This window comes from Phoenix dactylifera, chromosome 3, assembly GCF_009389715.1.
Source record: "Phoenix dactylifera cultivar Barhee BC4 chromosome 3, palm_55x_up_171113_PBpolish2nd_filt_p, whole genome shotgun sequence".
Taxonomy (NCBI): domain Eukaryota; kingdom Viridiplantae; phylum Streptophyta; class Magnoliopsida; order Arecales; family Arecaceae; genus Phoenix; species Phoenix dactylifera.
Genome location: NC_052394.1, coordinates 1,610,042 through 1,893,688, shown reverse-complemented (window position 1 = coordinate 1,893,688; position 283,647 = coordinate 1,610,042). Strand labels below are relative to the sequence as shown.

Genomic DNA, 283,647 nt, shown 5'->3' with positions numbered 1-283,647 from the left:
GATCCTCCAGCAGATATAGAGGACAAGCATCATGCAAATAACTAGAAGGAAATAAAGCAGGAACTTCTGCCAGAAGGGTGATACTGGGCATCGTAATACCATGGTTTACCGAAACTTCAACGGTCTGTGGGAGTGGGAGAAGAGCCTCTAGTTGGGGGACGGTTTGCTTTTAATGTGGTAGCTAGGGGTGTCAAGTAGGACTGAATGGACAAGGTAGCATTTCGAGTGCATCGATGTGGAGGCGGTGCTGTCAAGGAATAGTTGACAAAATTGATGACCGTATAGACCGTCGTATTCTACGAAGCCCCAAGTGTCTGGATCTTTGGATATTCCCCTTGAAAATTGGAAGATACCAGATGAATATGCTATAAGGTTTTGAGATTTGATCCATAGTCGGATGAATCTCTAGTACCCTGGTATTAGTAGTTGTTGCTGCCGGGAATCAGCCTGACCAACGCATCGAGCTAGCCGAGCTGCAGGAGAGGTCGGATGATTGGCTGCTTGGATCGTATCTTCGAGGCGACGATCGTGATGTATCTTCGAGGCGACGATGTTGTGGCCATTGTACTCGGATGGCGATGGCTTCGACACTGGTTGCTCCCAAGATGGTGTTGCGCCGAGGAGACCGTTCTCGGACCTTCATTCTGACATTAGATCTAACTTGAAATATCAAAAAATAGAGAAGCCCTCTTGCTGGAGGGTGTCTAGTGGAGGATCCTTCAATGTCTAACTCAAACGGACTCTTAAGGACTTATCTGGAGGGTCTCCCAAGAGTGGTTTATATAGATGAGGAAAAGTGCCCATCACCTAAGAGTTTGGACGTGCGGATCAACCATTTTTGGTCACCGATCCCATATCCGGAAGATTGTGTATGGACGTTTCACCTGCTCATCACGCTCCGCACATTTTGCTCGTTTGTCACGTGGTTATGAAAACTGTTTGCAGTCATAGCCGACGTGCCATCAACTCGAAGGTGAGTTTAAAATTTAAAGGACTTCCTGTACCTCTCTGGAATCATCCATATGGCAAACTTTGACTGGTTGGTCGGAGGCTTCATGGCAAGCCCTAATTGGTCGGTATACCACGATGATTCTGACCAGTTCCAAGATATATCAGTAATCGTACCAATGTAGGCAGCTAAGTTGAGTTCAGTAGTCCCCATTTCATCCTCACCGTATGCCGTAGGCTAATTTCCAGGCAAACTGCAAAACTCAAACCATCTAAATTTTTAGCGCACTTAAAAGTTCCAAAAGGTTTATAACGCCTTTGTTGAGGCGAGTTATTTAGTATAGTATTACTTTGGTGATGAAATTTTGAAGAGACTACATTTCTCCGTTATACTCTAGAGGCCCTACCTGCAAACAACTTCCAACCCAATCCACCACGGCTCTCTTTGATGACACCCGATTTGGCTCCATGATCCAGGAGAGCGATGCCCTCACGGACATCGGATTAGGGAGCTATGCTATTCCAGCACAGTCCATGTCGCGGCCGGGGAGTCGTGCATGGAAGTGCAGCATCATGTTGAAGAAGAGCACGCGAGAGGAGAGAGTCGTATGTGGCATCGTGACAGCAATCGTAGCAACCAAACATGCAATGATGGCCATGGCTAATTACATCGTGATAGCAAGGTGGAACAACCTTTTTTAATGTTTGCATCAACAAAAAGGAAAAGAAAACTCTTGGTCAAATTAAAACAATACGAGAGAAGTTAAGAAATCAAGCATTGCAATTGCAGTGAGACTGGAGATGTAGTTTTTCACTTAGAAAAGGCCTTCTTCCTTCAGCCGCTGAGGCGATGACTAGGGGTCGGAGAAGAAGAAGGAGATGATCTTTGGAGAAAATCCTACTTAACCATGATTCAAAAAATACCAAGCAAGAGAAATATATACTAGGCCACCCTTGCAACCTATATAGCACAATATATACTTACACTACCATTCCAACTTCTTTACCCTAATTCTCAACCTTCTGCTTCCTTAGATGAATTGACAACTCGAACTCGCATTTTTGGAGCTGGTTAAAAGACGAGCATTAGCCGTGGGAAAGGCTAATGAATCTGACGAACATCGCCGAATCTTCTGGCTTAGCTAGAATTAGCCATCTATCTAATTACTATTTTTCTGTGTTCTTTTTAACTTTTTCTTTTTTGCTGCTTTAAAAGATGAGCTGTATAATGACCACCTCCATCAGCTCTTTAAAGTTTATACCTTGGAAGCATGATGGAGATTTAAATATTAAAAAAAAGGAAAAGAAGAAAAGCATGTGAAGCAAAGGTTCAAATGAGTGTGAGATAGGAGGAAGATTAGAAAGAAAAAAAAAAATAAGAGTGAAGAAGACTCCTCCATCCAATGTATATATACTCTTTCAACCGAGTTGGCAGTGCTATCAGATCTCCACCTGATATTGTGCTGTTGGGCGTGTTCTGAGTCCTCTGACATGGTTTCCTTTTTGTTGCTCATGCTCTAGAGTTGACCGTGGCCTTTCTTTTTAGCAGCGGATCATGGAGCTGACAAGGTGGCTGGTCCTTCTGGTGAATATAGTCAAACATGTTGCAGACTTCCTACCCTCCCACCTACTAGATCTTCACTGATCCATGTATATAAGTTTTATTAGATGGACTTTAATCAGCTGTGACAGTGTTTAGGGACTCAAATGGCATGCAGCTAGTGACTCGACCAATTGCCAAATGGCTGTTGGATTACCATCTATCCCACATATGCGACAAACTTTGATCTAAATTACATGCTCTGTGCGCATACTGGAGCTCATCATGGGTGAGAAATTTTTCAAATTTCTTATCTTAGGCAAATGTGTAAATAAAATTTGTTAAAATAACAGCAATTGTCTATTTTTCAAGGATTTGTGATCAAGAAGGTTTGAATGCTTTGTTATAGTTACGTGTTTCGTCCTACTTCGGAAGAAACTCAAAAAACACCTTCTAGCTAGTATTTATGGATGAGATCTTAGATTGTTACAAGTAGTATCGGAGCAAACTTAGTATATGACCTATGTAGCGTAGTGGATATTGCAGGACTGGACCATTTGGGCTAACTACGAGCTTACCATGATGTTTGTGATTACATTTGTGGTACTTGTAATTAAATTTGAATAGATCGTTGATAGTGCCCTATGAACTAGTATATTCTGAATAAGACACAGGTGGTAGAAATTAGGAATGTTTAAGAGTTAAGCATCCTATGATCCTGGCCACGCTTGCCTCACATACCATTTTCTTAAAAAAATTATATTTTTAAAGTAATTGTAGCATCACCATGTATTTCTATGCAAACAAGATGGATGAATAAACTCGGCCTCCCCACTTGAAATTTCTTAAATCAACGTTTCGATGCTAGCGAAGGATCCACATGATGTTAATTAAGAATATCCATACTTTTATTGTCGTTTGAGATCTAGAATGACCATCAAGCGTTCCATCATATGCAATACTTGCACTAGAGTTTTCATCAAGTACTAATTCTGCATTACTAGATCTATCTCACAAAATAATTCATAAAGAGAAGAAGACTTAAAAATAAAATGCCATCCAAATATAAATACATATTAAAAGAGAAGAAAAATAAAATACAATATCGATAATTTTTATTTTATTTTGAATTGCAATAATGATTAATTTCAATAATTTGAAGAGCAGCGCTTGCTACGCCATAAGGACACATGCGACCCTACACCTGACCTGTTGGTACTTCCTCCACCGAGTGCGGACAAACCTCACGACCAAGGCTTCATTGGGCTTCATTTATTTAATAAATAAATTATATTTTTTAAAAAATTAAAAATAAATTATATGTATATTTAATAAATTAAAAAAATACATTTATTTTTATCGAATATTTCGACCTACAATCTTATAGGACGCCAATCAAATTATTAATCTTAAATAGAATCTAAATGCTGTATAAAAAAATAAAAAATAATCAAAGTAATTTTAAGTGACGACAACTATTCAAAAATATAAAAAAGTATGTGTATTATCCCCTCCGATAGCTTTGATATTTTATATGAGTTAAATAGTTTCATTAGTACTGTTAATCTAATTGAATATAAGTATAAATTTTATAAATTATTAAATATAAATAAAATAAAATAAAATAACTTTTATTTTTTTGTAATTTATTTTTATTTATTTATTTGACGGTAACGCCATCATCAACAATAAAGAAATTATATCTACTCAAAAACTCAAATCAGCAAGACTCAGAAAATGTATTATCTGAAAATCGGGGCATACTAAGAACAATTTATACACCCAACATGATTCATAAGAATGAGTCGATAGCCATTATTTACTCAACTATAATGATGCATTTTACTATGTTGAGCAGCATAATCCAAGTCCTAAAACTTAGAGACCAATCTTGAGACTAAACCAGCTCAAGCAACAAGAAGGTTCGAATGCATTCATATATATATATATATATATATATATATATATATATATATATATATATATATATATATATATATATTATAATAACTACCCACACTACTCTAATATAGGTACCGTCAGTAAAATCAAAAGCAAAAAAAAGATGACAAAGCAATCTAGAGTATCTCTTCAACATGCTGAGCAGCATAGGCGGTGACCCAATTAATTATTCTATTTATTTTTTAACATATATATATATAATTTAATCAAAACGGTATTTCATTTCATATACCTTTAACATGAATACAACCAAACATATCCAAAAAAAGTAAACAAAATAAAGCATGTGGAACGCCATCTAAATTAGACCAAAAGACCTCCCCAGTATGCCGGGCAACATAAGAGGTGACCCAGTCTGCTGTATTATTTGCCTCTCGGTAAACATGAGCAATTTGATAGGAGATCAGTTCCCGCACCAAACTGCGAGTGTCTCGTATCAGAGGGTGACCATTTCCATACGTATCCACACCCATATCCAGTCAATCACCGTAGAACAATCATCCTCGAAAATAAGTCTGTCGGCCCTCAGCACCCGTCTCGCATACAAAAAGCTCATTCAAGCAGTCCGCAGTTCTGCTTCTACAGCCGAACCGCCAAATTTGCTCTGTTTCTCAGCAGCGATGAAACTATCCCTATGGTTCTGGATCACGGAACCCACGCCCCAGAGAAGGCGCACCATCTGATGGAGGTCCTGGGGCTGGGTTTCCCTCCCCTCTCGTCCTTTTATTTTTTTAATGTTAAGCTTCTCAACCGACGTTGCAGACACCGCCCCCACCACTTGCCAAAGTAATAAAAAAAGTCATAAACATCGCTGAGCTCTCACTCCCTCCTCTGCGTCTCTCTCGGGAAATGGAGCCAAGAGTCTTCAACACCTGCACCACCGCGACCACGCCCCAGTGACCGCAGCCCTCCACCACCCCTTCACCCTTCCCCACAAAGTAAGAGCAGAGCCCGGCGATACCACTTTCCCCATCTTCTCCATTCCTTCCAACCCTCAACTCTCTCTACTCAAACTCCAAAAGGACCCATCCATGGACACCACCAGAACCCTCTCCCTCGCTCTCCTCATCCTCCTCCATCCCGTCCTGCTTCTCAGACCCCCCGCCGCCGCCGCCGCCGCCTTCGTGCCCAAAGACAACTTCTTGATCAACTGCGGCGGAGATGCCACCGTTACTTCGGACGACGGCCGAGCTTTTCATCCCGACGACTCAGGTGACGACTCGTCCCTCGCTTTATCCCCCATTTCCCGCAATGTCGTCGTCACCAACTCCTCCGATCTCCACGGAAGCGCTCGGGTTTTTACCCGAAAGTCCGAGTATAAATTCGGCATTGCCCGAACGGGTAGACATTTCCTGAGGTTGCATTTTCGTCCACTCTGTGCTTCTCGGTGCGACCTAAAATCCGCAGTTTTTTCTGTTGCCGCCGATGGATTCACCCTCTTTCGCAATTTTTCTTATCCGAAATCCAGGGCTGGCTCTTCCGTTCTCTTGAAGGAATTTATCGTCGAAACGGGTTCGAGTTCGAATCCATTAACTGTGGTGTTCGCTCCGTCCGATGGCTCGGTCGCTTTCATCAACGCAATCGAGGTCATATCCATGCCCGACGGAATCATTCCCTCCGTTGCATCCCCTGTTCCTCCGGGAACCGGCGTCAAGATCTCTACCGATGCGGTCTTTGAGACCATCTATAGAATCAACGTCGGCGGGCCGAGCCTGGATCCCAGAAATGACAGCTTGTGGAGGGTTTGGGAGACCGATCGGCAGTTCTTGATCAATCCAGCTTCGGCGCGCAATGTCTCCACCAACCCAGCTTCCATTAGATACCCCGCCGGAGTTCCTGTCGAGGCGGCGCCGAATTCGGTCTATACAACTGCGCAAGAAATGGCGGATGCTAATGTTGGTAACCAGAAGTTTAATATCTCCTGGTTGTTCGAAGTTGATTCGCATTTTAGTTATCTGGTTCGGCTACATTTCTGTGATTTTTTGAATGAAGCAGTGCACAGCATGCTGTTCAACGTCTATATCAATAATCAGTCTGCTTTGAGCTTGTTTGATATCACAAGCAAGACAGAGCTATCGACAGCTTACTTTGTCGATTTTGTTGTGAATGCTTTGATGGAGTCGGATAAAATTATGGTTCAAGTAGGCCCTTCCCAGGTTACTAATGTCCCACCTAATGCAATTCTTAATGGAGTCGAAATTTTGAAGTTCATCGGATCGGAGAACACTTTGGATGCATCTGGTAGTGCACGATCGATCGGTGTTGAGGCAACGAAGAAGAAAAGGATGGTGATACTCGTCATTCCATCGTGTTTGGGAGGTGCAACGCTGCTGGGTTTGATTATTGCAGTGCTCTTATTGTACCTGGGGCATCGAAAGAAGGCGAAGAAGCCTGCTGTGGCCCGGCTACCTTCCCCTGTTGCTCTTCATACTCACACGGGCAACTCGGAAACAAAGGTGTCCGCTCGTAGTTATGCTTCATCAAGGCCTTCTCAGGGTTTAGGCCAGTTACTAGCCTTCTCAGAAATACAGCAAGTGACTAAAAACTTTGATGAGAGCTTGGTTATAGGTGTGGGCGGCTTCGGAAAGGTGTACAAAGGGGTGTTGGATAATGGCATTGTGGTGGCGGTGAAACGGGGGAACCCCCGATCCCAGCAAGGATTGGCAGAGTTTAGGACGGAGATAGAGATGTTATCCAAGCTGCGCCACCGCCACTTGGTTTCTCTAATAGGTTATTGTCATGAAGCCAATGAGATGGTGCTTGTCTATGAATACATGGCTGGGGGTCCCCTCCGCAAACATCTGTATGGTTCAGATCTTCCAGCCCTCTCATGGAAGCAGAGGCTTGAGATCTGCATAGGAGCTGCTAAAGGTTTGCATTACCTCCATACTGGGGCTGCCGAAACCATTATCCATAGAGACGTCAAGACAACTAACATTCTCCTTGATGAGAATCTAACTGCTAAGGTTGCTGATTTTGGTTTGTCTAAGTCCGGACCAACTCTCGAGCAGACCCATGTGAGTACGGCAGTGAAAGGAAGCTTTGGCTATCTTGATCCAGAGTACTTCAGAAGGCAGCGGCTTACAGAAAAATCAGACTTGTACTCTTTTGGAGTTGTTCTGATGGAGGTTTTGTGTGCTAGGCCTGCAGTCAACCCAGCACTCCCAAGAGATCAGGTTAACATAGTGGAGTGGGCAACAAACTGGCAAAGGCGGGGTCAGTTAGAGCAGCTAATTGATCCACATCTTGTGGGCACTGTTAGTCTTGATTCGCTACGGAAGTTTGGCGAAACAGCAGAAAAGTGTTTAGCGGAGCATGGGGCTGAGAGGCCATCAATGGGAGATGTTTTATGGAACTTGGAATATGCCCTGCAATTGCAGGAGTCTTTCACGACAGTAATTGGGGAGGGGAGCAACACAAATGGCATCCAGGACCTCCCAAAATGGATTCCACAGATAGAGACTATAGAGCACGATAACTTCAGTGTTGTCAGTGATGGAACTGATGGAGTGACAAGTAGAGTATTCTCACAGTTGATGGATCCAAGGGGAAGATAGGTAGCCCATAGGGGTAAGCTTGGTTTCACTGCTCCTGTTTCTGCTAAAAAAACTTACAGATAGTTGATAAATTCTCTTTGTTAGTTTTATTACCACAAAACAAGCCTATGAATGATTCCAATGCAGCAGTATTTCTCATGAACCTCCATGCTGTCTGTTTCTAGAATCATCCATTGCTTTTTTCTAGGTTTAATGTGACATTTCATGTAGCTTGAATTATTGATAAAGCATGATATCAAATTTAAGTTTTTTTTTTTTTTTGACAACATAGAAAATGCAGTCTGTTGAACAGCAAGTTAACATTTAACCGGATAAAGTACTTTGACAAACAAAGAGTAATCGTAACTGTGAAGAATGTCAACACTAGCAAGAATTCTTGTTCTTCAATCGTGAAGATTAATGAGAAGGAATATCCATGGTTTATCTTATGCGCATAAACTGTATTGTATTGTGCACACGGTACTCTTCTGATGTTATATGTGCAAATTGTTAGTTCTAAAGATTCATAATCCATGTGGTGTAAATATGAACATATGAAAAATAATATTACCAGAGCCCATTTCATCCCTTCAAGTGTCTTCTTTTTTATTATAATTATTTATGCTCTCTCTCTCTCTCTCTCTCTCTCTCTCTCTCTCTCTCTTATGAGGAGTTAGGCATAATGGGGTTAACGACATCATATTTCTGCCTCCAGACTAAATCAGTCAAATGTGTGCATGTCAAGGCCTGAATAGATGCTACTCCTTTCTGAATCACAGTGACCCCACATCATGCATCCAAATTATGGCATTCATGGCATCATTAGTTCAGCTAGAGACAGTAGGATGATGCTACTGCTTTGGTTGCATTTATTGTTTGTCTAACGCCTAAAGACACAAACCTATCTGGTGAAAAGACCTGCATGAGCCACGCATATGCATAAAATTACTTGCTCACTGAAAGGGCTGATTCATTGCGACTCAAATTACAGGAAATCTCCTTTTAATTTGGTTCAAATATCATTATGTGCGTGTAAAATAAAAACTACTTCATATGACTTGTAAGTAGAATTGCATATAAAAGAAACTTCATGGAGCTAAGAAACTTAGGCGAAGTCATCAAGGATCCAGGATGTGATTTTTAATGATATCCTAGACATAAGCATATGTGGAACCATCTGATGAAAAATGTTTTTTAAGAAATATATAATAGTAATTCACCAGATGGGATGCTCCCTTATGCTTAGGGACACCACCTTGGTCACGCTATCCTTGGTTGTCGGAACTTGGTAGGAAAGCCTTCACGAGTACAAGGAAATACTATGCTAAAAGACCAATTCTGTTTGTCGGTTCCCTAGACTTATCCTCCACCCATTAAAGCAAGAAGGAGAGACATGCATGGGAAAAAAAAATTTAACTGAATGTGACTTTATCTGAAGCAATGATTGACAATAATGGAGGAACCAAGAGTCACAATCCATTACTTAGAAAACTTTAAATGCATGGATGATGTTTAAGTGTAGGCTTCCAGAAGGATAAATCTAGACAAGTCCCCAGGATTGCATGGTTGAAATATTTATATATATTCAAATTTAATTGGAGTAGTACCACGTTTGACATTTTTCTTTAGCCAACGAGATCTCTCATAATCTCTGAGCTTCTTTATGGATCGACCAATTTTTTTTTAAAAAAAAATCATCTCTGCTCATCTATAACCTATCAATGAATAACTTGGAGATTCTATTTGTTTGAGTAACGAGGACCTGTAACTTCAGATATTTTAACAATATGCTGCTCCATTGGCTTGGATACCTATGGGAATATAAACATGATCTTAGTAAAATATCATGGAGATTTTGTTTGAAGTCCAATTTATATAAACCTACTCAGGTATCTTTAAGTCTGAATAGTGTGTCAATTGAACCATCTGTTGTTTCAGGTATGAGAATTCCTATCGAGTGTTTACTTCCATGCTTAGCAGGCATGCATCATGACTTGCACAAGAATTGAGGAGCCTGGAAACCTAACGGCAATCATTGCATGCAGTTTGACATTCCACCTTCTTCTGGTGATTGTAACTTCTTCAAGAATCAGAAGTAAGTTCAATATTTAGCTCTATTTGTTTAGTTAAAACATTATGTATGTCTTATGTTTTGTTAATTTCAGTATTTCCTTCTTCACTTGCACGCATCATGCATGTGTTTTTGTAATAAATCTCCAAGCTAATGAAGTTGAGGCTATTTAATCATGGGCCTTTTTTCTCCCTTGTTTTGCTGCTGGATATCTGCAACTTTGTGTACTTATGGTGTAAGAGTAATGAGAAGAAAGGATTGTGGAATTATTGTCATTTATAAGTTGTGTGGAAGCCAATAAGTTGTTGTAAGACAAAACGATCGACCTTTGTCAGCCTGGGTTGATGGAGTGGCTGGTGTTCGTGATTCATACTTTTGATACTGAATTTTGCAGCCAGTATGCAAGTTGCACCTTTAATTGTAACTGAGATGTTTTAGCTGTTGCTTTTTTGGAGTTGTGCTGGTTAATTTCTTCGAGAAAGTAAACCATCTCAAACTAATGGTTTTCAGTAGAATAGAATGGATATGGTAGTTAATATCTGATCCTGTCAGTTTCAATCAATTTACAAATTCTTGATATTCATAATATATAAATATGAGAAAGGGCGAAATGATGTTCTTTTAAAAAACCTATCAGTTTAGCGAACTTCCATGCCATATTCTTTTTCTTAGTTCCATCCTATTTGATGTAACAAGAATTGCCTGTCTACTTCTGTATAAATCTTTTTCCTAACTAGCTAATTACTATAATTTGGGCATTCCTTTTATATGAATTTTCAACTAATATTTCTTTCCTGCTGACAATCTCACTTAACAACGATATCGAATTATTTTCATCAAAAGAAAAAAACTATATCAAATTATAAAATAACATGAATCATGTTTATCTCCAGCTGTTAACAAGTGTTTCAGATGAAGCATGGGGCCATGGACATGGTCATAGCTGCCTGCTGGAATGAACGTCAATTGTAGACCCACTGGGTGTTGTCATGTGTTGCAATTCTCTCCACAAACTTTCATTTGAATTTCTAGTTATTTACCCGTTTAAGCTTCTTTTCTGCAGATATGCATGTTTAAATGTATCATTGAATCAGTATGGTTTCTTCTTCAGCAAATGTGATGAGGCACAGAGCTTTCTACTGCACCATCTCCCCAAAGGACAGCACTCAGAAGTAGGAGTGGAACTGCAGTTACCGCATGATGGCATACTGGATTCCCCACAGCACATTTATTGATCATAAGGATTTCAGGATTGTTAATGCTGTTGGATCTTAATGTAGCCTCAAGTGCTGGAGATCGTCACAGTTTTATATCCAAGGGGAAAATAGATACAGCAGTGCTGGGCAAGATCCTACACATGATACTACTGTTCAGTGACTTACATTTTTTTTCTTTATGCTTCTGCCTTTGTTTTTACTGCACTTTATGTAAAGCCTTTACTTGTGGATAGAATCATATAAGCTACCATGAAACAAAGCTGTTCTCTGGTTCTGTCTGAGACTAGAAAACCTTTCAGTCAGCAACTTACGTGTGATAAATAATGGTAATAGGATACTATCTAAGATGTGTCAAAGGACAGCATCAAAGTGATCAAGATTTTTCTCCGCATTTCACAGGATAACATCATTTCAAGAACTAGAAACAATTTTGATGACTCCAAACCTACCATAATCAAGGATATGTGCTGTTTCAAACTTACAGTAGGTATCATAATTCATAAAAGTAGCTAGGATCAATCACAGGTTTAAGATGAAGATGAAGAGACAAGTAAAGTGGTGAATCTAGTATGGAAAACATTATTTCCACAACGAAACATTAGCATTGGTAGATAGAAAAAAAAAAGAAAAGAAAAGAAAAGAAAAGAAAAAGCTCGTGCCATTTACATCATAAACATGTTTTATATTCTTAATAAAGATCAGCAGTTCCTGGAGAAAGGAAAAAAAAAAAGAAAGAAAGAAAAGCAGAGCATGTGTCTTCCGAAAACCTATCTAAACCAAGACACTACTTCCCTCTGATCATGTACCAACAGTCTATTGAATCCTCTGCCGCTTTGCCTCAAAGCCCTGGTGGCTGCTAACGCAAGGCAATGCCATAGGTCTGTTCCTGGCACACAGGCTCACCGTACTGGAAAAATTCAACATCGTTGCAGCATGCACCTGAGACAATCCATTAGCTTTCTCATCCGGAGAACTCTGAATCAAATGATCAGAATTCAAAGCACCAGCTCGGTTGGGCAGTCGAGCATTGCGAGCTCTGACAGTCACAGGAGGAATTTGAAATGGTTGCAGTGGAGGAGGATTGCGCCATTGAGGGAGGGCCCCGGCCACCATCAAAGTCTCCAGTACTGGACCTATCTTCAGCACAGTTTCCAGCAGCTTTCCTTTCTCCGGCAATGGCTTCTTCGCAGCGATGCTGTCGATTATAGCATCGCCGCGATCATACTTAGCAGTGCCATGAGAGATCGCCACTGAAGAAGAGCGACTGTTTTCGAGAAATAGTGGTTGCTGTGGGGGTCCAATGTTGCAGGAGTCAGCTCCATTCAAGCTCGTCAGCTCCGGAGAAGTAACCGTCTCAAAGAAGGACTCCACAGGAGAGCATCCGTAGGAGTGTTGGTTTGGAGTGTCGGATAGGCTTTCAGATTCTGTGACACTGGAATTGCCTCCTCTTGCCTGCCACATCTGTGGACTTTCAGGTTGCAGGCAAGAAAGGCGAGGAACGAGCTCAGCTGTGAGAGGTTGCGCAATTTTGTTGAGTAAGACCTGCAGTTGTTCCCTAGCTTCATCTCTCTCCTGCGTGGTTATCTTCAGGATTTGGATCAGCTGATTGATATTTTCTTCGCTCTTCCTCCTTTCCTCCTTGACGCCATTTCTGAGCGCTTCCAGTTCCAAGGTTGCACAGAGAAGCTTACGACTCAACTCCTCCACACTCTGTTCGAGTAGACAAACAGAAACTTTCAAGAAACCGAACTGATATATAGAAACAAGTAACCCCACAGATTTATCCTAAAATTCAGAAGACACTTGCATTCTCCATATGATCTGATCGAAAATATGGTATGGAATTATTGCTGTATAAATCCAACTAAGTAAATCAAGTCAAGAGAGGGAACACAGGATATCCACCCATACATCTAAGTAGATTTGTATCGGATATTCCTTAAATGAGAAAAGCTTACTACAGATCAGAAAAGATTACACCATTAACTTGTTCATTAAGATTTATTTATTAGTAACTGGATATAAATGTGCCGAATCTGTATTAATTGGTAAACGGTATGTCCTTTGATGGCATAACAAATCTCTTCTGTTGTTTAAAGTATAATCCATAATAAATTTTCTGCTCTAAAGGGGAGAGATCAAGTATTGAAGAAAAAAAAACAAAAGAGTTGCACCAACACTCTTAAGTAAATCTTTCCAACGTAATCACTCACTCTTCTTTTTTTATTACCACACAGTTAATCACCCAAAACCAACTCGATTTTTGCAAATTACTACAATGTTTTGCGGAAATCCTATCACTCAGAATCTGTGTACGATAATATTATCAAAAGAATCTTTTCTGGGCATCCAGCAAAAAGAAAAAAAAGACTAATGGATACATGATGCTAGTGACGAGAGTCAACATTACCCGCTTACCAAACACGGAAGACGTGAGAAGCAGCAACAAAAAAAGAGACTAAAGAAACAAAAATTAAAAAAAAAATGTTAATTAACTTTCCACAGAGACTCCTAAGATAACCGGGACAAGGATGACTCCTCGTGATTCAACTAAAAGATCTTAGAAAGATTATACCTAAGACGAGAGATTTTGTCGGAAATAAAAAGAAACTAAAAACTTCGAAAACAATCCGGAGAAAAACTTTAACAAAAAAAACAAAATTTTTATACATGAAACACGTTTCACGCGTCTGCTTCCCAAATCACCCCGAAAATGAAAGCAACGTGCTCGAGCTTCGCACCGCTCTCCTAAACTCCGAGAGTCTGACCGAGAAAGCGTGGCGAATTTCTATCGGCTGCCACCGCTGTTTCACGTTCCAAGTCTAACCATCCAGATCCACCCCCATGAACGGCGAGCGCGGTGCGGGTCGGAGGGGCACCCGGCCGACGGCCACTTCGGTCGCACGGCGTGACCGGTCCGACCAGCCGGCAACGACAAGCTAAGATCCGATGAACGCTAATCTTACTTACGACTAGAATTCAAATCCACTGGAACTAAAACGTATTAACAACGAAAAACAAAAGAACAAAATCCAAAAACCAATCTTAGAACACGAGACATAGATAGAAAGAGAGAGAGACCTCATGGTGGGAAGTCCAAAGAGAGGGCAAGGAGTCCACGGTAACCTCGGCAAGAGCCCACGGATCTACACCCATATCCCGAGAGACAACCTTCCTTCCTTCCTTCCTCCTCTGCTTCTCTTCTCTCTAGTCTATGGGACCTTTGCTTTTGTTGGCTATATATATATATATATATATTTAAAGGGGATTGGTTCTGGAAGAAGCCAATAGTTAAGCAAAATGGAGGGGTGGGGGGTGCCTGGTTCCGTTTTTGAAATGGAAGAAATAGAAGGAATGCAGAATTTCTCCTATGGAAACTTGCCAAATCATACCCCTCTTTATAGAAATTAGTCCAGGAATCCTCTCCGTCGTTTGAGGGCCCCTGTCCCTCCCATCCCATGACCCTCTCTCTCTCGGGTCTCTATCTCTCTCTCTCCCTTTGTCAATACTCGATTGAATAAATTTAAAGCGAACTACGTGCCTTATGAAAGAGATTTTCTTTTTTTTGTTTCTTTTCCCTGGAGGGGTTGGATGTAATTTTCGGATTAGAATTAGCTTTAAAAACCTATTTCATTCTCCATGATCCATGGATGGACTTCAAATGGTGGACTCTATACGGCTAGCGCTCTTACACTCGGTAATATCTTTGTTGTGATCAGATATACTAGGCCATTTCTGCTTCGAAATATTTAGGTTATGATAAGTAATGAAGTGGCCTTTTTAGTCAAGCATATTTTCAGATAGGTAAATAAGATTATAGACTGGGTGCCCTCATATGTGGCCAGCCCATTTGGAAGTACTCTGTGGGTTGGAAAAGAAGAATTGCATGGAGCTCTTTGAAACTTATTATTTTCTAACTTTATTATCTATACTAAAAATGTATGAATTATCCATTTCAGCAAAAAAAATATTAAAAAATGGATACCGTGTTTTGTTATTCCATGACAAATGGGTCCACAATTAGTTTGTGCACCATTGCCCCTTATCAAATGCCATGTGTGCTTTGCTGTCGGTGATTTGGGCTGTCACGGTGCATAGATCAAATCATGTGATATCGTAGAGGTCATACCACTGTATTTTAGATGTTTTTATTAGCATCAGCCAGCCATAAGATCAGGCAAAGATTAACAAACCCTCCATCTATTTCAATTTAGCACGCATGTTAAATTCTTATGCCCGCTAGAGAGAGCCTGGAAGTAAAGCATTTCTCCCATGGAAAGGTATCTATGGACCCTTGTTATATATGCCAATTATGCCTTGAGGAGTATATGGCAATTACTAACCAAATAGCGCGAAGTTGCACCGCTCGAATCAAATTTTAAAATTTGAACATCTGAAGATATTAACCAGCACTGAATATTTGGGCACTACATCAGTTATTGCTTACATTGAATGCATACTGATTAATGATACCAATTTTAACAACAAAGTTGAAAAATTCACACGCATAATCATTTTTGATCAAAATCTGTGATTATTATATATATTTCTGAGCCAGTACTTGTCATGGTCTTTTATTTCCAAACGCATGACAGCAAATTTGGCTTTTCTGTGAATAAAACAACCTAGGTGGTTGTCAGGAGACTGTTAATGCTATAGACCATCACAGGTAACCAAGCTAGTGACCCAATGAGGATGAGGGTAACCAAGTCACCATATGGAATAAAGCAAAAGTCCTCATTGGCACAGTTCATATTTGTACTCTACTGAAAGAAAAAAAAAAAAGAAAAAAAAAACAGTAATATTTGTACACATAATAATAAAAGGATCCATACGTATGTATATTTAATTTCTTATCGGCTATTCATCGAAAAAATCTTGTATTCTTTTTTTGAGGTTCTGATTGTAATTAATGGTATCAGAGCGGTTCCAGTCCAGAGTTTATTTAAATTAGGAGATGCTGCAATATGAATTCCATGTGGGTTGATCACGAACTGATCGTGGTATTTGTAATCGAATTTGAATTAATTTAGACCTTTAGTCTGACGAAGACGTCCGAACTTAAATGAAAAAAATATGCGCAAAACACATATAGATATTTATAGAAAATATTTTTAGATACTTATATGGAATTAAGAAATTTAAATAACATATTTTTAATAGATAAAGTATTGGATTATGACACGTGTCATAGCATATCATTATAAAATAATTCATTGGAGCTCAATCAAATAAGCCAACCCTAGAGTTGACCTATGCCTTCACTCCCTTTTCTTTGCCATGGTCTACCGAGGCAAACAGGATCGTAAAAAATGTGAAGTCTAGAAGGAAGTTGAACATAAAAATACAACACAGTAAATACACTGAGTTTTATCCCCGGGAGCGGAAACAGCCAGATGAAACCTGACAAGAGGCGTGGGGAAGCGCACCGTGGGGATTCGGTGGGGTTTCACACCAAGTCGCTGCCGCCTCGGTTCGTGTCGCACCCAAAACCCTAATTAAAGTCGCGGCGGAGGGAACCGCCCAGAATATTTTCACCAAATGGTTTGTTTATTGGGAGCAAGCGGCCGGTGCACTCAAAAGACATGCATCGATGTGTAGTTTATTTGTCTTGGCTTGCTTTGGGTTGTGACATGATATAAAACTGGTTGTATTGAAGTTAGGGGTAGGGGGGGAGGAAGGGGATCTCTTTCTGGTGGGAAGCGGACAAACGTCATGAGACATAAAAATCCGGGGGGGTCTTGTACATTGGATCTTGCCATCTTTTAGCTCCTCCCTAAAGTGATCTCTTACTCCCCTCTTTAATTATTGGAATTCGCCTTGGCCCTCCACCCTAATGACCAAAGTGGTCCTATTGGATCTGGATTACATTAGATGCACAAGTCTTGGCTAGAAGTTTATCAAGGGAAGCTTTATATGTACACATATAATATAATATAAAAATTTGTGGTTCTGTTTCTTTCTGCCACCCAAGATTTTTTCTCAAGAAAGCAAGGGCTACCCTTATGTCACCATTATCTGTGTGGGCGTGTATTCAATTTCACGTTAGTTATTCGCTAAGAAGATTTTGGATATTTATACAAGACTAAGAATCCAAAAAATACCTTTCGTCTGGTCATTTTGGTGAGGTCCAACCATAAACTAATCGTGGTGCTTATGATTAAATTTGGATGGATTTGGACATTTAGCATGTGTATTTAGTCCAACATCGTTTATTTTTTGAAAAGATCTTGGGACTAATGCAGGGTTAAATATCTTTCGGCTAGCCATTTTGGATGAGGTTCTGGACTGTTACAGCATAAAGGTTCGAGAGTGCAAAAAATAGAACTATTTTTTTGGAGGTAGAAAGAGTACAATATGCCAAACTACTATTCTAGCATGTGATTATGGGCCCAACAAATTGATGGAAAAGGTTACAACAGAATGGCTACAGTTTAGGTCATGTCCCCGGCTTGCAAGATATAGTCTTGCATAATTAAATTAATTCCTTACTACGCAATCTTTGATATCCTTGTTGAAAGAAACACGCTATTGGACAAATGAGATCATTTGACAGGGACTAGTACTTCCATATTGTTATCAACTATGGTGAATTGAATTTCTTAATTAATTTGAATGCACTTATTTTAAGATATGAAAACAATGTATAATTATAATTCCTAAATTATATTTAAGGTGCTTCGTATGCTCTCCAAATTCAATTATATTTTGGTTTTACATTTATGAATTCAAGGGATTAACACCCCTCCCATGAGTTTATAGGGACATTATCAAGAGATATTCTAAGCGAAGGTGATTTAGTTTAATATAGTACTATCCAATCGTCAAGCATTTGCTTGGAAGATATCATCCATTGCCACTTGGACAGGAGGAGGAGGAGGAGGTTCGATATCAATGTGAGATGGAAAATAACAGATTAGTCACTTGAGATTTATTTTTTTTTGGTACAATAGTAGCTCACATCAATCTAGCATGAGTACTACCAGCAGAGTTAAAAAAAAATCCACAAAACCTTTTCTGAATGATGAGCAGCAAAAGAAACGATCCAGTCGGCAACTCTGTTTGCCTTCCGATAAACATGAGCAATCTAGATAGAACGACATCCGGACACCAATCTCTGGATATCTCTGAGTAGTGGATGGCCATCGTCCCGCCGCTCATCCTGCCGAATCTAGTCAATCACCACAATAGAATCTCCTTCCAGGATAATGCAGTCAGCCTCTAGAACACTCCTCGCATAGGAGATCTACTTGGAATCTTTTTTTTAATAAAAAAAAGGCCTACGAATAAACTACATGCTTAAGCACATGGCCCTCCACTCCTAAGCTTTATAACAAGCAGAATCAACTTTTGAATCAATATTAGTCTCCTTTTAATGGTGTAAAAAAAAAAACCATGATAAATATGTATAGGGTGTCTAAGAGAACAGGAAGTCAAAGGAAGAACCCTAATCGATTGGTGTGGTCCGGGGCTATGATCGCCCCTTTTTGGGAGGGGGCTCGTGCCATTGGGTCGCCATCGTCAAATTACGCGAGAAGGGCCCGGGCCCACCACGCCCCTTCAGTACGCGGGACGCGCCCGCGGAGAGGCGGAGCTTTGGTCCCTAAAAGAGGTGACCGTTGGCTCCCCTTTCCCCGCGGCCGAAGTTTTATTAGCGTTTTAACCCCTCCCGCGCACCGCAACGGCTTTACCGGTCGACCTAATCATGTGCCCCCCGGGAAAATATTAACCTCGAGGGGGACAACCAAAGGCAACATCCCTATCCAAACATACTTTCACCATATTATATGTTTTAACGTACAGACAAACACGGTTTCTTCGCTTCATTGTGCATGCCACGTATGCCCTTGCACGCGGAGCCACTATTCTTCTTAAAACCCTAGCACTTTATAAAGATATATATATATATATAAATATATATTAATTAAGAAATTGTTTTGGAACTAGGAATCTATCCATGCCATGGCCCTAATAATTTGATGCATGTCATCCAAACGCTGACACAACAAGAATAATACCGTGAACACAGAAAGAATAGAAATAATTGACTTTGAAAGTAGAGGACAGAGTAGCTCAATTATATGAGCCAGAAAAAAAAATATATATAAACCAAAAATTTATTGCTAGATACTAAGAATAATCAAATGGCTTGTATGCGATCCTAGATTTTGACTTTGAAATACTTTATATTGGAATAATATTTGGTGCAATAGTTTGATAGCACACAATGATTAATGTCTTGAATATTAAACATCCCTACAAAAAGAATATAAAAGGCGATAGAATATTTCTTTAAACATATTTTATCTCTAAAATTAATATGTATGACCCCTATTATCAGGATCCAGGTTACAACTAATTTTTGCTATTCTTATTTTTGAGCATTCTATTCCAAAATAGTATTACATTTAAAGTATCATGATATAATTTTATAATTAATAGTTTAATTATAATTTTTATGTACATAATATTTTGTCTTTGTGGCTTATGGTATTCTTCATCATATTTTGGTACTGGGGTTATATCACACAAAAAAAAAAAAAAAAAGCGAATAGGGCGCGAGGACTCTACTTGGGTCCGTTTTCGGAGTTCTCATTCGGGTGCGTTTCAGGTTCCAGGAGGGCAGAATGGTCCGAAGAAAAACGTCTTAATCATGAGGTGGGCCCCGCGGCGTTCCGCGCGTTTTGTCCTTTGTGCGGGCGAGCACATGGGTATTAGGGACACCCCATGTGTATCCCTCCCCTCCATTGGACCACGTGTCCGAGGTAAGCCCCTCGTCTCACACGTGCGGTGCGCTATCGGACAGAACCGGCTACACGTGTCACACGCCCCGCGCCAGGAGGCACATGCACGGGCCTAGGCTTTAGGAACGTAGTAGGCCGAACGTGCCTCCGCACCTCCCCGCCGTATAAACAAAAATTATGTATTAGCCTCCTCATTATATATTAAGTTATTGACCTAATCTCATTACTAGATTGGAAGTTAGAAACAAAAATTTGGTGGATTAGACAAGCACGCCACCTAATTGTGGTTATTTATTTTTTTTCCTCAAAAATGCCTTGGGTCGTATAAAATGAGCAATTTATAGTTAGACCTGGTCCACCCCTGAGCTGGTGGGTCGATTTAATCATGAACCAACATTTCTATACTACTTTGTAAAATGTCATGGATGAACGGGTCCGCCGCTAAACTGGTAGATCTGATCCAATCAATAATTTCTCGCATAGATTCAGAAGTCATGCGTGCAATTGGCGGACTATTCATCTCTAGTAAGCTGAGAGAAAGAAGCTTCTGCTATGATTTGCATGATGGGAAGCTAATGGCAAAGGACTTGTTAATTGATAAACTAGAATTTGAGTAATTATCTAACATAAATATCAGAGCTTGCGCTGTCAAATATTTTTATTACCAAAATTTTTGTTAAGCCAAAGAATAGTACTGCATGCAATACGATCGAGGCATGGTTCAAGGAGCAACATAGAGTAACATGATTACATATTATGTAATTATTCTTACCTACCTACGGATCTAAAACATCGTTTCCTAATAATAAGCTGAGAATGATGATCCGGTTGACCTTTTTCCCTAGGAAGAGTGAAAGTGCCATAAGGCTATGTAAATAGGTAAGAAAGGGGATACAATTAATCAACCCTAATCAGGGCTCGCTTGTATATTATGCTGGCAAAACCCTAGTCATGGCAGAGAGCCATACATAAGTATACACAAATTATTCACTAATTTGTCATTATTATCTAATTAATCTGCCATTTGGGTAACTCCTCAAGTCACATGTTGAAAGCAACATCATTGAATGTATCTTGTGTTGGATTTGATTGCAATATAAACTTTGGTTCATGTTGCATTGCTGTTACCTTATTAATCATCAAAGTTTTTGAAGCTTGTAAAAAGCTGAAGAACATTGACACCGGCCAGCCCTCGCTATTTTGGAAAATTTATACCCGTACTTATACTTTTATCCATCTTGATTTTGCTACAGCAAGTACCAAAGTTGACGGACGTGCCCATATCTAAGCCTAGCAGACAAGGTGATGTCCCTCTTGAGAAATTTTTGATTGGTTAGAAGAGCATCATTTCGTAGGATAGACGTTTTGCTGGCATACACAACTTAGTTCTCGAGTGCATGCATCTTCTAATACCTGCAATGCATGTCATGTGAATCATTCAACAACCTCTCTGATTCCAGTTGTGCTGCATAATGTTAGGGAGGGGCATTGGATTTGCTCCCTCGTCCAAGTGATCCATGTTACCTGCATTATTGCGTAGTATTTGCTGCTTTCACAAGTACTTGCGAGGAACATCATGTACATTATTAGGTTTTTTTTGGTGGTAAAATGGATAAATTAAATCATATAAGTGTAAATACATCCATAAGAATTAGCATACAGAATATTAACCAATGGACAAGGAAGATATATAGTAGAGTCCCATAATATAGATCCGGTAAGCTCAGCTACATAAGATACCACCTAATACTAACTGCACTATTAGCTTCTCTGTAGACATGAAATACCTTGATAGAATGTAAAGAACACATCATTCGTATCATCCACGTCCAAGCAATGTTACAATTAGGTCGACGTTTAGGTTAAAAAAGTTGATAACAGATGGACCCCATCCCAACCTATCACTATAGTCGCCAGCTGAGATTGGAATAGATAAAATTTTATCCGCGAGTTCTTCAAAAACATCTGAGTGGTAAGTAACCGATTCTATCTCCTTTCTTCAGACATCATGAAATCCTTCACCATAAGTCCTTGTAACGTAGAAGTACCAACTAGAATAGCCACCAAGCCAACAGAGTAGATAAGAGCCATGGATCATGGAGCACATCAATGGATCTACCATTACTAATATGCCTTCTAATATTAGACTAAATAATTGAAGTAAAAGAGCAAATTTTCTTGCCAATTGGAGAGGCGCTCGAGGAGCAAATTGGATAAGACATAAAAGACCAGGGCCCATATTTTGCCCTCATAAATAAACTCTAAAAGCCATCACTCATCAACAGAAATCTTGCAGCATGTTTGGCTAGAAGTTCCTCATTCCTAGCTATCAACGAGGGAATACTTAAACCACTATCCCGAATAGCCCGACACACATAGTCCCATGAGATTAGATGCACCCTTTTAGAATTCTCCGTTGAACCCATAGAAAATGCTTAATAATACCTTCCAACTTTAATGGTACTCCCTTAGAAATAATTGTGTTAGCCAACAATTAAATAGGTAAAGCAAATAGAATTGATTTCATGAGTATAACCCTCAGCATCATAGAAAGAGCTTTCCACTTCTAACTCTCTAATCTATCCAAAAAGTGATGAATCAAACTATTGCAATCTGCAGAAGTAGAAATTCTTGAAAAAGTCGGTTTTTTACCAGAAATATGGATTCCTAGATATATCCATGCCCCATCTGATTCTTGAACATGCAGATGATTCTTAATACGTTGTCTTATAAGAGTACCGACCTTCGGACTAAACTTTATCACCGATTTTTCAACATTCACCATCTATCCCGAAACTCTACAATAATTATCAATAATAGAGACTAAGACCAATGCATTAGACACAGAAGCTCAAGCGAAAAATATGCAATTATCAGCAAAGAAAAGAAAAGAAATAGTTGTCCTCGAATGCCTTGACTGGTAAATTAACAGAGAATTTGCCTCTGAAGTATCTTTCAACATTCTCGAAAGAGCATCCGCACATAAAATAAACGAATAAGGTGACAACAGACAGGTAGCCTTATCTAATACATAACTAAATCTTTCAAACATAGGATAACTCATTTAGTACCATGCGCATTGCATGATGCCAGCTACCTTCACAAACTACTCTCAAAGACAAGCACATTGCTGAATCTTTAAAACATGCATGGAAGAAGTTCTACACGAGAAATCTCTCGAAAGGTGCTTACTACATGAGAAAAAGAAAGAAATGCCAGATTATAGTTAGCCATATGCACCGTAAGCAATAATTGACCCTTCATGAGCACAGTAACAAGCTGAAGTTACGTTTGTTCTTGGATAGGGATTCTTCTTCCTTTTTTTGGTCCCCCTTTGGACACTACTTGACGTATAAGCTAGCTGATTCGAGTGGTTGTTGGAGAAGATCAACTAGTGGCTTCAAAGCTGCAGGATGTTCCATGTACACGAGGTTACTCTACGAGGGACGCTTCCATGGTGAGGCCAAACCTATAGACAGGTCGCTGTTGGAGAGAGAATCCACATTGGACCGTCCTACTTGTGACTTTTGCTTCAAAGATTTGGCTCTAGATCTCTAGCCTTCTCATCCTCCTCCCACATGGTTTGTCTAGATTTCCTTCAGCTATCAAGGGCCTATTGGCCAGCATGACAAAATCCGTAGCTTGCACGCTTCAATTCATAGAAATTGACCTCGCATGCACATGCCATTACTCACCTCGGAGTAATTGCAGAGTATATTAATTCTATACGTTCTAACCAGTAGAACGTCAACCTCACGTTTGGTTAATCCAAATAATTATCCCTGGCTCCATCAACTGCCATTCCTAGAACTCGGAAGCCGGCATTATTTACTACTCATTTACTTGGTCTCTGGATTTCATTGCTGAGACCTCCTCCTTTTGCCGAGCAAGCTAGACTTCCATGCACCATTCCAACCGTTACAAAGACTTCCAAAGTCTTAATTCTTTTTGCAGTGTCGGTTGAGCACAAAGAGGACATGGAGACCCAGAGCCGACCCAACTAATTAGATTCAAGCCAGCTTTAATTACTAAAGACCAGATTATATATATTTCCGGTCAGGTATTGTATGATAAATTTGAAATGATCCTCAAATCAACTATAGCTGACAAAAAAGTATGCCTAAAAGTCTGATTTGCTCCATCAACAACAGACGAAAAGACAACTTGTTGAAGGCACGGATCCTGAGTCTAAAATTCTGGACCGACCTGGTCGAGCATGGGCCATGCAAATATCTCCACCTCCTTGAGTTGACGCAAAGCTTCCAGCATTCCATGTGGAATTATTGCACATTTCCAACTTGTTCTCTCCCCAGCCTCCAAATTTAGCTTCTCACGTCAATGGCAGTTTCATACTAAGTCAGCAAATGTGGGCTCAGTCCAAAGTCCATGGCAGGATCCAGTTGGTACGCCAAGAAAAAAAATTAATTCGGTGGGAGCACCACGACAATGGCTGTTGGCTCCCACAGTCGGCAACCGGCTCGGGATACGATACGACTGTGCTTGGAGAAATGCGTACCCTCAGAAAAGACCTGGTTCCTGCCTCAGAATTTTTACATACTGTGAAACCATGGTCCACCATTCTCAGGAAAAGTAGCTACTATCTCCTCTAATAGTGGATGGATTCATGGTCGAGCATCCAGCTTGCGAACCATGTTCATGGTTGGATGCATTAGTGCAGGAGCAAGGTCATGTCAGATAGTCAGATTCGTTAGGTCAATAGTTGTCCCTATCAACTTGGATTTTTTTGGTAGATCTTGTTATGTTGTAGCCTAATAATACAGAATTATGCGAGAATAAGTGAAATGTAGCCAAGTTTTCACTGTCTGGTCCATATGTTTAAGATGTCAATCTCAAGCAAACCATCTCATGATGTCTCCAGCATGAGCAGATTCCCCCATGTTATAGAGAGAACTTGAGGACCTTTTGTCAGGGTCAGATGTTTGGCCCAGCCCATTATTAACTTGGGCTTACTAAGTCAGACAGCACATGAACCAGCCCGAACTTCGCTCGCATATTCCCTATCTATCATCTTAGATTCAAGAGGGAAATGAGATGCATTACTTAGTATCTCATGGACATCATGCATGAAGATTATAGCAGTCAAGACCAGAGGAAAGATTACCAAGAAAATTTATCAATCATGACTGACGTTGGGAATTAATGGCTAGACTGCACTCCATTATTATTTCCAATAATCAGTATATATAGAGTACACAAGATTACCTAATTACAGCTATAGAGGGATCACATTCCTAAGAGAGAGGAACATTCCGATCATGTGATTACAATCGTAGAAAAGTCGATTGGTGTTCTGTTTCGATCCATTAATGGTTATAACCCTAGAAAAGCCGAGAGGTATTCTGTTCTTATCTAATTCAAAAACTTGATGAACTTGATGATAGCCAAGATAAACTACTACATGAGCAAATCGAAAACCAAGAACTCGTAGGAATAGAATAAATGGCTTTAGTTTTCATCGGAAATGACTCCGAAACCAAATTGTTGCAAGTTTTTCCATGTCTTGGTTATTTCGATCAAAATTACCTACTGATATCTTAGAACTCCCAAAACATTTGCATGACACGACCAGGCATGCATGCACATTTACTTAGGCTACCAGTGGAAATGGCTGCATGGGAGGACAGACTCCATGCGAGGATGAGTTGTTGTCCACATAGCTCAAGCATGTTCTAAGCATGGTTAAAATCATCAAAATGTAGGCACAGCAAAAGTGTAGAATAGGGATGGGTGATGCAGAAAATCACACCCAATCAGACCAAAGATTGATCGAAATCGAGGTGAGGGCAGGACTCGGACATAGGTCGTTGGTACCGGCATCCAAAGACTTTGCTAACCATACTAGTTAGTATCCTGAACCCAAATAAAACCTAATTCAAAGATTCAATGCCCTTGACATAAATTCTAACTTAACTGAAACTGACCCACCCATGGGCAATCAGCATTATAAACACCCCAAGCAGTCACTTGTGCCCTATTTGTATGGTTGCTGATGTCAGTGGCATATGCAAACGAACAATCAAGAAGGCATCCTTCCATCAGACAAAGGCAAAACCGAGGATCACAATAGAATTTTAATCTTTATGTAGTTAAATGCATGGTTCATATCATAAATCAAAGCTAATGTAATTCTGCAAGAGTATTTCAGAAGGAAAAAATACTATTAAAGAGAGTAGCTCACTCACACTTATGCAGATTACGAGGATATATGAAATTAAATTTGCGCCGACTTGACAAATTTTTGTAAGAAAAATAAAGATAGATAAAATCCATTGAACTTCACAGAGATCATGGAATGTGATAAAAAAAGGCATTCTTTTGAAAGATGGTGAATTTAAATAGAAAAACGAACATTAATCATTATATAGTACAAATATTGGCAATACATGCGACCTTATGCTAATCAGAATTATGCGATGTAAATGAAAAACTTGTGGACCGGATGGTTTGCAATAAGTGGAATGTTAGATTGGTCAAAATCTTGTGATCTAACCAAAGCACCTACCCTTCCAACCTATGTCATGTACCTAAGTTGTTTTGAATTATTGAAGCTCTAGAAGTGAGGATGGTTTCTTATATTATTATTATCGTAGCATCCAAGGATCATCGTATATGCAGCGACTATGAAATATGATTTGAAAAGGGATTCAAAAAAGCCGACTAGATCATCTCGAAGGTACTTCTAAATGAGGATCGGCTTATTGGCCGAGTCCACAAAGATGACCAATATGAATTATGAGACAGGCCGAGTGAAGGCTAGTGATGAGTCGAGGCTGATCTAGCATGATTTCCGATCTGACAAACGGTACCAAATTTGATAGCTACCATATTGTTTGTCTTTTAGAAACAATTAGTGGACATAATTTGAACAAAAAAGCCTTTTCACCTATCAATAAAATCAGTTAATTTGTATCTTTACCTTCTATCATTAAATTACTTCCAGTAGAACTCTAATTTACCAATGGGAGCAGCAATATTATTCTGATCGTAGTCCCTGCTATACTCTATCATTTCTTCTTTCAAACAGTTGGTGTAATAGCACCGGAAGTCTTTGAATTTCAAAGCATTTAAACTCATACTTTGGCTAATCCAATACTAGTGGCATGCGCACTTGCTCTTTTTGGGCGCAGTAGGCTTGGGCGAAGCGATGCAACACGAGCCTCGGCACCGCACATACACCCATCGAACAGACGACAGAAAAGTCAAAGAATATAAGAAAGCAGAAGCTGCACAAAGGTTAGAGCACTTGAAAACAACTTGGTAATGGTCGGTGATAAATATTGGCATTCACATTTTGGACTTATGCTCATCCCAGATCAAGATTCACTTGCTCATGACAGCACAAAATTTTTGATTGCAAATAGCAAAGACTTAAGAGACTGCCAGATGAAGACAAGACTATACGATGTCCATGAACTGTGGATAGAGATAACATAGCTGTGGTCCTATCCTCCTGTGCTGCATCAGCCATTCATTTACACACTAAAATATAAGTCATGCATTTAAGCAATCACCAAGTACTTGAGAGTTTTAAGAGAAATTACACCCTATATCACGCACACCACATCAGCAGCGCACCACACCAATCAAAATTTTCATTTGTATAGGCCTCATTCATCATACGGTTCGTTTTGGATTATCGTCCATCTCATCTCATCCTAAGGTTTTTCTTGTAATGCAACCATACAGAACAGAATAATAATAATAATAATAATAATAATAAAATAAAAAGGGAAAAATCTTGTGGAATGCTGCTAAGAGACTGATCAGTGGAGCCTCACTGCTTAAATCGGAATCCTGGCCGTTCGATTAGACCAAGCCGGCGCGTTTTACGTACGCAAGAAAAAGCGGGGAACAGGTGGACGGTCCGATTTGTGGGTCCCACGAAAATTTGGCGGCTGTAAGTCGCGAACGACCGGACGAATAATCCGCATCTTGCCAAAGTAGGGGCTGAGGATGAACGGCAAGGAAACCGCCACGTCAGCGGTCGGCGATCCGATCGGCCGATATGGCGCATGGCGCCGATCCGAGCTCCGCAACCAATCATTACGTACACGTGGCAGACGCAGAACGAGGAGGAGGGCCGACCACGTGATATATAAGTTGCCGACGGATGGACGGCTGAAAAGGACCTCCCCTAACCACGACCACCCAGCAGAAGCCGCAACCGGTAGACCGGCCTTTCCCGGTTCCCCAGCCGTTATCCGCGTTCCTATATAACTACGAGGACTCATACCAGGGATCAAGCAAAGAACAAGAGTAGCTGCAGAGAGGAAGAAGTGTTCCTAAATTCCAGAGAAACTATTACTCTAGCCAAAATTATATAGAAAAAATAATGCCGATCAGTAGGATTGCAATTGGATCACCAGGAGAGGCGAGCCAACCTGATGCTCTCAAAGCCGCTCTCGCCGAGTTCATCTCAGTGCTCATCTTCGTCTTCGCCGGCGAAGGCTCGGGGATGGCCTTCAGTAAGTTGACAAAGCTCTCACCTTCTCAGAAACTTAAATACAAATTAAGTTCATGGTGATAAAAAAAGTCTTAACGCTTTATCCTCTTCTTGGCAGATAAGCTCACGAACGATGGCTCAACGACGCCTGCGGGTCTCGTTGCAGCAGCCTTGGCGCACGCCTTTGCGCTGTTCGTGGCAGTGTCCGTTGGGGCCAACATTTCTGGAGGTCATGTGAACCCGGCCGTCACATTCGGTGCCTTCATTGGTGGCAACATCACCCTGCTGAGAGGCATCCTCTACTGGATAGCGCAGTTGCTCGGATCAGTCGTTGCCTGCTTGCTTCTCAAGTTCGCCACTGGAGGACTGGTAAGCAAAAGATTATTTCTCATGAAGATCGGATCGACGAGCTCAGCGATTGAATCTAAGATCAAAACTGTGTTGCCGTGCAGAAAACATCAGCCTTCTCATTGTCCACAGATGTGAGCGTGTGGAATGCTCTGGTGTTTGAGATCGTCATGACCTTCGGCTTGGTGTACACGGTCTATGCTACGGCTCTGGATCCAAAGAAGGGCAACCTTGGAGTGATCGCGCCCATAGCTATCGGCTTCATCGTGGGCGCAAACATATTGGCTGGTGGGGCGTTTGATGGGGCATCCATGAACCCTGCAGTCTCCTTCGGCCCTGCGGTGGTGAGCTGGACTTGGGACAGCCACTGGGTGTACTGGTTGGGACCTTTGATTGGTGCAGCAGTGGCTGCTGTGGTGTATGATGTGTTCTTCATTGGCCAGGGCACCCATGAGCAGCTTCCCACCACAGATTACTGAGGGGATAAGAAGCCCATATCCATCTCTCTATGTCTGTGTTCAGTCAATTTATCCAAGGCTCGTGCTGTGGAGGGAAAAAATAATAGGGGAATTGGTAATTGTTGTTCCAAGTATAATGCTCCTTTTCTTCTTCTTCTTCTTCTTCTTTTTGGTGTGTGTGTGTGGGGGGGGGGGGGGGGGGGGGGCGCGGGGGGGTTGATGCTCTTTATCTTTATTGCTCTGATTAGATGAGGTAAGATGGTATTCAATGTATCAATATCTTGGTAACATTGTATTTGGGCAATTTCAACTAAATCATATGTTTTCGGTGTTGAATGGTTTTATATTTGCATGTAATCAATGAGGTTTTCTCTTATCTGATGATTACCACGGTTCATCGCCATTTTCGGGATCTCTTTTTCTCCCACCACCTTCAGTTGCTATCGTCTTGCTTTTCCATTTTTTTACTATTTATCACAATCTAGAATCTCATCAAATATATATATTATTTTGTATTTTTTAGTTTTACATAAATATTTGAAATATTTCTGACGAATGGAACTTAGACTCTGTTTGACAGAGTTATTAGTAGCAGAACTTTTAGAAGTAGAACTTTTATAAAAAGCTATTTGCTGTTTGGTAACTATATTTCTACAGTGCTATGAAATTTTAATATATATTTGGTAAATAAACTGAGAAATTACTTTTAGTAAAAAAAATGACCATAAAAAATATTGCATAGTATTATACAACATGGTATAATAAATATAATATGTATTAATACATAAATATATGATATAGTATAATATTATTGTAATATAATATATTATTATTATTAATATTATAATATAGTAATATAATGGTGTATACTATAGCATAATAATATAACATAATTTGATATTATATAATATAACATATTAATGTATTATGATGTAATGTAATAAAATATTATATTTATAATATAATATAATAATAAAAATATAAAATAATATAATTATTACCATTATATATTAATATTTTATTAATATAATATTTTAGGAACTATTTTTTGGGTTGCTTATTTTTTTTGTTGCGGCTTCTACAGATTTCTATAATATAAAGAAACATTTTTTGTAATTATATATTTTATTATTGATATTTTGGTCTAAAAAGAAAAAAATTATAAATTAAAATAGTTTTTTGACACGTACTAAAAGTAATTTTTCGAAAAAGGACCATTTTAGAACTTTCTGGAAGAAGCTATTTTAACTTGTAAAGCTAAAACAGTTTTTAATTTTTTATTAAATATATCTATTTTAGCTATTTTGAGGCGACGGTGGTCGGAGTTGGGAGGAGAAGATGAGAGAAGAGAGGGTTCCGATTTCCGAAGAGGATTCACCGCCAGTCCTCGTACTTGTTTGTTCGTCCACCTCTCCCTCCTCCAAATCCCAATTCCCTAGATCCTCGATCGCTCCACCAAACCCTAGCTCTCCAACATCCTCGCGCTCCATGAGCGCCGAAGCCCCCAAGAAAGTCTCCAAGTACCTTCTCCTTGCATCGAAAGGAGTCCGGGCTTCCCCACTTCGTCAAATACGATCGTCTTGGCAACGGTTGAATCATGGCATGTAACGATCCCACAGTTCTTTTTTCTCGACGTCGGATTCTTCTTTCTCTGGTTTCTTGATTTCCGTGATCATGTGTTCTTCCTATCTTTGTTTCTTGATAGAATCTTTGACAATGTTTTGAGTCGAGAACAGGGATTTCCTCCTTGGATCGAAAGGAGGTCGGTTTCCTCATTTCGTCAAATATCTCAACTACGATTTTGCCCAGGTATGCGATCGATTCCACGTTCCATTCTTCTTTCCTTGACCATGGATTCTGCTTATCTTGGTTTTATGATTTCTGTAATCATGGATTCTTCCCGTATTAGTTTCTTGATTGATTCCGTGACCGCGTTTTCTGTTGATAAAGGTAGTCAATTATCCCCGATCAGGAACTGAACCTGTGCAATTGAAATTGCGGCACTGACGCTGATGGCATGATTTTTGCAATGTCGGGGACCAAAGTCATGGGTTGTTCCATGAGGGTCTTCGACTTAGATGGCAGGTAGCCTGAGGTAATCTTTCACCTTAGAAATGACTTGTCAGCTAATAATTCCTTTGGATCTTTTATCCGTTCAATAGATCTCTCTATTTATTTATTGTTAACTTCTGATTTTTCCTGGAGTTTGCTATAATATCATCGCATATCAGCACCTAATATTGTAACAACCCAGGACCTCACCCAAAATGGCTAGCCGGAAGGTATTATTTGGGTTCCTTGATCCTGTATAAGTACCCAAGATCTACCCAGCAAATAACCGATGTGGGACTAAACACACGCCCGCACGGGTCCTCACATACTCCCCTCGTTCAAGTCCTGATGTCCTCGTCAGGCTAAGGGTTCAAATCCATTCAAATCTAATCACAAGCACCACGATCAGTCCATGATCAACCCCAATGGATCCGTGCTGCCGTGTCCCCTAGTCCACATAGGTTATGAGCCGGGTCCGCTCTGATACCATTTGTAACAACCCAGGACCTCACCCAAAATGGCTAGCCAGAAGGTATTATTTGGGTTCCTTGATCCTGTATAAGTACCCAAGATCTACCCAGCAAATAACCGATGTGGGACTAAACACACGCCCGCACGGGTCCTCACAGATATGGTCTCTAATTTTGCTAAGAAATATGAATATGCTTAGATATTTATCTTGCTTTTTATCAAGCCGATGCACTTCAAGTTTGTTGTTTTTGCTAATCAAGGACATGGATGTGCAGTAATGGTGGGATTGTTTTGCCCATTTCGTTTCTGAGTTTGAAATTCTGCATGATCACAGTGGTGCTATATTGCTAGCGATTATTAGTACTGTCTTAAATAGCTTTTTGCATATGTTACAGAATTTGTTTTTGTATATCACTGCTGTCTGCTTCTAGGGTCATCAATCCAAATGTATATCGTTGAGACAAAACAGGGAAAATGATAGAAAGGAAAATTGAGTTATATTGATGGAATATATGTAACAGAAAATCAAAACAGAGATACATAAACCTAGTAATTGTGAAAAAACTACTCTTTGCTAAAAAATAGAAATTTCATTGACCCTCTAGCGAAAATCTGACTCTAATCCTTGGATCATTGTTTTGACATGTATAACAATGACAAACCAGGAATATTGATTGTCTGATACTAAACAACTCAAATATTCAAGAATATCCTCTTTAATTGTCAAACACTTTGCCTTGCTGTACTGCACTATGATATATCCATCCAATTTTTAACAGCCACCATTGCAAATATTTATGAAAATCAAAGCTGCATTTGTTTTCACGCACCAGCACATTAACTTCACCCCAATGACTCTGAAAAAGAGGACACATGCTGGGTTTTGAGTGGGGGAGGGTGTTGCAACGAGGTTTTATCCTTGGAACTTGAACTATAGCTTATGAGGATGCATTTAAAAACACCCTACTAAATTTTATGAACAAAAATAAGAATGGCATTCCCCATCTATGACTTGTAAGGCATGGGATCGACTCATTTAGTAATTTCTTTCTCCAAGGTTTTTTTTCCATCTTATTTTCATGTTTTATGGAAATTATTAGCATGTTTTCTCTATCCTGCAATCTGCAATAGATTTTGGTCCCCAGTTCATCCTTCACATGTTAAGAATTCCACCTTTCATAGCAGAAGTATGTAAAGAAAAGGGACAAGCACCATTATCTTCAAGAATGAAGAAGAAGAACACCACCTTTTTGAAAGAATAGGGAGCCAAAAAAATCAAAGAGAACAAATTTCAGTATTACTATGATCAATGTCTCAATACATAATCATCACTTCCTATGGAGTCCTAATTTGCCAAAAGTAGTAAAACAACTCAAAATAGGAAAACTCTCTAGAAACCATATCTACTATCCAAAACTATAACTCCCAGTTCGATCACGATTGAAGTTGGACTCTCTAAGTATACCACCACAAAAACTTTCCTGAGATTGCGAGGACAACTTTGACCAACCAAAAATCAACAGGAAAATTGTAGGATTAGCCTTTGACTGATCCATGACTTCTAACCAAACTTAAGCTTTCCAATGAGTCCTCGGCCACTAAAATCTAATTTATGGTTTGAAAGTTATGCTCATTTTTCAGAAGCTGGCGCATTTTGGCCCGAACACCCAAACTGATTGGCAACTTTGTGCGCTCCGACTTCTCTGAGTGATCCAAAGCCACTTGCTCTACATCAACATCCTTTTGAAATCTGCATTCTAATTCATTCACCATAATAAAGCAATGGATCTTGGTTTGTTAGACTGTTATTAGGAGAGATAATTCCATAAGGATATCGAAATGCATGTGACCTTGCATTTTGCAATGTGATGGAAATGTAGCTTCTCTCAGAACAACGAAAAGGATCTTGCTGAGGAACATGTTTGAGCCAATAGGTTATTATAGTTATAATTTTAACTACCAAAAGTTTTCCTTCATGGGAGGTAGTCAAGTTCCTATTTTATCTTTCATCACCAGCTTGAGCCTCCTTGGATCAAAATTAGACTGGTGTCTTTCCCTTCATCAAGTGCCCTGATCTTGGCAATGCTTTAATCATGGTTTATGGTTGAGTTAATATTTCTCTTTTTTTTTTTTCATGAATTCTTCTTGTATTAGTTTCTTGATGGAAGGTTTTAGATTGACAAATTGGAATTATCTGGGAGCTTAGAGCTACACTTGGGCAGCAATATCCAATCCCCCAACCCTTCAGCATGTGCACACCACCCACCACCCATAAGAAAAAACCTTTTGTTTGTATCCTGAAATGGCTTTTTGGATCACATGAAACCCAGCAAAAACTTAGAAGATAAACACCAGTTTCAAAGAGCCCTTTGTTCTGGAGCCTAGCAATGCTTTATATCAATAGAAATATGTGTGGATATTTTTCCAATAAATGAGTAACCTGTTAGAGTGCAATTCCTTGTGATTTGGTGGTACAGACTACTGAGCTTAGAATAATAGATTCTATACTTCTCCACTATTGCTGCTGTAGTAGAAATTTTTAATTCTTGCTGTTGTCCTGGGTTAATGATGTTGATTTTAGCATATTAATGACCATGAAAGTGATCTGCTTCGGACCTCTAATCGTTGATGCCACTTTAATGCAGCCTTTCTTCTTAACTTCTCATTCTGAATGGTTGCTATATTCCTGTTTTTGATACTGTATCAACATCTTTTGCTGAGAAGTATGACCTTATTTATATATTGAGTTGCCTTCTTATCATGCTGGTGTATTTTGTTTTTTCTTTTCCATTGTTCATGGGCATGGCTATGCAGTAATGGTGTGAGTTACTTTCTGCTGTTCATTATTGAGCTTGAAAGTCTCCATGGGACTTGAAGGTGCTACCACTAGTAGTTACATATTGGCATTTGATATATCCATTCTATATTTTTGATGAAAGTGGTACCTTTTCTAGCACTGTGCTAAATAATCTTTTAGACTTGTGTCACATGTATCCTTATGTTCTAGTTGTTTGCTTTTAGATTCATCTATTTAAATTTATTTCAATGCAGGGAAAAAAGAAAAAAAGACAAGGGCATGTTTTTCATGAGAAGGATAAGAGTAACTTTTACCGTATGTAAAGCATCAGAAAATCACATTAAACCTAGGAAAAAGTTAAAAGATATTGGCAGTCATCAGAATGCCATTTGTTCCAGGATCTGCCATTTGATCTGAATTACTTAAAGCATATGTTGATTAAATGAATACCTTTTCAAATAACTTTGGTGTCGGTGCGTCTAGAGCTCACTTGCTAAACAAGTGGGGTTGAGCCAAATCTGGATTGCACGGGTCGTGGGACTGTGCAGGGCGCACATGCCCGCTGCATGGGTTGCAGGTCCCATATGTACGTGTCACGGATCCCGATGCACGGATTTTAGAACCAAGCTGAGTTTTGTCTTGTTAGAAAAGTTTGATGTTAGCTAATTCTAGGGAGGTTTGAGTTTTTTGAACTTTTGTTTTTGAAAACTTTTGATGTTAATAATAGTTAGGGCTTTTCGAGTTAGAATAGGATTTAGAATCCCACACAGGAAAGTTGAATAAAAGAGTTTCTTTGTACTGCTTCTAAATATCTCCATTGGGGCTCCTCTTGTAATCAATATTTGAAATACTTGACTTATTGATTAGAGAAAATTCTATTGTGGAAATTATTCTTCTCTTGTTCTCTCTATTCTCTCTCTCTCTCTCTCTGCCTCTTTGGTGAACTCTAGGTTTGCAAGTGAGGATTGTGAGGGCTTTACCCTTAGAGTAGCTGGCCAAGATGGTGTTTTCGGCCTTGGAAGAGAGTGATCCACCTTTGCTCCTCTTCCAACTATCTTCCATCCATTCGAACATCTTGCATCGTATGTACCATAGTAGGGTTTCTGTGTTGCCACAATTGGTTGCACCGACATACTTTTCCTCCTTTAAGTTTTTAGCCCAATTCAATACCTCCTGATGTCAAACTAGTAATTATTAAAAAGCCATTTCTTTCAAATTGGCGGTAGAGATATTAGAAGACGTGATCTATAATTGTCCAAATGTTTATGTTGCTGTTGCTGTTGCTGTGGTCAAATTTTAAATTCCTGTACTTTTTTTGGATGGTAGCCACTAGGAAAGAGCGTCTCCTCAGCTCCCTTCAATATGGCGCTTCTTATTTATTTGAACATCTCAATCTGCAAAAGCTTGCTATGATGCCATCATATCTAACTTCTTTTCATGGTTCTTAATGGCATGATCCTACTACATATGTGCTTGGACGCACTGATGCATTTTAATTTATTGTTTCTAAATTTCCATTATTTATGGATCTAAAAAATTGTGATAATAGTAGGTGTTGTTTTGGCCTGTTTCACTGTGAACTTGAAAAGTCTATATGAGATAAAGGTGCTGTCACTACTGGTATCATATTGGTATTTCTCATATGATACTTATATTATCTATAAAAAATGGTAGTTTCTTAAACTGCAATAAATAAATAAGCATGATTATTGTTGAATTGTTAGCTCAATTTTGAGGGGGAAAAACACACCATGCTAAGAAGAATTCATTCAGCTTCTGGAAAAATCTGAGCGTAGTCTTTGCATCATTTGGTTCATTGATGAAGACAAGATGGAAATAAATTTCATCATTTGATTCTAAATACTTGGTGTTTAAGAAATATCCTCTTTTATTATCTTGCAGCTAGCCTCACCATACTATATCGTGTTCAAAAGAATAACCATTTTAGCTAACAGCATGGAAAGCTGTATTGAAATTTATGATCGTCTTGAAGGTGCCAACTGGCTTAGTCGATAGTCACTGGTTGTTGGTTGCTAGAAACCTAGGTTCTCCCCAACTGGCTTTGTCCCACCTTTACCCCAATTTCGGCTGGGCTTCCTCCTATCCTAGTTCTCAAAGGACAAAAAAGGATCATATCATAAAGAATAAATGTCTTTATGAGCTAGTCATCACGCTAAAGAAGACTTGTATGGGCTTCATGAATAAACATTATAACATAATCTGTCCACAAGAATGATAGCATAGCCTTTTTCTTTAAAATATATCTGCTACAATGTGCTCATATAGCTGGATGCTAGACAAATTTCATACAATTATTCTTTGATGAATGTGTAACTGAATACTGTAAACAAGCATGGCATCAATTTTCTTTTCCATCATTTAAGCACCTGTCTTTTCACCCACCATGGTTTGCTTCCATTGATCTTGAAGTTAAAAACTAGGTAGGCTTTATCATTCCGAGCTATTGGCAGCCCTTATTATGGTTGTGGAGTGAATCCATGGCATCTCTATTATGCAGAGTATGACCAACTCTTTCCTTGTTTACACCTGAAAATGCTTGTTAGGCAGTGTGTTGTAGGCATATCTTTCTCTATGCCCAGAATCCAAATGCGTATTAGCTGGAATCATATCCCTGCTCATTTTCATTAGAATCAAGGGTTTTCTTCGGTCGATTTTGTTACTACAGCTGCTGTCTCATCCATAGCTTCTTCATTTCAGTAATGTTGCTAATAGATTGGATCCTTCTTTTGATTATCAAATATATCTTGAATAGAATGATATCTTGTACCTTAATATGAAACTAAGTTTTCAAGTCATGTAGAAGTCGTTATATAGAGGATACCTGAATGTCTTAATCTTTTGTGGTGTATGTTCTGATGATGTGATTGTTGACAGAATTAATTGCATTTTAGTTAACGGTACTTTCTTATTGCAGGAATAACTCAAGCCTGTTGGGGTGGGGCTGGAACTTGTGCAGTTCTGTTCTGTTCTGTTATTTCCTGTAAGTCATTCCAAAAGGATAAGATGTGTATGTGGTCTCTTAGTGTTGTTTAAATCATTTTTTTCACTATTCCAATACCATTGATAACAGCAAATGATTAAGTATAATATTCTTGTAAAATGAATGTGTATGGTCAATTTGCCTGGTGGGCCATCGAAATTGAACAGAGGGAGGAAGACGATCATGTCTACAAGACAGGCCCTGCGACCGAGAGAGAGGGGGAGAGAGAGAGAGAGAAAGTAGATTATATGTAAGCCTTAAAAAGTCATGATTATAGTGATCGTCACCTTTACAACGTTTTATCCTTTGCCTCTTGAGGATCAAAGCTTTCTTTCGAATATACTAGTTGAAAGTTGCATCTCATCTTGACTCTGAGCTTTGTGGTCTTCAAGAACAAACCAAATCCCATTTGTGAATATAATTAACAAAGCATGTTTTGCCTCTGCAATGCGTCAAAACTCTTCTAGTTTAGATAGAAAACTATAAAAAAATAGTAATTATATTTTAAAAAATGGGTGCAAATATATGAAACTTCATCTAGGTTTTAGCTCCCAAAGCAACTAAATTGCTTTTTCTTTACCTTAGGAAGGTGAATATCTAATGAGATTGCTAATTTTTTTGTTTTGGAATTTTATTATTGATGAAATGGTCTTTCTAAACATCAAATAAGTCAATTGGGTCATAGAAAATGGAATTGTCGTTCCTTTGTACATAATTAGATGTTCCATATCTGGATCTTATAATCCAAAGTCCAAACTAATCCAGATTTAAGGAACCAACCCAAATTGGTGAAGGCCATTAGGACCTTAATCACAAGATCTTGACAGTGGTTATCCTTCTTTTCTTCTTATATTTTTTTAATAGTTCTAATGTTTTTTTTAATTTGATTACATGATGCAATGTTGTGTTCCCACCAATGTCAATTACCAGCCTCGGGGGCCTGACCGATCTCCCATCTTCTCTTTGCAGACGACTCTCCTTTTGGCCAGGGCGAGGACGCAATGACTCCCAAACATATTTTGGAGGATTACTGTGAGGCATTAGGTCAGAGGGTGAACCTCCTCAAGTCAACTATTTGTTTCATTCCAAAGACCAAACTGCAGGTAAAGAAGGCCATCAGGGAGCTCCTTGGCATGAGGGAGCAGGAGGAGCCGTGGAGTTACCTATGCGTCCCCATCACCGGGAGAAAACTGCGGACGATGGAGTGCCTTGGTATGGTGCAATGCATCTAGGAGCAGTTGGAGGGGAGCTATTTCATTATCCATGATGGGTAGGTTGACTTCGGTAAGATCGGTTCTCAGCTTCATACCAATCTATCTCATGTTCAACACGGTTGTCCCGAAGACGGTGCTGTTGAAGATTGAGCAAATGCTTTGGAACTTCTTGTGGGGCTCGTATGGTGGCGAACATGGGGTGCACGTGCTGGCCTGGGGTACTGTTTACTAACCGGTTCAGGAAGGGGGGCTAAGTGTTCAGTCTCTGCTTATGAAGAAAGAGGCAATGATCGCTAGACATGCTGCGAGATTGATCTTTGAGCCTCAGTGCCTTTGGACTTAGGTGATGACAATCCGGTACACTCCGAGAACCGCAGATGGGACAGTTTAGAGTAGTCGAAGATGCTCCTTCATATGGAAGGAGATCTGCAGGCATGTTTTCACTGCTTTGGCTAACACCAGATGGCTGATTGGAGATGGGCATAGTGTGGATGTTGTGAAGGACCCTTGGATGGATACTCTTCCAATGAGGCTCATGCCGATCATGGTTAATGTTGAGGCCGTGGATGGTTTGCGGGTTAGTGATCTCCTCTGCCCTGACGGGGCAGGGTGGGATTCCAGCTGGATTGGCCATCTATTTGGAAAGCACCTTGCCGAGAGAGTGCATTCGCTGGCGGTTTATGGGTGTGCTGGCCCGAATGTGAGGGTTTGGAGCATGTCATGTAGTCTTGGAATTAGAGTGAGGAACATCTACGACCTTCTTCAAAGTGAGTAGAGTCAGTGGTAGGACTGTGCCTGGATTTTGAGGTTTGGTCTTCACCCGAGGGTTGCCTTATTCTTTTGAAAGGTGACTTGGGGTCGGCTACCGACGAGGACTATCCTGAGCAGGTGCGGAATGAGCATTCCACTGATTTGCCCTAGGTGCGAGGTGGAGAAGATCGTGGATCACGTTCTGTTCCAGTGCAATCGAGCTATGCGGTTGTGGAGGCTTGTTGATTCCCACCGAATGCTCTGTGCCAGTCTGGCTCCTTCACCCAGGCGCTTAGAAGGTGGGCCGACATACCTCAAACCCGATATATGGCCATCAAGGCAACTTATACTGCTTACCATATTTGGTTGTTAAAGAATGCCTGAATTTTTGGAAAGAGCAGTTCTATACCAAGGTTCGTTATGCAGAGGGCTCGAGTGCAGGCTACGGAGATCACCCATGCTAACTATCGAGCAGGCTGTTGACAACTCGGGGCACTTGAGACTCTATCTCTGCTTTTATAGCGTCTCAGACGATGTACCTCACCTGGAAAACCTGATCTTTGAGTTTTCTCAAGGTCAGCTTCGATGGATGTGTTTTGGATGGTGGCAAAAAGGATGGTGCGGATTTCGTGATCAGAAGCTCGGACTCTAGAGTGTTGACAACCGAAAGGTGCCCAATCTTCGATATCTCGATCTCAGGGGCGGAGTTGAGGGCAGCTTGGTTCGATTTGTGTCATGCTCAGTATGTACTGCTGGCCAACATAATTCTGCTCGAAGGTGATTCGGCTACAGTGATTGGCTGGATCAGGGGTGCACCGGTGATATTGGTGGCCGTCACCCCTTGCTCCGGAACATCTGGGGCATGGCAAGCAGTGACATTACCTTCTGGGCCAAGCATGTCTATAGGAAGGCTAATGAAGCTGCGGATTAGTGGCTTTTTTTGTGGCTAATCACTTCGGGGGGTTCTCTGGACTGGTGAGAGGGAGCTGCCTAGAGCACTCTGTGACGTTATATTTTGACCTTTTTGAATGTATTCATACTAGACTTGTATGAGTCGTCTGTTGTAGCAAAAAAAAGTGATATTCAATCTATTCAAGAACTTTTTTTCAAAAAAAAAAGGTCGTGTTAGCAAATATACAATTTTACAACTAGGTCTGTGTGCTTAATTTTAGCTTCAAACTTATCTTAAAATTAAGTAGCTAAATGTTTCGACAAATGAACTAGGAAGAACCCAGCCTAATTAATCCTTTTGGCTATTTTGTGGGCCTTTTTACTTTGTCTAATGCAACCAGTGTAACTGTGTTACTGAGGCATGCACTTGCATGCTTGCCTTTTTGTGCTAGAGCTGCCTTGAAACCATTATGTCATTACGAATTCTGATTGTTCGATTGTTCTCTATATTGCTTATGTATTCAACTTTAGAAATGCATATGTATGTATGCGCACACATGCAAAAACATTTGACACATGTTTATGTAGTTTTGCTTTTTCTGGAAGTGCCATCCATTTGTGGAAGATCTCCCTAGATAAAGCTAAGATTCTGGATTTCACTAGCATAAATATTATATTGGACTTTTTCCTACAATATTTTTTGTTTTCTAATATTTTTTGTTTCGCTGATATCATATCTAACTTAAATGTCCAGCTCTGCTGCTGAAGTGGCAACAGAATCTTTCATAAATCTGGAAAGATGCTATGTTTTCGGAATTTTCAAGTGGCCAGAGTCACCCAGATGAAGGAACCACCTGCATTTAGGATATGCTCATGTTGATGTATTAGGATAACTATCAATATCGATAGCATTCACAAATAAAGCTATGATGCATGCAGATCGATGGTGAGCAAGAAAAAATAGTGCCAGTTCTGGCACACGCGCAAGATGTTCGCATGCATTTAAAATTTCTTTGGATATCGGTGCACGCATCCACAAACATGCCTAGATTGGCATAATTGTGTGGGACTTGCATGGTTTCTGTGTCAGCCACTTATAAAAAATGATGGGATAATATTGCTTTTTTGTTGTTTAGACCAATGCATCCACTTCAGTAACTTTACTGCAGTATGGAAAAATGAGGATGCTTTTCATTGTCGTATACTATGTTCAGGATATGTATGAATTTTCTTAACAATTAAGGAGGATTGTTCTGAGTAGCATAAATTTGTTATCCAACAAGTCACATGGGTCCTGCCTGCTACATACCACCATTATCTTCTATTCATTATTGTAAAGGATATTTGTGAAAATGCTCATCAGATAATCCTCTAACCTTAAAAGGATCTTTTGAATGCCAAATGCTCTAGTCAGTACTTAAACGAATTATCTTGCCAACTAGAAAGATAACTTGGATCAGTCCTGTCCTTAATAGATTGTCACAAGGCTTGTGATGTTTGTAAGTTGGTCGGACTTTTAAAAAAATGTATCTGTATGCCAATGATGTGATATTTTATCTTGTCTACAGATTAAACAGGTTTTGTTATCCTTCAATATCTTATGCCTGACGTGATCAACTTGTCTGTGAATGTAACAGGTATGATATCAAATTCAGATAAGAATCTGGAATAGTAGGTCTCATTCTATTTTATTTCAAGATTATCACCCTTGGATTATGTTTGAGTGCCATGTTTCAAGCATTTTATGGTGTCTTGCTTCATTTCCTCCACTATGTAGGTCCAACTCTCTTTTTTCCCTTGGAAGCTGCCGTAAGCAATTCAGTGGACCATCACTACCTTTGAGAGAAATAGCATAAGCAAGTACACGGACCACCATGTTCACTTACCGGTCATGCCATTGTTTACCATCATTCCATGTATCTTCCTGGGTATGGATGAAGCTGCATCTTTGAAGGTTTCAGCTATTATCTTATCACGTAATCTATGCTTATTATATAGTAGTCCGGATTAAAGGTGGAGGGGACTAGGTTTTTCTCCCACCTAAACATAAAAAAGAGTGTTAAAACATTGTTAAATTTGCTTACGAACCATCATCATGCTGTTGTAAAGGATTGTAACTTTAGAAACTCTCTTTTCATGCAAATCACGACTTTGCAGAGTCTTACTATTGGTAGGTGTCTGTCTCAGTTGGCATGTTTCAGGGTTTTTTTTTTCTCTTTTTTGAGTCACGTTTCAGGTTCTTGTTGGGTAGGGCTGTTAGACATCGATGTTGATCAGGCCACTACCACCTTCTATTGGGAGATGGACCATGAATGAATACAAGGACCATGCTAATTTCTTACACATTCTAGGACTCCTCATATCATTTGTCACAACTGACAAGATCTGGTTTCAGCTCTGCCTGTTGAGGGTTCCATAAGTATCTTATTAGGAGTCATGGTTTATTAGGTAGGATTTAATATTTCATTGTTCAGTAGATTCATCAAGTGCAATGGCATAATGCATTGTCCTTGCCTCGCCAATTATTTACCAGTGTGTTTTTTGTAGGTATACTTGTTCCTGCTATATTATGCGTACAATTCTATATCTCTAAGCTGTTGATCTTAGAATAAATACTATATCATTTAAATTTAAACTTTTAACTACTGTTTTAATGAGGGCCAAATCTGAAGAATGTTATGAGTATCTGAAATTCTTGCGAAGTTTTATTTGAAATTTTAGGATGGGTTGGATGAACCAGAAGGTCAATTGGAGCTATTACATATTTGCACGAGTAAATTATTGGTGGCATCAGCAAACGGGGCTTCTCTTTTAGGTATAAGTGTTTAGAAGCCCTGGAAAGGATCAAGAAGTCTTAAATTGAAAGTGACCAAGAAGAAATTCATTCTGGAGAAATTGGTTCATGCTCTGTGGAACCGATCATAGTGTAGGTTCATAATTCACAAGGAAATTTGCGGGCGACGTGCTTTTTGCTCATGTCGTTGGCTAATTGTGAACTATAGATGTGAATTTTTAGCTACCATATTCCAAATATTTGATATTAGGGTTATGCTCGGCTACTTGCCTATAAACAGGACATATTAAACAACTCCAATATTTTTAAATATTTTTTTGGTAATTTGCGAAATTGACTTTAAGGACAATACTATATTTGTATTCATGAATGTTGCAAATATGGGTCTTGTTATCAATATGTAATATTATTATAATAATTATATTGTGCAGTCTGCTGCTGGCATGTCTCCTCCCATAACAAAGATAGGCTTTCTGCTCAGCTCGTTGGCTAATTCTGAACTGCAGATGTGGATTTTTGGCGATCACATTCCAAGTATTTGATATTAGAGTTAATGCTTGGTTAGTGTTGGTGTCTGAAATAAATCCAATATTTTAAAATGTTTTTTGATGATTTGCAATACTCACTTTAAGGAAAATACCATATTTGGACTTATGAATGCTGCAAATATCGGTCTTGTTGTCAGTACGTATTATTATTCTTCTTCCTCCTCATAGTATCACTTTTATTATTATTACTATTACTACTAATATTTTTACCGTTGTCAGTAGTAGATTATTCATCTAGTTCTTTTACTTCTCTGCATTAGTTGAAATGGCACAGATATACCTTTTAATAGATTACCAAAAAAAAAGGTTTGTCACTAAATTCAGGGTCAAATCTAGCTTTGCTTACAAATTAACCGCCTGTTAATTATTTTCTTTGCACCTATTCAGTAATTAGTAGATATGATGGAAGTTGGTGTAAAAATTTGACCATTAGTCAGGTTTTTGTGAACAATGGTGACACTCCATTACGTGCTAAGATTCCAAGGTCAAAAGGACCAAGAAGAAAAAGAGGACAGGAAATTTCTGATGGTACATATTCATCATGATAAGTGATAGTACATTTTAAGATGATAATAAATAATGGGTTTGTTGGTATGACGAAACACTTTTGTTAGTCCCCTTACTTTCTTGAATCAGATTAACTCCAAAATAGTCACTTTAAAGTTGGACCTCCATTTGCTGTTGGAATTTCAATTGCATCCAGTGGAGATTGGTCAGATTTTTTTCATTTTTAAATTATTGCTAATAATTTATTTAGAAGAGGCCTGTAATTAATGGACCGCACCATAAGGGTTTGCTCTCCTCCATGCAACCCCCATTTTCCAGGCCCTACCCAAAGTGGGATATTAACCTGTATCTATGGTACAATTAAGGGAGTGAATAAAGCTGAGCCAGGTAGTAGATTGCTTCAGCTAGCCTTGATATGTGAAAGGGGCCATCAAGCTCAAACTAAGCTTGATAGAATATGTTGAAGCTCACTCTATTTATGACTTGAACCGAGTTAACATGCATTTTTATTGAGTTAAGCCAAGCTTTTCTTTGATTTTGCAAACCCACTATTTTCAAGCTTGACTTGTTTTAGTTGTTTATGAGCTGAGTCCTATACAATATTCAACCCAGTTGGTTTCCTAGTTGAGCTGAGTTTGCGGCATTAGCAAGCTGAGCCCTAATAGTTCATGAATAGCTCGGCTCATTTGCACCTCCAGTATATAACTATTAAGAGATTGTACTAGTTTGGATGCCTTGAATGAAATTTTATCATGCATTGTTAATGCAGCATTACTTTGTGTTTGGGTGTGGAATAAGTTAAGATATTAACTTATGCCTAATCATTTTTATTGTGAACTGCTCCATCTTATAAGTTGGACTAGTTTTCTCCTGAATTAAGGAATTAGTAAAAGGATTAGCACCAAACATAGGGTGGTTGTGATCAAGAGAGAGTGTTGGTGCAATTTTAATCCACTTTCTCGATGACTCGTCCGAATGCAATATATGGCGGTCTAGATTATTAATTAATTTTTAAATATCTTCATTTCTACTGAAATAAATCGATCATTTTCTAGTATTTGATAGATTAAAGTGAAATAAATGAACTAAAATGTTCTTCATTTCGTTTAATCCATCTTTGATGCCAAATCAAACACTCCAACAGCAACTTCCACACTCTGAGGCCCCTCCAAGTACTAGTGGGAGGGTGTAGGAATGGGTGCTGCGAAAGACAAGTATGTCTACCGTCACTCTAAAATGATAAGGTTGATGGGATCTGGCCGGTGAAGCACTACCTCTATTCTAATCAGAGGATAATGCTAAAGTAATCAGAAACAGGACCACCCCCAGACAAAAAGGAAAACGACGCTTTTATCCCTTGGAACGGAGTACTTCCTTATCACTATTTCTTTTTTATGTTTGTTTGTTTTATTTATTTTTGTTTTAACTGCCCTTCCCAACTTGCAAGACCCGCAACCACTTCCTAAACCAAAAACCTATTATTTTAAACCTTACCCTTAATTTTTAATTGTTTAACTGATGAGGTCCCACCTAACCCGAGTCCGTTTCGTGCCCCTTTCTTTCCTTTTACCCCGTTACATCTAGTGCCTTGTAGGGCCCTACCTGACGAAGAAAACAATTAAGAAAGAAAGCCCTTCCACCAACCTTCTCATCTCCTTCTCAAAAGGTCACTCGATGGGAGAAAAAATAGGACTAAAGTAAGAGAGTACAAGCGTGCATGCTTACTAAGTTTAGAGAATTAACTTCCATACTATCGGCGTAGAAGAAAAGTCGTTGGATTCGTTTTGCAATTGAAATAAAACCTTGCATGTGTTCTCTTCAGAGGACAGCCTTATAGCCCCTCTCAGCTGTGAGGCACATTCTCCCCGGTCTTTTTCGTGAAAACTTGCTTCTTAAGTGATAACTTGAAATGCAAGGTGGTGGTTCTAATATGTCCGAAACTTTTTGACAAACATCTCAATGCATGACTCGACAGTTTCTGGAACATATTTCAATGCTCGACATGGAACTAAGCTGATTAGGTGTCTTATCCATCTATATATCTTATAGCTGCTTGCTATTAAACAATCTTTTTCTCGCCAACAAGAATATATGATCGATGCGGATGAATTTCTTCATCCAATACTGTGTTCGATGACATCTTTGCAGAGAGAACGTATCATCAATAGTCTGCGAAGAACAAAGGTTGAATAAGGGAACCCTATTATATAGCAAGCAGCAGGGAGACAAACTGTTACAGTGCCATCATGGCAGTTGCTGCTGTGGAGCAGCACATGAGATGATACGTCATATACAACAGGTTCTATTCATGATCATATATACTAAAATCTTTCGAGATAGATGATACGATCCTATTAAAGGTTTTACTGCTACTACGGACCAGGGTACAAAGAGAGGTAAGCTTGGTGGTTCTAGGACTCCCTGATGGTGTCGTCTGCTATGGGAGCGAACATTTTGTATTCCTCGTCATCTATCTTCCAAAGCGAGTCAGAAGAGTAGTCCCACATAGGAGAGGTTACCGGGGCGGGGCATGAAAAATTGCCGGCTTCAATATCCTTGTATCCCTCGAAGCTCAAGTCACCGACCAGCTCCGGTGTAGCGATGTCATTCCAAATCTGCTCCATGGGGTAACTCTTCGGCACACCTTCGCCGTCCTCCTCCAACCCCGTCATCAAAGAGGAGGTACCCTCTACACGAGCACCGTCCCCCTCGTGCTTCTCCACCCCAACTTCTAATGGGGGATCGCTGATAGAGGAGGAGAGATTGCTCGACGACGATGAAGGCGATGGAGAGGATGCGCTTCTCTTCCGCTCCTGCGCTTTCTTTCTCATGTGGGTCCTCCAGTAGTTCTTAATCTCGTTATCGGTGCGGCCAGGCAGCCTCCGAGCAATACGAGACCACCTGCAAACAAACCTAGCCTATATAATCAGAATTCCAGCAGCAACCGCGGTCATGTTTGAAGTGCAAATCATTTCAACGGATGTGTCACAGCGAAGCACGTACACAGCTCGTACGTAGCATGGAGCTAGCACAATTACCATTTTTTTTTTTTTTTCAAATAAGCTTCACCACGTAATTAACTGACTAAGAATATAAGAGAAGAGTTATGAGTCGGATCAAGAAGAGAGAAGAGAGCATTTATTTGAGTGGATCAAACCTATTGCCCCATTTGGCATGGAGCTCGAGCACAAGGTGTTCTTCCTGGGGAGTCATGCGGCCGCGTTTGAGACCGGGGTGAAGGTAGTTAACCCAACGCAGCCTGCAGCTCTTTCCTGTTCTATTGAGACCTACAACATGAAACCACACAGGTTAAACCGGTAACTTCCTCTCCCTCCCCTATGGCCCAAGTAAGCCTACCTATCACCCGCCACCGCGCAAACCTGACACCTTTGCTAAAAAATCCCAACGACGTTCACCGAACAAGCCCACAAACCATACCAGTTGGATGTCTTCCTGCTCGGTCCAGGGGCCCTTTCTGGTGTCTTCCTTCTCCATCACCATTACCTCTTTCTTTGCAATGCCTTCCGATCGAAGCTCTTCTTCTTTTTTTTTTTTGGGCCGGCGCCAGACCACTCACTTCCTGATGCAGAATAGTTTGATGGCCTTTGCTGCCGACCCTCCCTTCTTATAGGCACCAACGGCAATGGCCGGTGATGTCATGTTAAGTTTTTAAATCCAGGACATCACTTAGGCCTTTATGACATCCTCATTGATATCTGGCGATTAGTAGTACTCCAGGGTACAGGTTTAGTAGCCCTGGTACTGAGTTGAGAGGAATGAAATGGACATATATAAGATTTAAGTGTTGTTGGCTCGGGGCATTCCGTGTCCTTGGGAGTACGTACTCTTGGAGGATCCGACCATTTCTGCGTGTGAGGACCCAACTATTTCTCCCCTTCTTCTTTCTTTTTTTTTTTTTCCTTTTTTTTCTTTCTTTTTTCTCACTAGCACTAGATAAAAGAGACATGCGTCGAATGTCTAGAAAATCTAAAATATTACTTTTTCTTCGTAGGGATAGAACAGGACAATATTTAAAGATTGCTCGGCTATTTCTATAGGATAGGATTAAAAATCGCATGGAATATATACATTGGGCTGTCCATTTAATCATAGCTCCGTACAAACTAAACTTCATCTAGCCTAAATTCTATAGAAAGAAGAAAAGACCTTTATATTTCTTCCTACAGCTTAGAAGTTAGGATATGAGCTGTTAGGATTTTTAGTCCAATTCGATAGAAATGTCCGACGGATGGGTGAGTGTGATATATCCCGCAATAAAATAGACAGTCCAGCTTTTAAAGCATGGCATTCATCTTCTGTCGCGAGTCGTGAGTCCATATTAAAGGGAAAAGTTGGTGAAGAAAGGTGGAAGTTCATTTAGAGTAACTTGTGCCAGTAGGGCAGTAAAATCCAATCTTTAGTACCTGGGCTGGATACGATTCTGTGGGGCATAGAGGAGGAAAACAACGAGGCTACCTCAGGAAAATGTCGCCTGTCCATCGGTAATACCTGAGGTCATCTTTGGTTATGTTATAATGGCTGGCTCGCCTACCGTGGCAGGCACGCTTTGCAACTAATCTGTACAGAAAGAAGGCTAACCTAACCCAATTCACTCAAGACTGTTTCATTGTAGGCAGTAAATTTGGGCAGTTTTAATTAACTTGCTGTTAAAGTTTCTGATCTCACAACATTGGTGCCGCATCTCTTTAGAAAAAAGATGATTCACATGAGGATGCAGAGCTTATATAGTTGCATATTGAAGATATAGAGATTTTTCAAATTAGTTATGAGATTGTTCGGCTTGTTGAATAATTTAACAGGTCTACTTACAGACTACTATGTTTTGTAAAAAAAATTTATTACTCTTTTGTATTTTTCTTTCTTGCAAATTTTTTATAAATAGTTTTTGTAAATTTCTCTTTTCTAATAAAGGCCGGGTGACTTTGCCTCCGTCTTCATAAAAAAAAAAAAAAGGTCATTGTCTGCTCTGAGAGTCGGAAATTCTCATTTAAATTCGACCTTGTTGGTGACAACCAGCCAATATTTCACAATGGAGGACCAAGATCTTCTTCAAGTTTCCCTGCAGTCCTCTTGGTTGGTTGCCACCTTTAATTCTACCTGGGAGGTCTTAGGTTCAAACCAGAGTGGTGGCCAATAGCCAACGTGCTTACACCAGCAACCAAGTTACTTCATTGAATGGTTATGCTATTTGGTGGAAACAATTCAAAATATGTGGAGAAAAAAATCTTGGCAATCTCTCATTGGTGCTGTTCTACTAATCATTACATGCACAAGGCTTCTGAGGCAGAGAGAGAGAGAGACGACATTATCTTCCCACTGGAGTGCTCTTTCCAAGATGGATACAGAAGGAGAAGTTCCTTCTAGGCCTACTGTGACCATGTAAACATTCCTCATTTACTGGTGGCAGTATCAGCATCAGAATCGGACAACCCTAGCTTATCTAAGCCTTGACCCAGAAAAAGGTGGTCTCCAAACGCTGCCACGCTGTTTGACATTGAACATGGAAACGCAACACTATGTACAGTTCTCACCACTCTCTCTCTCTCTCTCTCGGACATGAGAGCGACGTAAGAATCATGGCATGATAGCTCCCATTAGAATGCGCCTCATCCGTGCATTGTACAAAATGTTGTACTGAAATTAGATGATTGCGTTAGAAATTCAAGATTCTTATCAGATTGATGTGATGCCTCCAATAACAAGCTCAAATCCAAGTCCACACACCTGGCCTGGGAGCTCTACATGCTGAGCCGCACAGTAGCAGAGGTTCGATGCTGTTCGCCCATGTATCTAAAGAAGAAGGTGCCCACTTCTCTTCGAGCCATTAGATGTGCAAGTTGCTCTCTTCTTGGTTGAATTCTTCATCCATCTTACGTGAGAGGGGTTCTTATCATTATCCTGCAACGCAAGGTGGTTAGTGCGCGAGTTTCTGGAAATCTGAGCAAATGGAAAGTGCTGCCACGAAGATGTTGACGCACTACCCGCGCTGTACGGCCCCAAGCAGGCTCCTCGAAATTAAAGAAAACACGAGCGAGAAGAAAAAAGGGTGGCGAGGAGAGACCCATCCATGGAAGTGCCACCATGACGTGGACACCACCAACTTGGGTCTTGGGGAAGCCCACTTCATCCCTTTTATCATCTTCACCTTCTCCTTTCTAGTCCCGCTGCACCTCGCCATTATATTATCCCTTTCACACCACCCCCTTGCCTTTGTTTCCATCTTGTGTTTGTTTGGATGCCTTCATGTTTTATGTCATCAATAGGAGGGAGGAAAAAATGAAAGGCAATTTGATAGGTGTCTTCTCTTACCACCCTTACATATGGGTGTGTGGCAGTTTGCACTAGTCCGTTGTCGGTGGGAGGATAACTCTTTTTTATGGTGTCAAAGGGCCATCAAGTGCTTGTTTGATTCATGAGAAAATACTGTAAACGGATGCTAAAGGACAAGTCCATGAAACCCGTATTTGTCGTAGTATTGAACGGGGTTTGGTTGCAACCCTGTTGTTCCCCTGAACCTGACCCTGTCTAACTATATCAAGGGTGTGCCTTGATGGCATCAAGAATTAGGAAGAGCCATATCAGCCGCATTGCCCCTGGAGGAAAAGAATGCATGAGGATGACTAGACATAGACGTCAGTGCAAGAGATTACTTACTAAATACGGTAGCGGGGGGGCACCATCAGGTGAATCCCTGGAGCGTTCCCACATTTTCTTTCCATGCAAGGGGAAAGATCGTGAACAAATATTGCCTTGAAAGAGGTTAGTTATAAACTCGTCAACTGTGCTCCACTATATTTGTTGTGCCTTCAAGAATCAGGAAGAGACACCAAATGTATTATTCCTTGGAGAATATGGAGATATGAGAAAGATAGATGTTAAATATGCCTTGAGTTTGCAAGCTCTAGAAAGCATAAAAGGATCATTATTTCTGGAGCGAAGCAAGAAAAGCGAGTGGAGAGCAAAGCAAGTGGAATGGTGGGACAAAGGTCTCCCTAGGTGTGTGTGTGTGTGTGTATATGTATATATTCTTCTCTATTTTTAGAGATTACTAGAAAATGTAATCTCTAGTTTTCTAAAGTAAAACTTTTGCATCGTCTAGTGGTTATGCCTATAAATGTTGGTTGCTAGATCGAACCGTATAAATATTCTGTGCTCTTATTCTTTTCTCTTTTTTTTTCTAACTTCGATTATTCTCATTGCCTGTCGCAACAATTGAAATACCTTTTATAAGTACTATCAATATAAAAAGATATTCTGTTTGGCCCAAAGTGGTATATAAAAATTAACAAGGTCATATGAACAATGTAAGAACTTTCATGATGATACTGGTTGGGATCTAAGAACGTTCACTATATTAACTAAGCTATATATGGAAGAGCTTCTCTTTGTCGCCTCAGCTCAGCTATAGTGAATTGTTTGATCAGTCTTGGTCCAAATGGTTCTCCACATGCCAAGCTATTTCACATATAACGAAGCTACTTCACATAATTTTTTTTCTTGGATTCTGTGGACCAGCTGAGGTTCCAGAAATTTGTAGCTCCTTCTGCAATGCGACGGCCATTAGTGTAATCTACGATAACGGTATCCCCTGATATCTTCAGGTACTTGGCCGACCATGATGCAGCTTGGAAGCAGCCCATTTGCTGCTTTAAATGCGGGCCTAATGCTAACTGGCCCATGAAAGATATCCGGTTTGCCACTTGGAACCCACTGACCAAACCACTCGATTAGAGAGAGAAGGCAAGAAAAGAACACTAGAAATCTAGCAGTACAATTCACAGGCAATTTACCTCAATTGTGGATTGGCACAGAACAGCTTTGTCGAATCATTAAACGATCTTAATTAGCAGGAGCATCTAGAAGAAGCATTGTCCACAAAGCAATCTTCGAGCTCTCTCTATGCTGTAAACACAAGTTAAAACACTCTTTATGGTCAAATCCTCAGATTTCCCCATCAATTTTCCCATTTTCCGTTCTTTTCCTGTTTGTTTGTGGCCACATCCAATGATGAATCGATGATTACATATTTTCAAGTGTTTTGCATGGTGGGAAGGGCCAGAAGGGGCAAAGCCTGCAGCCTAATATTACAAGAGACAGCCATCAACTGATGATATGATCATCAGGGTAAGCTTGTAGTAACATACTACACTATAGCAACAAGGCTTGTCATACTGTTCCTCTTGAAAATTCCTTTTTCATATCAATTGACAGGTGCAAGTGGACTTCTTGAGGTTTGCTTGGATAGATACAGCTGCTGCTTTCCTTCAGCATCCCCTTTTAGCATGTTCTCTGGTTTAAATTCTGAAACCAGGTCACGTAGAGGTGTCCTTAGTTCTTCAATTGACGCCAAACTAGGCACGTTGATCGTCTGCCTCCTAGGCGTCTTACTAGTTGGATGATCAACCTGTTCATCAACAAGCCATTTTTCACAAGTCAAACTTTCTAAAATTTTCATCTCTCTAAGCTTACGTGTTAATGAAACGTGATGCCAATAAGAGCTAAAATTGAAAAAGTAGCATCGCACATTTGAGTAAAGGTTCAGAATTGAAAACATAAACATGAAGTGCACGATCAAATGAACACAGCATATGTGAAAAAAGTTTCATTGTTTTGCCTTAGCATCAACAGCGAACCAAATATTACAGCTGAAAGAATCACAAAGAGGGAATACATGGATAGTTCATGACTTCTGGTCGTATGGATGCCAAGTAAAGTTGAAAGCATACCAAGTAATCATGTAAGAGGCATTTGTTTGTCAAACTTCTGATATCGCTGATGCCCATGGTGTGCTTGTCCTGCATAGTTTTTAGATGATCCGAGCACATTGTTGACACTAATACCATTTCCTTTCTAGATTCATGGTCCACCAAAAGTGAATCTGGCAATATAAAATTACTGGATGAGGTAAACAAATCATCTTGTCAAGCATGAAAAAATCATGAGAAAGGAGGACATGGTTACTCTTAGCAGCGGTCAGCAGGTCACAGGTTCCTTTATCAAATCTTACACCAGCTTGAGAGCACACCGACACAAGTTCTTCAAGAATGCTGTTATTTTCCTGATTCCTTTTTCTGTCACCAAGAAAAGAGGATATAACATAATTCAGGTGGAGAAGAAATACAATAACTTTACTAAACAATGGTAAATATATCAAGTAGGGAACATTTCTTACTCTGCAGAAATCTCAATTTCTGCAGCATAATCATTATCAAGATGATTCATGGATAACTGAACATTCTTCCAATGATGTATAGACTGACCCACTTTCTCTAAGCTGCATACAAGAAATACAAACATATGGTAGGATTATCTAGCAGGAGTAAAATTTTGACTGATAGCATTTGAAAAATTGGCAGTAAATTGCCATGCAATTGTCTTAGAAATATACCAATGCCGAAGAGTTTCTTCTGTAGTAGCTTTGGTTTTGGCGGTTGAACATGTATCCTCCTGGAATTGGCTTTCAGCCTTTTCGGTATATGCAATCCACTCCTTTACGGCATCATCTGAAACTTGCTGCATGCCAGACGTCTCTAGTTGCAGCATCTTATTTGCCTCCATGCATGTGTGATTCATGTTACCAATGACCTCTGAGACCTGCTTATATAAAAGAGGTGAGAAACATAGTGCTTGGTTTTCTACTCACTCCAGACCAAGGATCACTTGTGTCTTTTATGGTTTAAACAAAGGATATACAGACCATCTTTGCTTTCGTCGTTGTCAAGGCTGTTAATATCCCGGCAATCTTTTCAAGAGCAGCCTTTTCCTCTTTAGCAGACAATTCCTTAAAGAGCAAAATGAAAACAATTAATTGGTCGCATCTCCAATTAAACCATCCTATTTTGTTTGTATTCAAGCATTCACCTTAAATGCCTTCTCAAAAGCTGCTAACTGACATGATTTTTCCAATCGATTTTCTTCAAGAAGTGTCGTGAGCCTAGTGGCGCAGCTCCTTAGATCATTAAAGAAATTGATTGTTGTCTTCGAAATAGCTTGTGTTGAAACAAGAGTCCTTTGCAGTCCCTGTAGTTTCCAACAAGCTTTTAGTATAGTCTGCAGCATATGAACTATAAACTATGCAGGTTTAAGAAAATATACCGCCTCTTGTTGTTGAGATGAAAAAGCCAGTAGCTTTTTTTGTTCAGCAAGGGATCTCTGGACATCATTCAGAACCTGCTCAGCCTCTGAAGCTGCAGTGACCAGAAACTGCCGAGCATAAAACAGAACATCTAGTTAGTCAATTGTTTCTATTGCTGGCAGTAGTGCCTTCAAGATATGACATGTTCTCTTCTTTCAAACCATACATTCTCAACAGCCATCATCTGTGTGGAAATTGATAACTTCATCTCCTCTAAGTCTGAGAAGGCTTTCTTTTGTAGTGCAGTAGCAAGCTCTTTCATGCACAAAATTCCTGAAGTATATGTATCTTTAATTTTCTCAATTTTCAACTCCAAGCATTTGGTTGCCTGAACGCAAGCATATCCACATAAGCATCGGGAATAATGCGCAGCTCTGCTATTATATACGATACCACGATTTCATCTTTTACCTCGCACTTGGTTGCAATGGATGAGTTGACGTGCTCTTCCATGGATTTCAGTAGCTGATGCTGTTGGCAAACTGATCCTATAACTGTCTTGTGTAAGGTGTTCAGGCTCTGATCAAGTTGAGAGCCAAAAGTCAGAATCAACCCTTGGTTTTCTGTTTCAGTTTTCGACTGCCGTTCTACAATAATGCATCATTGTTAGTCAAAGTTGAACACATTTAAGAATATATTGAACAGGTTCTTGGTTAATCAGAAATCTTACCAATTTTATCCAGGAGCATTGACATATCTTCTGATGCATTTTCCAAGCTGCTGCGTAGCTCCTTTGCATGTTCGAGAATAGCACGCTCTATTTGATGTCAGGGGAAAAAATGCAGAAATCAGAGGTTGTCTATCAACCAACTCTCCTGGTATGATTGTTCCAGCTTTGCTTACCAGAATGTAGTAATTTTGATATGATGAACTCCTTTTCCTTCAGCATCAAGTTCGTTCCTGCATAAGCTTCTTGAAGATCTAGGAAGGCCTTCTTGTTGCTTTCAAAATTTGCCTAAAATAGAAAATTTGGAGTACAGATCATCTGCACATTGATAGCGCAATTACCATTATTCTGAACAATTTTTCACCTTGCATTCCCTAATCTCACTTTCCAAATCCAAGTTCTTTTCTTGTTCAGCATGGTAGAGATCTTGAAATCTATCAGCTTGCTGTCATAGAGGAGCAAAAAGGTCCATAAAATAATAAGAAATGGAGATTAGACTGAACTGTTGAAGCAAAATTGTACCTTTCTCTTGCACTCCAGATCAGACTCTAGATGCTGTATTTTCTCACTCATTGCCTGTGCAACAAAATGAGCATTTAAGATGACAAGCAACCAAGGAGATGAATATCTAATTATCAATATATTAAAGAAGCACAAAAGCAAATTATCGTTTTGTTTCTGAAAGGAGAAGACCTTCTTTTCTGCCTCATCCTTTGCAAACCTTTCATGGGGAATATAAACACCATTCTTTTCTCTTGCAGCTCTCACATCTTATCATAGATCAATCAGAACATGAGTCTGCAAGTTAAAATATATCATGACAAAAATATATGTATAGGATTGAAGGGCATTGGCAAACCTTGTTTCATTCTTTCAATTTCTAGATAAAGATCCTTGAGGAGAACAGACTTGGAAAATTTCTTGTTTGCCTGCAGATGCAGAACATAATGCTTTTTAATTGTATGCAGGAAAACAAGATGTGGGAAGAATAGAAATATCAAACCTCTGGCTTGTTTTTGATGCTCTTTGCACGGTATGCATAATCAAGTGTGCTTAAAGTTTCATCCAAACAGTGAATGGATGGAGACACTGTTGCAATGAAGCAAGTTTTTGCTTTCCCTCCTAAGGATTCTCTTAGTAATCTCGTCAGCTTGCTGTCCCTGCTCAACATGACAATATTGACGTGTTGGAAATGATTAATGATACATAAGCCAAAAGAAGTGCCTCCAAGAATCCTTAAGAATATTCTGTACAGACCTGTAAGGTATATGACCAGAATGCTCCACCAGTGCAGTTATGACACGGCCAAAGGTCAACAGGCTCTTGTTCACCTCCCCTGCTTCCCTTGCTCTAGCCTATACTCATGTTCAGATTATTAGCCAAGTAAAGAACTGATTATACACATGATGCCAATTAAAAGCAATCCGGACACAAAGCATTAGAAACGAAAATACAAGACAAAACACAATTCCTACAAGCTACTTAATGACACCCGGCTGTTCACCATGCATCTCCATTGGTCTCATTCACCAGACTGAACAAATTCCAACTAACAGTAGACAACTAATGAGGTTTTCATCAAACATAACCCCAACCTCACAGCTTTTCATCTAAATCTTTACGAAGTTTAGTTCTTCCTAGAAGCTTCCATCAACGTCTAGAAAAGTGAACTTCAACGGTTCAAAAACATTTTTAAGAATGGCAGTAACTGTTTGTTTCCAGAATTTTCGGCACTGGTGTATAATGGATCGCATCCATTCATGGACTCATTCAGTCATTAAAACTTGTCAACACTCTCAGGAAAGCTAAAATTTAGATAGCACTTATTTTAGAAGTGATGGAATCTATTTAATTACATAATTTTCAGCACTAGTGAATAATGGATGGCATCCATTGGTGGAAACATTGCATCACTTCAACATTCAGTCCTTGGGTTACAAGTAGATTGAGAAAGGGCAAGCAGGCGAACCTGGGAAGCCAAGCTAAGGAAATTACAAATGAAGGCGAACCACCAATTTAAAAGCTAGAGGAAAATAAAACTTGTAACTAAAAAATGATTAGCTAGTAGAGAAGCATAATAAGATACTGCAGCTAGAGAACCACTCTAATGCGCTCAAAGCAAAGGAACTGTTATATTGGAAAGGAAACTAAGTCCTGTTAACTCTTAGGCAATGGAAAAATGGTATAAGAATATCTTCTACAGGAGAAGATCAACTATGTCATAAGACCCAGCATATCATTTGATATTGGACATCTCACCGAGCAAGATAAGGCTTCACTACAAAAGAGTGGCTGTTATTCTGTAAATAGGTACCTCTCTTGAACCAGATCGGGATATATTTTCTGAGCCTGCCAAGTCAACAAGGTTCAGCCTACCACATTTTATGAACTCCTCGTTTCCTCTTGCTGCTTCTTTCACATGGATTGTTATAGAAAAAACAGAATGAGATCGGCTGCATGACAAATTCAACTTTGTTGACTAATTTGTACAAGATTTTTCAAATCCAAGATCATTGTGATGGAATAGACAGTACCTGCTCTGCTTGTTTAACAAAGTATCTGCAGTGCGCCTCCTAGAAGATCCATGTTCCAAGAGATTGTAAATTTCATTAGCGCTGTAGACAACGACCTCTTCAAGACCCCTTATAACTGCACCACCCTTCCCATCTTCCATCAGAGAAATCGGTCTCCTCTGTCTATCTTCTGTAAATCTAGAATGGTCCTCAGGAGCTAACAAATCAGTGATTTCTTCATTGTATAGCTCTAAGAAAGTGACTTTCATATTATAATCAGCCTTCCGTGCTTCCAAAGTATCAAAAATTTGGCGAACAGCCCTTGGAATTACACCAGCATCAGAAGCTAGATCTCCACCCTAGAATAGATAGACATACAAAAGCTCGGTCACCAAGTCTTTTTTTTCCCAGAAATCTTCAACTAATCAACTCAAATCACTATCATGTACCTTATGCTTCATTTCCCCCTCCATTGTGTATGTTTTCCCTGTGCCTGTCTGCCCATATGCAAAAACAGTGCAGTTGAAGCCTTCAAGAACATCATTAACAATGGGCGCAATAGCATGGTCATATACCGATCTTTGTTGAACTTTGGGCCCAAACACCTGCCAAAAACGTTATATACAAAAAATAAAAGGAAAGAACAGTTTACATCACAAAAGTAAAAGAAGAAGAGAAAAGAACAAAAACAACATTGCACTATTAGGCCATTATAGAAGATAAATCATGACCAAAATTGAACAATGGCATACCTTATCAAAGGTAAAAGTCTTATCAAGTTGCTTGTTCACTAAACTCAGTAAAAGAGTCACCTCGTTCTTTTGTTCATTGCAAGAGACCGCCTTTTGAACGTTCATCTGTTGTTCTTCATCAGTTAACGGCCTGGTTAGTCATCAAACACAGAAGCTCTTTCAAATTTCTTCATCAATTATTGAAGTCTATAGTCTACTGATATTTTAGTTCTAAATATAAAAACAAGAACCATGATAACAACACTGATACAGGGGAGTTTATGGCATAAACTCTTAAATAAGAAAACATTTGCAACCAAATATTCGAAAGCAAGTATAATCAGGTTGCTTACCAAAAAAACATTGATAAGAAGATTCCATGCCCGATATTTTTGTGGCAGCCGATTGAGTAGAAAAACTGCTGTCTGAAAACTTTCTACCCAATAACATTTGGGAACACGACTGTGATGAAGCAAGGTTAATCCCATCTCACATATATGCCGGTGTTTCCCCTCTGGAACTCTATTTTGTTTAGGAGTGCTAGGATAAGATAATCGATGACAGATTTCATTTTGTTGCAAATGTAAAGAAAATCTCTCTTGTTGAATTCACCACTCCATCTAATTGAAAGATTTTAATTTTTGCTTCAAATTGACATTCGACATATTTTCCAAAATTAAGCAAGCTAGCAAAGAAATATGACTTCTTTCTTAATGGAAATAGCCTCACATAGCGAGTATAATCATCGGTAAAACTAACAAAATACTAAAACTTCTGAATAGAAATTGATGTAGCCTAAATCTGATCCACCCATCATGCGTCGACATGTGGCGAGCATTTTGAAAACATTTAAATTTCAAAAAAATTGAATTCTTGGTGAGATCCAAAGAAGGAAGGAGATTATAGCAAATTTGAATTCAGATAAGGAAGAAAGTTATGACAATCCCTTCATTTTCACCTCCAAATCATAACAGATTCATGCTCCCTCATTTATATAAACAAGGCCAAAAGAATCCAAAAGGGGGAGGGAGGAGCAGCCAGAGGCTCCCAAGCACAGACTACGAAGAGTTCACAAGGAGAGACTCTCAAGCTCTTATAGTGACAAGCTCTCATGGCGAGAAGCTCTCATAGCTACCTTTGCACCTGACTGCTCCTCCACGGCCGTCCATGCACGCTATCTCCTCTCCAGACGGGATGCGCATCTCGGTCTTCAAGGACGACCAAGATGCAAGTCCCTATTGGCCGCCTTTCCGAACTACAAGAGATCCGAGCATCGTGCGTATAGGACCCACATCCTTGGAGACCAAGATGCGAGTCCCTGAAGGCCGCCCTTCCATGCCACAAGAGATCCAAGCGCTGTGCGTACTGGACCCGCGTCCTTGGAGACTAGGATGCGAGCCCCTGGAGGCCGCCCTTCCCTGCCACAAGAGATATGGACGCCATTCTTACAAGGCCCATGTCATTAGAGACAAGGATGCGAGTCCTTGGAGGCCGCCCTTCCATGCCAACGGAGATTCGAGTGCCGTGCTACAGGACCCACGTCCTTAGAGACCAGGATGCGAGTCCTTAGAGGCCATCGTTCCGTGCCACAAGAGATCCAAGCATCATGCATACAGGACCCGCGTCCTTGAAAATCAGAATACAAGTCCCAAGAGACCAGGATGCGCGACTGCCAACTAGAGCCATGTCGAGCTCCCAATTCGCGCATCCTCGAAGACCAAGACACACGTTCGCCAATCAGAGTCATATCGCGCTCCCAGTCTGCGTGTCCTCGAAGGCTAAGATGCGAGTCCTTAGAAATCGAGATGCGCGACCTCCGATCAGAGTTATGTCAAGCTCCCAATCCACTCTCCCGATCCGCGCTTCAAGTCCGCGCATCCTCAGAGACTGGCACATAAGTCCCAGGAGACCGGAAAGTGCATCTGCTAACTAGAGTCATACCGAGCTCCCAATCTGCTCTTCCAGTCCACACTCCTAGTCCACACATCCTTAGAGACCAGGATGCGAGTCTATAGAGACCAGAACGCACAACCTCCAACTAAAGCCATGCCGAGCTCCCAGTTTGCACTCCTAATCCGCACATCCTCGAAGACCAAGATGCGAGTCCTTGGAGACCAGGATATGCGAACTCCGACCAAAGCCATACCAAGCTCCCAGTCCGCACTCCCATGTCGTGCATCCTTGAAGACCAAAATGCGATCTCAGAAGATCACGATAGGCATCCACCGACCAGAGCCATGTCGAGCTCTTGGTCCTCACTCCCAGTCCGTTCATTCTTGGAGATCAGGTCGCAAGTCCCCGGAGATCTGGGTGCACGTCCGCCGACCAGTGCCATGCCGAGCTCCTAGTCCATGCATCCTCAATAACCAAGACATGAGTCCCTGAAGACTAGGATGTGCATCTGCCGACCAGAGACATGTCAAGCTTTCAGTCTGTCCTCCCAGTCCACGCATCCTTAGAGATCGGAATGCGAGTTTCTGAGACTAGAATGCGCGACCTCCGATAGGAGCCATGCCGAGCCCCAAGTTCATACTCCTAATTTGCACATCCTTGGAGACTAGGATGAGTCCTTGGAGACCAAGATGCGTGTCTGCTAACTAGAGCTATACCGAGCTCCCAAGCCGCACTGCGATGCCCAGTACTCCAGGCCGAACTTCCATGTTGAGCACTACAAGCCGAGTACTTCAAGACAAGCACATAGGGCCTAACGATTTAGGGAGATCACTCTACTCTAATACTTTTTATGGCCTTGCAATTTTGCGTTGTTATTTCAAAGCACTGCCTGACTTAAGCATCGGAGGAGGCCAGGCTGAAGCCACCTAGTAGGCCTTTATCTTCTTTTTATATGTAGATCCATGACTTTCTACGGTAGTTGATGTTTTGTCTTCCACCATCATGGACCGAGCAGGTTGATCTGCGCCCTCCATGCCTCCAGATCAATAGAACATGGTAAGGCAAGAATCGGGCATCACCAAATTGGCGCAAGGAGAGCTCGAATCTCCGAACTTGTTGGCAACGAGGACACATGCCACTTTCTTTCTTTGTCGGATCTAAGTGCCTTCAGCAACGATCTCACCAATTGAACGCATCCCACTACGACCACTGATGAAGATGCTCTCAAGCATAGCAGGTCAAACGAGCCATTTAACGGCCCTGAGGAAGCAACGCTTCTGCTCGTTGGTCGATGTACTTAACAACCCCAACTTGCGAGCATTCGTAGCTAGAAAGATTCTGAAAAAGCTTCCACGGAGATTTACACCTCCGTTTTACTAACCCTCATACCGAAGGCTTAACGAGTTGGGACGGCCCAAGCAGCCAACACTAGCGTTGAAGACTTGACGAGCTAACCGACTTCTGCAGGGCGAGGCAGCCCAAGCAGCCAACCCTCGTGCCAAAGGCTTGACGAGCTAATCGATCCCTATAAGTTGGAACATCCCAACCAGAGGTTCTGGCCCTCATGCCAAAGGCTTGACAAGCTAACCGACCCCTCTAGGTTGGGACAACCCAAGCAGAGGTTCTGGCCCTCGTGCCGAAGGCTTGGCGAGCTAATCGACATTCCTAGATTGGGACAACCCAAGTAAAGGTTCCAACCCTTGTGCCGAAGATTTGTCAAGGTAACCGACCTCTTTTGGTTGAGACGGCCTAAGCGGAGATACCAGCCTCCGAGCTGAGGACTTGGCGAGCAAACCAACCTCTATAGATTGGGATGGCTTAAGTGGAGATACTGGCCTCCCAGCTGAGAACTCGGCAAGCAAACCGACCTCTTCATATCAAGATGGCCTAAGGGGAGATACCAGCCTTCGACGTGAAAACTTAGCGAGCAAACCAACTTTCTCAGATCGAGATGACCCAGAAGATCTAAGCCCTCCACCTCGGCCAAGTAGAGCTGAAAAAAGGATGGCAAGCATCTAACAGGCTGATTGATCCAACAAGCTGATCTCTCTAGTAGGTTGACCTATAGTAGGATGACGAGACAACATTCATAGCTCTCGGCACAAAAAGCCGACTCTAGCGGCTTTAAAAACAAAAAAGGGTTCAACGACCAATCGACGTTTTCGCACTTGATCGCACACTTGATCCTTGACTTTAAAAGATGGGTAAGGCAAGATGAACTCAAACCTATCTACAATTGGCTAGCTTGACTACTTTCTTTGCCTAAGCCGAAAAGAATGGCTTGTACTTGAAAGTGGGGGCATGTGATGTGGCCTAAATCTGATCCGCCCATCACGAGTCGACACGTGGCAAGCACTTTGAAAAAATTTGAATTTCAAAAAATTTGAATTCTTGGTAGGGTCTAAACAAGGAAGGAGATTACAACCGATTTGAATCCAAATAAGAAAGAAAGTTACAGCAATCCTTTAATTTTCGCCTCTAAATCATAATAGATCCATGCTCCCTCCTCTATATACACAAGGCCAAGAAAATCCAAAAGGGGGGAGAGGGAAGAGCAGCCAGAGGCTCCCAAGCATAGACTCCTCTTTCCAAGAAGAGGCTCTCAAGCTCTCATAACGACAAGCTCTCATGCGAGAAGCACTCGTAGCTACCTCTACACCCGACTCCTCTTCCACAGTCGTCCATGCACACTAGTCATAGGAGACCGGGACGCACGTCCTCCGACCAAAGTCATGCCAAGCTCTTGGTCCCCACTCTCAGTCCGACATCCTCAGAGATCAAGATGCGAGTCTCTGAGACCGAGGCATGTGTCCGCCAACTAGAGCCATGTCGAGCTCCCAGTCTGCACATCCTCAGTAACTAGGATGCGAGTCCTTGAAGATTGAGACGCATGTCTATCGACCAAAGCCATGCCGATCTCCTAGTCTATGCTCCCAGTCCACACGACCTCGGAGACCAGGACGCAAGTCCCTGGAGACCGAAATGCATGACTTTCGACCAGAGCCATACTAAGCCCCAGTCCATGCTTCATTGGAGACCAGGATGCAAGTCTGCTGATTAGAGCCATGCCGACCTCTCATGCCGCATTCATATGCCGAGCATTCGAGGCCGAGTACTTCAAGCCAGGCACTCAAGGCCTAATAATCCAGAGAGCTCACTATACTCTAATACCTTTTATTCTCTTGCTATTCCACGTTGTTATTCCAAAGCACTACTCGACTTAAGCATCGAAGGAGGTCTGGTTAGAGCCACCTCGGTGGATCTTTCTCTTCTCTTTGTGTGTAGATCTGCGACTCTCTACGACAGTTGGTGTTTCATCTTCCACCATCGTGGACTGAGTGGATTAATCTGCGCCTTCCATACATCCAAATTATCAAAATACAAGATTTGGGCATACTGGAGCCTTTTTCTCATAAATCATAATGAATCTTTACAAAAAAAATTATAGTAGCAGATTCAGAAAGAAAAAAAGGAAGCTTACATGATCGCCCCATTTGACAACTACCACAAACTGACGTGGGTATCATAGAGAATCATATTGATCTGAAGAATCATTTTGATTCTCCAAGTTGATGAAGATCTGGAGAATTTTTTTAATTAAAATAAGAGGTATTTTAGAATACCTCTTCCTTTTTTTTCTCCTTCTACCCCTCCTACCGAGGCTCCAATCCTCAACCTCGTGAACGCTTGCTAACTGACATGCCATCGAGGTAGAGAAGCCTTGCTAAGATCTGGAGAATCATTTTACTTCTATAATCATCGAGGATCTAGCCGACTTCTTACGAAGTTGATGAATATTTGGAGGATCAAACTGATTCTCCCATCAATAGCTAAACATAAAAGGTTCAAGAATTCCAAATAATTCTGCATTTAACAATGATAGATACGCGTGTTGCCAACTATCTCTCGTGTGAATTAAAAATCATATCAACAAATCTCAAAGATCAAATTTTTCTTCAAAGAGAAATAAAATAACTGAGAAATTAGAGAAAGCGATGATCCATCAATAAGCAAAAACGAACCGGCATCTGAGCATCACTTGAATGTTGACCTCCCTATCTCTGTCGTTCCGGCTGATGGCAGAACTTCCATCGGCCCATCTAAGATCAAACGAGCGCTTCTCGGGGCGGGGAGTCAGAAAAGGAGCCGTATTTGGAGGTAAGGAAAACCCTAATCTCCGATTTGGAGTAACAGACATGATCGCCGAAATTGCCGAGAAACTCCTCTACAAACCCGATTGAGCATCAGAAAACATAATAGAATCAAAAATAAAGAAAATACAACCCTATTTTCTAAGAAAGAAATTCATTTTGTTCAAGAAATCATCGGAAACTTGAATTTCTAACCCAAAATCAGAGAGGGGGAGGGGGGGGAGAGATAGAGAGATCAGAGATTTCTTTGGACTGAACTTTTCTGGTATACCTGAAGACGAAGAAGGTAAGCTCGGAAGACCCGTAGCTTGAATCAGAGAAACTATCGAGAAAGGAAAATAACCTTTTTTTTCCACTCTCTCTTTCTTCTTTTTAATCCCTTTCTCCGCTCTGGTGTTATAAGACACGAAGAGTTCAGTTATAGAGACAATGGCGCTTTTATAGCCGTTGCGAGTGGGGGCATGCAATGCCCTGCTGGTGAGATTCGAATTTTGAAATGGTGGTGTTTTTCCTCCACAGAGATCGATTCAGATGTAATCGCAGTCCACGTGCCGAAATCTAGATGGTAAAGAAGGGTCTCGATGGAGGATTTTCTTTTGGTAAATAGAGGACTTTTTTGTTTGGCTTCATTTGTACCTTATCTTAAAAGATCCATTCGAACGCCGAAACAAATTGCACAAAAAGAATTAGAAAATTTCTCACTAAAATATTTTTTTTTGAAAAAAATGATTCATGAGAATATGCTGTGTGAAAATATAGTTTTAGCATATTTTATTGATAAAAAAATAATAAATTTTAAAGTGGCTTATGTTTGATAGAGCATCTTCTTTTTTAAAAAAATTATATAAAATATCTATTATATTTTTAATTAAAAAACTTTACTCATAGATTTTAATAGTTTAAGAATATTTTTTTAAAACAAAGACCTCAATTTCTAACCGGTGGAAAAATAGCTTTCTCATGTCCTCCATAAATTTTTCTTTTACATAAAATATAAGAATTTTATTCCTATAATAATGTTACTTTTATATTTTTTAAAAAAAAACTCTAATCAAATAAAAAAAATTTATTTTTCATTGATCATACTTTTTTTTTTTGTTTTTCTATGAACCAAACAAATCTTAGATGTGTGAGATAATGGAACATAGAAATGCAGTATAAAATTCTTCTTTACTTCCCTAATTAAAGTTTTGCTAACAACTCCTCAGGTTACAAAAGGCAATATAAATTTGGAGAGAAATTCTTGGCTTTGCTTTATAATTGCTGGCACGCACACGCGCACGGGCACACGCACGCGCGATATATATATATATATATATATATAAGGGTGACTTGTGAGTTGGTCTGGAATGCCTGTCCCCGAGCATGGATGCGCCCAAAGATAAAAGATGCGAAGGATTTTTTTGAAGGATAGAGAAGATGGTACAAGACCGCTGAAGGAAGATCCTCCCAATTCTTTCATCCTCTTCTTATGAATGGCTGAAATCTCTTCCTCCAAGAAATCCACAAAGTATGAAGATTAGAAGGCCATCCTCCTCTTAGGTTTAGATAAGCTTTGATGGTAAGCCAAATGCTTCTAGCGAGAGGGCACCTAAGGAAAAGATGACAAATAGTCTCCACGCTACTTCCATAAAGGGGGCAACCCGAGCTCACGGACCAACCTTTTTTTGGCAAGGAATTCTTCTATATGTAATATGTTTTTCAAAGCAAGCCGGTGAAAAATTTTGATCTTCTCTGGAACCGGGGCTTTCTAGGTTGCTTTATAGGAAGCATAGAAAACGCCCTCGCTTTTGATGAACCTGTAGAAGGAATCCACTGTGAAGGAGCCATACCGAGTAAGCTTCCATACTAGCGTATCAGCAATCCACGACAGTCTAATAGAGGCTATAAGATCCAATAATTCCCAAAATCTGATATGGTTCTCGTTCCCCAATCTGAAAGAAGTGTAGCTGATCCATAATGCTGTGAGATCTCTGCTGCTGTCTTTCCAGATGGGCGATATCTCCAGCGATTATGCCTAGTGAAAAAATATAAAATATATAAATAAATTTATCTCATCATCTTAAACTTAAGTTTTTAAAAAAATTATAATTTGAACATGATGGTCATCCCCTTGATCCATGACATCGTGGTGATGATGAGAGAAGAGATGGCTATCCATGCCAAGCATGTATTCAGGGAGGTCAATGAGACAGCCGATTAGGTGGCTGCCTACGTGGCCCACCACTCGGAGTATGCCCTTTGGTCGAGAAAGAAAGAGTTGCCATTGGCACTTCGTGAGTTATTGTATTTTCATCTTATTAAATGTATTCATATACGTACTGTATAAAGCACCTGCTTTCAGCACAAAAAGAAAGATACCAATCATGCACCGAACGATCGTCCTATTGTTTTTTTCTCCTCGCTCTCCTCTCGTTCGGTCAATCCGTGTCCCCCGGAGAAAAGAGAAGATGAGGACGGTCGTAACGTTAAACATGGACGCTTTTAATTGGCCGTCTCTAACTTGTGATACGACTTCGGTGGCTCCGTTTTGCACTGCAGAGACCACTGGATGCCTTAAAGCTGACCTTGGTTTGACTAATCGTGCGCGTCCAGAGAACCAAAGTGAAGTCTCCATCCCGCTCCCCACTTTTGTCTCCTTTTAGCCTCAAAAATGGAGATGCCAAACAACGAGGAATTGGAGGTGAGTGGAACAAATACGTACTACCGGACTAAAATATAAAACAAGAAAAGAAAATTGAGCCACGATGGCAACACGAATTTAGGTGCATGTTATAGCTTAAATATAGAAAATAAATAGAAACGTATTCGGCTGGAGATTTTTTTATGCACAGAGTTTCAAAAAAAATAGACGTGACTAAAAAAACAATCGTAGTCGATCACCGAAAGCCTTCTCGTCCGCATTTGGTCGTTTTGTGATTATATATTCCTTCCAATCAAAGCCATCTGTTTGATGGAATTTCCTCCGTTTCCACGACGTATATTGCTTCGTTTCGTTATCTTCGACTTGACGTGTAATTAACCGGTGCTCAAAAGTTTCTGAAATCCAAACCGGAGCTCGAAATTGGAGCTGGCCGAGAAGGAGGTCGACGAGGGCGTCCGCGCCAAGTGCATCCCCAGGAAGCCCTGGGCGACGAGGAAGAAAGAAACGTGTTTTGATTCCCCAAAACCCCAACGTGTATAGAAAACGAGGCCGAAGCTTCCTTCCAACGAGGCATTGTGCAACAAAAACCTTTTGCTTTTATTATAATCTTTTCCACGTACAGTTTTTTGACTGCCTGTGGACGTCTCTTTCCTCTGCTCCGGGGTTTCGTTCTACAATGTTCGCCGTCACGGACTCGAATTCCCTCTCCCAAGTGAAAGCGAGCCGGCATGGTCCCCGACGTGTGCGCTTTCACACGTGAGACTATTTTATCGCAGAAGGAATTAAGGTCTCTCGACTTTTCTTTCCAATAGACTAGTAATGCTACGTAGACTGGTTGATATTGAGTCTCATGTGCATCGCATGTGAGCATATTTTTCTCAAGTTTTAATGCGTGATGCAAGGTCTTTTCATGCGTTTCAATGTGTGATGGGAGGCCAAGTGTTGCATTGGACCATCAAATGGTCTGAACACCATAGACGAACGCTATCTATGCGCCTCCAAGACATTGCTGCATAGCAAATTGCAGGCTGGTTCATGCATCTAAGCCCGATATCGGGTGGGTTGTGTACTTGTTTTTTTTTTTTTTTTTTTTTTTTGCTAAGAGAGATGTAGTTGAAGTCCAATTATTAGTTCATACTTCGAGTTACATACTTGATACTATATGTTTATTATCGGCCCTTGCTGGACACTATTTCAGCTCTCACCGAGGTGACCGTAAAAGATCCATTAATTGCAGGGTAGATGGCTCTTGTATCCTGTCGTTCTACTGTCCTATGTTATTTTTTCACACAAATTATTGTTTAAAAAATAATTTTTAAATATTTAATTAATTATAAAAAATAATATATTTCAGGATCATATATATTTAATCGAGCAACTACTTTATTACAATGCTTAATCGTATAAAATATCTACTATACTTTTAATAAAGAGAAAAAATCTTATGCTATTATATCTAAAAATTTAAAACTATTTATAAAAAAAATTATTTTTTTAATTTTCAATAGGTAGAAGATAGATTTTTTTAATTTTCTATGTTTTTTCATAAAATATAAAAAAATATTTGTTTTTCAAAACTCTAATAAAATATAAAGTATATCTTTTATTTTTTTTGCTGGTGATATTTTTTTTCTTTCTCTTCCCGCGAGCCCGAGGAGTCCTCAAGGTAACTTGACGGGTGAAATTTCATGGGTCGTAGTAGAATGAGCTCTGTGATAACAGTGGAAATCCCGAGATGGGCCTAGGTTGTCATGGAGGCCTCACCTGAAAGAAGGGGCACACAATATAAACTAAGTCCGTACCCTGAGCCCAATGGTGCACCCTATTTGAGCCCTGATGTTATCCCTCGAGATTTTAAGCTCCGCCTGGGGATTTTCATGGAGTATAGAACCCTAGCCTCCCGTGAGACTCGGACTGCCTAGATACCTAGTAGCTTAGGTTATGGGGTGGCCGTTGACCTTCTTATTCTTAAAACAGAAGGGAATTTTTTTTTTACTTTTTGTAACAAATCAGAGAAGGAGGTGCTGATTTCCAGTACACCATTGTCATGAAAGCACCTATTAAACTTTTGCTTGTTTGTTAACCAAAAAAAAAAAAAAAAACTTTTGCTTGTTTTGATAAGAATAGTAAAAGCCAGTTTGGATAATCTTGCTAGTTCGATTGGATTCGTCGGATTGGGAACCCCAAACACGCACAGACACAGAAAAAACATAGAAACTTGCATAGTTCAGCCCATGATATTTACATCCATGGGCAGAAACGATCCAAGAAAGCTTCGCAATGGCGAAGAAAAAACTCTAATACAAAAGCCCTCAGTCTCCCCAACACTTGAAAAATCCCACAAAAATATAAAAGTGTAATTCCAAAAGCCCTAGGCCAGGTAAAACCTATACATGTACCAAAGACCAGAGGACCCTTGCACCAATCTATACAGTAAATACAAGAAGCCATAACAGTAGGAGGATGGATTATATCTTTCGCAAGAAAGAATGATTCACTTTCTTTTATAACGTCAACTGTCAGATTGCACAATAATTACTGGTAGATGAAAGGAAGAGTTTGAATTGCTTGGAGATCTATGCAAAGTAAGATTCGATGGTTGATCATGAAAGAAGATCAACTAACCCTAACAGGTGAGGAAGAGGGTGGGCACTCAGCGAGGAGAGATCATGTTACCAATCCCACAAATTCGAGACAGCATAGCCACAATACATATTTCTTTAAGCCACCTTGTCTCTTATGTTCCACAACCAACATTGGAACACATAATCAAATAGCCCAGGATGTGTAGAACATCTTCAAATACCAAGTTTAAAGACACTTGTTCCACACACCAAGTTACTGTGAATTGGAGTTATCCACTATGAATTGGGGAAGCAATGAAGCTACTCACTATGAATTGATTGCCATATAATTTTGTCTCTTTTAAGTACCAATGTTATAATATATCCTTCACAGTTCAAAGGTTAAAATTTGGGTACCATCCTAGAAGAACATGATGCTACCCACCAGTATGGTACTCATGATGCCTCCTAATTAATAAGGGAAGGACAACTTTTAATTACTTCTCTAAACTTTGACGTCGAACACATCTTAGCAATAGAAGCAACGCAGTATCTGCATAGGATAGCATCACCAAATCATGCTGCCTGGATAGTGGATAGCATGTAACCCGGACCCCATTTCAAATTACTGCCCAAATTCTTAGGATAGATCTTGTAGAAGAAGTTTTAATGGTCTGGGTGAATGCAGAGGGTTCTCCTTTTTTGGGCATAAACATGAATCAAAATTTGATCACGGGCTGGCCTTAAGCTCAGATGAAGATGTGTAACAACAAGATCATTGGATCAAAAAAATGAATTAATAAAAGCAATTAATGAAACAATAAAACCTCACTGCAACCCAACCTCTCCACCCCCGCACACACCTGAAAAAAAAAAGAGAGAAGGAAGAAACCCAAATCTCTCCATCCTAAAAAAATCTAAATAAAAGAAAAGAAAAGAAAAACTTGGAAGATCCTCTTCCATAGCTACATCAACTCAGGTTATTTCCTTTTCAAATCCTCCCAATCTCACCAGGCATATCAAGGTCACTCGCCTAACCAATATATGTATATATACGTATACTTGTGCCCATATGGATTCAAGCATTCGATATTTACTTCATATTTATGGTCTAGGCGCCATAGGGAGTTCTAATTAACTTTGAGAAGCAATTTATTCGCAAGAAGTGAGGACAATGTGAAGCAGTGAGGCCCGGAAGGTCATAACTTTCTATCTGAACATATGAATTAACTATATCAACACATCCTTGGAAAAGTTAAAACTATGAGATTCCAATTTCTAAAAGCTTTATAAAGGAATTTTCTGTGAGATTAGAATTTCATGTCTTGCGAATTTATAGAGCAAATAGTAATTAGGTTGTTAACTGACAAGGAACTTGCGGATGTGATCAAGGCATCTTGATCATTGAACTTCTTTTAAAGCAATGGTAGGCCAAATCCCCCATTGCAGCACAGATGAACCTCTCAAATAAAAGAAACAAATAGCAGGGAGAGATCAAACCATCTTGATCTCATCCGTTACTTCCTTAACATGCAGTAACCAGGATCATCATACCTGTTTGTTCTTTTCTTCTTCTTCCATTTTCTGAAGAAAGCAACCAAGATCATAATTCAGTTTACAAATATATCAGTTTGTTTGGGATTTTCTCCTGTGCTTTCAAGGACTCCTTATCAGCTGAAAAAGTAAAAAGGTGGACACTCACTTGTCTCCACCCATTTCTGAGGTTTGATTCAGGTATACATTAACATGACTTGCTCAGATGAAATCTTTTCTTAACAAGAAGAACCCCTGCAATCTAGTCAAAAAATCAGTCCTGCATAACACCTGCATCCCAAGGTGGTAACAAATTTATGTATGGTCATCAGCATGAATCAAGCATATGTCTTCATCTGGTGACGGTCAACAGATCGAACTTAATGTTAATGGTGGAAAGCCATGGATACAAAGGTTGAAGGAAGAATAAGAGAGAATCAAAGTACTTTCATGTCCAGGCTATATATTAAAAAAAAACTAAAATCCATCAAATAAAAAAAAAAAACTACAAAACTTACTGAAAAAATTAAAAAATGATATGAAATGAAAGAACGACGTAGAATCAGAAGGAAATTAATTCATGAAGAAATATTTTTAGTCTGACCAATTATGTACTGCCCGAGCAACTAAAGAAATCAAGCATGGGAGCCTCCACTAGACCGCTAATCCAAGCCCTAGGGCTGTGAGCTCCAAATCATTCTCCGAAGGAGTCAAGTTCAAGTCCAACCATAATACCTTCCCGGCACCGGCTTTCTTTCCTGTGCAGGCCTCGTCGGCCTCCGTAGGCTTGTGCCGCCTCATGTGGCCCCCCAAGGCCTGCCCCATGGGGAACTCCAAGCCACAAACGGGGCACTCATGCACCCTTGGCTTCTTTCTCTCCTTCTTGGTCTCTTCGACCCAATCCCTTCGGAATCTTGTTCTCATATGGCTCGTCCGGTGGCCTCCGAGCGCTTGGAACGTCGGGAACCGGCGGTTGCATGTCCTGCACTCGTACACCCGGCCCATAGGCTTCTTAATGCCATGGATGTTTCGAGCCTTTGCTCCATTACAGGAAAGTAGCAGTAGAACATTGGCCAAGTTAGTGCTCTCCACCTCGCCCTCCTCTCTTCCTGCCATGGAAAACTTTTGCCAAGTATTCTTGTCAAGAAGTCCAGAAGTTTGGATGTGTGTGGGCAAAGCTTGTTGGACTGTGAGGCTCTTGATGAGGATGGGAGTGCATGGGGTTCCAGATTTATAAGGCCAAGTGATATCATGTCGCGCGGGTCAAGTCAAGAGACGACGACCGGGTTGCCACCCACTCGGAACATTCACGCCTCTGAGCACGCGGCCGCGTATCATGCACATCAAACTACAGTCAAGATCCATGGCGCGTTATTCGCTCGATCATTTTAAACGCAAGCCAATGCTTGCATGAAACCTTGGTCCACACGCTCCACTAATTTGTTAGGCGTGTTATGGGGCCCACCACCACAGATCAAATATTGATACTTCCAAGTTCACACACTCCTTGCTTCCTCGCAAGGGTCCATCTGCTACACCCAGAAAACTGCACTTGAATAAAAAGATGCACAAAAATTACTGTTGGAATATGTACTGTTCAGATCAGAATCCACAGACTCAGTCGACTCTATTGGCAGCTTCCTAGTCTGAACTCCTACGGATCAGTAGAACCCAAATGAACTTGTCTCGAGGGCCACATGTGGAAGACCCATGCGTGCACTGCCAATTGTTTGGTAAGGGGAACTTTCGGCACACAGGTAAATAAGAGATCAGAGAAGTTATAACTTTTTTTTTTAATTCAACCAGATAACTCGTACAAATCTAATGCGAATACATCCAAAAAAGTCAAAATATAGCATATCCTGGAACGCACTAGGCAGCTCACTCTCCTCAATCCAAAAAATGTCTCTAGAATGATTAGCAACGTAGGAGACCATCCAGTCTGCAGTTTGATTTGTTGTAGAAGGCAAAAAAAAACTGATCACTCTTCAAAGTGTATTAGGTCTTCATTGGCCCCACAGGAACGTGCCGTGGTTCCACAAACGAGGATGATTTCAATAATGGCATCATTCCATTAATTGTAATAAATCCCCACAGGAATTGACATTGAGCACTATAATGATTATAATTGCTATATTCCCACTCGTTCTATCATGTACTTAATTTGAGTTACTAATCTTTAAAAAATAACTATTATAATGATCATTATGATGGTGAAGAAGCATAAAATAATAAATAATAATAAAGAAATAACAACGCTACTGTTTGAAATTTTAGTTAGTAACAAAAAATTATATTTTTTATGCCATGCATTTTTGTTTTTAGGGAGGAGAAAATTTGTTAAAGGAGCACTGTAACGACTCGTTTGGCTCGCGGAAAGAATTGTTTTTACTAAATTATTTTTTCTGAAAAGATGATTTCTAAAAAATAATTTTGGTATATTTGATTGATCATGAAAAAGTGATATATTGCAGAGTGGCTTATATTTGGTTGAGCATCTACAATTCTAGAAAAGTTGCATGAAATACCAATCATATCCTTAATAAAGAGAATGACCTTATTTTTGGATTTTGATGGCTTGAGATATTTTTTTTTAAAAAAAATCATAATTTTTAACTTGCAGGAAAATAGCTTTTTCCTACCCTTTATGTGCTTTTCTTTTTCATGAAGCATGGGGATCTTATTTTCATGAGATTAATGCTACTTTTCTATCTTTCTTTTTTGTTTTTTTATTGACCATACTTTCTCTCCCCGAATCAAACAAGTCCTAAATATTTAAATGGTGATTGTCTACCTCATATTTGTTAATAGCTATCATCTTAACCTAGCGGCGAGAAGGGGTGAAACCGAGGAAGGAGTTCTTATGCGTATCATACTATAATTTTAAGCCCATTACGTGGCAGATGGAGAAGTGGCATGGTCCATGAAATGTTGGATGTGTCTGAAAACAAGACCACATCAGCAGAGCCAAAAAGCCGTCTGCAGGGAAATCTCCACCCAATTTTCGTCAATACTCAAGACTGAGACTGAGCTTGGAGTCCAGACAGCTGAGCTCTGGAATTTGGCAGGGTGGTAGGAAAAAATGGCCGAAGGAGAACATGACCGATCCATTACGGGCGTTGGAACTTCCAGCTTTTCACACGTCTTCGGATTAATTCCAATGGCCGGTCCCACTTGACAAGGAAAACTAGCTAAAGAGGGCGTGGTTGACAATTCGAACGTTATTTGGACACGATAGCAGTATAAAAAAATATAAAATATATAAATAAATTTATTTTATTTTATTAATTTAAATTTTTGAAATAAGTAATAATTTTAATATAATACCAGTGCATAAGTCCTAAGTTCAAATTCTATCTCCGCACGCTTTAATTCGATTTTAACCAGCAGCCTGATGTTGCTTGGCTTGGGAGAGTACGCGCCTTATACGTCCTTTTCCTCTCTCCTCCCAGTTCTAGTTAGTCTTCTTCTAGAGCTTCTCATTTTGCCCGTGGTTGGGCCCTCCTTGCGTGGGCATCGTTTGAACCTTTGCCAAGTGTGAAGCTTAGAACACGGGATTCTAGAATTTAGAACTTGAAGGGTTTATACTTGGAGGAGGTTGGTGCCAGCTTTTTGGAAGGACAGCATTATTGGCAACTGATCCTTTCTGATGGTTGGGTCTTCGCTTTGCGCGTGGATAGACTTGGGGTTGACTCTGGTTGTCGCATCCAATCCTGGTCACATAGTTTCTATCAGGGTTTTCTCCAATTGGTATCCATTTTGGCTCCACTGGCTCGCGACTTTTAAGAATGGGCTTTTTTATTGAGGACAAAAATATAAAAATAAATTATTTCTATGGCCAAGTGAGTTTTTTTTTTATTTCTTTTAAAAAAAAAGCTAATCCGCACTATGTGAGCTCAATGATGTCACAGGAAAAAAAACAACATGATTCCACCCAACATGTTGCTGTATTAGCTCCCAGACCGACGTGGTCGAAGGGGCAATTCATGGGGGACCATCTCCGGTGCTAAGTCGAATCAGAAACTCCTTTGGTAATTAAGCTGCATAGCTTTTCTCAACACAAACCAAGGAGTCATGATGTTCTTCATCATAGGTGGAAGTGGTAAGGTTTCGATCTTTTATTAGTAGTGTCCTATGGATCTGAGTATCATAATCTCATGTTGACTAATAAAAGAAATGCTACAATAATTTATTAACCTGAACTGGTCTTACTTTTTACGGCTTAAATTTTTGAGCTACGAGCCTCTAACAAGCTGTATCAGAGCCAAGTTTATTACGTGTCACAATCTTTATTAGTCATATGAGAGGGGTAACTGAAGATTAAGCGGTGGGGCTTGTGAGATACATTTCTTATGATGCGTCGCATGGTACATGGGCTGCTGATGATTGGATCAACCCCAACGAGAGAGCAACTAGGAAGTTTGGATGAATGTATCCCGGTGCTTCTTGGAATGCATGATTTTGCTTGACCGGTGATGGTGGTCGATATCATCCAACTGGATTTGGCACAAGTCATGCCATCGATCCGTCGTCGCCCTTTCTTATTCCGTAGATGATTAAATCGTTGATAGGCTTGCGTGTGGTTACATCTGTGTCTAGGCTCAAGTTTGCTGAGGAAATGTCTTACAATATATATATATATATATATATTTTTTTTTTGAGTTTGTGGTGAACCTTTCTGCTTGTTTCCTGCAACTTCTCTTCTTCTTTTCGCGCGGATGCCATGTTTCTACAACATCGTTTGATGCCACTTCACCTTCTTCTACAACATATTAATGTGCCACCCTGCTCCTTAAGATGCACAAGCAATTGATGGCTTTCAATTGTTAATCGGCCTCATCATTTCAAAATATAAGAGATCCAACTGCATCATTTCAAGCATTGTTATATTAATATATGTATGTACATGTATGTATACGTATGAGGCTGCAATGGGCCAGGTTGACTCTGATCCGATTTGATCTATTTTGGAGTACCTGTGGGGCCGGGCCAGGTCTTAAAGTTGGGCCCGTTCCATTTTCTAGGTCAGGTTTGGATTTACTGAATTCCAACCCGACCCTACCCATTTAAAATTTGGGTATTTTTGAGTTTTCAATCTTACGATCCGACCCAAATCTATAAAATTATTTAGGCCCGCGGGCTGCAACCTGCAAGGGTGCAAACAAGTTCCGAAGCTATGGATGGATTGATCTGAACCAAACACGAATTTTTTGGATTGGGTCCAGGTTATATATGGATTCGACTTGACTCGAATGACTCGTTGGGTTAAAAATTGTAGCAATGGATCCGATCCGACCTGACTCGATCTTCTATTAGGTTAGATCCAGGTCCAAAATTAGAATCCGAATAAAAAACCGGATTGGGTCAGAATCACTCATGACCCGATCCGATTCGATCCATTTGCACTTTTTGTATCTCTCTCTCTCTCCCTCTCTCATGCAATCTAAATTGCTACGAAACGAAAGGTCAATGCAATGGAGCGCGTTAGTGTTGGGTACCAATCGAGAGGACCTCGGTCACGTCGGCACCACTATAAAGTTGAATGCTATAAACGTTTCTTATATTGCTGAGGTAGTCTTGAATATTTTCGTGAACACCTTGTCTATTTAGAATGTTTTTGCTATAGGGGATAAAATACCTTGTCCATTTGAATTGAATGGGTTATAACGCAGCGGTTTGGGTTGGCCAAACCATTAATTCAAGCTATAGTGAAATTAAGTGATGTAATTAAACTTCCGAAAGAGTTCGAACCAAACCCACTGCGTTGGAGTACTCTTAATTTGCTGATGCGCGGATTGTCATGTTGTATGATGATGATGGTCAATCAATCCACCCAAATGCAATCACATAGTCCATGACATATATTTAAAAGCTAGACCTGCTCATGATGTAACCAAGAACTTTTTTATTATTATTATTGAAAGGAATTGTCACCAAGAACTTTAACTTCAGAATGCAGCACTTCAGAAAGTGAGATATCAAACTGAATCTGGCTCGGAGTTGCATTCGAGAGCTTCAAGAATATGATGGACTTTTCCAAATTCTTGATCGGCGACAAGTGATGCACTCAAAACAACGCTGCTGTTCCACGCTAATGATGTCATTCCTCTCCAAGTTGGCGTATGAATCCTCCAAGGTTGGTGAATGAGGTGGAGAGGTCCAGTTCCAGACCATGGATTTTTGAGAATGGAATAGCCAAATCTGACATTTTAAATCCATTCCGGCTATAAAAGTTCCAAAGTCAAAATTCTTTTATCTCAGATTGAGTTTGAATGGCCCGCGGATCCAGGTTGCAAAGACCTTATCCTGGCCCAATATGCCACTTAGCCAATATAAAAATATCAAATTGAGACTTAGAACACTAACTTCATTTTTATATCTTTCTTACATACAATTTATTGATCCAAAAGCCAATTTTGATCATTTCAGACTAATGAATCATTCTATAGAATCTGAATAGTTGCATTTCCTAATAAAAAGCAGACCTAGAAAAGCACTAATTTCACCGGATGGAAGAAAATTTTTTTTCACTTCTAGCTAAGTAATGGAGGTATCAGTTTACGGCATCTCAAAGGTGTATTTGCATGCATATATGGGCCAATAGGCTGATTGGATCAAATTAATTAAATTATGAGTATACCCAACAAATAGATTGGGTAGCATTAAAATTCAACAATAGATTTGGACGAAAGAAATCCATTTATCGCCTGTTAGAGATAGCAAAGTGGATGAGTAAGGAATAACTGATCACTACTTGTAATCGTATGAAAAAATGAAAGATATGAAAAAAAAGATTGTGATGAGAGCAAAAGATACCTTATGAAATCGTTTTTGTATCATCTTCTTCTTTATTTTGCTCTTTATTTTAAAGTAGATTTAGGTTGATCTCAAAGGTCTTTGAAGATTCAAGGTAATTGAAATCATTCTTATCTCCTTCAAATTCTGGCTGTAGACTGGTGGCACGTCGTTCAAATCTTCTTTCTAGACATCTCAACATGGATCTAAAACTAAAGCAACCAAATGCAATGGCATTGCAATGCATGCTAAGATAGTTAGAAATTATCTAGCTGGTTTTATTGCATTTGAATCCTCTCTGGCTCACACGCTTTGTTAATACTCCTGTCATGGCCCAATCATGATAAAACTACAGGTAAAGCAACTATGAATCAATGAGACCCACTTGAATGGTTTTTGGGACGATTTAACTGAAATAACTTCAATGGAAACATGAATTTTTAAAAAAATATGTGCTCAATTTAAGAAATACAATTATACATATACATTTTTTAATGTGAAAATAGCTTTATTGCTTGATCCAAGGATCTAGCTTTACAAGTTGTCACAATTGGCACTTTAAATACAAAATTTGTTTCAGAAGGCACACCATGAAAGGGTGGAGACAACCTAGAACTTATGGCAACTATAAAACTACACAGCAACGGTTCAAACACCCAAACTATCTGATGCATCTTAGGGAAGGATTACTAGATTTCGTAATGATTTGGGTCCAGAATCCCAGACTAAATTTCCCAACCCTGCGGTGTCTCCAAACCCTTTATCGCATCATAAAGGTGCCCATATATGGCTGCATGCCATGGTCGAACGCCCAAACACCAACACTCCCCCATCGGCCTCTCCTACTACACTTCACCCCCTTTCTCGCTCCTCTCTCTCTATTCTATTACCGGCCTTGCATGCTTTCCTCCCGACCCTCTCCACCTTCGCTGATCTCGTCCTGCCTCCCTCTCTTCTCCTCCCTTGCTTGAATGGAATCTGGCCTTGGAATGACGGCGCTGGTCTTCGCTTCCCCTCCTCTCAATTCCTTCTCCATTTCTTGATCTTTTCTGTCTCTTGTCGGCGGGTTGCCTGAGCTTTTGACTTGGCTTCTTCTCTCTCTGGTGTTGGAGACTTGGAGTCGGTTCTCATGGGACCCGTAAGAGGGTTCAAGAAGAGGAAGAGGGCCGAAAAGAAGGCCGCCGAGAGGTATGCGTCCGCCGCCGAGCGGATGGATTCGGGGCAGGAGCCTGGAGATTGGTGGGATGGTTTCTCCGGAAGGATTGCAGGTTGTGTTTTTTTTTTTCTATCTGTCCGCCTTTACTTCACTATTTATTTGGTGTTCTTGCGTTTTTCTGCTGTTGTTTTTTTTTTTTTTGCTTGCTGCTCTTGAAATCGAGGGGGTTGACTGCTTGAATAGTTTTGTTTCATCTCCGAGACGGGATTTCTTCTTCTTCTTCTTTTTGTGTGTGTTTGTGTGTGCTTTAGATTCTTCATGTTTTTGTAACGGGGTTTCTGTGAATGCATTGGTGCGGGTATGTTTCAAAATTCCATGTTGTGTACCGATTGTCATCCCTGCAATCGGGATTAGTCGATACAATTTGGAGATATAATACATCTCTTGTCCAGAGAAATCCTGTTTTATTAAATTGGAACAAGAACAAGCCATGGCACTGTGCCGTCAGGAAGGACAAGTGGATCGGATCACTTACAACTTGGCATCTTGATGACAAATGTCACCGAAGAATCCTGCCTTTATTGTTGATATTGATGGGCCTCTTAGAGGATTAAATTTTGGTGTGGTTACTGGAGGGACCCATTTACAGTATGAATTTCATGGTCAAATATTGGCTTGGTAACATAATGTAATTGCAGATGCTTTGCATTTGTTTAGATCACTGGTGTCAAGATCATGCCTTTCTAGGTTTTCCATCGTATGTGTTTGCGGGATGGGAGCTAACTAGGGTATGAATTTCTTGCTCAAATTTCGGCTTTGTCACATAAGGAACATGTCGATTCTCTGCATTTGTTTAGTTTTTGTGGTATCAAGATTATGGCCTCGTAGCTTTTTTGTTGTACGCTATTGCAGGTTGGGAGCTAATTGGGGTATGAAATTCTTGCTCGCATTGGCTTTGCCTTATAATGCAGATGCTGATACTCTCTGTGTGTTTAGATCAGCAGGAATCATGAATATGCTCTTCTAGGTTTTCCATTATATGTGATTGTGGGTTGCGAACTAGTCAGGTTATAAGTTTCTTGCCTTTATCATATAATGCAGATTACACTATGTTTGTTTAGACTGGTGGGCATTTTGATATTCCATAATTTCCATATGGGACTGAGGGACCATATATTCCTAAAACAGGTTATTTTGACTATACTGATGAGAACATTTCAATTAGGACTGGAACAATTGTAAGATGCCACTGAGACTATTAAAGAAATATTGTGAGGTAACTTTTAGACCAAATTTTATTACAACTCACATCGCTTGAAGTTCAGTGGTACCATGGACATAAGTGTTTTTGAGAACCGAGAGGAGGTATTTTAGGTGGATATGTGGTAAAACTATGTAAATTTATGAAGCTTGCAAAAAGCGGTATAAGGGTGAGAAGTAAGGGAGAATTATATGAGATCATTGAACCATGTACATGGTAGGCAAAAGACGACTCAAATGAAGATTAAGCATCAAATATAGGTTCAATGGGTTTTAGGAAAGGGAGGCGGGGGGTGCGGATGCAAACACTTGCCCTTTGGAAGTTCTCTTTGTAGGACAGGAGCCAATAGTCCAGTAGAATCATAGAGTCATTTTCTAATAGACAGGATGAGGCTTATTACTTGTGTTACATAAGTGTCGATTTCCATACCGTGCTTATAGGCTACAATGATGATTTTTCTAGCGGGTGGATTTGTGGTGGTGGAGGGGTGTATACTACCGGTCTATCCTTGTTCTATCATTTTCAAAACAAACTAAAGCAAAAGATATCTATAGATTAGTGGGTGATAAAGAATGAGGAAAATGAATGTCCATAGAGTTTGTTAGATTTGCGTTCATGTTTGACCATGATGGATTTCAGATACTGGGATATTTGTTTATTTAGTAGACTAATGGGAGGCACGGATGCATTATATACAAAGTCTTCTTTGATATGGAACTTTTGACTTGCATACATTGTGGTTGTCATATGAAATAGCTGTGGATTAAAAAAGCAGCTCAAAGTTCTTTCTAAGGTTGCGGTAAACAGACAATTGGGCACAATTTTCTGGGATGTTTAAACACCTTCAAAAGTATGCCATCTTGATTGATTTTGAAGATATCTTTTACTCAAGTTGCAGACATCAAACATAAAATTTGTGGAACCTCATTCAGTTTCTGCTATTTTCAGGTGAGCTAAACATTTTTTGTTCACCTTCTCCACCTCAGTTACATTGTATTGTTTGTAACAACATTCTGTATATGACAACTTTGTTTCTATCAAGGTTACATCCATCACCAATACATGCCTTCTCATATCCATTCTGACAAATTCTCCACCATTTATTTGCTTGCCAACATTGAGATGTTGTACGGATGGTTAAAATATTGATTTTTCATGATTTTCAAGTCCTCTATCTTTTCTGTTCATTTCAGTCTCGTAATATGACTTTTCAAAGGACTTTCTTCAGTAAAACATAACCACATAGTGTTACTTTGAGTGGCACTATCAAGTTCTGCTCTGATATGAGCAGACATTGTCCCAATAAGTGTCAAAACTGTCTTCAGTAAATTTCAACTTTCTGGACATTTTCAAGTCAGCTTTTCTTGTTTTCTCTATCTTGTCTGTTATACCATCTTCTAGATGTCTGCCAGTAATTTGCTGTATGGTAGTATTTGTAAGAATGCTCTCAGTTCCTGGTATTCTTATACCTTATGTTTAATGTTCTCTGTCGTTACATCAAAAAGAAGAAGAAGCTCTCTCCTGTAATCTTTTAATACTCTAATTGTTGAGCGGGGATCATGTCTATATTTTCTCAAATCAGGACAAGAGAAAAATTATGCTTATTATCAGGTAGTTTTTTTTTTTTTTTGCTTACTTCATTCTACATAGTATTACACTTTGCCATCTATTTACATTTTTCTCCCCGGCCATGTTATTTTTTTTTAAAGTTCTGCATCTTGTTAAGATAACTTATTTTACAATCCTTACTATCGATCAGTCTCTGTTTTTGTGGATATCTAGTATCATATTATAATTAGTTTCATGGTTTTGATTCTACTGCTGTTTCTTGGATATGCTGCTGCTGGAATTCATGTTCAATATTCTGCTCTAATTATAGTAATGCCAGTGGCCTACTTTGGACCCCTTGAGGCTTGAAGCTTCTTGGTTTTGAGCTTAGCGGTAAGCATCTTGTCTATATCATGCTAGATCTTCTGCCTTCATGCATCTTGCTTCTGGACCTATAGATCTTGAGTGCCTATAGAACAATGAAAGCTAGCATTCTTAGGTCATTCTTTCCATGTTCTGATTGTCAATGATCATACGCTAGATGCTAAGAAAAGCATCATTCTCAAATACCATGTGCTATTTTACATATTTAAGCAATTTATTTAATCAAGATGTTCATTAGATGTTCTCTATTATACAAATGGCTGCAGTGAGTGGCAGAGTGTATAAATTGTAAGCCATCATTTCCAGCACAAATAGCTGCACTCCTTGTATGCTTTTGGTTATTTGAGTCCTACAGTGTCTATCAAGTGACTGCTACAATCTAAGGACTAAGTGTGTCAAATTCCAACTAAAATCTTAATCCAAACTTGAGTCAAACGAATGCATAATGGTAGATCTTGATTGTACATGTTCACAGTCCTACGTTAAAAGTGGCATTTTGCACTCTATACAATTTAGATTTGATTTGAGGAAAGCTAAACATCAATATGTATGTGACGAGCAATGATGATTTATGATATAAATATGCAATCCAAAGGATTTTTATGCCCTGCTGCCTGCAGTCTGTTGGTCATCAATTCACCTCGTAAACCTTGACCTTTGATAAACACAATAAAACTGCTTCTGTCAGACATCACGGAATTTTCTATCATTTAAATTATCTTGATGATCACATAAAGTAATACCTGCAAAGAAATCTTTGATGCATGTCCATAAGAATGCTGCCGGTCTCAGTATGTAGTTTTGATATTTCACAACGGATCTCTTTCTCTCTTATGTATATTTTACTAGTCTGCATCTTAGTTGTCAAAATGCTAGAAGCATAAATGAAGGATGTGATCTCTCAGAATAATTATGCATCAATTCAATGATGAAAGACTTGTTTGGAAATGAATGGTTGGAAAGCCTTCATGCTGATGAGTGAAGGGCTGAGCTAGTCTTCAACTTCAAAAAGTTTTTATTTGCTACATTCAGTTAATCTTTTAACTACATCATCAGGGAAAGAGATCAATATTGCATTTCAGAGTGAATTTTGTTTTCCTGATTTGCTTCAATTCTCATTCTCACTTTCTCCTTATGATGAAACTTCAGTTTGAAAACGAGAGTGAAAATTAAAATTGAAACTAATCAGGAAAACAATATTCACATTGAAGTGGTAAAGGTGGTATAATATGACAGGTCACGGGACTGCCTCATGATATCACCTTATAATATCCTTTCTGTTTTTGGATATTACCAGGGTATACTCCCCAACTTTTTCTACGTTATACCAACCCCACCCTGAGGGGCTGGCTCCAACCAGAATCAAACCCATGCTGTCTGGCTCAAGTGGCAAGGTGTAAATATCACCTTATAATATCGTACTTACCTATAGTTCATTTCATTGGCAAACCTTGGCCCATGGTGCTTCTCATTGCACATAGAATTCAAAGATCCACATTTTCAACTTTTTAGTTGATTTGTCTTTGCATGGCAGTCGTGTGTCTTTCTGGTGACAGTAATATTCTTCGCTTCAAGTAAGACAGGATATTGAGTTTTCTTAAAATTGCTTTGTTCATGATTGTGTTTATGTTTTTCATGCCTCCTCAGGATCCCTTTCTTTGTCAAAGGAGCTGAACGAATTTGAGTCCATCTTCAAGGTCTCAAGAAAAACCTTCAACTACATATGCTCGTTGGTGAGGGAAGATCTATTGGCCAAAACTACATTCTTTACTTGCACTGATAACAAGGTTCTCTCTGTAGAAGACCAAGTAGCTGTTGCCTTGAGAAGGTTATGCTCTGGTGACTCACTATCATCTGTAGGCTTGTCGTTTGGAATGAACCAATCAACTGTTGCCCAAGTGACCTGGCGGTTTGTGGAGGCTATGGAAGAGAGAGGTATCCATCACCTCAGGTGGCCCAATTCTGAAGAAATGGAGACGATAAAGTCCAAATTTGCAAAGATCCAGGGCCTTCTGAACTGTTGTGGCGCCATAGACACCACCCACATCATGATGTGCCAGCCTTCAGCAGACCCTTCAAACAAGGTATGGGTTGATCATCAGAAGAACCATAGCATGGTCTTGCAGGCTATTGTGGACCCTGATATGAGGTTCCGAGACATTGTCACTGGCTGGCCAGGGAGCATTAATGACTTCCTAGTGCTTCAGAACTCAGATTTCTTCAAACTGTGTGAGAAAGGTTTGAGGCTTAATGGGAAGAAGCTAGAGCTCCCAGAAGGGTCAGAAGTGGGAGAGTATATAATTGGAGATGCGGGGTTTCCTCTTCTTCCTTGGCTTGTCACTCCCTACCAAGGAAAGGATCTTCCAGACTCGAAAACTGAGTTTAACAGGAAGCTCTCAGCAACTGGAATGGTGGCACAAAGGGCACTGGCGAGGCTGAAGGATACTTGGAAAATCATTCAGGGGGCGATGTGGAGACCTGATAAGCATCGGCTGCCTAGAATAATTCTTGTTTGCTGCTTGCTGCACAATATTGTCATCGACTTAGAAGATGCAGTGTGGGATGAGATGCCATCATGCCATCAGCATGATCCAAGTTACAAGCAACAATTTTGCAATTTTGCTGACCAGAGTGGATTAATTCTGAGAGATAAGCTGTCCCAGTTTTTATCAGGAAGACTACCACTATAAAAAGAGCACCCAATTTGTATTTCTTTTGTTTCTGTCCCGCTTCTTTCATTTGTACTGTTGCTTATCAGGAAGATTACCACCATAAAAAGAGCGTCTTTCAGGCGTACTGATGCTTATTTAGAAACTTGCTTCTCAATATACTCCATTATGCTTGGTTGGTGTTTTTTTTTTCTTTTTCCTTTTCCTGTCTTTTCAATCCTCGCAGCTGCTTGATGGTCCTTGCCAAGTTGGTAATTCTTTTTCACTTGTTGAACAAGAACATGAAAGCCAAGTTCTTTTCTGGTCTCTGGATCATGCATCCCTTTCTAAGAAGAATTGTTAGCAATCATATTGACCACTCTATAATCCAGGCAAGTAGAATTTTTAATGTATTTAATCTCATTTATATTTTCCAGTCCTAAATAATCGCTGATCAAGTAGCTATCACTGCTTCGGTAGAATGACTTTCTAATTTAGTGTTCTCAAGCCAATCATCCAAAAAGAAAAAACATCAGCAATTGTTTAATTAGACAGATACTGTTGACATTTGGATAGCAAGTTAGAGATAGTCGGGAGAACGTCACTCTGCTGTATTTTACAATTCGTTGAATTGGGACACCTATGCATGCATTAGTTTTGATGCGTAATTTTCTTTCCTTTGGTTAGTTTAGTGCTTGACATTTATGCAATTGCAAGTTTCAGTGCAAAAGAAATGACATTTGACTGCGGACATTCATCAAAAGAAATGTTAGGTTACCTAAATTTTCATCAATTTTTTTTCATTTTGATGCATGGCATTTTTTTTTTAAAGTCAGATATATTATAATTTTTTAGTATTAATATATTTAAAAAAGTTTTAAAAAAAATAAATGCGGAGGAAACTTGCAGTTCTCAGAAATTTAGTTAGCTGTACTGTTTGCTACACCGTAAGCATGAGTAATCTGAAAGCATGTATGCATGGCTTTTGCTTCAAAATGCTATATTTCAGAGGCTAGAGCAGCTGGTGGAGGGCGAACAGGAAACAGCGTTTACCATCCCGCCTCCGGACAATCCCTTATAAAGGCTTCGTTCGGGCAGGTCTGATCCCCGTGCGCGATAGTCGATGGATAGTAGCGTAAAGGGCTCCGGCCGATTAAAACCGCTCGCCATTTATAGGATTTATTTAAAAAGCATTGCCGCTGCTAGGGTTCTTGCCGTCGTCGTCGCCTAATTCTTACTCGTCCTGCGTCCAATATAGGCCTTGATTTGGGACTTTGCTGCGATGGAGGCGTCGAAGATTTTGAAGGAGAAGAAGTTCTGGATCGCTTCCTTCCTTGTTGTGTGGGCGGCCGCTCTACAGGTTGTTCTCCTCCATTTTGCCCCTAAATTCTTCCATATCTCTCATCCCTTTTAATGATCCGATCCGTTGCTGAACCGAACGATACGCGCCACAAATTTATGCAGGCACATATGATGTGGATGCAGAAGCAAGACGCTTTCAAGCAGAAGTTTGGGGAATTGAGCCAAGAAAAGGATGGAGACGATTGAATTACCGATCGACCTTATCAGGTTCCTCCGAAGCCGAATCATAGACGATACCTTTAAAGACGTGAACCCCGTCTCTTTTATAGATTATTCTCTTTCACATTCTTGTCTTTTGGGATTATGTGGTCTAATGATCATTTGAAGTATAGAACATCAAGAAAAGAGAATATGAACACCATCTGCGGAGTTCGTGGATTAGGTATGTCTTTTATTTTTTTGGGTAATAATGGAGGAAGTATTTGTTGCGTTGTTTAATCTTGTCTTATTGGAATGGAGGCGGTCTGTGTGGTGAGATATATTGCCCGCAAACGATGATGTTAATTGGAGTTTCTTATGCTTTGCATACTTGTCTATTTGTAGCCGGTCGGTAGCTCTAAATTGACTGATTCTAGGGTGCAAAGGGATGCTTAGAATATTATATATGATATGATGTTAGCTCCTGTATGATTTCAGTCCTCTATGTGTCCTTTCTTCTGCGTTTTAACTGTTTGTTTGTCTTCAAATTGTTAGATTTGCTGATTATAAAAGATGTAATCTGTTTCTTTTTTTTTAAAAAAAAAAAATATTCTGATAGGTCAGTTTTTGGAAATTATATGATAGTTGGAAAATATGCCATGCCTATGCATTCATAGGTGCCATGTGGTTGTCAATGGGGGTTCGCCATGTTGAATTGTAGAAACTGATGTTGGATCCTAAACCTGGTGTAAGTATCCTTTTTCTTCCCGGTTGGTTTAGGAAAATCCTAGCATTTGAGAAGCTTTTTGTGGGTTGGTGGCAAGAGGATGAGAACTTATACAAGAGGGATGACATGCCAGAGAATTTTCAAAATTTTTAGCCTTCTGGAATTCATAGGTTTTTTTTCCTTACCTCCTTGGTACAAGGGCAGCCCTCTGTATTAGTGTTTGAGTATTCTTACCAACTTTTATGTTATCAATATCATGTAACATACATCTAGATAAACACACACAGTACATGACGTGTTGTTTTCATGTCCCTGTTAAGAAAGTCATGCTCACTGTTTCGTAAACCATTTCAAGACATGTAAGACAACCTGTATGGCTTGAATGTTTCAGTTTTAGGGCTTGTTCTGGCTGGCCATCAATCTGATGTGTCAGTTAATATTTCCTGAAACCAATGTATGTGGCCAATTGCAGCTAAAATGTTTAATATTCTGCTATTTTGCTTTTAGATATAATCAGCCGGTTTAATCCAAAAGATCCAATTTCATTTAAAAGAGGCTGAAATGTGGCATTACTTGTTTTAATTCTTCATTGCCACTTGAATTGTAAAAAACCATTTGAAAAATTTAGTTCATGTAAAGCTTAATGCTTTGATCACCTTACAATGCTTCACACACACGATTAAGGGAATTGCACATGTTAGAACTTGCAGGCATAAGTTGATCAATGAAGTTTCACAGCAATCTTATTTCCTGCAAAATTGCTTCTGTTTTTACTTCGGTGGACCTACAGAGTTATTAATAGGAAGTTATTGAGACATTGGATATGGAATTTTGTGAAGTTATTCTGTAGTATATGATCAAATTTCAATCTCCATTTTTTAAGGCTCAGCATGTAAGGTTTTAGCTAAGCTGTCTACGCAGGACAATACTAGAACTCTTCCAGGAGTTATGAGGCCTACTAGTGTACATGTGGATCAAAACCGTATGAAAGGATAGATTCACTGTAAAATTTTTGTAGCACACCCATCCTTTCCTCTTGTGATCAGAAAATCAAGTATGGATGAGGTCAAGCAGAGGTTCAATTTCTAGCCTATTGTTGGTCTCATTACCGCTGCTTTGACATTGCAACTAACAGTGTAGCCAACTTTTGCCTTTTTTCTCCAATTGACATCCCGGTCCCTAGTCACTGGGAAAGGCTTGGTGGCTGCTGTTCTCATCATTGTCATCATAATTTAATGACATATTGAACAACATCTGTTCAATTTTGTTCGTCGTTTTCTGTTTCATTGTGGGGACTGTATAACTCCAGTTTCCTATTCTCAATTAATCAAGCAGATTCAGTTTTAAGAAAAATAAATTTTTTTGCTCCCAGGAGATAGGAAAAGAAAATTTTAAGAAAAACTTGGTAGAGTAGAACATGGTATAGCATGATATTTTAATCTTGGACAACCAGAGGGTTCTCTTGATGTGTAATATAAGCTCATTGTTAACTTTTGAACATAAAGGTTTTTTTTTGGGGGGGTGTTTTTCTTTTCTTTTTCTTTTTTTCTGGGGTGCACAATTTTGGTTCATTAGTTTATGAATGATTTTATGCACCTAAACTTAGGTTTTTAGGACCTTTCAGGCAGAAAGGGAGAAAAAATATCAAAACTTTTACCCCAGTTTTTGACTGGCGAATTAATAGTTTAATTATGTCTTCTGTCTGTTTTGAGATGGCTTATAGATAGGATAATCCTAGTGGTCTTTATCTCATGAGTTTGGTAGTTTTGGTAGATGGGTTGTTGTTGCATGAGTTTGGTTATTTAGTTTGGTGTTGTCCCTTTTCAGTTCACGGTCCTTCTATCTCAGCCACATGCACTCCATGTTGATTTTTCCACATCATTTTGGCTTGTAATTGGGCTCTGTGTTATAAGACCAGTGACAATAAATATTTGTGAAAGACTGTGGGTGGATTTACAAATCTGTTTCTGCTCTGCCTATGCAAGGCCAACCTTTCTAGCTTAACGGTGCGATTAGGAGCGCGCAGAGGGGGGTTGGAGTAGGGGTGGAGCTGATGGTCGCCATGCGATTCAGATGGGGGCTGCTGACTTGGTCATTTTAGGAGGGAATGATGAGTGGCCTTTCCTGCATATGCGGTACAAAGTTGAGAAAGGGTGTGTTATGACGTACGTGCAGTTAATGGAGATTGTGCTCAGGAGTCAGGCCGCACCCTTGCCAAGGACTTCAGGACAATGCATAAAGAAGATATCAATTGTCTTTTCCTTTAAAGAAGATATCAATTGTCTTTTCCTTTAAAGAAGATATCATTAGAAATAGTATCAAGCTATTTCTAATGATGTAGAAAGCTTTCAGTGGAGTCCAGTATGATGTTTTGAGGACAAATTTGAAGATCTCACATTACGGGTGGGGGCCACTATTTGGTTCTCTATAATTTTGCAGAATCTTGTCATTTGGAGTTGCTTCGTTGATAAGTAGGAGCTGCCTCGCAATGGTTGGGTTCGGTAGATGTCTACGTGTGTATCGGGGGGGCTATTCCAGTTTTCAGGTAATAATATCTCTACTGGGAGGCATTGGCTTCTACAGGTCTTACATGTTTCATTTGGAATCTGCTGAAGTGATTTTACCTGATGATACAATTTTCATGACAGATCTAGTTGCCTATTTGCTTGATGCCTATCAGGCCCTGAGATATATCTACTGGAGATCTCAAGCACTATACTGCGTAACTCACCATTTAGATCAAGACTTTGCTGTTGGTCTAAAGCAAAATGAGAGGAATATTTCATTTTTAACTTTATAGAGCGACTGAGCTATGCATCACCATGCAAATGTCAGTTTCCAGTCTGACTGCTGTTAGCTGCCATTCTCAGGCCATGACATGCCACCAACTTAGAGAAATTGTGGCTTACTCTTATAATGATTGTAGGACCTTTGAAAGAAATGAAACAAGGGTTCTGTCCTTTCAACCATGATCATAAAAAAACTTGATCCTTGCAAAAACTAGCAAAATTGCTTGCTGTCATTTGATGTTCAGAAATAAGTTTTTAACGGCCTTGGGCAAATTTAACACTTAACAAATGATGAATCTTAGTTCTCCTGCCACTTGTAAGTCCAAACTAAATTGCAATAACGTTGTCTCAGAAAAAATTGAAAAGAACCAGATATGCAGTCCGCATGACTGCTTCCCACTCATAATATTGAGTTATAAATTGTATTCCAGGTTACAACAAAAAAAAATTAAGCCTGACTGGCTTTAAACAATAAATTTACCACCACTGGAAAGAAAAGGAAAATAAGGAAAAGGGCAAAACACGAGCGCATCATTTAAGAAGAGATCTTGCTAAATGTTCACGAGCTGTGGCTAAAGCTTGAGATATAGTCTGCAGATAAAAGATCCAAGCCATACTTCAGAAAGATAAAAACGCAAGCACCTAACCAACTTACATTAAAAAAGAAAACTTGGGCATAAAATAATATTGCAGGCACCTGCTCAGACAAGGATCCATCTCCCTCCAGACCATGGGTTGCAACTTTTCCAGCAATAACACTAGCATCTGTTTCAAGAACTATCCTGCAAGGCATAAGGAAAATCTTTAGCATCACATCTCTTAATCCAAATCAAGAATACAGCTGGAGAACAAAATCAACAAGTATGCCAACATCTATTAAATGTTCAGTAATCGATAAAAGAAATTATCTAAGCACTCATTCATAAACCCAAATTGTGCAATTTTTCCTACAATTTTCAATATCCAGGAGTATGTTCCTTCTAGCTTCACTGCTATAATTCTACATCAACATTGTGAAGGCAGACCCGCCATTTCCCACAATATGCAGTGCAATCACGACCGGACGCTCTTATTAGTCTTCAGAAGCAAGTATTTTCCAGCTTTATTTCCTTTAAAAAAAGGTTTATTTCCAGCTTTAAGAATATTTTGTAGATGTTCCAAAAGCTAAAAGTTCCATAATATTCTCTTACTTTCATCAATAAGTTTAACCTAGCCAACTTACATTGGTTTACACGTACATACTGAAATTCCTACTTGCCCAACAAGAAATGCTAAGAGAACACCAGAAAAAATAATAAGCAATGGGCCCTAAGGCTTAGCTCGGAAATGATTGCAAAAAGGGAGCATGTCTGTACCCTCCATCAACAATTTCATCAAGGCAAAGAAGGATCAAATCCAGGTTTTCAAGTGCTGTCTGCTTATCTACCTCGTTCCTGGAACAATAGAGGATTCAAATGAAAATGAGACCGCAACTTCATGCACCTAAAAATCATGACAAACAGGAGGAATGCTAGTAAGAAACTGGCAAGACCTGAGAAGAAGGCCCACTGCATCAAAGAATCCCTGAAGCACCGTGGCTACAATGAGTTCATTCTCATCATCTCCAGCAGTAACAAAAAAATGCAGGTCCTGAACAAACTTGTACACAACGATGTTACTGTCAAACATTGTTATCTCCGCTGCAAATGATAAGACTATTGTTCATCAGCAGCACATAGAAGTTCCATAGCTCTTTGACATAGATGACAGAAAACAGTAAGATGATTAAATCTCACCTCAGAGTTAATGAAGATGGATGGTGTGAAACTGAAATATAACACAAGAAAGAAGATAATTTATTTGGTCCAGCACTGCACCTACAACAATGGGGCAAAATCTCCCGTCTACCAGATCAGGGAGAAAGAATGTGCTACAACACCAATCAGTGTACTCACTAAAATCAAGCGATTGTCCTTTAAATTTTTCACTCAAAAAAAAAAACTCATGCATCCACCTTTCTGCCACCCTGCTGCTTGCTTTAGATAGAAATCAACATCTCTCGCTGATAAGGATGGGATATTGTTGTTGTTGTTGTTTGGTTTTTTTGTTTTTTGGGTGGGTTGGGGAGGCCAGTGATGTGCGTGTGAGAGAAAGGTATGGTTGTTGCAGGCATACTGCACTTCCCAACTGCCTCAAGGGTGAAGGCAAGCAGATTCTGAAACATTGAAAAATAAAAATGCATCCACTGATACATGAGATTCCTTACAAACACCAGTGCTTTGAAAATTGTCCTATTTCCCAACCAAACAGAGATGGGAGAGAGTAGATGGTGAGGCATTAAAATGCACGCAAATATTCGCGAGGTAGCTTGCAACAAACACATAATGTACCATGAGGGCTTGAAATAATTTGAAAGATATGCGAAAAGGACAAATGCACTAAGGATATGGCATAAATCTGAGGCAGCATGAACTTCTGCCCTTTATAATCTATACCATATCCACCACATCTAGCTAAAACTGAGAAGCATGACCATAAGGTATTAATTATCAAAGGAATCTACTTTTTAAACATGTTCTTTAAGAGAAGTTTCATGCTATTTGTTTCAATAATATGTCGAGATGCTGACATAGTTGACTCCTTTTCCAGTTAATAGCATACCTTATGGATATATTCGAACCTTTTTTATCGTGTCATGGACAATAGACATCAATTATGATAGAATATTCACTTCTACAATGGCTTGCCTATCCCTAGCCCAAAAATTCCATTTTAAGTTAAGATTGCATACACAAATTTCATGTCCTAAAATGGGCTAGAAAATAGTATAGCAAACAAGATTAAAGAAAAATCACAATGCAAGGTTTTTAAGAGTACCATATTTTGTGGTAAAAAAAAATCATTAAATGTTTCAAGCAAGCAATCATACAACCTTTCAATTACAAGATAATGCACAAATCAGACATACTAGCACACAAGCACAGACATGTAAACTGTACAGATACGTGTAAGTAGATATATATGTATTTCCATATGCATATGTAGACATGCCACAAGGAAAAAAAAATAATGAGTAAAAACTAAATATGAAATTGCATTAAAGTCACCTTCAGCTCGAGCATTTGTCTTCAGTGTCTTAATAAATACAGATCTCTCAAATGCCAATTTTGCAGCAACTGTTGGCCAGTCATCTGTATAATATTTTACAGCTACTCGTTTCCCCTCAGAGTCAAGAAGAAGAATGTTTTTGATCGAAGGACAAGACTCCTGCAAACATACAAATAATTTGTAAATTAAATATTCATCAAACAAAACAAGGAAATTGCTGAAATTTTATAATTGTGGACAAATCTTGGCTCTATCCTCAATTACGACCATAACTGTTCAAAATTTTCTGCTATTTTGATCTCCCTTAGATGAAAGGACATTTATTTATTTGAGTAGATTTGCGAACCATCTTTTCTTGTTGTTCCCTAAATGGGGCCATAATACGAAGCACAGAGGGATTATTTTAGGAGGAAAAAAGAAAGGTGCATCTGAAATACAAATAAAGATGTTTATGGATGATGAAGGATGCGAATGAACAATTAATGGAGAAATAATAAGTTCTTAGGGGACCCCTTGAGAATTAAGCTTTAAGATCTTAAATTTCAGCACTTATTATAGATGCAAGGGAGGGTGATAGCAGATGGCTTGGCGACACAGTTCATGTCTACACAATCGTAAGCCTTGATAAGGAGGGTCAGCTTAAAACTTAAGTATCAAAAAAGATGAAAATGGAGACCAAAGAAACTTTATTTGAAGCTGCAAGAAGATATTTGCTGATGCTTTTAAATATACAGGAAGTCGTTGAACCATCTGATTAGGTCATCTGCTACTGTTTAGAAAAAAAATGCAATGCACAGTACAAGTTGTCATTGTAGTCCTATGAGGTTTATCATACAATTATATGCTGTCATATGGGTAACCCAAGGGCCTTGATGGAGGAAAGGGCAAAGAATGGCTTCAAATATTCATTCTTCTAGTTTCATGCAGGAACTTTGCTCGCACTACATATATAAGTTCCAACATACAATCATGTAAGTAAATCCGTTAGGTTCATATTAAGGATGAATGCTGGTTATACACACACAAACACACTGACGGGTCTTATTTTATCTGCTTGGGTTGGTTTAATAGATCCTGCTTTGCAATCAACTTCAAGTTGAAGTCCAAAAGTCCCTTCCAAAGATCTCGCTGCTGCCATGCTGCCTCCATCACACCCAAAATGTAAAAGCTACAAAAACAGCTCAACATCGTAGAGAATATGTATCCCATAGATCATCCAAAAAATTTGGACATTACTTGATTGTCCAAATCTTAAAAGTGTGTTCTATTGATTCAATATCGATGAATCAATAGAACTGTAATTTGAAATTAAAAGACCATGTGATGATTCCTATTTACATCGCTTTAACTAAGGCCTCTTTGGAGACAAAAAAGTTGTAACTTTGCAAAATACAAGAAAATCTTGAACTGCTCTTCTCCATGCAACCTCCATCTTTTAATTTCGAATTCAATTGTATTTTGAATTTCAAATATTATCACGATACGTATAACCAACAAAATATTATGGAAATCTATAACCGCATTGAAATATTATGGAAATTATGGAACGACAACATTGAGATTTAAAGATGATTGGAATATTATGATATGTATAACCAGAAAAGACAGCATTGCAATATTATGGAATCTATAACTATAGCAAAATTATTTGGAATTCAAATTATCACGATATGAATGCATTAACAATAGGCAAAAACAAATAAGCAACAAAAGTACATATTTTGAATTTATTGATGCTATAGCAACCTGTGAGCTACCTTGCAAATGGACAGAATTGTACTACTTGCCTGAAGTAACTGATGTTGGGAAATTGATGTTTCAGATTTGTTAAATCAGCTAATGAATTATCATTAAAGTAATTATACAAGATATTTTCTTGAAGTAACATCCAACAATGAGAAGATTATGTTCCTACAGGCACCAATTAAGTGGTCGCATCCAGCAGTACTTTAGTTGCACACTTCCCCATGAATGCACTGTTGGAGTGTCACACAAATTCCTAAACAAGTGAGATTTGGTTAGTTTCTCAATATCCGGTCCTTGTAACACTAGCATCTATTTCTTCTTGATCATTCTTGTTCGTTTTGATGTATATCTACGAATCAACCAGCCTAATTAGAGTTTCCAGCTCCTCCAAGTACTGAGCTTCATCACCATCAAAAAGATCTTGAGGAACGAGTGCACTAACGACTCATCACGTAATCATTCCAAGCCATCAAAGATCTCAGGGTTTACACGTTATTTTAATTCCAAGAACGAGAGGAATTATGCCAAGAATGATCAAATATGGTATTCCTATCATGGTTTACTTAATAAATTTGAAGATCCATATAGATAAGAATGCTAAAAACTGTAGATCTTATAAAACCCCAAGTTCTTGATCTTGTTCCATTGCATCTTCCAATGACCAGCCTACTCAGATCTTCCAGATATTCCGAGTAGTGATCTTTTACCATCCCCCTAAAAACAACTTATTTCGTCCAGAAACATTAAATATCGTAGGGTTTATACGCTAGTTTGATACCGAGAACGAGAGAAAGAAATCCAGCCAAGAATGCCCAGATCTGGAAATCCTCCCTTGATTTGCTAATAATGTTAAAGATCCCTACAGAAAATAATGTAGAAATCTATAAATCTTATAAAACCCTAAATTCATCGAATTCAAGATCACGATACATAAACCGGAGGAGAGAAAAAAAAAACCCTACGTATGAGATCCGGATGAGATCAAAGAACAAAAAGGAAAAGTTCGAATAATGAGTTACCATATCTATAAGATCGAAGCGGGGAGAGCGACCGGATTCGACCAAGGACCAGAGAGCGAGAACTCTCGAGAACACTCCAATACACCAGAACTAGCAGAGCAGAGCATGGAAGCTACCCTTTTTTCCGACGAAAGAGCATGGAAGCCGTCGAGGGAAGCTAAAGGGAGGTTCAGTGTGTACATATATATGAACACATACGTATATAAGGTGGATATCGACAGCTGGATGGTGGAGTTCCGTCGAAATGTTCAACGTGAACCCACGATTGACGGAGGGCTGCGGTCCCACCGCCGGGGGTCCGCTTGAAAAGATCAAACGGACCACGCGTTTCCTAAATGGGCTTTGTTAGTGGGCGACATTTAGGTCGATTCTCGGCCTTCCTAAAGCCGGATTCTGGACTGAATCCCTCGACCCGGACCTGGGCTCATATGGATCAGGCTTCACGCGGTTCAGATTGCATATCAGTTATCAATCATATTATATATATAATGGAACCATCAATCATTTTTTTAAAATAAATATTGAAAAAAAATGTAATGTTAAATATTATATAGGAGTTTCTGCATGTACATCTTTATAAGTTCAGCATCTAACAATATTAAAAGGTTAGAAATTCAGAAAAAGTTGAGGAAAAAAATAAAGTATTTTATTTTTTAAAAAAAAATATGTTCATTGAATTAGTAAATTTTCAATTATCACATGAACCCTAGCCCTCCTTCCATAGAAAATATACATGGAAAGATAGAGAGGCTAGAGAAGGTTTTATCCTTAGAGATTACTGTGGAACAATTTTGTTAGCTGGCTGTACCTATGGATATGGGTGATGAGAACAAGAGCATATACTTGTGGAGAGTCTGAAAGTGACGATGAGGGAAACTAGCTGGAGAATATAGAATTGAATTATAAGAATCATTTAAAAATATTTGTGAAATTTAGAGGACTAAAAATATAATTTATCCTAGATATTACTACTACTACTACTACTACTACTACATAATAGGAGGTGTCGTATTGTGAAATAGCTGGGTTTATTACCCTAAGATAATACTATCTAACAATGTTGTATATAGTGTGCTTTCTTACTAAACATCTAAAATTTTCTGCCCTTGCTGTTTGTTTGGTAAGTAATTAAATTTTCCATCTTAATAAAAGTACAAGCTGCTTGACTGACTTTAATTAGAGGGTAATCTTGAGAGGCCAATAGGCTTTACATGTTAAGTCCGGGCTTGATATAATTTATAGTGGAATTAGAAAGCGGGGTGTTGATTGGGCCCAGTTGTAGGGCGTGCAAAGTGGCCCAGTTTGGGCCGATAAGCTTCATGCTTTGCATTACCCTTTATCTGAAATATATTTACTTATTCTGTGGCTGATAACTGATTCCAAAACATTGGACTCCTCTGTTTACCAAAAACATTTGACTCGTCAGCATGGTAGCAGTGGGGATGCAAGGTTTTCAGGTGATTGGTCAAGTTAGTCCTCAATATTGGTGGTATTGGATTCAGCCAACCACCACTAAGCTGCAGACTGAAGACTAAAATGCTAGAAGCCAAACAAACAGAGAATGGCTTGGACTGGTGTGGCCATTTTCAGCTAATGGAGGCTTCCTTTTAGAAGAGATCCAATGAAAAACGGAGTACTAGAGAGAGGTAGCTGAAGGAAAGTTATATAAGGTTGGGATGAGACAAGCTCTCGGCTCTATAGAAGCGACAAATTCTAGAAATTAGTCAATAACTTCGACCATGTCTAAATCCAGTCACTGAATTTTAACTTTTGATGATATCAAAGTGCCATGCTTGTCTGAAGGGTTGAAATTGCAGGACATGCTACAACTTAGATAAGTGAATCAACAAATTGGGATTATCAATTGGGTTTTAGTAGGACTCAATTAATATTTTTCATGAAAATCATTGAACAAATAATAAGTTCCTCCAAAAAAATAAAGAAAATACGGATCAAATTATTTTAAAATGACCATACTACCGAACCTTGATTCAATGGCAGAGCCCTTGTCACTTGTGGCAGGATGGGATTTGATTAGTAACTACACCGGTCCTCGCTTCTATTCTAGTATAGATATAATTTCCGGTTCTACAAGTAGTGGCTTCGTTTGTTAGAGAGCCTGGGCTCCGGCCTACGTAGAGGTACGGCGGGTCCAAGGTAGAAGGTGGAGAATAGCCATGCAAGTTTTGAAAAGAAATTCCAAGGCCACGTTTTTGAAGACAAAGTCGTAGCTTAAGGTAGAAGGTGGAAAATGGCCTTGCCAATTTGGGGAGAAAAACTCGAAGACTACATTTTTCAAGACAATTGTCTCATGATTTGCAAAATGTCATATTCCCTCGTTCCAATTGTGCGACCACTTAAACTAGATCTGTTCGGAGGTCAGATGGTCAAAGATTTTGGATGGGCCGACTAAGTCTGGATTTTAAGCTCGATTGGCCGAACTGAAAATGACACATGAGCATGCTTGTTAATTAGGCCAGACTCGGGATTAGGTTTTGAAGCCCGCCCGAGCTTGACCTAATTCGGTTCTTAGATAATAGATTAAATAGATAACCTAGGGTTAAATAATAGATTAAAAGATTAAATAATATATTAGATAATATATTAAGTCATAGATTAAATAGATTAAATGTATAGGTAACCTTCTGTCCTCCTCCCCTCTTTTCTTCTCTCTTTCCTTCTATATTCCATTTTTTTTAAAAATAAAAAAAAATTAAGAAAGCTTAAGGTTTGGTCCGAAGCTCCAACTCCAAGGCACCAGGCTGAGGCTTGGAAAATAAGCTCGAAGACCAGGCCGGGCTGGGCCGTTCAAATTGAGGCTAAATTTTAGTTACATCTTGTGTTGAGGCTAAATAAAAAGGTCTGACCTAAAGCTAGATCTGTGTTTCTTCTCAAAAAAAATCTCTTCCTTTTATATTTAAGTAAGTGGAGAGATAAAACTTAGTTCTCAATTTTTTCAAAAAAACTCCGGGAAGAAATGTCCCCAGTTTCCAATCTCTCAACTCACTCTCCATTGGAGCGTTTCTTTAGAAAAATCTTTTTTTCTCTCTCCTTTTCATGCATTTTGCTCGTTTCTACTAATCCACCACCATGGTTGGTCTTTTCCACTGATCAAGTCCAAAACATTCTGAACGGATGGCCATCCGTGGAAACAAGAAGCCGTGATCTTAGTGGTTAAGCACGTAAGCCCATACGGGAAGACCCACGCTTGCTTGCACTACATTTAATCAACTACTGAAAGAATAAACTAACGCACAACAAACCATGCACGCCTGATCCATGATACCCCTGCTTACCTCAGTTAACAACCATATAAAGCAAAATTAATCAGGTCCATCCAATCAAATGAAGTTCCCTCGGTGGACGAAACATAGTGCCAGTTGAAGACCTTTTGGCCCGGCAAATCAGTGGTCGATCGCAAGTAGTGAATTATGAGGCTTAACTTGCAAGCAATGACCACTGTCGATGTCAACTGTGGCCATTCAATGGATTAAACGATCATAAGTTACAAGAGCTTTCTTTTTTTTTAATACCCACGTAGGGATTGATATATATGATATTCTGAAGCAAGTTGACGTAATTTTATAGGTGAAGTTGTGATCAAGATTTACGTCACTGCCGATGCTAGTTACTTGCTCTCTGTGCTACTTCTGTCGAGATCAAGGAAGCTCATCTGATTTGATCTAGTGTTAATCACATCTCTAGAATAGTGTAAATATAGAGTTTGCGGGTTGGTGAAGCCTCTGCAAAGTACTGAAGCCCGGCCCCCCCACCAACTTCCATTTGACGAAGTGCACCTAACTTTGTTAATTTCATCTGACTCCATAGTCCAACGTAGCCACCTCAAAGCCATGACGTTGGTGACCAACCATTTGGAATTAAATAAATGCAGGAACAGTCACGGAGGCTTCCAAAGTCGTAATATAGGAGTATGGTATTTATCCGGTCCACAATTCTATACATCTTGATGAACGGTTACCCATGGGGCATAGCTAATTTAAATTAAACTAAAAAGTCTGGTAAACAATTTTTTTTGTCATGCGGTTTGATTATCGAGTTGAAGTCAGCAGTGAAATTTCATGCGTACATGACACAGGCTTCTTGCAGCATTTTCCTCATGTAAATATTAGTGTTTTTACTGACTTTGCTGCTCTACTTTCTTTATCAGAAGAGAGAATTGTCAACAAAGCTCGCATATGCCATGTGGTGTTATGGGAGGATTCCTTGCAATTCTAATAATAAGTGATATATATATATATATATATATATAGACCTAGTTGACACGGTCAATATATCTATCTTTCTTCCAGAAGGCGTTACAAGGAATGATAACCAGAATTTCAAAGTCAGATCTTTCGCTTATAAGGGGTAATACCACCAGGATTATCACATAATGCCAGCTTTAAATTCCTGTCACTTCATTTCTTTCCGATATGTACTTTTTTTTAATCTTGTACCTGTATTTTTCCATACAATTCATCGCGGCCATCTTTCCCTGTTCTATTAATTTTTATTTTTACTTTCATGTACTTTAGAATAATAATAAATCTTAATTTGTTCCCTTTGTTTCATGGCATGAGATCTTCTGCATGCAGTTATTCTCAACCATTAAGTGCTTCGATCTCCCATAACATAAACCTTCTGCATTTGAACATGTCTCGATCGGGTGCCTGCAGCTTTCATAAGTTGGTGAAGTTAAATATAGTGGGATAAAAAGTCTACGAATTCTCGTAGTTCAACCTGTGCTTATCTGTCTATTTAAAGACAGATTTCTCAGACGTGCAGGTCTCTTCTTTCCCGTGTCCATAAAAGTAAAGGAAAAGAAGGGTCGCACTCCTGGGTCATCATTGTTCATCAGAAACCGTTCATCACGGAAACGTGTTCGTGAGTTAGAAGATTAGGTGGTCCGCGTTCTACGGGGCTAGCTTTTTGCACTGCCGAAGTGGAACCGGCATTTGTTTGCAGAAGTGAGGTTAACTTTCCTCTAATTGCTAATTCTTTTGTCTACCTTAGGAGTAGGTAGCTCTTATTTACAACCATATTTCAGTATGATATACAACACATGGCAGAGATAAAGAAGACCGAGCCGTCTATTTTCAAGATGTATGATGTGATGACTATCCATAATAGTACCATATTCTGCATTATAAAAGTTGCACCATAGAAGATTCCATTAATTCATGCTCTCATGCGTCCCAACTGACCTCAGATTAACCCTACCACTCGGCTTTAGAGAATTTCAAGAACAAAAGGATGGCCTCTCGCACGAAAGATTTAACTTTTGTGCCACCGCCTTTCTATCGACTCTGTTGGTTGCACTCATTCTAAAGTAGTGTTGTATAAAAAAAAAAAAAAACCCGATACCATATTATGCACCCTAAATAAAAATAAATAAATAACATAAAATGAATATGCTTTAGTATAATTATGTGTCAGTTAAAAGTATTTTACGCTGTCATCATTTGCTTGTTACCATCATCAATCGTAAGGACTTACGTGTAATAATATATATATTATTTGTGGATATTATTGACAACTTTTCGTTTCAAAAGGAATAATCCGATCAAAAGATTCTTCAACTCCAACCCCGTTTTTCCCGTGAATCGGGGAGGAAAGTTCGCATATGATACTATGAACTCCTTCGCGGAGGTGCATCCACTATTACTGGTCTAAAGCAGCAGCCATTCGAGTGTGAAATGAGGAGCACGAGGAGCAATATAACGCAGATCCTGTTCACATCTTAATCCGAGGCCATGCAAATCCTGTTCCCATTTTGCTCCTTCCTGCGTCCCTTCGACCGGTAGTGATGTAAGACATCCTCGACGCCACACGTTCCTGACTCGTTCTCCTTCGCTTTTAAAATTCTCGCAAGATCAAACAGGAGAATGGAGACCGCTCTGCATGGTTCTGGAAGAAAAACGACTCGAAACTTTCAAACAGCAACCCCTCCCCCGCCACCAGCGACTCGTTCGTGCATCCTGTCGTCACCACCATCTCACCCTTACGTATCAGCCAAAAAAAACCAGGTGTCTTGTTTCAGCAAGGCAACTTTCCGGACATCTAACTTTTGGTGCTAACAAAAGCCGCACTATAAGAAAAAGGATCCTATAAATAATGGACATTCGTGCCTTGCATCTTCCATTCTTTCCAAAGGGAGAGAGTTGGCTTTGGTTCGTTCGTTATTAAGAGATGAAGAGATTAAGAGAAGAAGGTGACCGGGTAGAGAGCATCAACATGGCTAGAGTCCTCATATTTCTCTCTCGGGGTGAGGAAGAGGCCCGGGACTCGCCGGGGCGGGTGTTCGAGTGCAAGACGTGCAACCGCCAGTTCCCGTCGTTCCAAGCGCTCGGCGGCCACCGGGCGAGCCACAGCAAGCCGAGGCTGGTGGGCGACGGCCAGGGCCAGGGCCAGAGCGCGCTGGGGAAGCCCAAGGTGCACGCGTGCTCCATCTGCGGGCTGGAGTTCCCGATTGGCCAGGCCCTAGGGGGTCACATGAGGCGCCACAGAGCGGCGACCGAGAGTTTTGGGCACGGGCTCGTGGAGAAGAAGCCTGATGGGAAGAGGGCATTGTGGCTGGACCTGAACCTGCCGCCGTCCGAGGTGCTGGGCGACGTGGAGTCCAGGAAAGTAGGGCTTAGTTTCGAGTTTGTAGAGAAGAGTCCCATGGTGGTGGACTGCTTCCATTAATCGAACATGACCTTTTGGATCATTGTTTAGTTCTTTCTTGCCTTTTTTTCCTTTTTTTTTTTTTGTCTTAGTGTACATGGTCCTTTTGGGATATAAGATAGTAAGATACTTCAATATTTTGTTTTTGTTCTCTCTCACTTTCTTTTCTTTTTGGCTGTGGATAGGGCTAGCAGCTGTTGTTTAGAATCGCATAGCTGGATTTATGACTGACACCAGGAGACATGCATACATACTTCTCCATCACGTCCAGAACTGAAATTTTGGCTAATTTAGTTGGGTTTTATTATGTCAAAGTTTTATTACGATTGCACCTTAATTTGAATTTCTTATATTTATAATAATATCAGTCCAGGCGGAAAGTTTATGATCGGTGGATAGACGCATAGGTTGAACTCAAATTCCATCAAGGCATTTTAAGATTTTAAATTATTGCATTTCCCTTAAAAAAAATTTAAATTACTGAATGGAAACACCTTGTTGGGTGTGCAGAAGTGGTCACGAGCTGGGGATGTGGTGTGTAGTGTTAAATTCGAACCAAAAGCTTAAACTTTTCAGTAAGATTTTAACATGCTATCAGAACCCATGATCTTTCATTCTTTTTCAATCTGCTACCCCTCTTTAGATTCCATCTTTTTCCAGCCTTACATTGAGACAGTGGTATAATCCTACATCGGATAGGAGAAGCTTATAAAATCATGAACTATAAATTTATTAATTTAAGCTATTAGGATCAATTAGGAAGTCAACATGCAGAAATTGAAAAGCTTCTTGTTAGAGATGATCTTTTGTGAGTTTTAAGAAGAAAAAAGTAATTATTATGTTTAAAGATTTTGTATGGGTTTTAAGAAGAATATATACCTCCATGTATATAATTGCATCGGTTATCATTAGCTATTATAAAAAAAATAATTAGTAACAGTAATTAAATGATAATGCAATCAGGTTATGGGGTTCTTACTCTTGCTGCTGAAGGTTCTGAAATATGGGTTATGCTTCTTGGGCGCCTGTTTACTTTAAGTATTGGTATTACGGTCCCTGCATCAAGTGCTTTGTTACTACCTAGATACTATGATCTGATCTCTACATCTGTAATAGCTCTCTATTTAAACTCAATTGGACAATGGCTGCTCTCTCTTGGATTGAGTTTCTTTATGGACTTCTGGAAATGCTGTTTAGTTGCTAAGGAGCTTAGTATATATGCATGGTTAATTACATCAGCAGGTTTCAAGCCCATGAACACGAGCATCATCAGCTATGTGGCAGTGCCTTTCATTCCCAACATAAGATATGGTCTTCGGTGCTTCTTAGTCATTTTTCCATATGATGAGCATAATGATGTTGCATTCCTGTAAGGGGTGCAGCTCGTTGTATGCTTCTTTAGCAGGATAGTCATGTGGCCTTATATATTGTGGGGCTTACTGGTTTGTCTATACAGGGGATGCTTCGATATATGCTCAAACCTCATCAGCTGGTTCCATTGCTCCCTGAGTTTGTTTGATGTATTTATTATATACTGGATCTTATTGTGGCTGGCTACATAAGCATGTCTTCCATCTTCAGAACTCCTGGGGACTCCTTTGCAATTGCATCCATCGGTGGACGGCTACTTTTGAGGAGTTTCAGCATCCCAACCTTCATGTTTTTACTATTAGCTGCGCGGATTTTTGATTTTGTTGTTTACTTGATTTGGATTGCGACTCTGTTGGGGTTTTTTAATTTTGTGCTGGGATGTATGGCTATTAGTCTTTGTGATGTGACTTTATGCTTTGTTTCTTCCGTCTCAATCTAGCGTTCAGCTCCTCTTCTTACCAAAAACAAAAAAAACTGGTTCGTGTGGAGCAAGAAGCTTGACATGGCTTCCTACTAATGGCCCAAACTATCGTGATTGCTCCGAAAATGGTGAATACTTTACTAACAGCAATAACCGCCTCCCGTGGGGAATAATACAGAGCTAGAAATTAAGTGGATATTTCATATAAACACTTTTGTTTCTTAGAGGGCTCTTGGCGCTTGCTAACGCTGACAAAATGAGGCCCAACAATCACAGCCCACCGGTAAACCCGGTCCGAGCAGGCTGATCCTGGGAGAAATCGCGATCCTCCGTGGCCCAGAGTCGTGGAGCCACGAGAAGTTATATCCTACGCTCGGTGTACCGGCTCAGCAGTAGACCAGGTTAATAATAACCCGCCACCTAATAATAAATTTCCGCCAGAATAATTTCTTCTTCCGGAGTCTCAACGCCCGTTCCGCTTCCGTCATTTCTCCGCGGGAAGACACTAAACAAAAAAAAAGGTCTCTCCGTTTTTAACCCATCTGCAGCTAGATAAGGGAGGGAGGGCATGGCGAAGGCGGTCCGGCCTGGCCGCAAACGCGCCCGCTCCACCCGCAATGCCCTTTCCCGCCCTATATCCCGCTTCGCCCGCCCCCAGGCCTTCCCCTGCTCCCCCGACGCCGAAGCCGTCGCCGCCCGCACCGTCCGCAACGTCGCCTACTTCCGCCTCCGCTACGCACTCGTCCTCTGGGTGCTCCTCCTCGCCACCCTGGCTCCCGCCCGTTACGCCTCCATGCTCTTCCTTATGGCTTCCGTCGCCTCATGCCAGGGGAGAGGAACAAAAACATCCGTTCGAGAGGGATTGCTCAGATGACGAACACATGTCACAGCAACCAACAAAAACGCCTTGTGGATGGCCTCGACGATGCCGGCACTGGACTTTGGATCGTCGAGGCCGCTGAGGTTGATGACCGTGAAGGCAGAGGCCGAGGAGGGCGGGGCGACGGGCTCGGAGAGGGTGGGCGCGCTCAGGGAGGACGAAGGCAGGCGGTAGGGAGCGGAGGTCCGGAGTGGTCTCGAGGAGGTGCTTCACTCCCTCCCTTGTGGTCAATCGGGTGGCCATTGATGGCGGGGGCAGCCAAGACAGGGACGGTCGGAGGAGCCCTTAGTTTCTTGGCTGGCTGGGCTTCTGGAGAGGACTGGGTGGTGGAGACCGGAGGGGACGGGAGCGCAATTCATAAGCGCGGGAGAGGGACTCTGGATGTGCACGAATTCGTGCGTGTGGACGTGGCAGGATTCTATAGGTCCAGTCTACAATCGAAGTGGTAGACTGGCTCTAGTTTTCACGTGACCAGGTGACATTGCGAATAAAATGCTCAATAGATTCATTTTTCAACGTGACTAGGTGACAGTACGAATCAAATGCTCTACCCTTTCCACTAGATTTGTAGGTGCCCTGTAAGCTTGTTTTATTTCTTTTCCCTTCCCTGATTGATGTGAACACAGAGCTTAACCAATACTGCCAACCGTTCGTTTAATCAAGTGCTCAGCACCACAATAATACAACCACCCGTAATTTCAGCTGACCTGTTTGTTTAATCGAGACATCACCCTCTAAGAGTGCTTCCAACTTTTACTAGAAACTATGACCATACCTGTGAAACATCTGATATATACAGTGCCTTTAGCAATCAACCCACACAATTTTCTTTCGCAACTTGTCAGTTTATTTATTCAAGTTCAGATCAACCCGCTCCCAGTCTGCTCGTTTATATTAGTAGAATATCCAACGGCATCGGTAATTATGCCACTCAATGAGCTGATCAGAATCTTAGCCTACAATAATCACCTCATACCAGCAAAACTAATGTTAACTAATTGGCCTGCCATTGGTTGTAGCCACCCCATCGCAGATTTGTACAACCAGCGCACTTTCTTATTTAGTTTTTTTCCTGTGAAACAGTGTTTAAATCAATCTCGCTTTTCGTTCCCTTGGCTTTTGATTGGATTCTAATTGTGCTGTTGCACTCAACTAGCATCACTAGGAAAATGTTTTGAATTTCTAATTTATTTGTATGGTTTACAGCGTGTGCACTTTTATCAAATAACAGACATAAATGAGGGGCCATAAAAAAAATTAAGTCAGACTTCCTGCCTCCAAGATCAAAACCTTCACCATTTCAGATGAGAATTTTGGCACCAATCAACAGCATACGAAGGAGCCAATTTACAGTTAAAATGATGAGAACTGATTCTTTAGCAATCAGCCGTTGCTTTTGTTTGCCAATAGTCCACTCATGGTAATGAGTAAATAGAGCTTCTGAAGCCTATTCGCTTTTTCTTACACATTTTTTTGGTATCCCTTTCCCTCCGTGCACTCTATTCCAAGTTTTCTCCCCTATTAGCCTTAATAGACAAGAAACTTTGTACTTACGCGGAGAAATTATGTTTGCAATCTAGCATCAATAAAGAAGCACAAATTAATATCTTAATAAATAGAAAGGAATGATTCTGTAGCTGCCATTCTCACAACAAAAGCCCTCCTACCCAGCATGAAAATGGTTCACCCTCTTAAAAATATATGAACGCGCCAAAAAAAAAAAGCTTTGACCTCTCATATGATGGCATCTAGTTATAACAATTATATTACAGAACAAGAATAAAACAAACTAGTGAAAACCGTATAATATCATGTTCTATGAGGCAGCCAATGACAGGTCCTTCAGCTGCCCTGGGTCAACCTTTGATGGTGCTTTAGTAAGTGCACATTGGGCAGTTGTGGTCTTTGGAAAAGCTATAACATCTCGAATAGAATTTGCACCAGCCAAAAGCATCACCAGCCGATCCAAACCATAGGCAATTCCACCTGCCAAAAGTTCACAGCAGGGCACATTCATTAGTTCAGTGCCTACAAAATATTGGCAAGAGAAAAAGTACAAGCTTACATCCTAACTTGAATAATATTTTGGGAATCAGATAAAGATTTATGACTTGAATAAGGGTTCATATTTCACAATGTTTCTTAATAATTTTCCATTGTAATTTTTGAATATTTATTTGGGTAATTATTATACTTTGCCGGTATTATTTGAAAAAAGAGAAGATCCATAAAGCCCCAAGGAGAAAATAACAATGGCATTTTACTGTTACATGGACACGGGCATCCAGCTCCTAAAATCGGTGTTGGATACGGTACACATGGTACTTATGAAAAATTTTATAGTTGTAGCTTTTAGAAATTGATAGAGTTGGACTCTTTGGATCGATAAACTCAAGCTACTATAATAATGTCAAAAGTATGGTTTTACCATCGGAGATTGGTCAAGATATACATAGCAAAATAACTTAACACAATATCATTTTTTTCCTAAAATTCTTAATTTTATCAAAAAGTTTGAATGAGAAACATATGTACCAGGAGGTTAACAAAAAATATCATCTAACATTTCCTTTTATACAAATATTTAAATATATAGCACTTTATCTAAAAACTAATTTCTGTCCATCCCTATCTCTTCTTTTTCTTTTCCTCCCGTCGAGTCATGTGCATATCCGATTATCATGTCTATGTCCATGCTACTCTGACTGTAAAAGAGTTTATCTTTCCAAACACTATCCAGCAAAGAAATTATGCGACAAAACACCATCAGTAGACCATGTGTAAGGAAGCAACTTCAAATCTCTGGCTAAGCTACGGTATTAATGACAACCCTTAGAATCCACGTGAATAAATGGGTCGTGCATATAAACTTAAAATATGTGGCAGAAAATAAACACTAGGCATCACATGACAGATCCTTATTGATGAAATTAGAAACCCAGTCTAGTGACAAGTTGAGGACAACTGGTCCTAGAGATTTAACAGTTCAAAAGTTAGGTGAAACAGCAGAGCAGGGACAAGTCTTACAAGTTCTCAACAATCAAAACCACAGGGAAAAGGTTTTGATGGAGCAAAAGGTGCTTCTTTAAGACAGTATAAGAAAAAATAATGAAGTAAACACGACTTTGCAGGCTTGGCCATTGACCAAAGTTTGTATCTTTTTTATTATTTCCATTTTCTTTAATTTTCTAAATTTTAAGCTGATTTCTAAATATAAATAAAATATCTGTCTGAACCAAGCAAACTTATTGTGATTGATACTGAGACATTAGGCATGTATGGATGCAAGCATATGTATCAAGGAAAGATCAACCACAATATGTGCAACCTAATAATCAAGATTTACATCTTACTCAAAAGAGAAAACAGAAAAGTAAATAAACAAACAGGTCAGAAAAAAACTAACCCAGCATCATATCAAACCTCTTTAGTCCTAAAACTCAACAGTCAATATTTCAAAACTTTGTGCACCAAAAAAAATAAGGCCCTGCCAATCAGGTCAGTTTAAAGCTGAGAGGCTGTTTGGATGCCCCCTCACTGTATACTCAGAATATTTCTTCTATAGATAATAGAAGAAATGGCTTAACAGGGTGGAGACAGGGTTTTGACCCGACCAATGAAGCTCAAACCCCTGTTTTTTAGGGATGTTGTAAATCCACTTTCTGATAGAAAGTATCTCACAAACTTAGGGAACAAAGATGACCGGAAACCTCCCTTAAGCAGCCAGACAGTTCATTCTTTCATCTTTTTGAGATGGAAATAAACACCAATGATAAGTTATCGAGGGGATGAGGAATTCAGGCATCCAACAGCCCCTAAAACCATCAATCGTCCTTGTTTTCCTTACCAGATGGTACAGCAAATTGTTTGATGGATAAATTAACTATCTTGGCAATTCCCAGCAATGGGCTTCGACTCAAATGTTTAGTCCCTAAAACTTTTCTATGCAGAGCTCCTCGTACAATGAGCAGTTCCCATAAATTCTTAACAAACAAGAGAGGAAAAGCAACAGTTTCAGAAATCCTCAAGCACCCAATTCATATCCCTTGCTACCTTAAAAGAGGAACCCTTGCCTATGTAAGATTGTTAACTATAGACCAAATGCCAGGATTTTGTAAGAACACTCTTAGAAATCTACATATAGCTGAAGGAAAACACAATCTAGCACCAATCAAGAACTGGGGAAAAAATTCAAGCTAGTGCTATTTTTGCTTATAGAGTAATAACAAACACTTTGAAGTAATTTAGCTTGGCTAGCATACTTAGATCAATAAATTTTGTGAAACATGTAAATTGCTAGAAATTTCCTAATCACAAGATAAAGAACGAGAGAAAAGAAAACTCCTGAAAATATATACTGGAACTTGCATTTTCATGCACATAAATGGTATACTGAGGTCATGTTTAGGATTTTTGCATACCATGTGGAGGAGCCCCCATGTCAAGACACTCCAGTAGATAACCAAATTTTTCTTCAGCCTGCACGCAGAAAGCCCATCACCAGGAAAACTAAAATCAATATTATTATAGAAACCTAAGAAAAATATCTTAGCACCTTCAAAAGCAGCATTTTGCACTATCTGCTATTCATACTTACAAGATGAAGCGATCCATGTCAATTAAGTCAAAGAGACTCCATAGGGAAAATATATATACCATGATAATGAAGGGTCGATAAAGCGTGTGGTATCGAAAAATACACGAAAACACTTAGATAATGCATATCCATTTTTTTTACATTCTAGATCATTTCAAGGTTTTAAATACCAGTATTGAACCCCATATAGTTTTTCACTGGAATAGGTATGGCATCAATATGGTACTGATAGTGATGGGTATGTACGAAACCAACGAATCAAAAAGAATGAAAAATCACCAATACCGACTAATATAGTTGGTATAGTACTGTCTGTAACACCAATACGGCTGGTAGATAACAGTACGTCATCGCAACACAACACAGGTACAGGTGCCGGTTTCACGTCAGAGCATACCATTCCAATGGTTTTTGAATCCATGGGCCATTTTTTGCCAACAACAAAAGTCTTTCTTGGCAGGAACAAGTTTTTTGCCAACCTCCACTCGGGCCACTCCTTTATCCTTTTCAACCAGGCTCTTGTTTAGGTGCACCCGGAGGATAGCTCCCCGCTAGGACGTATTTCATTGTGCTTACTTCTTAGATGATGTATCTATGCATCATGCCATATTTTTGTCTACAATGCAGTTATTGAAAAGCGATGCCCAACAAGAAAATGACCGCAATGCATTATTTTTTGTTTAATTTGCTGGACAAGAAAACGAACATAGTGTATTATTTTTTGTTCATTTTGAAGCAACTTAACTCCAAAACTCAGTCTCGCTATCTCTGCATTAAAAACAAGACTCCAAAATGCACTTAGTTTGACTGGAGTTTGAACCAAAGAAGTCCAATTCTAGGGCTAAACACAGAAACCTTGGGCTGGGTTCTGGGTAAAGACATTGTTTCAAAAGACAAGTCAGGTATGGAAAACTGTCGATCAAACCCATCTTGGACTGACTGAACAAAGCAAAATGTTGGTGACCAAAAACCTAACCTGTTTAAGGGGTGGTCAGATAAAAAAAAAAGAAGCTCAACTCTACATAATACAAATAAGGTTAAATTTGATTTTTGCGGCATCAACATTTAAAGAGGTATTTTTGGTGGTTGCAATGCATAATGAAAAGTTGGCACAATGACATCTGCCAATGAGGAATTTGTCGGAGTTTCTAATTAAGCAAAATACTAATTAAATACCAATCATTATAGTAAAGAGTATATGTAATAATTTTTTATCCCCTGGTTAAACAAAATCGAACTCAAGTGACAAAATTGGTGATATCCAAATTTGAAACACAACTACCATAAACTAATACATTTTAAAGTATCTAATTATAATAAATGCCACGAGCAAGGTCTGCGGAACCATCCCGAATAGCCCAATTCGGGGCGTCCCGAACAATATCAGCAGCGAATCGGAACGGTTCCACCATTGAAACCCGCCTCGCCGGAGGGAAAGAAGAAAAGAAAGAGAGAGATAACGAGAGAGAGAGAGAGAGGAAGGGAGGGAGAGGGAGAGGAAGAGAGGTTCCCTCCTCTCCCTCCCTCCCCCGCTCTCTCTCTCTCTCTTTCTTTTCTTCTCTCGTTCTCCCTCTCACCAGCCGTAGTAGATGTGTGGTACGGGCCCGGCACGGCACGGCGTGGTCCCGTACCGGCACGGCACGGCACGGCGTGGTCCCGTACCGGCACGGCACGGCGCCATAAGTGCCAAAAGTTTGTCCAAACAAAACATCAAGACATATTTAATCTTGCACGTGACAGGAACAAAACATGAAGTCTAAGATATGAAGTCTCAAAACATCTAAGGGCACAGAAAACACAATCCAAAGGAGAAGCACAAAAGAGGGTTTTCAACTACTTGGCAACAAAGCCAGCTATAATAAGGATGAGCAGATCTTGGTATACTAAACAAGAGGTAAACTAGTCAGTGGATCAAGATAAAACAAAAGAAATTTACAGCATAAACATTTTTTTAAGCTAATTGCAACTATAGGAACCAAATAAAGGAAAGAAATGATCAGTTATCATGCATATACTAAGACCTGTACCTGCTTAGGGGAGATACTGACAATCTCCAAAACTTTTTCTTGTATTTCACGTTTATATATTCTCAAACTTCCCCCACCAATCTGATCCATAATATATAAAAAAAGCACACTGTATTAGTTTTACAGATAAAAAGGGAAAATAGTAGGAAAGTGATGCCAGGAAACATTCACATGCATGCAATAGTTCAAAGTTCAAACAGTTACAACAACAAAAAAGAAAATATTTGTTAGGAAAGATTGTATAGAAATGTCAAAAAAATGCACAATAACCATATCATCCGGATCCAACATTGCACAATCCTGTTAGAGACAACCGCAAGCACACTGCTTTTTGGATTTCACAATGCACTGAATCAAGCTATTATATCATGTTATTTATATATCGAACCAAGTAGATAATTTATCTTTACGTTCCATTTGACTTTCATGATCCTGAAATGATCTACTAACAATGAAAGCATAGCACATAAAATGGGCATTTTAAAGGGAATTGAATATGTAAGAAATAAAAAAAATAACATGGGAATTTAGGAAGCTAAAACCAAGACAGTTTTGGTAATATCTTGTTGCAGAAAACAATCTTCCAAGCGATCTATGACAAAGCAATAACAAGAAGGGAGACTATATATCGGAAAAAACACGCGCATATGATCTATTATCCACCACTCTTTTAAAGATGTGTTCACAAGCTAAGGTGATCAGATAGTTTTGGGCCTATGCAAGAGCAGTATCGCAGTTATCATGCAGGGGTCATGTAACTGTCGCATTACATTGCTAACAAAGTCCCTAGAACAAGTAGTCACAACTCACAAGGCATTCCATATATTACCAAACCAAAGTTACACCATGTAGTCATAGTTTGAGTTACTCTACCCCAGATAAAAGACTCAAATACAACCAAGCATTGAGGAATAATTTTGCTTGTTAAAAACCAATTATTTTCCTTGTCCACTATAATAGTGACCACTAATAATCATTAGCATCTTACTGATATTTACCAGTTAGCAAGAATATTGTGCTAGTCAAAAGTTTCATTGCAATCAGGTAAATTTTGTCTTCAATGTAGATGATGTAAGTATTGCAAAAATTGCTCAACTCGAGACGTGCTCCAGATTAAAAGGTCTGAACTAAATTTGAAATAAAGCATATTGTTCTACAAAATAAGGTTCGTTATACTTCCAAACTGTTTAAGTAAACAGGCAAAGTACAATGCCACTTAAAAGAGCCTATGTGATAGAAGTGATATGAAGAATGAAAGGAATTTATACCTAGCCTCAAATTCATTAGTAATATTTACAATTTTGCACTGCAGTGTATCGAAATTCATGTTGCTAGGTAGCAAGAAATCAGAACAGAATAACTCTATAAAACCATAAAACAAATTTCCTCAAACTTGCTTTTCCTCAAAAACATCTTGCAACTCCTTCAGAAAAGTATGACATTTCTGTTATTCTGGTAAGGAAGCACAGTACACAAGACATGGAAGACTGTGCACTTGTGCAGTATGTATTTTTGCATATATCCAGAGCAAGACAGTCTCTTGTACATAAGGAAACAGAATATATTTGATCAGAGAGCAGCATAGTCATATTAGTGGAAGGGAGAGTGTGTCTGCGTTCTTAATGGTGTTGTAATTAAGAAAAGCACATGAACTCCTCACATCTATATATGCAAAAAATAAATACTGAAATAGAAAATGGGGACTTTGTAGGACAATATACCAGTTGTGATGACTGAGGGACAAACAACATAGGTAACAGAAGAATCAAATAAGGTACCTCAACCCCGTTATAGACCATGTCATAAGCCAAAGCACGAGCTGAAGAGAGATCATCCATGTCTTCAGGATTTGGTGCAGTGAAAGGGTGGTGGAGAGCCTGTTGAAACAATCAATCAAGAAACATCTGGGAATACAGTACCAGAACAGAACAATGGCAATCATGCACACCATCTTCACCTCACCTTTCAATTTTATGATATTAGGTAGTGAATCTCACAAAAAAGGAAGGCAAAAAAATTTCATATTTAAAAATAGATCTGCACAACGTAATGTTAGATAAAGATTTCTCCATACAATAATGTTTTATTATTTTTTAATTCAGTTGTAGATGGCTGACTGTCAAAGGCAGCACAACAGCAAATGCCCATGAAGGAAATAGGGTTTCATATTTTAGCAGCTTAGTCCCTAAAGGTCAGCATTTCATATTATGAATCCATTCCCAACATATTCTGCAAGTTGCAAAAAATCAGTGTACTTATACTGATTTGACTAATGTTGCGAGACCACCCTTACCAGATATCAATCACTTCCTAAAGGTTTAAATTTCTATCAACCAAAGCAGTCTAGAAATTAAGAGAGAGGAAAAAACCTCTTTTTTCCTCCTCACTCAACCAAAGGGCACGAGGTTTCTCCATTTCAAAGTCTATCTGCAAATTTGTTAAAAACCTTGTTCAAGTTCTTCCATACCACACAGACCACTTCCATATCCAAGAGGATGTGTGGCCTTTTGAATATGGCCATCAAACCTGAGTCATATCTCCATCACCTTCATTCTCAAATTGTGTAATTCTTAAGCTTCTTCTAACTCCAAACTTCCGTTATCACCACACGTATGTCTTCTTTTCAAGATGCCCAAGATAAGATCGAGACAATGCAAAAGGCCCAATTTCCATCCATAATATGTTTCTTCAGATCTAATCCAAATGCAGTAATCACACAACACTTTGAAGAGTATCTCCTCTTCCTTTTAACTTGCATATATAATACTGGAAACATCCTCATCTTCTTTACTACTTCCCCATAATGCAATATTGTGTGGTAGTTTGTTCAAATGCACATACACTTCCATGAAAGATTGCAATCCACAAGCATTATTTTTGTTGTCCCATATGTAATCACCTTGTTTTTTAAAAACGAAAATTAACCCATTCACATATTAGACAGACCCAAGGTTCTCTTCCAAAACATCAATAGTCAATTCATCTATGATAAGAGATACAAGCTTCTGGATGATCAGATTATGCTCAGTAGCAAAGGAAAACTAACCAACCTCGCAACTTATCATCTACTCTGTCATAATCTTTTAGTATATCCATATGCTTTCTCCCTCAAACCCATCATACAACAAATATTGTTAGTGAACAGCATGATTGCTTCCAATTGGTGGTAAATTTATTTTTTATATCCTTCCCGATATTTGCCCAAGGGAATAAGTATAAGGAACAATGACTAAAGCTTACATTGTCAAAGTGTCCGTATCTGAAGCACCACCCTAGAGTACAATTTAATAATATGGTTCATAATTCATAATGAACTTCCATACAGGTATATTACTAATAAAATTTAGAAAGAACTTCTATTCTATCAATGAATTGGGGCTTCCCTAGTGGTCATACCCCTCCGCTTAGCAACAATAGGTTCTTGGTTAAGTTTCTATACAGTGCATCTTCAAAAATCTAGACCTAGATAATTACAGTGTGGGCTGGTTTCCATCCCCCCTCTCCCTCTCTCTCTCTCTCTCAAAAAAAAAAAAGCTATTGAAAGATTTGTATGCTAGTTTCCACCTTCATTCTGAACTTCATTCTAGAGGTATTAACTTGAAAATATCTGACAAAATCCATGTCAATAAAATATAACCAACTAAATAAATATTAACGAAACAAATTATGAATAAAATAAAGGCATCTACAACAGGATATGCCATCTCAATACCGAGCCCCATACCGGTGCCACCCTAACTTTGTGGCGATACGGTATAACATAGGGCCGATTCAGCGTATCGAGGGTCGGTATGCCCCTTGTACCATAAACCGGTACAGTATGGTATGATGTACTTTCATTTACAGTTTTAGTCAAGAACACAACCCGTGCCAATAAAAGTTACATTAATGGGATTGTGGCTATTGAACATGTATATTATCACTAAAAATACATCAAGAAGGAATTGTCAGCAGGTGAGCAATTTTTATAGTTTTGCACATGCTCTTTCAATATCTTGGTTATTCTTAATTACAATTTTCAGATGTTTCATCTACCTATCTACAGACAAAGATATTAAGTTTGGATGTTATCAGCTTCATGTCAAACATAAAAGACTCAAACCCATGTAGAGGCTGTTTGGATGCTGATTGATAAGATCTCTCTGAGGAGGTCTTCTACTTTGGAGAATATGCAAGAAATTAGGTGACTTAAGGAGGTGGTGGCAACTAGCAACAACTAATCCCTAATATTTAGGGATAATTGTTACCTCTTATAAGGTGTTTTACCTTATCCCAAAGAAATAGGGATTAGATGTTACCTCGTTTCCCTAATATCTTTAACCTTCGAAGTTCGAAGCACCTAAAACACATAACGTACATGACTAAGAACTGTGTTCTACAATTCCGAAGCATATTCGTTTAGGAATCATGGGTCAAGATATCCAAAATCGCAAATCAGGAGTTCATCCCAAATTGCAAGTGCAAGTAAGATCAAAAAAGGGGAGGCCAAGAGAGAAGACAAAGTCGGAGGCAGTCGAAGATGAGGCTGGACAGGTGGATCGAGATAAGTCTCTCTTTTTGTAGTTTAATACATTTATATTTTCTACTGATGTTGTCTATTTGCTTGAGTGGTCAAGGGAAACACTTAAACCCATGCGCGTGGATTTGAATCTCACAAGCAACACAATTTTTTCCCTAAAAAATAATACAGTATATACAAAATAATATACCATATATAAAAAATATATATAATATATTCTTTATATTATATATATTTTTTGTATAACTGCTTCCTATGCATTTCCATCTCACTCTTTTAAGTTTTAACCTTGTCACTTTTGCGCACCAGCACCAACTTAAGCTACTAAGCTTTAAACCATCAAAACTCCATAATTTTAAAACAAAGGATTGGTATCGAGGGGTCATACCAGTTGGTTAATGGTTTGGTGCATTACAAGTTGTATCATAGCAACCCAAGGCATACCAAAACCAGGGGGAAGGAGAGGGAGAAGAAGCGGGGAGAGATGGTGAAGGAGAGGGAGGGGAGAGAGAGAAGAGTGCGACAAGCATACCTCCGACCGTGGTCATCATCGTCTATTATGGTCATGATCATTGTCTACTATGGTCATCATCATCGTTGTCATCATTATCGATGGCGACAGCGATGGAACCCTTAACCTAGCGAGGGGATTTGTGAGAGAGGAGAGGATCACAAAAGGCAAGGAGCCAAGGATGATAGGCAAAGAGGGGATAGGAGGATTATAAAGCCTGAAAACTGGTTTGGTTCTCAAATACCTTGAAACCGCTTGATACTAGGCAAAACCAAATGGTTCAGCATGGTTCAAGCTAGTTTTGACATGGCACCTCATCAGATGGCAAAACCGTTCCGATTCCTAGCCGGTCCGATTTGGCACACCTAGAACTGTCTGGTTCCTAACAATTCAGCAAACGCTTATTTGAACCAACATTTTCTATGTCAACCCATACCAATTATTACCGTGCATATCATACCGACCCTATAAGGTTTCAATATTGTCTCACCTCTACCAATGTACATGCGTTTGTAAGCGGGTAATACCATAACGAATCGACCCATAAGTACCTGTACAGGGCCCACAAAGACTGAAAATCTGAAGGAACAATAAGATCTTCCAACATCCAAACATGTCATGAAACATCAATTCTGGTAATATATCCTGTCTGACATACAATGTGGGCTCAACTTTCTCATCAACTTATGAGATTCACCTTCATCTTTATAAGCTGCAATTCCGCATTAATTTCTTGTTATAAGTTTCTTGCCATCAAGCATTTCTAATTCTCTCATGATTCTAGTTGAAGACTGTACTAGCTCTATCAGAGATAGAGTAATTAGATCATATCCCTACATAAAGTTTATAAGTCTAAGTTAAAGAAACTAAGCCATTTTGTCACTTTCCTATGGCCATCAAAAATATAGTCACCTTCCTTAAAGTAATCTTTCTAAAAAGTAATGATTACTTCCTATAAGTAGTCAAAGATTGCTATACACTGTACCACGGCACCAACAAAGAGCTGGTACTGTTAAGAGTGCATATGAAACATAACTTAAAGATGATTGTTCAGATGCAGGACCACTAGTACTACGTAATTTCGAATTAATGAAAATTGGACAGATGCATGTCCATTACATTATTCTAGAAGTTAAAAAAAGTAAACAAAGATTGCAACTGAAGTACTCGTTGTCTTATAAATTGCAAAGAAGAATTTTTAAAGCCAATCATTTGATTCATGTTGCTTTTTGCTATTGAGTATTAATTCCTTCATGTTAAACTTCAATTTTTACGAAAGAAAGCAATACATTACCATTGAATAACACTCAATTTGATTGTTAGATGAGACTCAAGAGATTTTAATTAAAAAAAAGCAAGTGTAGTCTGGCATCAACAACAAGCAACAGCAGTTACAACAATTGACACAGTTTGCCATATTCATCAAATTAAAATATATAGTGAACTAAAGCTGATCTAAGAATTTTTTTTCACCATTAAGATAATCATGGGCCTTCCAGACATAGTATAGGTGAGCACTGACCTCATGTCTCTGTTCTGACTCCTTCCACTCAAACATTGGAAAGTCTGTTATCCACAGAATCGAATGCGAGAACTACCAATTCCAAAACAAACAATCAGAACATGTAATTGGCCTTGCAATTTCTGAAGCAGAAAATTATATCCAGCAGAGCAAATTGTAAAAAGTAGTTATAAAATGAAATGCTTTGATCCATAGAAATTAATGTAAATGCTTAGCACACTCACATAAAGACATGTATATGTACAGGAGTATGCATCCATGTGCATGTGCATGCAGGCGCGCGCGCGCGCACACATGTTTATGTACATTTGTGTGTAGAAGCTGGTAGAAAACTGATTACTAAATTCTACGTTCTTGTTACATGTCTAGATAATAGTGTTTGTAACAGAAAGAAAACAGACAGAAGTATGCATCCATGTGCATGTGTATGCATGCACACACACGTGTTTGTGTACATTTGTGTGTAGAAGCTGGTAGAAAACTGATTACTAAATTTTACGTTCTTGTTACATGTCTAGAGAATAGTGTTTGCAACAGAAAGAAAACAGGAGGAAAAAGGAAATTGGTATAGATGGACAGACTTGTAGAAGATGGTAGAAAACTGATTACTGAATTCTTCATTCTTGTTACATGTCTAGATAATCATGTTTTGTAACAGAGAGAAAACAGGAGGAATAAAGAAATTGTTATAGATGGATAGGCTAGGGTAGTTGGGTCTATAATCAACTACCACAACCAAATTTTTTCGCCAACCACATTATCAAAGCAGAGGAAAGATATAGATCAAAGAACTGACATACATCCTCTCATCCAAGCTATTATTCTTCAGGTTTAGGGATCCTTTCTCTGTTGCAAAACTCAAAACACAGCCAAACGATCAAGAAATAGAAGCATAAAATCGTCCCCGCTATGCATTCTCATTCCTAGTTGCAGAAGTTAATGAAATCAAATAGATTTACACATTCAAATGAAACCAAATAGGACATGTTCTCGTAGGTACATGCATATTTATAGTCAGAAAACTGTGCAACTTATGTTTAGACAAAAGAGAGGAACATCCATATCTATAGTCAGAAAACTGTGCGACTTATGTTTCGACAAAAGAGAGGAACTTCCGGACAACATGAATTATGATTTCAGTTACAAATGATGAGTAAATTTTTAAAGCTCTAGATCTGCTATGACTTTCAATAGGATTTTGAGATACTCATTAGACCATTCAATTTGTTATGCTATAAAATTCAAAACTATTCACAGCTAGTTAAAAATTAATTCTTTGACATCAAAGACATCTGTCTCATAAAAAGATTTGTTTACAAAGATCGACAAAGAAAAAGCAAAAGAAAGACCACCTTATAAAGTAAATTGGTTTTAAAGATTAACGACTTACACAGTCAATTAACCCCATTCCATGGCCAGCAAATAATCTGAGTCTGTCAAGTGTCTTGTTAACCATTGTATGGTGACCTACTGCAAACAAAATAAGATCACCTGCCTCTGCAGAGCAACGTTTCAGCAACTGTGCCCTATCTTCAGGTTCTAGACTTGATGTTAAAGCAGGGATTCCTTCAAGCTCACCTGTGTTTTGTAATAATAAAGGTTTAGTAGATGAAAGTGTAAAACTTCTGCATAACTACGCATGCAAAGGGTTCGAGCAAGTAGGACAAATGATAGTTCTCGTACCATTATCCAAAACTTTGAGAAATGGCAAACCCTTTGCTCCAGCTTTAATTGCCTCATTATAGATATCACCCTTCTTGAGGGCTGTGTTTGAAAACTTTTTGGCACCTGAAGGCAAACATAACACTTTTATAGTGCCTCCATTTTCTAATGAATCCGCAAAAACCTTGAAATTACTTCCTGAAAAAATGTCACTAACCTGCATTTCCAGAAGAAAATTTTTAATGTGAAAGCATATCAGGAGCCTAAATGTGTCACGTAATCATATCAGGTAATATCAAAGCATTCATGATCCAACAGGACTAGCAAACTGAACTATTCTTTCAACTTATCCTCTGTAGTTACCTAACAAAGTTGACAAGGACCTCAACATCCAAGAGAAATCAAAAGTAGTAAGGATATGATAAAGTTCTAGTTCAGTGAAAGATATTTCCATTAAATGCATTTCTAGCTCACGGTGTATGACTACAATTGGTTACTATATATTTGTATATACGTGGATAATGTTGCATCCAAAAGGATGTAACAGGGAGATTTAATGACCTGACCATAGTCACAGGATATCATTTAAAAATTAAAAAGGTGCAAAATTGAAGATCGTTCCATGAGCTCCATGATAACATGCAGAAGTGTATATACATATAGAAAACAAACCAATTATTCTCCACAAACAAACTACAAATAAGTTATATATCCTGCAACATTTGATTAATATTAACAAGATGGTCTGTAGGAATTTGACATTTAGTTTTCACTGATTCTACAATGTAAGTTGTTAAACCACAATCAAGTCAACAAAATCTCAAATTTATCTCAAGCTAGATTAGGCAATGATCAATATTTAAGTATGAAAGAACACATTAGAACGCTCCAAATGGCAAAATTCACTGTAGTGACTCATATTGGCATTAAAGCACTACCGTGAAAAGCATTGGACATGTATAAGACACCTAAAACTTCTAATACCAACAAATGTAAAAATTTATTAAAAAAAATACACAGTTTACAAGCTATCAAGATGTGTAGTAGGTTCATACAAACATACATTATGAGAGTTTGTGCATTTTAGAGAACAGATGATCCGTACGAAAGATTGACAACTAAGTCTAATTTTGTCTAATAAGTTTATTTCTAAGTGTTATTTATGATTGCAAATAATAAAAAGCTGGGCGCTAGTAAAAATGCCTTTTTTCCCTGCTTAGATTGGTGTGAAAAGAAGGAAAAGGGGGGGGGGGGGGGGGGGGGGGGGGTCCAATATAAACATTCACATATTACAATAAGGATATTCAACAATAGGAATTAGGCTGTGAAGACACAACTAATCTATGTTAGAGTAATATATGCATAGTGAGAATTAAGCTCCAAAGACACCACAAAGCTATCTTAGGAAAAAAGACTCACATCTCTTAGTTCCAAATCAAAGCGAAGATCTGGCCTATCCGACCCATATCGACTCATTGCTTCAGCATATGTAAGCCTTGGAAAAGGATTCGGAAGTTGTATACCGGCTACCTCTTGAAAGAGCTGGCACGACATGGCTAATCCATCAGACTCGGCCAAAATCAGGTTACACTAAGTAAGTCCACAACCAGAAAGTTGTTCAATGTTAAATATCTTCGGAAGTATGCTACTTGGGAGAAAAATTAAAAAGAAAATACAAACATGTCTTATCAAATCCTCATTAAGTTTCAGCATCTCTTCCAAAGGTGTAAAAGCCAATTCCATATCTAGCTGTGTAAACTCAGGTTGCCTATCTGCTCTTAGATCTTCATCACGGAAGCACCTATAGAAACATAAAACATCAGGCAAGTAACAAAAGGACAAATATTATATGAGATTTATCCATTCACTAAAGACACTTTTTTTCCATCTAAGTGTCTACTTTTTTTGTGCATCGTGGGTTTTTTTACATGCAACAATCAATCCGTAGGTAAACTCCAAAATAGGACCATAAGAAAATACACAAATGCAAAAAAACGAGAAAACATACAATTAGAAAAGAAAATAAAAGATAAAAGAAGAAAGAAGATTCACCTTGCTATCTGATAATATCTCTCAAATCCAGAGACCATCAGCATTTGCTTGAACAATTGTGGACTTTGAGGTAAAGCATAAAATGTCCCTGGCTTCAAAAACCATGGTGAAGAGAATCAAGAATTTATGTATTATAAAAAAAGAGAAAGAAAACATGGAACTGTTCGGAAGTTTTTAGGGTTTTGATAATTAGCTGAAGTAAATCCAGACAGAAAAAAGATGCTTGACAGCATGAAACTCAACCACGTTAAATTAGCCTTTAGAAGAAGGAACATTCAGGTGTACACTATCAAGAAAAAATTTCCTGGCATGCTGACTGGTGCAGTGGTGCTCCCCTATGGTGCAGCATAAATTCTAATGGTAGACAAATTTGCATTTTATTACTAGAGATAAAACAATAAACAAAAAGAAAATGTAGAAAAGCAGAATAACCTATATCAAATCAAAGTGGTACTGCAAGGAAAACTTGCCAAAAGTATACAATGTGGTCTCCTCCTACTGCCAGCCCAACCAAAATAGAAGCTGCTAAGTCAAGGCACTATGTTACATGGCAGCCTAGAAGTAACAACCACCTCTCGTAAAACAAAATCCATCTTATTACATTTTTTCCCTTAAAGATCCATCCATCATTCCTTGCAACTTGTGCACCCATTAGCAAGAAGAACACACCCATATTCTTATTGGTCGTTATGTACTAGGAGCAAACCAGCCCACTTCTACACTCATTAAGGAACGGCAATAGCTCTCTCTAGTTTGTTCCCTGTCAAGTCCCTGTCCACAGTCCATTTGATACCAGGAAAGAAGGCACAAAATAAGTTATTCTTGATGTTATTGAACAAAAAATTTAGCTTTCAGACATTTCAACTATTACCAAGTGGTTGCAAATGATAGTAATATTCAGAAGTTAATGAAACTAGCAATGTAATAGCATGCAGGTATCAACAAATGGACATACTACTGAACATATATATATAAAGGAATAGTAAATAACAAAAGATTCATTACCTGAACACGTGACGGTACGAGATAGTCCCGGGCACCTTCAGGTGTGGATCTAGATAGTATTGGAGTCTCAATCTACCTTATGACCCATAATAAACTTTTGGTCAAAGTCGAGCAAAATAAAATATACCCAAAATTAAGCTTAATAAGATAATCACTGACAAATAAATAGCATTCAAGAATAATCATGAAATGATATTTAATATCTAAGGAATCCACAAGCTAGGCCAGGCCATACCGATCTACTCAATCACCTGTGGACCAGTATTAAGGTTTATAAATTCCAGTCAATGATGATTCAAATTTAGGTCTTGGAAACCTCTAGTTTATCCTGATTCCCAGCACACAATGTGAACAATAATAACTCAGTAGGATTCAGGTCTGAGCTTCAGTAAGTCTGAACCAACACAGAGAGGATGGTTCTAGTCATATCTCAAGCTTAAGCAAACCTTGAACCCAGCTTGGCCCAACTCGCTAAAATTTTTTTTAATAGTCGCTGAAAGCAAGTGCTTAAAGAGGCCACTAAACTATACCATTGTATAGGTTGATGCACCATGCGTGGATCCAGCTTCTCTATTAAGTAGGCTAAACTAATTACATATCTGGTATAGAACATGGGCCCAACAACAACTTTCTATAATTAACTACTTAAGAAATTCAGACTTTGAAGCGGAGACACTAGATACTTAGGCTGACCGGTAAATAAATTTTTTTTCAGAGGAGTTCATATTACCGCTTGGCTAAACCCAAATCCGCTAGAGCCAGACCAGATCTAGGATTTATGAAGATTTTTTTAAGCAAAAGTGTGTCACAATTTAGCTCTCTATGAGGATTGGCATCATATTATATGCAAGGGTTGAACTACCCCACCTAAAAGGCGACTTAACCTATACTGCAGGACTTTATATTCTCTTGAGGCCTTTAAATCTCCCATAGCAGCACCAATGTCAGTTGATGGCCTTTTTGTGTCAAATATATAGAGGTTTCAGAAACCAGACAATGCGCAAAAGGATGCACCTCATTTGAACATAAAAGTATGTCACTGTACCTTTTGTAGTCGCATGGGAACTCTTATTGCTTCGTCTCTCTTTATAGGTGCCTCCTCTTTTATAGTCATATATGGTAATCTAATTTTTGTCCGAGAATTAAGAATGACGAAAGGAAGATTTAAGGTGACACGGATGAAAGTTTTGAGAAAGGTTTTGGAAAAGCTTGTGCTAACGCTAGAGGTGACCCTTGATAGGAATTATTGGCCAATGAGGACTCCTAGAGCCAACCCTGAATAGTTGGGACATGGTTTGATGGTTTTGGCTATGGCATTCTCCAAATACAACCACATCCCCTTATTAAGTGCTTAAGATCTTTAAGCCAAGCTAAAATTATACTAAACAATACAGCTCCATTAGCTAACCATCACATCTTCTAGGAGTACCTCCTAGGCAATGACAGCCACACACTATTGGTTTATAACATAACATGCCGAAGAACTCATATGGCATGGCAGGGTCATAATCAAGATAGGAAGTAGATATCCTTATTGTCTCTGTATTTTGCATTGCATTGGCAATAATACAAGTTAGTATAGGTGAAGATTCAATACGTAACTGGACCTACTCAGAGCTCATATATCTTCTGTCCCAAGGTAGGTTGAGTTTCATGTATTCGCTCACACAAAACCTTCCCCGAAATGAATAGGGCCTGTTAAGAGTTGAATCTACAAATTTCGGCCTGGTAAAGCAATCAAACATACTATCAACCAACTATTCAAAGAGATATTCTTATACTCACCATATTCTTACCATTTTGCATTATTTATGATAATCAATGCTATATACGTACAGTCTAGGGATATACTAATTCCCATTCTGTTTTTAACCATACTAGGACATCATAGCATTCCTTTCTACGCAATCACTCAAGCATTGTGTCACCCTGAACAATAATAGGCCTAAATTAGCTTAGAGACGGTACAGTCCTTGGTTTATCCAACACATCTATATTTTATTTCGCAAGAAGTAATACAAGAAATTCCTTATGGCAACATTTTTAGTGGTATAAAGTATAAAAGACAAATTACTTGATTTCAACAATGATACCTCCACAAAATCATGTTTGTCCTCTAAATAGCGCCGAAGTACCTTGACCACCCTATGCCGCAACCTCAGGTTGGATTGCATTTGTTGCCGACGTAAATCAAGGAACCGGTATCTAATAAAGTTATGCAAAATTTGATAATATTAGAGAATTCTAATAGATACTCCATCAATTTAGGAGAGTAACAACAACATACAATGTCATAAACTTAACAAAGAGCAGAAAACTTCAATGAACTTGCATAAAAAACCCATGAAGCAAGATGGATGACAAAAGCAATAAAAATAAAAAGACAAGGGCATAAAAAGAATACTATTAAAATATAGGAAACATTACATTTTGACCCCATCAACTTTGCCCGAGTTTCACACTCCCTTCACTTTAAAAATTTTCAATTAAATCTCTGACATTACATTTTGTTGCAATGTGATCCTTTTGCCCCTATGTCCCCTCTACCGCCACCATCAGCAAATGGCAAAAATGCCCTCTCTCTTATCAGCAACCTTTTGCCACCATGCACAAGCCTTCACCAACACCTAGCCTATTTTGAGATCCATCCCTGGCATCATCGCTACCAACGAAGCTGTCCCCGATGCTGCCTAGCATATGTCCTATCTTCATCATCGCCAGCAATGCTGCCTAGAAGTGGTCAAGCCAACATCTTTCTTACCCTTGATGTCATACAGCCATTTCACTTTCTTGGTCACTCTCTCCTTTAGAGCATCTCTAGCTCACATCATCATCATCATCCCCTTTCAATCACTTGGGATCCAATTCCATCTCGCTTTCTAGATTACTACCAACTTCTAAGCCACTTCCAGTATTACTATGTACTCACTTGATTCACTTCAAAGCTGCACCCATTTTAACCTTAGTAGAATCTATATACAACCCTAGAACCACGAGATATCGAGAAATTATCAAGAAAATTCCTGCATAAAAAAAAGAATAGCTAAAACTCTAAAAAAATAATTCCTTACAAAACTGATCACAAATTTTAGTGTGAAAAAAAAAAACTTATGAACCCATGTTTACGGATAATTATTTGAGAATTTGATCCTCTCGCGAAGAAAGTTCCAAATAAAAGTATTGATATAGATGAAAGGACCATGGACCTTTCTGGGAAAGAAGGCACGCAAGTCCAATGCCCTTTTGGCAGATCAAACGTCAGATAAAATAACTCTGCATAAGTGGTTTGAAGTTTGAACTTTGAAGCATGTTGGATTATACGATATCATAAAACAATACAGCAAAATTAAAAAATAACTCTCCCAATCCAAAAAAAAGTCATTTTCCTTACAAAATTATTCAAAAGGTCAAGCTTTCTCCTTACTTGTGTGGCGAGGGTGGAAGCCTCAATTCTTCTCCACCTCAAAGAAGGAAAGGAGTGGTGTGGAGAAACAAAGAAGTAAATAGAGTGCGTAGCACAAGGGATTCTTGAGTTATACTATGTTGAGACCTTGGAGATTCTACTTCAGGGCCTTTGGTGTTCTAGAAGAATTGTACCATGCTTAAGATATAGACCAAACCTTGGATTGGTGCCCTCTAAGGTTCATGTTTTGCATGATGTACCACAACCCACGCCATCTTGGACTGTACGGCCTGTTGGGATGCCATAAGAGGTGCCTGTGCTGAGCAAATCTCATATTTAATTCATAGTGGAAAGCAAAGGCGACCATAACATGTTGCGTTTCTTTTATTCCCTTGGTTCCAAGTTAGACCATGCTGCTCCACCTGGTAACTTGCTCTACTCAGCCTTTCTTTCCCTCATCATGATTACTGATGCCACCACCAGCACTCTACGTTCCACCACCACCATCATACCTCCTACACCCATTTGGGCCCCTCCTCTCGGTGCTAGTCGAGCCAGTGCCCCCAACCCTTTCCACTCTCCTCCCCCTCGATGATAGTGGGACTGTGACTTCACCACAGCAACGCTAGAAGCTCCCACTCCTCCTAGATGAAAGATATAAAGGAAAGAGATCTGCAGGGTGGGAGAGAGGCGATCGACGGGTGATGTAGACCTTCTTTTAGTTGGGCTGGGCAACAAGTAAGAACCCATGCTTAATCTTCTTGCCTCCATGCTGAGGGTGTGGACCTTGGTGACGTAGAAGCTGAAAGAGACTCAATGGCATGGTGAATCTAAACCTCTATGGTGGAGAGGATGGTCTTGAGGGCAATCCCATGGGTGGAGTCAAAGGGCAAGGACGACATAAGGAGATTCAAGAAGTGGATCACAGACACCCCAAGTGGCTTCTCATCACCCCAAATAGGATATTACTGACTTAGGACTCAATGATCAAACAAATATCCAATGAGTCAAGGCGGGGATTCATAAATTCGTGGCAGAGATCTCCAGCATCAGTGGCTCCGCCACCAGAATCTAGTCCAGCTCCAAAGCTAGCGCCACTAGCAAACCGATCTTTGAGTCTATAATTACATGCCATATAAAAGCTCGGAAAAGTTCCTATTTTGTTCCACGGATACGGACAATCCAAGTCTCTACTGTCTGAGCCACCACTAACCCTAAAAGACTAGGGTATTTTAATCCTAAAAGTAGTTTTAACTTACCACATGATGATCACGTGATGCAATTCCTTGACACTCAGTTAATAGATATGGACAGAAGAATCACGTTGCAACAAAAGTATAACACCAAGGATTTAATTGAAAATTTTTAAAGCGGAGGTTGAAACCCGAGCAAAATAGAGGGAGGCAAAATGTAATTTTTCCTAAACTACAATTTTACAACCTTCCGAAACACAAGAAATGAAATGTTATTGAAACTATATCATAAATAATGAATATTTAACTATTGATACTATAATGGTTGATGCAATTATAGTTTGTGTTATGGAATTATAGTTGGTAAGCATGCCCCTTCTCCCGATGACCTTTATATGTGAGCTTATCAAAGCATAGAAACATGGTAGTGTTGTAACAATGATATCAGGTATCATCATGCTAGAAGGATAGGCTCGACAGCATCTATTTGTATGAACAAAGTATCATTTTTTTAAGCCCAAGGAAGAACATACATTACCTTCAATAACTCCCTAAATAAGCATCTTCAACCAAGCAATCTACCAAATTATCTAAGTAATGGTGTATCATCAATTGTGAAATTCAAAAATATGCAGCTATGAACTAGGAGTGTGGTTCACATATCAATTGCCTAAAACCGAACATGTTACTCCTTTAATTTTTTTATTTAAGATATAGTCCGCACTATCTGAAAAAATGGGCCCACCCACTACTGCCTGCACTATATCTGCACTTATCAAAAAGAATTTTATGCAGACCTAGTTAAGTCTATCTTAAAATGTGAATAACATAATATATCACCTATATGAAGCACTTACCACAAAAATGAGAAACTATACTGCTAATAAGTAATTTTGTAGATATGTTAACATATTTGGATTGGTGGACTTAGAATTATAGCTCGAACAGCCAGTTATGCATGTTCATAATAACTACATGGGCTCCAAAACAGTTACTTCTTTACTCTTAATATTGCAAGATTGATGGATCAAACTTTAGATTTGTGGCTTTTCATGCATCTTTAATTTTCAATTCTGTCAAAAAAAAAAAAATAGCATAGAGACAAACTCTGAGCCATAGAAAAGACATTTAGACTAGCCTCAAGCCTTCAAGCACACATCTCAGATGAAATAATGGAATCAGCAAAGGCTGCACACTCTTACCACCAAGAAAGGAAAAAATAGCACCCATAACAGCACCATACTGTTTGATATTGCCATACAGGCCGGGATAAATACACAACAGCCCTCAAGAGGGTTCCACAAGTGAACCATCCTTGTAAGACTTGAAATTGTTTGCACCTCTTTTTTTCTTTTTGTTGACTGTAACTCACATTAACTAGTAGTTGTTAACCCTTGTCAACCCCATATTGCTCCTATACTGCAATATTTAGTAAATACTGTACCAACCGCTGGCCAGTCTTTTAAGTCCTTGCCGCTAAGTATCATATATTAGACACGAATATTTGAGATAAGAGAATATAAGGATTAAATGGTACACTGTATTCACATATGACCTTCAAAAGGGCATTATTAAATAAATGCTAAACAAGTTACCTCAAACGGATCTCCTCCGTAATAATATCTTTTACATCGTCTGCAGTAGTAACAGGAAAAGGCAATGCACGATTTACAGAATTTAATACTATAACATGCTCTGCAGCAACCTAGGAAATTAATACAAGGTTACGGTTAGCATTTCCTGATAGCAAAATGGAGGGCAAATCATTCACATGATCAACTCAGCTTACCATCAAACTAGCGACAAATTTTTGTTAGAAATTCATTCTTAAAGTAAATTTCTCTGATTTTAACCACATACCATCAAACTAGCGACAATCTTTTGTTAGAAATTCATTCTTACTGAGAATCAAAAGATCAGTGACAGTACAAATAACACGACAAAAGACCAGTAAATATGAACCATATTATGTTAGGCAATTTTGGAGATTATGATAAATAGTCATATTATCACTGACCAACATGTTGTCCAAGATCCAGCAGAATCTCGCATGCCCTTGGACAAACTTTCATTGTAGCATTGTCAACGAGTAAATATTTATCAGTCTAGTAGTAATCAACATTCTTTTGGAGCATTTCATTTCATATTATCGTTGTCTTCCTTAAAACCCACAACATTGCATGGTTCAATTTCATTAGAATTTTGCAAAAAATATCATGAAATCTAATCATTCATTTGCATGGTTCAGTGATATAACAACCATATCAAAACAAAGTTTTCTAGTCCAGAAGGCTCTCTGTTACATCTTACAATTATGATATTGCATATATATTTACATTATGTTTTTACTTCCTTTCTCTTTCCCTTATTTTTGTAAGCCAATAATAACAATTCATATATATATAGCCGCGGTGAGGTAAGTTTGAAAAATCATTGTTTGGTAGTCACCTCAAAATCCGAGTCCCAAACCTGGTGACTTTCTGATTTACAGAAAATAACTTCTTATACATAAATTTCCTAAAATGTTATTAAGTGACACCCAACTCTTCCTCTTCAAACAGAAATCAATAGATCAGACTAAATTATCAGATAGATCAAGATTTGCCATGTTTGATTTTTCCAAGCAATATACACTCTGCCAGTGTATTATTATGCTCCTAAAATTTATGTGATGTCTTAAATTAGAAAAGATAAATTGATATGACTCATCAAATTCGACTGCTCAATGACATTCTTATTCCATTCCCTCAACATGTTTTGGATATCCTGCGGCCTCTAATTACACATGACCCCATCTTACCCATCTCTAGAACCATGAAACTAACATGAACATTTTATTTTCTATTTATACAATAAAAAGAACAATATCTTGAGTGAGAATGATCCTAACGCTTATGTTGGAAACTCAACAGATCCCATCAGCAATTCCTAAGTCCCTTCCATTTGAAGTACTTCACTCGCAGCTCTTAATACTGGCTGATAAAACAGTCATATTCTAAAATTCTGGCATGGACAGTTGCTTGAAAGAATTTATTGGGAAAGTTCAGGATAAGGGATCATCCGAAATTTCTTAGAGGATTCAATCTAATAGAAAGGAAGATAGATCCCAGCATCTAATTTTTGCAAAATTTACATACAAGATTTTCTATTAAGCTAAATTAGGTTTCTTTAATACAGTACCAGCAATCTTGACTATCTAAGGGTTTGTTTGGTTGGGGTATGTCAAATTAAGAAGTAAGCTGATGTTTCCTAATAAACATTTATCTGAAAAAATGATAACAGAAAAAAAATAAATTTTATCATGTTTGGTTGGTGGAAAAATTACTTCAAAAAATGGCACCAAAATAGATTACTAATTGGAGGTAATCTTATATGAAAATATTGCCAAATTTTCAACAACGCCCTTGCATAAACAAATCAAGTAATGATATTTTTTTATTTGGTCCATTTGGCCATTTATGGCCCACTTAATGAAAGCTGTCAATATGGATTATTTCAAATATTGAAATATATCTACATGAGTTAATGAACATTTTTAAATTAATTATACATATATTAGAAAATATATTTCTTATTATAAATAAATTTTACTATTTTCAATTTCCTATTGTATAAATATATTTAAACACAATCACGCCGTAATTGATTATTATGGAGAAAAAATTAAATCATTACATAGAAAATTAGAAATTTAGATTTAGCATAATCATTTTGAGTTGGGATTGTTGTGGAATTAACACTTAAAAGGAAGCATTTGTGAGTTTCAACTAAAATAGTGCAGGCATTTTTGTCGATCAATGATAATTTCAAATTACCTCCACTCGGTAATCTAACATGAAAAAAAAATATCACCCTCTTGGTGGTATTTGTTTTACCTTCTCTCTCGATAAAATAGGTGTGGGACCCCACCATTTATTTTACTATCCCTCTTAACCTCTTTTCGTACCACATATGGTAATCTAACATAGGATTTATTTTCCCATGCCAGATTACCCCCAACCAAATGAACCCTAAAAATTAAGCATTTTCAAAGTTTGACTTGCACACCTCCATATAATAACTTATATATTAAAAAAAAATGCTAAAGTCAAAGACATTCACTTCAATTCCATAGTATCTAAACACACGTCTACAACATTATATCCTCGATATTATTCAAGTGATGAAATGAGTTCAATTAATCTGTTTTGGTAGTTTCGACTTTCTGAACAATCTGGGTAGAATTAATTAAAAGACCTGTCCTCGTAATAGACATATTTTCATAACATGCTTGTTTTCTAGGTCAAAAATGATTTTTCTTTCTAAAACAAATTGATCTCCTTTATTTATTTCAATTCTTCCTCTCTCCCTACCAGATTTTGTACTCCTGACCAGTGATTCTTCCTCTCTCCTTACCAGATTTTGTACTCCTGACCAGTGATAGAAGAGGCTTCAGTAGATATGTACAGAGTAGTGCAATGCATAGAAATCTTTTTTCACTGTGTAAAACAATTGATGCATTGACATATAAGAGAACAGATGCTGGAGTAGTTCCCAGACAAGTATCCAGTTATATAAAGACAAAATTTATGAGAATAAGTAACTCACATTTCTAAGTAGCTCACGGTTCAGAACTATTCTACATCATAAAAAGGTATTCTTGCAACAAAGATCAGAAAAACAAAAAATAGGTTGTTTTGGTTTTCAGTATCCAGGCTACAAACATACGTCAAGAGATATTAAGCAATAAGAGTCTCGACCATACCTCTATAGCCCCAGTCTTCATCTTATTATTTACAGATTCTTTTGGCCGAGGCTGGACAATCCCTTCGACAGCGATTACATACTCAAGCCTCAGCTTGTTCACAGTAGAATAGGCATCCGGGAACTCATCAGGAAGCGTCGTAATCTAAGGGGAAAAAAGAAAAAAAAAGAAAAACAACCAGAGCTATCCATCAGCAACATTCCCTTACCAAGAATCAAGATAACTGATGCCATTTTTTTTAAAAAAAATTATCAAATAACATTGCAATCGCCCGGGGGGGTTGGAATTAGCAACATTTCCTTATTAGAAATCAAGAAATACCCAATGACATTGCTGAGCACCACCACTCGATTAGCAAGAATCAAGAAGATCCTATCAACTAAAGAAATCTCAAAAGAAGGGAAGTAAACGCAAGAAGGAAAGATAAATAACGGTCATCGGAAGGAAAGAACGCACCTGAACGATCCCAGAGGGATCCCTGAGGTTGAGGAAGGTGAGGCCGCCATGAACCCTGTGGAGGGCTACCCAGCCGCAGAGCCGGACGCGCCTCCCGACGTCCTCAACCCCGAGGTCGCCGCAGAACGCGGTTCTTGAGACCCATTGCAGCGGAGAACTCGTCGGAGCTTCGGACCGGCGATCGGAAGGTAGGGTTTCCGGCGGCGGCGAAGGAAGAGCGGAGACCGAAGACGGCGAGGTGGAGGAGAAGCGAGAGGCAGCGAAGACTCTTCGAATCGGAAATCTTGAAGGGAGTGCGCGGGGGAAGCGAGCGAGACGGGCGAGGCGAGGGGAGAGGAAAGGCGCGACGCGTAGGACGGAAGCCATGGATGATGAGCGGTGGCCTCCGGATTAGATATTATAGCCCAACGGGATTCTTCTCTTTTCTGGCCCATTTATAGGCTCCCGCTTATTCTACCCTGGGTCGGGAGACGCGTGCGACCCACACGTGTATCTGGGCTGTTAACAGGCCCGCCTCATAAATCCTCCCAGCCTAATGATGGCCCGCTGTTTCCACGATGATGTTAACATGGTCTTCGCCTCTTCGGGTGTGCGTGCGAAATCCAGCAGGATTGGGCTGGATTTTCAGCTGAATTTATGGATCACACAGTATATGGGCCATTTAGGTAGCTCCATGTTAGTCCAACATCCATTTAGCCTCAATGCTGTGAGAGAGAAAAAACAGAAGTTCTATGGATCTTTTTATCCTTCGCACAGACTAATAAGCCCACAGGCTAGGCTATAGACTAGAGCTTGGGCGAACTCTTAGAAAAGTGTGAGCTAAGTGAGTCAACAAGTCCAATTCCTATAGGTTATTGATGCATATTTCCACAGGAATATCCCAAAAAAGTCCTCAGAAATTACCTGATACATTTAGAATGATTGCGTGTACAAATGCTATAGAAGGTTGCATTTGTGAGTGAGCATGTAGAATTAACTTATACACCCCTACATGGTTTGAGTTTGGGTAGAATGGGCAATTTGACTCTAGAATTATTTACATTCAGCAACAGAATAATGAATAGATGAAAAAGTCCTCGTTGCTAAAGTTCAATTTGGAAGAATATTACTGGGCAACCATGGAATAGCTTCTCAAAGGGTCATCCACATGATGGTCAAGGCAAGGACTTCCATTTCTCTGTGTTTGTCATCCTTGCGAGTACATCTCTGTGTTCCGAATCCTGGAGGCAGGAAATTGAGAGACTAACAATGCATCAGCATCTGAAAATTAGAAATGTTGGAAAGGGGGATAAAATCATAGGATTTGTTGCATCTCGATCTTCTTTAACATCTACAGTTGCGATCCAAACAGTGAGCGGAAATCATGCCCAACAATTCCAACATTCACAAAATGAAAGAAATGCCAGGAAAAAGCCAGTTCAATAGATGAAGCCTACTCTAATTAACATATACAAACGAAATAGGTAATGGTTGGCACCGGGAATTATTAACTTTAACTCCATGCGTGTCAATGGCACTTGTCCAATGTGTTATTACAATCGGCTATAATTAGAGGCTTCAATCCTAATGATGTTTGATTTGTTGGGCCATAGGTGGGAATGTGACACATGATTAATAGGTGGTGACGCCCACAAGTAGGCATATTAAAAAATAATAAAAGATATATATAATGTGGCATAAGTTATGGAACTTCCAATTATGAGTTTTTGAACTTTTATAATGCTCGAGCTCAATCAAAGAAATAATACTTTTGGGGTTTGTTGAGGGACAGATTTGAGTAGAGAGAAGAAATAATACTTTATCTTGCAGTAATTTTGCTATCAATTAGCTATTTATTACATATATAGGCTTTAATCAACAATATGCATAAAAAAAAAAAAAAGACTTCTAATCCACTTCCACATGTCCAAATAGAAGGCTGATTACTTTGTTAAGTTGTAAACAATAATGTTATTTTTCTAGAAGTTTATTAAAAAGAATAATATTATTTTGTTACGGGAGAAAATATTATATTTCTACTGTAAAATAATCAATCAGTTCTTTGAGGAGGAGCCAAAGAGAGATTTGACAAGGGAAAACATAAAAAAGGGGTCACTTTTGTCCTTACAATCATTCCCCTTACATTTTTAGTTTTTCTAATTGAAGAAAACTCATGATATGATAGTTGGCTCTCTGATCTACTGACCCACTCTAGGAGTGCCACCCCAATAAAAAGGCGAATAGTGTAGTGTAGGAAATGAATAGCCTTTTATATTACCAAGCATTCAGATTCAGTTATTTGGGATTCGGTCCACCCAGTATCCATGCTGAATACAGATGCTAGTGGCTATATTTATTCTAGACTCATGCTGCCTCATCCCAAAAAAAAAAAATTTAAAAAAAAACTCCCTGTATATCATACTTCATAACTGGCTAAGTGGGCTACATCCTCACAATTACACTCATCCTTCATCAAGAATTTTGACTAAGTCATGCAAAAATATTTTAAAAATAGTGGAGGCTTGAGAGAGAGTAAAAATTGTGTAACTATAAAAATAAGCATACTCGAAGGCCCTCTAGATACATGTTCTATAAAGTGAGAGTCGGTACTCGTCATCGAGTGAGATAGATGTGCGCATAATTGGAAGAGTTTTAAATGACTTTATTGTGCTTTTAGTGAAGGCCACATGACGAGCAGCTATTGGTTGGTTTTATTATCCAGCAACTGTTGGATCCGAGGTATATCATCATTCACTTGACATATCCATAGTAGGTCTAGAAATAAGGAAGAGGGGAGGGATTAAAACTAGCTAGCTATAGGGTTATGCCATCCACCCAACTAGAACTGTTCGTGGGCCAGGCTTCGGACCTAGTTTATATTTTCTGTGCCTAAATCGAACCCATGATGATCAGCTGCACACCCAACTATGGGAGCTATTCAAAATTTGTTTTTGTTTAGCTTCAGTCAATAAACAAATCATGCCCATGAGAACACATTCACATAACAATTATGGTTCCTATCGTATTCATATTTTTGTTCTATAAGACCAAACAGGTCTCGTGTTGTGTGCCTGTTCCAATCCATGCAGGACTAAATAAGGGATGTAATTGAAAACAGTGTAAGCACGAGATTTAGATATTACTTTAGCTTTACTTGCAACTCTTAATTCCAAACAATTAGGACGAGATTTCCACAATTATTACACAACATCAAATGAGAGTATAACAAAAGCCATTCCATGCGCCATAAAACTCAAAAGAAATGTCTAAGGTTTTTTTTCTGAAAACACATAATAGTATCCAGGGAGAATCAAACATGAATTTTAATGAAAAAAAACACCTATTCTAACATTCGTGTCTCTACTCCATCCCTACGATTCAATCGTCCACCACTATCCATATTGATGGGCCCTACCAACCCTAGTTCAGCTCCTCATCTATTTAGCTCCTTTATATCATACTGTGAATCTCTAATTTTTTATATAATCATGCTGGAGACGCTACTCAGACGCACAAAATACTCCACATGCCCTATGACATTAGGTGTGTGATGAGATTCATGCGAATTTGTTGAGTTATAATGTTACTCCACTTAAGTGATACGTCGATGTAGTGAAGTTTTTGTTGAAGCGCATGTGGTCGATTGAAGTGATGATGGATAGTGTAATTGAAATGTAATTTGACCACCAATGCTCGTTTTCTTGCTGGTATTTGATGCAATATGAGCTATCGATCTGAATAGTCCATCGAGCTGTCGATCTGAACAGTCAATCGAGCTGCCAACTAGAGCGTCTGACCAAACTAACCGGCCAGGCCGACCAATAAATGACAACAAGCTACGCATCTTCGATTCAAATCGTATTTAACACAGTTAAAATTTATTAAAAGAACGGTTGCAACTTCGAACATTTATAGGAAGCTAAGCACCTTCAAAAGCTAACGGCTCTATGTCGATTATTGCATATACGATTGACTTTGAAGGGCAAGTTAAGCCATTATTGCATATACGATTATACAGTTATTGCGCGTCCGATGGTTAGAACCTGCTCGACTTTTTTGAGTAACGGCTCTATGCCCTCATTTTATGAATATCGGATTTGAGAGATCTCTAGGTACATATACTCTTATGCTCTCTTACTTTCTCTCAAGCCTCTATTATTCCCCCAAAATCCTTTCTTTTTTTTGTCTGATTCAGGCAACAGAGGTTCTCTGGCAGATAAAATCTTGTGATTTTTAATGGCTCCTATTTTATTTTCAGGGCGAACGCATAATTCCAAGCAAGATAATTACCATTTCATTTAATATGGTCAAGCCGAATTTTAGCGCAACAATATCCAAATAGTTTTCTTTGCTTTTTCATGCACCTTTCGAGAATACATCTTGCTTGTTGTTGGAATGAAACTAAGATTCCACCTGAGTGACCTAGTATCGAAACGTGCGGACGTCGATTAAATATGGGGACCGGATGTCCTCCGCCTTATCTATCTGGTGGAGCTGCCATCTGGTCTGCTGATACTGAGGTGGTGTTGGGGTGACGTCCGCCGCCGCCGCCATGCACGCGCGCTCTCTCTCTCTCTCATTCCTATTTTTCAGCAAAAAGAACTCCTCTTGCTGTTTTTTTTCCCCCTCCCTTTTCAGAGACATTAATTTCCAACTGGAGGCTTGCGTGCTTCTCTCCTCAGGCACTTAAATGCGAGTCCAACACGCAGGAAACTATAGTTGAAGAGTGAGCGACCTCCAGAAAAAAATTCGCGCCAAATTCTTCGTCCACGCCAAGCCGAAGGTGGCTAACTTTTTAAGCACGTGGATGGTGGTGTATCGGGGTCCCAAGTTGGAATCAGGCGCGTGCCGCACCGTCATGGCGTTTCCGTGATTATACGGTGTGCGTAGGGTCATTTAAGTCCAGGGACAATGTAGATCCAGAGGACCGGTTGACCGTCATAAAAGCGAGGGTGTGTGTGGAGCGAGCCGTCACATGGGGTCCGGAGGGAACTGGGCCGGTGGGGCCCCACTCTCTCTCTCTCTCTCTCTCTCTCTCTCTCGTTGCCGACGTGCCCACCTCGACCGAGCGAAGGAGCGGCTACAAAACCAGAGACCTTCCATCCGCCTCACGCTCTTTCCCACCCTCTGCTTCTACTACGTTGTCCGGGTCCTCCAATCGCCACTCCGCTTCAGATAGGAGGTGAGGGAGAGGGAGAGGGAGGGGGAGAGGACAGAAGGAGAGGTGACAGCGAAACAAGGGGCGGGGGAAGTACGGCGAGCGCCAATCGAGTCTCTTATTTGTCTTTTCAATCAGTTTGGTTTCTACCCCTGTTATCTCAATTCTTTTTGGAAGAAAGAAGGTCTCTTTCTTGTTTATTTGTCTCTCCGTGAGGCCTTCCGATCTGCATTTATGTCTGTAGTGTTCTGGGAGAAATGCGAAACGAGGCGGCAATGCAGATCTTGATGAGGAGGATTGCTTGTGGCACTGTATTGAGTTCCTAAGCGTGAGGTCTGGGGTTTAAGGGATCTTTTATGGCTTGCTATGGTTTCATTCTCGGTTCTGGATCTCATGGACCAGAACAAATGGAGGTGTCTTCAATCCGTATCGAAAAAAACTGCTTTTAGTGACGCCACTCGTTCAGTAGTTGACTGAGAAGTCTGATTTAACGACACAGAGATCTTTTCTTCCCTGGGTCACATGGTAGGGTTCTCTGTCTCGTTTCTCCATCACAGGCTTTCTCTTTCACCGTTAGTCGTTACGAGAACTTGTACTGCTACCTCGGGGAGGGATATTATCTCCAGCGCAAGAGTCGACAAAAGGTGAAAACTTTTCTCTTTTCACTTCTTCTTCTTCTTCTTGATGTCGCCATTAACCTGAGGTCGGTCATAAAAGCTTTAAGTTTTTTATATCTTTATGTTCTCCTTCTTCCCCGTCCTTTTCCTGGGTTGGCTTGCATCAGCTCCAGCTGAGAAAGCATTAGCCGCGAAGAGAAAGGGATCATTTATAACCCTTTCCTGGGCTTTATTTTTTTGTTTATGCTCCCACGCCGCTGCCTCTTTCCTCTCATTTGTTCAAAGCTCAAAAAGTGAATCAAGAAAAAGAAATGTCCTTTTTTCTTGGATCCATCGTCACTTTAGCATATACTATTTAACAGTGCGTCACGCGGGAAATAATTCCGGTCTTTCGGCCTCCGTGTCTCTTACCAGGTGTTCCTCTTTCTCGTCGGAAACATGAGAACAGAGCCCGGTAGAATTCCCAAGGTGAGATTTTTCTCACAAATTAGATTCTTGTTTTAACAAGAAAATAGCCTTATTACTTGAATCATCTTTGGCACGAGCTTCTGAAATCTAGTCGTTTTTTGCAGTCATCCTCTTGGCCGAAGACGGTGGTGAGGAAATGGTTCAACCTAAAGAGCGCGAAGTTCCATTCCGACTGCAGCAGTATAGATTCCAACCACGTCTTCTATCTTTGGATTGATGACCCGTTATACAAGATCCAATCTTTCTTTCACCTCACCCATTTTTATTGATCAAAACTCTGTTTTCTTCCTTTCTTTCTTTCTCTCTCTCTCTTAATTTTGATATAAAAGGAGAGAGATTGGGAGGAGGGGTACAGGAAAGAAGAAGGAAGAGCTGTTCGGACAAGGACGGCAGCCTTCGTATGAGAAGGGATTTTTCAGGCAAGCACTTTCCACAACTGCTCTCTCTCTATACTAACTCTCTGCTCCCCTGTTTGTTCGTATTTCTCTAGTTCTAAACAAAACTTGAGCTTGGAGAGGGGCATTTACGGAACGAAACGACTCGGTTTTCTTCTCTCTTCTTCCTTGCAGGTGGGTGGTTGGTGGAAAGCTCCGAAAATCTTAAACCGCCCCGATTCGGAGCTGATACGACAGTCGGTTCTTCACCTCCTGCTACAAATCTCAGGTGACCCACGAAACCATTTTAATCTCGGTCGATCAGTATTTTCGAGTTGTTGTTTGATATTCTTGGTGTTATGGTTTAATACTGGGAGTAGGATGTTCGTGGGGACGTGGAACGTTGGAGGAAGAGCGCCCCACGGGGGGCTCAACTTGAAAGATTGGCTTATGAGCACGCCTCTCCCCGCCGACATCTATGTCCTCGGGTATGCTATTCTTGTTGGCTTAGCTTAGGCCTCTATGGCTTTTTGTTGCTGATGATGATTATTCCCTTGCGGCCTCCCCCTTTTTCCTTAAAGAACACGAGCATCTTTTGATCTTTTCCATGTACTTACTGGTTGGGACAGCCAACGCTGCTGCGCCGAACACCTAACAAAAGGCAAGGACATGACCGGCACAGACACTATTCTCTGCTGGTCTTTTTCGACCATAATTAGCTGTTTTATGTATAACGTTTGTGCTTTATTTGTAATGATCTTGTTCTTTAATGTTTCAAGTAATGCTTTATATATAACTTTTCACAAGCTTATATACAATTAGTGATAATTTCAAGTGCTTTAATATTCGATATGTCAAGTTTTCTTGTTAGAGATATATATATGATCATAGATATGTACAAACTTTATTTGAATAAATAACAATATATTTAAATATGTATGAATTTATTCTGATATATCATGTATTTGCATAGAAATAATTCCTAGCAAAGTTTAGATAATAATTTAACATCCACATTTCAGTTATTTACATTGTTTTTCTTTTTGTGTGTGTGTGTGTGTGTTTATATTACCAAAAGCCTGCACTTTTAATGCTAGTATGGGAGTTGCGAAGGAGTATGACGTTTGAGGAGGGTAGGGCAAATTCGTGACTCGCGGACTGAGCCTCTGCCGCTCTACTGTCTCTCAGGTTCCAGGAGATCGTCCCATTGAACGCCGGCAACGTGTTGGGCGCCGAGGACAAGGGCCCCGCCTACAGGTGGCTCTCCCTCATTCGCCAAGCCCTCAAGGGCCCCACACTCGCCCGTAACTCCGAGCCGGCTCAGAAGCCGAGGGTCAGCTTCTCGGATCTCCTCTTCATGGAGGACGACGAGGGAGGATACGAGGAGGAGGGAGGAGGATACGACGAGGAACCGCTCGACTCTTCTCTGAGCGGCCACTGCCTCGCGGCGAGCAAGCAGATGGTGGGGATTTTCCTGTGCGTGTGGGTCCGGGCGGCGCTCATGCCGCACGTGTCCAGCGTCAAAGTCTCCTGCGTGGGGAGGGGCATCATGGGCTACATGGGAAATAAGGTCCGTAGAGTTCCAACTCGATCTCCTCTTCTCCTAACTGGTTCACTGGATTTAATATTGTGATATTTGGATCCAGGGATCGATTTCAATCAGCATGACTCTCCGGAGGACCACGTTCTGCTTCGTTTGCACTCATTTAGCATCAGGAGAGAAGGACGGCGATGAGGTGCGGAGGAACTCGGATGTCATGGAGATTCTCAAGAGGACTAGATTCCCTCGGTCTCATGGATTTTCCGGTCCGGGGGCAGCGTCACCGGAAACCATCTTGGAACACGAGTGAGTGTCCTTAAAAATTTGCATGGAAACTACGTAGCAGGAACAAGATTCTGTACAGTAAATGGACCAACAATCGAATTATGCAAGCAAACTTATATAGAGTTTTACTTCATACAATTTGCAGCAAGATTATATGGCTCGGAGATCTTAACTATCGACTGGCTACGAGCTGCAGCGACACACATGAACTGCTGCAGAGGAACGACTGGGAAGCCCTGCTGGAGAAAGATCAAGTGAGTGATGTTATCAAGTTTGTCTACGTGCATGGTTGTAACTTTGCATGCTTTTATCAAGGAGAGTCGACTGACTGGCATTCATGCATGCATGCTTGCAGCTTAGGATTGAGCAGAGAGCCGGTCGCGTATTTGCTGGATGGGAGGAAGGGAGAATATTTTTCCCTCCGACTTATAAATATTTGGCTAATTCTGACGTTTATGCCGTCAACCCCACCAAATCTAGAGAGAAGAGACGCACTCCGGCTTGGTAAACGCTGCACAACCCTGGCCTCTCTCTCTCTCTCTCTCTCTCTCTCTAGTTGTGCTGCTAGGAAAATAGCTTATTCGGACCACGATAAAGATGCCCAATATATATGAGGAGTTGACTTAACTTTATCTCGACCACTTGATCTATCAACCGGCCAACCGGCCAAACTGCCACAGACCCGGTTGAATGTTAGCTCATAGAAATCAATATTCTATGAAATCTATGTGCAGTTGAAAGAATCAAGCAATTTTCCAAAACAGAACAAGACAAGTCTAGGGCAAATACAAACGTATTGTAGAAAACTTATGCGCAGAAAGCCAGAGGTAGAAATAGCTTAGTCCAGAACATTTCTCGGTCGGCAGACGTTACCCAATTTCTCGTACGCTTCTGTCATGTGGCTCCTTTTTGGCCCTTTCGTGTCAATATCTCTGTCCTGTGAGTTGTTGGAAGTCGGAACTCAAAAACACATGCACAGCCTTATTTTCTGTAGCTGAACAGGTGATTTTGACTTGTTACAGATCATTTCCGTCTCTGTTTCCCATCACCGCCCCATCATCCATAATCCAGGATTAAACCATAATTAAATCAGGATTAGACAGTCAGAAGCAGCTGTTTCGTTTTTATATGCATATAATTTTTAGTTTTTTTACTGCAGCACGTTGGCCGGCCATCTTTAATTAATCACCTTGCTTAGGTAGGAATCAACGTGCCAACGAGCCACGGCCGGTGGTTCGGCGGCCAAGATTAATTAGGCATCTCTTTTTCGGTGGAAAAGATTCTTTGTTCTATAATAGATTTTTAATTTTTTTTTAACGTGTCAGACTCTCTGCCGTATAAAGGAAGCATGACGGTGGCACTGAAAGCTGTAGCCACTTGTTTACCAGAATATTATTTCTTCCTACTGCATTCTCACAGCATGCACTGTTTGATATATTATTAGAACTGCACTTGGTTAAGACATGAAACTATAAGAACAAAACGTAACAAGGGCTGGGATTCAGAGGCAAAGTTTACTCTTTATTCAGGATCCGAATCCGATATGCTGGCTAGCTAACGTGGTCGGTGGTTGGGGATGGGATGGCAGGTGCGACCGGATACTGTGGCGAGGGAAGGGGATGAAGCAGATATGGTACGTGAGAGGGGAGTCGCGCTTCTCCGACCACAGGCCCGTCTACTCCCTGTTCTCCGTACAGCTGGACGACCACGTGGTCGAAGCTGAGCAAGACCGGGACGGCGCAAGTAACGACCAAAGCAAGGACCTCGCGAGAACCAGCACAACCGCACCCAATGATCCCAACGCTAGTAGCGGCAGCAGTTCGTCGTCGTCATCATGGGGGAAGGTCGAGGCAGAAGAGCTGCTCCTCCTAAGCAGGACACAAAGCTGTTTGGAGGCATCCAGATTCTGACCAGTGACCACCACCAACTCCATATTTTACTCTCTCTTTTTTTAACACACAAGAATCTCATTCTTTTCTTCAACAACTAGCAAAGCAAAAAGGAAGGAACACCAGCAGCAGCAGCAGCAGCAGTAGCAGCAGCATTAGAAGGAAGAAGACGAAAAGACAAGATAGGGAAAGCAAAGACTGCTCCTTGAAAAGCGAAGGTTCGTTTTAGCCGCTGCGGGGGCGTGCCCTGTTCTCTGTTTTTTTTGTTTTTTTTTTCTCTCTTCCTCGGTGGGTAGCAGCAGCAGCAGCAGCAGCAGCCAGCAGCAGCCTTTGGTTTCTTGTAGCTGGTGTCCTTTGATTCGGTTAGCCAATTAGCCCAAATCCGCGTGCCGGGTGTGGGGCGCGTGCGCGGCAGCCTTGGTCACGTGCACAGAGTCGGAGAGCAGTGGCATGAGAAATGTTTGTTAAAAATGGTTTTGGGAGTTTAATTATGGCAGCCACCAACCGAAGTGACAGGACTGTGATGATGGTCAAGCGAGGGGGAAAGAGGGCTTCCAAAATGGACAAATGTGATAGGTTAGGTGACAGCTTTTCTCGTTTTTGTTCTTTCTTTTTTGATTTTAGGTCTGTTGGGTGGGGTAGCTAAATGAAGAGTATGTTTTGTTTGTATTTTCATTCCTTTGATTTATTGTATTTGTTTTGGCACTATACATTGTTTTGTTCGAAAAGATACAAGGGAATACCTTGATCTCTTTTCTTTGGAGAGAGAGAATGGATGGTCTGCACCTTTTGAAGGTGCATAGCTTTTGTTTGCGTCTTGCCTCGTTACAGCCCTGCCCTGACTTCTTCAGGTTCTTCTGTTTTATTTGTAACAGTGTTGGCTATTTTCCAGCGAAAAAAAACAGTCACAAACACTTGAGGACATAGTCTGAAGGTTATGGCTGTAATTAACTGCGGCTGAGACCTCATTTTGACAGGAGACAGGAAAGCCAGGGGAGCCCAACCGCATGCAACCAATAGAAGAGGTTTATTTGACGCAATCAAATAGCTGCACCGGTTCAATCACATGCATCAAAAAAACAACCATACTGGACAAGAAACACGTACAATACCCATGAACGCTGATTTCTGATGCTGAAATTATTCATTCTATTCAATCAAAAAAAGAAGAAATTATTCATTCTGAAAGAGTAAATAAATGCAACAAAAGAAAAGAAACAGAAATTGAACCAGAGAAGCACAGCTGGTATATTTTTTTTCTCCAATTCCAATTGCAAGATCACTTTATATGGGTCCTTCAACCTAAAGAATACTTGTTTGTGCACAACTTCTGGTTTACAATCCCCTGCAAATTAAGCTAGGAACACACCTCCTGGCCGAGGGTATTGGCTGTGCTTCACACAAAAGATCAGCCACCCCATCACATTCCAAAGTAATGCATCTCCTGGCGACGCATTACCGTCAAAAACAAACTGCATCAGGGAATATGACTTCATCACCGAATAAAAGAGTCCATGTACCATAATAGACACAATAAAGATAACATGCACAGGATTATCTCTTAAATCAGCATTCGAGATTCTGTTCCTCCTGATCAAACAGAAAAAGTAAATTGTTAGATATTTTTCACGCAAGTGTGGCAGCAGTCAAATCAGCAACACTTCTGAGCACAGGTATGAAAATCAAATGAAAACAGGAACACCGCAAGCTTGAGTACAATGTTTATGGTGGCCAAAATTTCAAGAGAAGAAATATCTCGGTGCCTGAAAAATCATAAAAGCCAGGCAACCACCAAATAAATACTTATTTGTTCAAAAACATATAATATTGTCATAAGAGGCTTCAGTAAGGATAACTGATCGGCCCTTGTTGCATTGCCTTCTGTACCAGCTCAGCCTGCTCTTGCATATGTACAGACATGAAACCAGTGGCTGTAGCAGCAGAAGGTGCTCTTCCAACATATTTGATGTCATCAAAAGTTCCTCTCCCAAGTGCCCTCATGGCAGTATATAAGCGAGGAGCAATATAATTATATGCCCCCATGTTCATCGGCTCTTCCTGGCACCAGACAATCTCAGCATCTGGAATTAAAAAAGAAGAAAACGATAGAAATAAGCTCAGCTACAAAAATCTCGAGAATATTACTTCAAGATAGTTGAGTTTAGTATGTTTAAAAAATATAACCAAAAAATGATTATATAAAGCAAACCTGTCTTGAGAACAAACTAAAAGGTGACCAGCTACTAATCATGGATGATTATATACTAAAAGATATTCAGATAACAAATTGTGATCACCCAACATGGTTAGATGACTCAATAGCTGAGCCAAGTCAGCTGGCCAACGAGCAGGCCTGTTGAAAGCCAGAGTCTAGATTTTAGGTCCATCAGATAATGTCATGTCCTCCAGTAGGCCACGTCCAAATAAAGTCCGAGCTCAGCCACTGGCAGCAGTTGAGTCTGGTTATGTCATGGTAATTGTTTATATGTTTGTAATCTCTTTTAGAAACAGATCTTCCAACAGTTCTCTAGACCACAATTTTCATCTTTTTACAGTAATCCTACACCAAGCTGCACACAAAACTAGGCTCATTCGACCCTGAATATTTGGCAGGTTTTCAGAAACAACTTATTGGGAAAATAAAGGGCAATTACAAATTAATCTTTTGTTTAAATCAGCATGCTTGTGTGCCATTTTGGACAATTTACCATTGTATATTTTTCTCCTGCCTTCTAAAAGACGAAGATGACAGGTTCTATGAGTAGGGTTTCACCCATGGTTCACCGTACTGGTGCATACTGCCCCTATACCAGGCAATATTGTACCGGTACTATATCGAGACTCAATATAGGAGTGTACCGAGCCTCAGTAACCATATACTGGGCATACCGACACTGTACCAAAGTGATATTGGTATAGTTCTGGTACCAAGACAGCAAGCCCTGGTTTCAACCATATTCAGTTATACAGGGATAAAAAAATCCTCATATAAGGTTAAAATTCCAGAATCACAATGTATGTGCATGTGCAAGTTGTTGTCAAATGACTAGCTATCCAGAACTGAAACTAATTTCATACTTGGATATCGCTTGAGCTCTCTTTGCATGAGGTCATAGGGGAATGGACAAAGCTGTTCAATTCTACAGATGGCCACATCCTTGCAGTCCTTTTTCTTCCGTCCCTCATCAAGTTCATAGTACACCTGCAAAATAACAGATGCAAGATACAAAGTTTCCATCAAGAAATCAAATGATAGAAAAGGCCAATATCAAATTTATCAGCCCACTCTTGAGGTTGACAAGTTGTTGGGTTGTTAAATGAAGATACAAGAGGAAAAATATTGATTACCTTTCCGGAGCACAATATTAGACGATTAATACCCTCCTCAACCTCTTTATGATCATTTTGGTCTTTTATAAGCCGCTTGAAGCGTGTTCCTTGCTTACCAAAACCTGGGTGGCCTTCAAGATCATCAAATTCAGATAGATGTGATTTGCAGTCCTTGTGCCGAAGCAGATTCTTGGGAGCCATTACAATTAGGGGCTTGCGGAATTCCCTATGTATCTAGACATCAAACCATAAATTGAATATATAGAGGAAAATCTACAAATATGATGCTATTAAAGCATATTCACAAACACTAACCTGTCGGCGCAGAACATGGAAGTAATTCGCAGGTGTTGTAACATTTACAACCTGCCAATTGCACTCCTGGATCTGTTTCCGAAGTGTTGGTTCCATCTCCGGTATGATGTAAGGGTTATCATCACTCATCTGTACATCATTTTATGCATATTAGTCATTAGATGACTAGCAATACTACCATATATTTAAACAGACAATAACAAAAGTGCAAAATTGGATATTTAATTTTTAAAATACCTCTTTTGTTAATGCCAGAAAAATATTTTAAGTGCATAATAGTTGCTACATTATGATACCTAGACCACAAAATATCAACTTGTGCAAAAACGATATTTAAAAGTAAAAAAAAAACTATCACATAAATTCTTTCTGTTTTGTAACAAAAAAAAATCACAATTTGGAGCATATCTACAACTACTTAGCAGTGAAACAGAGGAAAGTGAGATGCTGAAGCTATGATTTACAGGAGATAATTTAGGTTTTATACATACAGGCAATCGGCTATCAAAACTACCTGAAGGAAACGCTCTAGCCGTCCACTTGAATGTTCTGGGCCTTGACCATCATAACCGTGGGGAAGCAAAACAACAAGCCCAGTTTGGCGAAGCCACTTAGATTCCCCGCTGCTCAAAAATTGATCAAACATTACTTGGGCACCATTTGCAAAATCGCCAAACTGAGCTTCCCAAAGCAATAGTGAATTAGGATTTTCCATGGAGTAGCCCAATTCAAATCCAAGGACAGCAAATTCTGAAAGGGAACTGCAAAAAGTAGTGGATGTAGAGTGTCAGCATAAAGTCATGCTTATCACAGCTGTAAAATGGTGAAATCTGATGCATAATGACATTAGATTCTTATCAGCATGCAACGTAGGTTCTCAGAACAGAAAGTGGTACAATCTAAGGTAACAAGCTGAAGTGATGCCCAATCAGTATTTGCAACAGAAAGTCATTCATGATAAAAATTGAAATTCCATACATTCTGAGAGATGATTTTCAAGGAGCACCAAAAGACAAAATTAGGGAAATAATAATGGATAGTATACCCTTGGAATCAACTGACTGTAGAGTTCTCAATTCTCATATTTCACAAATTAGATAAACATTTGCTTCTCAAATTAGTTACTGAGATGCAATAAAGCTCCTTGAGGACCAGTACAAGGCCAAAGAGATCATTGCGGTAGGCATTTATACCTACACAATCATGACTGATCTTTCAAGAAGAAAGGTATGAAATGAAGACACAATGATTCTTTTGATTGTTGCAGTTTAGAATCTTGATCTTATTATTTGATTCTTTACTCAGACCAAATCCTTCTGAATTTGTGCATAATAGATGAATACTGAAATTCATAAGAATTCTTGTACATAGACTTCCAAAAAGATATTACATCTCCCTATTATTGATGTAAATTCAGGGATCTCTATGATGGATAGTCAAGAATAAGAAGTGAATATCAGTTTCATATAAGGAAACAAGTTGCACTCTTTCTCCTTCATCACAGACATTACATATAGCTCAACAGACTCTTTCTCCTAGGAATGATTCTCTGTATATTCAAGATTTCCATCAATCAACAATTTTAAGATTCCATGTTTGCACCTATTACCAGGTAGACCACTCTTTGTACATACATACCACAGAACTAAGTAGAGCTACAGCTATAAAACATCAGTTAACGCAAGCTGATCCAACAACGTGGATATAAGACAAGACAATGGGCTCGAAACATTAGCAAAGGTGAGAAAGAAATATTGTTAGAAGGTGAAAAAGGAAGACATGAAAAGCATAAAGGGTTCTGGAATCTACCAATGCAGTTGTAAAACTGCCACTAACTTGAAGGCTTAAGCTGCACCCAAACTCATCAAGTAGAACAGGAAATCAAAGTTGATCTACTTGTGTGGTCCAAAATTTCATACATCTGAAAGAACTGTTCAATGAAAAAAGATGCTGATAATTGAGATGAAATCAAGTGTTTTTGGTCAGCAGAATCCTCTCATTCATTTCTAATGGAAAATTAGCTAGGATTTGATATGCATGCTTGCCAAGGGGGAAAAAGGCCTAAAACCACTCCAACAGCAACTATTTATGTCATTGTAAATGAAAGCAAAGAATTCTTGGCAGGATGCACCTATATATAGTCATTTTGCTCAATAGAAAGAGACTCTTCATCAAAAGAGAGAGATAAGCTCAGGAAGCTTGAGCAATCTCTTTAAGTAGAAATACTAATAGAAAGAAAAGCGAATGGAAGTCTTCACAATATCAGTCATCTAGGTTTTCATGATGCTTTCTGTATTTGTAAACAAAATGACTAATTATTTGTTTTTATTATTATTCCTGATGTAAGTAGTTGATGAATTACAAGTAATCATCATATGTTGAGTTTAATTTTGTTCTTTAACCTCAGATACATCGCAGGTGCCAAGTTGTGCAGCTAGTAAAACAAGACCTGAGGCCCATCCTAATTTTCAATTATCAATTTCTGATCCACCTTTACCTACTTTGTTGAATCATAAATAATATTGTCCAACCTCTGAGCTAGCCCATTTTGTTCCTATAATAAACCCACATGGATTTTGATCCCATAATTTGTTATTTCATCATATCCCATCTCTTTCACTCTGAGTACGTGCCCTTTTCTCATTGACCATTAAAGTTGGCATGATTACTGAAGAAAAGATAAATGCATCAAAAATATCAGATAAGTCCACACTAGAATTTCATAACAATTTGCATGTGCTCATCTAGGGTCAACCGGCATGACATTTCCACACAGATTTGAGAGATTCCGCCATAAAATTGAAACTTCATTCTGATTAACATGTCAGAAGTGTCAAAATCATGTGAATGTGGTAATCCAACAATTCAGCATTTGATATAAGCAACTATAGGTATCAGAGTGCTGAAGGCCCCATGCACAACCCACACCAGACGTTGAAAAAAAGGGCAATATGTTTTCCTCTCCAAAATTAATTGATGTTTTTAGAAAGAGAAAAAACATGCAAAACATGCACCACATACCTCAATGAGCACGTCAATGCAGTTTTTAAGTACATAATGGTTAATAGATATCAGCAAAAAGTAAAACAGATACAAGAATGTAGAGCACACACCTGTTGCTGACAGTAAACAACTCCTCATTTTGATCCATGAGGATATGGTCCAGAGGGCAGTATTTCTCTCCTGTGTTCTGGTCGTGAAGGACTGAGTGGCGATGACTGAAAGTACCTCTTTCAACATCTTGGCCACTCAACCTTACATGGTTTCCTTCCGCTATAAGAGTGGCAAAAGCAAGTGCCTCCCCAACTGCCCAGTCTATGCCTTCCCCAGTTTCAATCATCTGAGCACGTTGCTCAAAAATTTTCTTGACTGCTCGGTGAGGCTTAAAATTTTCAGGAAGAGTTGTTATGGCTCTGCCTACACGTTTCAGAATCTCAGGTTTGACTCTGCAAAATGAAACAATGATTTAAGTAAAGCTGCACCAGAATAAGAGATGTAGGGGATGAAAGGACAAGAGAGAGAAGACTATACCCAGTGTTGCGAATACGTGAAATCTGTTCAGGTGACTTAAACCCTGTCCAGTATGCTGACAGCCAGTCCCTCCTTCTTGGAACATAGTCTTTGCTATTAATGAACTCTTCGTTCAGGATGGAATTGACTTTGTTTTGAATCCTTTCAATATCTTCTTTGGAGACCTGTTCTGATTCTAAAAGTTTGTTTTGGTAAATTTCAAGTGCACTTGGATGATTTCGAATTACCTATTCAAGCATAAGACAAGTTAGTATAGTGAAAACTTCTTTGGAGTACTGATGACAACCATGACAACAACTATTCTCCAAAGAAGGGAATTTAAGTTCCCATTACTTTACTTTTATATATATATAAAATGATTTAAACAATCAAATGAAAAACAAAAGAAGAAACTGGAAAAAAATAATAGAAAGAAGAATATATTGAAGAGGTAGGCATAAACACATAAGACATAAAATGGCAGTGGATAAACAAAGCCAAACAAAAACAATAGATTGAAGTTTCAAAAACAAAATAGACAGAGAATTATTACCTGATACATTGTAGGCTGTGTGAAAGAGGGCTCATCAATCTCATTGTGCCCAAAACGTCGATAGCAGACTATGTCAACCACCACATCAGAGTGGAACGTCTGGCGCCACTCTGCTGCGAGCTCACAAACATGGACCACTGCTTCCATGTCATCTCCATTTACATGAAAGATTGGAGCATCCAAAGCTTTTGCAACATCTGTACAGTACTGCGAAGACCTCCCAGACCTCGGATCAGTTGTGAATGCAACCTGATTGTTAACAACGATGTGAATAGTTCCACCTGTTGTATAGTTGGGCAGGGCACTCAGATGTAGAGTCTCATAAACCACACCCTGCCCTGCAAAGCTTCCATCACCATGAATCAGCACTCCCAGATTCTTTGTCCTTTCAGTATCATTGGAATAGTATTGCTTTGCTCGTGTCTTTCCAATTACAACAGGGTCCACAGCTTCCAAATGGCTAGGATTCGCAACTAAAGATAGATGAATTCTCTTCCCTCCTCTAGTAGGCCTATCATAAGAAGTACCCAAATGGTATTTTACATCACCAGTTCCAGTGTACAACCCATTCTCCCCATCCACAGGCTTTGTACCACCACTGAATTCACTAAATATCTGCCGCAGTGGCTTCCGGACCACATTGCCCAAAACATTCAGCCTTCCTCTATGTGACATTCCAATAACAATGGTTTCCACCCCCATGTCAGCTGCTCTATCAAACATCTCCTTCATACCTGGAATCAGTGTCTCTCCACCTTCAAGACCAAATCTCTTCGCAGCAGTCCACTTGGTAGCCAAGAAATTCTCGAACTGCGTGCTCCAAATGAGCCTATCGAGGATGACCTCGCGGCGCTCCCGATTGTATTCTCTGGGTTTCACTGTCTCGATCTTGTCCCTTAACCAGTTGCACTTCTCCCTATCAGCAATGTGCATGTATTCGTACCCGATGGGCCCACAATAAGCCTGCTCAAGTCTGTTCAAGATCCCCCGAAGGGTCTGAACAGGGCGGTTCTCTGACAAGAAACCAGCCATCCTCCATACCCCCAGGAAGAACTCCCTATCTAAATCTGCCTCGGTGAATCCATGAAAACCAAGATCCAGATCGTCCGGAGTCTGACGCTCCTCTAAGCCTAAAGGATCCAACTTGGCTTTCATGTGGCCATTGACCTGGTAGGCCCTAACGAGGAGCAGCAATCTCATACTCTCCTGGATGGTCTGGCCGGAGATGCCCGGAGAGGTGGCAGCTTGGCCGACGAAGTTCCTAAAGAAGTTGTCCCAGGACTCATCGACGCTGTTGGGATCAGCTTCCCAGGCTCTCTGCAGCTCCTCCAAATAGACGCTGCTCGTGCCATCGAGGAAGCTGTCGGTGAGCCTGGATAGGGGCACGGCGCGGGGGATCGGGGCGGCCGATTCGGCCTTGGATCTGAGGACCGTGGAGTGGAAGCCCCGGGTGGGCGGATGGAGGAGAGCACTGGTTCTGGTTCTTGCAATGTGATGCGGTGCCTGAGCTAGATTTTTCCTAATGGCTAATCTAGCTACGCCCGATGCTGCCCTAAACCATGCCATAGCGATCGATCTCAACACAAAACTGACCTAAATCAAAAAGATGAAGCCGTAATCTTAGGCATTTCTAAGTGAAAAAAAATGATCAGAAATCCTGAGAAAAAGACGACGATAGAGAAAATAATCGATCGCGAGTTTTAAATTTTCATCGCCATTACAGAGTAGTAGATTTTCAATAGATTCGCACAGCATGTTACGACTCTAACCGGAAAAGAATTACTTAAAATGTTGGAAGATTCAAAGAGAAAACACGAAGAAGGGACGGATTTACGCTAAAATAGACGATCTTTGAGGGCGTGATCATACCTGAGAGATGGAGAGTTGGAAGAAAACCCTAACCCTAGATCAGGTGCGGTGGTATTTCGCCAGCCTTCCGTGGAGGCAAAGTGCAAGGCGCAACCGCCTTTCTGCTCCGGTTCAAAGCCTCCAGCTGCGCCGTTCGGAACTTATAATGAACACCCCGAGTTCTTAGGATACACTCCCTCGCGTCCCTCTCGCTCTCGTTCTAGCAATCCAGACGGTGTACTAACGGGAAATAAGGCGTACGCATGAGTCGGGAGAGGACCGGGTTCGAGAGCATTTCTATCGACGTTAAGAACGTGGTCGTAGACTAATAATACCGTTCTCTTCGGACCATTTCTCTCCTGCCTTTTACAAGGAATCAATTTAAAGAATGGAACCAGATGCCATCATGCCAGCGCCCCACGTTTAATTAATGGCTAACGTGCGTTTGGTCATGGAACAAGAAGGAAAAAAAAAAAAAAGTGATCAACGGAACCCATTTTTGATTGGAGTTTACAAAAAAAAGGAGATAGAAAAATAGTTTTTTTTCACAAGAATAAGATTTCATATTTTATATTAAATATATATATATATAACATGAAAAAGTTTAATTTGGGATGAAAATTAGAATATTTTTTTTAAAAAAAAATGTTTTTAAGCTTTAGTATGGGATAGATGCTTTATTTTATTAAGAGCATAGCAGATATTTTATATAACTTTTTAAAAAAATAAATCTTCAACTAAACATAAGTCACTCTGAAATGCGTCATTTTTTTATGATTAATCAAACATACAAAACTATTTTTTCGAGTATCATATATCTAAGTATGAGCTTCCAAAAGTATAATTTTTTTTTTTTGCATACTAAACAAGCCTTATAATCCTGTTTGGAAAATTCAGTAGGATAGAGCTGAATTTTGTATAAAAATTGAGCCTATGAGCCTATCCAGCCCTTCTTTTTCTGAAGGATCCTTCTAGTTTTGGTTTAAAATTCTATCCATATATCTATTGGATTGCAAGGTGAAAAAAAATCTTTGGAACCAGATTGATATGGGCTTTACTTAAATAAATTATGCAATCTATGATTCAACAGAAAACCAGCCCAATTTTACTAGATTTTCCAATCCTAGTCGGTGGCCTCCAGAAGCTTCCAAAGTTATCTAGAGCTCCTGAGATATTTCAACCATTTTTCAAATATTTTCTAAATATTCTTTAATATGGAATTTTGGACTTCTTCGGTGGGTTTGTGACAAATAGCTTAAAATACATTGCTTAAAATATGGAGCATATTTTCCGAAAAACCAACGGAGCTGCAAATTGGGTGGCTGCTTATGTGGCCAGTCATTCCGATAATACTTTGTGGGCTGGAGATAGAGAGTTGCTTTGGACACTTCGAGGTATTTTGTTTTCAGATTTTATTGGTGCATCTGTGCTCGTCAGATATGATCTACCTGCTTGGCTGCTTTTGAGAAAAAAAAAAAGAAAGAAAAGAAAAAAAAAAGAGGGGGCTTCCTTGGATGGCCAGCATGGAAGATTCGTGGCAAACCTGCATTAAATTTACGAAGACAGCAACAAAGCTCCAACAATCTCCAAAGACGGCACCATGGAGTCCATAACGCATATACCAGTAGGTTGCAGTCCATAACAAAGGAAGCAAAGGAATCTTTTTCATCCTGATCTGCACCTCCAAAGCCATATTTCATTTATAAATCCTCTTGCAACGGATGCATAGATACGAAGAGTTTACTTCTAGACCCGTCCAATCATAGAATAAGAATTTCCATACTTGGTAGACAAGCCCTGTAAAGCTACCGGCGTCCATTCATGATCCAATCCATCAGCTCGACCCCTAAACGCTATAGACCTCTGACCCATTTAATCCTTTTTAATATATTTAATAATTTAGTTAAATTTTAACCCGATTAATTTAATCTGTTTAAACCTACTGCTTGGTCTACTTTTGAAACCCGACGTGCTAAACGAGTTAATCTATTTAAATACATTTAATCTGTTAAAAAATTATTTAATTCATTTAATCTAATTTGACCTATTTAATAAATAAATTTTATAGATTAAATCAAATTATTTATTTAATAAATAAGTCGGATTCAGACTTGAATTTTTGACCTGATCGGATTCAAGTTGATGAATTTTTAATTGAATTTACATTTGATTTGACTTGTATCTAACCCGACGTAACCCAGCTACCACCTCTATATAGAACCAAGATAAAGCCGGATTATAAATCCCCAACCATGTTTAGCCCACAGTTTAGGCCATTGGGTCTAGTCAAGCCATGACATATTCCTCTTAAAATGCACTAAATGAGGTCCATGTTCCTTTGCATACCCTGAATCTCATCCACTGATAGTGCTCTTATATAAGTGATTTCCACTATGACCATTTGAGAGGCAGAGAGCAATCCAAAGTAGTGGAGACGGCAAATCAGTAAATTATATAACAGCGTTTTACTGACTGCCAGGCCAATCTATAGTATTCCTAAAAACAAATAAAAGTTGTTTTAGTCACACTTAAAGAATTATTTAAATATAAACTCTTAATTAGAAGAAATTTTAAGATAGTTAATGCACTTAGTCATTCAACCATTTAATCATATATTCATATTTAATAAAAAAATAGAATTAAAAATAAAAATATTCTATAGCTAATTTCAAATGAGCGATAATGTTGTCACTATATCTTCATTAATATATGATTTAAAACAGTTTATATTAATTAATATTTATTTTATTTAAGAATTTCTGAATTTCACTTCTTCTTACATCTAAAGAGCTAGATTTAGTGTAACCAGAAAAACAAAAAAGAGCTAGATTTAGAATTTTGAAATATTGCTATTAGGACCAAGTAGGTCTGCATAAGATAATATTTCTATCTTGATTATAATCTGCGTCTTTCTTTAGGATCCAAGTCTAGCATTATTATCTACTTCATGTACACGTTTGGTTAAGTGGCATCTATAAGGCTAAAATAATCTTTGTTTCAGTATAATAAACTAAACCTTTTTGATTTGTACAGCACGCTGTCTTTTCTACATGCAGGCAAAGAGCATAATTGAAATCTCATGAAATATTCTTTTTTTTTTTTACTTAGTTATTGATATCATAACTAACTCATTTATAGTATTTAGGATTAATATTTTCTTGCAATATTTTTAAGAAAAGGGAATGCAAAATTAGATCTAGTATGTAATCCATGTTTGCTGATCACGAGAGAGAGGGGGAATTCTAATCTCCAGAAGCAACACTGCCGATTTCCCTCTCAGCCTTCTATTTTGTTTGTTTTTCTAAGCTTCAATATCAGGAAGGAAATAGAAAGGGGAATGAAGAAGAATGAGAAAGAGAAATAAAGAAAAGAAAGGATTTCTTACTATCCAAGTTTAAATATGGGAAGACAGATTGAGTATCTAATAATTGTTATGAAAATTATAATTTTACATGTTCATATTCATTGAATTTGGAAATAGGCTAAACCTATCATGCCGGCTCAAGATAAACAATATAGTTAAATCCAATCACATAATCAAGTTGAATCTACACATTCTAAGACTAGTTAAGCTCAAAACAAACGAACCAGCTTACTCTTAACACATTTTACTTCGGAATAAATTACTCCATTATATAGGATGGCGTAGTTTATTCTAGATTAAGGGAAAAAGTAACCATACCCCTCACGCTAATCTACCCTAAAACATCTATTTTTTGATATTTGGTTAGATAAAGCTTTTTTAGAGCTTAATTGTCCATGTAATCATGAATCTTTTGTTTGCTTTTCTTTGATATAACATTTGATTGACATGTTGTTTAAGCTACCATAGTTACTTAGGAGTAAAAAAATTATTTAATTTAAAATTGAAGTAGTTGTACATATTCATGTTCAATAGGCAATATTTTTCTTAACTAAGGATCCATATGACTAATCTCTTAAGAAGCAGTTCTTTGATTTAAAATTGTTATAAATTATTATTTGATAAAACCATATAATTATGCCTTAATATAATTTTAAACAATGAAACAACGTATTAAATTTCACATATACTAATTTTTTATATAATAATATACACTGTCATATTAACTTTATTTTGCTTAACCAACATTGACTTATGTATGTATATATGTATTATGTTTACTTGTATGTACATATTTATGTATTTACAGATGTATGCATGTAAATATGACTAATGCACTATACAATTGTTTGCAGATATTTACCAAAGGATTCATCATGCATATAGCATATGCCTTGCACCAGTGTCTGTGATATCAATCTCCCAACCACCAAGAAGTCTAAGTATCACACTAAAACCAATGGTTGAAAAGAATTGATAAGACTGAAAGTATAAGCACCCGCCACCATTATTATCCCCACAATCATTATGTATATGACAACCAAATTAGTTCCCCATAAAGTCAATACTGTCCAACCTACCCCTCCTGCGCACAGGAAAAAGATTTTTAAGAACCGCAGCAAGCTGATCTTTCAGGAGCTTTAGCCTCATCAGCTGCCTGGTCTGGTTTGTTGATCTTAATTGTCCGCTCCTGTGAAGATATGATCATTATGTTACCAGCAAATCGAAGAAAGCAAATATTATTTTCATCTTGGAATAGGAATTGGACCTCAGGTTTGTTATCACTTTCTGCAAGCCTCTGCTTGATATCTCTAGCTATTGAAAAGAAGACCTGCTCCACATTTAGATTTGTCTTTGCACTCTGGAAACCAAGATAATCTGTTACGAAACAGAAGGACAAAAAAGAAAAAAAGATTTTCATTTAGAAAAAAAAGAACTCAGATTGGTAACACATACCGTTTCAAAAAATTTAATGCCATATTCATCAGCAAGTGCTTGTCCCCTGGAGGTTGGCACCGCCTGAAAAGAGTCCAATATTTCATAGTTCAAAGATTGAGCTTAGCTTCCGAAAAGCAAAAATAATGAATAGAGGACATCAAAACATCTACCATGACGGCCTAAGACTGAAAACGCCGACCACAAAAGAATAAATTCATAAATTTAGCTTGGATATGGTTCATAGCAGGACTTACTCTTTTGCTCTCATCCATGTCAGCCTTGTTGCCGACAAGAATTTTGACTACATTATCAGAAGCATGCTGTTCAATGTTCCGAATCCAGTTCCTTATGTCTGTGTATGTTGCAGAAGCCAGAATAACGGGAATAAGAAAAAATAAGAGATGAAAAATGCACCTATTAAAGCGAAGCACTGTGATACGTAATTACTGTTGAAAGATGATTCGTCGGTAACATCATAAACAAGCAAAATACCCATGGCTCCACGATAGTAAGCTGCAGAGAGACAGGAATCAAATGGATAAATCATAGAGCATCAAATCAAATCTGTAGAAAAGCAAGAAAAATGACCTAAGCAGGGGCAACATTAGAAGATATTAATCCACCTGTTGTGATTGTTCGAAACCGTTCCTGCCCGGCTGTATCCCAGATTTGTAGTTTAATACGTTTGCCATCCAGCTCAATGGTTCTTATCTTAAAATCAATGCTGCAGAAAAAACATACCTTAAGCTATTGGAATCCATAAAAAATAAGCAAATATATTTCACATCATAAAAAATGAACTTTATACTAGAAAATAGCAGCAAAAAACAAGCATATCAGTTACAAAATTTGCCACAGCATCACTAACTAAAATAAAACCCACCCAATTGTAGTGATAAAACTGGTGGTAAAAGACCCATCTGAGAAACGCAATAGAAGGCAACTCTTACCAACACCTGCACCAGTAGACACCATGTTAAAACGATCTAAATCAGCAGCTTAAAGCAACAAAATAGTGTCTACATCACTGGCTCTTTTATGCGCTAACATTAATCTTATATCAAGCAGAGAACAAGGCACAGTAATAAGACCAAGTTATCTTGTATTTAAAAAGGCCAGTTGATTGCGGCCTCCCTGATGCCAACCTTAAATTTGCTGGTGAAGAACTATCAAAACACAAAAGTCTGACCAAATTAAAGCATGGCTTTTTTTTCTTGCATTTTCCCCATGGCAACTAGGATAAGTCTAATGATTATGCAACAACAACACAAAGCAGAAAACATGTAAAGCCATAAGGAATAATTCATAACAAGCAGTAATCTAGCATGTGCTTCATGTGGTGAAGCAGCTGGCTCCGAGTGAGAGGATATGAACACAAACTGGCTCTTTGCATGGCAGGGAGAAAAAAAGTACTGTAATAAACCAACATTCACAGAAATATTTCGATTGCCTTTTCTTTTTCCTAAGGCATTTTGTCCCCAATGGCAACCAGCAAAAGTCTAGCGAGTGAGCAACAGCAACAGCAACAACAAGCAAGTCAAAAAGGGAATAATTCATGATAAGCAGTGATCTAGCATGTTCTAAACATGTTGGAGAAGCAGCTGGTGCCAAATGAAACTATACATGGCAGGGAGGGAAAAAAAACACATACGAAATAAACTAATGCTCATAGAAATATCTCCCTTGCCCAAAATAAAGGACAGACATGATTTAAAAAAATTACTGCATGAGGCCTTAAGTAGAATCACTAGGGAAACTATTACTTATTAAAGGTTTTATTAGGCATTGTCTGTAAGAAAACTTTATTTCTAATTTAAAGTTTAGTGGGTTGTGCAATTGTGAAACACTTTCTATTTGCTGAAGGCAGTGTTGAAACCTATCAGGTACTCATTAATAAAATCAAAAATGTATCAGGTATATGCAATAACACACTTAATGTGAAGGTGAAGACACAAAATTTGAGACAGCATTTGAGGAATGCTAACATTACATACTGGAATCCTAATAATGTAAAGCATATATTAGCATGACCATGGTCTGCCGTACCGGTCCGTACCGGCCGGTACGGGCCGGTACGTACCGGTCCGGCCTGGGACCGGTACCGGATCAGCGTAAAATCCGGTACCGGTAATTTATTGTTGAAGAACTGGTACGGACCCGGTACGGAACCGGTACGGGACCGGTACGCCACCGGTACGGACCGATTCGCTACCGGTACGGACCGGTACGGGACCGGTTTCGTACCGGTCCGGGCCGCCACCGGTACGCCGACCGGTACCGGTACGGCGGACCTTGAGCATGACATGCAATTTGGAAGGGGATTGAGTGGCCAACAATGGCTCTTACTACATCCAGTGTCTCGGCATTAGCACTCACAAATGTCCTGGGATGCATCAGCACCAACATAATACTGCTGAATGACAGCAGCAGCATCAGGAGTGGATTTGCCCTAAAATGAACCCATGGTCCCAAGTAGTCCCGCACATGATATATATATTAAAGAGGGTGAGCCTTAGTGCATTGCAACCTGGCGGTCACAAATTCGAAACATGACAACAGCCTCTCTACATGCAGAGGTCAGGCCGTGTACATTTTACCCTCCCTAGACCTTGTAATGACGGAAACCTTGTGCACTAGGATGCCCTTTTTTGAAAGTAGAACAGAAGAGCCAATGTTGGCAAAACATTTTGATTCTAAAATAACTAGAGATACCAAGCTATTGAAAACAGACATAGACTTCCAAAAATTAATTTATTAACTTTTGTTCAGATGGGGAGAATTCAAGAAAGGATCTGAGCATTTTAAAGTTAAAAAATCTAAATGTTGGGTTTTAAAAAATCTTCGGTGGCATGCCCAACAGAATGTAAATGTTGAATGTATGAGAATTTTCACATAACTAGTTTCCTGACTAAATTTCTTCTAAAATGTATGAGGGCAGCATTAGATGAGACTTCACCAAAGCCCAAATACTTTGAGAGTGAACATGCAGTTTAATAAGAAAGAACTCATGATCATAATGATTCTTATTCTATTACAGCAATCAACACATTCCATGAGGTCACAAAAAGAAATAAATATAATGACTAAAGATCCTTAGTGAAGTTAAGGAACCATCAGTCCTACACTTACATAAAAAGAACCCCACATTTACAATTCAAACATCTAAATTCTATATCAAATATTACACATGTGACATAGAGCAATCATGATAACAACATATATGTCAATGGTCACTTTGCTACCCCACTAAGCATTTTGTTTTTTTTTTTATCATGACTGGAAGGTCCAACAAAATTAGCAATATATGGTGAATAGACACATCCCTTGCAATTTCTAATCCTTCTTGAATTATTGGATTGTATAAAACATGGATCTCTTACGCGCTCCTCAAGGCTACCTTTTCTATAGTATCCCAACAAAAGACACCAAAACCAAGTCAAAAAATTAAACTCCTCATCACACATCCAATGCTTGCACCATGCCCAACTCCAACAATAGAACATATATTCCTCAGTCACCTCATAAAGTTTATCTCAAATATTATAATTCAAGATAACTAACAAAAAATTTTAAGTGCAACGAATGCTGAATGATCTCCCCTGGTAGAGCTTGCCTTTTCCTGTTCTTCTAATCAATACTTGCACAAAGTCCTCCAGCCTTGCCCAATTTAACAAGGAGCCTAGATTCCACATCTACGAGATCACCAAGAATGCTTCCAAAAAACTAGGTTCTAAATCTACTGGTGTTAAGCTATACACATCTAGCAATATTAGGCATAGGCATGGTTACATGGTGGAGCAAGAGCTATAAATGATCCAAATAATTTCCAGTGGGGCCTTTAAGGGGGTTGAGCATAGGTCGATGTTTGTAGAATGGTTGAAATGTAGGTTAGCAGTCTCGGAGAATACTTCTATGAAACTTGAGCACCAAAAATTATCCTACAAAAACAGGTTTAAGGGCCACACTAAAAAGCATCAACCATTGGCTAAAGTACATTCTTGCTATATAGCATCAACTTCCAGCTTATATTAAAATTTTGTCCTATCATGCTGTTCAGACTACTGAATAAAAAAAATATTTGCATACCACCTACTGTAACAGATAGATCATCAAGTAACAAGTCACATCACTGTAATCAACTCATCATGTATGCGTCATGCTGGAAAACCAAATCCATCTTAGGCACATGTTTAGACAAGAGATACCTCATCACTTCCATAAAAAGTCAAATATTGCTAAGTTTTGATAATATAAGATGGTAGAATTAAGTGCCGTTTACAAAATTGATTTGAAAGAAACCATCTAAAGAAATTCGTGCAATCAAAAAGACCATGCCATTTTTGAAGTTGGCTCCACAAGCATCAATTACATATACCAGAAGTTTCCATAAAAGATATAATGAATAGGGAAAGGAAAACATAAGCTTGCTAGAAAGTAGCACATGCAACAAATTTACATTGTAACTGGAGTACTATATCCATGAAAGGAGGGTAAATGCCATACATACTCAGCCAAGCTTCTTCAGAGGAAAGCCTAAAATCCAGAATTTTTATCGCTAACAATACAAAAACCAATGCTATAGTCAAACCACTCTAACCAAGCACACTTATATGAGGGGCTTTTTGCATACATACTCTCCTAAATATTGAAATTTATGTGAATACCCTCCAAAAAATGATATCTGCATATATACCCTCATAATATACTTATTTTGCATGTATGTCCTTTCTGTTTTTTATATGTACCTAAACCATTTAATGTCATTAAAAAATAAGCTGTTTAAAATTGAAATGATTGAAATACTCTTGATGGGTAAACATGCAAAAAGAAACACTTATAAGTGTAGATGCAAAAAGCAATTTTACGAAGGTATTCATGCGATTTTATATATTTAGGAAGGCAAACATACAAAAAAAAATCCTAATTTCATTTTTATCTATTTTAATTTATTTTAACAGTCAGATTAGTCTAAGATTCTGTGTCCAACATAAGATCCCACAAGTCTGACCTCTCAAATTGAACTGGATAAAAACTATTTACATCTTTAGATAAGAATCAGATCTCTACAGCCTAATTTTAAACTGTTCACCATTCTCATAAACCGAACAGTAAATCGAATGAAGATCCACTAAACCATTAAAAGGAAAACTATTAACCACAGACAATACCAAATCTTTTTCAAACGGGATCAATTCAAGAAAACGAATTAAAATATTTCGGTTGAAGAAGAATAAGAGCACGAAACCCTTACCGCTATCGCCGATCAGGAGGAGCTTGATGAGGTAATCGTAGTCTGCCCGAGCCCTAGCAGGTGGAGCAGCCATCGACGCCAAGGAAGAACAACGACAAATCCGATCAAGCCAGCCAAAAAATTCCTAACCTAAAATCGAATCACAGATCCGTCCCTCCGCCAGACGGAGCAAAATGAGACCATCAAAGGGAGAAAAAGAGAGGGGAGAGGATATCGAGGGGCGAAGAAGGGGGCAAAATGTGAATAAAAATAAACGAAGACAAGAATGACGGAGTGGAGAAGGTTAATAAGGGCGGATGGGGGAACGGAAAGGAAGAGAGAGGGAAAGAGAGAGACCGTTGAAGGTTTTGAAGAGGGGGTGAGACACGAGGCGGGCTTACTATTTTTGTTTTGATGTTAATTTGTTACGGTTGGGGTGCGTCGGGAGTCGGTAAGAAGACCCTCCTCCCCTCTCTCGCCGCTGTTGGCGGTGAGCGTACCGCCCGGCCGCGTTGGGCCTCCGCGGATGGACGCATGGGGTTACCGCCAGCGACCGGAACGTGGACCTCTTCTCGCTTTTCCATGAGGCTGGAAAGCAGATGGATTGGACTTGGGAGAAGAGCAATTCTACGGTGATGACTCTAAGCTAACAAAAATAATGATGCTGTAGTTGAAGTAGTCATGCAAGTATTAAGTACATGACAATTACAGGTTAAAAATAAAGAGAGCCTTTCAGTCCATAGCTGACGTTTAGAGAGGCAAATATTCCAGGCTTGTTGTACTAACTTATAATTTGGACGAGTTGACTATTTGATTCCATTAGCACAGATTTGGGAGCTGGGAGCACATGCATGAGCCTCCATATGGCTTTCACAAGAGCGACATTAATGGCTGACAAGCAAGCAAGGCCCACCACCATCCGGCGACCAAGGTGGGGAGATGTTATGACTTGTATTATCTTAATTTTCTTTGCATTTTGATTATGATAATTAACATATATGCCCTATAAAATATTATTTTTTGATAAAATAGATTAGTGTTGATGCCAAAATTTTGTCCGACGAAGATAGAGGCCTGGAGAGCGCCGATGAACCTGTATGTATATATATAAAAAAAGAACAACAGAGCTTTTCGAATTGGTTTCAGCTGGACCTTCCAATATCCAAGTTGGAAAGAGCTTTAGAATTACAATATGAAAGTAAAAAAAAAATAAGAGTGGTGTAAGATAATCCAATTTGTATATTTGATAGTTGATACCCTAGGCTCTTTTTTGTAGAATATCTACTGGAGAGCTCGGTAGGTGTAGCTAGGGTTGGATGGCTCAGCCTAAATAGGTCGGTTTAGACAGCTTGGCTATTGAAAGATCAACTCATTGCATATGCAAGAGGTTAACTCATCAATCTGGAAGAAAGAAGAGTAAAATAATGGTATGAGCTATGACTTTATGTTCCTTTAAGATCCCTTGACTCTATTTATATAGAGGAAGAAGCATGGTTCCATTATGTCTGGAGGTGGAAATCAAGGGATCATGATCCATAACCATTTTTTGTTGACTTAGGATAGATAGATTGAATTTAGACCAAGCATAAAAGATGCTCCCAACCGCATTCCCTCCCTGATTAATAATTCAGCACGAATATTGATTTAAAATTAAAAAAAGTTGAATGCAGTGGTACATGGGAAAACGACAATGTTTCAAGGACAATGTTTGAATGATGTTTTTTTTTTTTTGCTCGACTTTTGCAAAACGAAGCTCTCGACTCCATGCCTGTGTCTCGCATGCTTGACTTGATATATATTTCAAAGTTTATAATCCAAAGATTGCTGCCATTCATAGAATTTTCACATCAATTACATATAAAATCATGCATGAATAATAACAGTTTTCCCTTTTTTTCCTTTCTTCGCTAATTGATGTCATCTTTTTTCGGTTGCATGCAAAATAATAGTTATAAAATAGGATTAGACCGATCGATCCAACCATACAAGAAAACCGGCAAATGAGATTCCTAGCTCATCCATCAAATATCTAAATGTCTGGCTATAGATGGCTATGTCGGATCCGAAATCTGGTTTCTGTGGCTATGCCAACCAAGCATCATCTTCTGGAACAACTTGTAGATACTTTTCGTTGGTAAGAGCAAATAAAAAGCATACGGTGGCCAAGTAGAACGTGCCAAAGAACAGATTTGACCATAGAAATATCTTCCCCAGCTGTAGGCGACGGCTTTTAGGGATCTCTATCACGACATTGCCAAGTCTCCACTATCACGACGGACGTGCCCGTTTCCAAGCTGGCCTTTTCTATTCCAAGTCCCAGCCGCGGAGCACCTGTCAATGCCGTGACAGATGAGGCAAGGGAGGCAACCTAAACTAGTTCCAACGGAGCAGCATAACACCATTTAACGTGCTGGGCGTCAGGGATGACCTCTCCTTTCTCTGCGGAGAATAATACCGCTTTCCTTGTTAACGGAGGCGTCGCTTCCACGCCATCCCCACCGACGGGGAATCGTCAGCGAACCGATCGGGACCGTCCGATCCGGGTGACTGTTAGAAACGCGTCCAATTTTTACCGGCAGTGACAGCAGACAGCAGACAGCGGAGCAATAACATCAAGCCACGTGTCACGCACTGGAATCGGGAATGGTTCCGTTTTTTCTGGATACTTTGGAATAATTCGAATGATGCCTTCGTTTCGATGTCGGGCTACTGCAACAAATAGCAGTGGGGGAGGAAACAGGAACGCAAGTCGCCTACTCGATTTCATTTCCGTTCTCTCTCTCTTTCCACCCCTCTCGCTATAAATTTCGTCGCTAGGGTTTCTTTTTAGTTTTCTCTATCGCCTTTTCCGAGAGCCGACAGTGCTTCCGATCTTGCGCTCAGGTTTTGAGGTAATGTCTCTTTGTTGGCATGCCTCCAAAGATTCTGGATCTGTTTTTTAGGGTGCTTGATCTATGTTTGAGCTCAGATTTGATGGTTTTGGTCGAAGTTTTAGGTCTGGAAATTTGGATCGAAGTATTATTTTGTTTGAGCTTTGGTTCGATGCACTTGGCCTGGGTTAGAACGATTTAGATCGAGATCTTCTTACTAGATCGTGGAGTTTTGAGCATTTATCTGCAATTTAAAAGTCATTTTAGGTTGTTCTTTCTTTTTCTTTTTCTTTTCTTCTTTTTTGATATGATGTGGTTTCAGATTCTTGTAGTTTCTTTGTTTTTTTCTCTGTCCTTTCCTGTCGTGTTTTCTTTTTCCGGGATCGTCATGGATCTCCCTCTCTCTCTCTCTCTCTCGCTGTTTTTGTCTGTTTCAGGAGTCATTTAGTTGTCTGCTGATTATTTATGGGGATATGGTGGATTTTTGGTCGCATTATTACTGCTGGTTCCACGCTACTCGTCGTAACTCAGACTTTCCAAATCTGAAGCTCATGTTCGGATTTTTTTATCTATTATTTTTTCTGCAAGAAACTTGTAAGAGATTGGGTCCAGCTTCGTCAGATAAAACTTACCATAAATACACATCGCTGAGGTGGATTTACCTGGTATTTTCTTTGCTCTAACCAGATAATCTACCACGGGAAAAGTAGCGGAAGATTAGTTACTAATTTATAAGATCTTGGTAGTACTATAAATTCTGTTGGTTTCATAGGGTTTCTACATAGTAATGATTGTGAGATTTTAGAAATCTAGTGATATGGGTCTGCAGTTTTCTCAGCTCTGTTCTATATCTAATGGTTTTCCATGTTATCTACCATCTGTTCTGATGCAACAACATTCACCAAATATGATTTCCATATAAGCTCTTATAAATACCAGTATAGCTTCTTATAGGGAGGTTTATTAGAAAACCACGGCATCTTCTCAAGCAACTGATTGGCAAGCTTTTGTGCCATTTATTTAATATTCCATGCAATTAGTGTATGCCTTATAAAACTTTTCCAACCAACAGTGAAATGTGGGTTACCTGTCATATATAACATGTAATTTCTTGATATTGGATCGTTATAAACATTTCCTTCATGTCATTATGGTGTTCCTTAACAATGTACATCCACATCATCATTTTACCTTGATATTTTCTTGAACTTTATGTGTCTTCTTAGGTTAAATGCTTCTATTTTCTCGCTAGAATAATCACTAAAAAGAAGGCAGATAAAAGAAGCAAAGGTAACCCAAAAAAAAAAACAAGATTTTTCCCTATTCCTCACCTCCTCCTGCATAATAATGTTTTTTCTATTTTTTAATATACAAGAGATCACGGTAGTTGCACATTCTTTTCTTGTCTTCATTACTTCAGAAAAGGAATGGTGTTCTTGTCTTCTTTTCATTACAAATTACATCTGCTGCTGAAGGTTGCTTGGATCTGTAATTTATTGCTTTTTCCAACTTAATCTTCGATTGCAATCAAGGGACAGGCAAAAGCCAACTACTTATACTTATCTTAGATGCTTGATTTAAGCAGTTGGCTACTTTATTATTTGCATTTCCTCCCTGCTACTCTGTTATGTCCACTTTCCTCCATGACAATTCATCCTTTCAGGTCTGCACATAACAGCATGACTAATTAGCAGTACCTTAAGATATGCACCATTGTAGAGTAAAATAACAGCGGTGGAAAAACTGATCAAATATGCATCTTTTTTTCTTTTTTTTTCAAATGCCTTGTGGAGATGACACGAAGCCTGATGATTATATATTTAAATGGCATTAGTTCCAAAGAAGCATGAATAAAGAATAGAAAGGATGATAGAAGTTTTCCTAATTTGAGAAGCACTAGATAAGATGGAGATGATGCTCCCTAAAACAAATGTCGATTCTGAATTGGGAATTGGACTTGCTGGTTTTTTGATAATGGAGATTTATAGTTCCATTTTGTTTGGTGCTGAGGTTGTTTTATGGTTTGCCATCGATTTGTTGTAAAATGGATGTCTATATATACATACTACCTATATGCATATATACATGCATGCATGCATGCATGCATACATCCATATATATATATACACATATATGTATATATATATACATACATATACGTATACGCATACATCTACGTATACGCATACGCATCCCTATACGCATACATATACGTATACGCATACGTATCCGTACATATACATACATACATACATATATATATATATATATATATATATATATATATATATATATATATATATATATATATATATAAAGAGAGAGAGAGCTAGACTTGGCTATACTGTAGTACATCTCCACTCAAATTTGGTCAGATCTAATCTATACATATGTACTACCTACACGCGCGTGCGCGCACACACACATATATATAAATAGAGAGAGCTAGATTTGGCTACACCCAAGTGGATTATGTGATTTAAAGATTTCTAGTCTATGCATCAAGCAATCAAAAAAATGGACAGACTTAATAACATAAAATTATGTACGTAATTTTATAACTTGATGCACAGGTTAGAGGTCTCTGAATCATATGATTTTTTGGTGTAAAAGCAGTTTAGAGGTAATAGATCACATCTAACGACTTAAATCATCGATGGGGGACCCCCATTTTCTAATGTAGATATGGTCGGATCTGAGTGGAGATCCACTTTAGTATAGCTAACTCTAGCTTCCTCTCCCTCTCTCTCTCAATATATTTATATTTGGATGTCCCACAACTGCCCAATATGATTGGTCTTCACTAGATGACAAGACGTCTGACATCGATAATCCGATCTATTGGATGTGATCTACTATTTTTAAATTATTTACTATAAAAAATCATATTATTAGAAGATCATCTAATGGTCAAAAAAATGCATTATTTTGTACTTTTAAACAATTTATTTTTTAACACTGAATATATAAATGATGCATAAGCTATTATCAAGAGATCCCCAATGGTCAAAAAAATGCATTATTCTGTACTTTTAAAGTATTTAATTTTTAACACTGGATATATAAATGATGCATAGGCTAGGGCATGATTTTCTTATAGTAAACAATTTAGAGATAGTAGATCACATTTAATGACTCAAATTATTGGTGTTGGACTCTAGTCGTTTGACCAAGACCGATCTTATTAGGGTAGTTGTGTAGGTGCTCACATATTAGCTCTTCTCTCTTTACACACACACATATGCATACATATATAGTACATATATTCATACGCACGTATGAGGATGTTTGACTGATTGACTGCGTAATTGGGATACCATCTTGTTCTTATGTTTGGTGCCCAGATCATGAGAGAAAAAAGAATTTTTTGCAAACGTGGTGGAAATTTTAGTCCAAGGACATAGTATCGTAAGCATACCGGTGACAGATTTTTTTTGACAAATGCTGCGTGTTATGCCTTCTTTGCATGCCAGTGTATTATCTTTTCTGAGACTATAATATCATAATTATCCCTCTTTAATTGCATGACATGCCAAACACCTATAATTATAATTCATCTCTTAGAACTGATAAAGCTAGGATTATGATATGTTGTCCCAGTTCATGTTTATCTACAACCATATTTCAGGACATATGCTGTTCCTTGTTCTGCAGACTCTTGTCTGCTCCAGTGATAAATCTAGTTCTTGAACTACTGGATTCTGCATTGAACCACACACTGAATTTTTCCATAGCCAGTTGATTTTATTCTAATATTTTTTCCAATAGTTGTTGATTTCAAGATGTCTTATGGAGAATTGCTTATGTTGGAATATGTTTGTCAGTTTGTCTTCATGGTTCCACCTCTTGACATACCAAACAAGTCTTCTGACATGAACGGGTTGCACCCACCTCTCAATGAGAGAATAATTTCGTCCATGTCCAGGAGGTCTGTCGCAGCACATCCTTGGCATGACCTTGAAATAGGTACTCATTTTTCCTGGAGGCATATCATTTAGAATATACTGCACTACACATTGCTTTCATTTAGGTTTCCTTCTGGATCTTCTAGCTAAAGTGGAGAGATGAAAAAATCTGATCTCTTTCTATCGCCCTCCTTTCCTTTAGCCATTTGATACGGGATTTCTTTTTCCATCTAATTTCTGAATTCTTTCCCTCTGCTCAATATTCTGTCTCACTTGGCTTTTTCATTTTGGATGCAGGTCCTGGCGCACCAACTATATTCAACTGTGTAAGGATGTTGTTCTCTCTTTTCAAGTGAATTGTAATGTTAGTTTAAACTTGATAATAAACTAGGCACAGGAAAGAGATGCCTGAATATCAGAAGTGGCTGGTTCGGTTGTTGTGGGAGTTAAACCTTTCTAATGAAAGACGCAGCCTTGCTTGCCCCTTAAATCTTTTGAGTCCCTAAACCTTTGTGATCTGCAACCTAGGAAACCATTTTTACTCGTTAGAAGGAAATGATATGAATTGCAGCTATGAAGTAAGAGTTGCTACCGCTTAGTCAAAAATATGATTAATTAAAGATTGATCATTCTTGCAGGTGGTGGAAATAGGAAAGGGAAGTAAGGTGAAATATGAACTCGACAAAAAAACCGGGCTGATAAAGGTAGAGACACTACTCGCTGCTGCTTTAGTTCAGTGTTGCGCTGTGATTGTCATTGTTCTTCCATATATGCAGGTTGACCGTGTGCTGTACTCATCGGTGGTATACCCCCATAACTATGGATTCATCCCACGCACTCTTTGTGAAGACAGTGATCCCATGGATGTGTTGGTTATCATGCAGGTATTTTGCATTATATATTTCAATTTCGGTTTAATGGTTGCAACATGAAAGAAAATTTGGTGTGTGAAAAGGAAACTAGCAGACTTTAAGTGATACAAAAGATTGCCCCTTTTTGCTTCAAGTTGAACACCCTTGTGCTGTTTTTCTTCTTTCTTATGATTTATTGTGTTTCAATTTTTTTCGCCAAAATTCTTGTTAAAATGTCTCTCATCTCCGATGCTATTTCTACAGGAACCAGTGCTCCCAGGATGTTTCCTTCGGGCTAAAGCCATAGGTCTCATGCCTATGATTGATCAGGTGCAGTTTTCTGTGTAGATAGCATATGATGATGACGGTTTTATTATTTGTACTATTTGATTTTAATAATAAGTTCCACCTTTTATGGCATGATGAAGTTCGATGCATTTTGTTTGCGGTGACGTGCATATGCTTTTGTTGTTTCGAGGGAAGAAGTGTTTATGCAGTTTTTGTTGCTGGGAACAGGGAGAAAAAGATGATAAAATAATTGCAGTGTGTGCGGATGATCCTGAATACAAGCATTACACCGATATTAAGGAGCTCCCTCCTCATCGCTTAGCTGAAATCAGGCGCTTCTTTGAAGATTGTATCCTCATAATTAAGCTAGTATTTAGAATTATCTGTATGAGACAATTTTTATTAAGACATATAAGTGGCCTAGTCAACTCTATGAGAAGACCTAGTAATTACAAGACTTAGAATCATTTCCTACTTTTATTACACCACAATATACAATTTTTTGTCTTCTTATTCACCGAAGTACCTATTATTATTCAGTATTGCCTGACCTTTTACAGTTGTATTTTGGGCAGTATGTAGATGCTTCCAACCGCATGTTTTCTCTCCCTGTATTGGCTATCTGTGTATAATCCATCTAATGGTGGATCCTACCCTCTCCAAGGGACTAATCTGCACTATAGACTAAACATGTGCGTCGGATACTGAAGATATAGGTCCATAGCCATGTCTAGTACGTATGCATACTTTTGTGCGTGCATCACATTAACAGTTTTCTCCTTGAACATGTCAAATCAGATAAGAAAAATGAAAACAAGGAAGTTGCAGTGAATGACTTCCTCCCTGCCACTGCTGCATATGAAGCTATACAATACTCAATGTAAGGGACTTGCGAATGTTTGTTTTGCATATCTTCTGAATATTGTGCACTTGACATCAGCACAGAATGATCATGCTTGCATGTTATTGTCAAATCAAACTTCACAACAAACTTTTTGTGAAGGACTTGAATCAATTCCTTGTTACATAATTACCTATTGTTCTTCAATTTCTGAAGGGATCTCTATGCAACTTACATAGTGGAGAGTCTGAGGAGGTAGGGCTCCTTCAAGGATTATGATAATTGAGTGACACTCAGAAGACCTCTTTGAAGCTGCATTCACATTTATACGCAGAAGGATATTACAGCACAAACTGTTTTGCATGATTGTCATAACTAGCATGTGTGATTGAAACATGGGACCCCAGAAGAAGTGAAAGGGAGTGAGGAAAGAAAAACAGCTATATAGTCATTGCTTATATGATATAAAGAAAAACTCATGGATTTTTATATGTATCTCTTTAATAGGATGTATTTTGATGAATTTGATCACACGATTGGTTTGAGTATCTGCCGATATTCATCGACTTTTAAGAGTATATGAAGGTTGACATTTTGTCCTGTTCATACTCTGAAAATTTTCTCTTAGCACAACTCATTTATATATTCAACTCAGAACACTAGAACTAGCGTAAACATCATCAGTCTTGCGGATTTTGTATATGAACACCTTAATTCATGCAATGCTCTTATGCAGGTTTATTTTATCTTGTATGAACGGCTACATCGTTTTCTGCTAGTATAAGAGAAGCGGATTGGTGAGAAATTGCTCACCTATCCATAGATATACCAATGTAGTCATTGTCATGTAATCAATTTTCAAGTACAGCCTTACTCACCTACCCATAGATGAATAAGCGGGCCATAACCTGACGGTCAAATTCCCCGTCCTTTATTTGTTTTCAGTTGCTTCTTAACAAATAGGTTTGCCGAGCCTCATCAACTTGTTCATCCTGAAGGGTTATAACCTGCACCTGCCGTCTGTTGCCTTGAAAGCTTCATTAAACAATAAATTAACAGGGTTTACTGGGCTCAGAGACCAATATGGCAAAGCACTGGTCCCAGATTACTCGGCAGCGCGTGTTAATATTCTCGGTTTCTCAATTGGCTTCTTAGGGATCGCTTCAAATGTTTTTCAAATGCTTATGGAAGGCCTTGACAAACAAGTGTTTCAGAAACAAAGAGCAATGAAACCTGTCTACGGCTGCTTTTCAAAGGTTTCCTTTTGTTTTTTAAGAAAAAGAAACGAAAATACGACAAGCATCCTAAATTCCGCCATAAGCTAACGAAGTGGAAAATGAGCTAAATAATGCTGGCCGTGATGGTTGTAGGGCTATTTTTTAGCAACTCTGGCAGAATATCACATCTGTGATGTGAGGAATGGTGCAATCTAAGGCTATTTTTTAGCCTCCTTTTTTTCCAGCAAGCAACGCTTAAATACTTACCTCAGAGGGCTGGTTATTAAAAACAACGCAAGTCCATACTAAAACTGCTCTGCAAGACCGTTTCTGATCGGAAATCATCCTGGCAATCTGACATGATAGTAGAGTAGTGCTAAACTTATTGACCCTTGAAGCCTCTACAAAACAAATTTTGATATCTTGAATCGATGCTCCTAATATTAAAGTTAATATGTTAGGCAGATCCTCCCACGATCCTCAAGGTTTTATATGCAAGTAAGGTCCCAGGTTTTATATGCAAAACCAGCAAGGTCCCACCCTGTTTCCTTTCAAAAAAGTTCTTTAAAGTAACATCCACCAGATCAACTTGGTTCAAAGTCAGTCAGATTGTTTAATAATTATCCTGAATTAGGGCTGGAAGCAGGATAAACAACATCCAATCATGTCAATTCGGATCGAAATTCTGATGTGATCAGATCATGATACGGAAACCTATCCATAAATTTTGCTAGATCCAGATTATAGATGATCACAGGCTAGGCCTTGGGCCGAAACTCAATTTATTTTTAACTGGGCTCTAGGCCAGGCCTATTTGTGATTTACAAGATTTTTCAAAATCTAGAACCGCAGATCTGATAAAAAAAAAATATTTCTAAATAATTTTGTTCCCAAGAATCCAACATATCATACTTGGATGAGTTATTTGATATATATATTGAAATAAATTCCTATTTCGATAATTAATTATTTCTATAAAAAACTAGTTCTTTCCCCTCGGTTAAACAATAACAAATGAATATGTCGTTTATTCTTTATAAAATAAAAATATCTAGAAATAACTTCTTTCTCTTGTCCTCCTTTATGATTATATCATTTATATTAATTATTATTATTAAATGCAGTTCAAGATATAATTTATGCTTGAATCATATCTAATTTATATCCGCATTCGGATAGAAAAATATAAATATAACTAATATCTAACTTATATCCTATCCTTCTAAAATAAAAATAAATATATTTAATATTTGATGATACATATATCAATATACCAATATCTGCTTCGTATTCAATCCATTTTCAGCCCTCTCTTGAATGGGTAAAGACCGAAACAATTCTCTCTAAAGAACTAAATCAGTGTTTGCAGCAAGAGCAAAATCGCTAACGAAAGAAAAAGCAGATGGTGAAAATCTGAAAATTAGAACAACCTGGAACATGACAAGAAAAAGAGTCAAAAACAAAAACAACCATCACCAGAAGTACATCCTCTAACCAACCTAATAAATTTGTGACTACGTTTGATATTTTTATCTTCTTATTTCTCTCTGAAAATGGTATTTGTCTCTCAAATGTGCTTTAAGGTTCAAGCAGATTTAACCAACAAAATGACTATAGATGAGAGCTGAAGTGGGTCAGACTCCAGAGTCCAGACTTTAGAATTGGCAAGATTGTTCTAAAGTTGAAGGAATAGGTGGATTGAGTTTGGGTCTTCTGAATTAGCTCTATCTTTCTGCATCATTGCTGAAATACTTCATACTATTCTAGTCCTGATTTTCTACTTCTACTAACATTAACTAAATGGACTGCAACTAAGGGATTCACAAGTCTCTCTTTTCCTACCTCATGCGAACTGATCCATGAATGCCAAGTGTAGAGTGGAAAGCACTCCTACATGATGAAGACACGACACAACGACACTCTGACCATCAGTTTCAGATGAGTCAAGTGTTTACTTTAGAGAAAAGCAGAGACAGCAATAGGTTGTAATCTAATCTAGAAACAGGAAGAGCAAATCAATGGACCAAGATTCGACCGGCGATCTTGCGGTCCCCTGTTTAATTTTTCGTTTCTAGTAAGACGTTTACAGGAAAAGAAGATGAAACAAGTCAAAGATGCCCACTGGTTCGCGTCTTGTGTGCTCTGAGGAAATATTTCCAAAGGACTAAAGAAATGAAATCCCCATGACCAAGTTGCAGTATAGTATTCTCGAGCTGGGAATGGTCATCCCAATAGAATCCAGACCTCCGGACTAGTTTACTCAGTAGACATTGCATTAGCACACATGTTGGTTGTACAACGAAGTCTCGCTTGCTAGTTAAAGCAGTATGATAGAAGACAAAAGCTATTTGCCTTTGACATTCGCTTCCTACTTTGACAACCAACAATTAAACTACTATCATACTTGGTGTTATATCTATAAAGAAAGAGGGATGTTTTATGTCACAGCCATAGCTCCTCATCCTCCCGGGGCAGGACTTATTTGGCACTAACAAAGCTAGAATCCAAAATTTCAAAGTTGACAATCCAATCGTTATCCATAAATAACTGTAGCAGTTTGTATTATTTGGCAACCATTCCTTTGGTTCGGAGATGCGTATACTCCAGTCAATTTGCTCTTATCATACCTTACTTAATTTCAAATACATCTGTCTTAATTTTCTTCTCTTTTGTCTAAATTCTTATTTCTGGTTTTATGTGCATCCACAGCTTATTTGGATCCTCATGTTAACTGATATACAAAAAAATCTATGAACTTGAAGAGCTGTAAATTGTAATACCTGCAAATGGTCATGTAATTAGTTTCATGGAACCTTTTTTCTTGATCTTTGGTAGTTTTCAAGTCATAACCATAAATAAAAAAAAAAAGAAGAAAATTATGCCGAATTGCCTATGATGACTGATGTGCTATATTTGTTGAATTGGCATTGAAACTGATGTGCTAACTATAAATGGCAGAACACTAAGATTATAATTGCTCTAAAGAGAATCCGAAGATTATACGTTAAACAGGTTAGGTTAGCTTGCTAATTAATTTCATAGTGATCTCCTGATGTGGGACTAATTGACTAAAGTTAGGAAAGATTCAGTCAATACGAAAATACCTGCTCTGCAGCCCAAATTCTTTAACCTCGTCTTACCAGTCCAATCCAATGACAGGAGAAGAAAACGGTCAACCGATTTCGAAGGAGAGAAGAGACAAGTAGCTAAACCCAAGGTGGAAGCGCCACTGTTCTCTCTCTCTCATCTTAATTATAAATCATAAACCTCTTAGAAGTCAAGGGAGATTGATAGAGATATGAAACGGAAGCTCTTTTAACTTGGGCAAGCTTTCCTTCTCTGTCATTACTAGTAATTAAGCCATCTCCCTCAACTTCTTTCAATGCTGATTTCTTCCCCTGGTTTTGCCATTTCCATACAACTCACCATCAAATCCCGTTCCTTTTCTCGCTTTCCTTTCTCTGTTGCCTTGTAACTGCTAAATTCCCGCAAAGAGGGAAAACTTGGAGCCGCTGCAGGCGAGCAGCATTTTTAAGTTTCAGGCAAAGGCCGAGAAATAAGAAGCCCACTGGCTTCTTGTGAATGCACGCTTCAGTTCGTCGGAAGCCCACAGCCAGAGGTAGAAGCTTTTCCTCCTCTTCCCTTCTTCTCTTCCTCCTTCAATATTGATTCAAACAAGGGGAAGCGATTTTGTCTCCTACGTTACTCCTCACCAAAAAAAGGGGAAAAATATTGATTCAAACAAAACCACCTTTTATATGAGTTAAATGTGTTTAAGGTTTTGTTATTTTTCTGGTTTTCTCCATGTTCGACCAAAACATGCACCGGTTACGTAATGTTTCTCGATCAGCTTCCACAAATCTCCGTCAAATTATCCTTTTTAATTTTAAGTTTGTTTTTTGTGAAGAAAAAGCACTATGGATGTCGACGGGCAGAAATCTAAACTAATTGCTTGTTTCCTTCAAAAATTTGAATTTTTTTTTTGATTGAAAAAAAAAAAATGGATGTCAGGAGACCTCCGGGGACAAACGTAGCAAGCGCCGGCTGGGAGAGCTGGAACTGGATTCGCGGTGGCTGGTTTCTGCTGCTCCGCCGGATCACATACTCGCTCCGTTTGGAGTTTCACGTTTCGGGAATGTGGAACGACGGCGTCTTCCCGTCTCTCTCTTCTCCTTTTACCACCAGCTTCGGTAACTTGAACAAAATAATAATAATGTTGATCATTAGTACTAATAATATTAATTAAACAAAGACTTTTTTAGTAGTATAGAATATTGTTAGAGATGGAACCTTCTTAACCGGCGAACTCCGTCGTTTGTTGCAGCGGGGAACAGCGAATCTCGGATTCCGAGTTCCATCGCCTTCACAGCAGAGCTCGAGAGACGGTGAGTCTCCGTTTTCCCAACGTTTCCCATGAACCCTTGTACATCGAGTTACAAATGTATATATAATTCTGTTTAAAGGGCATTTTTGGTGATTTGATCGCTGCGCTATTCATCGTGTAACAGATACAGAGCGGATATCTTCACCACTCCCCAGGATTCCGACTGTTTCCAGCTCGGAAGTTTTCCGCCACCACTCTCACCAGCCACTGGCCTCTCCATAACTCCATTAAATTCCAATCCAGGTTTTTCGAATCTGAAACGATTCCAGTGTTAGTCTTAGTTTAATTAGTAGCTCATTGAGATAATGTATTTGTTGGTCTGGTTTTAAATGGAGCAGGAGATGTTGATGTTTTGACGGCTACTGCTGCCACCAACCTGAAACCATCTGCCATGACTCAAGTTCATCCTTTTGTTAGTTTAATGACCATTGAAGTCTCTCTGCCAAACTTACGTCTTCTATTTGATATCTTGCTCAAGTATATTTTTTGGTTATAGAATGTGGCGGGGTGTAATAAACGGATGGCATCCAGTGATTCTACGAGCAAGAGAACTACTTCTACACAAGCATCAAAGAGGCTGAAGACTGCGGAGCGGCTGCATCAAACGCCATGCGAGGAATCAGCATCAACCCATTTACAGCTGATGAAAGTAGGTGGACTGCCATCATCGTTTGTTGAAGTTTTTTTTTTTTTTTTTTTTTAATTGGAGACAGAGATTGTTTAAGTTTTTAATCACTGGCGTAGAGTAGGCTTTCAGTTATGTGTGTTTAATGTTGGTAGGCGCCTGTGAAGAGGAGCCAGAAGCTAGGGGATAAGATTACAGCTCTACAGCAGCTCGTTTCTCCATTTGGAAAGGCAATAGCATTTGTATTGTTTGATTATATAGGTTAGAAGAAAAAAGCTTATATGTACTAATGACACATTGGATGAATTGGTTGCAGACTGATACAGCATCAGTACTTCATGAGGCCACAATTTGCATTAAATTCCTTCATGAGCAGATTCAGGTATATCTGCTTGAACATAACTCTCCTGCCTTTTTTTTTTTTCAAATGTTCATGCACAATTACAACTTAGTTTAGTTTCCTTCATGTTTTCTCTTAGGATAAGTTTTTTAAAATTTTGCAGGTGCTGACTGCTCCTTACTTCAGAATCAAATCTTCACCTCACTTGCTGGTACATTTGTGTTCTTTCATTCATTGAAACTTTTGTTTCATAATCACCCAAAAAAAAAAAAAATCTTGGTTCATCTACTTTTGTTTCACTCATAGAAACTTGTTCGATCTACTATTACATATGAGTTGCTTAGCAAGTCCAATGTACTTGCAAATTAAGTCAAGATCAATCAAGCCAATTGGCCTTTATAGTAGGAGTGAATCCAATTCAAACCATGGCATGTTGGGGCTATCAGTTTTGGACTTTTCGGTCCAATTCATTACCCTGACTTGCTGATAACCATGAAGATAATTCATTGTGTTTCATGGTCAGATGCAAGTCATGCAAGCTTGACCAATACACCATATTCTGCTAACACAGCTTTGCGCTCCATTGTAAGGTTTGTGCCCAATTAGAAGGCATGGGAGTGTGATCTGTCCATGAAACTTGTGGACCTCAGGATATTTTCCTCTGTTACAACCTTCTAGTAGGGGTGTAAATAGTTCCTAAAAATTTGATAATTTGACCCGATTATTTTATAATAATCGGGTATCGATCTAACCTAGGGTTTGATAATGTTATCGGATCAAATTCAGATTCCACATATAGGGTCTGTTTTCTTATTGGGTCAGATAAGAAAACAGATTCGAACTTGAAAACCCGATAACCCAAACTCCAGTCTATTGCCTTTTTAGTTCCTAAATCTTATTGGTTATTTATTTTAATTCCACCAATCAAAGCAAACATCTGTTTCTTGAGATTCCAGAGTGATTAGATTTTTTTTTATTCAAAGTCTTGTTTGCCTTCTATATTACACTCCTTTCCCACCACAATCTGCTATATACTTTTTCTGAAAGTGTTTCCTCTTTTAAAGCTACGACAAAGTCCTAAGAAGAGATTTTATTCTCATTTAAAAAGATCGAGTCTAACATGATATTTAAAGACTTATTTGACATTCGTTAATGTTTATCATGTTATTTTCGGAAATTAGTCAACATTTTGCTATTTTAGTGGGCTAGATTTGTATTATTGGTGGAAACGTTCTCTTGGCCTTTATAAGAATGAGAGTGTATCAGTTACTATGTTTGTTATTTATTTATTTATTTTTTCAAGTGATAACTTCTAATAAGGTAGAAGGAAAACAAAAATAACACCAAGGAGTATAAAATAGAATCATGTCTCAAACTGAACCAAAAATTGGCCGGGTCCAAACTCGAATCCAACTATCAATCGGGTTTCAATTCAAGTTTGAAGCTTCCTTTTTTATGGATCCGGATCTGAATCCGAACTCAATTTGTCTTATCGAGTTTGCATGCGGGACCGATCTGAAATAATAATTAACTCTTTGCTGCATGCATGGTGTATCAGGGCCATGGAGGAGAGAAAGCAAGCTTGCGAAGCAGAGGATTGTGTTTGGCTCCTATCTCATCGACCATCATCAGTCTCATTAATCAACCTGCAAGCAATTCCCATAGCCCCGAGAGAACAGCCATGGCAACCAGTGCATGTTTCTATTGACGAATTGAGGATACCACAAAGGAACAATCATCAAAGAATAAACATTAGTTTAGTTGGAATGAGATGATGAGCTGCCATTCAAATTATGTAGCTATTAAACCGAGTTTCGTTCATAGGCTACTTGAAATGAGATGGTGGTTTTGTTTTTGGGAGACTATGCTTTACATTTGTTTACAGGTTCGGGTTGTACCTCTCACGTCGAAGAATAATTGGTCTTCTTCTGCATAGTCAGCCATTGGATCACACCTTGCACAACTTTTAAAGCACTCCGATCTTTTTGTCCATCTACCTACACATAGTTTGAAGCAGTTATTGTGCGATCCAATAGTTGACGCCATGGAAGAAGGGGAATCATTCTTTTGTGCGGAAGACACAACCCGAACCCTTTGCCTACCTAGGATATTTACTCCTTAAGTGCTTCCAAATTAGACAAGTGGGGCTTATTCTACTTCCCCAAGCTTGTTTAAGTTGAGGATTTGATCATTGATGACCTTGTCATCTAACATCCTTTATTATATGTCTACTATTAGAGGCCTAGCCGGCCATTTCTCATAAGATATCGTGGGTGCAAATTGAACTTATTATGAACTTTATTTAAACATTGCCTGGATGAAGCAGATGATAGCAACGAGCAGGCTGAGAAACTTCAGCGCCTTAATTTTGGTGGGTGGCGTCATCAACATGAACTGCAGAAAATTCTCTTTTTTATAAAAAAAAATCTGCAGAGAGAAAAAAATTTAACCAAATCAACTTGGTGCTTTGCACAAATTACTCTGCTTCATTTAATGGCAAACTACACAGATAACTTCTTCAAGTACTCTGCTCTCCATGGCAAGGACAGGCAAAGACATTCGGAAAAAAAAATTATAATATTTTTTTTGAAAAATTGATGCCTGAGTATATGATGCCTAAGAAAATAGTTTTTGCATGTTTGATTGATCATAGAAAAATAATAAATTTAGAGTAGCTTATGTTTGGTTGAGTGTTTACTTTTTGAAAAAAGATATATAAAATATCTATTATATCCTTAATAAAAAATATTTATTTCTAAAAATAATCTCAATTTCCAGCAAGTGAGAGGCAGACCTTTTTCAAGTCTTATATGAGTTCTTCTTTTCCATGAAATGTGGAAATATTATTTCTATAGAAAAACTATTTTTCCATATCTTTTTTTTGAAAACTCCAACCAAACATAAGACGTCTCTTTTATCTTTTGGTTGACCCCACTTTCTTCCTCTTTTTCCCATGAACCAAACAAGTTCTCTATATTTATCACCAATTAGATGGGAAGTACCATTACAACAGTTAACGGGACAGATCATTCTTCATGATTTCTACAGAGGTAGATTTCATCTTTTTTTTTTTATGTACAACTGTTGGGGCATCAGCTTCTCTCTCACAATCACCCAAGCCATAAGCAATAATAAGAAAACACCATCACTAAAGTATATTAGTCTATTTATTCTTGAATTTTTTCCCCAAAAATCAACAAAAAAAATATAATCCATGAATGATTGAATAAATTTTCACTAGTTTATGCATGAATAATAACTTAATGAATCATTTGACAAAGGAAAAATTAAAGAATTTTTTCCCTCTCTTCCGTTTTGATGGGGAATAAGTAGAGGATAACCCGTTATTCATTCTCTTAGTCTTTTCATCAAGCAGGACAGCTCAATTTCCTTCCTATATCCTCTCATGGGAATAATCCTATCTCTCTGGGGATGCGTGGAATAGGCTTATTCCTTGTCACACCATAAGTCAATTATCATATAAACAAATAATCCCTATTTTTTCTATCCACTCTTAAGTACACAAAATGTAAGGTAATTCTGTCTCTGTGATAAAAGATAAGTTATCATAAAATCCAAAGTGCATTATATGCACTATATTTTCTCTCCTTTTCCTCCTCACTTATCTCTCCAATCAAACATCAAACGATACTTATTCAAGGGAACAAGCCCATTCCTTCCATGGTACCCTATAATTTTTCTTATTCATCCAAAGTTTTTATTCCACAACCAAATGCTATTTTAAGGAATATTGCCAAGATGGTCATGGAGCAGGCATAGCTTTGAAGATTGACTGCTATCTCAGAAATTTGGGCCTTATTTGGACTAATTGGAGCCTACTTGCCGGGCCTACCGCGGCCGCAGGCCGAAAGGTCGCAGCGTAATTAGGTTCTTCACGTGTCGCGCTCTGATAGGGTAGCGGGCGGCTTGACCGACTCGTAAAATAAAACATCGTAGCCGTTTATTTTCGCTCGCGCTTCTATCTTATCCAACGGCCGATAATATGCCAACTCACCTATCCGAACCAAAACCCCGTCGGCGAATCATCATTCCCTCCCTTCCTTTATTACCACTTTTCCCCCGTTTCGCCTCAACCGCACTTCCTCACCCGCCTTGCAACCACAGGTTTCTTGTTATCGCTTCCGATGGCGCCCAGGGCCGAGAAGAAGCCGGCGGAGAAGAAGCCTGCCGCCGATAAGCCGACGGAGGACAAAGAGAAGAAGACGGCGGCCGAGAAGGCCCCTGCCGAGAAGAAGCCCAAGGCCGAGAAGCGCCTCCCATCGAAGGAGGGAGCCGCCGGCGACAAGAAGAAGAAGAAGAAGGCGAAGAAGAGCAGCGAGACATACAAGATCTACATCTTCAAGGTGTTGAAGCAGGTTCACCCGGACATCGGGATCTCCAGCAAGGCCATGGGCATCATGAACTCCTTCATCAACGACATCTTTGAGAAGCTCGCCCAGGAGGCGTCCCGGCTCGCCCGCTACAACAAGAAGCCGACCATCACCTCCCGGGAGATCCAGACCTCCGTTCGCCTCGTCCTCCCTGGCGAGCTAGCCAAGCACGCCGTCTCGGAGGGCACCAAGGCCGTCACCAAGTTCACCAGTTCTTGAATCTTGAAAACAGGGATAGTTGGGGGCGGTGATACGATTTAACTTCTAGGGTTTTGATGCATTGCTGTTAGGTTTTGCGTTATGGCCTTCCAGTTAGGCTTTCTGTAAATTGCGATGCTTAATATCAGATGATGGTTTAAATTGACCAAACGTTGGCTGATGTTTGGATGGCTTCGATTTAACTTTTGGATGTCGTTGATTTGAGCGTTGTGTTGTGTTGTTCTTCGGGATCATTATATCCGATCTCTTGTCATTTTCTCCTAGGCCACGCTTTGATCCTCTAGGGTTTCTATCAGAGACGGAAAGGAGGATGGGGACTAGTATGTTGTCATCTCTTTCCCTTATATCAACCATCTGGTTTGTTGATGCATCATCATGGAGTTTAGGATAATAATTTGATTTTAGTTTTTATCTGTGTTATTACTACTCTAGCCAAGCTTATTAGAGGTGCAAGAACCCAAAGGCCAAAAGGGTTTGTTTTGTGACTCATGAATCTGAAGCTGAAGCACAAAAGGCTATGGATGGCAGGGTACGAGTCTTTTCATGTAGTTCATATTCTTCAAGGGCTTTATGATATTGATGTCATTTCAATATCATAAAAGGTTATGGGTGTGTTTGGTATTGCCTAAAAAAGTGGTTTTGTGATTTTGAAAGGGTAACATCATCTAAAAAGTATTTCTACGAGAAGAAAATGTCAACAAGTGCTTTTAGAAGAAGCTAGAAAACCTAGGTTTTAATTCCCTTTCCTTAAAGTAGAAGCAACACCAAACATGCTCTATAGTAATGCTGTAGATGAGTAGATATCATGATAATAGATGTTTATAAAATCTTATGAATTGGCATATCTCAATATATAGGAGCAAGATGATATGTCCATTCAATAGAGAAAAAAAATACCCACCAAACTGAAGTAAGGGAAGAAAGAAATCTAAATCTTTGAGCTAGTGAATTTGGTGGTGCCCTTGGCGCTGAAAGATGACATGCTCGGCAAGCTCACTGGGGAGGACAAGGAAGATCGATTTTTGTGGTACACTTGAACTTGAAATGGATGGATCTATTTGAATGAAATAAGTGCAAGGGATTCTAACACCATCTTCATCTATCAGTCACAAATCAGAAGCGTTTTGTTTGTTTGTTTGTTTTATTATTTGCTGGCAGATGAGAAACTTTACTGCGGCATGCTTCAAGATGTTTAACCTGTGTATAATGTCCCATGATTAACTATGTGTTTGGATGACAGTAAATAGATGTCAAGCTTTGCTAACTTGTGGAAAATGTCACTATCTGCATTTTCCTTTTTGCTTCAATTTTCATTTTCCTTGTTTGGCAACTTCGGGATTCTGCATTAATCCTTGCATTCTAGTATCATGTGAAGCTCTGTATCATCTTCTTTGAATAATTTTGCCCTGACATGTTACACCTGGTTAGTCTGCAACTCTACATCTATAATACATAGGATTCTGCTTGTCTGTTGGGGCTGCATGCGATTTGGAGTAAGAAAAAATGCAAGAGGATAGGAATAGGAGTTTTGTGTCTCACAGTTCCATCTAAGTCTCAGTATCATAATTGCCTTTTGCTACTTTCGGTGGACTCTATTTAGTTTTAAGGGAGCCTTGGACGATTGCTCCCTTGTTGAATGAGTCTAGATCAAATGATATGAATTCAGCATCAGCTCAGAGAGGGTTGGCATCATGTTAGGATTTGGTTGTAGAAGATATTATCTAGATATAATAAGGTTTGTTGGTTGAGATTAAGGAATTCATATGCTAGTGCACTCTTCTTGGTTGGAGAAAATGTGGCATGGTCTGAGAGTTTCAATCTTGGCTACATATGCTCTTTTCTTTCGATCATGTTTCTTCTGTCATGATTTCGATGCTCAGCTGCATACAGAAATGCCTTAACTTCCTACTAGAAACACACATCATTTTAGTTATATGGGGAAAGTCAATAGAAGTTTCATTATTGCACTCACCTCCATGCGTCCAAGCAGTTCTTTTATTCTGGCTTTAGCTCTTTGTGCCTTCTGTTGGGCACTTGTGTGCATAGCCTTTGCTCCTTTCGTACATGCTAGCTGGAGTTCATGCACTACATATGATTCTTTAAGTGATTGGGTGCAGTGTTGCAAGCAAGTGTTAAATTTTAATACCCTTCATAGGCGTTTGTGGTTTCATTTGTTTTCATTGTGCATGGCAAAATAATGCTGGTGGTCTTTGGGAAATATTTTGAAGTGTTAAGTATGCTTTAGTATTGGAGAGTGATAATTATATAATTTCTATGGTATTGGCATCAGAACGGTGATCGCTAACCATTTTTGTATGTCCTGACAGGAGTAATTAATCATTGTTACTGCTTTTACATTGAAACTTGGTCCTTGGATGGATGGTAGCATATGGTCTGCAGAGGAAATGATTGAAACTGTGATGTTGTTCTGTGTGCATTCAAGCTTGTTTTGGTGGGCTTTTAACTATAATATTTTAGAAAAAAATTGTTTTCAGTAACTTTCATGTGCATAAATCTCATGGATACAGAAATCTTGCTTCATCTTAAGATTTGAGGAATCTTCAGAAGGCATATGATTTTTACATTTTCCAGGAAGTTGAAAAGGAGGGATGCATCATAGTAGTAGCTCTGTAAATGCTAGTCAGCACTTGAACTATTAGCGCTATCTAATTTTGATCAGCAAGACTCAGCTTACTAGGAAATCAATCATTATAAGTGCTCTAGAATCAGTTGCAGTCAAAATGTTGTAGGTGAATTGATTAATTCTCACATGTCGATATTTCCTTCCTTGCTACTTCCTCCCTAATTTCCTTTCAAGCTAAGACTGATCAGAGTTGGCAAATATGTTCTTTACCATCCTTACTGAAAAATTAGAGGTGCCAACCTCATCGCCACCACCTTTAATGGGGATAAGTTGCTTAATGACCATGGGCTGGTGGATTAATGTCTCTGAAGCATTATTAGCATTTTGATAGATGATTACTTGTCCTAGAATAAACCTTATTATGGTTGAGTTTACTTGATGATTTGCGTACCATCTCCATTGATGATATTGCAAACTTTTGCCCTCATACTTACAAATTGCACTAGTTTTTGTGCTTCTGTTTTCTCTGATTTTGTAGATGGTTCTGAACTTTTGTGATTTTAACATTAAGAGTTTTTGGGACCTGTCTAAAGGAGAGAGAATTTTTATCTTCTTCCACGTACTTTCAGCATTGTCGTTGTTGCGATTCTCCGTGCTATATCTGCTGATGATGTGCACTATCAGTTTTACTTCAGAGGGACTAGTTGTGACATTAGATTTTTTTTGTTCTATATTCTATCTTCTGTTCTATCTTCAGTGACTAACGGAGTTAAATGCAGCTAGACCAAAATATGAGACCCATGCTGGGGCATTTGGCTGGTAGATTGACTTCGTTTCTTGTGTCTTAACGTCCAGCACTCTGGGGGCCTATGTCCAAGGGCGTAAAAAAGAACTCTTGTTGAATAAGACCGAGGGATATCTCTGTAGAATAGTAGTGAGAATTATCATCTATCTGGTTTGTGTGAAAACGTCTCCTCCATGCTGATTTAGTTATATGTCCATGATGTGCCGAAAATTAGCATGATGAAAGAAGATCAATACTTAGAATTGAAACTATACGTGCAGGCTTATTTCTCTTTTTCTTTTTCTTTTTTCAACGGAAGCACACTGCACATATGATGCATTTAAAAAATAGTTCTTAGCAAAAAATATTATAAAAAAGGATAATTATGATAGCATTTAAGTAAAACTTGCGGAGCTTTATATCTAGGTTCTGAAAAAGAGAAGAATCGTGCAATGCATGATAGAATAGTACAAGCAATATAGAAATATAATTCTTCCGAGTTAGTAGAGACTTAATAGCCAGCAAGGTACAGGAGATTTCTAATAGTGTTATACAGGGAAACAGAGGAAAGGTGAACAACGTAGATGACCATAAACGAAAGCGTGATATATTTATAAAGATAGTTTGTTGACGCCCTCATAGAAACTTAATAAAATGAAATTACCTATTATTTTTTGGTATGAAGCTATATATGTAGGATAATCCAAGTTGGCCAAGTAAGCTAAGCTAAGCTGTTCCATCAAAAAGATATGACAACTAAACACAATCAATATAACCAACTAAACAGTCTAAACAGAGGAAGGCATGAAAAATCTTACTTGCAATCGATAAATCTTGAGGTAGTAGCCTGGTGGTAAGGGGGCGATAATTCCGCCCAAGTTGCCCGGGTTCGAAACGCGCGGGCGTCGATTAAATTAGGGGACCGGATGCCCCACGCCCGGCTGGCTTGTTGGCGGTTATGCTTTCCTTCCACTTGTACCAAGGTGGCGCTGGGGTGACGTACCCACACGTGAGGCGGTGAACCCAGTGGGGTGAGCCCACGGGTCGGGGAAGGCACGCGAAACCTGCGACCTGTATCGAACATTCCCTGGTGGAAGGGGGGCCCAGTAATGGGGCTGCTACGCGGGTGGGCTGGTCCCTCCCCCTCCCCTCCTATTTTTGACCAAAAAAAAAAAAGATGCAGCTTTCATCCCTTGTTTGCATAATGCACACGGATATTTCTTCCATCCAGCGACTGAAACAACATATTAAAGTAGATATTTCTCTCAAGGCAATTTGAAAAGCAAACTAGCATATACATGTAAAATGCAGGTTAAAATTAATTCTTCCTGTCAGCATGTTGAAGATATCTGGATTCAGAATACTGTGGATTCAAACAAGCACTAGAAGGATCGACAAATGCACATGATCCATGATTGGACACTTTTTCATACCTGACCGTCCATCTTTTGCATTGCGTTGGTTGCTTCACTTTCCTTGCAAAAGTGAACAAAACCATATCCTTTTGACTTCCCAGTTATTCTATCACATATTACTTTGACTGTCACATATATGCATGATTTATTCAATAGAAATCTATCGGATCTAAAAGAATGCCCAGAAAAATAAATCTAGAAATTGTATTAGAATACCTTCTTTGATTTCACCATGCTGACAGAGCATCTTTTAATGCAGCTTCATGGGTATCATATGAAGGGCCTGTAGCTCAGCATACCACAACAACACCAAGACTTTATATGAAGTACCAGCATTTTAAACTTCTTATATATTTTAGGCAAATTAGATCCGATACTGGGGAGAAAGATTTAAGGATAATATGCTACCTTTCTCATCTCATTAATTTCTTTTTCTGTGTCTACATGAGTGAGTGGATTGTTTCTGTGTGCATGCATGTGTCAGCATGTGCACCTGTCTGTGAATGGGCACATGCATGTGCATGAATGTGTGAGATTGAGTGTGTGCATGATTACCATGACAAATCGTTCTTCAAGCCCATGATAGATAAAAGAAAACAGAGTTGAAATATTTCCTAGATTACATGAAAAGTGCAAGTAAAACCTATGTAACAGTCTAATTTGATAACTTCCTTAAGTTCTTGTAGTTTCACCAATTTCTTTCCCTTTTCTTTCTTCTTTCCTATGCCATATATTGTTCCTTCCCCCTGCTTCCTAAGAACCACACTAAGTCCATGCTATGACCACCTTGTTTTGTACCATGTTCGCATGAAAGCTAGGGCACCCCATAGAGGAAGATATAACATAACATAATCCATGCCTAAGGCAGGTGGTTTTAGTTTAACTTGATCATGGTTATTTATACATCAAGAGAGATGTTTCTATGTTAACAAATAATGTGTAGCAAGTGTAAAGAACAGAAGAATCTTTCTAATGCAATTATTAGTATAGATACCATCTTTATCTAGAAGCAATATACTCAAACATCACAAAGTTTGGAAGGAATGGCTAAATAAAGAGGTAACTATTCATATTCGCCAGTCACCAAATGCCAGAGGACTTATAAGGATTTGCTAGCATGCATCAGGACAGAAATCAAGCCCCCTTACAAGATTTAACTGAGCTAACAAACAGATCCATTTCATGTGTTTCTCATAGAACCCATGTATCAGAGGCAAATTCAATTAATCACCATCTGTTTCTGATCTAAATATGGGAAGTGAAAAGCAAGGCAATACCTTACCCTCTGCAAAAGAATCATTTAGAAATAATCTGGAAGGAAAGATGCATGGAATGGAATGACTTCCCCTGGGCCTCGTCGTTGATTCGTCGTCAAAAACATGATAAAGATTGAGGAGTCACCAATAAATCTTATGTAGATTAATAACATGATGCATTATAACATGGTTTCAGTTGATGAAACTCTATGATCGCTAGGATCTTATTGGAGTGATAATAGGTGTTATCCTTGGATATATGCCCTGGTTACGACTTCAGTTAATGAATCTATTACCGCTAGGATCTTATTTGAGTGATAATAGATGTTATCTTTGCAAGGAATTCCACATCTCTATTCTCATAATCCTTTTCTATTCCTTCCTTCTCTTTTCTGTTATTTTATTTGCCCTACTGCATTCTCCCTCTCATTTTTTTCCTCTCTTCTCTTTCTTGCACACTAGTATTTGAACTTACACTTCCTGTTTGCACCACATCAATTTGATATCAGGCTATCTTGTTTATCATCAGTTAAACAATGGGGATAAATACTCACAGCAGATGAAGGCAATCAGATGAATTAATGTATGATATAACAACATCAGAGGGTTCAAAAACTAGACATTATATAGGGATGAAATTCGGAGATAACATAAGAACATAGAGAAGCAACACTGAAGAAAGACATCCAAGATCAATGGGATCGATGAGACCACAACATGGATGAGGAAACAGTGACTCTATTAAGCACTCGATGTAGCAAACCATTACAAAGTTGGAAAGAACATTGGGGATAAAAGCATTCAGGTCAAAATTTCATTTAAGAAAACATTTTTCCAGCGCCTGACCATTACCTGGACTCCAACATTATTCTGCGATGATTAAAGGTTTAGACAATCGCATTTGCGGACTGTCCTGAGATACTTATCATGGAGTGAGATGATTTACAAATATCTTTTACCTGGAGTTCTTCCCTTGCAGAATTTGCATTTGGGGGATGCCAAAGCACATATATGTAGTTGTTTCTCTTCTACTCAGATGCAAAAGCATTTCGCCCCACTTTTCCATGTTAATTGTACGAGTTTGCAATCTTATTTCATGCGAGTAGATCGCAATTAATAACAAGGCCGTGAAGCAACATCAAAGAACAATATAATGCATGCGAAAAAAATCCCAGAAATTATCTCAATAGAAACGCAGATCAAATTTGAACGCTGTAGAAGGATGTCAAGAGGGTCAACCCCTACCTCCCACAAAGAGCTTAGTAGAAGCATCTCGAGCAAAGACCCTCCTTACAGGCAAACCAACAGCCCGTTGGAACCCCTGACCTCTGGAACTCCGCATGCTTTCCACTTCCTTCTCCAGAAACGAGAAATCCCCCAACTACGTCGGTTATCCCCCGACCCAATTTAAGCACCGCAGGCAGAAGATTGCACTTTGACCAAAATACCATCCTCCGGCGGACAAACCCTTCCCCCTTCTTGGCCTGGCCTCCTGCGGTCTCTTCTCCTCCCATCCTTTCCCGTGACGCGCACTCCCGAGATCGGCGAAAGCGGCAGCGATTCGGACCTGCAAAGGAGGGGGGGGTGGGGTGGGCGGAGGCGTGGGATTCTCTCGCGGCGGCGTATCACCCGGTGCTGGGAACGGGTGCTATTGACCGTTGGTAGTTTGATCGACAGCTGAGGTCGCTCAATGGGCGATCCGGGGCAATCCTGAATGAACAGGTGAGGAGAGACATGAAGGGCTCGTTTGGTTCGTAGGAAAAGAAGGGGGAAAAGTGTGGTCAACGAAAAAGTAATGAAATGCCTCTTGTTTGGTTGGAGTTTTCAAAGGAGAGAGATGGAAAAGTTGTATTCCCATGAAAATATGATTTCCACATTTCATGGAAAAGTCTTTCCCATGAGAAACATGGGAAAGTTACTTTCCCATGAGGTGAGAATCACTTCTTTTTTATTTTTTCCCAAAAAGACCCTTCAGCATTAAAGAAGCATTAAAGAGGCATTAAAGACCTAATTTTTATTAAGAGCATAATAGGAATTATACTTAACTTTCCTAGGAAAGTGGATGGTCAACCAAACATAAGCACTTTGGAAATTTGTCACTTTCCCATGGTTAACGAAACATGCCAAAAGTACTTTCCTAGGTATCTTCTTCCCAGGAATCTGATTTCCAGGAATCATATTCCTAGGAGGGAAAATACTTCCCGCGAACCAAACGAGCCCGGAGTGGTTTGATTAATAAAAAATGGAAACTGTCATGTGACAGTGACAGGCCAGGAGGCTTTTGATTGACTGATCTGCGGTGAGGATTTGTAAAACGGTGGCTGTTGCACGTGACTGGAATATCTGATGGATAACCATAACTATTTTTCGGTTATAGAGGTGTTTTTCATCTTAGAGCCTCCACCCTGAGTTTTTTTGATATTAACTTCGTTCGAGGGATGCATACTAAATAGTGGTAAAGAAGTGATGCGGACTTTGTGATTAGGGATCTGGACTCTATGGTAATTGTTGCTAGTAGGTGCCAAATTTTTGACATCTTACTCAGACTCTATGAATGGTTGTTGTTCATGGGTGCCAAATCTTTAGCATCTCTATTTCTAGAATGGAGTTGAAGGTAACTTAGGCTGGTTTGTATCAAGCTTGCAGGCCAACATAATCCTACTCGAGAGTGACACGGCTACGATGATTGACTGGATCCAAGGGTACGCTTGCAACATGGATGATTGTCATCCCTTGCTCTCGAATATTCGGGCCATGGTAGATAGAGACGTTACCTTTCAGGCCAAGCATGTCTATAAAGAGGCCAACAGAGCTGCGGATTGAGTGACCTCATATGTATCCGACAACTTTGTAGAGCTCTTTGGGTTGGTGAGAGAGAGCTGCCTAAAATGCTTAAAAAAAATGGAGGACAAAATTGGGAATTCACATGCGGGTTGGTTAGGATTAGATGGTGAGGGTTTGGCTTGTGAATTGTGATTCACAAATAAGAAGATTTTTTGTGGCAAAGAGTCCCATTTTTTTTAAAAAAAATAATATAGCTAATTGGATGATGTTGTAACTGTATTAGGATGTGATGTAACCATCCATGGTCATTATTATAGACTTTAGTTCTGAGCGTAGCAGAAGAAATATTGCGAAGTGATAGGACTATTGCCTGAAGTAAGAGAATTCAGGTCAGCTTGGGGATGGCTGCCAAGCTAAATGGTTATCAGATTGAGATGCAAGAGTTCATTTGGCACATCGGACGATGTGTAAACTTAGAAATCAATTGATTTTGATATGTCTGGTTTAGCTTTTAGGTCGGTTGGAGTTTACTTGATCAAATTATATCAAGAAGTTGAAAAATATATCCCAATTGTCATAGTCAATTTTAAGCTAAATTAATTTGATTATACCATATTATCAGATTTATTTTTTGCTACACCAATTATAAAAGGATGAGAGGCAAAAAAAAAAAAAAAAAAGGAGAGAGAGAGATAAATTATTGCTTACATTGCATGCAACCAACCATGGCCATTATTTTTTTCTTTTAGTAAGCTAAATACATAATACCATCCTCGTATAGATATATCTAAAAAAAGTTAGGGCACTCCCACTCACCTTGAGATAGACATGGATAACCTGGGAGGCCTTGTAATTCTCAATCAGTTGTAGATATTCTGCAATGGTGGGTGCTCGTCGCCATTTCTAGTTTGGCTCTAGATCTGTCCAATCACAATCGCCAAATATCCTCACCGATCTGCTGGTTTTTGAGGGTGGTGTAGGTAAATAATTTCTGGAGAAATAGGGAGTTGAAGATGGGGTGCACTCGTCCCATCCTATAAGCAGAGATGGCAAACAGGGAGGGAGCGCAGCGAGAGACTCGAAAAGATCAGTCTTTGCTGACATGGCTGATCTACATTAGCAGCCACGTCATCACGTAACGGGAACGTGGCGTTCGTTAAGTATCGTACTACTCTTTTACCAAACAAAAAAGTATCGTACTACTCAAAGCAAACTGCAAAAAAATAAAAATTCTACGTTCTCGTGCTTTATTCATCCATTGTACGCCCTCACCTGTGCAGGTCATGTGGGATCGCTTAACGAAACCTTTCCACACCGACGCGCATCATCGTCTGGAAACGTCATCATTGGCCCTTCATACCCTCAACGCAGGTGGGCCCGCCATTTGGTTACACACCAATGTCATCACTTGCTCACCTCTCCATTTGTCCTCGCGACTGTACCATGTTGTATCCTGTATAGCCGATCTCACATTACCCGAGTTGCCAAAACTGGTACCTGCGTCTCTCGAGTCGTTCACAACACGACAAAATATCCAATGTCTGACATTTCTCAGCGAGAAATACTTTTATGCGGACGTTGACCTGACGTATGCGAGAACATATCCAAAACTCACGTTATTCTGCAGTTCTCAACGACGGTAGATCGAATGTCCGTATAAAACTTTATGCGGTTCATGCGCTCCCGCGAGTTATTCTTCTTATCATCATCCAGCAAGCAACCGACCTTCCGGAGCCACGTGTCGGTCTCTGTAAGGCCACTGAACCGCCATCTGCCAGTCGTCTTGTTCGAGATTCCTATCCTCTCTGTAAACCCTCTTCTTCTTCTCCGCCGCATCCGCGTTCTTCTCTCTGTTCTCCCAATCGGAAGCGCTCTTGATCGCTTTCTTTTCCCCCAATTTCTTGATCTGTTCCCCTTTTTTTGGGGGGGCTGATTTGGAGGAGGGGAGTTTCGGATTAAGGCTTGTTGGATCTCCTGCCAAGGTTTCTGTGCTCTGCGAGCATCGACCATGCCTACGGTGCGCGGAGAGTTCCTCCGCCGGCTTGCAACCTTGATCCCCTCAGCTACCTCCTTCCATGGCGGTTCTTCCTTTCATCGCCTGAAAAATCTCGAGAAGTGGAGTCGGCGTGGTAATTTGAGTCAGCAATAGCTTCTAGGAATGGCGGTACGGTTCCTCTAGGGTTTCCTTTCCCCTTTTCCTCTCTGTATTCTTCTCCAACGTCTAGAAATCTCTGGATCGATTTCGGTATTAGATCTTGGTGGTGAGATTTGAGTCCGAGGAGTGTTTGGTTTGGAGCTGGTTTCTTTCTTCGGCTGCTGGGAGGAGAGTGCGAAGTTTGGCTTGAGGTAATTGCTGATCTCTTTTAAATTTTCTATTTCCTGTCTTCCGGTTCCCGTGCATTCTTGTCTTTTCTCTATTCTGCATTATTATTCTGTTCTCTGTTTTCAGCGTTCTGTTGTACGAGGTTTATTGTTCTAGGACGGGTGCACTTTTATCAGTTTTTGAATTCAATAACCTTTGTCAATCTCTTCTTCATTCTTTCTTTTTTCACAAGGAAAATGTCTGGTTACTGTTAAAGCTTAATTTGGCGAAGAATTGACCGTTGTTAATGTGGCGTAGCATTGACCGTTGTTAATTTTGTTATACGTAGCTTGATTTGACACTCACAGTTTGTGCATTTTTAGATTATCAGGGATCAATGTAGTTGATTGTTCTGCAATCAGAAACCAGCATTCATACTGAAGATCTCTAAATTTAGATATTACCAAGAAGCGGCCCAATCTGGGGCAATTGTTTGTTTAATTGAACATGTGGCTAAATAACGTAGAGTGGATATGTGCACCACTTGATTTTTATTATCTTTTTTGATGTTCTAAAGTCCTCGCTTCCTTTGATGTTTGTTTACACTTATTTTTTTACTTCTCAGATGGTCAGTCATAAGTAGCTTTTGAATGCAGTAAGTTCATTCAACAAGAGTGCTAAAAGTGTGAAATGCACTCACCTGCATTATATGGTGTGTCTCTTTTAAACAGCCACATCCTTCTCTTATGTAGAGATTTTATTTTTTCTAATTATCAATAATTGCCATTGTTCATTTTTCATTTTTTTTTACTTGTGGCATTCTTTAGACTGTTGATGCTTAGACCTATCTGAAACTGTGAAGATACTTGTGCATGAAATCCAAAACCTTCTCCTTTGATACCATCTCTAAAAACAATTACGATACAGCTTCTCAAACATAGAAAACTACTGATCTCCACTACTGTGGCCCACTTTTGCATTTTGCTGTGTCATCAATTTGCATTCTGTTTTGAGTTATGCTCATATTCATATATGTACAGTATTTCTACATTATCAAATATAATATGCGCATGCATGTCTTTGTAAATGCATTCATGCATATGTATGTAAGCATCTAAATACTCAAGAACGTATATTTTCCATAAAATGTGGATCTCTAGCATGTGTTTGTATGAGTGTCCAGCAAGAGCTGTCTAATCTGTTAGACGTGTTGGGCAACTTGTTGCATGGGTGCATAATATCAATCTCATGAAGACCAGTGGCATGCCTAGTTGTGAATACAGTATATGAAGGCATCAACAGAGTAATGAAAATGCCCAGTTCTGAAGAAATACAAGCAATCATGGCTGAGCAAATATTGCTTAGATATTTCAACTATTGTATTCATTTCTTTATTTATTTGCTTAAAGTGTTACACTCTTAGATTCGTGACAGATTGGCAACACGCTATAACAAGACACCACAACATTTTACTTAAATAGTTGTTTGTTTCTTGAAAAAAAAGCTTGTAGAAAGTGGCCTCTGTTATTTCCAGATTTATTCTGTGGGATTTTTTTCACTAAATCGTGTAAATTCATGATTTTTTGTCTAAACTGTTTCCAAATGACTGGTGCTTTGCTAGGTAGAAGAATGAATGCAACACAGCAAATTTGTTGTCTGAATGATCTTTAATTCCAGTTGTTTGTTTTTAAGGCAGGCCTGCTTCAAACATGACCACCACTTTTATTATGCAATGATGTTATCATTAGAAGCTTTGCTCAATTTCTTTAAATTAAATATAGAGGACAATTGCACTTGCAAGCATAAAAACAATAGCAGAAATAAGATTGGAACTGTATGTCATATGTGATTTAGTGAATGTAAAATTTGTCATCTACAATTCAAGGTGAGAAAGAATCATGGTCGAGAAACAGGTTGACACTAGCTTGGTGACCTGCTTGTTAGCTTGATGTATGGTTTTGTTGTAGCTGCTATTTACATGTGCATTCATCATAATCATCATCATCTAAGCCTTTTCCCATCAAAATAGGGCTTATTTATGGAGAATTACTTTATTTTGAGAAGTCTCCATTTGATGGACTTAAAAAAATCTTATGACTTAATGCGAGCTTCATGTTAACTATTTAAAGACTGCTGTTTCGTTCCAATGTAATGCAAATTATGGCAAGAAAGGAGCCTGTGTTTTCCTTAAAACCTAGAAGGGCATTTGGTGTGCAAGGAATTCTAGCCTATGCTAGGATGGAATATTGCTAAAGAAGGTAGATGTTAGCTATTGACATAGGAAATTGCAACCACCTTTAAGGCCAAAATTGTGGACTGAAGATTTAGGACCATAGCTGCCAACTTAAATACCAATCAAAAATCATGAACTTGAACAAACAACTTAATTGTTGTCAGCACATGCAAATTCATAGGAGAACTTTCCAAAAGTTAAATGCTTTTCATTTCCTGCCATCACAGAATTATTCCTTAGGTTATTACAAACCATTCTTGAAAATATGTACTATTAAATTTTAAAATAATACTTGTTCAGCACTTTATCGTATCATTTTTTTCTGCAAAACCATAACCATAACTATAACCATAATGATCAACTATTGTCCCATCTATTCAGGTTTTGGCAAATAGGTGGGAATATAAGTTTTTGGTTTTGTTAGTCAGACATATTATTATGGTACAATTTAAGTCTTCTCTCATTCCTATCTGATTAAGAATTTCATATAAGATGATTCTTGTTTATCTGCATTTTATCTATATTATACCTTATAAAGTTGTTGCATCAGCTGTGTCTTCTGTAGTGATTAACATTTAACTGGATATCAATGACTATCATGTATAGTGATATGCACGAGGAAGTCATGCTGCACTGCTCATGCCTGAGCATGATAGTATATAAGACAACCTTTTTTATTTATTTTGTCAGCTTGACAGTGGATCCATGATAAAATGCACTCTCAGGTACCAGTGGACCTGTACCATTCAGAATGCTTTAATATCCTCTAGTTCTAATCTTCTACTATTTTCTGAGGGACAAGTTATCGTATTTTATTCTGCTTTCTGACTGGATCTCTTGACTGCCTGCTAAAGTAATGTACATATCATGCATGCATACTGTATGCATATACCTAAGTGCTATACAATGTTCTCCATGACTACTATCTATCTGCATGACATGCATACATAAAAGCATGTGCTTTCAGGTATGATTCAACATCTTCTATCCAGAAAAGGACAGTGTTACTTATATAATGCCCTTTAAGTCAGATCTTCTACTGTTTCTTTTGAGGGTCAATGATTACTTTTTTAACTTTTTATCTCCTATTTGGATTTCCTATACGTGGTAAGGTCTATCACCATTTGATTTTCTGCTTGATAGTAATTGAACTTAGAAGAAATTCTCTACTATTTAGAACTGTATTTTGCCATGTATCGTTTTATTTAACGTGATCTGCTTCTTGAATTTTGAGATGATAAAATTTTGTATTGTCATCCCATAGGAATTGCCTTGTCTTGTATGGACCACCCTATGCAGAGAGCCACGAGTCCGAGAGAGTTGAACAGGTCTCTTGAGCAGGAAGCATGAGTTACAATATTTCTAGATTTGTGTAAAGCATTTATTCATTTTGTAGCATTTGATTAAGCTTCTAACAATCTATCATCATTATTGCAGATATAAATTTATCATTCTTGTAGAATTTTTTCTGTTAGTGCATAACTATTTTTTGCCATTAGGGTTATCATTTGTACCTGGATCTTTCCAGATCTGATGCTGCAAGTTTTGTTGTTAATGCTGACGTACTGGATTTTCTTGCTGACAATTTTCTCCCTTTATTTTCTTCATCCTCCACAACTTGTGGATTAACAGTTTCTGGAGTTTATTAATCAGGTTATTTGTGATTTGATCGTCTTTTATTATGTAATGGGAATTGATGTGCTTATGATATTCACATTGTCGTGAGAATCATATTAGATGATTTTTGTGGCAACTCTTTTCTAATCTTTGGCTTCCTGTCATGCTAATTTGAATAAATAATATGGCTCAATTTTTAACGTAAATGCTCTGACAGTTCTCATTACAGTAGCACCTGGATGGACAGTTCCACTCCTTGCACTAGCGTGGTTGCTGGAAATATTGGTTGTGAGACATATGCATATAGCCTTAGCTGTGAGAAATCACATGTAGAACATAAAGAGTGTAAATGTTGCAATTTGAAAGAAACTGCTAAGATCACACATCAGGTGATTCTCGACATTTCTTCTGTTAGTGAGGAAGATCATTCTGTAGTGCAAGAAGCTGCCTTTGCTCCCAGTGCATTCCTGCATGTTACAAATCTTGATGGAGGAATCTCTGGCCTTAATGCAACTTCTGATCAAGATGAAGCATTCGATTCAAAGGAAATCAAAACCTGCCAAGAGTCCTGCCATTCTGTTTCCTTTGATGCAAACAAACACAAAAGCTTGAGCAAATGTGCAACATTTCCTTTCACGTCGGACTTACCATTGGATACTTTGTCAATCAAGGAAACTAACGAGGAATCGAGCATACAAGTACAAGGCCTACGTTCTTCCACATTTGCGAGTTCTGCTTATGCACGTTCAATGTCTCTGCCCGTATGTTCCTCTTTATCTAATTAGTTTTTATTTATTTAATTGATAACTACAATCATGTAGGTGTACTTAGTGCTCACTGTCATACGATTCACCTGTCATTCTTGACATTCTGGTTGATCTCAAGTTTCATGAGCAGTGCAAGAGAGGTCAATGTTAATCTTAAAAGTGATGGTAAATTCACAAGATACTGAAAAATTTGTCAAGAATGATATGAATGATTTTCATATTCAGCGGACTTTTATATCTGTTATGGAACAAATTCATGGCTAAATGGTTGAATAAAAGTAATTTTTTTGTCTTTTATGTTAGGAACTGCCTATAACTCCTCCAGAAGTTAATCTATACTTGCGACCTTCATGTCCTTTTCATATTGCATCATAGACACCATTTATATGCTCGGTCCATGTTCTCATCCTTTGTGCGTGCGTGCATGTGTTGAGATAGATCTTGTGTGTTTTTGGGAAAGCTTTTCTTCTTCTGAATTGAATATAATGTAGATTTTATGCCTGTAGTCCAGTATTGAGTTTTTCTGTGTCTTCGCTACTTTCCCTTCTGAGTATTTTTATTTGTTTAATTATACTTCGACATTAAGAGGTTCTTATGTATGTATACATATATCATCGGTAATGGCTAAGGATGTCGGTCTGCTAAAATGGATTTATGAAGTGCCAATTAGGGTATCTGTGCATGATCATCTGCATTTTCTATTATTGAGTCTCAGTGCATGCGATTTATTTTTACTCATAATTTCCATAAATATTTAAAATCAGGCATAATCCTGTAGAAAGCATGCGTGCAACAAAAAATTGTCCATGGTATTAATCTTGAAAGGTAGCGTATGTGCAAGGTGTGCTTTTGAAATTTCAGATTCGTTATCCCAAATTTGTTGATGACGCTGACATTTGTTTCAGAGTTCTTTGAATCTTGTTTCTGCCATGAAGGGGCGCCGTGCACAAAATGGGATATCCCCAACTACGAGGCTGCATGTGAAATGGGCACCCGAGGTATACGATCCTCCTGCCACATCCATGTCGCACACATTGAAGAAGAGCCATCAACAACGTCCCAAGGCCAAAAAAAAGAACCACAAGAACAAGCACAAGGGCAAGCCCTCTCGTGGAAGTGGTACTGAAAGGAAACATGCAAATCGCAGCAGTACTAGCCCTGTATCTGAACCTTCGGATAGGAGGTTTCTTTCCAGCTTTGTTTATATAGATGCATTATGTGCCCACCATGCGTCTGAATTATAGTTTTAAACACTATCTTTGTATTCTTCAGGTTACCAGCTGCTGGAGATAGGTCATTGTTGGGTGGATATAGAAAAACAAATGCGGAAGTCTTAGAGTATGCAGCTAGCACTCGTGAATCTAAGTGCGGAAGCAGCTTCCTGAGGGAGGCAATTGCTGAAGTGCATCTCTCCACAGCTGAGGCCTCTTGAATGGACCTAATTTTGGCAACGTGGACGAACTATCATCTTGTTGATTGTAGATAAATAACGCACGATAAAAATGGTTTGTGTACCTGATAGTTTGTCACCATCAGGAGAACTTAATTGTCTGGAAGGTTATTAGTGGGCTGAAGACAATAAAGCTACAGTGGTGGTTCATGTTTTTAAATTTAGACACTGAACAATGCAGTGGTGTTTTCGGGTGTTTGGTAGATGATGGATTTTTGTTAAGCTGGAGGCCTGGCAGTTTAGGGCCTTTTAGTTACTACCTGTCATGCTTTGTGTGTCATACATCTCCATGCCAATTTTATTTCTGGTGACTCGCCTGCTATATAATTATGGTTGGGCTGGGGTCGAGAACCCCCTCCCATTATAATTATGCCGGATACCTCGTTTGTAAGTGGAAGGTTATGACCGCAGGTGACAACCTACGTGATGCAAATCAAGTCTGGTTTCTTTTTACTATCTCCTGCCTAATGGAACAAAAATTGTATGGGGCAGGCATTATAGGATATCATATGTGGTGAGATTTTTATTGTGTCATGTTTCCTTGAGCATCCACCTTAAAAAGAAATCCAAAAGTCAATTAGAAATAGAACTCTTATTAGCGTTATTAGCGGAGCTTGTCAGGTTAAAAAAAATAAAAAAATTATATGCGCTAAGAGAGATTATATATAAAAGGAGGCTATCCACATTTTTTTTTCTTTCCTGTCGAGTCTTTCTATTCTCTTCTTTTTTTTTTTTTTTTTTTTTTTGGTAAAAAATAGGAGGGGAGGGGGAGGGACCAGCCCACCCGCGTAGCAGCCCCATTACTGGGCCCCCCCTTCCACTAGGGAATGTTCGATACAGGTCGCAGGTTTCGCGTGCCTTCCCCGACCCGTGGGCTCACCCCACTGGGTTCACCGCCTCACGTGTGGGTACGTCACCCCAGCGCCACCTTGGTACAAGTGGAAGGAAAGCATAACCGCCAACAAGCCAGCCGGGCGTGGGGCATCCGGTCCCCTAATTTAATCGACGCCCGCGCGTTTCGAACCCGGGCAACTTGGGCGGAATTATCGCCCCCTTACCACCAGGCTACTACCTTGGTGGCTTCTATTCTCTTCTTTATCAGGCGTCTATTTCATCTGTGAGGGTATTTTTTTCTTCTTGTGGTTCTTCCCTCTTTTTCCACCGTTGGGTTGGATCGCATCCGACACAGATTCAAGGCACCCCGAACTCCCCACTCATCAGCCTGCACGGCAATCCAACAACAGCGAATTCGCGCGAAGGAAGAGGAATCCTTCGTTTTACAAAAAAAAAAAAAAAAAAAGGAATCCTTCATTCGCACGAAAGATACAACTCCTGTCCACAGTCGGCCCACGTCGGTCAGCGTCGCTCCTTAAGTTGAGCATCTCTCTCACCGTATGGTGACCATACCGAAACCGGTGTAAAGCCGCCACCCCCTTACTAATATTTGAAGAAGGGCCTATAGTCTAGGGTTTTAGCTCCTCTTCCTCCGCCTCCACTCTGCCATGGCGTTGTCCTCCACGCTCGGACTTCGCCGCCTCCTGAGGGCGTCGCCTTCCTCTCTTCCTCAATGGAAATGGCCCTTCTCTCCCGTACGTCAAAGCTCCTCCTTTCCCTTGGACGACGCCACCGGTGGCGGCAACCTTCCTCCCCTCACCACCCCCAAGCTCTTCGTTAGCGGTGAGCTCTAGGGTTTCTCTCTCTTAACCTATTTCTTGTGATTCGCTCCAAAATCTTATATGTCCGTGAGTTCTCATAATTCTTTTCGAGAAACTATCGAGCATTCCTTGTGTTCTTCAGATTAAATAAGATTACATTCTTGTTTTAGTGATTTTTTTCAGCTTACGTTCTGGGATCTTTGGATCTTGTTAAAGCTATCGCCTTTTGTTGGTTAAGCATTTTGATTCTTCGCTGTAGTGGTGGATTTTGGATTTTAATTTGCAAAGAGTGGTTAGGGTCTCTCACCATGTTTCACATCCCATTTGTGGGGATCTAAAATCTTTGTTTCTGACTGGTGATGGTCATAGTAATACACATAGTGGTTGCTTCTCAGTTTCTCTACGTAAACTATTACTCAGTAAACTTACCTTTGATTTTTCTTTCTTATAAGTGGAAGCTGTGTTTATTGGAATAACCTTTTCACCAGGCCTCTTACCTTTGTCATGGGCGTAACTCTGTCTTGGGCTATCGATACTAGTGGCATTGTATGGTGTTGTTCTTTTGCTTTGTTGTTGGTGGCATGTGAATTTTTGAACCAACATGGGAGAAGTGTATGAATTTAAGGAATTTGATATATAAAGGCATAGTAGATGCAACAATTATCCTAAGAAATAATTAGGCAAAATTCTGACGGAAGAAAGTGGCAAACTTGTACATCATGGAGCAACAGAAAAGAATAGAAAGAAAATCTTATCACTTGGATGTGGTGTGTCTTGGCATCTTGTGAGCTTTAGTTTCAAATTTAAAAGCAAAAAGAATTAGGGAGAAAGTTGACATATTCTACAGTATTTCTATCATTAAGATATTTAAAATTTGTTTTACTTTGGAAACTGCGCTATTAAGTTGCATTAAAACTTTGGAAACTGGGATATCGAGTTGCATCTGCAGTAGAAAACAATAATTTCACCAGTGTGTAAAAAAATCAATATTTTTTAGGCTGCCATTAGAGGCAGATGATGAGTGATCTTGTCAAGATAATTAAAACATTTAAAACAGACAACTTTGTGCAAACTTTTAGAGCATTTGTTATATTTGAAGGGTACAAAAATGCCAGCCGAATTTCTTGACACTGGATAACTTTATAACAGAAGTGCATATGGTACTGGCCCAACAATAGTAATTGCCTCCCAATTTGGGGGAAAAATAAATTTAGGCATACCCATGTTGGTCTTCTGTAAGATTTAAGTTTATACCTATGGAAAAAAAAAGGTGAGACGGATGAACCATAATACCTTATAGGTGTTTTCTTGTGAATATTGTTATGTTCTTCAAGCTAATGCATACTCTCTCCATTCAAATGCGATAAACAAGTTACGATAGCAAGAACAAAAGATACTTTTTCCGAAAAACCAGATTGCATGTATCTGAGGCAGAAGCTTGCAGTATACTGGATTTACTAGGTAATCCCATAAATTATGCCGGAACAGATCTTTTGAGAATAATCGCGATAGAATCATTGAGGGGAAGGCGTTGAAGCTCAATTATTTGATCATCTTTTGTGGTATTTAGGGAAAAAATGATTCATACAGGAAGCTAATTTCTTTGAGATGCTTTGGTTGAAGGAAAGAGGAAAGGCCAATATTCTTAATTGCTTTGGAGTAGTTCATGCTGGATAACTTGTTGCTAGCCTTTGGAAGGGCTTGTTAGCATGAGTTTTGTTGTGCATTGATGACCGTATACTCTTGGATGCTCATGACGATAATATAGTATTGCCCATTCAGAATGGGATATGCAAAGTCATCCAACATTATGTCATTATTTACTCATCTCGATTGTGTATATGAATTAGAATTAGATGTGTATTCCCACGTAGTGTCCAAAAGAAGAAAAAATGTTACACCCCTTATCATCTTATCACATATCTATATCGCATATAGTTGTCAGACTGTAAACAAATTCCTTTGATTAGAGTATGCTATTATATTGTTGGAGTTATTGTCAAGATGGAGGCATGCAAACACTAAGTGAAGGTTTGGAATTACCATAAAAAATATTAGTGTTGAAATCGTGGGCATGTTTTGAAAGTGTTTGAGTCGGTTGACTATAGTACGTTCAAGTCTTCCAAGAGAAGAACAGATTTTCCTACTTTTTGCTAGGTTTGAAGGGGGATTTGGATTCAAAAGGCTGGAAATCTCTTAAGGGGTGCTATATATTAACTTATTGTTAAATTTGAGAATTGGCAACAGAATTTTATCTTATCTCGATCTCATGTCCGAATGAATTGGATTGGACTCTATCCAATCTTTCTGCTTAGAAAAAACTTGATCTTCATGTATAATTGTCCAATCTAGGTTAATAAATGCATAACAGAGACCCAATGTCATAATATTTCATTGAAAAATCATTCTTCATTCCTATTTTTTTGCATTGGTTTCTTTATTTTTCTTTGTTCTTTGCTTTTCTCTGAGCTTGCAATGACAACATTTAGTTTAAAGGTTCTTCTTCATTTGATGTACTTCTAGCAGGTGGCAACAAATTGTACATGATACTTCTTGTAGGACAGCAACATCAACTTTATTGAAAATGGGCTCTTATTTGCTCCATACCACTATGTTTCTTACCCTGTTTCTATTATTTTCATGAGAATCATAGAATTTTTGAGATCTAAGTGGTAGCATGTATGTCTTTTGCCAACAACTCGTATGGCTTAATATCTTAAGTATGTGCAACATTTAACACTTGAAAGATAGCTGGAATCCATTGGTTGTTGCAATTAAGAACTAACATCATCAGGAACAAAAGAGAGGAGTTCTCACATAATCAATTGGCTTTCAGCAGACCACTTTGCTTCTATAATTACATGTAAAACCTTTCATTGTGGGATTATATGAATGACGCTAGCTTTCCTCTCAGGTTACAATGTTTGCCCAAGATAAATGAATGCTTGTTCAAAGTGCACTAGCTTTTCTCCCCTGGGATACGATGAACTCAAACATCTGCGATCCCCTTCAAGTGCATGCAGTTGGGACCATCCTGTTAAATTATTGTGCCTTTAAGCAGTCTAGAGAAATGAAAAATATATACTCTATACAAGATCTATTGTAACTGTTATGTAGCCCAGTTTCCATGCTTTTATAGCGAGTGTCACCTAAGAGATGCAAATTTTCACTCCAAATCTACAGGGCAGATTAATTTGGACTTACTTATTCAAAACTTCATGCTCTAAATAGTTGCATTTGCATCATTTGACTAATGGAGCTTCATAAAGCAAGTGGTTTTGATTTCTCTCTAAGATCGTGAAATCATTTCAATCTATTTTTTTCAGCAACAGCTAAGCAATGTACTGATAGCCATGAAGTCAATTAGAAAATCTTCTTAATAAGAATTCTTGTGCCTATGCAAGGTCTTACATGTACTCTGCAAGCTATGCAATAAATCCAACATAATATTCCACTTGTTTTAGTAACTTCTTCCATGTGATACAGGGCTTTCAAGGTTAACAACAGATGAAAAACTTAGGGAAGCATTTTCTGCTTATGGCCAGCTTCTTGAAGGTACATCAATTCCTAAGCCACAACATGTTTGCATGCTTCAATTTTCCTTTTTCTTGTACACAGGAACCTGAAAGTAGTAGCAACGTTGGCTATACTTGTTTTTTTGCAGCAAAGGTTGTGACTGATAGGGTATCAGGGAGGTCGAAGGGTTTTGGTTTTGTCAGGTTTGCAACAATAGAAGAGGCTGACAAGGCACGACACGGGATGAATGCCAAATTTCTGGATGGATGGGTTATTTTTGTTGATCCTGCTAAACCGAGAGAACCTAAACCACCACGGCCGCCTGAACCGGAGCCTTCAGAAACTGGTATAAGGACTAATAAAACAATTGGATGGTGTGGATGATTGCGTCTGCATACACAAATTGTAGTTTTTTTGAAGGGAGAGACTGGAAAACAATTTTTGTTTAGGAAATAGTGAAGCCATTATTAAGACACTGATGGATTGTTGGAGCATTGAAATTTCAGCTTCAGTTGACTGGGGCTGATAATTCTTAAAAATCTCTTTACATTTCTAATTCAAATTGATTGCGTTGTATTTGGTAGTGGAACTTCTAGGGGTTGCTTTTACCGTTCTTTAACTCTTTGATCTGTCTAGTGCTAAAAATTGGAGCCCTTTTTTAGTCGTAAACAATTTGGGACCATATTTGCTGACTGGGAAATGCGCATTGGTAGTGATACTTGAGACAAGAGCGCAAAATAAAAAAGAAATATTAATAGGAATATGCAGGATTTTTTGGAGACAGGTGACTTGGATAAAGTTGTTAACTATAATTTTCTACTGATAATTAATCTCAGAACATTTGATGTCACAGCAGAAATTCAGTTCCCGGGCAAGCTATTTACCTCGCCAAACAAGACTTGGATAAAGTTAAATAACTATAATTTTCTCTTTGTAATTTGTCTTGAAACGTTTGAACAAATGTTTTCAGTGATAATGCAAGCTCTCATCTATGTGTATAAATATAATACAGTCTACTTCATTTGGTTAGGAGAAAATACGAAAAGGTAGGATCGATTCAGTAGGTTCTACACCTTTGACAGCCATGATTATCCAGTCAATGGAACCATTGTCCTAACAATGAGATCTTGTATTCTCAGTGCCCGGACTGGTTCTTGAGAGACTCCGACGGTATCTGCTGGTTCCCGCTACAAGATGTCAAATGACACTCACTGCCACCTTATAAGCAGGAACTGGTTTGAAGACCCAACAAGCTTCCTTGATGGGCACCTAACAGGCGGTGAAAATATTTTCGAGTAATTTATCTGACAATGAGAAATGATAAATACACTTTGAGACGTGATATAAGAATTAAAATGTTCCATCAGTGCCTTTGGAGTACCAGCTTTCCTATCATTGTGCTGTGACACCGAGAGTCACCTTGGAGAGGGTCCGAAGTCATTCACTCATCGCTTGTTGGAGAGGTTATGATAGTTTGGGACACCTGAAACTCCGCCTCAACTTGCACAATCTCTGGGATGCTCTTCATCTTATGAGAGCCTCCACTTCTGAGCTTCCTTAAAATAAACTTCGATACTAGTGTCAGTGCTGGTGGCAACAGAGATGTTGTATACTTTATGATTGGACTCTCGGACTCTCACCTCATCGCTGCTAGTGGGAGTTGGATTCATGATGTCACTGTGCTTGCTGTTGAGCTGAGGGCAGCCTGGGTGGGCACCATTCATGTAAGGTTTCACCTGCGAGCAGACTCCATTCACTTGAAGGGAGACTCAGCTACTATGATCGGCTGGGTTTGGGAGCAAGCTAGAAATGAGAATCATCCACCTTTGCTTCAGGATATTTGGCGGTGTGTCAGAGAGTGTACTTCTTTTCGAGCAACTCTTATTTACCGTAAGGCTTAGGTTGCATCTCTTGTGGCTGTGCATTCTGGCGAGGTGTCGTGGATCAACAGTGTGAATGTGCCTAACTCTCTTTGGGATATTTTGGTTACTGATTCCACCAGCTGTATTCGTATGAGACCTGTGTGAATTATCCATCTTATCAAAAAAAAAAAAAAAAATCCAACTACTGTTGTAGCATCCATGAAACATTGGCAGCAGAAAAACAGTACTTATGTGCATGTCCGTTTACTTCTGACATCCTTCTACCAGGAGACAACTTCGTTCTCCGTTTTTTTCTATTACTAAATCCTACTCATCTTTTGCTCACAGTACACAAAAGAAACATAAAGTCCAGACCTTTTGATTGCAGCCCCTTACAACTCATGCCACCGTAGTCGTTCCTCCATGCCCCCTCAAAGTTGCTTATTTTTTAGCTAATAGATTGTAGCATCATATGAAAATTGAGCAGTAGAGTTCAGTTTATTTTTCAGCTACATTTTACAAACAGAAAAGTGGTTCTTGTTTACGATTGCTGCTAGATTTTCATCCATAGTTAAAATCATTTGTGAATTAAAAGCGATTGGCAGATCATTCTATTTTCAGGCTGTTGGTAACAGTGCAAATATTACAGTCTTGATAATATGTGTCATTTTTGCAGCTATAATTCCTCCTTCCCCCTCCTTTTAAAATTTATCCATTTGCTCCATACGCATTTGAGCATAAATGATGCTGGCGACAGGTATATTTTCTGCACATTAGATGTAGAGTTATATTTGTATTGAAGAATGACCAAGATAAATGCTGTTTGAACTTTAGTTCACTTCTTCTTGTTTCTAATTTTCAAAGGAGGAAATGCCGTGCTATCTTCTTCCACTAAAGTTCTTGATAAATAGAATGTCATTTGCGACATCATTTGCTTCTCCTTGTTTGTGCAAGAACAGCCATACTGAGTTGTCTTAATTGCCATTGATGTTTGGTTAGCTTCCTTATATCAGAAATGCATGCAAGAGTTTAATATGATTAGAAGGATTTTTGTTTTTTTTGTTTTTTTATTGCCCTTTTCCATTCTCTTCAACATGGTTGATTCTTAAAAATTTAGTAGCTACAACATTCTTTGAACAAGTTAAAAGGTTGGGAATACTATTGATAAGATGTGGATACGGATCTAGCTGTTAATGTCTGAAACATGGCTTAGAGATAGTTGGACAAGCGAATCACTCTTTCTATCATGATGCATACCACTACTTCAGTTTTCCATCTCATGTCCAGGCTGGTGTGATAGCCTAACCAATTGCCATTACACTAAAATTAAGAGTCCGTCTTGGAATCGAGAAACCTTATGAGTGCTTAACAGGTAAAACTTTCCATCTGTCTTCCTAGCTTTCTGTTTGTTTTGCCTTCATATCCATCTGATTCTAATGGAATGGCTTATTCTGATATCCTGTTTGCTCCGATGCGTTGAACCTGCTCTTGCAGGACCTACCAAAATGGTGGATTAACTTTAGACGTTTTAAAATTGGTCCAGTTTTCATTCCAAACTCCGGAACTAAGCCCACAAGGCTGCTATATCTTTTGTCTAGAGAACTATTGTTCGAACTTTTAGTGGACCAGAGATTTGGTGGCCTTTATTCTGTATGACTCCAGCAATGAATGCAAGTGCACGCTTGTACCGGAAGCATCCAACGCCTTTGCGTGCATCTCATTCAAATAATAGCAATGTTCTAATATGTCCCGCCCAAGAAGGAGAAAGATAATGTGGTCAATAAAAAAAATAACAAAATATCTCTTATTTAGTTAAGAGTTTTCAAATGAAATAGATAGACAGGTAGTATTCTTATGGGTTCATGAGAAAGCTAGTTTCCTACTGGTTAGAGATTGGAATATTTTTTTCAAAACTACTCTTAAGCCATCAAAATCTATGGATAAAGCATTTCACACAACTTTTTCAGAAAAATAAATGTTCAACTAAACATAAGCCACTATGGAATAGCCACTTTTCTATAGTCAATCAAACATACTAAAATCATTTTTCCAAGCATCATGTTCTTTCGGGTCCTAGCCCGAGCGACCCCTAGGAGGGGAGGCGGATAGGCTAGTATGGATACCGACGGGGCGATCACGGGTGCGAGCTAGGGATCTTCATGCGGTGATCAGTAGGGAGCCAGTACGACAGATTGAGGGGCGGTGGATATGAAGGATGCGGGTTCACCCGCGAGTGGCACTCTTCATGTGGAAGGTGGCGCGGGGCTGCCTTCCGACTAGGAGTGTGTTAGCGCGGCGTGGTATGAGGATCTCTCAGTGTTGTGAGGAATGTGCAGATATCGAGGAGACTATGGAGCATGTTCTGTTGCAGTGCCCTAGGGCCCGAGACATATGGAGGAGTTCACCGATACTGCTACCGGCCTCGGTGGTGTTGGCGCAGGATCTGATCCATCTGCTGAGAGATTCCATGCGGCGCCCCAGATCTATTGAGGCAGGGATTTTTGTGGCGTACCTGTCCTACCATATATGGTTGGACAGGAATACCGGTATATTTGAGGGGAGGAGGGCGCCTCCGAGGATGGTGGTAGACCGGGCGATGTTGCTTGCGAGGGAGGTTATCGGGGCGACTTCGGTAGTCACTTCTGGGCTGGTCAGGGACATCTGGGGTGCTCATCACGCTGCTTCAGCGCCACGGTTTGCCTTTGTATCTTGGGCACCCCCACCCCTTGGCTATCTCAAGGTGAACTTTGATGGCAGCAGGTCGGTAGATGGTTTGTGTGGAGGGGTCGGATTTGTGATCAGGGACCATCGTGGCAGGATGATAGCAGCAGGAGGACGGCGCACGCCTGGATTTACAGTGGTTGGTGCAGAGCTGCAGACAGCCTGGGAGGGTATTTCCTATGCGAGGCAGATATCCGGGGCCGAGCGGGTATATCTCGAGGGTGATTCATCGGTGGTGATTGATTTGATTCGGGGTGTGGATCGGTTTGGGGATGGCCATCCCCTCATCCAAGAGTCCCGTAGGATGGCTCAGATGATGGCTGACTTTCAGGCAGCACATGTGTTTAGGGAGGCGAACCGGGCAGCAGATTGGGTCGCCTCCTTTATCGCTCGGCACTCAGGTGATTTCTTGTGGACGTCTGATGCAGATGTCCCTTCACAGTTGTACTATTTACTTTTCCGTGATTTAGAGGGTTGTACTCACGTTCGAACTATATGATATGAGTAGCCGTTTTTACCAAAAAAAAAAAAAAAAAAAAAGCATCATGTTCTCAAAAATTATGTTCTTAAAAAAAATATTTCGTTGAGCAAAACTTCTTCACGCGAACCAAACGAATCCTTATCTATTTCTAAAATGGTTTCTAACGGATGCTGTGGTTGGGCAGATCTCAGGTAATTCTTCCCATTCTTATTTGGTTACCTAGAGGGGATCTGTTTGTGCGCAAAAATTCATTGACTGCGTAAAGACCAGAATACTTGCATCGGTGGATCAAACAAATACCTTGTCATGCATTACAGTAATAGATTTTTGTTTGTTCGATAAAGTATGGCAACTTCCGGGGCACAATGAGCTCACCACTTCTCTCGTAACCTAACAATCCTACGAAAATTACCTCGTACCAATAAAATATCTATTTGATGCAGTTCCTACGTGAATTTTTTTTTTTCTGGTAAATCTACATGAAATTCTTTTAAGGCTAACGTGATAGAAGGAACATTGCATTATCTCTAAAAAAAAACTCACACCCTCGAGTTGAGTTACAACGTTGATGCTGCGAACTAAATTGCTCCCCTCCCAGTCTCTCACTTTCAGATGAGAATGCACCAATTGCACATATTTTGCAGTATAAAATAAAATTTAATGTCTACATATTTTTTTTAAAAATAAAAATAAGTTATATAATTGTTTAAAAAATTTATATTTATTACACCTACATTCAGCGTTTTGTAAAATCTATTAAATTATACTTAAACTAATAAAATCATTTATTTTATGTAAAAAATTAAAATAACCTTTAAATGGAGAAAAGCATGCACACATTTTTTTTATATCATATTACTTATATTTTTTGATCATTTTTAAAATTTTTCTGATATGATATTTAGATCCAATTTAAAGTTAATGATTTGATAATATTATGTTAAATTATAAATTAATATATTGGATCAAAATAAATTTCACAATAAATTTAAATTTTGTAAGTTGTTGGATGTAAATATAATTTATTTTTAATTTTAAAAGAATTTAAGTAATTTATTTTAAATAAATAATATGAATATATATTTCTTTAGAAAGTAACAAATTTCACCGATGCTGCGGCGCCATCCACCGCGAATTGATGGCAACCATCGTAATTAACTCAATAACCGCAGGCATTTAAGCGATACATCGCAAAAAGCAACGCCGTTATAAAGTTCACCTGCAACGTAGCGAATTAGGATTGGACTGACGTTGCTTTGTCGCGGGTCCGCGAGCCATTACCGTCGCGCTATAAATAAGGAACCCCCCACCCCCAACGGACCGTCATCGTCCTCGTCTCATCGCGGACGCCCGAGCCCCCCTGATCTCGGAGCCTGTTTTCGTCTTTGGGAGCCCTAGATTCTCTCCAGCTTTCCCTTTCCTCCACGTCGCGTCCCTCCCTCCGCGGTTCTCGGCCCGATCGCCGCCGCCGACGAAAATGGTATTTGGCCTTTCTACGCTCCCCTTTTCTCTCTCTGACGCTAGGGTTTGAGTGATTTTTCCGCTTTTTTAAAAGATTTTTTTGTTCACGGAGTTTTTAGTGATATGCGAGATATCTGTGATCGATCGTGTGAAATTAGATGATTTGCTTCGAATCGGCATGAGTTTATTGCAACTTTCTTTCGTTGCCCGTGGCGGATCCGATTTGCTTGTGCTGGGGTTTATGGTTAGACTGATCTGATTAAATTTCCATGGAAGTGGTTGTTGGAGTTTGGTAAGCATCTGATTAATGGTTCTTCTGTTAAGGATCGTGCTCTCTGGTAAAAGATGCGTTCATTTTTCGGTAGATCTTTTCAGTGTATGATGAGAGTGAGCGCTTCTGAGGATTCTCCGGTTTTATGGATGCGCTACTTGAGATCTTTGAAAGGGTAAAAGGGTTAATCTTCGATTGATTTCGAATTACGATGAAATTTTGGTATATAAACTACTGCCACTTATGCAAGTCTAGATAGAGTTGTTTGGAGATCGGTGTCCTAGGCTCTACATCCTGGTCTGTTTCTCTTCGAAAAGAAAGCAGATCTTTTTAACTTCTTTGATTTTCTTAAATGTTAATGGATGATCATTTCTTGAATCTTTTTCTTTTTCCTTTTTAATAACCCTATTCTATGTGGGATTATAATGCTCAAGCTCCTGTTCGTGGCCGATCTTTTCAGAGATACAGAGTGCACAAATCTTTATGCACAGGTGTCTGCTGATGCTTGCTGTCAGTTGCCTTCTTTCAGATGGTAAGATTTGTCTTGCCTATAATACGATGACATATCATTTATATTTCGTGCGAAATTTCAGGCCAATGCAGCGTCAGGCATGGCTGTGAATGATGATTGCAAGCTGAAGTTTTTGGAATTGAAGGCAAAGAGAACTTACCGTTTCATAATTTTCAAGATCGACGAGAAGCTGAAGCAGGTCATTGTGGAGACGGTTGGTGAGCCTGCATTGAGCTATGAGGATTTCACTGCCAGCCTTCCGGCCAATGAATGCAGATATGCGATTTATGACTTTGATTTTGTGACTGAAGAGAACTGCCAGAAAAGCAAGATCTTTTTCATCGCCTGGTAATTTTTTTTATATTTTTTAACTAAATATTAGACTTTTATGACATAGACTATGGTCATCTTTTTTTTTCCGCTTTAATGTGAAGGTCTCCTGACATCTCAAGAGTGAGAAGTAAGATGCTTTATGCCAGCTCCAAGGATAGATTCAAGAGGGAGCTTGATGGCATCCAGGTGGAATTGCAAGCAACTGATCCTACTGAGATGGGCCTTGATGTTATAAGAGGCCGTGCAAATTAAGTATGCACTGCCTGGTTGCGTGGTGGCGATATACCCCCTGCAGTCTGGTTGCTTTACTGAATATGTTTATAGTTCCATGGGGTGGTGAATTCGCTAGATATCATTTGTGCTTGTTTATAGTTCTGTGCAAATTTGCTTTTTGGGCTATATCATATGATTTGTTGTTTTGTTGAACCTGTGACATATGCCTACTTGTAGCCCGACATCTACAGGCTAATGATATGCAATAGTTTGTGGGGTTAGACTGGTAGGAAATGCTTGTAGCTTGCTTCTATAACTCTGTAATGGATACTTGACTGATCTGGTGTTTTTTCATTTGGACTACGGGTGTGCTGAGCTTTAGCCCCTTAGAGAGAGAGAGAGAGAGAGTGTGTGTGTGTGTGTGTTGTTTGCTGTTTGTTGCTCCTATTTTTGTCATTGTTCTGCCAATTTATTTTCTTGTATCTAGTGGATTGGCTTGTAGTTGCTATGGAATTGCAAGATATTACTATTATAGGGGATTTTTTTAAGTTTTTTTTTTGCATGTGCTATGTGTAACAGGAAGATAGTAATGATCTCTTTGATATATCCACGACGTATCATGTTTTAAATTGTTCAGGGGCACTTTCTTTTCAATTTGGGACTTTCTCCTTGATTTGTGCCAGTATGTGTTAATTCCTGTACATTCAATCTGTGTCATTATGGCATTAGAGGGGACGAATCCACTTAGCAGTTAGCTTTTTAAGGTTTTCATTTTTCTCTTTAACTTAATGCAATTCAGTCAGCGTGTTAGATGATTTTGGTAGAGACATGATGTCAAGGTTGATGGTTTGTCAACTAGGAATCATGAATTTAGATAAATCGACTTTCAAATCAGCTCAGTAGAAGAGATAAGAGGATATACTGGAAGTGGTTGAGATTCTATATCTGGATGTACTTAGAAGGTTTTAGTTAACAGCATGCTATTCGATATATGGAAGGGTGTGAATTTTGGATGGAGGAGACTGGAAAAAAAAAATCTGAATGGGATTCTCAAGGAGGTCTCTCAGCAATGCAAGTTTAGTCTTGGACATTAACGAATATCAGATCTCGAATAAAAGAAATTTGGCAACAACTATGTCAACTTGCATATATGGAAGGCTAGCCTAATCTTATTTTTTTGTAAAAGCTGATTAGGGTTGATACCATTTGACCAAACGTTGCCTTGTTATTTACAAATTCGGATAGAATTATATCAAGTAGTTATGTACCTTTAAGGTAGATTTTTAGTTGTAAAGCTATTATGACAAAACAATTGACGTCTGCTTGCCATCATTTTTATTCAATGCCAGGAATGTTTTTTGTAGCCAAGAACCACGTATGGCATCATTTCAAACCAAATATAGATAAGGACGATGTTACTTGCACTACACTGTCTCCATCAAGCTACACAACTGTTTTATCTTTTGTATTTTGTTATCCTTTCAATAGGAAGAGTGATTGTATGTTAACTAAAAGGGGCTGTTTGGTTTCCTGAGTTTTTCTAAAACATATAATCCGGAATCACGGTTTTCTGTCCAACAGTTTTTATGAAAAAATGGGGGAATACCTGTTTTTCATAAAACTCAGTGTTCAGGTTTTATGATGTCGATTTGGCAAAACAGGTTTTATGGAAGACTATCAAACAACCATTTCTGTGAAGCTCATTCATTTGGGATTTTGTGTAAACATGTTTCACTAAAACTTGTTACCCTAAAGGTGATCACTTAGGACATTTGGAAGGAAAAGAATATACAATTATTTGATGATAAGGGGCTTACTGGTGGATAGGATGAGTAGACAAGCCAAACATCCTATTATCTGAAAGAGATGATATGAAGCTTCTTGTGACTTTAGTACATCAAGCAATGATTAATAAAGTTGTGCTTTGATGGGAATTTGATTATTGTGGATGTATTGGAAATGAAACATCTGATGATTTGTAGGCTTATTGTTTTACATACAAGGTATTATTTTTCCTAGAGATCATTTCATCAATAATGTCTCGATAAAAATTGACATCATGAGTTGGCATTACAGGAAAATGTAACAAAAAACTATATAATAACCCTGGTGAAATAAGTGACATGATGTATTAAGGGACCAATTTTACTTGTTACCCAGTGTTCCATAGTGGTAGACAGATAGTGGAGTTGAACACTGTATTCCCTCATAACTAGGATGGTGAGTTCTTGCAACTATTGTTACGCTATTACATGCTGTAATTTTGTTATATTATATTATTAGTATAATGCCAATGCTATATTTATATAATCAAATGAATTGCTTTGTTGGCTTTTGTGTTTCCTTGGTACCTCATTAGTTCTTAAATTCGCAAAACTTTGGCTTTTATGATTCCCTGGTCAAGTTGTTTTGTTTACAGAGTCTATGTTTCCAATGAAAATGTTCTGTAATGCAAGTGGCTTTGTTTTTTTCTTGGTAATGATGAGGATCATTTGTGGGGAGCCTTATTTTGCCGAAATATTTCCCCAAAAGGAAAAAAGAATGAAGGCCTAGCCTCTGATCTATTGGAGAAGAAGATCTGAATCATTTTGAAAGGGTATTTTTAAAGTTAGTATGCTTTTCCACTAGAATTAGTTCTCAGGATTGGAAAAGTTTTGGGTGTGTTATTCTTTATGGATATGTGGTGCTAGAAAGTTGCTATTTTTTATCGCTCTTGATGACGATGCTGAAGTCTTCTTTTAAATAAATAAATAAAATGATGTCATCTACAATGCAGATATCAGAAAGCCTCTATATTCTTGAAGGGACTTTCTTTTTTATCTGGAAATAAACTATTGTATGTATTTTTGTGGAGAATCTTTCAAGGTGATACAATTTGGAGATTGGAAAAAGATAGGGTTGTTTACTATTAAAATTCCTTTCTTCCATATATTTTGTATCGACCATCAGGAGCGTGGTTTCGTTCCTATGCAATGATAGGGTATTGTTTGGAAAACGATGATTAATTTTTGACAGGTGGTAATGCATCATTGCTAGTCTGTGTGCTGTTCTGTAAGTTGGCATTTTACTTGGTACAGATGGCCTTGTCTGAATCTGTAGGTTGTAGAGTTTCATGACCTGAAAGGATTTATGTTTCCATTTGGTTTAGAAGGCTTCTGGAGCAGGGAAGTCTCCCTGCAATAACTTCAGAACTAGGGAAGATATGGAGTTAGTTGCAAGGTCCTTGGTTTGTTCCCCAGTTGAGTGCATTGGGAGAATGAGTGCTCTTTTGCCGAAAGAAATGCAGCATATCCTGAGTTTAATTGAGTTTGATGGCAATCTTTTGGAATAGCAGATTCAAATGCATAGCTAGATTGATTATTGCGAGGAGACACCCTTTTTTTGTTATTTCTTTAGGAGGAGAAATTCACTAATTTTAGTCCATGCATATCCCTTTTTTTTTCCCCCTTTCCGTAATCCTTTTAATGCGACACCATCTCCCAACCCAATCCAATCGTCCGAGGTCACCATCCCCGCACTCCTGCATTCGCCAATTGTTTATAGTTGGGTGAGAAGTGTCTCCAACTCTGCACTTCGAGACCACCCTAGCATGCCAAAGCCGGTTTCCCTTCAATCACCACCCGCACGGAGAGGTAGGAGGCACTACTTGTAGAGCGAGTGTCGGGGTTGGTGATGTTTTCCGAGCTATTTAGCAGGCGTCAGAGCCGAGTTTAGACTGTGGTTGGGTGTGAAAATTTGGGCCACACCAGAGGGTCGTTCTTTTCCTTTGGAAGATGGTTTGGGAGCGTCTGCCGACATGCTCAGTGTTGAGTAGACGATGAGTGGGTCTTTTCCCCTATGCTCGGATTATGAGGTGGATGAGTTGGTGGATCATGTGCTCTTCCAGTGCGATTGGGCGCGGGATGCTTGGAGTCTGACTGGGATTCCGAAGGATGCTTGGAGCCGGAGGGATTATTTTTTGGAGGTGGCTCGGCGATGAGCTGGTATCTCTCAAATGCACAGCATCGCTATTCGGGCGTCTTGTACAGCTTATCAGATATGGCTGGCCAGAAACGTCCAGATTTTCGGCGAGGGCAACCCATCACTGCGGTTCGTGATGGAGTGGGCTCGAGTTCAGGCAGTAGAGATCTTGTATGCAGATCTAGCCCATAGACCTTTGACAGCTTGGGACATCTGGGGCTTCCATACTGCTTCAGCTGCTCCACATAGGGTATTCTTTACCTAGGAGCCTCCACCCCCGAGCTTCCTCAAGGTCAATTTTGATAGCTCAGTCTTGGATGAAGGTAGGAGAGGAGGGGTTGAATCGTCATGAGGGGGACGAGCTCTGGTGTGGTGGCAGCGGGGGGCTAGCAGATGTTTGACACATTGATTCCTAGGGCAGAGTTGCGGGCGGCCTGGATGGATATGTGTTACGCGCGGCGAGTGCTTCAGGCGAGTTCAATCCTACTGGAGGGAGATTCTGCCATTGTGATCAGCTGGGTTTGAAAAGGCTCGAGCAATTATGGGGATGTTCACCCCTTGCTCCACGACATTTGGGAGATGGCGAGGGAGTGTGTTACATTTTAGGCCATGCATGTATATTGCGAGGCTAATGAGGCGGCCGGCTGGGTGGCGGCATACGTTGTGAGCTACTTAGGAGGTACCCTATGGTTTGGAGAGAGAGAGATGTCCGTACTACTTCGGGACCTTTTGTTTTTCGATTCTATTGGATGTATTCGTATCCGTGATATATAAAATGCCCGTTCTAGCAATAAAAAAAAAAAAAAAAAAAAAAGAAAGAGAGGTAGGAGGCTCTGTTTACAAACCGAAACCTTCACAATTTTCGCAAGAAACATGGCTATGTAGCTCTGTGAGACCGGGGTTGACACTTCTAACCAAGCTTCGCACGTGCCGCGGCTTAAGTTTTAGTGGTTTGTGTTGGGAAAAATTTAAATGCGCACGCGGCCCGAAATTTGGCCGCGTGCGCGTTTGAGAGGAAAAAAAAGGTAACGCCCAGCGGGCGTTACGCATTTCATTCTGGAAACGGCCGCGGCCGCGTGCTCGTTTGAAAACGAAAACGCTCGTTGGCGTTTTCGTTTGCATTAAATGGGACGCGTGCGCCCGTTGGCGCACGTTTGCGAGAAGAGCGCGGACGCATCCGCCGAAAAGACCATATTGCCCCCGATTAAATCCCTATATAAATCCCTCCATTTCATCTCTTTAGGGGTACGAAAAAAATATAGAAAAATAATGGAAAAACTCTGGAGAAATTCTTCTTCTCCTTAGCTACTTCCGATTTTCATTTTTACATTTTTATTCAGTTTTATTTTATTCTTTTCATACTGCTCTTTGCTGGATCTGCAAGTCCGATCGGGTTCGTTTTGACTTCTTCCGAGACGTGCCGAAGAAGAGGTTGTAGGGTCGTCGTATCTCCGAGAAGGATTGCCGGGTGACCCGTACGTGGGGGCAAATACTTCTTTGGGACAGCGTCTACGCGCTTCGACCTGCTTTCAATCAGGCTACTTTCTTCTACCTTTATTTTTAATTTAATATTAGTAGATTGGTAGGATTTGAAATTCTATGATATAAACTTATTAAATGCATAGATTTACTTTGTGCTAGAATAGATTTATTTTGTATTAAAATAGAATTATTTGGATGCCGAATGATATGCATGTATATTATTTCCTTTAAGATTTTTTATTAATTGAATTTATAGATTTATTTATTTAGTTAGGAGATATATTGCTAACAATCCAAAGAAGTATATGTTTTTTGTTAGTAATATATAATTAATTAAATTCTTTATTGCAATTGTGGCATATTAGATTTTAATTGCAATAATTGTTTTTGCTAGCACATCATTAATAATAAATTATTCTAAAGAGTTAATAATTTGGTTAACCTCCAAGAGGTTTATTATACCTCCATTTGGACTCCTCGAGGAGTAATTTCCAGATCCCATTCAAACGGAAAATTCGGAAATTGGTTGATATATAATAATTAATCTATTGAATTGACTTATTAGATCTTAATCAATTATTCTAATAAAGAAATAAATTTTTTAATTCATCGAATTGACATCTTAATTACAATAATTGATTTGCTACAAAATTAGTAATTAATTATTCTAATAAGAAAATAAATCAATTCTACTATATATAATTTATTGAATTGATAAATTAGATTTCAATTACAATAATTGTTTTGCTAGAATTAAATTTAGTAATCAATTATTACTAATTCGGAAAGGTCAAACAAAAAAAAAATTCAAAAATTAGTTAATTCGTTTAAATTTGCATTTAGGTTATTTTAAATATTGAATTTGTGTGATTTCTAGTGATTATATCCACTAACTAATAGTGTCTAAGAAAAGCTTGTCAAAAAGGCATACGTGCCTAAGAAAGGCTGGTACTTAAGTGAGCCTAGTGCTCCACCACCGATCTGGAGCTGATCTGGCTATTAGTTTTTAGATATATCAATTAGACATCCAAAGTTCAATATAAATATTAGTGCAATCTTTTGACATAGATTTTTTGCCTTCAATCAGGTTTCTATCACTATTCTGTAACCCTGATCCTATGGCCTCAAACACTAGTGACTATCTTAGTGCCAAACCTGAAAAATTTGATGGCCATAACTTTAGGAGGTGGCAGAACCAAATGCGGTTCTGGCTCACCACATTAGGGTTAATCTCAGCCATAGGTGAAAGTACGACCGAAGTTGATAACGGATCCAACCCAACTACCTCTTCCAACACTGAACATTCTATCTCCACTAGCACACCCTCTAGGACACCTGATGAGATAGATTATCATTGTATCCATAGAATCCTAGGTGCTCTTTCTGAGAGGCTGTATGATATCTATTACACAGCCAAGAGTGCCAAAGAACTCTGGGACACCCTAGATAGCAAATATGGTCTTGATGATGCTGGGGTAAAGAGGTTCAAGGCCTCCGATTTCAATAAGTTTAGGATGGTGGACTCAAAGCCTATGAATGACCAAATTCATGAATTTGAAACCCTGATCCACCAGCTTAGGGCTAATGGAACCAATTTGGATGAATCATTCCAGGTAGCCTGTTTGATAGATAAACTACCTACTTCCTGGTCTGATTTTGCTAAGACCCTGAGCCATACCCAAGGAATTCTCACCCTAACCCAAGTCTTAAACTCCATTAGGATTGAAGAGCAGCATAGGCTTAGAAATAATACCTCTACTGGACCTAAAAATAATGCATATAATGTAGAAGCTCCTCCTAAGAAAAATCAGAACCGACCCTTCCGTAAGAATTTCAAGAAGAAACCCTACAACCCTAGAAACCCTAACCACCACTACAATGGGAAGCCTATTCAATCCCAGGAGCAGAAGAAGAAGAAAGAGGAAGGTGGTGCTCGTTTCTGTTATGTGTGTGGTCGGACCAACCATTTGTCTCCACAGTGCTTCTATAAGAAGACTGCACCTCTTCAATCTAAGAAGAAGGGTCCACACACATCCAGTGCTCAAGTCAACATGGTGACTTCCGGCGCTGGCTCCTCTGAGACAGCTTTCAGGTCTGTTTCCTTCACTCCTGAAGTTAACATGACTTTACAATCACTAGATTGGTGGATTGATACCGGAGCTGGTATTCATATTTGTTCGGATCGTTCCTGGTTTTCTTCTTACCAGATCTCAAGTGGAGGAGCTGTGATCATGGCAAACAGCTCGGAGGCACGTGTGTTAGGAGTAGGACGTGTGGACTTAAAGCTTACCTCTGGAAAAGTCCTGTCACTGCACGGCGTCCAACATGTTCCAGTTGTTAGGAGAAACCTCATTAGTGGTTCTTTGCTTGTCCAGCAAGGCTTTCGTCTTGTTTTTGAGTCCAATAAGGTTGTAATTTCTCATGGTGTTATGTTTATTGGAAAAGGATTCCTTAGTGAAGGATTGTTCAAATTGAATGTAATAGCTCCTTCAATAAATGAAAATCCTTTGATTATGAATATAGAGCCTCCTTCTATTTGGCATGGTAGATTAGGTCATATAAATTATAATTCAATTAAGCAACTTATGAACCTAAATCTAATACCAAAAAGTGATCTCAAGAACCATGAGAAATGTCAAACTTGTGTCGAAGCCAAACTCCCTAGGAAGCCTTTTAAATCTGTTAATAGGGATTCTGATCTATTAGAGTTGATTCATAGTGATGTTTGTGACTCTGGTAGAACTTCTAGGGGAGGTAACAGATACTTTGTAACATTTATAGATGATCTATCGAAGTTCTGTTACATCTACCTAATTAAAACCAAGGATGAGGTGCTCAGCAAATTTAAAATTTTTAAGATTGAAGCTGAGAACCAACAGGAAAAGAAAATTAAAATTCTTAGATCAGATCGGGGAGGTGAATATACATCAAATGACATAACTCAATTCTGTGAAGATCATGGAATCATTCATGAAGTGACTGCACCCTATTCTCCCCAATCAAATGGAGTAGCAGAAAGGAAAAATAGGACTTTAATGGATATGGTGAACTCCATGCTTATAAGCTCAGGAGTGCCAGAAAATTTGTGGGGGGAAGCTCTTGTTTCAGCCTGTTATATCCTTAATAGGATTCCCTCTAAAAATAATGATCTAACCCCATATGAAGTTTGGAAACATAGAAAACCTAATCTTAGCTATTTAAAAGTGTGGGGGTGCTTGGCAAAAGTAAAAATACCTGATTTTAAGAGAAAGAAAATAGGCCCTAAAACAGTGGATGCCATATTCATAGGTTATGCAGCCAATAGTAATGCCAATAGATTTCTGGTGATAAGTTCAGAAGTAAATGATATTAGTAACAACACTATCATAGAAGCTAGAGATGCAACATATTTTGAAGACACCTTTCCACTTAAGACTAGAGTAGATAGCGGTATAGCTCGTAGCTCTAGTAGAATAAGGACAAGAGAAATAGAAGTGAAAGCAGAACCTAGGAGGAGTAAAAGATCCAGGGTAGAGAAAACATTTGGAGATGATTTTTATACCTTCCTAATAGAAGACTCTCCAACTACCTTTGAGGACGCAATGAAATCTTTGGATTCACCTTTTTGGAGAGAAGCTGTGGACAATGAGATGCAATCAATTATCCAAAACCATACTTGGGAATTGACTGATCTTCCTCCTGGTTATAAAACAATAGGATGCAAATGGATCTTTAAGAAAAAACTTAGGCCTGATGGCTCTGTAGATAAATTTAAGGCTAGATTAGTTGCCAAGGGTTTTACTCAGAGACCTGGTGTAGATTTCTTTGATGTTTATGCACCTGTAGCTAGGATTACTACTATTAGGGTCCTTATAGCATTAGCCTCCATTCATAAATTAGTGATTCATCAGATAGATGTTAAGACAGCTTTTCTAAATGGAGACTTAAATGAAGAAATTTATATGGACCAGCCAGAGGGATTTAAAATCCCAGGCCAAGAAAATAAGTTTGCAGACTAGTCAGATCTCTTTATGGTCTTAAACAAGCACCCAAGCAATGGTACTTGAAATTTGATGAAACCATAATGACATTTGGATTTGAAATCAATAGCACAGACGAATGTGTATATCATAAGAGAGTTGGACACAAATTTGTGATCTTGTGCCTTTATGTAGATGATATACTGATCTTTGGGACAGATCTTCAGATAATTGATGAAGTAAAACAATTTTTAAGTAATAAGTTTGATATGAAAGACTTGGGACAAGCTGACTTAATTTTAAATACCAAAATAATTAGAAGTGCAAAAAGTATTGAGTTATCCCAAAGTCATTATGTTGACAAGATACTTAATAAATTTAATTATTCCGATTGTCAGCCTGTCTCTACTCCATTTGATCCCTCTACTCATCTTAAGAAGAACTTAGGAACTCCTGTCCTTCAAAGCCTATATGCTCAAATCATAGGCTCACTAGGATTCCTAACAAACTACACTAGGCCAGACATAGCATATGCTGTAAATAGATTTAGTAGATATACTGTTAATCCAAATAGAGATCATTGGACAGCATTAGAGAGAATTCTTAGGTATCTTAAGGGTACCAAGTCCTATAGTTTGCACTTTAGTGGGTTTCCTGCTGTTCTAGAAGGCTATAGTGATGCCAACTGGATCAGCGATACCTTAGATGTTAAATCCACCACAGGATACGTCTTTCTCCTAGGAGGTGCTGCTGTGTCTTGGAAATCCACCAAACAAACCTTAATATCTAGGAGTACCATGGAATCTGAACTGATAGCTTTAGACACTACTAGCACTGAGGCTGAGTGGCTCAGAGATCTACTTATAGACCTTCCTGTAGATGAGTCACCTTTACCACCTGTCTCCTTACATTGTGACTGTAAATCTGCAATAGATAAGTGCAACCAAGAAAATGCCAATGTAAAAATGAACAGGCACTTAAAAGTACGTCATAAATCATTGAGATATAAATTGAAAAATAATGTTATTGCCTTGAATTTTGTAAAATCAGAAAATAATTTGGCTGATCAGCTTACAAAAGGTTTATCTAGAACAGTGGTTCTAGAGTCGTCGAGGGGGATGGGGCTTAGCCCATAAAGATAGATCACCACGGTGGGAACCCAACCTTAAAAGGTTCAATGGGTAGAAACAAACCGAAGTGTGACTAAGAGGAGCACTATTTTATGTTGTCCTCATCCCTATGGCGCTAGTGCTCATAAAAGCAAGCGGTAGGATGAGTTCGTTTGTATAACTCTTAATGAGTCCGAGACCCAAGAGGCAGGAGCTTCCTTGCTAGCATCCTTATTAGGACTCACCTATATGTGCAGTCGTGAGGCCGCGATTATGGAAAATGGGCGATTCCCTAAAAAGCACATGAAAGATACCTGCGCATGGCCATAATAGCGCAACCCGCTTAGAACCCAGATCGGGCTATATTATGTGTGCTGTTGATTTAATCTGAGCCATGGACCGAGGTTCAAGGTTAAGACCACCTTGGCTCCACAGATGTAATCAATTGTCACTAAGTGAAGGTTCAAACCGAAAGGTACCTACACCTATTACATAATATAAGATATCCAGCATTTTATTTTGATTTTAAAAATTATTTAAATTTTTGTGGGGGATTGTTGGGAAAAATTTAAATGCGCACGCGGCCCGAAATTTGGCCGCGTGCGCGTTTGAGAGGAAAAAAAAAGGTAACGCCCAGCGGGCGTTACGCATTTCATTCTGGAAACGGCCGCGGCCGCGGCCGCGTGCTCGTTTGAAAACGAAAACGCTCGTTGGCGTTTTCGTTTGCATTAAATGGGACCCGTGCGCCCGTTGGCGCACGTTTGCGAGAAGAGCGCGGACGCATCCGCGGAAGGCGCGGACGCGTCCGCCGAAAAGACCATATTGCCCCCGATTAAATCCCTATATAAACCCCTCCATTTCATCTCTTTAGGGGTACGAAAAAAATATAGAAAAATAATGGAAAAACTCTGGAGAAATTCTTCTTCTCCTTAGCCACTTCCGATTTTCATTTTTACATTTTTATTCAGTTTTATTTTATTCTTTTCATACTGCTCTTTGCTGGATCTGCAAATCCGATCGGGTTCGTTTTGACTTCTTCCGAGACGTGCCGAAGAAGAGGTTGTAGGGTCGTCGTATCTCCGAGAAGGATTGCCGGGTGACCCGTACGTGGGGGCAAATACTTCTTTGGGACAGCGTCTACGCGCTTCGACCTGCTTTCAATCAGGCTACTTTCTTCTACCTTTATTTTTAATTTAATATTAGTAGATTGGTAGGATTTGAAATTCTATGATATAAACTTATTAAATGCATAGATTTACTTTGTGCTAGAATAGATTTATTTTGTATTAAAATAGAATTATTTGGATGCCGAATGATATGCATGTATATTATTTCCTTTAAGATTTTTTATTAATTGAATTTATAAATTTATTTATTTAGTTAGGAGATATATTGCTAACAGTTTGTTTCTTAAAACAAGTCCGCGTAGATTCTGTTGAAAGAGCACCGACGAACTTATTCTAGACCTCATGTTCGGATCAATTTGATAAATAACTACAAATTTAACTTATTTTTTTCCATGAAAAGAGAGGCTCACATATGGTTATTGATGTATCATAAAAAGCTGCTTCCAATCTGAATTGAACACACATCATCTGATAAAAAGACAAAAGAGATGGTTTATCCGAAAGTGGCCTCCCATCCTTCTCATTCCATTCAAATACGATGAAGTGATCTGCCATCACCAATAGTCTTTACAGGAACACTTCCCCTCACTGAAATGATGGAAGCGGCTGCGATCACGCAAGACGATCTCCCGCGCAACAATTTTTGAGATAAACTTCATCGCTTCATGACAATCGTTGCAAACTCGCAAATTCTTCACAACCCGAATCGTGGCTCCCTCCTTGGTGCTGATGAGTCCAAATGCAACAGCCAACTTCTCACTGTGCATTGAGAGTGCATCCTCCTTTTCTTCCTCATCAATACTCTGAGACACAACAGTTGTGTCCGGGACATACCCAGCCAGCTTCATCCTCAAACTCAATGCACCGATCATGGAATAAATTTTTTCAGACTGGGGATGAGACCGATCCCCCATAAAGAATTCATGGACTGTGCTATCTACCTCAATCCAACTGCAACCAGGCATCTTCGCCACCTGTTTCTCTCTCATCCTTAGTCGACATCTTGCTGCATCCTCCAGCCTACCAATTGAAGAATAGACGTGCGCCAGATAAACATAGCTACCAGAGTGTCCAGGATCTAACTCAAGTATATGATGAACTACTCGCTCCCCTCGACATATATCGCCATAGATCCGACAACCACCGAGCAATGCACCCCATACTATAACATTGGGTGGCACCTGCATTGAATTGATCAAGTTCTCAGCTTCATCAAGCCGGCCGGCACGGCTGAGAAGATCCACCACACACCCATAGTGCTCGACTTTTGGATCGATCCCAAACTCGTAACTCATCCTGTTGAAATATTTCAGCCCGTCATCCACCAGACCAGCATGAGTGCAGGCTGATAAGATGCCCATGAAAGTGATATCATTCGGTTTTATCCCACGTTGTAGCATTTCATGGAATCCAGAGATTGCCTCCTCTGCATGGCCGTGCATGGCTGACCCACAAATTATTATACTCCACGAGATCACATCCCTCTCTTTCATCCTCTCGAATACTCTCCTGGCCTCACCAATGCAACCGCACTTCGCGTACATGTCTGAAAGAGCATTCCCCAGGAAGAGGCTAAGCTCCATCGACCTCCGCTTGATGAAGCCGTCGATCCACATTCCCAAATCGAGGGCACCCAGGTGGGCGCAGGCCGAGAGAACGCTCACAAGGGTGACGTCGTTAGGCAGCGCACAACCTGACTGCAGCATCTTGCGGAAAAGCTCGATGGAGTCCAAGAACTTCTCATTCTGCGCGCACCCGGCAATCATGGCATTCCAGCAGACAACATTCCTTTCTGGCATCTGATCGAAGAGCTCACGGGCAGTGGCCACATCACCAGACCGGGCATGACCCGCTATCATGGCGGACCAGGAGACCATGCTCCTCTCGGGCATCCGATCGAACACCTCTCTCGCGGCGGTGATATCGCCGCAGGAGGAGTAGCCAGAGATCAGAGTGTTCCACGAGACGACGTCCCTCACAGGCATTCCGTCGAACAGGCGTCGAGCGACAGCGGGGCAGCCGAATTTGAAGTACATGTCGACGAGGGAGTTGCGGACGAAGAGGTTGGCATCGAGGCCTCTCTTGAGGACGAGGGCGTGAGACATCTCGCCGTCGGGGACAGCGGCGAGGCCCGCACAGGCCTTGAGGACGGAGGTGAAGGTGAACTCGTCAGGGAGGGGGCGGCGGGCGGCGAGGAGGAGGTTGAAGTAGCGCAGGGCGAGGGGCCAGAGGTGGTGGAGGGCGAGGGTGCGGAGGAGGGAATTCCACGCGAATAGGTTTGGGGCGGGGAGGAGGGAGAAGACGAGGGCGGCGTAGCGGGGATTGGCGCGGGCGGCGGAGGCGGAGATGAGCTTGACGGCGACGAGGTTGGTGTCGACGGTGGGGGGAGGGGGGTCGGTGATGAGGCGAGCGTGGACTTGCAGGAGCTGCCGCATCGTGAGTTCGGTAGCGCATCGTACCAGGAGTTTGGTAGCGTCATGGTGGCGGAGTCGATGGAGTTGAAGTGCCACGGTGCCAGGTTGGGTGGTGGCTGAGGCGGAGACGGCGGCGGCGGCGGCCGGGGTGGTGGTGCTTGTACGTCCTGGTGGGGCTCAATTCAAACAATTTTTCTCAAGAGACGCGGGCGTATATACTCCTATTACATACGCCTCGGATCTTGCCGTTGCTGATGTAATCTAATCGATCAATGGAAACCTCTATTTAAGACTCCATAAAGACGGCTAAAGCTCCTCCAACGTCATTTGCAGCTCGGCTCACGGATGCATGCTCGACGACGTGACATACGTAATGTACGAACGATCATCGAACGATTAAAATGCACATCCATCTTTCTCCGCAATAGAAATTGATCCTCATCATCTATAAATAACACTTGGAGGATCTCTAGTTATGCACACGTTTTTACTCTTAAAGTTGATTTTTACTGTCTTTCAAAATTTTTACCGTCTTTCAAAATTTTTACCTAACTTAGGCATCGAAAAATATCTGACCATATAAAATTCGGCAATCCTGAATGGCTTCTTTCATTTCTTTTTAGATTGGCCTCATAGCTTCATGCAAACTATTTATTCGAGCAGTCTCATTGGAGCACTCCGAGCAGGACTAGCCAATCATCAATCACCCGTGCATTCAATTTTGTCCGACCGAATTTTGGGTGGAAACAGCACCCATAACTATTTTTTATTTTTTTCATGCATTAAATATTCAATTAGTTCAGTGGCTTATCTTGGTTTCCAAATTATCAGTTGTGATGATGCTGAGGCCCACCGTGGCTGCGACTGCTGAGACAAATAAGTTTTTGGTGTCAACGACTATATAACCAAGTAGCTAGCCATGGGATGACAGGCATCCTGTATTCCATATATTTAGATTACAAGAAGTCTTAATATTTAGTGAGCATCGTATTTCATATGGCACGGTCAATTTGATTTTTTGACTACTTATTTCAGCTTAGAGAGGCTTATCCATCAACGTTTATTGCAATAATCGGCAATCTGCCTATAATCGTTTACCGTCGGAAATGCTGATACATCGCGTGGAATGTTCATTTTCTGTTCTGATCCTTCAACACGACTTCCTCGTTTTGCATTGCACCCAACTCATACCATCACTTTATTTTCCTCGATATATTATCAAGCTGAATTGTGACCTGTTTGCTGTCTGCATCCAGTATATGGTAATCGGTAAATCAATCAAAAAATTAACGATATGACGAAGGTTTAAAAATTTGTCTTCAGCATCCATGTCTATGTAGGGGTGGCAATCGGGTCGGAAATAAATGGATCGGATTAGATGCAGGTTGGGTCAGAAAATCATAAACCTGAACCTAAACTGTTTATTAAACATATCAGAAATAACAACCTGAACTTGTCATGTTTAATAAATAATTAACCCGACCTAACCCGTTTAACCTGTTTAATCCAAACCACATCTAGAACAATCAAAACCGTATCTTTCACTTTATCGCATCAATCGACCAAATACTAAACTCAAAATCAACAAAAGAAATGCATATAAGGAAGAATTTAGTAGTATTTCTTTCATTTCCTTCGCCGATCATGGAAAATAATAAGCAACGAAGCCAAGCATATGGAAGAGTGGAAGGGAGAAGGAAGCGGGAGACCCTAACCTTCTAAGGATCTGGGTGAGGGTCTTGATGTAGCTGTCAATGATCTCGTTGCTCGTTGCGGGTGAGGCTGGTGTCGGGGGGCTCCATGACGACAAGGCAATGTTCAAAGTCACACCTGTCAAGGAGAATCATCTCCTTAGGTGGCCGGGTGCTTCAATTCGGCGACGGGTCATTGAGGGACTACGTCGTTGGCCGGGTCGAGAAGCATCGGACCTTGCCGAAGCAGCCGCCGGCGACAGAGAGACGGAGGGAGTCGACAAGGAGGAGGAGGGCGCGGATGCGGAGGAGAGAAGAAGAAGGACAAACGAAGGCGAGAGCTTGAGAGGCGAAGGATCAGAAGAGCCACCAAGATGGTAGCCTGGTGGTTAGGGGGCGATAATTCCACCCAAGTTGTCCGGATTCGAAACGTGCGGGCGTCGATTAAATTAGGGGACTGGATACCCCACACCCGGACGGCTTGTTAACGGATATACTTTTCTTCCATCTGTACTGAGGTAGCGCTGGGGTGACGTACTTACACGTGAGGCGGTAAGCCCAGTGGGATGAGCCCATGGGTCGGGGAAGGCACGCGAAACCTGCGATCTGTATCGAACATTCCCTGGTGGAAGGGGGCCCGGTAGTGAGGCTGCTACGCAGGTGGGCTGGTCCCTCCCCCCCTCCTATTTTTTAGCAAAAAAAAAGGATCGGAAGAAGAGGAGGGGAGAGAGGGAGACGGAGAGGAGCTTCGAGATTAACGCTCGGCCCGCCATTGGCGAAAACCTAACCCTAACAGTGAAGGAGGAGAATCTGGGAGAGTGAGGACACGAAGGGGAGAAACCCTAGAGGTATCGATGACGGTTATGGATGATGGAGGGGCTTAACGTTAAAGGGGTTTTACCGTATATTCTTCCAGAAATGTCTTTTCTATTCTACCAACTCTTCACCTTAAAAAATATATATATACATAATACCTTCTAAAAATAACCCAAAGTCGCACTCCATATATTATTATATTAAACAGATTAAACGGGTCAGACATTTAAAATATGTATCCGACCTAATTAATATTAAGTTAAACGGATCAACCTGTTTACGATCCGAACCTGTTTAGGCCAAATCCAAACTTGCTAATGGCAGGTCGAACACGGGTCGGATTGGTGAGTCGGATCATATTTTTCTATCCCTATGTCCATGCCACACCACATGAAGCATGCAGGAGGACACCAATCCTTGTTTGGCACCTTTCTGCAATCCAGTGCACGAAAAACATCAAGCATATTTCCAGGAGCTGAAGCTCTTGCATAGTTCATAAAACTGTCTTACAACTAGCTTCTTATAGACATCAGATTCCTGCATCAAAAGATGCTTTCTTTGAGAGAAAAAAAAACTGCAAGTTTGAAGCGGATCCAGTATAGCCCAAAGGAAATATGAGTAACCATTCTGGCGAGACTTTTTGGCTGGAGGAGGAGGATTTACTCGGAGCACTTCGAAAATTGTTATCTTTTAATTTTTTTTGGATGTATTCGTACCCTCCATATATGATACATCCGTTTTAGCGCAAAAAAAAGAGAGAGAGATATATGAGCAAAACAACGTAGCATTTGGTTACATGAATCGGAAATCAAGGCCATCATCACCTAGCTCGTGCCGCAATGGATGAACAGGAAGTGCAAGCTATAATCAGGTTCCTAGCTACCTGGTAGTTGGGAATACATGAAGGTCAGTACAACACATAAGGGAAATATTAAGATCTTTGATGATATTGCGATCCACCTAGTTGGAAAATGAGCGCCTAGGGATAGCTAAATTATTTTCACTTTTAAAGTCAGCAAACGTTTTCTTTCCCGCCCGTGCCCGGCTGCTTCCCTCCAAGCGGGATTCGCGCGGACCAAGGCCACCTCATCGATCCGAACCAATACCCCCGCGCCTCCCGTCGCCACCCACGAGAAAACAGTGAAAGAGGCCAAAGAATGGCAAGCAAACGCGACCCCAGAATATTTCCCGCAAACGATTACAAGCCGTCGATCTCATGAAAGTACTCGACGGCCAAGATCACGCACAGCTCATCGATCCCGAACCCTCACTCCCGTCCAATCAGAACCGACCGCCTCTATCTATAAATATGAAGTCGGTCCTAATCCCTTCTTCCCATCTGGAAACCGATTCCCCTTTTGCCTCTCCTCAAGTCCAATCCTCTGCCTGCTCTTCCCTCCTCGGAGCCCCCCCCCCCCCCCCCCGGGTTCCTCCTTAACCTCGAATCCAATGGCGCCCAAGGCCGACAAGAAGCCGGCGGAGAAGAAGCCTGCCGCCGAGAAGCCGACGGAGGACAAAGAGAAGAAGACGGTGGCGGAGAAGGCCCCTGCCGAGAAGAAGCCCAAGGCCGAGAAGCGCCTCCCGTCGAAGGAGGGGGCCGCCGGCGACAAGAAGAAGAGGAAGAAGGCCAAGAAGAGCAGTGAGACGTACAAGATCTACATTTTCAAGGTGTTGAAGCAGGTTCACCCGGACATCGGGATCTCCAGCAAGGCCATGGGCATCATGAACTCCTTCATCAACGACATCTTTGAGAAGCTCGCTCAGGAGGCTTCCCGCCTAGCCCGCTACAACAAGAAGCCGACCATCACCTCTCGGGAGATCCAGACCTCCGTCCGCCTCGTTCTCCCCGGTGAGCTCGCCAAGCACGCCGTCTCTGAGGGCACCAAGGCCGTCACCAAGTTCACCAGTTCTTGAATGATCTTGATTTGGGGTCAGCCGGCTTCGTCTGGAGCCTATCTGAGAATCTAGGGTTATGCTTGGGTGCTTCTCTGCCCCTTCTGTTTTCTTTTTTGTTTATCCTTTATTTCTTTTCCTTTGGTATTTTGTTGGAAGTTGATTAGTCTGATGTAAAATACCGATCTCTGATCTGGAAATCTGAAGTTAGAACTTCTTCGACACCCCTTGTTGAATTTGTCCGATGTACTTGTTTGATTTATGCGGCTTGATACCTTTTGATATCCAGATAAAAATTCTGGCTAAGGGGAGGGATATTTATGTGTACGTAAAATCAAGATATATTTTCTTAAACAAGAAATTTTCCCCAAATTGATTCTTTTTCATTTTTGATCTGATGTCATCTCTAATATTTTGATAGTTATCTTAATGTTATTGGTCTATCTTCAGTGTGAAGATGCGGTGACATCTTCTACTGGAGTCCGATTCTTGAATCCTGTCCTTCAGTTAGTTTCCTTGGCTGGATTGATTCTTGAACGGTGGACTAGTATTAATTTGATAGGCACCAAAGTTTTCATGTATTTTAGATAAAATGCCTGTGTGGATAAAAAAAACAACTTGAAATTGTTTCTTAGACATACAAACGACAGTCCTCGGGTGCAGTCAGTCTGACTTTATTCTGAATTGATGGGCCAGATCTTTGAATTTGATCAGATGGCTTTGCCCCTCTGTTACTATAGCCTGATAATGCTGAATCCAAGCTATATGGACTTGCTTGAATTTTATATGCATTAATCAGTATGCCAGGGGTAATACTGTATGGATAGTTTTTACTGTTTTATATAAAGCTTTAAAGGGTATTGTTTGGTGATTGATTGGAAGTGAGAAAATTTGATTGTGTCATTGTCAATTTTGCAAAGATGGTTTCTAAGTGATATGGTGAAACCATGCAGAATAGACCAATAAAGAGCTTTGCCTTCTTGAGTTTCAGGAAATGACTTGCTGTCATACATCTTGTCTTTGTAAAAGTTAAGTTTTGCTCAAAATAAATTAATTGGTTGACTGATGATGTTCAGTTATATGGAAGACATTTTTTCTTTAACCATATTCATTGCGTACACAAACTATTAACATATTTTTCCTCCCCATTTTACTATAATGCTTGATTCCTGTGTAATTGTTTCCTTGACTCTTGTTCTTATCCGTAGCAGGTATAATAATCTTCGTCTTTAATGTATGTCTGCATCATTCCATTCTGATGTTTCCTTTTATTGTAGGTGTATCATGGTGCCAGCTTCTATTTATTTTCGGCTGGTGGGGGTATGCCTATAAATCCACATTTTTTTCTCGGTGTTTTGAGATAATTTTTTTGTCTCTTTCCTTCTTAAGAGATTGATGAATGTCAAAACTTGATGGTATGTTAGGGAATATATCTGCTTGAGGTTGTGATAGGTAGCCAATAGCTTAAAAGCAAAAGAAATTGGCCACTTCGGAGGATAATTTTTTGTTATTGCAGGTATTGTTGTTATTCTTTAACAATTAAATATTTAACTATAAATGAATATGAATAATGTATATTCATTACTCAGCTAGTTGGACATTGATTTTGACTTTTTTTTGATGAAACAGGAGGTTTTCCACCCTTCTTTTATTTGAAACTTGGAAATGTGTACGGAGTTTGTACATTGGACTTTGTCATGTGTTTCACGTGTTTGGCGTGATCGGTAGTTACAAAAACAAGATAGATAGTATGTGCATTTGCTGGCATCTAAAGGTGAATTGGTTGTTAAGCCAGTCCTTCCCTTTCTATCAACTCTAACATTTGCTGAACCGGCCTTTGGTATTTTCCCTCATGGCATGACATCCAACATCCTAGAGGGAAAGGCATTGCTTCCACACCTCATTAGCATCTTTAGCTTCAAACCTGAATGCTCTATTGTTCCTTCCATACACTCTAGCATGTCATAGTCATCAGGCAGTTCCACCCCATCTTTTGACTCTTAATGGTTTTTCTCCAGTCACTCCACATCTCCTTATTTGTGTTGGGAATCAGCTGCATGGATATCTGTCTTCGATTTTTTTTTTCCAGATGGATTATATGAACTTGCATGTTACAAAGAGGTGATTTACTGTTTCATTTTCCTTCCCACATGATTGGCAGTGCACAAGTCCATTCCATCTATGCTTCTTCATGTTATCTGCTGTTAGGATTCTGTTGTTTAAGGTTAGCCAGTTATATATTTTAACCTTTTTTGGAGTGGCAGCTTTCAGTTAATTGACACGAACCCAGATCTTACACCTCCATGGCGGAAGAATCTGTAACATTTTTGTTTATTGAGAATGTTTTAGAATTGCACCATTTCCAATCTTTCTTATCTGGTATGTTTCTTGTGATAACATCATTGAGTACGTTCTCAAGTATCTCAAATTCCTCCAGACCTCTTGCTCATAACGGCTTGGGAAGCAGGTTCGATACTTCATATTGTTATTTGCTATGAGATATTTGAGTATGGTTCTTGCCACCATATTAGAAAAGATTTTTTTTATTCCTACTCTATTTTATTCTTTGGGTGTCATGCCTGTGCACACGGGCGAGTTGTTTGTGATGGATTTATTTTTAACGGAGTTCCATAATAGATTGGCATGTATATCAAAGTATTTTACTTAAATGAATACTTGCTTCTTGTGTTTCAGTGTAATGGTGTGTGCTTGTTGATGGAGGCTCACTGTAAAATCATGACTTGTGCACAATAGCTAAGTGCTGATAGAGAGTCTAGACAGTGTCGATGTAATTTACTCATCTTGCTAGTGTATGCTCATTTTCTTTAGTGCTCGGAACTTTCTTGTTTCTTTGCCTCTTTTGCTAAAATAGAGCACTTCCTCAGAGTTACAAATGAGGATCACATACATATTTCTCAGATATGACAACCAAGGTTCCAGGACATGCTGATGGTTCATGTAGATTTTATACAGACACCCATAAAGCCTACTCTCACAATGACAACGCACTGCTATCCTCTGTTACTGTTCTCTTGAGGAGGTCAGAGATGATTGAAGGTTTGGTAGATAGCTTCAATGAAGATTGTCCTGTTACTCTATTATCACATTATCTTTTCTGGTGTTTATGCTAACTAGACATGCTGTATTCTAGTGGTTAATTCTGGTGGTAGTGGCCCCAATGTTGTGTTGCTCTACATCGGTACCTTGTTTCCTAGCTGAATGATCTGATAATATGTGTCGCAGGTTTTGGTATTATCCTCATGCACAAAATTGATTTGGGGCCCAGCAAATTCTTATATGTCAACATGCTATCTGTGTTGTCATTTATAGTCTCGAGAGCGTCTACAAACTTTTATATTTGCATGAACTGAAACCATCAAATTTCTATAAACTGATACCTTCATTTTATTTTCAGTTTCTTGCACATCCTCATTTCACTGCAGAAAGGAGAAGAAAAGAAAAGGAGGGGATTCTTTTGCAAGCAATATCAATGTTCTTTCTTATTTAGCAAAAAGATAAAATGGAAAGTGATTTCAGTGTGCAAATATGCTACAAATGCCATCTTGTTCTCTGTCTCTTTAGGTTGAATTAATTTCAAATGTAGAATGTCCATGAATTGACTCTTATAGAGTGTTTATTAGAGCTATCATCTTTTTTCAGAAATCATAGGTTATGTGCAATTCTGTCTCCATTTTGTGGGGTCTTGTTGATGGAAGTTATGTATCTTTTAATTGATGGCAAATTGTCTCACGAGATCAACTCTTTTTATTCTAACAAGATTATTTTATTGATGGACGTTTTTGGGGAACAATGATATATTCTATGTTATGGGAACCATGTGTCTGACTGTCAAGTTTCGCAATCTGAAGACTGTGGCTTCTTCTGTTGAAAATATCCAGGGGGCAAGTACTTGACATTTTCTGAATATGCTTTATGGTGCTCAGAATTTGAAAAGCTTGAGAAAATGAAAGATCCCTATATCATATTTGAAACAGTGGAAGCAGAGAATTTAATAAACAGTAACAAGCAATAAATAAGACAGCTTTGATGGATTGGTTTGTTGAACTTGATCAAATAAATTCATAGATATTTCGGATGATAGTTAGAAGGTGATGGCAATGGTTGAACATAGAGAAGAGAATTCCTAGGAAGAACATGCTGGAGATGCTCCTATATCTTGGTGGCATAAGATGGGGATAGAATTACTAAATTTATTCTCAAATTTAACAGATTATGCTTCTTTTAGGGGGAGGAGGTTGCAAAGCAATTTTTTTCCGTTCTTTAATTTAGAGCTGCTCAGAGTAGAGAAGCAAGTACCAACCCCTCAGCAGAGGGAAGAGGTTTCAACAGGATTGGTTTTGAGTGCAGGGCTTTTGAAGGAACTCTATAAAGAAGTGAAAACTAGGGAGTTGCATTAGAATTCCACATAAACTTGTTCTTGGGATCGACTAGTTCCTACCATATGTTCTTGTATGCATCTGCTGTATATGTTATATTACAATTTATGATTAGTCTAACATCCTTGGATTCACGATTTGGTTTAATCGGTGGCCTGATTTGCTTGTCACATGGGTGAGATGATATAGCAACCGAACTATATTTCTTTTGTAGTGTGGAGAGCTATGGGATGATAACTTGAGATTTGGTCTGTAAGGACTAGGGAGGGATGATCAAGTGAAGATTTTGGCAATAATTTATCGCGATCAATCAGATGGTGAAGCAGCAAGAGAGGTTTTGAGAAGAGAGTCCTGGCGCCTGAAGTAGTGTAATCAAATGGTTGTTCAACCAGGGGTTTATTGTCCGATGCATTGTTGGTGGTGATTTAGTGTGCTTGCACATGATACTATTCTTGGTCTGGTATTGCTGAAAGCTATGTTTGTAGGATGGGGCATTGTTTTTATAGGAGTCTGCTACATGTGCCTTGTTATTCTCCTTTCATCAGCACATTAGGTTGATCAATGAATTTTGTGTCAATGTGATTGGGTTGTGACACCTCGTGGGGTCATGGTAATCCGACTAGAGTATATCAGGCTTTAAAGCGGCATCTTTTGCAGGCTTCTGTGTAGCTGCTCTCTGGGCTTCTGATTTCCTGGGTAATGATATATACGTTTAGCAAAAAAATAAAAATAAAAATGATATAAACGTTCCATTTAGTCATGAACGAGTCGCCTACTTTCTCCAATGCAAAACCTGTTCCATTTAGTTACTCATGTTGGTAGCTGCGACGCTTCAGTCGCACGGATAAAATTGGCAGGTGGATCATGCCGAGTAGCCTTAAAATCTTGAGGGTGAACCCAATGCTTGCGACACCAGGTGAGCTCGGTAAAGTTTGGCTGGAGGGTAACGAATTAATTCATCCAGTGTTTTTAGTCTATGAAATTCACCTGGATCTCCAATAATTTGAGTGCATTAGTCAATATTTTTTTGATTTCAAAATGTAGAAATTTATGTGCAATATTACTAGCGAACGTGTGAACCTTAAGAATTATCATGGTGTAAATGTGAAAAATGTTTACTAGTGGTGGTTCTGGAAATTTAACAAACCTGAATTGCTTATCTATTCGCCACACCTAATCTTTCTCGGAGAAAAAAGAAAAAAGAAAAATAATATAGCTGATAGATAACTAGCTGACCACCCCTTTATAGTTTTCGGCTTACTATTAGCAATTTGCAGGTAGCTAGCTTTCAGCACTGTTCAGGCTCTAAATTGATCTGATGCTGGATGATCTTCTAAAGTGGGATCACCGAGTCTTATAATTTATACGGCAGACCTGGCCGGTGTCCCGCATATCCTTTTTCTTTGTTTTAGTATTTTAAATATAAATTTATGATTTGACTCGAGGTCAAGGTGGGAGCGTCGCATGGCACAACCGAACCAACGAACACGAGGAGTCGTTCGGACGCACTTCTCTCGAGTGCCTCCGGTCACCTACTCTTTCAGAAGCTTTTCTATGGTCAATGGTTCGTCCTCCTGTACGTGTGTGTGTATATATATATCCTCTCTCTCTCTCTCTCTCTTTGTTGTGCCTCCTTATCGCCATTGAACTCCAGCTTCCATTCACAAGCCCATGGCCCTGCCCTCCCTCGCTATGAATCTCTGGGAGATGCTCGTCCGTCGCAGTCCGATGTTCATCTACATGGCCGCGTGGACGGCCCTCATCACCGCGACGGTGGCGGTGGCGGCTTTCTCTCCGGAGGTGGCGTTCGTGTGGGCCGTGTCTCCGTCGTCGTCCTTCGCACGGGGTTGCATTGGCGTCGGTGGCGCCGTGAGGCTCCCGGTGGAAGGGCCACCAGGGGAGGTGGTGTGCGTGCCCGTCCACCTCTTCGGCCGCTCCAAGGCCGATTTCTTAATCCCTCCGCTCTTCGCCGCCTTAGTAGTCGCCAGCTCCGTCTGCTTCACCCGAGCCGTCGGGCTGTGGGAGGCCGAAGACGAGGCGCCGCTCAGCTAGCCTAACCAACAATCCAATGAAGCGTTCGAGAACGGTTTCTTCTTGAACCAGGAAAAACCTCTTTTGGGAGGGAAGCGCTGGCAGGCGACCCTACAGAGAGGAACATCAAAAGCACTGTAGGGGAACATCAAAAGGTCCGCCTACGGAGGAATTTGGTTTGCTGGTTCGTTCAGTAGATAAGAAACGAGAACTCAATTTTACGTTGATTCATAAGACTTTATATCTGTCAATGTCGTTCCACGACTCTTTTAGCAAGCAGCATACCTAGTAGAAAAGGCTTTTAACGATGAATCCCCGTGACAGGAGAACCCACAGCATTCATTAACATAAATTTAAATCCCAATCATTTACTTCTAAAAGAGATTGATTTATTTCTCACATCACTGGAGTTCCGGTCATTTCAAAGTATTACCAATACTGGTTCCAGGGAATCAGTGGTAGCATGTGGATTACAACTGGGTGCAGATTCAGGAAACAAATTCGTGTGAAGCTAGATATTCTTCTGACAATACAGATAGTCCGACACCATATCAGCAAGAGGGTGCTATAATTCTATCGGTAGCTCCTAGTCTGATCTTACCTAGATATTACTGAGCTGACTTAACCAGCTTCTCGCTGAAGTCCCAGAGCTTCTTGCCCAAGGCTTCATCTCCGGCCATTACCCCGGGCTTCTCCTCATTGCAGTCAAGGAAGTACTTCCCTGTCACACCCTTGACGCTCGGATGCAATGCAACGTAGCATGTAGTAGCTGCTCCCTGCAAACATGCATCATTCAAGACTATATATAGTGCTGCCATTCACCTTCTTATTCAAATCACAATATTTCAAAGAATAAATTGTAACCCGAAAATCTTCTACTTGAGGGAGGCAACTGACATAAAAAATTCAATAATGTTTCAAATTGTACATTTCAGGTTTGATCACGGCGGTCTAGATCGTTTAGATGCTGCCGTCTCTATGACTGTAAACTATCTGCTATCTCGTATTTATTTTTGCACTGTTTATAATTCGAACAAATGGATGGGATAAGAAGGTATGCGAGGGTTCTCTTCCTTCCCTTCCAACAAAAACATACCTAAGAAGGTAATGCGAGGCCACCTATGCCTTTGATCCATACAATGCGAGGAAAGCTCATGCAGAGATATGTCAACCTTTGCCAACATCTTATTGCAACTACTCAAGGCTCATAATGATATAGAACAATGCTTCAATCAAATGAAAATTAATTGTATTACATACTTAGATGCAAATAATTTAGGGTCCATTTGGTATTGCTTTTGTTTTCAAAAATCCAAGAAGAAATTTTGAACTAGACTGAATGGGTGGGTCATGAAACCATTTTGTTTGCTAGATTGTTTGTAAAACCTTAAGAGCTCTTTATCAGCCAATATTATTGCTTTTTCATGTGAAAATAAAAGCAAGGAATGGCAGAAGTTATGTGCAAATGCTATCTCCAACATAAATCTCCATGATATAATATGCAGGTAAACGAAAAAATAAAATCAGTATCAAACAGGCCCCCCTGTCAGATTTCTAATACATGCAGGAGAAGTCAGTAGAGGAAGTCACACATTAGATGTTGGTAATGAAATAAACAAACATTAGAACTCCTCATCCAATCCACTTGGGGTTAGATATGTGGGGCCTATGTTGCTTTCGCTCTTATCTGGACTAAACAAAGTTCACCATAAAGAGAAATGCCTCCAGATCATCCTCATTGCTCACTTTTAGTTTTGCCGTGTTCCTATTAACTTGTACTCAGTTACTCAGTTCCCAATGGGGCATTCTCAGGCCTATAATGCAATTAACCAAACTATCTTAATGATCTACTCTCCAATCTATCTACTAGTTCCACTTCTGATCTTCTTTGCTGTCCCTCATAACTAACACATCCACCTCTATATATTAACTCTGTTATGCTCATCTTACATTCATGCGGACCTGTGCATCATATAATCATTCAAAATATCTTAAACATTCTTACCACAAAATATAGCTTCGTCTGACAAAGTTTATTATAAAATGAACACTTTTCATGATATATTTAATTTAATGATAAATTTCCAGCATATAGAATCTATTTCATCAACAAAATGAAATTCATAAAACCAAAATTTGGTAAGAGGTATGCATACACCAGAAGTAACATGATATCTTTACTATAGATACATGACTATGATATTTACTGTGCTGAATGCTAAACAAGAATCTTTTTCGAAACCTGCTCCTAAAAGTAACTCAGTATTGTATTTCCAGATATTTATGGATTGCATGTTCAGCAGCTGCACTGTACTCAATAAGAGATGAACTGCTAAAGATGAAACACCTAGCACCGGACAAATTCGACTTCCACTTCGAATAATATTTGAAATAGCCAGTCAAAAAAACAAAAAAAAAACTTATGGATGATGCGGATCAAATTTGAATTTCATCTACAATTTTATTAATTGATGTCATGGAAAAGAACACTTTCTCATGTCATTAGCCTAGTGTACAATTGATTGCATACCTGTGGTACATTCTTCCAAAATAGGTAAGTGAATAATCTTAGAACCCCTGCAAGATAACAACCAGCATCCAGCAAAACAAACAAAGGTTATTCATGCTTAAACAAGTTCTTGCTTTATGAAGTATGATAAACTAATCAACATACTCATCAGAAGAAAAGAATGTCTCCACAGAGCTGTCACGATCAATCCCGGATGGACAGAATTTACAGTAATATTTGCACCTTCTTCCTGTTATGCAAAATGTGGAGATTTGTCTAACATCTTCATGGAAGTCTAACAAAATATATATTAATGGACACCTGGGATACAGATCAAAAGGACAATATGCATTCCATATATGCAGCCAATATAATGCACATGTATGATAGAATCATGGGGAGATAATACCTAGATTTTTGCTTGACATGGACAATATTAGTCAAACAGAGAACCCTAAAATGTACAACATGCCTAAGCTGTATCGACTCATTTGAACTGGAGTCAGGTCCACTGAAGATTAGTATGTCCAAATGATCATTTCTCTTGTATTAAAATCACACAAAGAACCAAATTCTAGATATCAAAAACCATACATAAGAGAAGAAATTAGATATGGATTATGGAACTTTGCTTCTGTAGTGCACAACAGAATCTCATGTCTTGATGGCATGGTAGTTTACTGCAATAATCATCATCCCTTTGTTGTGTATTTTTTTATATAATATGAATACAATGGATCACAAAACAGAGAATGTGCTGCAAAAACTGATTGAAATGTAGAGAAAGCCGAGTAGATATTATTGAAATAAGAAGCATTAGTACCTGCAAACGTCTTGATAGCTCGTTGGCGTGCAATATATTTGCCAGTTTCGATTGACCATATGCTCTTTTATCAGAATATCTGATAACATAGGGGATAAGCAGAAAACTTAAGTGGATAAACTTAAAAACTATTGTTTTCTCCATCAAATATACAGCTACTGCAATAAAATTGTCTAAGAGATCAATTTGATGCCTCACTTACTGCTAAATACATATAATCTAGAGATGTACAGACCACAACTAACAGATTTAAGTGCTGACATACCCATCCTTGTCATTGAGTTTATCAAACCGTATTCCTTCATCATATGAATGAAGGTGTGCAATAGACGACAGATTTACAATGCGACCTTCGATCCCTGTCTTCCTTTCTGTGCTCTTCATTTTCTCAAGAAGAAGGTTTGTCAACAAAAAGTGACCTGACGGAAAGAAATTGACCGATCCAACAAACATTAACCATTCGAGGTAATACAACTGTAGAAGGTTACCCATTAGATGATGCAAGAAAATTACAATCTCCACAAAATTGCAAAGAAAATTTTTTTGAAAAAAATAGAGCAGATGATTACTCCCAAAACCAAGGTACGTCGTCTCAATACTGGGCCCCGTATTGGTGCCACCTTGTCGCTATGTCGGTATGCCTGACACATGACCAATTAGGCGTATCGAGTATCGGTACGCCCTCTGTACTATGTACCGGTATCGAACTGATATGGTACATCCCATACTATTTGGTTCAGTATGGCATGGGGTATCATGCCTAAAACTTAAGTAAGTTTTAGTAAAAGCAGATATCATAGAACCAGATTTGGCTAATGTATGATTACCAAGATGATTGGTGGCAAAATGCATCTCTATTCCATCATCTGAAAGTTGGTACGGACAGAACATAACACCAGCATTGTTTCTGAAATATAGAATAACAGACTGTCAAATTTTAGTTCAATGTAGATCTTAAAAAAAAGAGCCATGAATCATCAATGCTCAGAGACAACAAACTCTCTCCTCCAATAATTATGTAAAAACATGGTTGAATGAAAAAATAATGATCGAGTTCAAAGGAAGGAAACACCCTTCATAAGATAAGGACAGCAGACTTTACATTAGGATGTTTAGAGGAAGATCCATCGATATGAATTTATCTGCAAATGCTCGTACAGACTTTAATGAGCTAAGATCAAGCTTCAAAGCATCAACCCTAGCTGCTGGATTGCTGTCGAGGATGAGTTGCTTTGTATCATTTGCAGCCTCCATGTTCCTTGCACCAATGACGACATGGGCTCCACAAAGTGCCAAGACTCTTGCAGTCTCCGCACCAATCCCACTTGCTCCTCCTGGGTCACATACAGATACACATATATAATCTCAATACAAACACTAAACGAAAATCTATGATCTCACTTTAAGGCATATTATATAAGTATTAGTAGGCATTAAAATAAGCTACTTCAAGACTTATTTGCTTAAACCATCATCTGAAAAGTATATTTCCCTAGATAAGCACAAGATAGTTGGCACCAAATTAAAGTCTAGTGGTGTAAAGAACAAAGAAGTGTTTATGGCTGCCTTCAAAACAATTATCACGTTTATGATAAATTTATTATCATTCATCTGACCATTTACCATAATATGAGCTTATATGATATAGTTCAAGAAGTTATTTAGAAACTAGAAAGTTACACCAATATCTGATAATTATTCACATCAACCCAAAAGGCAATTATTTGGTTGGCCAAGAAGCGCAAGTAACAAATTGAGTTGTCAAAATCATCATCAGTTAAAGATACAAGCAAACTAAGAAGATAAAGTGCGAAGAAACTTGAAGATCAAAAGCAAACACGTCAAAACATTCTAAAACTCATGGTTGGGGTATGTCATATTATGGGGTAATCTTACGATTTCTAGGAATCATTTATTTAAAAAAATGATTGCATGAAAAAATAAGTTTTACCACATTTGGTTGGTAGAAAAATTATTCTGAAAAATGGCATCAAAAAAAGATTAATATGCTTGGTTGAAGATAATGTTATATGAAAATATTGCCAAACTTTCAAGAATACCCTTGAATAAACAATTCAAGTAATAAATTTTTTTCTCGGTCCATTTTTTAGCCATTAATGATCCACTTACATAAACGATATCAATATTATCTATTTCAAATATTGGAATATATTTACATGAATTAATAAATATTTTAAATTAATTATACATATATTAGAAAATATAGCTCTTATTATAAATAAATTTTAGTATGTTTTGGTATATAAATAAATATATTAATTATCAATAAATCTTATGTTAGACTTATTGATAATTAATAAACATTTTTAATTATTTATCAATAACTATATTTATTAATAAGTATATTAATACATTATTTATAAATATTACTAGCCAATATATGAATATAATATTAATATATATTATATTAATATAATTAGTACTAATTATATAATATAATTAATACAATATTGATATAATATAAGTAAGGGCATTTTCATCAAGAAATAATAATTTTTGATTACCTCCACTCGGTAATTCAACGTGGGAAAATAAACACTACCCTCTGATGGGTATTTATTTTAACTTCTCTCCCCAAAAAATAGAAATAGGACCCACCATTTATTTTACCATGTCTCTCATTCATTTTTTGTACCAAACATAGTAATCGGACATGGAATTTATAAACATGCCAGATTACCCCAGCCAAACAGACTCTTAAGGTAAAATCCCAAATCATAGTTAGTTGAAAAGGTGAAGATACCAAAAGTAGCAATGAAATGCTGCATGAAAGAAAAGACAAAACAATAACAATAATAATTCCTAAGAAGACATTTCATGATGACATTATTGTAATCCACGCAACTGCTGGCTAACACCATATGCCTATTATATTTACAGCTACTAGGTGAGTTACTCAGAAACTATGGGCTTGTTTGGTACTATTTTTTTCCTTTTTTTTGTTTTAGCAGAAACACAAAATTCAATGCAGAAAATATATTTGGTTATCCTATTTTTGTTTTTATTTTTTTAACAACTTCTATTATTTCTGAAAAAAGTAAAAGCGACAAATTTTACTTTCATTTTTTTTTAAAAAAAAAGTGGGTTTTCACACTTCTCTCAACCCCTCTTTTTTCGCCCAATCTCACCCTTGGCCCTGTCGTCCCTATGCAACTGTATCAGCTCCCTAGGTCTCGACGGTCATCTCTTCGCCCGATGTAGAGCTATCCCTCGTCCTTAATTGCATTGCGGGCCCCATCCCCACGTTCTTTTCCTATATCGCTCTCTCGACTACCTCTCCGTCCGATGTTGAGCTCTCTCTTATCTTTGACCATGTCACCAACCCCATCCCCCCTCCCCCCTCCCTCTCTCTTGTCGCCAGCCACATCGCTGGCCCTCGTTGAAGAAAAAAAAAAGAATATTTTTTGTCGTCAGCAATTTGAAAAAAAATAGAAATAAAAAATTCTATTTTCAATTTTTTTTAAAAAAAAGCCACAACGATGTCAAATGCAGCCTACAAATATTGCTGTAATTTAATGATCATTTGCTAAGCAAGCAACAAAAGTAACTAAACAAGTGGCGAAACCCATTTTCTGCCAAAGGCTCATTAAGCCAACCAATATTCCAGCAATCAGCAGTTCTTTAATGCATCATAAATCCTAAAACCTTTTTGTTGGAAACCAGCGACAAGAACCAATGGTCATGATGGTTGGTAAGAGTAAAACCATAGAGTTAAAGCTATGAATCATATGGCTTCAAGTCCATAGAAAGAAGGGTGCAAATGGGTCGGATCGGATCGGGTCTTGGGTGACCCCGATCCAATCCGGCTTTTTGTTCGGGTCCTAATTTTGGACCCAGACCCGATCCAGTTGAAGATCGGGTCGGGTCGGGTCCGAGTTGGGTCCGGATCTGAGTCGGGTCGGGGTCGGGTCCGAGTTGGGTCCAATTTTTGGTGCTTTTGGAAAAGAATCTGGGCAAATCTAATTTGGTCATATCATAATTATGAGGTGCTGGGTGACCCATGACTCGAAAGACTTGCAATTGACCTCCAGTCAGCACATATGACCCCTAACTAAGTCGGTCTACAAGCCAAATTTCATATCACACTATTTTTTGTCCATACGACTGATTGGACGGAACTTGGTGTCTCCTGGCTCCCCTCTCACGAGGACAAAAAAAATCCCAGACCTTCTTCCAAAATCCAATTCCATTGCAGAAAACTGGCACATGACCCATATTCAGTTCGGTGTTCCCTCACTTCCTCCCTGCAAAAGTTAAAAAAAACAGAAACCGAAAAACAGAAGGAAAAAAAGAAAAAAAAGGCCTGCTACCGAAACACCAGAAGTATCAACAGTGTAATCGACCGAGAGAGGATCCTCACGGATCAATAATGCCACGATCCACATAAAAAAAAGAAAAAAAAATTCTATTTTGCTTTTTCCCCCTCTTTCTTTCTTTCTTCGGATCCATTTGGGTCGGGTCGGGTCCGTTCGGTGAACTCAGATTCGACCCAGAAAATGATTCGGATCCAATTTTAGGATCCGACCCGGACACGGGGTCCTAAAATTCGGGTCGGGTCTATGCGGGTCGGGCCGGGCCGAGTCTCGGGTAGATCCGACCCTTTTGCAGCCTTAGAAGCAAGCCCGTAAATTCAGGAAGTATATATAATTCTAAATTCTTCCTACCTACCACATAGTTATAAAAAGTAAATGAAACTAAACGATAAAAAGCAAACACAAAACGGACCCCAAGTAGGAGCCCACCAGGGACTTGGTTAAAAAAGTGGAGTCACCCAAAGCAGTAGAAAAGTTCTACAACAAGAAAAGACAGCAAATGACATGAACTATCCCCAGACGACAGCGATGCATAAGCATGGAGAATTGGCGAACCTCATGAGCTTCCCAGTACCAAAACAAAAACGTTACCCCCCCCCATATATCTGCTTCTGCTCTCTCTATTTGTACTTTCCTTTTGTTTTCTTAATTAAAGCGACGACTGGCTTGCGGAAAGGAATACAGAGCCAGTGGTAATAAGAAAAGCCCATGAAGTACATGAATTTCTCCGTTCATATATGACCAAGAAACAAGATCTAGCGATGACCAAATCCAGAAAGAACCCATACCAAGAACTGCCGTATTGATCTTAAGGGTATAAAACCCCAAGAAAAAAAAACTAAAAGAGCCCAACGACTCAACCGAAAACCTACCAAAAAAAATTTCCGACAAGTATCAAGAATTCAGAAGAGAAAGAGAGCAAGAAAGAAAGAGAGGGAAGAAGGAAGAGACCAGTGACGATGGCAGTGAGATTGCTGGCGTCGATGCCGTCGGCGACCTGCTCTGCGGTGGAAGCGGATCCAAACCCACTCAGCCCGGGCCACCCCGTCACCAGCGAGAAGATGCCCATCTCTTTCTCTCACAATTCCCACAAGAACACCACCCACCGAGGAAGCGAGTGAGAGAAAGCCCACTTCCAAGTACCCTGGCGCTCGTTTTTAAGATAAAGAACGAAAGGAGAAGGAGGGAGGCGAGCGACAGAAGTGGAGCGCAGGAGAAGACCTGGGGAAGTTATTTATGGTTGGGAGACTGGTGGCTGTTTGGTTAAAAACGGAGAGGTCGCGGGGGTGGGGGGAAGAATTAATGCGCAGCGGTTGGAGCTCGATGGATCGGGGTGGGAGAAGGGCGGGCCCCGGCAACGCGCAGGAAGGCTACGAAACGGGTTACGGGTCGATAAATTTTTCCCAAGACTTTTTTTATTAGTTATTACTCGATAGATTTGGTTAGGGTTCGTTGAACTACGTCCGTCTGTAAAAAAGGACTGGAGGATTGCTTCGCGGGATCTGCCTCTTGGACACGACGGGCGTCGAGATTGGGGACCATCCCCCGATGCATGAGCCGGTGCCACGCGATCCCATTGTTTAAAGCCCACCATGGTCGGCAGGTGGGCCTCAAGTTAGGAGTGCGATAACCCAATATATCCCTCCCTACACGTGTAAATACCTATCGTCCTCTGGATATATCTTTTTGAAATAAAAATTTGGATGGCCCTTTCGTCACCCTTCCAATCAAAAAAAAAAAAAAGGCTTTTGCCATCACCAACCTATCAATCATATTTGCTATCTTCCTTGATTCCTTCTTCACAGGATTTTCTGGAAGATCCCAATTTAAGATACTGATGGTGGGTGTCCACAATGCTACCGAACCTACATTGATGTAGTGTGTAAGAAGATTGCTCGTTTGCTCATGAACTTAACTTTTATACGATCGTTAAATATGCACATGATGTGGCTATGAATGACTATGGTGATGTGGGACGACCAGGTTGGTCGAGCTCATGATCTATGTAGTGGCTTAAGCACATTCGATGATTCTCTAAGGCATCCTAGTCGGAGCCCTTTGGTTGATCTAGAAGATGGGACGAGCAAATCAGAAGCCACCGACCTTCAGAGCTGAAGCCTCTTAGCTTGGCTTAGTAGCTCAACGATCAACCCGACCTGAACAAGACCTTCTTATGATAGGATCAACTCAACCCCTTCGCCCAAATACATGAGACCTTGATAATTTTGTCACAAGCCAGGCAATTGCGGCATGTCCTTGGGTTGTTATGCCATATCGGCAATTTTTTATAAAATGACCCTGAGTTTGTTGGGATATGATTCACTGAAGATTCAGGATCTTTGCTATAAATAGGTCTGAAGATCCTCCTTAAAAGATAATTAATCAATCAATTTTCAATCCCTCTAGAGCATCCCTAATACCGGCATTATTGCAACTATCCTCTTGATTCCTTGTTCTTCCTTACTTTCCACCAAGAATCCTCTCGAACTTAATTATCGGAGGACTCGACCGGAACCAATGAGATGATTTTGAGATTAAAAAGATGAGCAACCAGATCAAGGTCTTGCAAGGCATAAGAGATGATTTTGAGATGATAAATGAGCCTCCCTTCACCAAAAAGATTATAGAGGAGCCCCTGCCAAGGAAGCTCAAAATACCTCAATATGAGTCCTACGGTGGCACGATAGATCCGATGCCTTGGAAGCCATGATGTGGCAGGCTTTTCCGGCCATGCTCAGAAAAGTAGCTTGACTTTGGTGCTTGAGCCTCCGACTAAGCTCAATTTGCTTCTTCAACTAGCTTGATTGCTAATCCTTTAACCACTTCATCAGTAATAGGAGATGGAGGAAAGCATTGACCTACCTATTCCATATCAAATAGAGAAAAGATGAGTTCTTTCAAAACTACGTCAACCAATTCAATGTCGAGGCATTGGAGATGCGCGAGCTGAATCACTCCATCATGATAGCCATAGTGATAAATGGGTTGAGGAGCTTGCACTTCATTTTTTTGCTGGAGAAGAGGTCCTTAAAGGACTTAGCCAAGCTCTCGACCTGAGCAGACAAATACATTAACATCGAGGAGACCATCGCTTCCCAAAAGAAAGCAGCGGAAAAAGATGGCAAAAGGCACAAGGACCACAAAGAGAAGAACGAATTGGGGAGCAAGCACAGTTGAGAAGAGCGAAGTACCATGCTACCTTGGAGTCTGCTTTGGAGGTTAGAGGAGTATACTCCTCTTAACGCTTCTAGGATCCAAATCTTGATGGAGATCCAAGACCGAGGTTACTTGCACTATCCCTAGAAGATGAGGATTTCTATTAAGAAGAGGGACATGCGCAAGTATGTCGATTCCACAAGATCATGGGAACGATACAGAGGAGCGCATATAGCTAAAAGAGAATATCGAGACCCTCATTCGACAAGGGCGCCTCGACTGATACATGGATTGGAGGAAGGCCGGTCTGGGCAAGCGAACCCTTGAAAGGCAAGATGAGAATCGACTGCTAGCTAGGGTAATTACCACTATCTCTGGAGGATGTGATAATAAATGGCTATGGTGAAATGGCATGACCAAATTTGCCCATCTCATAATCTATGTGGAAGCTAGGCACATCCAAGGACTTTCAAAGGCATTTTGATCGGAGCCCTCTGGCCAACTTAGAAGATGGGACGAGCTGATTAGAAGTGGCCAACCTTTAGAGCTGAAGTCTTTTAGCTCAACTCAATAGCTTGGTGATCAACCCAAATTAAGCAAAATATTCTCGTGATACGGACATCTCAACCCTTTTACCCAAATATGTATGAGGTTTTGGTAATTCCATCACATGCCACGTGGTTGCAGCACATCCCTAAGTTGTTGTGCCATGCAGCAGGTTGTTACAGTACCTGAGTTTGTTGGGATATAATTCATTAGTAATTTGGGATCCTAGCTATATATAAGCTCGAGACCCTACGTAAAAGGTAATCAATCAATCAATCCTCAATCCCCTTAGAGCATAACTAATACCGGTGTTATTGCAACTATCCTTTTAATTCCTTCTCCTTCCTTTCCACCAAAAATCCTCTCCGACTTAAGCATCAGAGAGCTTGATTAGAGCCAATCCGGCAAGCTTTCCGACCTTCTCCTGTCGCCTCATAGATCCACGAAAGCGATCTGCATCAGCATCCCAGAGCCAGCGGCAACAACACTCATGCCATAGCTACTTCTATTGCGAAGGAACAAAGTGACAATAGCAAGAGTAATGTGGTGACCATCACGCCATAGCTTCTTCTATTGCGAAGAAATATCTCATGCTCAGCATTTTAGATTTGAGACCACAAATGAGGAACTCGACAAGGATTAGGTGGCATAAAAGTTGGTCGTGATAGCATTATGCATGATATGTTGTCGTTGAATTAAGAATATCCCTTTTTGTGGTACCTACAAGGTTTATGTTACTGCCCAAAATCCAACTTGACAGGTGGACGAGCTGACGAGTAATGCTGCTTTACTCGGTTGGGCTAGAGGAGTAGGGCCTAGGGATCTGCAATCAAATAGAACAATTAGGGGGTCACTGGAATATGTCCGCCTAGGGATTCTCTAATGCTTAAGTTAGGTGGAGTTTCGAGAGATGATAGAAGAGACGAAAGAGAAATGGAAGAATGAGAGAGTGGCATCCAAATTTTTTTATACCTAGGGGGTTCCATACCTGGTATTTATAAAAGAAAGGGAGCTTATCTGCGTTGTTAGGATTACATGATTCACAGACGTGCAATTATGCCCTTTTCTTATCTGCTAATCGGGGCGGTTAAGAAATTTCTTTTCAGATACACCAAGATCGGATGCTTTCATTATCCACCGATATGGTCGGTTACAATATTTCTTTTCGAATATGCAGAGATCACCCCAAACAGCAACCAATTGCGCTGTTATTGTATTGATTATTTGGAGATTTGATCGGTCATTGATTTTATAGGACACGTTTGATCGGTGGGTTAAGTTGTAAGACAAAATTTTAGAGATAATGAATCTTAGCCGTATCAGTAGGTTAAGTTGGTGCTGTAGGTTGACAACTCTTATCACCTCATTGATCTCTTTTTCTTTTTTTTTTTGCTTGCTGTTTTTTTAAAGAAGATTTGTTGCCTACTGTTTCATAGTAATGACAATCGACAAAGACAGTGCAACGAAAAGACTAAACAAGGCAAGTAGTTGCCAGATGAGCTTAGGGATATAAAGACAGTTATAACTACTAAAACCAAGGATCTGCGCTCAGACTGAGGCTTAAAACTGCAAGGAGAGGTGAAGTGCAGTTCTCGCACACGTGAAAGCGAATATCCACGCATAAGTTCTTTTATTTTATTTTTCCATCTCCTCATGAAACCTCTCTCTATATACTTGTTTGTTCTCATTTTCCGTACAATCAAATCTCTGTTTTGGTGCATATTCTTTCTAAAAATTTTTTAGGCACATATCATCCTAAAAATTAAAATTTACATAAATACTCTTCCAAAATTGATATTTACGTGTATATCCTTATAAAATACTTATTTTGTATGTATACCTTTTTTTTCTTCTTTTTTTTTTTTTACATACGTGTCTACACTATCTAATGTCATCAAAAAATTAGCGGTTTAAAATTAAAAATGACTGAACTATCCTTTACAGAAAATTACTCTTTGCGAGGATATTTATGCAAATTCATATTTAAAAAGATTTACGTACAAAAAATTTAATTTTTTTTTATTTCAATCTGTTTTAATACTCGGATTTGTGTAGTGCCTGCTCTTCAATGCTTTTTGTAAAAATATTGCTTAAGAAAAATATTAATTTTGGCTAATCATGTTAGCTAAATCGTTATGTCAAAAGTATTCATACAAAAATAGTATTTTATGAGGGCATGCACGTTAATATCACTTTGGAAGACATTGATGTAAATTTCAATATTTAGAAGAGTATTTATACAAAACAATCTAAGAATTTTTTTGCGTGTATACTCTCTTCAATATAAGAAATCATATGCATATCCCCCAAAATTGTTATTTACATATATACCCTTATATATATATATATTGCATGTTTATCCGTTAAGGGTATTTTTATTATTTCAATTTTAAACTGTTGACTTCTCAATGGCATTAGATGGCATGGATACATATGCAGCAAAAAAAAATATATATACATACAAAATAAGTGTTTGATGAGGGTATGCATACACATATCAATTTTAAAAGTGAATTAACATAAATTTCAATATTTAGGAGGGTTTGTGTGCAATTTTTTTTACCATAATGACACTCTCATGTTACACATCTAAGACTGTACGTCATCTTTTTTCATTTTTGAGAATATTCATGTCACCCTCCCTACGAGGATTTTGTTCAGCATCACTTTGTCTGATTTCCTAGACAACTCGAAGTAGTAGGTTATCACCAGGTTGATTATTACTTCTCTCCTTTAGGTGTTATATCTGTTGCTAGAAAATAGACACGGGGGCAACCGCGAGCCGAGGAGGAGGCGCTTTTGCTACCGGCGCGGTGGCGGACGGCTGTTCTCCGGCGGACTTGCAAGAAGTCTTTGGCCAGGGATTCCGGCGAAGGCCCTCCGATAGTTAAGTCAGAGAGAGGCTTTGGAGATAATGGAGATAACGGAGAGGTATTTTCTGGCTAGGGAAGAAAATCCTCCCCCTAGAGCTTCCCCCTCCTTCTTATAGGAGGGGGTGTAGCGGTTACATGCAATCGGGTGTGATTGCGTGAATCTTGGTTTAAATGAGTTACCTTAAACGGCCCGAGATTTCGGACTAGCTGGCGATCGGTTGAGATTGCGTGAATTCAAATATTGATAGCCATTGAGGCGGAGATTGCGGGATTTGACCTCGAGTATGGAGGATTTGACAGTCCTTTCCTTAGGTGGACCGGCCTGATTGTTGGTGAAGTCGGAGTCGGCTTGAGGTCAATCGGACTTTGCTCAGCCGAGACCATGCGTGCCGAGGTAATGCTTGTTGAGGTCGTGCTTATTGAGGTCGTACCTATCGAGATCGTGCCTGCCGAGGTCGTGTTTATTGATGCCCTGCTTGGCGAGGCCATCCTTATTGGGATTGCGCCTGTTCGTCGAACTCAGGTGCTTTAATTGCATCTTGTGGGGTGGTCCACTTTCCCCCATCAATACCTTTGCACCTAACACAACATATTACTTCTTTGAAGAGCATTTGCGGAGTGGGAGGTCATCTAACATATTTGGTGGAAGGTCTATTCACATTACGTACGCTAAGGGACTACACAATTGGCCTGGGAAAGCCGGCACGCTTCAAAACACATATAATTAATGACTCGCAGCTACTTGCGAGTAATTATTCCCCATCTTTGGCTAAAGAAGCAGTGCAATGTTTCAAATTTCAAAACTATAGGGCCCAGAAAATGGTGAAAACACAAGATAGTAATAACAGAAGGAGAGAATCAGATTTATTTTTTATTTTTTAAAAAAATCTTTTATAGACTTTGTATAACATATAAAAGGGAACCAAAGTTTCATGGGATTTGCAGGCACAAGGCAATATCAGACCTTGCAGATTCCCCCCGCCAACCCCGGAAGCTGGAAGTGCAATCCAAGGGAGTGCAAGAAACAAACCCGTATTGGTGAAAGCTGGTCGACATTAATTATGGTTACTGGCTACTCTACTTACCTATCATGCATTCAATTGGTTGATGGAGATTGTGGAGCCCAATGTAAACTCCAGAGTTAACCTACCAAAACATTGAAGCATGCTATACAATAGAAGTAAATTTACATCTAGAATTTTGAAAGAATTTATTATTATTATTTGAATTAAAAGCTACAAATCTAAATGTTGAAAAAGAAACTAGAAAGAGAGATAATAGCAGCTTCTAATTACCACACTACCAAGAGAGCCTCATTGTCGCTAAGGAGACACTCTACGATTAAGAACTCCATTAACTAGCTATGTCACTATTAGCTAGAATTACCGAGATCGCACAAAATCCTTCACCAGAATACACTCAATAAGAGAGCAATTTTATTAATTTTTAATTACCAAACTAGATACATGGGGATATTTATAGGGATTGGTTCCTAAGACCCATAGAAATTCTATTTCCATTCGGATAAAAACTTCCTATAAAAAGATAATAATAGAAATTATTTTTTTAGGTCTTGCAGGACATGTGAACCAATTATTAAGTGTTTTTATAAGAGGAAATTGAGAAAGGTTGATAAAAAATCTAGAAACATAATTGTTAATTCGACAAGGTTGGGAAATGACATTTTTGTAGTTAAGTTGAACTTTGTCATTTAGCATGACAGGTATTCAATTAAATGATCATAACCTCCTTGTCTAAGCTCTGATTGAGGTGATTTAGGATGGGGGTTGGATATATGGGATATCTTGGAAGTGGTTTGGAAATTTTAACTAATCGGACATTTGTGATCTTGTTTCGTTCCTTCTTCAAGCCTTGGAGAGGTCCAGAGGCTGCCTAGATGATCCATGAAGGGTGCAGGCTTAGCCCTTGATTTTATTACAGCAAAGTTTTCCATGCATCCATGACTCTCTCTTCAGTTTTAACGATGTTGGCCATGATTACCCGTATATCTAGACTTTGAATCATAAAGCTTGGTATAATGAGAATGTTCAGAATCTAATAAGTATAATATCGAGCATTTCTAACCAGTGTCGTTGATAGACAAAATTTAAGCAGTTCTCTTGTTGGCCTAATCTTAAAAACCGGTGTCATGGTGTTAAACATTAATCGATTATTTAGCATGTTGCTTATTAAATTAGATGTATGACATCTGTCGCATAGTTAGTTGGTAGCTAGATCTTAATCGCTAATGAAATTGAAACTTGGATGTCATACTTGATGCATGGTACTATCTAGCATGAGGGAACTGATTGATACAGCTCTGTATCAATTAGTCGATTTATATTGACGGACAACTAATCAAATAAATAATATTTGTTCCTTGCCTTCTTATGGCTCCCTATGGTTCTTTTAGAAATCATTTCCTATCTAGATCATCATAGGAATTTTAAATTCGATGCTTTTCAATCTTTCCCAATTTTTTATAATTTAATCCATAACAATTTTCGCATTGAACCCATAAATGTCTGTATTTTGTACAACAACAATTAACTCCTCTGTTGCCGCCATATCTGAGATAGGAGCGTAGCTTGGACGGTCTTGAGGTCGGTTGGAGATGAGCTGAGCAGGCTGGTTGAGGCATTAGGCGTTGGACTCTTCCGCTGGGTGGCTTGCAAGAGGTCCACTTGTTGGAGGATTTTCGGCGGGAGACCCTCCGATGCCTCAGTCAGAACAATGAGGCAACAGTATGAAAGAAAGAGATTTTAGCAAAGTAAGAGCTCCATGAGAAAGGTAGCATTGTCTCCCCCAGATCCCCCGAGTCGTTTGTGTTATATAGTAGAGCCAGCCTTGTTGTTATCTGGATCGACATGACGTACAATAACTCGAGGCAGTGGCTGGTGGTATGGCCGTGGCACGGGGTCAGTCCGTGTGAACAGAATGCGGTGCAGTCTGATGTGGCGCATAGGGATGCTATGATCATGGTCTGTCATAACTGTTGGTTGCTGGGGTTGTCAGCCCTTATTGATGCGTGCCGATTGTTCTCCAAATTTGCCAATTTTTTGGTTGGATCCGAAGTCATTCACTTTGATTTATATCTGATGATAAAAAGATCGATCAAGCTCAAACGCGAGATGTCCAATATTTTGTCCCATCATCTTTCATATTTTTATTATCAAAATGTCCAAATTATGTATCCTATCTTCGGCCAAGTTTTCTTGTGCGGGAATATTCAGCCATTCCTGGTTTCCCTCAAACTAGCCTTGCATTCAGCATTCATGCTAATCTGAAACTGACCGTTGTGGGATGAAATTACGTTCAACTGCTTCCTCTTCTTAAATGAAGGTCTATAGAACGGGTTTGGCCTCGGACTCGCTTCAACCTTCCTTGAATTGACGCCCACCTTGTCTGACTGATAGGAACAAAAAACGCATAGGGCCTACACTATAGAATGTCATATGATGTGTCCTACGATATTTAAATAGAGATAGGATATCTCCAGCTAATGGAGTCCGTCAATTTCATAACTTAAAAAATATTAAAAAAATCATGCGCCGTGAAATATTATTCATGAAGAGAGACCATCCGCATCCTCTTTTTTTTCGTCAAGCCTCTTCATGTATCTTCTTTCTTATCAAGTTGTCTCTCCTATTCATGAGATCTTTGTTCTCCTTTCAAGTTCCTTTCTTCTCTTTCAAATCTCTTTATCTTTTCTAAAATTATTGCATCAAGAGTTCATAAAATCTAAGAAATGATATGTATATAATTTTTACCTTAGACAAAGTTAAGAAATTGTGTACTCGTACTGATGAATACTATATTTTAAAAACTATGTATCAATTTATATGAAAATATATATTGGCTTGTGAGATGACTAACTTGCTTGGTGTATATCATCTAACCATATAGTGTATATTGCTAAAAAGCATATTCTAAAAGCTGTGTATCGATTTTTTTGGAGGTATATATTGGATCATCACTCGATGTGTATCAAGAAGCTTACAGTATATATCAGGAAGTCAACAAATGTGTATTATCTGGGCATGTAGTATGTACTGGTAAACATGATGCTCTGAAAACTATGTATCAATTTACTTGAAAGTACGTATTAGATTGCTAGATGATTAATTTATTAAGTGCGTATCACTTGATCGTATACTATATACTGGTGAATATTATATTCTAAAAACTATATATCAATTTATATAAATATGAGCATTGATTTACTAAATGACTAATTTGCTTAGTATAACTATCTAAACGTGCAATATGCACTAATAAAAAGTATATTCTGAAGAAAAAAATACTATAAATTTTATTAATTATTTTTTAATTATAAAACTGATCTCTTTATTAATAAAAATTTCTAATTTTTGAATATTTTTTAGATAAGTATTAAAATAAACGTAACAAAATAAAAAATCCATCCCATATTTTTTTTTCCCTGTGCCTCCCTGCGTGAATTTTGTTCAGGCTAATGGATCTCTTCCTTGATACGGCGCATTTACGAGCCACGTCGCTTTCGATATTACCATCCACCGCCGTGTTCAGTCTTCCAGTTCTTCCATATGTACACTCAGCCACAGTGTACCAATCCTCGACACAATAACTCATACCACATGCGTCCATCAACACATATTTATATACAATAATTGATTGTTGGCCATATACTACTAGGCAGCCTGGCAGCTACAGTATTCGTACGAAAAACTATAAGATGGATCAAATTTACTCATTCTACATCAAAACGACCAAAAAAAAAAAAATCCTATATCCCTCTGATAATTTTTCATGCTCCAATGTACCATATCAGTCCACAAGTTTTAGCACTGTACCTTAGGACATTCGCTTGCTTATTACTTACGAATGCTTCCAATTCAGTTGTATTAGAGATGCTTTTAAACAATATCACCGGCACACGACGTGCACTCGGGGCTCCCTTTAAAGCCCAGCTCAGTAGATCTGGGTATAATTTTCTAACCGCAGAGTTCTAAGTTCGAATTGCTTCGCTTGTCGATTAAAATATGGTGACACTGCTTGAACTTGGAGTTTAGGAGCGCTTATTGGTCCACTGATAGCTTTAGTGGTGCTAGGTGTGACGTACTTACCTTCGGATGGAGAGGGTATGAGTAAAACGATGTCTACCCGCATCGAAAATTTTTCTGGCAGAGCGGAAGCCCAGTGGGAGCTGCTATGCGGAGGTTGGCTTGTCTCTTCATCCCCCCTACCCTTTTTAGTTTAGCAAAAAAAAAAAACCCACCGCCGAACGGGGCTCCCAATTAACAGAGTAGGTCCATCAAAATTTATACGGCATCAGCCTCAGGAGCCAAGTTATCGGTCTCCCATCTAAATCATGAGCTCTTCATGCAAATAAAGAGAACGAATGTGAAGGAATTTAATTTCATTCATATGTGGGGTTTGGCAGGAGTAGTTGCAGTCTTAGGAAGGGGTTAGTTGGAAGAATTGCTGGACCTCTAACTGCCTCACTAATGGCTTGATTAATTATGTGGGACATTCTGATATTAGAAGCTTAAATGATTAGATACGACCGTTCTATGACAAGTCCAACTGAAAAACTCTTGTAAATTTTAATGCTATTACTCTTCGCCATTGTAAAGCTCAGTTGTCTCTTTGGCAACGGCCCATAGAATTTATATATGGTTGCTTAGGATTTCTTTTGGCGCACAGAAGATAAAAGGACTATGATTTGGAAACTGAAGCACAACCAGGAGCAGCAGCAGAACTTGCAGGAGAAAAGGTGACCCTATCTAAGGGGTTTCCAAACCAAAAGAAATATAGAATGACAACATACAGGGGCATCCCTTTTCCTACAAAGCAAGACATATCAGTATAATAGCAAATTTTATTCCAAATTACAAGACTGCTGCATAAAGTTATAAGCCAAAATCTGACTTTTATATGGTGGATAAACTTTGACACGAACTACATAAAGGATCCTTCATAAAATATGATCCTATAAGACAATTTGATCAAGGGATAAGTTACAGAAGCGACGCAATCAGAAATCCTACTACCAACTGGTTGATGTTAGCCCATGCTTCTGCAGTACTCTTGAGAAAAAGGAAACAGCTGTTGCTGCCTTAAAAATGCAAAACGCGCTCGCTTGGTTGCATGGCCATTGCTCTACTTATGCATCCATGCTAGCCACCAATATTTCGATGCTTCCGGGAACAGACATCTATAAGATATATTTTTGATAAAAATCAATCTAAAATTTGAGGCACGTAATGATCTAGAACCTCACTCAAAAAGACTAATTAAAAGGTATTACTCAGATTCCTTAGTTTTGCATAGACATCCAAGATCACTTTAGTATATAAATAATATAGGACTAAACATACATTATCACCAAACGTACATCCATATAGATCCTTACATACTCTACTGATTTAAGCTCCAGCATTCTCGCAAGGCTTAGAGTTCAAATGCAATGGTAAATTTAGTCAAATTTAATCACAAATACTATGATTTAGATCTATATAGTAAATTCCTGAGTCTATACGAATTATGAACCGAGTCTGCTCTTATACCATTTGTAATGATCCAGAATCTCGCCCAAAAAAAAACTAGTTAAAAGATATTACTCAATTATTTGCCCTATGTAAATATCTAAGGTCTTTTTCAGCATAGCCAATATGGCACTATTCAGCAGTAAAAGTCAGGTGGTAGTTTACCTCCCTTATCATCAACAATAACAACAAGAAGAGCAAGAACTTCAGCCAGTTTCACAACTCCTTGTCGAGCCAATTGAAACTATCTCCCACAGATTGCATTTGCTGAGCGACTTCCTCCTTTCCCAGCTTCACAAGAGCTTTCAACAGCGGTACGAGTTTACTTTGAGCAGCGACAAATGGAGACATGCCCTTCAAATGCTCGACCAGTGCCATCTCCTGCTCAGGCCTGTAGACATTCAGATATTTCAATTGGATCAAGAAAAAAAGAAATGAACTAAAGGCGAGCCTTACCCAATCTATTTGGATCAGCTTGATTAATTCTTCTTTGCTTCTATTAAGAACAATAGTACACCAGATCTGATTGGCAAATATACGAGAAAAGGATTTTGCATCCTTTGAACCATCGAACACGAATTTTTCCACCTTTGGCGAGTGAAGCCCAGAAAAGAGGCAGGCGTTGCCTTCTCCGGTTATCGCCTGCTCTCGTACCAGGGCTTGGCTTTAGAAGAGAGGCTATCAACCGTGGGGAGGACCGGGAGCGAGCGCGCGACCTCATGGGCCGAGGCACAAGTGAAGTGACGGTTAAGAAGCAATAGGCCTAGGCTCGCGTGGCCCGTCTTGGTGGTGGAATGGGCTACTTTTAGCTGTAGGCTCGGGTTCGGATCAGACCGCGATAAATTTAATATATGATGTATTGACAGAGCTCAACCTGGCCTACCAACGATTGCTGCCGCGTGTAGTCCGTAACCAGAGCAAGCCCAAGCCTCGAGTTTCTGGATCATAACTCCACCACTCATTTGGTTCGCTCCGACAAAATTTCTCTCACTAAAATATTTTTTTAAAAAAATTAATTTCTAAAGATATAATTTTTGGAAAAATGATTTTAATATGTTTGATTGATCATGAAAAAAATGATATATTTCAATCTGATTTATATTAAGTTGGATATTTATTTTTTTAAAAAAATATATAAAATATCTATTATATTCTTAATAAAAAGAAAGATGTTATCTTTGATTTCTTTCCAATAAAACATAAAACATGAAAATTTTATTTCTATAAAAGTATTATTTTTTATCTCTTTTTTCTAAGAACTCAAATCAAATTTTTTTATTTTTTTATTTTTTTGTTGACCATACTTTTTTCTTCTACTTTTGCCAACCAACCAAGTCCTTAATTGTAAATATCGTGCCTTTTTTTAATTAGTTGTCTCGGAAAGATGCTTAAAATATGGAAGGATTTCTACCTTGCAAAAGGAAACATTGATTTGTGAATTTTGTTGTGACTAGCAGATTTTGGAGAATATTACGTAACAACATTCTGTGTACAGTAAAAAACCATGGCAAGATGTTTTGCATTGATACTATGCACACCAAGGTCATGGCGTGCCACGTGTTCAGATCACGTCGGATGCATGCATGGAGCACGGTATATTTCAATGTGTTGAGAGCAAACACACATTCAAAACAACCAAGCCTGCATACAGATTCATGGCAAAAAAGGTGGTTTAATCATGATCAAATTGCATCTTGATCATTGTATAGCAATTTAATCGCCATTTTTTCCCATGAATTTGTTATTTGTGTTAAAAAAAAAAATCTTCTTCACCGAGACATCAAACTACATGGCCTAATATCCCATCTATGATCAGTCAACCATAATGCACATCCCAATGTTTCATCTACTCCAACTAATCTAGCATGCTACATGCTCAAACATACATATGAGTCCATGTAAACTTGTGAACTTTGCTATTTTTAGAGCATTTTGCATCGTAATAAAATGTATGATAAAAACAAAAGTAATTGCTCGGGATATACATTTTATCTAGACTGCAGCTTATCCACTCTACATCATTAAATAGTAGAATATGAACGACGGTTGATGACTATTTCTTAGCAACCTTTTTTGCTTTGATCAAGGGGCCAAACTACCTAGTCGATCTACTTGACATAATCATTTTCATATAGTTTGTGTTTATGCAAATGAACCATATGTTACTTGTTTGAAAGCAAGGCAATGCAAAACAAATGTGGCTTCCATGTTAAAGGGCAATATGCCATGGTTCAACTGCTGTTGCAGGTGGCTTACGTGCATACATACATTTAGCAGCTCTTCGGCAGAGAAGTGATATAAAACAATTCAATAGATACTCAGAGAAACTATGAAGGAGACTCACCAATTATTGTTGGGGGCTCTGTCTTTGCGAATATATATATAACAAATATCTTTATTTGAATAAAAATAATAGTATATATTTTTAAAAATGATGATCAATGTTTGATCACACATAAACGACTTTGGCTGCAATTCAAACGGGTTAGCTTAGGTTGATGTCAAATTCTAATCCAATCCAACCTTTATATCTCTCAACCTTGATGTCACCTAACCTTTATATTTCTCAACCTCGATCTAGCCCAACTTAGTATCGGTTGGAATTTCTTTAACCCAACATAATCCAACACCATCTTAAGGTAAAATTTGTGTTGTCTAGAGTTAGTCGGTCGATATTAATCAAGTTAGATCGGGCTAAATATGACATTTAAGTTAGAAAAACTATTTGGGATAATTTTACTAGATTAATAGTTGTTAGATTAGGACCTCAATCATTGAGCAATTTAAATAATACATCTAAATCTAATTTAATAAGATTAAAGATATAGTTACCGAAAATACACAGTTAATTTATATTAACATAAATATGAATTTAATATATATGAATTACTTATTAATGTTTATATCGGGTCTGCCTGGGTGGGGTTGGGTCGAACTCGGGTTAGAGTATGGATCGGGTTGGGTTAAAGGTCAACATAACCCAACGCAATCTAGAGTCAGCGCGCTTAAGATTTTTAACCCCAATCCCAATTCAACCTTATTGAATGAATGGGTTGAGCGGGCGGGTTTGAGTTGAACCAAATCCAGGGAACAAACCTACCAACGGTGAAGTTTTGCAACCGAGAAGCTGCCACAGCCACCCAAATGCACGCTCTCAAAAATAGGGCTAGGTGGATGTGCCGGGAAATCCCACGTGTATTCGAGATCCATGCCAAGTGACAATTAGGAAGCTGACAGTGGTGTGATAAAGCACCAGACTGGATTCTCCGTTCCTGTACTTTTTGGACTTTGGCACGAGTGGATCGGAGCACAAACGCAAAGAATACCATTTGGGAGAAAAGGCCTTGAAGGAAAAAAAATTAGGTGAGAGAAATTTCAGGGACAACTGACATGGACTTTAAAATAGACTATATTCGAATCTCAGCGTAAGTAAAAGGGTAGGCCGTCCAACCGGGTCTTATGGTGTTGGTCTCTCTAGCACTTCGACACTCGACAAAGCCCAGCTGTCGCGACCAACCAATGGCCATCTCACCGCCCACTTCGACACCCGTTCATCGGCCGCGTCATTTCTCCACCCCAAAGGGTCCGGTCTAATTATCAAAAAAAAAAAAAAATCCAAGTCCGCCTCATTCCGGAAAAAAGTCCCAGGGCCATTCCTGGAAACGAGTACGAATCCACGTATTCACTCCGCGATCCTAGCCGAACGTTTTTCCCCATAGGCCATATCTAACGCGCTTCTTATTCCGTGTCGGCGACCCCCCCCCAACCCAAATTACTACCCTACCGACTCCCCGTCTTTTGGCTACCCGGGACGAGAACGAGGGTAAAAACCGGGAGCGGCGGCCGCCTCGCCGACTTCACCCCCTCAGCCTCATCTCTTTCTCTATTCCCTTTCTTTCCCAATCTTGCCCCGAAATCGGTCGAAGTGATCTCCAATCCCTTGATCTAGTGGTGTTCGTGATTTCTTTCTCCTTCCCTGGTTCCAATCCTTTGGTCCCTTTCTATCTTCTTGGAATCGGAGATCCAGATCCGGCGGATCGGGATCGGGATGGCGGCGACGGCTTCGCGGCGGCTCCGGGATCTCCAGGCGCAGCCAGGGAACAAGACGTGCGTGGACTGCGCTCAGAAGAACCCACAGTGGGCCTCCGTCTCCTACGGCGTCTTTATGTGCCTCGAATGCTCCGGCAAGCACCGTGGCCTCGGGGTCCACATCAGTTTTGTCCGCTCCGTCACGATGGACTCCTGGTCCGAGATCCAGCTCAAGAAGATGGAGGCAGGCGGCAACGACCGCCTCAACGCCTTCCTTGCTCAGTACGGCGTCCCCAAGGAGACCGACATCTCCGCCAAGTACAACACCAAGGCCGCCGCCATCTACCGCGACCGCATCCAGGCCCTCGCCGAGGGCCGCCCCTGGCGGGACCCGCCCGCGGTCAAAGAAATCCTCACGGCCGCCGGCAGCGGCGGCGCCTCCGGGGCGAGGAAGCCGCCGATCGGTGGTGGCTCTGGTTTCTCGGCAGCGAACAATGGGGGATGGGATAGCTGGGACAGCGAGGATTTCAGATCGTCGTCGGACATCAGGCGGAACCAGTCGACGGGTGATTTTAGGGCTGCGGGGATCGGCGGTGGAGGCGGGAGAGGAGCGCAGCCGTCGAGATCTAGGTCGACGGAGGATATCTACACGAGGGCGCAGCTGGAGGCGTCGGCCGCTAGCAAGGAAGGCTTCTTTGCCAGGAAGATGGCCGAGAATGTGTCCAAGCCGGAGGGGATACCGCCGTCGCAGGGGGGGAAGTATGTGGGGTTTGGATCGACCCCGCCTTCATCTGCTCAGCGGAACAATCCACAGGGAGACGCGCTTCGAGATACTGTTTCTGTGGTTTCACAGGTGAAGATACACACGCTTGTCTTGTGTTAAATTATTATTTTTTTATGATATTTATTTGTTTAGTCTGCATGCTCCTTGATAGCTAACTTTATGTTGCTGGAAATAAGTACATTTGGTTGGAAGAATGTTATGCTTATTCACCGTGGAAACTTAAATAACTGATATATAATTTCTTAAGGATGCGTGAAAAGTCGCTGCTTATGCTTCGTGCTTTTGGAAAATGTTCACTACTCGTTTTTATGTTTTCAATAATTGGTGTAGATGTTTCAGAAAAGATTGTTGGAAAGAGGTCAGACCCAAAAGCTTTGAAAAGACACGTATCTATTGCGAAGGGAAGGGGTTTCCTGTATGGAGGGGAACTTTTACACTTTTCCTTAGCTAGGGATGTTATGATTTGTCACTACTCCTAACGATTCTGATGGACCTCCCCCAGAGGTTTAAGGGGAGAAAAATTTTCAAACCTCATTATTATAAGAACATTATTGAAATGAAAACTAACCTTCTGTGGGATGTAAATGAGAACCATGCCTCTTCATTATCCCATGTAACTAATGCAATTTAACCTACAAGAGGCCATTCTGATCACCTAGTACATGCTGACCATTTTGAGAGTGGTACATGTTCCTTGAAGTTTTTTGATGTTAGCTCTTCTTTCTTATGAGACAATGGGAATCAAAGAGCTATGCTCCTCTATGTACCTTCTGTAATGGGATTAATAGGTTTGGATTTTTCTTTAAAGATGAACTGGAGCCACTGCATTAACCTTTTAAGAAATGTGCTCGGTCACGTAACCACCTGCTGAGAATTGTGTGAATTCAATACCTTAACATATCCAACAAATGACACGAGCATATTGACTACAGTTTCTTTGGAGCTGCATTTTTTGGTTCTGTAGTTTAGAATAACATAACACCCGTATTTGATTAGGAAAAAGAAGTGGATTGTAATGTGAGGGTTCGTTTTAATGGCTGGTGGCAATGTTATTTGATGTGTGGTTAAGAAGGTGTTGGGGATGTATAACATAGCAGGAGTGACAGCAAGATTTTGTTGTTGGTGTATTGCCACAAATAGGTGGTTTGGGCTATCAATAAATTTGATGACAACATAGGAAAATAGTAACAGAGGATCATAGTGGAAGGGTGATGAGAGGTGGTGGTGCTGGTAAACTAGAGGAGTAGTGATTTTAGCAGTGCTAGTGATGACAGTTATGGTTGTCTTGAAGATGCAAGGTGGCATAATGACTTTTGGTTTTGGTGGTGGACTGGAGATTGCTTGAGGGAATGATTGATCAGAAGCAGGCGGGGGCCCGGCTGGTGGTGGTGGGGGGAGCGAGAATATGAGACAGAGAGAGCATTCCATTTAGAAAGTTCTCGTCAAGTCTCTATTGAAAAAGACCATGGACATATGTTGACCATAGCCTATATGAATATATGATGAAGAAAAGGTTTCTTTCATTTCTTGCTAATACCCAAAAATGTTCCTATTTTCAGATGACTTTCTTTCATGATTTATTAGAAAACTACTTGATATTGTTGTTCTAGTGATGTATGGTGAGCTTGTAGGCTGTTAGTGCGGTGCTTCTGTTGGGATAGAAAGGAGAAGTTACTTAGGAAGAAGGAATGAGCAAGGAAAGGAGGGGGAGAGAGAGTGGAGAGAATGAAAGAATGATGGACACGGATGGAAGAAGAAAGTGAACACATAAAAGGAGGAAGTGGTAGAATGCTTTTGGGAGTCAAATGGAAAATAAAGGTAGGGGTGGAGTGGATTTTATGATGAGGATTTTAAAATGTGGTGCATGAGGTTGCATATGCGTATGCGGTCCCCTAACTACTACATGCCCTATATGTAACATGTCTTCAGTCCGTATGTGGGCTGAAAAATGATTGATTGAGCTCTTCTATATGCAACATGATTAGCATTGTGCAGCTACCTATGCAGCCCACTTATTATTGTATGACTTTATATGTGAACCTTTTAGCATTGTGTGACAACTACTGGTCCACTTTTGTGCAGGCCTATGCAAACAGGCATGTTCAAGCTAATGGTTTGGTTGGATGTAGGTTTTAATCGGGTTGGATATTTTTATATTAACAATGCCAATATGTTTGTTATGTTATCATTATTATTAGTAAGATTTAAGTACTAAGTAGTAAATACAAATTACTAGATATTATTGTCCATAAAACATATTGATATTCGTATTGCATTTAATATATTTTATTTATTTTTAAATATTCAAAATACGAAGTGTCTATTCACCCGAATATGCAACCGGTGTAATGCATTTGCGCTATGCAGTCCCTTGATTGCCCGCATATTGCTGCTATCTTTTAAAACATTGAGGATTTGAGTTCATATTCTACTATTGGAATCACGTAATGTGTTGACTTTTAGGATTGGCTTTAAATTATTTCGATAGGAGTTCAGTTCAATTCTCTGTGTATATGTATTCAGATATGTGTATGCACATGCATATACATTCTTACATAAGCTCATGAGTGGTTGGTCTATATATAGATTTTATGTGCGTGTAAGTTATATGGTTAGATTTATGCACTCTTATGTAGGCATTCATGTACATATGCATGTACATATGTAGCTACTAGTGTCTGCTGTTTACTAAAAAAGGGCTATTATAATTATTGCTTTCATCTATACTTAGCCCTGTGTTTTGGTCCTTGGGTTGATGCATATTATTAATCCATTTACTACTTCTAGAACTTTCATGGCTCAATACGGGGTCTCAAAATTAGATTACAGATCTAAATAGTTCTGTTTGTACTTACCTTTTGTTCATGTTGTAGGTCATTCTAAAATATTTTGTGGTAGTAAATTCGATCGTACTACCATGTTTCTTTTTCTGCTAAATCATTGTTCTTCAATTTCTAATAGATTATATTTATCTTATAAGTGAAAGGATGCTTTGCTTTCTTCGAAATTTCCATTTTCGACTGTCATGAAGCTTTTCCTTTTTTTTCTTTCCATATTGTGATGTGGTTATCGCTGCACATCATATGCACTATTTTAATTGCTGGAAAGTTAACTTACTATCATTTATTTTGTTAGGGTCTTGGTCGTCTGTCCCTATTTGCAGCTTCTGCTGCACAATCTGCTGCCAATGTTGTCCAAACAGGCACAAAGGAGCTGACATGCAAGGTACCTTTCATTTTCTTATCGGTATTTTAGCATCTTTAACTGTCATAAATGTTCTCATATTCAGTTCAAGGATAGCTAATTCACCTCAGTGTTTTACTTACATGATTGTTTCCAGCCAGTGATAGTGAAGAAACCTTTGATCAGGTTCTGAATTTATACTGCTCATTTTTTGTCTAGTTTATAGTTTGTCTTTTAATATCTGAGGCATACTTTACATATCAATAGATATGGCTTATTTGTATGCCTTTTATAGCCTATCCTTTGGCTTCTCACTTTCCTAGTCATTAATTTTCAGTATCATATTGTCATTATTATGTTTTTTGTGACATTCACATCAATTCGAAATAGTTGGTATACATAATTTTGTGCATTAGACTTGGTCTCCTGGCCAAACTATCTTACCACTTTATACTAATTTCAAGTGGTAATAGCCAGCAGAGGTAAATAAATGTTCTGGGAAAGCCGTATATATGAGAATAATAAGCAAATACGAATTCATAAAGGCAACCCAGATGATTTCAACATTCCTAAATTGTCATGGTTTTGGGATGTCATAGTTATGTTTGTATTACATGTTTTGATTACAATATAGGCCGGCTTCTTAAGAAAACTTTTTTCCGGTTACTAGATGCCTTGTCTTTTACATGGTGACACAAGAAGGTTATTCTTGGGAAAATAGTATACTTGTTTATGATAGCTTTTATATAAGTATATCATTTAGGCAACACAAGATAGAGATGTCCCGATCTATTGGGGCTATTGAATTTAAATTATACTGTTATAAAAGGAAGAGGATGGGGAGATTCAGGCAGGTTTAGGTGAAGTGATCTGTTATGATTTGAAGATGTTCCAATTTGGAGGCGGCTCTTGGGCGGGAAAGAATAGCAAAGTATACTGACAATCTTAATTTATGCGAAAGGGCTTGCATAGTGTCTTGTATGTTGTAATCTTGCCTTCTGCTTTTTTTCTTACACGAAAGTAAATGCAAATGCAATTGACTCTCCGACACAGTTACTTGCACGTAGCTCGATTTAATTGATTATCTGTATCCTTAAATCTTCCTTGTCTAAACTCAAATGTGCCTGTTACAGTTACCTATTTGTAGTGTGCCTGTAATGAACCGATATTACCCCAGGGCATCATCAATACTCCCAATTTCATATCAATGATATACTGAATAGAAATTATATGCAGTTCATGATGTTTTTGTGCACCAAGTGGATTAGTAAGTGCTACTGATTCTTCATCCCGACTCTTGTTAATTATTGCAAGATTGTTGGTAGTCTTTTTCCTCAATCTTGGAATCCCTTGAAAAAGGTGTTTTGTTTGTGAAGTTCTAAAAATGTCAGAAGTTGCTAGGAATCTCTAAGAATAGATATATGACGAATTTGAAAGGGAAGTTTGGCAGCATTTCTGTGGTGATGTTGGTGTTTGTGGCTGTAAGCTACTGTTGTCATTTCCTTGTGGGAGTCGTTGATGTTCCCATTATTAAACTCATATATAACAGTCATCCTCCTCTTATTCAAGCTTCAGAATTTTTTGTACTATTATTTGATTGACAACACTTTTGGCTTTGAATATAATTTCTTTGCTAACCAAGAGTTAGTGTTTGACATGTTCAAGATGTAAATTGCACAAGGCCTTTTCCTGTCAAGGTCGGGTAATTACCCCACCTAGTGGAAACGCTGTAAATTTGTTGTTCTTCGGTACCTGACTGTTACGTGTATACTTGAAAGATCTGAAAAGATAATTGTTTATAATACTCCCATACATTCAAAATAACATTTTAATGGGATTATCTTTTGCATTAATCACCTATCAAATCCTTTCATGATCACTGTTTGATATCTTATATTGGATCCTTGAAATTACAGGTGAAGGAGGGAGGTTATGATCAGAAAGTGAATGAAACTATGAGTGTAGTTGCTACGAAAACCACCGAAGTTGGGCAGAAGACATGGGGAATCATGAAAGGTGTTATGGCGATGGCATCACAAAAGGTCGAGGAGTACACCAAGGATGGGATGAACTGGAAGGGTGACGGTTGGCAAAGGCAGGAGGGGGAGAGGAATGGGTATTATCAAGATTTTGGACAGGAAAACAATGGCTGGAATTCCTCGGAAGGGAATTCCCTCAAACATCACAACTCTGTCAGCTCTTGGGATGGTTGGGATGAGGAAGAAAAGAAAGAACAGCGAGGGAAAGGGACCACCCAAGATAGTGCAAGCTGGGCTGGGTGGGATGATGTGAAAGATGATGGTTATGATAATTACAGTTACAGCGCGTCGAGCAAGGGTGGCAACCAGAATGGCAAATCTGGTTCTTTGTGGACGGAGGGCGGCTTTCTCTAAGTTTGGATTGCCTGCCGCGACTCATTTTTCTGTTTTAAAATATTAAATATCAGGAAAGTTGTTTTTTTGCTGGTTTATATTGTTGATAGCTTTGGGTTAATTGCCAATAATTTCATTTCTTTTGTAGACGGTGATCTGAATATTTGTACTTTGTACTTTATTTTTTTGCAACTGGGACAGTTTAAACTTTAAACTATATGTATGATGCTCGGTTCTATTATGCCACTTGATTGCCTGGAATATATACAATAGGAGAAACACGAGTGAGATGAGAAACATTCGAGGTCCGTTGTGGAGCTTGTAAAAGATATATGGCCTGATGCATTCTTCTCCTGCTTTTCGATGGGCTATTTTGGATCCTCCTGTGCCAGGCATGTTCATTGCTGCCGGAGCTGGGTTCGTTATCGGGTGGCTGCTGCATGGCGTGAACTCCAGGATGTTCTTATTCACCATCATGATCTTATTATTTTATAATTATATGTTATCTTACCATGCTGATATAACTTAATAAATTTTAGTATAATCTAACAACCCACACGAGATATTGGCATTAATGAAAAGTATTTTGCCTTAACATTAGCATACATTAAGCAAATATAATTATTAATAATATCAATAATTTATGTATAATTTAGTAACACTAATAAAAGTTCTTTGTTTAACATGATTTAATTATATTATATTGTTATATTTTGATAAAAAAAATTAATCTAAGAGCTCTATTTATTATAGCTCTATTAATAACATTATTAGAGGTGTCTACATGGTGGATAGAGAGCTCTCCCCAAAAGAAGCCTCCATTTTAGTATTAGATATATAGAATTAATATTTAAATATAAATAATAGATTTTAAGTTGTTAATGTTAAGAATAAGCAGAAAATTTGCATCACCTCCAATTGAGTGTTCGCACGTCATTTTGAACCGGGATATTGCTCTTAACGAGCGCATGTTCAAATGGACCATCAAATCATTGGGTGGTAAAATTACAGGCAACAAGGAAGTAACAATATATGTTTGATGGCCGGTACTGTATAATAACGGTACCTCTTGGACCCATACGGATCATCCAACTCTAGCTTTACGAGGTTTTCCGGGCGCTGCCGCCGTCCACATCAACGACGGTGGCATCCCGGCCGCCGTCAAGGACCATAGAGACGGGGGTCTCCTCCGAGTGGACCACGTCGTGCTGCTGGATCACCAGCACGGACGACACGACCCCGTGGCTGGACGACGCCAGCGCGTCCCCGACGGGCCCCAGCTCCGGGTGCTCCGCCTGCCGCCCGGCCAGCTCCGCCACCATCGACGACGGGAACCGCCCCTTCCCCACCACTATCAGCTCGTACGCCTCACTCCTCCCGATCCCCAGTACCGCCTCCAGAACATTCCCCGCTGGCCTCTCCTCGTATGTCGCCGTCCCCTCCGTCCTCCTCCGAAACTCCGCCACCGCCGTCTCGTCCAGCTCCTGCCACCCAGAACAGCAAACATCAGATTCCCCACCAATTTGTTACCTGACACGTAGTCGTGCATGATTAAAAAGGTAACTTGAAATTGAACAGGTGACCTTTTCCAGCTCGCGGTCCATGACGGCGGTGGAGAAAGTATAGCTGTGGTCGGCGCTCTTCATCGGAGAAGGGCGCAGCATGATGTTGGGTCGAACCTCCTTGTCCTTCTTAACGTCGACGAACCTCACTGCGGTGACCCTCACGCCGGGGTGCTCCGCCATCCTGCTGGCCAGCTCGAGCGCCTCCCGGTCGTCGGGACCTCCGAAGAACAGCACGCACACGCCATGCGCCACCTCGGCCGGGCCCACCTGCCCGCCCCCGCCGAAGCCTCGGTCCACGAGGACGGCCACGGAGCACGGAGCCTCCTTCATGACCCTCTGGTTCACCGCCCGCCAGCCGGGCCCCACGTTCTCCATGTGGCCGCTGTCGTCACCGCCGGCAGCCCGGTGTTTGTGGAAGGGGACGACGAGGAGGGAGACGCGCTTGTCGTCGGCCACGTTGCAGACGTCTTCGTGGATCGTCGGCATGGCGGAAATGGCGGTCATGGGGCGGACCCGGACGCGGCCGAGCTGCCCGTAGGCTTCAAAGGCGACACAGACCTGGTCGTGAGACTCGCGGCGAAGGGGGTTGCGGAAGGGGAGGCCGTTGCGGCGAGCTTGGCGAACCATGATGATGGAGGAGGAACGCTCGGTGAGCTCCACGAGGTGGAGGATGTAGAGCTTGAGGGGAGACTTCCTGGTGCCCCCACGGATGGTCTCAATGAGGTTGATGATGGAGGGGGCATCGCGGTGGCCGTGGACGCAGGCGAGGATGCGGAGCTCCCCGGGGTCGGCGGATTGAGGGGATGAGGAGGCCTGGAGTTTACGGCGGTTATAGGAATTGTGGCCGGTGCGGGCGGGCTTGTAGATGGCCATGACGCTTGGGGTGGTGATGAAGGTGGTGAAGAGCGCCATTAACACCAAAATGGCAAATGTTTCATCGTTGAGTACCTGCGTGAATTCCAAAGGGAAAACAAGACAAGGATTAGAAAGTCGTTCGCATCAACTGCTCATCATTCGCTCAACGGACGCTAGAGATCGCTACGTACGTACTTTGGTTACATGTTATCCTGATGGAACATTATGTTACTCTCTCTAGCTATGTCTAACCTGGTCGCGTTTGCTCCAAATAAGTCCTTAATGATTCAGGAGGCCGGAGGAGGGGAAGCGGATGAGACATTTCCATTGAAGGCTGGAGATAGAGTAGGTGATGCATGTACTCATGGTAAAGAGGCAGCACGGTGACAAGGAAATATGCATTGATGACTCGTCGAATTGTCTAAAAAGAAGATCACGTAGTTGGAGAGGCATAATTTCCTTTCCAAAGCCAATGATCTTTGGGAAATGAAAAACTTGAAAGGCAAACTGTAAGCAAGGCCAGATTTGAAGCGTGAGTGGGGATTTGGAACTACACAATCGGAGAGGGTAAGGCAGTGAGTTCTAAATGCGTGATAACAGGCGAGAAGGACTATATAAAAATTATTTTAAAAACTAAACAGAACATTAAATTAAATAAAGCTAGTAGCAGGGAGGGGACGAATATAAGTCCCAATTTTAGCATTTCAATACCACTCCCTATTGGATTTGGATGTGGAAGTCGGACTAGGCTAACGTTAGAAATATCTCAAACAGAATAAAAGACCGAGTCAAGAAAAGTCAACATGAGAAAATAAAGAATAAAAATAAAAAAAATAAAACAGCTAATATTTCTCTTAAAGGAGTGTTAACGATATCCCGCGACTTCTCTCCGACGAGAGGAGGGAAGGCAGCGGAGCCCGCTTGTGGTAACCGGTTCCAACCGGTTTCACATCGTTTTGGAAATTTACAAAGTATTAAAAGTACAAACCACGGCTAGGGCTGTCAACGGGCCGAGCTGCTCGGGCTCGGCTCGGGCCCGGCTCGGTAAAAGCCCGGCTCGAGCTCGGCTCGTTAGTCAAACGAGCCCGAGCCCGAGCCCAAAATGAGGCCTGTTTAAATCTGAGCCCGAGCCCGAGCAGCTCGCGAGCCCAAACGAGCCCAAAAGAGGGCTCCAAAATCGAATTGGATTGGTTTGGGTTCGGACTTAGCCCGTTAACCCAAACCCAATCCGTTACCTTCCCTCCCATAGTCCCACCGGCCACCTCCTCTTTCTTTTTTTTTTCTTCTCCTTTCTTCTAGGTTTCTCCAGAAGCGTCCGGGTGTCCCTCCCAGGCTCCCCTCCTCTCTTCCGGGTGTCCCTCCCCTCCCCTCCAGGCGTCCCTCCCCTCCCCTCCCCTCCAGGCGTCCCTCCCCTCCTTTCTTCTCCGTTTCTCCCTCTCTCTTTTCCCCTCTTCCTTCTCCGTTTCTCCCTCTCTCTTTTCCCCTCTTCTGGATAGCGTTGTCCCTCCCCCTCTTTCTTCTCCGTTTCTCCCTCTCTCTTTTCCCTCTTTGCCGACTCCTCCACCGGCGACGGCGGCGAGACTGCGACAGAGGAGGGTCGGGCCGCGGCCGGCGACGCGAATGCTAATGCCACGTGAGGAGTCCCTCGCACGGGAGGGTCGGGCCGCGGCCGGCGACGCCCGCAGCCGAGCCCGCGGCGTCCTCGGCCGTGCCTGCGGCCGACGCCCGTGCCGGCGGTGCTCGCGGCCGAAGCCGGCGGCCGCCGCACGCGACGAGGTGAGTCCTTCCTTCATTCTTCTTTCTTCTCTTCTTCTTCTTTTCTTTCTTTCCTTCCTTCATTCTTCTCCGACGAACCGCCGGAACCGAGCTCGGCTGGCGGCTGCTCGTTCTTCTCTCCGACGGTCGACGGAGATAGGGACGGGGATGGGGATGGGGCAGGCTCGAGCTCGGGCTTGGGCTCGCCGCTCGGGCTCGGGCAAACGAGCTTCACGAGCCCAAGCCCGAGCCCGAGCTGTGCCGCCCGAGCCCGAGCCCGAGCCCGAGCCCAGTACTAGGCTCGGTACCGAGCCCGAGCCCGAGCCGGGGAGTTGGTGAAACGAGCCGAGCCGAGCCTGCGGAGGCTCGGACTTGGCTCGGCTCGTTAACAGCCCTAACCACGGCTCGCTCTCTCCCGGTGGGTGCTTTGCTATATGCACTCGCGAGCACGTACACGCCCAGGCATGAAGGGCATGACCCCGAAAACTTTTTGGTGCTTCTATAACTAGCGCAAAGAAATATAATCTAGCTCGTAGAATTACCATTATACACCTCTTGAATGATGAAAGTTCCAAAATCTTAAGAGGCATTAATGTAGATATAAAAAAATTTAAACCTTTTGCATTTGAACAAATACTCTATTTTATCCTGGTTGCACTTAATACTTTTTTCTAATTTTATAGGCTACACCTATATTCACTGTGAATTGCCAATGTACCCCCAAAAAAAAAATAATAATATAAAAAAGTATTTAAGTTTGGCTAGGGCATACACGTGAGAGGCACGTGTTGGAGGGTACTTTGCTCCAAGCACACTATTTTAGATGAACATGATGCAAGCGGCCTAGTGCCTTATATGCTGCAATTGGTATTGCAGGACTCGTTCAAACAAGAGACGGGTTCATCTTTCCTGCTAGATAACTATAGACAGCTAGCGTTGCTATAAATGAAGTGCTTGAAGGTCGAAGTCTCGAAACTCGGCAGCAACAAGAGAGGCACAAGCGCCAATAAAATTTATGATTCACCACCAATTTATGGCGTCATATGGGAAGACCGTGATAACCATCAAGGGTGGTTTTTCTCCTCCCATAAATGCTCAGATGAGCACAACGAGGAAAAACGAATCAGAATACAAGGAAAATAGTCTATATTTCAAATTCTAAACCACCTAAACCGAAAGGAAGTATAAATATAATTTAACTCAAAATCTCTGTCTCCCTATATACTAAATAGATAGTAAAATGGAATTATTTCATTATTCCAATAAAAGGTGTTACTTCACTGCCATATCATTCATTATTTCATTATATTATTAAATATAGTCGATCTTTAACTTTCATTAGACATATCAGTTATCAAGAAAAAATCATAACGGCTATTTATGATATGAAAATATACCTTTTTACTCTTTGTTAATCATATGTTGTTTCCATCTTTAACTAGAGATATCAATTATCAAGAAAGAGTTTATTATCTCATTATATATATAATTGCAATCAATGTTCATCACTTTATGCGATCGCAGAAGTTGTTCTTCACTAAATATGGTCTCTCTCTCTAACCAACAAACCTAGGGATCCCAAGAACTTATTCTTGGCAACTATAAATAGAATATTTATTACCTTACTAAATATTTATATTTGTAGCTGGAGTTAAATATATATTACGATAAATTTTCTTTTAAAAATTTCAAAAACAAAATGGTTTGCTTCTCATGTCCCCTTAGGTATTCCATTGGACTCGTAGAAATATTCGTGGTCAAATACACTGATCCCGACGAGCTTAGTGCAAGCAATTCCACGCAGAGCAAAAGAAATTCTAGCTACTAAACAAATTATATATACTAAAAGAAAAGAAATTTACCTTCCTCTCCTTGCCGATGTTGAGAACGATGAGCTCGACGAGACCCTTGGTGTTCATGAGCACGCCGAGCGCCACCGACTCCCTCGCGGCCATGCCGCACGCCACCGCCACCAAGAACGTCCCCAGTATCTTCCCGGCGCACGCAGTGCTGATCACCAGCAGCAGCAGCCCCCACGCCTTCCCTCCTTTGATCGTTGCCACGTTCGTCTTCAACCCGCTCGACGCGAAGTAGAGCGGCAGCAAAAGCCCGGAAACGAAGTCCTCGATCCTCTCTATAAGCCTTCCGGCGAACTCCCCCTCCTTCGGCACCGTCAGACCGAAAACGAACGCCCCGAAGATCGAGTGGATTCCGATGAAGTCCGTAAAGAAGCCCGATACGAGGACGCCGGCCAGGGTCAGACAGGTCCAGACCTCGCTCTCGCCGCCCTCTCCATCGGCTCTTCTGGCCACCCACGCCATCGCCGGCCTCACCGCCACCATCTGCACGACGACGAAGGCGACGCCGCACAAGAGGACCCAGAGGGAGACGAGGGGGCTCTTGTGGCCACCGGCCTCGCCTCCGGAGAGAGCGACGGCGAGGGCGAGGAGGACCCAGGCGGCGACGTCGTTGAAGGCGGCGGCGGCCATGGCGATCTCGCCGAGCTGGGTCGTCAAGAGCTTGAGCTCCGCGAGGATGCGAGCGAGCACGGGGAAGGCAGTGATGGAGAGAGACACGCCCATGAAGACGAGGAAGGGACCATAGCCGGCGGAGTCGGCGCCGGGGAGGCTGCTGCGGAGGACGAAGGCCACGCCGACGCCGCAGACGAACGGGAGGGTGATCCCCGCCGCCGCGATGGAGAACGCCCGCCGGCCGCTCTGCCGGATGGACCGGAGGTCGAGCTCGAGGCCGACGAGGAACAGAAAGAAGAGGAGCCCGATGCTCGCCACCGTCTCGAGGATCGGCGTGCTCCATGACGGAAAGATCCGGTGGAGGTACGTCTTGTTCCGGCCCAGGGCCGAAGGGCCCAATATAATTCCTCCCTACAATAAAAGTGCTCGAATTAAAGTATAATACCAAATTAAATGAGGAAAGTTAAACGATAGAGTTCGAAGAGAGATGGAGTTAATACGATAATCTCGGCGATGACTTTGGGCTGGCGGAGGGGTTTGAGGATGACGGCGAGGGAGCGGCTTAAGATGAGAACGAGGGTAGTTTGGACGATGAGAAGGGGGAAAGCGAAGTGGAGGGGGTTGTCGCCTTGCCAGATCCCATTGGAGGAGGTCTTAATGGAGGTTATGTTAACCGCCATGAGAGCTATTCTTTGGTGCTCTCCTCCTCCCCGCCCTCTTTCGTTGTTGGTCTCTACTAGAAATGGAGGAGTAAGGGCGGGGATTGAATGCGAGGCCTCTATATAATGCGAGGAGGTGAAGGAAGGCGGTGGAAGAAGACGAGCGTGGAGATGCAAGTAGGGAGTGGGGGCGCGGGTTTCTTGCTATTAGCTAAAAAAAAAAGAGAGAGACGTGGACGACGGGGACCTCCGTGGGAAAGGTCATTTATGTATTCTGCCTCGACTACTTTTCTCGCCCTTGCTTGTGATTTTAGGTCCAGGAAGGACGGCAACTTGTTGCCAAAGATCGAAGCTCTACGAGATGACGTGGAAGAATCGACCACTCGCGGACAGCCAGGTCAACGCAATTGTTCGAACACCTTGAGTCATTCGTGATATGAGTTGTCCCGTTGGTTTTGGTGTATATTTCATTGGTTTCGTGTGGGTGTTTTAAACTAGCTTTGGGTCGTTCCGTACAAGGGCCAATTACGGCCGTCAGGGTGCTGGACTCCTGCTCTCCTGCAGCCCTGGGGTCAGGCGCCATTCCGAAGCCCGGCAATTTTAATCATGCCTTGATCTCGATGACCTTGCGCCTGCCCTCCGGTGTCCCAGGAACTCTCGCGGAAACACGTCGCGAGTTGTGATGTCAGAGGGAGTTACTTCTTGCCACCTCCTGCTTCTGAGGAGTGAGGATGCTCGGCCCGGCAAGGTTTCTTTTTCCCCATGGCGCCCCTGCCACCGTGGTTATTGACTTGCGCACAGGAGGCCGAGGCAGTTGGTGCCAGGTTCAGGTTGCCCCTTTTTTTTTTGTTTTTTCCTGATAGACCATTGAATCGTGCAATAGCCGTTACAAGAGCTATACATGAGGAAAGTTCAAAATATTTTAAAATCTATACAATATAGGATCCAGCAATTAATATTATAGAAAAAGATCAACTATTCTTTTGCTTAGATATAATATAATTAGCAAAAAAATATATAAAATATACATGTTCCTTAAACTTGAGAATTCAGTACATCTAGATAAAAAATACACGATAGTAATTGAGATACTAAGGATAGATAATTCATGCATATACCATATTGCTTGTTCAGAAAATATTTGGTAGATCAACATAAAGCTCGTGCAAATACAAGCCTCACTGAATTTAGTTCTCGATGGCACTCTTACACCACCAAATGAAGTCCTTTCATGTGACTTCACTTTTTTTTTATTATTTTCTTTCTCTTTGATGGACCTCCCAACTAAAAGGGCCTAGTTTGTTCCAAATAAGGTGGATTAGCAATAATTGAGGTGTTCCTCTCCGTTGAATGTGCGCCTTCTCCAAAACAAAGATAAGAGTGTTGAGGTAGAAACTCCACCACCAGAAGTCACGTTTGTCCATCACATGCTCAACGCTTTAAAATGAAGAATCAACAACAAAGTCCATCCACATCAAATACTTTAAATTAAAAAGACGCTATCATGCGCCGAAAAAAATGAAATCCAATGGGGCAAGAAAATGACTTGATCAGAGTAAATAAACTTGTCCAATTGCATTTCTATCTCTTGCCCCTCGATTGCTTCTGAATCTAGCTCTCAGCCAGCTCAGCCATCCTCATCATCCATTTCACCTTTGCCGTCTACTACTGTGTGATCTTGAGTCACGCAACAACTATCAGACGTCTTGAATTGTCGACTCGCAGTGAACACCGCGCCATCTTGACTTTGCCATTACCTAGTTGCAAGTCTTCAAGGCAAGGCACTGATCCTTCTAATTAAGTAGAACTGAATACGATGTGGCTCTCATGGTCTGGGCTCAGTTCCCGGTCCAAGAACCAAATTGGCTCAGTCTACGTCGTGCCATGCCTGTTTTAAGCCGACCAAGTGGGTGCCAGGCGTCCCATCGTACCAAAAGAACAATTTAGTACGAACCCTTGTACCAAACAAAGCTCCAATATTCCAGTGCGTCACAACAAAAATTTGGTGTTCCACACGACACGTACACCGATCCCATGAATTGCACCAATTCTCCCATTCCATGTTTCCATGCAGCGCGAGAGTATGGAACTTCGCGAGGCATCGTGTTTGGCCCCCGCAGGCGTTGCATGTCCGTACGTTGCTTACCACGTGCGGTGGGGATCTCGACGTCCGTGGCTGGGGATGAGATCGGGGGATCGGGTCAAATTGCTAACTCGACACGGGAAGCTCACCTTCCGTCACAAGGAATTGAATTTGAGGGGACGATCGCAGCCCGCTCGTGATCACGCGAGAAAAAGGGCCCAGGCACGTGATACCGTCGTGCCTGCAGGAAAGGTTAGGTTGCTTTCTTGAGGCCTTGTTCCAGCTCAAAACTGGATGGTGAGCCAATGCCGACACCGTGACTCCAGCCACAAGTTGGAAGAAGTCACAGACGTTTTGTATGGAAAAATCGATATAAGGTCACGGTTTCAATAGCACTATTTTATTATTAATATTATCATATTTTTTTTTCCTCGAGAGGAATTCTGGGGCACTATTTTGATTCGTCAAGGAGCATATGGTGGATAGAGGCTCGGTTTAGATCAGAGTGAATGCAAAACCTTCTAAGCAGTATAAATGTAGGCTTGCAGGTGGACCAAAAGCAAATCAAAGAAGATAGCCATGAGTAGAAAATGGTTGATGACGTTCTATGGATGTCGACATCTAATTGTAATGACGGCATAATTAAACAACGTCAAATAGGAGCTATAAGGGCATGCCACGTATCTTTCCGGGGATTGTGTTACAGTCGTCTTTTCTTTTCTGCTGATTTTCTGCCTGGTCTCTGAATGATGAAGTGAGACACTACCCTCAGGGTAAAATTTCAAAGGTAAAAGGAGAAGAAGAGAGTAGAGAGGTTGCCACGGATTTCAGTAGTGAGCTCAGTGAGAGCCAACTTCCATCAAAGGTGACAAGAAATTCGAGTCTTGTAAGGTTATCCAATGATTTCCCGAGCATAGGTTACACCACAGTCGGAAGATATGTACGGTTTTGTGAAGAACTGAGTTGGTTGAAGCCTTCTTAGAAAAATTCTTCAATTAAGTGCCGCCGGGAGTTAATCCCAACCTTTTCTCATTGACGACTGCATCCAATTACATCTCCAGGAGGATCGAAAGGCATGAAGATTTGGAGGCTAGTCAAGGCATGACTTAGAGAAGATCGCACATTGTCCTCTGAAGGGGCATGTAATGAATAGATGGAATGTACGTAGTTTTAACAACTGCACCACAAGGAGCTTGCCATTCATTCTTTTTTCGCTACCAAGCCACCGGAAACTTTAACCGGGATGTAGAATACCGCTATTCCAAGTAGCCTGTCTGTGTCCATCCAACTTGGCGTTGTGATTGGACTGTAATTTTCGTCCACTTTCCAAAGCTCGAACCCTAATGAGATCCTTGAGGACAAAGTGATGTCTTTGGATGATGAGACACATATGCGGAAAGAATGTTACATCCTGTCATAACCAAAGGTATTATATAGCACTTGGGTGCACTGATAATGATTATAATATTGGTTTTATTTATGATCAGTATGAGAAAAGAATGGGTTTAGAGAAATATCCTTCATATTGCTCTTAGTAAAAGAACTCGTTGGTTGCAATAGCGAGGGTATAAATGGACATGCATGATTATTTTTTTTTAAAGAAAAAACTAATGCACAAAACTAGCTAGCATCAAGAGGGCCCAATCTTGATGGGGAAAAGACCTAGATATGTTTAAGTTATGAAATACACGAGCAGCCCAAATGTCAAGATGCAGAACAACACCAAGAACTAACCTACATTTGACTTAAAGAGATGATCAGAAAGTAGATAGTGAAATAAAATTTCAGTCGGTTATCAATGAAAGCTTCTTCATGCTTCTAGGTCTTCGCAAGGGTGATATACAGGCTTTTGACACAACAAGAACCATGATGAAATGAGCTGAAGATAAAAGTACAAACTTCAAAGCGTGGCTCGCCACCTTCTAGTGCCGGTCGAGTCCAGAGAGCTCAAATCTGTAATAATAAAAATTGATGGGCTTGCATTTGTCAAAATCTCTGAAAAAACAGTCTTTATAGTCCACCAAGAATTGTTTATCAGAAAAACACACAAAAAAAAAGAGTAACACATCAATACAGAAGGTTCATGTCAATGAACGGAAGTGGAGAAAAAATTGGAAGAAAGCTTATTCTCATTACTCAGCTAAATAAATCAATAGATGGAAGCTCACCGCTCAATGAGCGAGCATCAAACGCTATATTGAGTAATTTTGTTTTAAGAAAAAGGAAGAGGCAAGCTCCACCCACTTTATTCGGAAAATGAAAAGACGCATGCAGAAGTGGATCGTAAAAAAACACCCACTTGCCGTATCTCGTCTTGCAGCCAAATTGGCCTCGGCACAGATTGCACGCCATGTTTTTACTTTTGGGATCACGGTCACATATACGGGACCTTTTTGCTGGGGCTTGTCTATTGGTCCTCGATCGCTTCCTTCGCTTTCCATCCCCTTCCTTATCCCCCTCTCTCCTTGATGGCTTCTTCCTTCTTGTTCTTCACTAATCCTTCCTGGTGTGGCCCAAATTCGATCTACCAACATGCACCGACAGGTGGTACCAAGAGAAATTAAGAAACCCGAGAGTTAGCTCCACTTGACTCTGGACTCTAAAGTCCAACCCAGTGAAAGGAGGACTCCACGTACATTTATAGAAAGGGGCTCAAAGTACCATGTACGTACGTATCTCACACTCATCTACACTACTCTTCTTTTCGAAGCCTTTGACTATTTCCCAAAGCCCTTCTACCGACTTTAGCATCGAGAGTCCCACGCTGGAGACCTCCAATCTCTTCTTTTTTTCTCTGTGTGCAGGTTGACCGGCACTCCTCGATGCTTTAGATCTTTAGAATAGGTTTTGGCGGCAACAGATTGGCGCCATTTGTCGGAAACAAAAATATAATCTTTCCTTTATTTCTCTTGAAGCGATTGACAGTCAAAGTAACGCTCGTGGGTCAGCCTTCTTCGATCTTGTCACGACTGTTATACGCAATCCTTTTCTGTATCACTACTTCTAGAAGAAGCGGCTGTCCATGCCCCTCTCTCCTCTCTATTATACCTCTCTATCAGCATCACCACCACTTTGCGACTCCTCGTCACCTTGAGATAGCTCTTGGCCACCTGCAACGCTTGATCTCAACAGGAACCTCACCATTGGCACCTCGGGACTCGCCACTACCTTGCACCCACTAGCGACCCTCCGTGTCACTCTGATTTTCTTTAGGAGTGTGCCACCGTCCCCTTCCACCCGCATCACTAGCCACTCGCAACCTCCTTTTCTTTTCTTTTTTCTAACTACTTTTGAAACATAATGCTGATATTATGTCTCTATGGTTTATTTTACTTGGGACCCCATCCTCTAACTTTTTTAAAATCAACTTCGATGGCAGTGCGAAGAGCAGGAGTCAAGAAGCAGGCTTTACGATATTTATGGTAGCACGAAACTTTTCCCTCTTTGATACAACGGTCTCATTAACTGAATTGAGAGCTGTATGATATCTTATAGGTGGATCATGTCATATTGTCAGGGGACTCCGGAACAATCATTTCCAAGAACACCATATAAATACAAAATCAGCAACCTAATCATTTTTTGATGATGGATTTTGGAGGCTTCAATCGAGCATCACTTCATGTGTTGCAAAGCATGTTTTTAGGAAAACTAATGGAATAAGTTTCTATATGGCCGATTATACACTACAAGAAAAGTAAGATTTTCCGACGCTTTTTTTCCGACGCTATGGAGAAGCGTCCTAAAAGTTTAGTTCAGCGCCTGACTTTGCCGACGCTTATAAAAAGCGTTGGTACATTTTGAGAATCGACGACGCTTTAGAGCGTCGGCAAAAGTCTAGACCTAAGACGACGCTTATAAGCGTCGTCAAAGGCCAAATCCCTTCAAAACCGCTCGCTTCCCTCCCGATGCCCTAGCTGATCCTGCGCCGACATAATCCCTTAAAAATCTCTCCTCTCCCTCATCTGAAGAGCGGATCCGCGGAAGACGATGGAGGGCGCCTCGGAGGAGCTCGAGCGTTGAAGCCGCTACCTCAGCTCCCGATGAGAGAGGAGCGGAAGATAATGGAGGGCGCCTTGGAGGAGCTCGAGCGCCGAAGCCGCTACCTCAGCTCCCTCATCCAGCGCACCAAGCTCAAGCCCAACGGCGAGCCGAAGAAGAGTCGCCAGCAGCCGGCGAAGCCCGACAAGGAGAAGCATCGCCCCACCGTCAGCGGCGGGAGAAGAAGGAGGAGGAAAGGGATGGGGTTGTCGATAGCGGCGAGGATGATGCGCAGGAGCAGTGGCAGAACGTGCGGGTGAGGGCTCGCGCTAGCCCTCAAGAAGGCACGCTATCTCCCCCTCCTCTATTTCTTAGATTCGTTTTTTCCGCAGGAATTTGCTAGCCAGCTTTTACCTCCGCTTCCCAAACCCTAATCCTCCGTGGGGACGGAGAGTGTTACATTTCCCTTTATTGCGTACTAAGGCACGTAGGCTTTTTTCAGCCTTGAGGTTTTTTTTTTGTGGGGACTCTGTTTCTTTGTTTTTCGGTTACTAATTATGTTCGCATTAGCAGCTGAGGATGGAATTGGTTACTAATCAAGTGGCTCGGAGGTAGCTGGAGAAGGAGATCGTGAGAGAGGAGAGGGAGTTGGGTCCTCTCCAGAGAAAGAAGGGGAGCCAGAGAGCTGAGAGAGAGAGGCTCTTCATTTCTGAGAGAGACTCTCCTCTCTCGGCAGGAGCCGCAGGACATCTCCCATCGGGGCTGGGGCGCGACTCGCGAGGGCGAACCGGCGAAGAACGCTTCTCGCGCCGGCAGGTGGAAGTAGCTATTCTTGGCCTCTTGGGCGAAGCCCCCGCCGGCTCCTCTTCCCGTAGGCCCCCGCCGGCGACTTCTTCTCCCAGTCCATTGGAGTGTGTTCTGATTCTTTATGGAAAAATAATTTTTTTTTTAAATTTAAGGCTAACGGTGACGCTTTTAAGCGTTGGTTTTGGTACCTTTAGCGATGCTTAAAAGCGTCGTCAAAAATCAACCTTTTACGACGCGTTTCAAAAGCGTCGGGACAAATTTTTCCCACTCAGATATAGGCAACGCTTCGGCGACGTTTTGCATAGCGTGCGGTGGGTCTTTACCGATGCTTATAAGCGTCGGCAAAAGATGTAAAAAACGTCAGGAAAGATCAATTTTTTTGTAGTGTATAGTGGCTCGAAGCTACGGGAGATCTTCTCTGTTTTACCGGATTGTCTTCAGAATATTTTGGTATCTGATGCGAGTGGATGTATTTATTCAAGAGATTTAAAGCGGGCAATATAATAAATTATAACATATAAAATATTGAATAGCCAAATTTGTATTGCATAGCAATAA

General features: G+C 39.7%; 24 protein-coding genes, 3 long non-coding RNA genes and 1 pseudogene across 45 annotated transcripts; 16 read left to right on the top strand and 12 right to left on the bottom strand.

The window, feature by feature from the left end:
• The first annotated feature begins 5,292 nt into the window (after nt 1–5,292).
• LOC103710685 (receptor-like protein kinase THESEUS 1) lies at nt 5,293–11,576 on the top strand. Of its 3 annotated transcripts, none has more exons than XM_039124207.1 (3): nt 5,293–8,020; nt 9,925–10,081; nt 11,169–11,576. In XM_039124207.1, exon 1 carries the CDS (start codon nt 5,482–5,484, stop codon nt 8,005–8,007), a length of 2,526 nt encoding a protein of 841 aa, XP_038980135.1. In that variant the 5' UTR covers nt 5,293–5,481; the 3' UTR covers nt 8,008–8,020; nt 9,925–10,081; nt 11,169–11,576. The 3 variants fall into 3 exon arrangements, with proteins under 3 accessions (XP_038980135.1, XP_038980134.1, XP_038980133.1); XM_039124206.1 differs by having other exon boundaries at nt 11,121–11,576; XM_039124205.1 differs by having other exon boundaries at nt 10,951–11,576.
• Nucleotides 11,577–11,915: 339 nt separating this feature from the next.
• LOC103710703 lies at nt 11,916–14,639 on the bottom strand. Its single transcript, XM_008796571.4, has 2 exons — nt 14,356–14,639; nt 11,916–12,984 (listed from the first exon to the last, which is right to left on the bottom strand). The coding sequence occupies exons 1-2, from the start codon at nt 14,428–14,430 to the stop codon at nt 12,088–12,090; spliced, it is 972 nt and encodes a 323-aa protein (XP_008794793.1). The 5' UTR covers nt 14,431–14,639; the 3' UTR covers nt 11,916–12,087.
• Nucleotides 14,640–28,271: 13,632 nt separating this feature from the next.
• On the top strand, nt 28,272–29,382 carry LOC103710707 (probable aquaporin TIP1-2). Its single transcript, XM_008796583.4, has 3 exons — nt 28,272–28,504; nt 28,601–28,851; nt 28,935–29,382. The coding sequence occupies exons 1-3, from the start codon at nt 28,372–28,374 to the stop codon at nt 29,307–29,309; spliced, it is 759 nt and encodes a 252-aa protein (XP_008794805.1). The 5' UTR covers nt 28,272–28,371; the 3' UTR covers nt 29,310–29,382.
• A 956-nt stretch (nt 29,383–30,338) lies between these two features.
• Nucleotides 30,339–43,925, top strand: LOC103710715. 8 transcript variants are annotated; one of them, XR_003386496.2, is made up of 6 exons: nt 30,339–31,097; nt 31,239–31,383; nt 37,544–37,609; nt 38,579–38,893; nt 41,219–42,101; nt 42,242–42,637. It is a non-coding gene; the product is annotated as an uncharacterized LOC103710715 (long non-coding RNA). The 8 variants fall into 8 exon arrangements; XR_003386501.2 differs by having other exon boundaries at nt 30,340–30,892; nt 31,025–31,097; nt 38,579–42,101; XR_003386498.2 differs by having other exon boundaries at nt 30,340–31,097; nt 38,579–38,879.
• A 2,573-nt stretch (nt 43,926–46,498) lies between these two features.
• LOC103711302 (myb-related protein MYBAS1-like) lies at nt 46,499–48,034 on the bottom strand. Of its 3 annotated transcripts, none has more exons than XM_039124203.1 (3): nt 47,694–48,017; nt 47,471–47,600; nt 46,499–47,226 (listed from the first exon to the last, which is right to left on the bottom strand). In XM_039124203.1, exons 1-3 carry the CDS (start codon nt 47,812–47,814, stop codon nt 46,725–46,727), a joined length of 753 nt encoding a protein of 250 aa, XP_038980131.1. In that variant the 5' UTR covers nt 47,815–48,017; the 3' UTR covers nt 46,499–46,724. The 3 variants fall into 3 exon arrangements, 2 of the variants coding, with proteins under 2 accessions (XP_038980131.1, XP_008795619.2); XM_008797397.4 differs by having other exon boundaries at nt 46,499–47,214; nt 47,694–48,015; XR_005510906.1 differs by lacking the exon at nt 46,499–47,226 and having other exon boundaries at nt 47,354–47,600; nt 47,671–48,034.
• A 4,117-nt stretch (nt 48,035–52,151) lies between these two features.
• Nucleotides 52,152–64,841, bottom strand: LOC103711307 (kinesin-like protein KIN-5B). Of its 2 annotated transcripts, XM_039124201.1 has the most exons (24): nt 64,696–64,841; nt 64,296–64,498; nt 58,402–58,531; nt 58,099–58,254; nt 57,671–58,008; nt 57,451–57,589; nt 56,394–56,491; nt 56,140–56,296; nt 55,996–56,065; nt 55,830–55,906; nt 55,659–55,712; nt 55,501–55,581; nt 55,313–55,424; nt 55,140–55,226; nt 54,881–55,056; nt 54,636–54,797; nt 54,430–54,537; nt 54,196–54,354; nt 54,032–54,115; nt 53,723–53,928; nt 53,507–53,608; nt 53,296–53,405; nt 53,061–53,212; nt 52,152–52,738 (listed from the first exon to the last, which is right to left on the bottom strand). In XM_039124201.1, exons 2-24 carry the CDS (start codon nt 64,469–64,471, stop codon nt 52,535–52,537), a joined length of 3,138 nt encoding a protein of 1,045 aa, XP_038980129.1. In that variant the 5' UTR covers nt 64,472–64,498; nt 64,696–64,841; the 3' UTR covers nt 52,152–52,534. The 2 variants fall into 2 exon arrangements, with proteins under 2 accessions (XP_038980129.1, XP_038980130.1); XM_039124202.1 differs by lacking the exons at nt 64,296–64,498; nt 64,696–64,841 and adding an exon at nt 58,734–59,057 and having other exon boundaries at nt 52,317–52,738.
• Nucleotides 64,842–78,667: 13,826 nt separating this feature from the next.
• Nucleotides 78,668–86,954, top strand: LOC103710740 (protein ALP1-like). The gene is made up of 3 exons (XM_008796622.4): nt 78,668–79,228; nt 83,957–86,317; nt 86,422–86,954. Exons 1-2 carry the CDS (start codon nt 79,090–79,092, stop codon nt 84,997–84,999), a joined length of 1,182 nt encoding a protein of 393 aa, XP_008794844.2. The 5' UTR covers nt 78,668–79,089; the 3' UTR covers nt 85,000–86,317; nt 86,422–86,954.
• LOC103710750 lies at nt 86,224–86,954 on the top strand. Its single transcript, XM_008796633.3, has 2 exons — nt 86,224–86,317; nt 86,422–86,954. Exons 1-2 carry the CDS (start codon nt 86,240–86,242, stop codon nt 86,503–86,505), a joined length of 162 nt encoding a protein of 53 aa, XP_008794855.1. The 5' UTR covers nt 86,224–86,239; the 3' UTR covers nt 86,506–86,954.
• A 3,336-nt stretch (nt 86,955–90,290) lies between these two features.
• LOC103710768 (coatomer subunit zeta-2-like) lies at nt 90,291–96,008 on the bottom strand. The gene is made up of 6 exons (XM_008796650.3): nt 95,826–96,008; nt 93,060–93,219; nt 91,505–91,652; nt 91,329–91,406; nt 90,671–90,755; nt 90,291–90,564 (listed from the first exon to the last, which is right to left on the bottom strand). The coding sequence occupies exons 1-6, from the start codon at nt 95,826–95,828 to the stop codon at nt 90,505–90,507; spliced, it is 534 nt and encodes a 177-aa protein (XP_008794872.1). The 5' UTR covers nt 95,829–96,008; the 3' UTR covers nt 90,291–90,504.
• A 5,885-nt stretch (nt 96,009–101,893) lies between these two features.
• Nucleotides 101,894–102,607, top strand: LOC103711316 (zinc finger protein ZAT12-like). The gene has a single exon (XM_008797418.4). It carries the CDS (start codon nt 102,015–102,017, stop codon nt 102,510–102,512), a length of 498 nt encoding a protein of 165 aa, XP_008795640.2. The 5' UTR covers nt 101,894–102,014; the 3' UTR covers nt 102,513–102,607.
• A 4,138-nt stretch (nt 102,608–106,745) lies between these two features.
• Nucleotides 106,746–133,254, bottom strand: LOC103710776 (aspartate--tRNA ligase, chloroplastic/mitochondrial). Its single transcript, XM_008796663.3, has 15 exons — nt 132,855–133,254; nt 132,399–132,542; nt 129,250–129,359; nt 125,152–125,263; nt 123,059–123,130; nt 122,054–122,145; nt 121,682–121,802; nt 121,421–121,543; nt 120,023–120,218; nt 119,730–119,917; nt 118,340–118,411; nt 113,566–113,664; nt 111,788–111,868; nt 109,585–109,642; nt 106,746–107,149 (listed from the first exon to the last, which is right to left on the bottom strand). The coding sequence occupies exons 1-15, from the start codon at nt 133,218–133,220 to the stop codon at nt 106,980–106,982; spliced, it is 2,004 nt and encodes a 667-aa protein (XP_008794885.1). The 5' UTR covers nt 133,221–133,254; the 3' UTR covers nt 106,746–106,979.
• Nucleotides 133,255–138,083: 4,829 nt separating this feature from the next.
• On the top strand, nt 138,084–143,975 carry LOC103711323 (type I inositol polyphosphate 5-phosphatase 8-like). Its single transcript, XM_039124200.1, has 11 exons — nt 138,084–138,635; nt 139,023–139,076; nt 139,181–139,256; nt 139,406–139,495; nt 139,646–139,739; nt 139,831–139,938; nt 140,639–141,020; nt 141,097–141,296; nt 141,421–141,529; nt 141,631–141,779; nt 142,864–143,975. The coding sequence occupies exons 2-11, from the start codon at nt 139,047–139,049 to the stop codon at nt 143,183–143,185; spliced, it is 1,560 nt and encodes a 519-aa protein (XP_038980128.1). The 5' UTR covers nt 138,084–138,635; nt 139,023–139,046; the 3' UTR covers nt 143,186–143,975.
• A 785-nt stretch (nt 143,976–144,760) lies between these two features.
• Nucleotides 144,761–153,013, bottom strand: LOC103710784 (2-oxoglutarate dehydrogenase, mitochondrial-like). Of its 2 annotated transcripts, none has more exons than XM_008796675.4 (9): nt 152,742–153,013; nt 150,873–152,465; nt 150,341–150,567; nt 149,923–150,255; nt 147,324–147,570; nt 146,810–146,938; nt 146,513–146,728; nt 146,243–146,366; nt 144,761–145,245 (listed from the first exon to the last, which is right to left on the bottom strand). In XM_008796675.4, exons 2-9 carry the CDS (start codon nt 152,436–152,438, stop codon nt 145,007–145,009), a joined length of 3,081 nt encoding a protein of 1,026 aa, XP_008794897.1. In that variant the 5' UTR covers nt 152,439–152,465; nt 152,742–153,013; the 3' UTR covers nt 144,761–145,006. The 2 variants fall into 2 exon arrangements, with proteins under 2 accessions (XP_008794897.1, XP_008794906.1); XM_008796684.4 differs by having other exon boundaries at nt 150,873–152,460.
• A 3,894-nt stretch (nt 153,014–156,907) lies between these two features.
• On the bottom strand, nt 156,908–163,411 carry LOC103710797 (ras-related protein RABE1c-like). Its single transcript, XM_008796696.4, has 8 exons — nt 162,773–163,411; nt 158,405–158,477; nt 158,145–158,245; nt 157,969–158,034; nt 157,776–157,873; nt 157,540–157,602; nt 157,352–157,444; nt 156,908–157,273 (listed from the first exon to the last, which is right to left on the bottom strand). Exons 1-8 carry the CDS (start codon nt 162,843–162,845, stop codon nt 157,190–157,192), a joined length of 651 nt encoding a protein of 216 aa, XP_008794918.1. The 5' UTR covers nt 162,846–163,411; the 3' UTR covers nt 156,908–157,189.
• A 2,021-nt stretch (nt 163,412–165,432) lies between these two features.
• LOC103710805 (soluble inorganic pyrophosphatase 4) lies at nt 165,433–172,123 on the top strand. Of its 3 annotated transcripts, XM_008796714.3 has the most exons (10): nt 165,434–165,642; nt 166,210–166,286; nt 169,446–169,587; nt 169,824–169,852; nt 170,165–170,230; nt 170,303–170,410; nt 170,642–170,707; nt 170,894–171,014; nt 171,464–171,545; nt 171,723–172,118. In XM_008796714.3, the coding sequence occupies exons 3-10, from the start codon at nt 169,455–169,457 to the stop codon at nt 171,763–171,765; spliced, it is 648 nt and encodes a 215-aa protein (XP_008794936.1). In that variant the 5' UTR covers nt 165,434–165,642; nt 166,210–166,286; nt 169,446–169,454; the 3' UTR covers nt 171,766–172,118. The 3 variants fall into 3 exon arrangements, with proteins under 3 accessions (XP_038980127.1, XP_008794936.1, XP_008794929.1); XM_008796707.4 differs by lacking the exon at nt 166,210–166,286 and having other exon boundaries at nt 165,435–165,642; XM_039124199.1 differs by lacking the exons at nt 166,210–166,286; nt 171,464–171,545 and having other exon boundaries at nt 165,433–165,642; nt 171,611–172,123.
• A 4,048-nt stretch (nt 172,124–176,171) lies between these two features.
• On the top strand, nt 176,172–180,498 carry LOC120110156. Its single transcript, XR_005510905.1, has 5 exons — nt 176,172–176,913; nt 177,048–177,108; nt 177,232–177,519; nt 177,604–178,283; nt 179,631–180,498. It is a non-coding gene; the product is annotated as an uncharacterized LOC120110156 (long non-coding RNA).
• Nucleotides 180,499–182,150: 1,652 nt separating this feature from the next.
• On the top strand, nt 182,151–182,886 carry LOC103710823 (histone H2B.11-like). The gene has a single exon (XM_008796724.4). It carries the CDS (start codon nt 182,218–182,220, stop codon nt 182,680–182,682), a length of 465 nt encoding a protein of 154 aa, XP_008794946.1. The 5' UTR covers nt 182,151–182,217; the 3' UTR covers nt 182,683–182,886.
• Nucleotides 182,887–186,529: 3,643 nt separating this feature from the next.
• Nucleotides 186,530–190,429, bottom strand: LOC103710831 (annotated as a pseudogene).
• Nucleotides 190,430–193,333: 2,904 nt separating this feature from the next.
• Nucleotides 193,334–200,140, top strand: LOC103710838. Of its 2 annotated transcripts, none has more exons than XM_039124193.1 (4): nt 193,334–193,851; nt 197,887–198,418; nt 199,330–199,607; nt 199,697–200,140. In XM_039124193.1, the coding sequence occupies exons 2-4, from the start codon at nt 197,897–197,899 to the stop codon at nt 199,854–199,856; spliced, it is 960 nt and encodes a 319-aa protein (XP_038980121.1). In that variant the 5' UTR covers nt 193,334–193,851; nt 197,887–197,896; the 3' UTR covers nt 199,857–200,140. The 2 variants fall into 2 exon arrangements, with proteins under 2 accessions (XP_038980121.1, XP_038980120.1); XM_039124192.1 differs by having other exon boundaries at nt 193,336–193,851; nt 197,875–198,418.
• Nucleotides 200,141–201,274: 1,134 nt separating this feature from the next.
• LOC103710864 (organelle RRM domain-containing protein 2, mitochondrial) lies at nt 201,275–205,634 on the top strand. Its single transcript, XM_008796777.4, has 3 exons — nt 201,275–201,551; nt 205,016–205,084; nt 205,194–205,634. The coding sequence occupies exons 1-3, from the start codon at nt 201,377–201,379 to the stop codon at nt 205,427–205,429; spliced, it is 480 nt and encodes a 159-aa protein (XP_008794999.2). The 5' UTR covers nt 201,275–201,376; the 3' UTR covers nt 205,430–205,634.
• A 5,667-nt stretch (nt 205,635–211,301) lies between these two features.
• Nucleotides 211,302–213,411, top strand: LOC103710871 (actin-depolymerizing factor 7). Of its 3 annotated transcripts, XM_039124195.1 has the most exons (4): nt 211,425–211,589; nt 212,276–212,332; nt 212,435–212,700; nt 212,787–213,411. In XM_039124195.1, the coding sequence occupies exons 1-4, from the start codon at nt 211,587–211,589 to the stop codon at nt 212,935–212,937; spliced, it is 477 nt and encodes a 158-aa protein (XP_038980123.1). In that variant the 5' UTR covers nt 211,425–211,586; the 3' UTR covers nt 212,938–213,411. The 3 variants fall into 3 exon arrangements, with proteins under 3 accessions (XP_038980124.1, XP_038980123.1, XP_038980125.1); XM_039124196.1 differs by lacking the exon at nt 212,276–212,332 and having other exon boundaries at nt 211,302–211,589; nt 212,787–213,252; XM_039124197.1 differs by lacking the exons at nt 211,425–211,589; nt 212,276–212,332 and adding an exon at nt 212,355–212,373.
• Nucleotides 213,412–225,089: 11,678 nt separating this feature from the next.
• LOC103711341 (pentatricopeptide repeat-containing protein At3g62890-like) lies at nt 225,090–226,970 on the bottom strand. The gene has a single exon (XM_039125141.1). It carries the CDS (start codon nt 226,968–226,970, stop codon nt 225,090–225,092), a length of 1,881 nt encoding a protein of 626 aa, XP_038981069.1.
• A 3,814-nt stretch (nt 226,971–230,784) lies between these two features.
• On the top strand, nt 230,785–231,710 carry LOC103710879 (histone H2B.11-like). Its single transcript, XM_008796801.4, has one exon. The coding sequence runs from the start codon at nt 230,906–230,908 to the stop codon at nt 231,368–231,370; it is 465 nt and encodes a 154-aa protein (XP_008795023.1). The 5' UTR covers nt 230,785–230,905; the 3' UTR covers nt 231,371–231,710.
• A 5,670-nt stretch (nt 231,711–237,380) lies between these two features.
• Nucleotides 237,381–238,074, top strand: LOC103711350. Its single transcript, XM_008797464.2, has one exon. The coding sequence runs from the start codon at nt 237,418–237,420 to the stop codon at nt 237,796–237,798; it is 381 nt and encodes a 126-aa protein (XP_008795686.1). The 5' UTR covers nt 237,381–237,417; the 3' UTR covers nt 237,799–238,074.
• Nucleotides 238,075–238,144: 70 nt separating this feature from the next.
• On the bottom strand, nt 238,145–246,709 carry LOC103710888 (short-chain dehydrogenase TIC 32 B, chloroplastic). The gene is made up of 8 exons (XM_008796813.4): nt 246,395–246,709; nt 242,212–242,443; nt 241,937–242,016; nt 241,375–241,528; nt 241,110–241,188; nt 240,452–240,536; nt 240,308–240,354; nt 238,145–238,553 (listed from the first exon to the last, which is right to left on the bottom strand). Exons 1-8 carry the CDS (start codon nt 246,510–246,512, stop codon nt 238,386–238,388), a joined length of 963 nt encoding a protein of 320 aa, XP_008795035.1. The 5' UTR covers nt 246,513–246,709; the 3' UTR covers nt 238,145–238,385.
• Nucleotides 246,710–258,541: 11,832 nt separating this feature from the next.
• LOC120110069 lies at nt 258,542–259,216 on the bottom strand. Its single transcript, XR_005510832.1, has 2 exons — nt 259,002–259,216; nt 258,542–258,936 (listed from the first exon to the last, which is right to left on the bottom strand). It is a non-coding gene; the product is annotated as an uncharacterized LOC120110069 (long non-coding RNA).
• Nucleotides 259,217–262,306: 3,090 nt separating this feature from the next.
• LOC103710897 (probable ADP-ribosylation factor GTPase-activating protein AGD6) lies at nt 262,307–269,159 on the top strand. The gene is made up of 3 exons (XM_008796825.4): nt 262,307–263,427; nt 266,494–266,583; nt 268,458–269,159. The coding sequence occupies exons 1-3, from the start codon at nt 262,594–262,596 to the stop codon at nt 268,932–268,934; spliced, it is 1,401 nt and encodes a 466-aa protein (XP_008795047.2). The 5' UTR covers nt 262,307–262,593; the 3' UTR covers nt 268,935–269,159.
• Nucleotides 269,160–269,849: 690 nt separating this feature from the next.
• On the bottom strand, nt 269,850–276,415 carry LOC103710908 (cation/H(+) antiporter 20). Its single transcript, XM_008796836.4, has 4 exons — nt 276,060–276,415; nt 274,951–275,970; nt 270,497–271,426; nt 269,850–270,397 (listed from the first exon to the last, which is right to left on the bottom strand). The coding sequence occupies exons 1-4, from the start codon at nt 276,237–276,239 to the stop codon at nt 270,014–270,016; spliced, it is 2,514 nt and encodes an 837-aa protein (XP_008795058.1). The 5' UTR covers nt 276,240–276,415; the 3' UTR covers nt 269,850–270,013.
• Between the last annotated feature and the right edge of the window lie 7,232 nt (nt 276,416–283,647).

What these genes read in the sequence shown, in the direction of transcription:
- LOC103710685 (XM_039124207.1), top strand. Translation starts at nt 5,482, where the DNA reads ATGGACACCACCAGAACCCTCTCCCTCGCTCTCCTCATCCTCCTCCAT.
- LOC103710703 (XM_008796571.4), bottom strand. Translation starts at nt 14,430, where the DNA reads ATGGGTGTAGATCCGTGGGCTCTTGCCGAGGTTACCGTGGACTCCTTG. An exon ending in TTTGGACTTCCCACCATGAG is followed by an intron (nt 12,985 to 14,355) that starts GTCTCTCTCTCT and finishes CTACTCGAACAG; the next exon opens with AGTGTGGAGGAGTTGAGTCG.
- LOC103710707 (XM_008796583.4), top strand. Translation starts at nt 28,372, where the DNA reads ATGCCGATCAGTAGGATTGCAATTGGATCACCAGGAGAGGCGAGCCAA. An exon ending in AGGCTCGGGGATGGCCTTCA is followed by an intron (nt 28,505 to 28,600) that starts GTAAGTTGACAA and finishes TCTTCTTGGCAG; the next exon opens with ATAAGCTCACGAACGATGGC. An exon ending in AGTTCGCCACTGGAGGACTG is followed by an intron (nt 28,852 to 28,934) that starts GTAAGCAAAAGA and finishes GTTGCCGTGCAG; the next exon opens with AAAACATCAGCCTTCTCATT.
- LOC103711302 (XM_039124203.1), bottom strand. Translation starts at nt 47,814, where the DNA reads ATGGTGATGGAGAAGGAAGACACCAGAAAGGGCCCCTGGACCGAGCAG. An exon ending in TTTTTTAGCAAAGGTGTCAG is followed by an intron (nt 47,601 to 47,693) that starts GTTTGCGCGGTG and finishes TTCATGTTGTAG; the next exon opens with GTCTCAATAGAACAGGAAAG. An exon ending in CATGCCAAATGGGGCAATAG is followed by an intron (nt 47,227 to 47,470) that starts GTTTGATCCACT and finishes TATATAGGCTAG; the next exon opens with GTTTGTTTGCAGGTGGTCTC.
- LOC103711307 (XM_039124201.1), bottom strand. Translation starts at nt 64,471, where the DNA reads ATGTCTGTTACTCCAAATCGGAGATTAGGGTTTTCCTTACCTCCAAAT. An exon ending in ATCTGGAGTGCAAGAGAAAG is followed by an intron (nt 55,582 to 55,658) that starts GTACAATTTTGC and finishes CCTCTATGACAG; the next exon opens with CAAGCTGATAGATTTCAAGA. An exon ending in CAACGACGAAAGCAAAGATG is followed by an intron (nt 53,929 to 54,031) that starts GTCTGTATATCC and finishes TTATATAAGCAG; the next exon opens with GTCTCAGAGGTCATTGGTAA.
- LOC103710740 (XM_008796622.4), top strand. Translation starts at nt 79,090, where the DNA reads ATGGGACCCGTAAGAGGGTTCAAGAAGAGGAAGAGGGCCGAAAAGAAG. An exon ending in TTTCTCCGGAAGGATTGCAG is followed by an intron (nt 79,229 to 83,956) that starts GTTGTGTTTTTT and finishes ATGCCTCCTCAG; the next exon opens with GATCCCTTTCTTTGTCAAAG.
- LOC103710750 (XM_008796633.3), top strand. Translation starts at nt 86,240, where the DNA reads ATGGAGGCGTCGAAGATTTTGAAGGAGAAGAAGTTCTGGATCGCTTCC. An exon ending in TGTGGGCGGCCGCTCTACAG is followed by an intron (nt 86,318 to 86,421) that starts GTTGTTCTCCTC and finishes AAATTTATGCAG; the next exon opens with GCACATATGATGTGGATGCA.
- LOC103710768 (XM_008796650.3), bottom strand. An exon ending in GACAAATGCTCGAGCTGAAG is followed by an intron (nt 91,653 to 93,059) that starts GTGACTTTAATG and finishes TATCATTTGCAG; the next exon opens with CGGAGATAACAATGTTTGAC. An exon ending in GCAGTGGGCCTTCTTCTCAG is followed by an intron (nt 91,407 to 91,504) that starts GTCTTGCCAGTT and finishes CTATTGTTCCAG; the next exon opens with GAACGAGGTAGATAAGCAGA.
- LOC103711316 (XM_008797418.4), top strand. Translation starts at nt 102,015, where the DNA reads ATGAAGAGATTAAGAGAAGAAGGTGACCGGGTAGAGAGCATCAACATG.
- LOC103710776 (XM_008796663.3), bottom strand. Translation starts at nt 133,220, where the DNA reads ATGGCTTCCGTCCTACGCGTCGCGCCTTTCCTCTCCCCTCGCCTCGCC. An exon ending in ACAAACATGATTTTGTGGAG is followed by an intron (nt 123,131 to 125,151) that starts GTATCATTGTTG and finishes GTCATAAGGTAG; the next exon opens with ATTGAGACTCCAATACTATC. An exon ending in TGGTCTATAACGGGGTTGAG is followed by an intron (nt 111,869 to 113,565) that starts GTACCTTATTTG and finishes ATTATGGATCAG; the next exon opens with ATTGGTGGGGGAAGTTTGAG.
- LOC103711323 (XM_039124200.1), top strand. Translation starts at nt 139,047, where the DNA reads ATGAGAACAGAGCCCGGTAGAATTCCCAAG. An exon ending in TATGAGAAGGGATTTTTCAG is followed by an intron (nt 139,496 to 139,645) that starts GCAAGCACTTTC and finishes TCTTCCTTGCAG; the next exon opens with GTGGGTGGTTGGTGGAAAGC. An exon ending in TGGGCTACATGGGAAATAAG is followed by an intron (nt 141,021 to 141,096) that starts GTCCGTAGAGTT and finishes ATTTGGATCCAG; the next exon opens with GGATCGATTTCAATCAGCAT.
- LOC103710784 (XM_008796675.4), bottom strand. Translation starts at nt 152,438, where the DNA reads ATGGCATGGTTTAGGGCAGCATCGGGCGTAGCTAGATTAGCCATTAGG. An exon ending in TTGTTTACTGTCAGCAACAG is followed by an intron (nt 147,571 to 149,922) that starts GTGTGTGCTCTA and finishes TACTTTTTGCAG; the next exon opens with TTCCCTTTCAGAATTTGCTG. An exon ending in TCCATGTTCTGCGCCGACAG is followed by an intron (nt 146,729 to 146,809) that starts GTTAGTGTTTGT and finishes TTTGATGTCTAG; the next exon opens with ATACATAGGGAATTCCGCAA.
- LOC103710797 (XM_008796696.4), bottom strand. Translation starts at nt 162,845, where the DNA reads ATGGCTGCTCCACCTGCTAGGGCTCGGGCAGACTACGATTACCTCATC. An exon ending in GTTTCGAACAATCACAACAG is followed by an intron (nt 158,035 to 158,144) that starts GTGGATTAATAT and finishes GTCTCTCTGCAG; the next exon opens with CTTACTATCGTGGAGCCATG. An exon ending in CGACGAATCATCTTTCAACA is followed by an intron (nt 157,874 to 157,968) that starts GTAATTACGTAT and finishes CAACATACACAG; the next exon opens with ACATAAGGAACTGGATTCGG.
- LOC103710805 (XM_008796714.3), top strand. Translation starts at nt 169,455, where the DNA reads ATGGTTCCACCTCTTGACATACCAAACAAGTCTTCTGACATGAACGGG. An exon ending in CACCAACTATATTCAACTGT is followed by an intron (nt 169,853 to 170,164) that starts GTAAGGATGTTG and finishes TCATTCTTGCAG; the next exon opens with GTGGTGGAAATAGGAAAGGG. An exon ending in AAAAAACCGGGCTGATAAAG is followed by an intron (nt 170,231 to 170,302) that starts GTAGAGACACTA and finishes CCATATATGCAG; the next exon opens with GTTGACCGTGTGCTGTACTC.
- LOC103710823 (XM_008796724.4), top strand. Translation starts at nt 182,218, where the DNA reads ATGGCGCCCAGGGCCGAGAAGAAGCCGGCGGAGAAGAAGCCTGCCGCC.
- LOC103710838 (XM_039124193.1), top strand. Translation starts at nt 197,897, where the DNA reads ATGGACAGTTCCACTCCTTGCACTAGCGTGGTTGCTGGAAATATTGGT. An exon ending in CACGTTCAATGTCTCTGCCC is followed by an intron (nt 198,419 to 199,329) that starts GTATGTTCCTCT and finishes CATTTGTTTCAG; the next exon opens with AGTTCTTTGAATCTTGTTTC. An exon ending in TCTGAACCTTCGGATAGGAG is followed by an intron (nt 199,608 to 199,696) that starts GTTTCTTTCCAG and finishes TGTATTCTTCAG; the next exon opens with GTTACCAGCTGCTGGAGATA.
- LOC103710864 (XM_008796777.4), top strand. Translation starts at nt 201,377, where the DNA reads ATGGCGTTGTCCTCCACGCTCGGACTTCGCCGCCTCCTGAGGGCGTCG. An exon ending in CCCCAAGCTCTTCGTTAGCG is followed by an intron (nt 201,552 to 205,015) that starts GTGAGCTCTAGG and finishes CATGTGATACAG; the next exon opens with GGCTTTCAAGGTTAACAACA. An exon ending in TTATGGCCAGCTTCTTGAAG is followed by an intron (nt 205,085 to 205,193) that starts GTACATCAATTC and finishes GTTTTTTTGCAG; the next exon opens with CAAAGGTTGTGACTGATAGG.
- LOC103710871 (XM_039124195.1), top strand. An exon ending in GCACAAATCTTTATGCACAG is followed by an intron (nt 212,333 to 212,434) that starts GTGTCTGCTGAT and finishes GCGAAATTTCAG; the next exon opens with GCCAATGCAGCGTCAGGCAT. An exon ending in AAGATCTTTTTCATCGCCTG is followed by an intron (nt 212,701 to 212,786) that starts GTAATTTTTTTT and finishes TTTAATGTGAAG; the next exon opens with GTCTCCTGACATCTCAAGAG.
- LOC103711341 (XM_039125141.1), bottom strand. Translation starts at nt 226,970, where the DNA reads ATGCGGCAGCTCCTGCAAGTCCACGCTCGCCTCATCACCGACCCCCCT.
- LOC103710879 (XM_008796801.4), top strand. Translation starts at nt 230,906, where the DNA reads ATGGCGCCCAAGGCCGACAAGAAGCCGGCGGAGAAGAAGCCTGCCGCC.
- LOC103711350 (XM_008797464.2), top strand. Translation starts at nt 237,418, where the DNA reads ATGGCCCTGCCCTCCCTCGCTATGAATCTCTGGGAGATGCTCGTCCGT.
- LOC103710888 (XM_008796813.4), bottom strand. Translation starts at nt 246,512, where the DNA reads ATGGGCATCTTCTCGCTGGTGACGGGGTGGCCCGGGCTGAGTGGGTTT. An exon ending in TCTCACTGCCATCGTCACTG is followed by an intron (nt 242,444 to 246,394) that starts GTCTCTTCCTTC and finishes TATGTGACCCAG; the next exon opens with GAGGAGCAAGTGGGATTGGT. An exon ending in AAACTCAATGACAAGGATGG is followed by an intron (nt 241,189 to 241,374) that starts GTATGTCAGCAC and finishes CTATGTTATCAG; the next exon opens with ATATTCTGATAAAAGAGCAT.
- LOC103710897 (XM_008796825.4), top strand. Translation starts at nt 262,594, where the DNA reads ATGGCGGCGACGGCTTCGCGGCGGCTCCGGGATCTCCAGGCGCAGCCA. An exon ending in CTGTTTCTGTGGTTTCACAG is followed by an intron (nt 263,428 to 266,493) that starts GTGAAGATACAC and finishes TTATTTTGTTAG; the next exon opens with GGTCTTGGTCGTCTGTCCCT. An exon ending in CAAAGGAGCTGACATGCAAG is followed by an intron (nt 266,584 to 268,457) that starts GTACCTTTCATT and finishes TTGAAATTACAG; the next exon opens with GTGAAGGAGGGAGGTTATGA.
- LOC103710908 (XM_008796836.4), bottom strand. Translation starts at nt 276,239, where the DNA reads ATGGCGGTTAACATAACCTCCATTAAGACCTCCTCCAATGGGATCTGG. An exon ending in AAGTCATCGCCGAGATTATC is followed by an intron (nt 275,971 to 276,059) that starts GTATTAACTCCA and finishes CTTTTATTGTAG; the next exon opens with GGAGGAATTATATTGGGCCC. An exon ending in TGGACCGCGAGCTGGAAAAG is followed by an intron (nt 270,398 to 270,496) that starts GTCACCTGTTCA and finishes TCTGGGTGGCAG; the next exon opens with GAGCTGGACGAGACGGCGGT.